The 232775-nt window shown below is 46.1% G+C and overlaps 3 protein-coding genes across 10 annotated transcripts; 1 reads left to right on the top strand and 2 right to left on the bottom strand.

Moving 5' to 3' along the window:
* Window positions 1-15544: 15544 nt before the first annotated feature.
* NIPAL3 (NIPA like domain containing 3) lies at window positions 15545-70517 on the bottom strand. 5 transcript variants are annotated; one of them, XM_050791874.1, is made up of 11 exons: window positions 70381-70517; window positions 46076-46144; window positions 44116-44287; window positions 41150-41209; window positions 36781-36926; window positions 33211-33307; window positions 30461-30596; window positions 27769-27857; window positions 26200-26263; window positions 24108-24202; window positions 15545-19527 (listed from the first exon to the last, which is right to left on the bottom strand). In XM_050791874.1, exons 1-11 carry the CDS (start codon window positions 70468-70470, stop codon window positions 19328-19330), a joined length of 1218 nt encoding a protein of 405 aa, XP_050647831.1. In that variant the 5' UTR covers window positions 70471-70517; the 3' UTR covers window positions 15545-19327. The 5 variants fall into 5 exon arrangements, with proteins under 5 accessions (XP_050647831.1, XP_050647800.1, XP_050647821.1 ...); XM_050791843.1 differs by lacking the exon at window positions 70381-70517 and adding an exon at window positions 66755-67103; XM_050791864.1 differs by lacking the exon at window positions 70381-70517 and adding an exon at window positions 46382-49309.
* Window positions 70518-72550: 2033 nt separating this feature from the next.
* On the top strand, window positions 72551-130059 carry STPG1 (sperm tail PG-rich repeat containing 1). Of its 4 annotated transcripts, XM_050792254.1 has the most exons (10): window positions 72572-72658; window positions 75745-75863; window positions 85818-85955; window positions 96154-96272; window positions 103845-103946; window positions 108053-108223; window positions 113883-113991; window positions 117853-118018; window positions 126043-126233; window positions 128448-130059. In XM_050792254.1, the coding sequence occupies exons 3-10, from the start codon at window positions 85886-85888 to the stop codon at window positions 128522-128524; spliced, it is 1005 nt and encodes a 334-aa protein (XP_050648211.1). In that variant the 5' UTR covers window positions 72572-72658; window positions 75745-75863; window positions 85818-85885; the 3' UTR covers window positions 128525-130059. The 4 variants fall into 4 exon arrangements, with proteins under 4 accessions (XP_050648220.1, XP_050648211.1, XP_050648239.1 ...); XM_050792263.1 differs by lacking the exon at window positions 75745-75863 and having other exon boundaries at window positions 72551-72658; XM_050792282.1 differs by lacking the exons at window positions 72572-72658; window positions 75745-75863; window positions 85818-85955 and adding an exon at window positions 95382-95451.
* A 1639-nt stretch (window positions 130060-131698) lies between these two features.
* GRHL3 (grainyhead like transcription factor 3) lies at window positions 131699-155602 on the bottom strand. Its single transcript, XM_050793994.1, has 15 exons — window positions 155422-155602; window positions 152325-152386; window positions 150540-150885; window positions 150216-150289; window positions 149578-149731; window positions 149268-149379; window positions 147944-148038; window positions 145450-145608; window positions 144951-145029; window positions 144698-144831; window positions 142803-142837; window positions 140072-140160; window positions 139174-139259; window positions 136593-136657; window positions 131699-132393 (listed from the first exon to the last, which is right to left on the bottom strand). Exons 1-15 carry the CDS (start codon window positions 155485-155487, stop codon window positions 132279-132281), a joined length of 1671 nt encoding a protein of 556 aa, XP_050649951.1. The 5' UTR covers window positions 155488-155602; the 3' UTR covers window positions 131699-132278.
* Between the last annotated feature and the right edge of the window lie 77173 nt (window positions 155603-232775).

The following is a 232775-nucleotide window of genomic DNA, read 5'->3' as shown; positions in this document are numbered from 1 at the left end:
GTGATCCACCCGCCTCGGCCTCCCAAAGTGCTGGGATTTCAGGCGTGAGCCGCTGCGCCTGGCCAATTTCCTTCATTTCTAAGGCTGAATGATATTCCATTGTGTGGAGAGACCACGTTCTGTTTATCAACTGATGGGCACTTAGCTTGCTTCCATCTTTTGGCAATCATGAATAATGCTGCTGCGAATGTGGGTGTACACATACCTGTTTGAGACCCTGCTGATATGGTTTGGCTGTGACCCCCACCCAGATCTCATCTTGAAATGTAGCTCCCAGAATTCCCACGTGTCATGGAAGGGACACAGTGGGAGGTAACTGAATCACAGGGGCAGGTCTTTCCCATGCTGTTCTCCTGGTAATGAGTAAGTCTCACGAGATCTGATGGTTTTATAAATGGGAATTCCCCTGCACAAGCGTTCTGTTGCCTGCCATCATGTAAAATGTGACTTTGCTTCTCATTTGGTTTCTGCCATGACTGTGAGGCCTCTCCAGCCATGTGGAACTGTGAGTCAATTAAATCTCTTTCCTTTATAAATTACCCAGTCTCAGGTGTGTCTTTATTAGCAGCGTGAGAACAGACTAATACATCTGCTTTCACTTTTTTGTGTATATATAACTCAGAAGAAGAATTGCTGGATCATGTGATAATTCTATTTTTAATTGTTTTTTAGACTTGCACTTATTTATTATTTTTGAGATGGAGTCTCACTCTGTTGCCCAGGTGGGAGTGCAGTGGCACATCTTGGCACACTGCAGCCTCCACCTCCTAGGTTCAAGCAATTCTTGTGCCTCGGCCTCCCAGGTAGCTGGGACTATAGGCATGTGCCACCACACCCAGCTAATTTTTGTATTTTTTAGTAGAGCCAGGGTTTCACATGTTGGCCAGGCTGGTCTTGAACTCCTGACCTCAAGTGATCTGCCCACCTCAACCTCCCAAAGTGCTGGGATTAAAAGCTTGAGCCACTGCGCCTGGCCTATTTTTAATTTTTACAGAAACCACCATACTGTTTTCCACAGTGGTTGCATCATTTTTCCTCTCTCTCTCTCTCTCTCTCTCTCTCTCTCTCTTTCTCGTCCTGCTTTGTCACCCAGGCTGCTGTGCAGTGGCGGAATCTCGGCTCACTGCAACCTCCACCTCCCGAGTTCAAGTGATTCTCCTGCCTCAGCCTCCTGCGTAGCTGGGATTACAGGTGTCCACCACCATGCCCAGCTAATTTTTGTATTTTTAGTAGAGATGGGGTTTCCCCATGTCGGTCAGGCTGGTATCGAACTCCTGACCTTGTGATCCGCCCACCTCGGCATCATTTTCATTCCCACCAGTGCTGCAGAAGAGTTCCCAGTTTCTGTACCTCGTCTCCAACACTCGTTATTTTTTTTTTCCTGTATTCTTTTGAATTGATGAAAATATTCTAAAATTAGCTGTGGTGATGCATATACTTGTGATATACTAAAACCATTGGATTGCACACTTTAAATGAATACATTGTATAGTATGTGCATTATATATAGAAAACAGTTTTTTTAAAGAAAAGTAAGAGGAGGGGGCCCTATGGACCTGGGACATAGACCTCTGAGGAAGGAGAGCTGTTGTCTCGGCTTGGGGGAGGTTTTGTGAAGCTGGTCGTGCAAGAATTGGAAAGAATCACACAACTAGATTCAGCTGCTGCTATGCTAGAGCAAAGTTGCGTTCCTGGGGTGATGTGTGTAGAAACAGGAAGTAGATAAGAAAGAGCAAGTCCTTTCTGCCTCCTCCAGCCTCCGTTTCCCTCACAGGCCCCTCACAGGGAGCAGCTGGTAAAGCAGAGAGATGCTTTGGAGAGTTCCAGCTCCAACATTCCAAAGCCAACAATAGGTTTGGAGCTGAGAGAAAACAGCTTAAGAACTTGCACTTGATCTTGGCAACAAAGAGGCTTTTATCCCTCAGCAGGAATCAGACTGGTTTTGTCATCTCAGAGGCCCCAAGTGGGTCTTCAAAAAGATACCCACAAATTTGGAGGCACAGTTAAACTTGTAAATGTCCGTTGAGAAGTGGATCGATATCTTTGGAATAGTAATCCCTCTCCCTCCCTGTTGTGTCCAAAATGTAGCCTCAAGACCCACATGAAAGGCAGGAAGCTACAAGGGAGGTACAAAGCTCTTTGCCTTCTGCCTGGCGGCTGCATCTCTACTTACACTGCTCCGTGGCTTAAAGAAAAATAGTAGCAACAGCTAACATTATTGGCCGGGTGCGGTGGCTTATGCCTGTAGTCCCAACACTTCAGGAGGCCGAGGAGGGCGGATCACGAGGTCAGGAGTTCAAGACCAGCCCGGCCAACATAGTGAAACCTCGCCTCTACTAAAAATACAAAAAAAATTAGCCAGGCACCTGTAATCCCAGCGACCTGGGAGGCTGAGGCAAGAAGAATCACTTGAACCTGGGAGGCAGAGGTTGCATGTGCCATGATCCCGCCACTGCACTCCAGCCCGGGCAACAGTGTGAGACTCCGTCTCAAAAACTACAAAACAAAACAAACAAAAAAACCCAGTGAGTATTATTGAGGTCTTACCATGTGCGAGGCATTGTTCTATATTCAGTCCTTATAAACACCTACAAGGAATGGAATATTACTATCGCAGTTTTACAGATGAGGAAACAGAGGCCTGGAGGGGTTATGTATTTTCTCAAAGTCATCGCGGAGAGTGAACACCAGAGCCTGGCACCCTTTGCCACGATGCCATGCTGCCTCCTGGAGTCCTGCCCCTGTGCTTGTGATGACTTGATAGGCCACGTGGTCTTCCTTCTACCTATGCTGCAGGTAGCATCCCGAAAGATCCAGATGACATTGAAAACCCACCTATGCCTGGGAACTGAACAATGAGGACACTTGGACACAGGGTGGGAACATCACACACCGGGGCCTGTAGGGGGCTGGGGGGCTGGGGGAGGGATAGCATTAGGAGATACACCTACTGTAAATGATGAGTTGATGGGTGCAGCACACCAGTATGGCACATTTCTACCTATGTAACAAACCTGCACGCTGTGCACATGTACCCTACACCTTAAAGTATAAAAAAAAAAAGAAAAGAAAACCCACCTATGCCATCAAACCAGAGATCATGGTGAATGGTCCTGCTGCAATACACGCAGCCCCTTGAATGGTTTCAAATGTTGCCAGCATTTGCCTTGATGTTGCTGTGGCCTGACCGGCTGGATTGACATCACCCTGAATGCAATGGGTTACTTGGTGAAGACCTGAATAAAAATTCTGGGCTGGGCACGATGGCTCACACCTGCAATCCCAGCACCTTGGGAGGCCAAGATGGGAAGATTGCTTGAGGCCAGGAGTTTGGGACCAGCCTGGGCAACATAGGGAGACCCCACCTAGAGAAAAAAATGTTTAAAATTTAAAAATTAGCTGGTGTGGTGCTGAGCACCTAACTGTTCTAGAGGATCGCTTGAGCCCAGGAGTTAGAGGTCGCAGTGAGCTATGATTGCACCACTGCACTCCAACCTGGGCAATGGAGCGAGACCTTGTCCCCAAAAAAAAAAAAAATCTGAAGCTGAAAAAAATCTACCATTTGAAATGTTTTTCTTTTCTTTCTTTTTCTTTGACACCAAGTCTCACTCTGTTGCCCAGGCTGGAGTGTAGTGGCGCAATCATAGCTCATTTTAACCTCCAACTCCTGGGCTCTAGCTGTCCTCCACCTCAGCCTGTCAGGTAGCTGGGACTACAGGTGTGAGCCACCACACCTGGCTAGGTTTTTATTTTTTATAGAAACAGGGTCTCACTATGTTGCCAGGCTGGTCTCAAATTCCTGGCCTCAAGTGATCCTCCTGCCTCAGCCTCCCAAAGTGCTGGGATTACAGGCATGAGCCACCTTGCCTGGCCTGAAATAGTTTTTGACTTTAAGGGTGAAGACTTGAGTTGCCTCAGTTCTGGGAGGGCCAGAGGTGTCGGACTCTTTGAGAAAGGAGATGTAGCTTAAGTTCTTGAGGAAAGACTTGGGCCCAGTGGAATCCAACAGGTCTAGCTTCTCTGGTACTTGGAGATTCCGGATGGAGGGAAAGAGAGCTGCCCCTGAACCGTGAAGGTTTACGTGGATGGAGGATTGGTGGGGGGAACCCTGCTCATTAAGTCTTTTGAGGTTGGGCATGGCCTGCAGGCTCACATGGAGCCATTTCCAGGGGCTGCTGAGGGCCTGTGCCCTGCTTTGTGGGCAAAACCCATGGGGGAAGGCAGAGCAGGTGGGGAGCCCCTGGCAGTGGGAGGTGAGCAGCAGGGGGCTGCCGTGTGCTGGTCTTGAGGGGCAACAATAGCTGAGCAAGATGAGAAAACCCAAGAGATGTTGTAGAGTACACGGTACGCTCAAAGCATTCCCTGAGAATGTCTCCAAAAAAAACAGAAGATGGGGATAGGGGAGAGAAAATGTCACACTGAGGTCAGATGATTTCCAGCTATTAGGAGCTTGTGATGGAGTCATCTGATACAAAAAGGAAAAGCATTATTAGCCAAAGTCATGGTATGGTGAGGCCTGAGATATAAGGGTCCAATTGAAATATAAACTTTTTTTTTTTCCACTGTTGCCCAGGCTGTAGTGCAGTGGTATGATCTTGTCTCACTGCAACCTCCGCCTCCCTGGTTTAAGCGATTCATCTGCCTCAGCCTCCCTAGTAGCTGGGATTACAGGCGCACGCCACCACACCTGGCTGATTTTTGTATTTTTAGTAGAGACTGGGTTTTGCCACGTTGGCCAGGCTGATCTCGAACTCCTGACCTCAGGTGATCTGCCTGCCTCAGCCTCCCAAAGTGCTGGGATTACAGGTGTGAGCCACTGCGCCTGGCCAAATTAGCATTTATCCAAGCGGGACATTAGACCAATCAGGCTGCTGGTGTCAGGTGATTTGGCTTGAAGTGAATTGACTCAGAGCCCTGCCATGTGTATCTCTCTTTCACTTCAAAGGTTTCCCACGCAGTGCTGAGCTTTTTCTTGATTTACAAGTCTTTGATTTTTCAGAAGGCAGCAGTGTAGTGCAAGTGCCCACAGAGCAGCAGAGTCTATTTTCCTTCTTTCTTTGAATCACTACAACTTATTTCGATGGAAACTGATGCCTACAACTTTTAGGAACGTGCTCTTTCTCTTAGATGAGGCATGTGTTGAGCTGGCTTCAGAGCAGCTTTCACACCAAGAACCTACCAGTTTGTGAATTTTAGTCCAAAGAAGTGGGCATTCCCTGAGTGTCCTGGAAAGGCCTCCACTGGACAGATATCCGGGGCCTGCTTCCCGGGCACTGTGGGCTGTGCAGGTGCACAGTGCCCCACATTCCAGTGGCATCACACTTGGTTTAAATGCCCTGCATTTATCATCTTGAAATCCTTAACAATCTCATCTCTGAATATTTTTCCATCTGTAAGCAAAGTCAGACGGGACAAGGCAGCCGTGGGCAGACTGGCACAGTATATGTGTCTGCTGTTTTTTGCTGCCCATTCACATATAGCATTCGCCATGCCCCTGAGCACCGAGTTCTGTTGGATCCATCACATGTGCACAAAGCAGGTCCAAGGTAAGTGTGTGATGGCTGGGTGCAGTGGCTCACACCTATAATCCCAGCACTTTGGGAGGCCAAGGTGGATAGATCATTTAAGGCCAGGGGTTTGAGACCAGCCTGATCAATATGGCAAAATCCCATCTCTACTAAAAAAAAAATATAAAAAATTAGCCAGGCATGGTAGTGCATGCCTGTAATCCCAGCTACTCGGGAGGCTGAGGCATGAGAATCGCTTGAACTAGGGGAGGCGGAGGTTGCAGTGAGCCGAGATCGCCCCACTGCACTCCAGCCTGGGAGACAGAGAGCGAGATCTTTATTATTTTTTTTCTTTTTTTGGAGACAGAGTCTTGATTTGTTGCCCAGGCTGGAGTACAGTGGTGTGATCTCGCCTCATAGCCACCTCTGCCTCCAGGGTTCAAGTGATTCTCCCGCCTCCCCGCTGGGATTATAGGCGTGCCACCACGCCTGGCTAATCTTTTTGTAGTTTTAGTAGAGGCAAAGTTTCACCATATTGGCCAGGCTGGTTTCAAACTCTTGACCTCAGGTGATCTGCCTGCCTCAGCCTCCCAAATTGTTGGGATTACAGGGCGTGAGCCACCATGCCAGGCCGACCCTGTCTTTAAACAAGGTAGGTGTGTTATGTTTATGATTCTGTGGGGGGGGGCGGGGGTGGGAATGGGGAAGGGCTGGCCTAATAGGGAGGCCATGCTGTCTCCTCCAACCCAAACTTTCTTTAAACACAGAAAGGCGGCTGTGGACAAGGAACCCTATCATGTCCTCCTTACTAATGTTACCTCCTGTGTCAGCCAACTGCTTACTCTGAAAATGATGGCATACAGAGACAGGAAAAGGTGGGGCAACCCACAGTGGCTTTTCCTTTCAGTCTTTTTTTTTTTTTTTTTTTTAAGTGTTGGGGTCTTGCTGTCACCCAGGCTGGACTGCAGTGGTATGATCATAGCTCACTGCAGCCTTGAACTCCTGGGCTCGAGTCATCCTCCCACCTCAGCTTCCTATCTGTGGGCAGATAGGACCACAGGCGTGTGCCACCACTCCTGGCTAATAATTTTTAGTTTCTGTGGAGTCAAATTCCTGGGCTCGAGCGATCCTCCTGCCTCGGCCTCCTGAGTAGCTGGGACTTCTGGCATTTCCTTTTAGTCCTTCTTGACTCATCAGCAAGCTGAAGGCAGAGAGAGGTGGTAGAACGTGTGCAATCAATGAAATAAACACAGTGGAGTGTGTTTCATGCAGGGTTCTCACTGTTCTGGTAAGAACAATATACATATGTATGAGCTATGAAATACAAATTCTATACTTTCAGTGATTACAGATACGAGTTAAGTGCTCTTATACTTGCATTTAAAATGGGTATTGAAGAAAATAAAGATGAATGGGTAAAAAATTCATGCTAATCATTTAAAATTTTAATTTGCCTTTACTGAAAATGACATTAAGTAACACATTTAAAAAGTCAAGAGACTCTTATTAAAGAGAGAAAAAAGCTTTTAGAAGTCTCTTGGTGGCACTTTTTCTTGGTTTTTGAACTAAGGGCCCCTCCGTTTTCATTTTGCCCTGCGTCCTGGGGACCCGGTCAGGATAGGCTCTAGGCATGAGATACACCGCCTGCTCTGTCACTGCTAGGGCCACGCCCGCAGCTTCCATTTCCCTTTCCTGGTTCTCTCGCTGCCTGCTTAGTCCTGACACTATGAATGTCATTGCTCCCTCAGTTATAACATTCACCACACTTTATGTGGTTTGCTTTAATTTCTGACTGCTCTGCATGGGAGTGGGCACTCTCTCTCCTTCTCCACTGTATATCCAGTGCTTAGCTCCTAGTAAGTGCTCAGTGACACTAAGTTTTCATCTTTTACTATGAAAACTTCACATAGGCCGGGCACGGTGGCTCATGCCTGTAATCCCAGCACTTTGGGAGGCCGAGATGGGTGGACCACCTGAGGTCAGGCATTCCAGACCAGACTGGCCAACATGGCGAAACCCCGTCTCTACTAAAAATACAGTAATTAGCCAGGCGTGGTGGCGGGCTCCTGTAATCCCAGCCACTCAGGAGGCTGAGGCAGGAGAATCGCTTGAATCTGGGAGGCAGAGGTTGTGGTGAGCCGAGATCGCACCACTGCACCCCAGCCTGGGCAACAAGAGTGAAGCTCAGTCTCAAAAAAAACTTCATGTAGACACAAAATAGAGAAGGTAATTTAATGAACCATTGCCCTGTCTACATTATCCTGCCACTCTTATATATTAACTCAATTATTGTATTTTTTAAATGATTTGAGACAGGGTCTTGCTCTGCTGCTCAGGCTGGAGTGCAGGGGTGCGATCACTGCTCATTGCAGCCTCCATCTCAATGGGCTCAGGTGATCCTCCCACCTCAGCCCCCCAAGTAGCTGGGACTCCAAGCGTGTACCATCATGCCCATCTAAGTTTTTGTATTTTTTGTAGAGACAGGGTCTCACATGCACCATGCATTGTGTGCATTTTTTTAACCATGTTGCCCAGGCTGGTCTCAAACTCCTGGTCTCAAGCAATCCTCCCGCCTTGGCCTCTTAAAGTGCTGGGATTGCAGGTGTGAGCCACTGTGCCTGGCCTCAGTCATTTTAGTCTCTCTCTTTCAAGCTATTGAATTTCCTCTAATGTCTTGTGATTCTTGGTGGACAATCCCATTTATGAATAAAGAACCACGTTGCTTACTAGAGATTTCCTTTGCAGTTGTGTGCGTTTGTTTACCCGAAGGCCTACCGTCATCCCCTGAATGTGAGGGGGGATTTTCATCTTGGAGGAAGTGAGCAGTGTCTGGTCATCAGCTTCCTCTTCAGGTGCGTGAGCATGGAGTTGCTGGCTGCCTTGGGACGAGTCACCTGCTGAAGGACATGGGACTCGGCTCTGGCTCTCCACAGGTGTGTCTCCCGACAGAAGAGAGCTGGAGGTCCGTTTGTTTCCTCACCCCTGCTCCAATATCCCCACCACGGGCTGACCACAGCCAAATCTGCCACTGTTTTCTTTTTTCTTTTTTCTTTTTTTCAGATGGAGTCTTGCTCTGTCCCCCAGGCTGGAGTGCAACGGCGCAATCTTGGCTCACTGCAACCTCCGCCTCCTGGGTTCAAGCGATTCTCCTGTCTCAGCCTCCTGAATAGCTGGGATTACAGGTGTGTGCCACCACGCCCAGCTAATTTTTTTGTATTTTTGGTAGAGATAGGGTTTCACCATGTTGGCGAGGCTGGTCTCAAACTCCTGACCTCAGGTGATCCACCCACCTTGGCCGCCCAAAGTGCTGGGATTACAGGTGTGAGTCACCGCGTCCGGCCAGCTTCCCCTGCTTAGAGTAATTCTTACGGTTCCCTCTGGGGCCGATGTTGTTCTGTGTCCACAGGACCGATAAATAGTCTTCCCATTAATCCAGATTGCTGCCCATAGTACAATTGTTCTTCGCACTTACTGTCTAAGCTCAGAGCCCCTCTGGGGCTGAGAGGTGAATGTGTGTGCCTAGGTTGCCATGTTGAACAGGAACCACTAACAGATCTTCTTGGCATGGTTAAATAATTGTTTTCTCTCCCACTTAAAGTCAAGGAGTGACCCTTTTTCAATCTGTGGTCTCCAGGGCTCATCCAGAGCCTCATGGGTCTGGGTCTCCTTTTTTTTTTTTTTTCCCCCTGAGATGGAGTCTTGCTCTGTCACCTAGGCTGGAGTGCAGTGGCGCAATCTTGGCTCACTGCAACCTCCACCTCCCGGGTTCAAGCAATTCTCCTGCCTCAGCCTCCCAAGTAGCTGGGACTACAGGCACGTACCACCACGCCTGGCTGATTTTTGTGTTTTTAGTAGAGATGGGGTTTCACCATCTTGGCCAGGCTGGTCTTGAACTCCTGACCTTGGGTGATCTGCCCACCTCGGCCTCCCAAAGTGCTAGGATGACAGGCATGAGTCACCACTCCCGGCCTGGGTGTCCTTTTTATAGGGCCTCTCCTCTAAGCTGAGACAGCATCAGCTAGTGAGGCTGCCTCCTCACTGCTTGAGTTTCAGCTCCACAGGGCCCCTCCTCCAGGCACCTGCATTTTAATGATTCCAACCTGTTACCAGTCTTCCCCCAGCCCTAAGGGTGGCGGCTTCTGACAGTGCTCTCTCCACAATACCTTAGCCCTCTTTTGCCCTTTCAGCTACCTTGTGAAAAAAATGTATACCTAGTTAACAATTATGTATGTATTCATTGTAGAGATAGGGTCTCACTATGTTGCCCAGGCTGGTCTTGAACTCCTGAGCTCAAGCAATCCTCCCCACTCAGCCTCCCAAAGTGCTAGGATTACAGGCATAAGCCACTGCGTCCAACCCTAGTTAACAATTATTTATGTTAAATTTTCTGTTCCAATAACTGCTGTGGCTTCTGTCTCCTGACTTGACCCTGATGGACATGACTGCCTAAGAAATGATACATACCTGGGCCAGGCAGAGTGGCTCATGCCTGTAATCCCACACTTTGGGAGGCCAAGGCAGGCAGACTGCGGGAGTTTAGGAGTTCGAGTCCAACCTGGGCAACATAGCAAATCCCGTCTCTACAAAAAAATTTTTAAATTAGCTGGGCATGGTGGTGCCTCCTGTAATCCCAGCTACACAGGAGGCTGGAGTGGGAGGATCACTTGAGCCTGGGAAGTCGAGGCTGCCGTGAGCTGTGATCGCACTACTGCTCTCTAGTGTGGGCAACAGAGTGAGACCCTGCCTCAAAATAAAGAAAGAAATGATACATGCTGGGCACAGTGGCTCATGCCTATAATCCCAGCACTTTGGGAGGCAGAGGTAGGTGAATCACCTGAGGTCAAGGGTTCGAGACCAGCCTGACCAACATGGTGAAACCCTGTCTCTACTAAAATACAAAAATTAGCCAGGTGTGGTGATGGGAGCCTGTAATCTCAGCTACTTGGGAGGCTAAGGCAGGAGAATCGCTTGAACCCAGGAAGCAGAGGTTGTAGTGAGCCAAGATTGCACCATTGCATTCCAGCCCAGGCAACAAGAGCGAAACTCTGTCTCATAAAAAATAAATAAATAAATAAATAAATAAATAAAATAAAATAAAAAGAAAAAAGTAAAAGACATGATACACTAGGTATATCAATGAAAGGACAGATGGCCTGGCCCAGGGAGTTTATGAAGATTGACAAGCTAATAGCTGTCGTGCTACTCAGAACCTAAGGAAGTTTTATTCTGTGCAAAAAATAAATAAAAATAAAGAATTTAGAATAATTGTCTATTGATATACAATGGACTGAAAATTTTTTAAAAATACAGACTTTGAAGTCAGTCATATCTAGGTTTGAATCCAGGCTCTTCCACTTACCCACCAGGTGGCCCTGGGCAAATAACTGAACTTCCCTGAACCTTCGTTTCCACATGTGTATCATATAACAGGGGTTGAACAGCTTCCTCGTGGGGCTGTTGTGAGAAGGAAATGCATAATGCATGTAAAGTGCCTGCCCAGAGTGAAAGCACAGTAAAGGGTAGTGGACCTAGGATATAGGAGGTGTTAAGAGGAAAAGACCAGAGATCATAAGACCTGAGTTCAAGTTCTGTGCCTGCAACTGACTAGCCAGTGACATCCTCTTTGTGGCCCTCCCTCTCCTTACACCGGTACCAAGACCAAGCGTGGCTCTGCAATGCTGCTCTCATCTTATCGGCCTGCAGCAAAACAGGCAAATAATGACAATGTCTGACATTTTTCATAAAGCTAAATTATTCTGTTTAAAGGATTACTATCTGGGATTTTGCTCTTCTTACTGTTTTGGTGTTAATGTCTTTTTTAAATGAAATGACAGGATAGTAGAGTATTTTTTTTTTCCTTTCTATATTCTGATTTGACAACATAAGTTTGAACAAGAGCAAGGAGCTGAGACTTGTCCAAACAGATTTGAAAACATATTGGAAAGCCTCGATAATTGACACAGTATTACTGGTGAATATACAGGCAGACCAATGGAACAGAATGGCAAGTCCCAAAAATATAGATATTTAGTATATTATAGAAGTGGCATCCAATTCTTTAGGGCACAGCTGGACTATTCCATAAATGGTATTGGCCTAGCTTGGTAGCTATCTCAGCAGAATAAAGTTGGATCCATACTTTGAACTGTGCACCAGAATAAACTCCAAGTGGCTTTCAGATGTAAACACACAACCAGACTATTGTCTAGTAAGTCCAATATTTAAAAACAACAACAACAATAACAACAAAAAAACCCTAAAAAGACTCAAAGATGACATGGGGAATTCTTTTATAATCTTGGAATAAGTTAGACCTTTCAAACTATGATTCGAAATCCAGAAGCTATAAAAGAAAAGACATTCAATTATGTAATGCAAATATTTATATAAGTAAATAACATTTATATAGAAAAAATTATATGTAAAACAAAAAACACAGAAGAAAAAGTCTTTTCATAGTAAAAATAAATACTACAAGCAAATCAAAAGGCAAGTAACAAACTGGGGGGAAATAATTGTAGGTGTTATCACAAAGAAAAGGTTAATTGATACCAAAGAGCACTTTCAAATCAATAAGAAACCAAAACAACCACAGAATGGTGAGCAAAGCATATGGACAATTTACAAAAAAAAAACACAACAAATAGTGGCCGGGCGTGGTGGCTCATGCCTGTAATCTCTGCAGTTTGGGAGGCCGGGGCGGGTAGATCACCTGAGGTTAGGAGTTTGAGACCAGCCTGACCAACATGGTGAAACCCCGTCTTTACTAAAAATACAAAAATTAGCCAGGCATGATGGTGCACACCTGTAATCCCAGCTACTTGGGAGGCTGAGGCAGGAGAAGCGCTTGAACCTGGGAGGCGGAGGTTGCGGTGAGCCATTATCACACCATTGTACTCCAGCCTGGGCGACAAGAACAAAACTCCGTCTCAGGAAAAAAAAAAAAAGTACATGAACATGAACATATGCAAAGATGCTTCGTCTCACTCATATGAAGAGACATTTGTGACTTGACAATTTGATAGAAGATATTTTCATAATTATAAGACAATATAAGAGATTGCTATCTAGTTTTCTGAATCATCCCAGGACACCTACACAGCTGAGCTTTGTAAGATCAGAGTGTAGGGACAACCACATAGCTGTATTTCTGACGTTGTTGTTTAAAAGACAAACAGGAGAGTTAAAGATAGGGCTTTCTGGGTTTTTTGTGTCTTTTAACTTCTTAAAAAGTCATCCTGAGAATTAAGCGCATCAAAGTTTCCATCCAGAGTGCCTCACATTTCAGTATAAGCTGGAGAAGGCAAAAAGCAATGCGCTCGCTGCCATGTGAATCTTGTCTCTTTACACCTGGGCAGCTTTCACAGAACTATGCTCCTACCTGAATACCTTACGGCATCACAATGGGAAAATGTTTGTTTCTTGGCTTGCATTTGCTTTATAATTTAATTTTAATATTCTGCTTGGTGCATTTTGACATTTAATAAGGTCATGACAGAACACGGTGCTGCTGCACCAAACATCATCTTTTTCTTAAGCAAGCCTTGGACTTTGTTTCCTTTTTTACTGTTTGTTTGAACAAAGAAAGCTGATTTTGTAGTGAAACTAATAAGAAATATTAAACAGAACAAGATTAGCTACAGAGAGTTAGTAGCCTTTTGCCAATCTCTATTTACTTAAAAATTTTTATTTCATGAAACCAAAAAGTAAAATATAAACTAACTGAATAAACAAAAAAATTAATGAGAACAAGATTAACGACATAACCTTTTGCCAATATCAATCTCAATACTTTATTATTTCATGAAACCAGAAAGTAAAATCTAATAAAAATAACAACTGAATAAGCAGCAAAAAATTAATGAGAACAAGATTAACTATAAAAAGTAACTCTTTGTCAATCTCTATTTTAAAATTGTACTGTTTTATGAAATAAAGTTTGAGAGTTGTGGATGATTCTAAAATTCCCTCCAGCTCTGTGACAGACTGAATTTTTTTTTTTTTGAGATGGAGCCTTGCTCTGTCACCCAGGCTGGAGTGCAGTGGCTTAATCTTGGCTCACTGCAACCTCTGCCTCCCGGGTTCAAGCGGTTCTCCTGCCTCAGCCTCCCAAGTAGCTGGGACTACAGGCGTGCACCACCACGCCCAGATAATTTTTGTAAATTTAGTAGAGACGGGGTTTCACCGTGTTAGCCAGGATGATCTCGATCTCTTGATCTTGTGATCTGCCTGCCTTGGCCTCCCAAAGTGCTGGGATTACAGGCGTGAGCCCCTGCGCCTGGCTGATAGACTGAATTTTATTTACTCATCTGGCTAGCAGGTGGGACCATTGCAAACGTGGTCCCCAGAGACTCAGCTAATGAGCTTCTGTCCTTCAAGTTCACACCTTCCCTTGAAACTGGGCCAGAGGTGATGTCCTAACCCATGGCAGACCTTACTCCCACTAAAATCCCACTGGCCCACACCAGGAAAGGCAGCACAGTAGAGGGAAGAGCTCAGGTTCTGGAGTCAGGCAGTCCTGGGTTCAAATACTGGCTCTGCTGTTCACCAGCTCTGAGACCTGAGTCTCAATTTCTTTTCTCTTTGAGATAGGGTCTTGCTGTGTGGCCCAGGCTGGAGTGCAGAGGTACAATCATGGCTCACTGCAGCCTCAGTCTCCTGGGATCAAGCAATCCTCTCGCCTCAGCCTCCTGAGTAGCTGGGACTATAGGTGCACACCACCATGCCTGCTAATTTTTATTATTATTATTATTATTATTATTGTTTAAGTAGAGACGGGGTCTTGCTATGTTGTGCTGGTCTCAAACTGCTGAGCTCAAGTGATTCTCCTACCTTGGTCTCCCAAAGTGTTGGCACTACAGGCATGAGCCACCATGCCCAGCCAGTCTCAGTTTCTTCATCTATAAAAGGATATGATTAAAATTTACCTTGTGGAACTGTTATAAAGGAGAAATGAGATGTAAATATGAGGTCTTAATATATCATTTGGCATACAGTAAGTGCTTAATATATGTCTGTATGACTCTGTATTTTTGTGATTATACCAATAAATATATAGGTACCATACTATACCTGCCTTTGTAAATTGGAAACTCAGAATGAAGAGACATATGTGCTTGGAAATACTTAAGATCAAAAGTGTTCATTATATAATTTAAAAAAGAATAAAGAGGAAAAAAACCCATTGTTTCAATATAATACAATGCCTTGATGGGATGCTCAATATAGTTCCAAGACTTTACATCTATTAATCCCTCCAATCCTAAAACAATCGTTAATAATGCTGTTATTCCTGTTTCACAGATGAGGCACAGAGAGGTTAAGTAACTTGCCCAATGCTACACAGCTAACAAGTGAGAGAGCCAGGAATCAAACCCAAGCAGTGTACACAGAGAGTCTGTGCATTTTTTTTTTTTTTTTTGAGATGGAGTTTCACTCTTGTTCACTCTTGTTGCCCGGGCTGGAGTGCCATGGTGGAATCTTGGCTCACCGCAACCTCCACCTCCCAGGTTCAAGGGACTCTCCTTGCCTCAGCCTCCTGAGTAGCCGGAATTACAGGCATGCGCCACCACGCCCTGCCAATTTTATATTTTTAGTAGAGACGGGGTTTCTCCATGTTGGTCAGGCTGGTCTTGAACTCCCGACCTCAGGTGGTCTGCCCGCCTCAGCCTCCCAAAGTGCTAGGATTACAGGCATGAGCCATTGTGCCCAGCCGAGAATCTGTGCTTTTAACCACGGTGAGGGTTGTGGGGTTGCGGAGGAAGTGCAAGTGAGCCTCAACTGCAATTATGGGCATCTCTAGATCTGTACTGTTAATGTATGAGCTATATGGAAATGTAATTAGATGAAATTAAACATTCAGTTCCTTGGTTGCACTAGCCACATTTAAAGTATTCAACAGCCACATGTCGAGAGTGGCTACCATGTTGGGCAGCACAGACACAGAACACTTCCGTCATCACAGAAAGTTCTACTAGACAGTCTGTTCTAGATAATTCTAGGAAGTATTAGCCAAACATAAGACACGAACTCAGCTGTCACTGCATGGATTTTTAATTAAATACCACTTCATAATGTTATTCACACTTAGTACTTTTTTTTTTTTTTTAAATAAGACATGCCATAAGTCGTGAAGTTAACAAAATATAAGCATCTGCACAGAATATATTCTAAGGTGACTTCATTTACACCGCTTCTCAGAGAAACACACAAGTAACCTTTTGTCTGCCTATCAGCCAGTGTTGGAACAGATATGGAATACACATGGAACGCTGCCAGGCTGGTTCCCCAACACTAGCCTGATGGAGTCCTGTACCCGCGCAGCGCCGTCAAACTGGCTGGTTTCCACTAGAAAAGCAATGGAGAGTCAGCTCTCCCTTCTCTACCCAGAATTCAGCTCCACACTACAAGATCTGTATAACCTGAACCTTGATGTGACAGCAACTGAAGTTTAACCCAAGTTGGTGACCTTGCTTTAGGGACCTGGGCTGCTCGGAAGGAGACCGAGGTGTGATATTTAACATTGCTTGCAACATTCAAGAAGACTTGGGGACGTCAGAGCCGTGAGTAACAATAACGAACCAGGGCTATGAGTGGAAACCTGATGCACCCCTTCCCCATCCTAATAGCCAGTGCTGCGTATGGCCATCAGCAGACAGTCCATTTATACCACGGGACAACGATAGGGAGGAACTAGCCTTCACATCAGCTGTGCTTCCTGACTACTCAAGTGACCTACGCGTGGTTTCCACTCAGGAAACCACCATTTAACTTTCTGCTCAGCCCTTTCAAGGCTCAGCTTGGTGGGATGACGCCACTGCCCCAAACCCTCAGGCAAGGGAGCTTCCCAGGCCTCAGCAGCAGTTCCAGGATCTGCAGGATCCCATGATCCACAGCCGACCTGAAATTACAGTGCACTTTATTTACTCATCTCAAGAAAGCCGGCTGGCCCAAGGCTAAAAGGCCCATACCAAAAGCAAGGGAAGGAGGGGGGCAGAGCAAGTTTGGGAGCGTATATATGCCCAAATTATTACTGATACCTGGGTTTGACACATCGAAATAGCCTCCCTGCTCACCTTCTCTTTCTCCCTCCTGCCCCCACTCCCAGCTTTAGAAAAATCATTTGGGAAAGGAGGAATACACAAATAGCAGTGAAACCTGATTTTAATTTCTGCTTTTTGTTTTTTGTTCTTGTGGGCTCGGAGAAGGTAACTCATTTCCCCTTCTGATTCTTCCTCCACAATGAACAAGCCCTCCTTTTCCATCAGGGCTGATCCTGCCCTTCTCTTCCTCATGAACCATCAATGGCTTCCATGTCCTCTTGGATACACTTTAAACTCCTTAGCCAGGTATTCAAGACCTTCCATGATTCGGCCTCCACTGCTTATCCTTTTTTTTTTTTTTTTTTTTTTTTTGAGACATGGGCTCATTGTCACCCAGGTTGGAGTGCAGCAGCATGATCACGGCTCACTGTACCCTTGGCTTCCTGGGCTCTAGCAATCCTCCCACCTCAGCCTCCTGAGTAGCTGGGATCACAGGCATGCCCCACCACACCCAACTAATTTTTTTTTTTTTAATTTTTAGCAGAGGTAAGGTCTTGCTATGTTGTCCAGGCTGATATAAAACTCCTGGGCTCCAGTGATCCTCCAGCCTTGGCCTCCCAAAGTGCTGGGATTACAGGCGTGAGCCACTGTGCACAGCTTCCACTACTTAGCTTTGAGATTCGTCTCCCACCACCTTCCCTGGCTCTCCTTTCTTTGCCCTGCTCCTCTTATCTCTGTGCCTTTGCAAATGCTGGCCCCTCTGCCTCGGGGGTGATCACCCTACTTTCATATGCTTTATACAAATCCTAGATTTGCCACCATCTATGAGTGGGACCAAAATCATCTCCACTTCTGAATACCCCTTTGGGCTCAGGGTCGGAACTTTGACAGGGTCTCCATGATGGTCATTTTCTGTGGCCCACCACCGCACTTTACACCCATCAGAGATTCCTGGGTATTTGTGCCTCCCTCTGCTGGCCTGGAGGGCAGGAACTATGTCTTATCTTTGTAGCTTGGGTCTTCCAAATGCTTAGCACATAGTAAATGCCTTATAAATCTTGTTGAATTGAGTTGATCCCCATCCTAAGGGAAGGGAGTCCACTGCCCGCTGCCGCCTTAGGTAGTTAAGACCACACAATACAGAAGTGGTTAAGACACAATACAGAAGTGGTTATCACAGACAACAGATGTCAGTTTTTGAAGTCAAGGTATTAAATCAGTACTAAATCAGTATTAAGCACAATCCACAAAGATAAGTGATCTGTCACACTGGTCTATTAACACTGTTATCATGCCTATTAAAGGCTGTCTAGGGAAGTGGTGAGTGTAGCTCTAAGTAGTATTCACTGGATGGAGAATGCCACAGATCCTATGGGGATTATTTAACCTTCCAAAGGAACCCTAGGGAGGAAACTTTCAGGCAAGGTTGCATGGGGCCCTGGGGGTTTTAGCAGAACATCTTTTTAAATTCTTAAGCTTTCCAGGTGTGAAATCTCAGGATTGTGGCATTGTAGCAGAATCACTGGTGGTACCAGTTAAGAATGCAGACCCCTGGGCCCCACTCCAGTCCCACTTAAGAGTGTCTGCAGTTGGGGTGCAGGAATCTGCATTTTACATACACTTCTAGGGGATCCTCATGCCCACTAAAGTCTGCAAACCTTTCTCTGCGCCTCTCAAAGTACACCATCAGTCTAGGGGAGGACAGTCACATAGGCAGCCAGGAAGAAAGCAACAGCCCTGTTTTTGAGAATGCTTGCTTCTCCCAGACATACATGCATGGGGATGAGGACCCAGAGAGTCTCTATTGACTTCAAGGAAATTAACCAGTAACTTGAGCTTGGCTTGTGGCTCTGTAATGGAGAGACGGAGGACAGGTGAAGAGGCTGTCTCTGAAATGAGCATCCCCACCTTTCCAGGGGGCACTGGTATGCAGGAAAAAATAACACATAAGATGGCCAGATTTTCTACCTATCCCTTTTTAAGTGGTGAAATCACCTTTTGTAAGAGTAAGGGGGACTTTTCTTCCTTAATGGGCTGAAGCATCATCACCCTCTCCTAGCCTCCTTATTCTTCCCCTTCTCCTAACTTCCTAATTCCTTTGGGGGCAGGAGGCAGACAAACAAGTAGTCCTCACAGAACCAAAATCAAATTCGTTTTCAGAGTAGATCCAATTTGAACATATCAAGCACATCTTCGCTAGAAGGGCACAGATGACTGGAAGGCAGATGTACATTTCTGAAACACAAATGGCAGAACCTTCCACCCAGGGTTGGCCCAGCCTGCCATGTGAAGGCAGCACAAGTGCTATCACAGATACGGCACCAGGAGTGTTGGGGAGAGATCAGGCATGCACGTGAAGTGGAGGAAGACGAGATTTAGAGGTGTCCAGCCTTTCGCTGGATTTGAGAATTAACAGCAGACTCTCCGTCTTGTCTTAGCTCTGAAGGATACAGCAACCTTTGGTCACTGTCGGAGGAAGCTCAGTTACCATCCTCAAGGATGGTAGACAGGCTTTCCAAATCCTGCTGGGCTAATCCAGGCAGAAGCTGGATTCTATCCTGCCCACCTGGAATAATGCTTCCATCCCCCCACCCTCATCATCTGAAATTTCCAAGACCAAGATAACGCATCCTTTCCCAGGGACAAAGGCTTTCTGAGATCATCGTCCATAGCGTTCTCAGTTAAAAACAAAATGAGACTTGAAAGGCAAGTTTTAGGATTCAGGGTTGAACCGCTGTCAGCCTGGTGGGGACAGTTATAAATAGAGGGAGGCGAGTCTCATTCCTTCTTGGTGTGCTCTAGGACTCGGTAGGGGACCCCAGAGGCACTTCTGGAGCCGTGCTCTTCTTGCATGACTGGCAGTGTGGCAGGAGCGTAGATCTCAGAAATGTTGTCATTGTTTTCCAGAGCCCCATAGGAAAAAGAAGCTTTGAGGTCAGGCTGGACAGTCATCCCTTTATCGTGCATGTTCTGCATACCTGAAATGAAATCCATTTTCCCCAAATCATTACCTGGTAAGGGGGCCAAGGAGGCCGCATCTCCCTCTATCCTGCCACAGACTAATTATAGTGCTCAGCAGCTAATCATGTGCATTGTCAATTTCCCGAATGCTTTAGATTTAAAAGAGAACACCCACAAATACACACTGGAACTATTACGGTTGCTAAGCAACAAGAGATGAATCTTCAGGAAATATGCACACAGACCAGCTGCTGTCAGGAGGAACCCTCAGTTGGCCTAAAGTGAGGTGGGAATGTCGGTGTGGGCCCCAGGTGGAATGGAACTAGCACTGTGCTTTGAACGTGGTAGATGCCAATGCTTCACTGTTGAATTAAATCAGGATCCAGGAAACTCTGTTACACTGTCGAGGAAAGAGAGTAATTTTTGTGCATGGGCACCTGAAGGTGACAGATGCATCATGATGCCCAGAGACAGCATCTTGGCCTTTAACTTTAAAGTCCCTGCTACACATACAGGGGAAGGTGAGATTTGCTTATTATTACTTCTGGGTACTTTGACAAGGGATTCCTATTTACATTTGAGGGCAAAGCCTTTAATCTTTAATTCCTTTATCTTTGTCCTACAATTCCCCTAGTCAGGTCAGGAGGGACGTGTTTTGTTTGTTTGTTCATTTATTTATTTATTGAGACAGGGTCTTGCTCTGTCGCCCAGGCTGGAGTGCAGTGGAACGATCTTGGCTCACTGCTGCCTCAACCTCTGGGGCTCAAACGATCCTCCCATATCAGCTTCCCTCCCGAGTGGCTGGTGCTACAGGTGCATGCCACCATGTCCAGCTAATTTTTGTGTTGTTTTGGTAGAGATGGGGTTTCACCATGTTGCCCAGGCTGGTCTCAAACTTTTGGGCTGAAGTGATCTACCTGCCCCACCTCCCAAAGTGTTGGGATTACAGGTGTGAGCCGTTTCGCCAGGCCGGTTACTTTTGAGGCCAACTTTTCCTGCCAGGGAATTAAGACTCTTCAAATTCTGCCTTCAGGCCGAGTCATAAGAAATTGAATGCAATGAAACTATGATGATAATAACAGCTGACATCTAACTATTTAATATGCCCTGAGCACTGGGCTAAAGGACTTTCTTTTTAAAGGCAGAGTCTATGTTTTCCAGGCTAGTCTTGAACACCTGGGGCTCAAATGATCCTCCTGCCTCAGTCTCCCATAGCTGGGATTACACGTGTGAGCTACGACACCCGACTGGGCTAAGCACTTTAAATAGTAACTGTAACAACAATAGCAATGACAATGGTTATGTGTATTGAGTATTTAATTGGTGGCAGATACTGTTCCAAATAGTTACAAAGTTCTATCTCATTTGATCCTCAGGATGACTAATAAGGAAAACGAAGCAGCAGAAATGACGCACGTAATTTGCCTGAGATCACGCAGCTAGTAAGAGGCAGTGCCAGGGTCCAAACTCGGGGCTTTCAACTCAGAAGTCCATACTCTTAACTGAATGCTGTGTGGCTTCCCTATGTACCCGCACTTAATCTCCAAACAATCCAATGACAGAGATGAACTACTGTCCTCATATTCTGGAAAGAGATTCAGAGAGGTGAAGTAACTTGCCCAGGGTCACACAGTTAATGAGAGACCAAGGTGGGATCCGCCACCAGAGCCTGTGCTCTTATCCACTCTGCAAATGGCCGGGGAAGACCCAGTCCGTGAAAGGCCCTTCGGCTCCCTAATGCGTAAGACTTAACTGATGGTTCTTTGAAGGGCACAGTTTAAGAGTCTGTGGTTTGGATTTTGGGGGAGGGCAGAAGAGGGAAGTGGAAGAGCTGAGGAGGTGCCTGTCCTCAGGCAAGAGAGTTGGCTTAACAGGTTCGGTTTACCTTTTGGATTTTGTCAATGCCCTCCAGCCAAAGACCAACGGGAATACACCTCCAGTCTAACAAATGTGGGTTTATTGACACATTGCAATGTGAGAGGTGTACATGGCAGGGAACCATGAACTATCTAAGAGGGGGTTAGAAAGGAGTTATTGTGGGGTTGGCTTAGACTAGGTGATTTTGGGGTGGGTTCAAGGAAGTGAGGCTTTGCTTTGGGTTGGATGCTGTCAGGAAGCAGGGCTAATTCCGTCATTGGGGATCTTAGTTTTTATCTAGAAGATGACTAGGTTGGAGCTAAAGCTGTGACTGGTAAAGAGGTGGCTGTCTCTCACAGCCAGGTAAGAGGGATGTTTGGTGTTTTTCATGATTTGGACAATGTCCATTTTTTGTCTGTGTTTAGACAGGATAGCAGAGTAGTCCTGTTTGTGTTCTTTCATTTATTTATTTATTTATTTATTTATTTATTTATTTATTTATTTTTAACTTTAGGAAAAAAACCCTTTTCTTCCCATTCCACCTGCTTGTGTCCTGATCTGTCACAGCTGCAGAGTGGCCTTGCTTGCTGTTGATGTTCTGTGAAATTGTTTCTGCTCAACAGGAGAGGGCCAAGGCCCGGCTGAGAGTGCCAGGCCAGCTCCTGGAGGTCAGGGGCTATTTCTTGTTCTCATTTTTAAGAAGTGTTTCAGGTGCATGAATTACTCAAAGGCTCTCCAAATAGTGATGTGGTACATTTCTGGAATTGGAATATCTCTTGAACAGTAGTTGTCTGTTGTGAAGATATGAATCTAGGTAGACAAAAGGCAAGGTCCTAATGCTGACCAGGGAAACCAAGTGGCTGGAAAAGCACCTCTGTTTAGGCTGAGACTGTTCAGCAGTTTTATTCTGCATGTTCTACCTGCCACCAGGTCAAACAAATGTGTGAAACTTCCAAAGGTTTTTAAAGCAAAAGGGAAGTGAAACCAAATGTAACCAGGCATCTACCATGTCCCAGACACCGCGCAAGAGGCCTTTACACATATGACCACTAGCCTGAAAGAAGGAATCCCAGTTACAAGTGAGGATGAGAGGCCTTGGGAGGTCACACAGCAGGAAGCTGGTAGAGCTGGGATTTGAATCCAGGTCATCTGAACTCCAAGCCCACGCTCTTCACAGGACAGAACACCTACAATCGGAAGTGTCTTGACAAGCCACCGCAAGGGCAGGGTCTCCCTGATTCAACAGCTGACTTCCCACTGGTCACAAGGTACAAAGAAAAAGCTGAGAGCCACACCCACAAACAGACCACAGAATGTTGATATCTAAGATTACCTTAGGTTACCTTCTATTTTCCACCAGAAAATACATCCATCTATCTATCTATCTATCTATCTATCTATCTATCTATCTATCTATCTATATACACACACAAATACTGATATTGATATATATACATACATAGTTTATAAACACACAAACACACGTATACATACACATACTTGCACACACAGAGTTGACACCTCACCTATCTGGAATTCAGCTATCCAGCGCCCTCATCTATCCGGAACACAGCCGAGAAACAAGGAAGTTAGCAAAAAAGGAATCTGAGCAGCCAGATTAGACGTTTAAAAAGTTCATGCACCAAAGCTCATGCACTTAACTCCTAGTAGAAATCTTAGGCCCCCAACTCAGAGCTCCTTCATTTTGATTTTATTTGTAATTTGAACAAGTTGGGCTGAAGGAGCGCATTGACATTGAGTTGCTATACTCAGGCAGGCTGGCTACAGCAAGAAGGACAGACAACAGCTTAATAACAAGAGAGGAGGAACTAATATAAAAAGTACACACATAAACCCTGGGGCCATTTAATGTAGGGGCACACCAGTCAGCCCTGAGAACACACCTGCATCACAGGGTTACAGCATGAAAACCTCTCGAGTAAGCAGTCCTCTAGACCATCAATGTGTTTATATTTTGTTCATGAGATTGTGTTAATGAAGGACAGGAGATTATGTTTTAGAGACAGTTCCATCTTGTATAAATAAAATTAAAATGTTGAGTTAAGTGCGAAAGCTAATGGTCACCAGCAACCTACAGAGTTTAGGTCAGCAAATCTGAGGTTGGTCCAATGTCTTAACTTTTCTAATCTGAATTCCTTTAGGCTAGACAGGCACTCTCCAGTCCTCCACAGGTCCCACCACTCCCTGCTGGGCAGTATTTGGCTGATTCACATGTTTATGTTACTGTCAGGGCTTACAGGCATTTACATTTGTGTTTCTCAGTATGAATCCTTAGCTCGCTATGAAATTAGGCTTTCCAGAATGATCCACTCCCTTGTGGCATCCAGCGAGTGAGATTATAATATTTTAATTTCATTCCACTCATTTTCCTTCCCTTCTCTGATCATTTCATTCCAACTAGATGAATGGATTTCTCCATTTGCAGGCATGAAGCCTGGGGCTGCAGATCCTAATTATAATGAGTATGAATCAGAATTTTCTTTAAAAGATCCCCAAATAGACACGGAACTGGCAAGATGTGCTCAAAACCAACTGAGGTGCCTCAGCCGTTGCCTACCCTTTTGCACAAGATTAAAAAAAAAGAAGAAAAGAAAAAAGACAGTGAGAGAACAGTCACACGATAAAGGCACAGCACAGCAGTTGGTTGTCTCTTTTTAAACAGGAAGTAGCAGTCATTCTACATGGATGGTCAGCTAGACCCATGGGGCTTTAACCTTACCTGGCATGGCATCCATGGAAATATAGGGCTCAAATGGAATGGCCTTCTTCCTGTTACGCGTGATTAAGAAGACGCCCAGGAATGCGATGAGGCACCTGAGTAATGGAGATAAGACAGGAAGAGAAATAAGGCCAGGAGCAAGGTCAGGGAGGGACACACTTTCAAGCTCAGGTGACGCGAAAGAGGTAAAAAGGCTTGCAGGCTTCGGAGGAAGGCTCACCGCCCAAGGAGCCCTGAGAGGCTGCCAGCCTGGGATCAGCAGGGGCAGATGCAAGTTGAATAACAATAGCTGGAGTGGCCTCACATGCCCTACACTCTCCATGAGCTGTAATCAGAATAAATTAGACTCTCCTGGGCGAGCTTCTCATGGCTCTTCACTTCCATTTAATCAGGATTCTCGGAACCTTGCCTTTTAAAACTTGTTTTTTTTTTTAAATTGAAGTCATTCGTTTCAATCACTACTGAAGTATAGATAGTAAAAATCAACAAAAATTGGAGAGTCCGTGTACTCTTGGTCTCACTCGGCCAGGCAGGTGTATAGCCTTCCAGGTTATTTTTTGTTTTGCTTTGTTTTTTCCCTTTTTCCTATAGCTTACATAAACAAGCATACTTTCTAAACATTAAGGTATCATTTACAAGCAGCAAAATGCACCAACCCTAGATGTCTAGATGAATGGATTTTACTTGTGGAATCATCACCCAGGTCAAGACAGAAAATACTTCCATCCCCCTCAGAAAGTTTTCCTGGGCCCCTTTCCATTTCATGCCAGCCCTTCCCCACTATCCTGACTTCTCTCACCATGGATGAAATTAGTCTGTTCTTTAATTCATGTAAGTTAAATAATACACTATGTACTCTTTTATGTCTGGGTCCTTTCATTTGATAAAATGTTAAGATTCATCTTCTTTTTTTATTTTTTATTTTGATCTCTTTTTGAGATAGAGTCTCACTCTGTTGCCTAGGTTGAAGTCCAGTGGCACGATCTCAGCTCACGCAACCTCCACCTCCCAGGTTCAAGTGATCCTCCTGCCTCAGCCTCCCGAGTAGCTAGGATTACAGGTGCCTGCTACCACACCTGGCTAATTTTTTTCTGTGTCAGCACCTATGGACTGGCCTCAAGTTTTCAAAATGGCAGCATGGCACGCTATTATCTAGATATGGCATAATTTTTTAACACCTGTATTCTACTGCTGAGTATTTCTATTATTTTCTTTCTTTTTTTTTTTTTTTGAGATGGAGTTTCGCTCTGTCGCCCGGGCTGGAGTGCAGTGGCCAGATCTCAGCTCACTGCAAGCTCCGCCTCCCGGGTTTACACCATTCTCCTGCCTCAGCCTCCTGTGTAGCTGGGACTACAGGCGCCCACCACCTCGCCCGGCTAGTTTTTTGTATTTTTTAGTAGAGACGGGGTTTCACCGTGTTAGCCAGGATGGTCTTGATCTCCTGACCTCGTGATCCGCCCGTCTCGGCCTCCCAAAGTGCTGGGATTACAGGCTTGAGCCACCACGCCCGGCCTCTATTATTTTCAATTGTTTGCTTATACAACTAATTTAAAAATTAATAAATAGCCCCATACATGTGTCTTTGCATCCCTGTTGAAGCATTTTTTCCAAGATAAATGATTAGAATGGAATACTGTATCAAAAAGTATGCTTGTTTGGATTTTTGTTGCTGTTGTTAAATTTTCCTCCCACATTAAAGTATGCTAACAGTGTGGTAGTGGGCTGGCCTCCTCATCCTCTTGCCAATGTGGAATACTATTAATCCTGTTAGTTTTTGCAAAAGGATGGTATCTCATGTGGCTTCAATATGCATTTCTTAGATCCGAGGTGAGGTTGAGAGACTTTTCATGTGTCAAAATGTGATATTTGAGAAATGCCAAAGAGATTAGAGTCCAAAAGAGAAGAAAGGGGAAGATAAAGCCCTTAGAGGAAGAAAATACTTACCTCTGGGGAGAAAGCTCCCAAACCCCACAGCTCCTCTGACTCTAAAGGATGGGGCAGCTGTAGCAATAAGAGAGCAATAGAGAGCAGGGCAACCTGCTTGGAATTCTACACACGACATCTTGTGGCTGGCAAGCAGGACAGAACTCACCCCAGTGCAAACATGCAGATGTGCAGCACATCCTCCCCGATGAAGTCCAGGTAAAATATTGCACCTGCAGCAGCAAGTCATAGAAAATACCGCTGAGCTGTTTTCAAGTCACCCATTTGCAAATCTGTCTAGGATTTGGCTAAGCTCTCTTCCCTTTAGGAAACCAAAACGATCAAAACTTATTATGACCGTGCCTTACAAGAAGAATGGAATAAAAGCCATTTAGGGGATCAGGTTGTCAACTTTTTTCCACCTTAGGCCCCTCTGATCTCCATGTTTCTTAACTTATATTGGGAGATAATATTAGATTCACAAAAATGGTGTAGAGTCCCCATGCACTCTTCCTCCAGCTTTCCCCAGTCATGTCTTCCATAACCACAGTGCATAATCAAAGCAGGAAAACAACAATCAACACTTACTAACTAAACCACAGACCCTATTTACCAGTTTGTGCCTGCAATCGTCTCCCCTCCATCTTTCTTAAGATGGATAAACAAGGCTTTGTGCTTATGTTGTTAGAGCTTTCTAACCTCGTATGGCCAGTAGATGCCAAGTCTGTGGGTCTACTCCTGTGGTATGGGCGTGGGGTGGGCCTACTGCCTCTGCCCTGAGCCAGCCTTTGTCTGGAATCATCTCACCCACACAGGCCTCCAGCTGTATTCCTGAGCTCCTGACTCCCTGCCTTGACTTGTGTTCTCACTCAACCATGGTGTTTGTGATTCCTTTCAACCTTGACTGGACTTCACGCTTCTTGACCAAGCTTCTTGACCATGACTTAGCTTATGGCTTCTGGCTGCTCTGGGTCAATGCCTCATGGCCCCTGAGGCTGCTCACAGCATGAGCCCTGGAAGCTGTGTGCCTTGTGTGTTCCTCCTGTGTAGACAGGAACGGCGGCACCACTTGTCTTAAGTGCTGCGCAGAGCATAGGGCTTTACAGCCAGGCTTTCATCAAAGGAAAGCACTTAGTTCTTACTGGATTTTTTACTCTGAAGATTTTAGTTACCTATCGTGCCATTTAAACAAACAAACAGCTTTATATGATTGCAGCCTCTAAGGCCACTACAGAAAGAAAATGAAAAAAAAATTAGAGGTGAAATAGAGGAAAAGGGGGCTGTAATGCTAATGATCACTTATTGAGCATCGACGATGTTGCAGTGCTATACATATTCATGATCTCTAAAATTATATAGAAGAGATGTGTGGTCACTTAGCCAGTGGGGGGTTGTGGAGTTAGAAGATAGCAAAACTTGTGAAAGTACACACAGTATGACATAGGGCACATTTGGATCATTCCTATTACAATTCTCGGAGGTAAGTGTTATCACTCCCATTTTATGAATGTGGAGCTGAGGCTCAGAGAGGTTAAGTGATGTTTGCAGAGCTGATGTGTGTCTGTGCAGGTGTGGATACAAACCTGGATCTCTCTGTCTGGAAATCCTGCACATTCTCCATGAACCCATACATCACTCTATGGGAAGAATGAGTCAGCGGAATCAGCCTCTCTCCACCCTGGGATAATACCCTGCTGCTAAAGTAGAAGCCAGATATCTAGCAACGGACCACCCTTACCTGCTGTGATAGCAATGGTTGTGGACAGAATGTAGCCCACACTGGCAATCAAAGAGGAGTCGTACATCTGTGAGGCTTGACTCAAAAACCTTCAAAACAAAAGCACTCCAGTCAGTGGGCTGTGGAGATGTTGGAAAGGCTAAGAGCTGACAACTGTAGAGTTTGGTTTGAAATATGAAGATGATACATTTAGGAACGTTCCTTGGGTTTCTAAAAATGCCACCCTCATGTTACAGGGCACCGTGTATCCCTGGTCTGGGGTCCATGCTTGATTCCCACTCTTCCCCTAGACACACAGCTAAGGCCCATCCCCATTTCCCAACTGAGCCATGCCATCATGGTCTCACACCTTTGGCCGCATGGTTCCTGTCACCTGAAATGCCCTTCTCCTCACCCCCCTGTATCCCCACCCCACTAAAAAGAGCCATTCCTGCATCTCTTATACCCCTGCCCCCAGAAACTCTTACAGCTCTAATCACGTTCTGCCTAGTGTTATAATTATTCTTTTCAACAAAATTTCTTTTTAATTTGAAAATGTGATCACTGCAATAAATATAGGAAAAAGAGAAAATTAGGGTCCTTCCTAATCATTCCATCTATGATAAAAAATACCCCAATTTTGGAAGATATTCTTTGCCCTTTCTCTGCATAGTTGCTTACACCATGCTCACCACTCAATTGCTTTTATTTTTTTACTTCGCTTTGTGGCCTGGGCTGGAGCGCAGTGGCACAGTGATAGCTCACCACAGCCTCTCACTACTGAGCTCAAATGCTCCTCCTGCCTCAGCCTCCTGAGTAGCTGGGATTACAGGTGTGAGCCACTGCATGCAGCTTGGCTGTACTAGTTTTTTCACTGACTGTCCCCCAGCCAGGGCTGTGAATGCCTGAGGGCAGTGAGTGACTACCCTCACCGTCCCTGGGTGCTGAGCACCCTCAGTGGGCTGCACTGGTTAGTGAATGAGTAGCTCCTTAGGAGTGGGCGGGGGCATCTGAGCCATGTTTGTGACACCTGGAGTGCTCAGCGCAGGGCCTTGGACTGGCAGGGGCTCCCTGGTGTTGACTGCAATTGTTGTAGTGGGACCAAAAATAATAATAACCAAAATAACAATAGCAAGGCCAATAATCATAGAAGCAGCTCATATTTACTGGGCATTTCCCTAGAGACATTCTCCGTTCTCCTAAGAGCTTCATGTGATTCTCTTAAGTACGGACTGTTGTTCTCATTAGCAGGTGAAGAATCTGAGTCTTGGAGAAGCTGAGTAGGCAGCAGCAGAGCAGAGCGGTGAGGGCATGGGCTGGGGAGCCAGACACCTGGGTTCAGATCTCAGCTCTGCCACTTCCTAGCCTCTTACCCTCTGCCTCAGTTCCTCATATGCAAAGTGGGGATAATATCCTCTATGTCAAAGGAGTGTTCTAAGGACCAAATGAGCTGGTTCCATAAAGCACTGAGAAAAGAGCTGGGCTCACACCAAACACCGGGCCAGCAGCAGCTGCTCCTATGGTCCCTGGAGGCCATGTAGCTGGTGGACCTTGAGTCTGAGCCTGAGCTTTCCAGGCTGAATCAGCCTCCTGTGCTGGTGAGTCCTGTGTACCTACACAGGTTTTGTCACCTACAACATTCCTAGAGCCTCTCCTCTTCCCAGGCCCTCTGTTGGGCTCCAGGACTCAAACGCAAACAAGACACAGGCCCTGTCCTCAGGCTGCTGCCTTTTATTTAACTTCATGCTTAGGAAGAGGAGGGGGTACTTTGCCTTCCACTCAGGAAGATTTGGAGGTGATATATTGAAGGCAAGAAATGACAACTTTTCTTTCCAACCCAGAAGACAAGCAGGTGCGTCCTAAGGATGGCCATGCTTCCGAGGCCCCTGAGATGATCACCTGCCCCAGAGAAGATGGGAAGTAAGTCTGCTCCAACCACAAATTTCTCACATTCTGGCCAGGCGTGGTGGCTCATGCCTGTAATCCCAGTACTTTGGGAGGCCAAGATGGGCAGATCACTTGAGGTTAGGAGTTTGAGACTAGCCTGGCCCACAATGTGAAATCCCATCTCTACTAAAAATATAAAAATTAGCCGGGTGTGGTGGCACACACCTGTAGTCCCAGCTACTTGGGAGGCTGAGGCAGGAGACTCACTTGAACCCCAGAAGCGGAGGTTACAGTGAGCCGAGATGGCACCACTGCACTCCAGCCTGGGCAACAGAATGAGCCTCCATCTCAAAACAAAACAAAACAAAACAAATCTCACATTCTGAGGCAGCAGGGAAAAACCCATCCACTGCTGGCTTCATATTTCTTTTTTTATTTTTTAATTCTTGTGCCTCAGCTTCCTGAGTAGCTAGGACTACAGGCATGTGCCACCATGCCCAGCTAATTTTTTTTTTTTTTTGTATTTTTAATAAAGACAGGATTTTACCATGTTGGCCAGGCTACTCTCAAACTCCTGGCCTCAAGTGACCCACACACCTCAGCCTCCCAAAGAGCTGGGATTACAGGCGTGGGTCACTGTGCTTCATCTTTTGAGTGACCCTCCAGGTGACAACTCAGCAAATTAGTAGCTCCTCTCTCCACGCTGGATGCCAGGCCCTGTGGCATGTTCGGCCCTCCTTGTAGCTTCACGGCATACGTCATCAGGCCCCCAAAAGAGAAGCAGCCTGAATGGTGGGGCCCAGCAGGAAAAGGATTTGTAACTCACGCAGCCTGATAGACGGCGGTTGCCACCATGCACACGAACATCACGTAGAAGATGGGGTAGTCAAGCTGCAGGTTCCCTTGAATGGACAAGACAAGCATCCCGGCCACAGCCTTGACTGTCACCACCGTCATGGAACCTGCAGATGGGAGACAAGGGCGAGTGGGGAGCCTCAGGGAAATGCAGAGAGTTACGTCCGGAAAGCCAGTCTATAACCCCAAAGGACTTGGGGAGACAGAGGGGAGGGAACAGGAACAGAGTCAAACCGGTAGTTTGCATGGTGACAAACACCGTTTGCACTGGGTCTCGTGTGCACCTCTCCCGTGGACTCCCATGCTCTGTGCTGACTACACCCTAAAGGAGGGAGGAAAGCCAAACTCCTGAAGGGAATCCTAGATGTCACTTCTAAACTGCCAAGCATGGGCAGTAAGTTCAGTTCTCTGAGGCTCAAAGTGCCCAGCACTGTGGCCAAAAGGATCCCTGAGTGGATCAATGAAATCACGAGTCTCATAGCAACCACAGGAAAAAACATGTGCTGTGTAAACAGCTTAGGAGTTGTTGGGTTTTTTAGTGCTCAGTCACTTGTATTTTTTTGTTGTTGTTGTATTTTTTTTTTCCTTTTTGTGGAGAACAAGGTCTCGCGATATTGCCTAGGCAGGTCTTGAACTCCTGGACTCAAGCTATCCTCCCACCTCTTGTCTCCCTAAGAGCTGGGATTGCAGGCGTGAGCCACTGCACCCGGCTGGTCACTTGTATTTTTAAAAACATTTCTCCAGTGTTTTGGAAGGCACACCCCTGTGCACATGTGCAAACATTTCCAATATGTGTGTACTTATTTTCAAATTAAAGTCATGTGACCCTGTACTTAAATGGTATGCACGTTATAAAATTTGTACAGGAATATAAATTAAAAGGCAGAGAAAAAATGATTGAAGTTCTAATATTCTCTCTGTGTACCCAGCGGAGCATCCTGCTCACCTCCCTGTGGAGACCCTCGCTCTACCCTACTGTTCAGAAATGGCCTCTAACTACAGACCATCAGACTGCCCTGCCAAACAGGAGTTAGAGACAGCCCCCAAGAGTGGTCCAAGTGAAGTCCTGGTCCCAGCTGCTCTGCTTTGCTTTCCTGTTCTTCAGCTTTGGTTTATTTCGCTTTCTCCTGCCAATACCCACCCCCGCCCACAGTGTCTCTCGGGCTCCTCACCCATTAGGCTACAGTTTCCAAACACTGGCAGCCACTTAAGCACTTGTCATCAGGGAGTCCTCCTTAGTGAGAAGGGGATTGGCCAATGGCCTCAGAACCTTCTGGCCTTCCTACGTAAGAGGAGAGGATGTTTTAGGGCCGTGATCCTTCCCATCCACTTTGAAAACAAAGTCATTGAGGAATGAAGGACTGATTCATGCTATGACGTGGGTGAACCTCAGAATCATCATGCTCAGTGAAAGAAGCCAGTCACAACAGGCCACAAAGCATATGACTTTATTTATGAAGGAGTTCAAAAAGGCAAATCTACAGGGACAGAAGGTAGCTTAGTGGTTGCCTGGGGCTGGGAAAAAGGGAACAGGGAGTGATTGCTAATAGGCACAGGATTTCTTTTTGGGGTGACAAAATGTTTTAAAATTAGATTAGGATGATGGCTTCACAACTCTATGAAATACTAAAAACCACTGAATTGTAAACTTTAAACAGGTGAACTTTATGGTATGTAAATTATATCTCAATAGAGCTGTTAAAAAATTAATTAATGAAACCCTGTCTTCAGTGACAGATATCTATTTGGCTGATGGCTTGTGGCCGTGGTAGGGTGCACAGTAGGAAGGTTGGAAGAAAAATGTACATGCACATATTAGGCACCTGTGCACATCTCATTTAACCCCTACTCCCTTCTGTGACTTGGATGTTCTCATACCCCTCTTTAGAGAAGCGGACGGTGGGGCTTAAGGAGCGAGGGTCACTAGCCTGAGGCCTGAGACACAAGACCAGCGCGGCAGCAGGCTCCACCAGCCCTGACACCAGCCTGCTCCTCCACCTCTGTCCGCTTCTCCTTCTCGGAAGGATGGATTCCCCACAGCTCTATTTAGCTATAAAATTATACACAGTTCTAGCCAGGCACAGTGGCTCATGCCTGTAATTCTGGCACTTTGGGAGGCTGAAGCAGGGGGATCACTTGAGGCCAGGAGGTCAAAGCTACTGTGAGCTATGATTGTACCACTGCACTCCAGCCTGGGTGACAGAGTGAGACTGTCTCAAAAAAAAAAAAGAAAAAAAAGGAAAAATTAAATATGCAGTTCCAGCCTCAAGGTGATTCAGGAGCTATCTCTTCCACAGCACCCATCTTTGAATCTAGAATGAATTCCTAAGCTCTGGTAGGTTTTGCATGGATCTTTTCAGGGCCCAATCACTGGGGCGTGTTCTACTTCTGCCATCTCTGAAACAACGTAACTCACCTCATCCTCACTCTGCTTAGTTCTTCCTCATTGGAATTGTTATTGCCCAAACTTACATAACCTATGAATTTGGCTAGGTGTTTACTGCTATTTTCTCCCTTTAGATTGGAGGCTCCTGGAGGACAGGAGTTTGTCTCCAGTCAGCAGGGACTCAGCTCCCCAGAGCCATTGATGGAGACAGAACAACCTGAGCCAGTCTCAAGCAGCTTCTGTGTCCAGGGGCCAAAGCTCTGCAAACAAAACCCATATCTCCATTTGGTGCTTCTTGGTGGTGGCAAAACTCAATCATCTAAATGCCAACTTACCGAGTAACGCCACCAAGAGAAGAATCACGACAATGCTGTTGGCGTTCTTCTCCTTGTAGAAGTAGAGCAGCAAGCAGAACAGAATGATCTCCACCAGCTGTGGAAGGCAGCGAGCAGGGGGTCAGTGGGGACCACAGAGGTAGGCGAGACCGGGAGACCCTGGTGGGCTGGGCCATCATCAGAGTTACAGGGTTGAAAGGGAATGACTGAGCTATGAGTCAGCATTTCCCAAACTACTGTTAGACATTCAGTGGAAAAGGGAAACACAGAGTGAATCTCTCTAATCCCTGGCTAGTACTGAGAAGGAATTCCCCGTTGTCCTGAGGCTGAAGCTTTGAGGGTGAGGTGCTGCCCTCATGTCCACTCTTTCTTGGAGGGCCAAGATTCATCAGGCTGAGAAGGTTTCTTCCCACTCCACTGCTCCATGGGTATCCCCATTAAAACAATGGGTCAGTCCAAGAGGGAGACACTTGTTCACCAAGCTCTTTGGTCAAGAATAAGAAGTCAGGTGCGGTGGCTCACTCCTGTAATCCTAGCACTTTGGGAGGCTGAGGCGGGCGGGTCACCTGAAGTCAGGAGTTTGAGACCAGCCTGGCCAACATGGTGAAACCTGGTCTCTACTAAAAATAGAAAAAACAAATTAGCTGGGCGTGGTGGCATTTGCCTGTAATCCCAGCTACCCAGGAGGCTGAGGCAGGAGAATTGCTGAGATCGTGCCACTGCATGCCAGCCTGGGAGACAAAGCGAGGCTCCATCTCAAAGAAAAAAAGAATATGAGTATATACTCCCTGTGCCCCCAGCCAAGCTTCCAGTGTGAGGTTTAACAGAATAGAATGAGGAAGGCATGTGGAGTCAGGGAGACCTGGGTTTGACCTTGGATCTGCCTCTAAACTAGTTGTGTGACCTTGGGTAAGTCACTTAACTTCTCTAAACCTTAGTTAACCCTGTGGGAAATAGAGATAAGAATTCTTTTTAAGGAGTCCATAATCACAGCTTACACTAAATGACGTCTCCTTGTATGCCAGGTAGTATTCTAAGCATTTTATCTACCTTAATCTCATGAAATCAGCACAAGAACTCTAGGAAGCAGGTACTACCACGAGCCCGTGCATGACACAGAGAAATTTAAACCTGGACAGTCTGGCTCCCAGGCCCATGCACTTTCCTGCTAGACTACACTGTCTGGAGATGGGCGGCCCAGTGCCTGCTGTTTAGAAGTGCTCTATCAGTAGAAACTTACCATTAGACGACGGCAAGTCCGAGTTTGAGAAGCTCCCCCTCCTCGCGTCGACAACTTGTCCTTGCCACCCCTTAAGAGCCCAGATATTTGCTAACACTTTCCCAAGAAGTTGAGCCAGCCCTAGCACCCAGTGCAACGAAAGCAGAAAACTTTGACAACAGCCTAGTCGCATTTGCCTACCCCAAACCCCTTATCAAAGCTGATTTAGTATAAAAAACAACACAGAAACATTAATGGGCATTTTGAAACATTTAAAACATTCCTTCTAATTAGAGACCACTAAAACACAGCTGCTTTCATTTCCCTCTGTTTCTTCTTTGTCTTTGTTCCAGGGAATCCATATTTTATCGAGTTGTCATTATAGTCAATGCGCAATTTTGGACTGGGCTGTTTTTAGTTACCATAAACAATCTTCATGTTGTGTGAAGTTGTCATAATTATCTTTAATTGCTGCAGAACACTTCATCAAGTGGATGTGCTGCCAGTCATTAACATTCCCAACCACTGTGCCTGCATTTGAGGGGCCCCAATCGTTCAGCCATTCTCCATGATGCTTTTTTTCTTTTTCTTTTTTTTTTGAGACGCGGTCTCACTGTGTCACTCAGGCTGGAGTGCAGTACTGTGATCATGGCTCACTGCAGCTTTGACCTCCAGGGCTCCAGCTATCCTCCCACCTTAACCTCCTTAGTAGCTGGTACTACAGGCACGCGCCAACACACCCAGCTAATTTTTAATTTTTCCTAATAGAGATGGGGTTTTGCCACATTGTCCACACTGGTCATTGTCCACACTTGAACACTGTCCAAGTTCCTAGGCTCAAGCAATTCTCCTGCCTCGGCCTCCCAAAGTGCTGGGATTACAGGCGTGAGCCACCACACGTGGCCCATTCTCCATGATTCTAAAATGAACGCGGGAATAGCACTGGATATTATATCATGAGATGGCTGTGCCTCCCAACAGTCCATGAGTTCTGTGGGCATGTCTCATTTATTTTTTATAACCATAGTGTCGAGCACACAGCAGACACTCAATAAATATTGACTGAATTTGGTTTGGCCAAATCTCTCCAGCTGGCAGCACTGCCTCCTGGTCATGATGAAGTAAGACAACAGAGTCATTCACTGAGCACCTACCACGTTCTGGGTGACTTAAATGCTACTTCCTGGATCTCCCAATAGCAATTCTAAGTCCAGAGATTCTTGCCATTTTACAGAGAGGGAAACAGAGAAGGAAAGCGACTTGGCTAAGGCCACACAGCACTTAGAGGATTGAAGCCCAAGACTTCCTGAGTGAAAGGCCTGTTCTGGGGTAAAGCTTTGCCCAAGGAGGCGGTCTTTTGCTCTGTCACCAACTACATGCTGGGGCTGGCTGCCAGTTGGGAAATGACACAGCCCCCATTTCAGGGGAAGTGATCCTCTGCCTTGTGGATAAACTGAGAAAAAAGGATGTTCCAGGGCCTCTAGACTCAGAGGAAAACAGTGAACACCTTTGTTGGCAGGCCACGGGGAAGGAAGATGGCACCTGAGGCCAGGCGGGCCCAGCCTTCAAATCCAACTCTGCTTTTATGGACTCTGAGCAGGTCAGCTAACCTCTTAGAGCCCTGGTTTTCTCATGCATAAAATAGGAAGAACATTTACTTTATAGGGTTAAGAGAATCTGAGATGATATATAAAAATGTATTTAGCACAGCGCAGGGCATGGAACAAGAACGTACCAATAGCTTTATCAAATACTTTAGATGTTTTCCTTAATCAGTTGATTTATAGACTTAAAATGGGATAGAACTGGGGCAGAGGACTGAGCTCTGGCAGAGGGGTTAGGAGACAAAGTTTCCCGTGTCTCCTGGGCTCCTACCAGCAGTGTGATACTGGGAAAAAAAATAAAATAACATTCTTAAATTGTTGACAGTTTTAACTTTTTCTTCCCCTTACCATCAAAGTTTGAAATGGTTACTGTAGACATTTTGGATAATTCAGAAAGATGAAGAGGAAATAAGAACTGAGTCATAACATTATCTCCCAGAGCCAACCACTGATGGAATTTGCTTTCCCATCCAGGCCTTCATAGATCTATTACATGACCATATCTATACCCACCTCTAAAAAACAAAACTGGCATCAGACTATATAATGGTTTTGATACTACTCAGGACATAAATACAACAAGCATTTCACCATGAACTGCATACTCTCCAGAAGCACGGTCTTTCATGCTGGTACAATGTGCCACAATTCACGGGACGCCCTATTGCTGGGTATTCATGTTTCTGGTTTCTAGGACTTGATCTCCCTCCTGCCATCTCAGGGGGAAGGACTGGAGGCTTCTCTTACCATGTACAAAAGGAAAGGCCAGCTCACGAGGTGCTTGGTGACATTCTCGCCCGTCATCTTCTCGTGACTGTTGGGTGCAAATGTCACCAGCAGGTAGGTACCCACGACAGCCAAACCGCAGCCAACAAAGGACAAGACGTAGCGCCCTGCGGGGAAGAGAGGCTGTCACGGACTCATTGTAACAACAAGCCCGAGATACAGTACACATTCTCAGCCACGAAAAAACAGGCTTCTCCTGCAACATACCATGACCTGATATTGTTTGTATTTTTGGTTTTTCTTTACTTTAAAAAATAAATGATCTTCCTTAATTTTGTTAAAAAAAAAAAAACATTTAATGTAAAAAAAAAAAAAAAAAAACTTTAATGAAGTATAACATGCATACAAAAAGTGCTTGAGGAATTCTCCCAAAGTGAACACACTCATGAAACCAGCTCCCAGATGGAGAAAGAGAACATGAGTCAGATCCTGAAATTTCTCATTTGTGGAACTGATCGCTCGACCCCACCCTCAGGGTAACACTATCTTGACCTGTAACAGCACTGATAGCTTTTCCTGGCTTTGTGCTTTATATGAATGGACCCATACAGTGTGATCTCTTTTGTATGTATCCACTCAACATGTTTCTGAGATCCATCTGTCTTGTGGGGCACGGTGGCGGTTCATTCGTTCTCACTGTGTACGGTGATCCACTGTGTAAATACAACACAATTTATCCATTCTACTGCTGGGGGGCATTTGAGGAGTCTCCAGCCTGGAGTTATAAAAAATTATGTTGCTGTGAACATTCTCGCACACGTCATTTGAGAAACACATGTATGCATTTCTGTTGAGTATAAAATGAGGGGTAGAATTCCTCCATAGGATATGTGGATGTTCAATTTGGTAGTTAGTGTCAAATGTTTTTCCCAAGTGGTTGTCACAATTTACACTCCCACCAGTAGAGCAAGAGAGTTCTAGTTACATTCTTGTCAACACTTACATTTTGTCTTCTTCATTTTAGCCATGATAGTATTGCACTGTGATTTTAATGCACATTTTATAGGTAACATTTTAAAACTAAAATCACTTTATGGGCAAATAAACCAAAAAAACAAATAAAACAAAACATAAAGGCCAACCTTCAGAGTTCAACATGTACCTTTTAAAAATTACCTCATCCTTTCCCAACTGGTTATGTAACCTAATGTCAAGGGAACTATATAATAACTATATAACTACTATCAATATTCTACTCCACAGACCTGTCAGAGACTGTTAGTGGTCCAGGTGGCATGGCTCTTGTCTCTTCCCTGGAGTCTTGTCACACTCCTATTGAACTCTGTAAGGTTGGTGAAAAGCCTCCAAGGTCCAGCCCAGCCCCAGGCAGCCAAAAAACAGCTGACAGTTCTAAGCCACACTTATGGTGACCACAGGCCTCTGGACTTTTCTGGGATAGAACTAACTTTGCCTATTTCATCCCACTGTCTAGAGAAAATGTGATTCTATGTTAAACGTCTTTTATCTTTATTCTTAGTACTAGGCCTCGTAAATGTAGGAGGTGTTCAAAAAACGGTTGTTCAATGGTTCAATGAATGAATAAGCCACAGTTAAGCTCAACAAAGTAAGTCTGTTATCTAAAGTTTTCTTCGGGCAGGGATGGGTCTTACTCATCTCTACACCTGCAGTGTCCAACACAGGTCTAGCACTGAGTGAATGTTTGCTGAATGTAATGGAACTCCAGGTAAGACAGCCATGTTCAGCTGTGCAGGTTGCTTACTGCACAAGGGCACCTGGCTGAATGGGTGAGATGGGCTGAAATCCAGCCCATGCTCTGCTCATCAAGGCTTGTGCCTACAAAACTACGAATACCCAGAGGGGCCTTCTTTTTCCAAGTCACATAGCGTACTGCTTGCACTAGCATGGCTCTCATCCTAGGACTACCTAGAGTATTCCCAAAGGGATGCAAACTTCTATACTGGTCTTAGAACCAGCGCTAACCCCCCGCCCCATCATTAAGACTACTGAAATTCAGTCTGTCGTTTGGTCTTCTTGGCAGTAGCTCCAAAGTCTCTACTTTTTTCTTTTGGCAAAGTTCTGCTTTTTTTTTTTCAGAGTAAAATTCTTTTCTTTTTGGGCCTCTTGGTCCCACCTTGATCTTATTCTATATCAGTGATGCAGAGTGGTCCCCAAACCTGGCTGTATATCCACAACATCTTGGAAATTTTCTCTCCCTGAAGTTCTGTTTTAAAATTTTTCAGACGTACATTAAAGTTCAAAGAGTTGTATAATGAGTACCCATAGTCCCAACAGCTAGATTCTAAATTGACCTTTCATACTTGTTTTCTCACATATCTATCCATCTCTGTATCCATGCATTAATCCATCTTATTTTTGAAGCATTTCAAAGCAACTTGCAGACATCAGTATACACTTCACCCTGGTGAGCTCTGTAAGAATGCCAATGCCCCGGCCCCAGCCCAGAGCTCGGAATCTCTGAGTACAGAGCTTGGGCCACCATCACCTCACTCCTCAATTCCTCAGTATGGCACATAAGGTCTACACATCAGCCAGTCCTCCACGTCTCCCTGATCTCACTCTCACTTTATTCATTACCCTCTGGCTACACAGCCTTACTGAGACTGGACAAACCAAGCTTGTTCCTGCCTCAGATCCTTGCACCTGTGGCTCCCAGTATGTGGAAAACCCTGCCCACAGACCTGGGGATGGAAATCGCCTTAGCATTAACTGGATCTGGGCTTAAAAATCATCTCCTTGTGTAAATTAGTTCAATGATTGTGGAAAACAGTGTGGTGATTCCTCAAAGTCCTAGAGGCAGAAATACCATTTGACCCAGCAATCCCATTACTGGGTATATACCCAAAGGAATATAAATTGTTCTATTATAAAGATACATGTGCACATATGTTCACTGCAGCACATTCACAATAGCAAAGACACAGAATCAACCTAAATGCCTATCAATGACAGACTGGATAAAGAAAATATGGTAATATACACCATGGAGTACTATGCAGCCAAAAAAAAAGAACAATATCATATCCTTTGCAGGGACATGGATGGAGCTGGAAGCCATTATTCTCAGCAAACTAATGCAGAATGGAAAACCAAATACTGCGTGTCCTCACTTGTAAGTGGGAGCTGAATGATGAGAACATATGGACACGTGGTCGGGGACCAACACACACTGGGGCCTGTTGGAGGGTGGGGGTTTGGGGGAGGGAGACCATTAGGAAGAATATCTAATGGATGCTGGCCTTAATACCTAGGTGATGGGATGATCTGTGCAGCAAACCACCATGGCACACGTTGCCCTATGTAACAAACCTGCACATCCTGCACATGTGCCCCTGAAATTAAAATAAAAACTGGGGGGAAAATCACCTCCTCAGAGAGTCTGACCCTGATCAGTCTAGAAAAGTGTTCCCATCTCCCCAGGCCCCAAAAGCATTCAATTTTCTCTGAAAAACTCACTATGACCTAAAATTATTTCATTTAGTTACTTGTTTATTGTTATCTCTTCCCTCCCCCAACACACACACACACACATACGACCATAATCTCTGTGGGCAGAAGCCCCATCTATCCTACTGCTGTGTCCCCAGCACCTATAACACAACATGGCACTCAGTAGGTGTTTTGGGGGGAACGCTTCTTCCCAACTCCTTGGGTTTCCATGTGGAGAGACCTCCATTAAAGTGACACTTCTGCCTCTTGCCCCGTTGGTCTACATTTCTCAACTTGGATGGAGCTAATCTACTTAAAAATTAAACACTGGGGCTTTGATCTTTTTTCTTCCTTCTCTGGCCCAAACTATGTGAAGCAATAATTCTTGCTAAGTGTCTCCACTCTGTAAACCCAAGTGTTTCTTGGGGGGACCCACCCAAGGTCTGACTGGGAGCTGGAGGGTCCTGTGGGGAGAGTGCAAGGACATTCCCTTGGCTGCTCACCTAAGCAGCTGCATGCTTTAATCTAGCTCACCTAAAATGCCCTAATCTAGCTTATATTAGGAGTAAAGCATGACTTCTGATCGCCTGTGTTTGACTCCCATTGCTTTAGAACTTGGTCAGGGAGACAGGGTTTCTTTTATTGGGCCTCTTAAAACCCCAATAATAGATGCTGAAAATTGATCCAATGGGGTGGATAAAAGTCCATTTTCAAAAGCTTCACCGATGATTCTGATGTGTTTCCAGGCTTGAGAACCCCTGATTAAAAACTCCAGCTTTCAGGAGCCTGTTGAGGGCAGAACATAGAACCACAGAGGACAGCAGAAGGCAGATAATCTCTGAATTAGAGTGAACTGGTTTTACAATTTAAAAAAAAAGCATTCATATAAAATTAAGGACACAGTTCAAATCCCTGAACTTACTCAGAAAGTCTTTCGGTTTCCACTTTTCCTTGATGAATATGATTCCTATGATGGCACTAGCTGAAAAATGAAGCACAATGAAAAGGGAATTGAGGCTGCCGTCAGTGAAAGGGCATCCCTTCGCCCAGGCCCTCTGGGTGGCTCCTTTGCACTGGAACTTGGTACTTCCTAACCTGTCACTCACACTGCCAAGAGCTTGGTTCCTGTGTGATTCCATCTAGGAAAGGGAGGCTCAGAGAGGAGCCTTCCTTCCTGAGGATTTCCTACAAGGCCAGAAGCATTGAGTACCTGCTGTGTGACAGGCGATTTACACAAGTTATTTCTGGCATGTTCACCCTTGGGGGTGGGTACTCTCATTATTCCTGTTTGACAAATGGGGACACTGAAGCTGAGAGAGGTAAAGGGCCCACTCAAGATCATGAAGGTGGTAGGTGAAGGCAAGACTTGAACCCAGGACTGCAGGAGGCTCTTACTTCTTCTACCGTAACACCCACCTCTGACATTTCCCCGGCTCTTTCCTCTTCCTGGTTCTTCCATGTTCACAGATGTACTCAAACACCCTTGGGACTGCCCAAAAGAATAGGGCTGGCAGTCACTGTGAACAGACCTGGATCACTCACTACCCTAGTTCTGCCTCTTCCGGCTCTGTGTCCTTGGATATGTCACTTCACCTGAGTCTCAGTTCTCTAATCTATGAAATATGGTGTTAGATCCAGCTGGCACCAGCTCATAGAATGTTAAATATTTTGTTAAACATTCAGAAAACCATCCGCAGTTTGAAATCAGCCACAGTAGGAGTAATAATGTCTATACCATATAAACTGGCAAGTGCTACAAATCAGGTCTTCCTTTTCTCCTTTCCACCTTTCCATCCCTTTTCTCCATCTCTCCCTCTCCTCTTCTTTTTCTTCTCCTTTGTCTCTCTGAGAGGTGGTTTACCAGCATACCATTGAAAATTACTTTTCTGAATGATAGGGGTAATTCAATGATATATGTAAGTCATTTGGCACACAGTCAATCTCAATAACTAAGCTAGTATTATTACTAAAAGTACCTGGAGCAGTGATGGTTAAGTCATAGATATCCAATAAGTGATAATCATTATTATTTTTAATATTACTCCTCACTGGATGACTTCAGAAGCTCTAGGGCCCCTTAATTCCCAGTGGCTGATATCTGAAGTTTTATCATTATAACTTGGCCTCTTTAAAAAAATAAAAGAATTTGGTTATTTGAACCTTATTAAAATTCAAAGACTAATATTTAAAGCACCAGTCACTTAGATACTTATTTCTCATTGGGAAAAAGGTTTGGGAGCCCTCTGGAGATACCTGCAGTGGGCAGAGCAGAGTGATAAGGCTACAGGTATGATCACATAGAGGGGCTGGGGAGTAACATAACAGAAACACAGAAAATGGTCCGGAAGTAAGACAATAGGGACAGGCTGAGACTCTGGCAAACTACTTGCCTCAGCTAAAGACATTCAAATTACATTAAAAAAATACTGTGTGGGAAAAAACACATGCCATGTCTGAGGACCTCATTGACTTTGTAAGCTGTCAGTTCACCAACCCTGGTTAGAAAAAACAGGGCCTTATGACAGGATCAGGGAAAGTAAATAGGTTTCTGCTCCTTTGCCAACTCCTGGTGATTGGTAGTGACTGTTGGAAACACTGAGAATTCTGAGGCCCCATCTCTGCTCTCTGGGAGGGAGTGCCATGATTGATTAATGATCTCTGCCTTGAGCACAGGAAGGGAGGGGCACATAGTTACCATGCATCTGCCATCCCTTGTATAGAAGAGAACCTCTTAACTCAAGGAGGAATAAGACCCAAAATATGACTTTCCCCTTTAAGAGCAGAGGAGAGCATCTGGGCAGAGTAGTGCTTGCCAGTAAAATAGAAAGAAATATTTCAAAGCAAGTTCATTGTCCTGGCTGCTATGCATACAAAAAAGCTATTGTTCACTAATCTACTAACATCTTTTCTTTAAGAAGAAATTCTTTTTTTTCTAATTTTGTTTTGCTTGTGTTCTCATGAACATTAAAGCTCCCTTGTCTTTTAGTTGGTTCAAAAGTTCTGATACACTGGTTCAGTGATTATGGAAATCATAGAAAGCCGGCAGATGAGAAAGTTAATGGCCAGGTGCAGTGGCTTACGATTGTAGTACCAGCACTTTGGGAGGAAAGGCAGGCAGATAGTTTGAGCTCAAGAATTTGAGACCAGCCTGGCCTGGCCCCAAACCCTACAAAAGCTTAATTTGTGTTTGTGCAATCAAAGCTCACTGCAGCCTCAAACTCTAGACTTAAGAGATCCTCCTGTTTCTGTTTCCCAAGTAGCTAGGGCCACAGGTGCACACCACCACGCCCAGCTAATTGTTTTTCTTTCTTTCTTTTTTTTTTTTTTTTTGTAGAGATGGGGTCTCTCCATGTTGCCCCAGCTGGTCTCAAACTCCTGGCCTCAAGTGATCCTCACACTTCAGCCTCCCAAGTAGCTGGGATTATAGGTACAAGCCACTGCACCCAGTGACAAACTTAATGTATCTTGACGGTGAAAAGATACAGGGGTTAAGGTTTATCTTCCTTCTTCTTTTAGAAATAAAAAGCAATCCTAATAAACTTTCTGAATCTTAAACAGATCCTGGAGCCACACAGCCCAGTTCATATCCCAGCCCTGTTACTCACTAGTGTCATTTGGGGAAAGTAATTTCATTACCCTGTGCCTTAGTTTCCTCATCTGTTAAATGGGGATAACAACACCACCTTCCTCAACAGGTGGCTGGAAGATTAGCAGAATTAATATCTGTAAGCACTTACAGGGCCTGGTGTGTCTGAAGTCCTTTGTATTAGGTTATTACTATCCAAGCTAAAGCTGGTTTGTTCAATGGACACCTTTGATCCTGGCAGTGGCACTCTGGTCACACAGCTGGAAGCACCCCAGGGGAGGGTGGGGCAGCCCTGGTCTTACCTATCATGGAGACTGCGCTGAGGGGCACGATGAGTGACAGCGGTGCGAAAGCGTAGGAGGCGAACACACCCAGCTCACCCAGAAGCATCAGGAACAGGCCCAGCCACCATGTCTTGGTCTTGAAATAGGCCCGGGGATCCTTGCAGCCTGCCAGGCGGATGTGGCAGTACTTCTAGAAACCCAAGAAATAATGTAATTTGCTCATATGTTTGGGGGAAAAAATGCTATGATGTAGTTACCCTAAATCTACCCCTGACTTGAAAATAAATTGGGAAGACTTGTCAGGTTCTTGTGGAGTGCTGACTCACAGAAGAGTAAAACAGTAGGGATCTAAATACTAGACGGTTATTCTAGGACAGTAGTACTCCAACAGGCTGGGAATCCTTATAGGCCCCTGGGAAGCTCTGACAAAATACCCGCCTGGGCCTCATCCTGAGTCAGTCCCAGAGAGGTGTGGGTAAGCCTGAGAACAGGCATTTCTAATGCACGTCACAGGCAATGTGCAGTCTCAGGGTGGGAGCCACAGTCTAAGGATCCCCCGTGGCCTGGCCCTTGGGTCGACCTCCTCCCTTTCTCTGCAGTTTCCAGGATTCCTCATGTTTGGATGCCCAAGTGTACGGCACACTCCTTCCTGTCTACATGGCAGCAGCTCTCACTGGGCAGTTGTGTGGGTATCAGTGGACCTTGCTCTCCCTGGGGTGGTTACGTGGCTCAAGTATGATCAATATTCTTTTTTGGAGAAATGTGAACCTGTGACATGGAAACTGAGGTGGTAACTAACAGGCTAGAAAGTCACATTGACTTAAAGGACCAAGTCTGCCATTTGGGGAGGATCATGATGTGGGCTGCCCAGAGGCAGATAAATAACCAGAGATGCTGCCCTGGAGAAAGAAGCGAATGAATCATTCAAGTAGCTAAGAGACCACATGGTCTCAGCGACACATGGAAACATACACACCCCAGAGCTGAGATGCATAGGGTACAGGTGTGATCCCATGCGTGTGCCCACAGGGATCACAGTCTCCTGCCTGCTCCAGGGCCAGGGAGAGCAGCCCACTGCAGGCAGAAGCCGGCCAGTGTGCTGTGGGATTCATCCTGTTAGCAGGTATCAAGTCTTATTTGGGTTTCCCAGAAGCAGTCCCTGAGACAAGAACGTGGGAGCAGGTAGTCTGTATGAGATGATTCCAGGGAGCTCAAGTAAGGGAGGGGGAAAGTGAGGCAGGGAACGGAGATGAAAGGTGGTTCATGAGCGAATTAGTCCCGTGGGCAACTGGGGCTCAGTCCCACAGGGGACCCTCTGAAAAACCCTGTGAATCTCACCTTAGAATCATCCTAGCAGAGGATAAGAGCCTGGGCCTTTTATTCCCTGCCTCCCACCCCTCCTGGCAGAAGGCAGCCTCCAGGGGCATTAACTGTCCCACTCCCCCAGTGCAAACCCCAGTTGTGCCTGCATGCCAGTAGCACCAGCTCCCTGGTGCCCCCATGAGAAGCTCATTAGCTATCAACTTGCTCCACACCACAGCTGCTTGTGAACTCAGACAGGCCAAGGGGACCTGGAGGTCAGTAGGGGGGTCCCCAGCAGCTATACAGGGCATCCCAGAGGCTTGTAAGTAATGAACAATGCTGTAATTCGAGTTGAGTGTGACAAAACTATGGTAATTCCAGCAGCTATGTGGCAAGGCAAAGAGAGGATGATACCAGAGCCAGGGAAGCTAGCAGGAGGTCACTGCAAAGCCCAAGGAGAGATGGTGAGGACCTGGCTAGGAGAGTGAGGGCAGGATGGAGTGGGGCCACCAAATCAAGAGAAATCCTGGAACGGCCCACAAGGTATTGTCCCAGGTGCAGCCCAGGGATAGAGTAGGCAAGGCCCTGCAGAAAGGAGGCAGCTGGACCTGGATAAGACACCCTGACTTATCTGCTGTGTCTCTGCCCCCAGACAGTGCTGGTGACTGAAACTTACCTGGAGGTTAAGTGCAATGCTGACCACAAGGTGCCCAAAGATCGCCAAGAGGGCGCCGATCAGGTTTTCCTGTAAGGAAAGTTCACAGGAGTAGACATGATTTGGGCACAAGCCAGGGGGCCCCAGGACACTTTTGACACTCAACCATTTGCTGCCCCAAAACAAAACCAGAAAAACAGTATCAGTGACAAAGCCACATTCCAGACCCACAACTGGAATTTTACTACTCCAGGTTAATCTGGCTGCTTTGCTAGTTTATAAAACGCTGTCCCGAATTGGATACTTTGGTGGCCCAATCACACTGACCTGACAAGGTCGAAACCTGCTGTGCTATTCCCTTTAAAGTATTAACTTGCCGGCCGGACACGGTGGCTCACATCTGTAATCCCAGCACTTTGGGAGGCCAAGGCAGGTGGATCACGAGGTCAGGAGATCGAGACCATCCTGGCTAACACGGTGAAACCCCGTCTCTACTAAAAATACAAAAAATTAGCCGGGCGTGGTGGCGGGTGCCTGTAGTCCCAGCTACTCGGGGGGCTGAGGCAAGAGAATGGCGTGAACCCAGGAGAGCTTGCAGTGAGCCGAGATGCGCCACTGCACTCCAGCCTGGGTGACAGAGCTAGACTCCGTCTCAAAAAAAAAATAAAAGTATTAACTTGCCATCAACTTGTGCAGAAAAGCAACATTCCAAAATCAGAATTTACAAGAGAAATACAGGCCAGAGAATACTTTTTGCTATCTTGTCAACAGAGTCTTCAATTTCCCAGAGGGATTTCAATGAAACTCTTTTAACTGGCTCACTTGCTTAGGGCATTTTCAATTATTCAATTTATAAAAAGTTAATTTACATCACCTATGAGTTAGGTTCAGACTTCCTGGCATGGAATTTTTTACTTTATAAAATGAGTACCAAACACATATTCATTGTAGAGTAATTAGGAAATACATATAGATAATAATAAATTAGACAAGGTAGCATGAGAAAAAAATGAAAAATAAAAATAACAATAACACCAAAACCATAATAGAAAAGTCACCTTTAATTCTATAACCCAGAGATAATGACTATAAACATTTTGGTTCTTATTCCTGCAAACATTTTCCTGTCCATAAATTTACATATCAATGGAAATGTTAATGTACTTTATAAAAATAAGATTACCATCTGTTTTATAATCTGTTTTTTTATTTAGCATATTATGAACACATTTCCCTGTCAGGCATACCTAATTTGTCATTTTTATTAAATGTCAAATAACTCATTATTTTTGGATGTGTCATGTTTTATATCATAGCTTTGCTATTACTGGATATTTAGGTTGTTTCCTTTATTATTAATTTTTCATTTAATTTTACTGTAGACTCAGGGGGTACATATGCAGGTGTGTTACATGGGTATATTGTGTAATGCTGAGGTTTGAGTTTCTAGTGAACCCATCACCCAAATAAGCGAACACAGTACCCAATCGGTAATTTTTCAACTCTCGCCCTCACCCCAACCCTTCCCCGTTTTGGAGTCCCCCGTGTCTATTATGTTTCCTTTTTAAAAAACAATGCTGTGATTGAAGAGCCTAGTGCACACATTTTTGTGCATTTGTCTGGATTAGTCCCTTGGGACAAATTCTTATAAGTGGAATTGCTGGGCCAAAGTGTACTAGCATTTAAACCACACTATAGTGAGTCCCCAGTACACCCTTCAGCCTTATTCCACCACTGGACACCAAGGAATGCTCTATGCTGGCCATTGCTGCATCCTCCTTCCCAGCATGTTCTCTTCCCAACCCCAGCTGGCTCCCCTCCCTGGTGAAATCCTGCCCATTCTTCAAGGCATGGGACAGGCCTTAGGGAATCGGCAGTTAACAAGACAAACAGTCCTCCCTGTCATATGTTCAGTCCATCTGGAAAGACAGATAACTAGCAAGCTACCCCGCAGTGGCCAGAGCTGGCCAAGGCTTCCTCCTCAGGACAGAGTCAGCAGTAATAGTGAAGTCAATCCTCCCTCGAAGCTTCCCTCTCCTAGATCGCGGGGCTTAGAGAGCTGAGGGCAGGTCTTCCCTGAGAAGGGGCAGTTGGCCAGGGACAGGCGAGGGCAGGAGGACTGAGAGGGAGGCCCACAATTGAAATCACCATGGACAGTTGTCCTGAACTTCTCTCCCAACAAGGCTCAGGGCTGCCACAGAAGGGAAAAACGTGAAGCCAGGGGACTCCAGTCTAGTCCCAGCTCTGCCATCATGACCTCACCACATCTGAGATGTGTCCCCCACGTGGAAAAGGTCAGAGCTGGGAACTGATTCTGACTCATCTGATGAGCAGCAAGATGGAATAAAGCCACCTGCAGGTGGAACACGTCCTTCCTGTAGGATCACAGGATCTCAGAGCTAAAAGGCTTGCTGGAGACCTGCCCAGCCAGGGTTTCCCCAGCCGAGTTCCCAGAGATGCTAATGGGGTTCCAAGGCAAGCAAAGCACCATGTAGTTAAAGGCAATGCATCCTCTACCCACTGCTGGGAGGCCCCCAGAGCATGTTAGAGGCTCTCAGAGGAGTTTCTCCTTGTCTCACTCAGGTTCTCAAACTCATTTGGCTCTAGAACTCTTAACTTGGAATCCAGCCATGGGTGTCTGGAGTAAGTATCTATGACTCTCACTTGACTAACATTTTAATCCTTTCCTTTTCTTCTGATAAAGGGCACCCTGATTTTGCTGGGGAGGACTCTTCTCCACCCCCTCCCCATTGGACACAGTCTTATTGGAACTGTCATTCCCAGTGCTCCATCTTCCCTAGACACCATGGCCCAAGTGTGACCCAAGCCAGGCAGGCCAGAATCTCTTTCTCTGGGATCCAGATCTTGGACTGAGAAACACAAAGGCTGAAGAAAGGCTGGCTCCCTTCAGCCCAAGGTGAGGCCCGAACAAATCATTAGTTGCTGCTCCTCAGGACCCTGGAGCCATCCTTGCTCTGGACCTTCCTGAAGCCAGGAACAGTCCGGTCTCTTGCTTAAGAACTTGTTTCTGTTACTTGCAACTAAAAAGCTCAACAGAATCAACACTTTGGGGAAAAGCAGTTTGGGACATATTTATTATTAGTCCAACTTCTCATAAACATGAGTGAGGTTTTTTCTTCCCCTTTCTTAGAGGCATGGCTTTGGTGGACAAAAAAGGCAATCTGCTTTTCTTTTGTAAAAAGAAATATGTTATTCAAATTTAGTTTTTTGAAATAAAACCTTACCACAGAACTAATTATTATAAATCTAACAAATTATATTTACAAATATAATGACTCTTAGTTTCAATATTTTAATGCTCCTTGCACACAAAAAAATTAGCTTATAACTTTCCATTTAAAAAGTCAATTATAGAACATCTGCTTCTGGTAAGATAGAGTAGATGCACTTTTCCCTATTCTTCCTGCTATGTACAACTAAAACCCTGGTCATCACATATAAGACAAACATAAGGCCAGGCATGGTGGCTCACGCCTGTAATCCCAGCACTTTGGGAGGCCGAGGCGGGTGGATCACCTGAGGTCAGGAGTTCCAGACCAGTCTGGCCAACTTGGTGAAACTCCATCTCTACTAAAAAAAAAAACCACAAAAATTATCTGGGTGTGGTGGTGGGTGCCTATAATCCCAGCTACTCAGGAGGCTGAGGCAGGAGAATCACTTGAACCCAGGAGGCGGAGGTTACAGTGAGCCGAGATCGTGCCATTACACTCCAGCCTGGGTGACAACAGCGAAACTCTGTCTCAAAAAAAAAAAAAAAAAAAAAAAAAAAGACAATTCTGAAGGCAGAGAGAAGAAGGCAGACAAGCTAGAAAAGAATGGCATATGGTGAGCTTCTTGAGTATTCTCTATTCTTTTTGCCTCATACATCCCAAACTTGTAGATGAAGCAGCCAGCACTCTGGAAATACCAACAGGGGCGGAGCAGGGAAAACAAAAGCCGCAAGAAAAGCCTCCTCTCACTACCAAAGGACAAGCTGATGGGAAGCTTGGCAAGAAAAACACTTTTAGACAATAACCTCCAAACTCCAAACACCACAAGGAACAAGGTACCTGTATGTCTGAATGTTTGAGCCAGCTATCCCCTAAGTTTATATGTTGAAGTCCTAACCCCTAAGGGGATGATATTAGGAGGTGGTGTCTTTGGGAAGTGACTAGGTCATGCAGAGGAGCCCTCATGAATGGGATTAGTGTTCTTAAAAAAGAGGCCCAAGAGAGGCTGCTCGCCCCTTCCATCACGCGAGGACACAGGGAGGAGGTGCCATCTATGAGATGGCAGGCCCTCACCAGACACCCAATCTGCTGGTGCCTTGATCGTGGACTTCCCAGCTTTCAGAACTGTGAGAAATACATTTCTGTTGTTATAAGCTACCCAGTTTATGGCATTTTGTTACAGCAGCCCAAATGAACTAAGTCAGCCCCCCAACTCCCCTGCTGGGACTATCAGGAAAGGCTAAGTAGGGAGCCAGTCCTCCTCCCCATGGTGTCAACGGAGAGCACACAGAGAGCCTAGACTTCTACCTTTGATGCAGAAAAGCTTTAAATTTTGATGAAGTCTAACCTATCTATTGTTTTCTTTTGTTGTTTATGCTTTTGGTGTCATATTTTGTGACAATAATAGCATCATGGGTGGGGGAGAGAGATGGAGCTATATAGGTGCGACATTTCATGTACTACTAAAATTAAGTTGGTGTTAATCTGAACTAGATTGTTATAAGTTAAGGTGTTAATTGTCATCCTCAGCACAATCACTAAAATGATAACTCAAAATACATAGTAAAAGAAATGACAAGGGAATTAAAATGGTACACTACAAAATATATGGATTTAACACAAAAGAAGGCAGCAACGAAGGAACTGAACTAAAAGGGACAAAAACTGTTGCCTGATTTAAATGAACACCTTTATTTCCTTCTAAGAATTTTATAGTTTTAGCTCTTATATTTAGCTCTCCAATCCATTTTGAGTTAATTTTTATGCATGGTGTGAGGTGGGAATCCAATTTCATTCACTCTTTTACATGTGGCTATCCAGTTATCCCTGCACTATTTGTTAGCATCTTTGTTGAAATCAATTGATCATAGATGTATGGGTTAATTTCTGGACTCTGAATTCTATCCCATTGATTTATTTGTCTGTCTTTATGCCAGTACTATATTGTTTTGACTACTGTAGTTTTGTAGTAAGTTTTGAAATCAGAAGTGTGAGTTCTTCAACTTTATTCTTCTTCCTCCAAGATTGTTTTGGCTATTTTGGGTCCCCTGGATTTCCATATGGATTTTAGGATCAGCTTGTCTCAAGGTAGTTCCTACAATTTCCCTTGGATTTTTTTCATTGACTTGTTGGTTATTTAGGAGGATGTTGTTAAATTTATACATATTTGTGAACTTCCCACTTTGTTTTTGTGAATTTCCTTTTGTGATTGATTTTTAATTTCATTCCATTGTGATCAGAAAACATACTTCGTATAATTTCAATCTTTTAAATGTAATGAGACTTGTTTTCTGTCCTAATATGTGCTCTATCCCAGAAAATTTGTATTTTGCTTTTGTTGAGTGGAATATTCTATGGATTTCTGTCAGTTCTAGTTGCTTAACAGTGTTGTTCAAGTCTTCTATTTCCTTGCTGATCTCCTAATTATTCTATCCATTAGTAAAAGTGGTGTATTCGCTATTCAAGTCTTTGGCTATTATTGTCTATTTCTTCCTTTGATTCTGTCAGTTTTTGCTTCATGTATTTTGGGGCTCTGTAGGTGCATATATTTTACAATTGTTACATCTTCTTGATGAATTTACCCCTTCATCATAATATAATGTCCTTCTTTGTACCTTGTAACAATTTTATCTTCAAGTCTATTTTGTTTAATATTAGTACAGCCACTCCAGCTCTCCTTTGGTTATTGTTTACATAGAATATCTTCTTCTTTTTTACTTTCAATCTATTTGTGCCTTTGAATTTAAAGACAATCTTTTGTAGCACATACTTGAATGTTTTAAAATATATATTCTGCCAATCTCTGCCTTTTACTTGGAGAGTTTAACCCACTTACATTTAATAATAATTAGTGATAAGAAAGGACTTCTGTCATTTTGCCATTTGTTTTCTATAGTCTCTTTTTGTTCCTCAATTCCTCCATTACTGCCCTCTTTTGTGGTAGATATGTTTTCTAGTGTACCACTTTAATTCCCTTGTCATTTATTTTGCTATATATTTATTTTCTTAATGGTTGTGCTGAGGATTATAATTAACACCTTAATTTGTAACAATCTAGTTCAGATTAATAGCAACTTAATTTTAGTGTTATACAAATCTTTGCTCCTATATTGTTCCATCTCTCTCCCCCACCCATTATGCTATTATTGTCACAGATTTCTTAATTCCTTTTAAAACTTAATCATCTGATATGGGTAGACGGAATTCTGCCTTCCTTTCATTTAGAAATGATATCTAATTGGAGTCTCCATGTCTCTCTTTTCTTTCCCAATCAATAGAAGGAACTCAGTTTATGTTTCCTGAATACATGACTTAATCTAAGCACAAATCAATGGCAATAATTGAGAGAGTGCTGAGAAAAAGGTGGAATGTCAAAGGAGGAATTTACTCTGGGCACCAGACTCGAACTACTTGGCTTAATATTATGTAGCAAAGGCAGTATGGAAGGACCACAGCTAAAATTTAGGCTCTCAGACTTTCAGCCCGAGTTTTTTTTACAGGCCTGGCCTGCTCTTCCAACCTTCACATGGCACCCGGCCTAAGGCAGAGCATACCCAACCCCCTCAACCAACATTTGTGGCTGAAGAGGACTGCAGAAGGCAACCTACAACGTACAGTATTTTGTGGAAACTAAGAGGACATCATAATCCTGAGGAATTGCTCCAGCACAATAAGTGTGTGGAGTGTGGTTATTCAGAGGTCAGGCTCTAGAGTCAGGCAGACCTCACCTTGAATCCAGCCTCTGTCCTTCATGACACTGTGACTTGGACATACCTTTGGGCATTTGTTTCCTCAACTGTAAAATGGAGTTATTAAGGATACTTACTCCTCAGGGCAGTTGCAAGAATGAAACAAGATAAACCCATGGAAGTAACAAAGCATGATTCCTAGCACAAGTCAGAGGGCTTACGGATACAGATTTCTTTACTATGGGGCTTCTCAGAGCCTTCGATAAATACCTTCAATAAATATTAGCTATCATAGTTAGATTCAAACATCATTAAACAATAGGGCATCGTGAGAACCTCCTACGTGTTAGGCACATGCCAGTGGGAGGTGATCGGGTTTACTAGAGAGAGCTCAGCCTTTGGAAACTGACAGACTAGGCTTGTTGTAAAGATTAGAAATCATGACAACAATGATAATGATAAACTAACATTTATCAAGCACTTACTATGTGCCAAGTATTACTCTACGTACTTCAAACATACTAACTCATTTAATCCTCATAACAACCTTTTAAAGCAGGTACTATTATCATCTAATTTTCCTCAGTGAGGAAGCTGAGGCACAGCGGATAAGAGATAGCTAGTAAGTGGCTGAAGAAGGATGGGAACCCAGGTAGTCTGACACCAGAGCCCATGCTCATAATTATTATGTCAAACTATGTAATATATAAAGCTCTATAACAGGCCTGGAACAGGGTAGGTATTGAATAAATAGTAACTGTTGTTGGGAGCTGGTGAATTGGTTCTTGACCCAGTGACTCCCAGGCTAGTACAGAATACAGACACTTAAAATATTACAATCTGGCTGGGCGTGGTGGCTCATACCTGTAATCCCAGCACTTTGGGAGGTTGAGGTGGGCAGATCACTTGAGGTTGGGAGTTTGAGACCAGCCTGACCAACATAGAGAAACCCCGTCTCTACTAAAAATACAAAATTAGCCGGGCGTGGTGGTGTACGCCTGTAATCCCAGCTACTCGGGAGGTTGAGGCAGGAGAATCGCTTGAACCTGGGAGGCGGAGGTTGCAGTGAGCCGAGATTGTGCCATTGCACTCCAGCCTAGGCAACAAGAGTGGAACTCCATCTCAAAAAAAAAAATTACAATCTATTAGAGATGGGCACAGGAAGTACAGAGAAGGGAAGAATGGCACTACAGTCATTTGTTCCTTCAGTGCCTAGTTTGTGCCATGCCCTGTCCTTGTCATCACGTAACATACATTGAACTGACTATGTAATCACATTGTGGTTAGTGCTACACAGGAGAGGCACAGGGTACGCTACATGACAGGGACCTGACCTAGTGTTTGTATTGGGGGGTGGTCAAGAAAGGCATCCCTGAAGAATGATTTCTGAAGGGAGGCCTGAAGACCTGGAGTGGTAGGGGTGGGATGGAGAAAGCCATTCCACAACGCATAGGAAGCTCCTGAGGTGGGAACAAGCAAGGGAGGGAGAGAAAGATGGCTGGTGTAAGGGGAAAAGACTCAGGGAAAAATGGGATTGGGGAACTGATTAAAGGGAGCCCCCTTTAATCCAGTTTTAAAAGGGGTCCAGGGAAGATGGAAAGAAACCAGAGAAGCCCTATTCCAAGACATTGGACCTGGACCTGGGCTTAGAGAGGACAGGGAGGCTCTGAGTGATGTTATTAGGACTATGTTTCTAAAAGAGAAATCATTTCACTTGAACCCTTAGAGGTCATAAAATAAAAAAATGAATAAAATAGAAATCAGGGTTGCAAGGACTAGAAGGCCATCTTCTTTGGACTGAGGCCAGAGATTTTCTTCCACGAGGTGATGCTGACAGTTTTAAGGGACTTGATCACCTATCTTCATGTCCCTCCATGTTCTTTGCTAGCTTTTCGTTATGTTCCGCTTTCTCATTTCACCCTTCACAGCAGCTTTTTCCCATTTGATCAAAGAGAGGCTTGTCCTTCGTTTACCTTAGAATCTGACTCTGGTACATTGCCAAGTTGTAAAACCACCAGGAAATCAAGGGGAATTCTGAAATTTTGTTTCCCACGTTTCTTTGGTGATAATCAAGATGCTGTAACACCCATTCCAAGAATGACTTTTCTTCCTTCTGTCATCCATATTCCTGTTAAGGCATGACACTGGAATAGGATAGTTTGGCCCTTGTTGGAATATTCTTAAGCCAGAGTCTGGTTTGGCCGATGTTTGGACAATAAGGACTAGCTTTGTTAATTAGGTTATATTCCAGATCTGTTACATAGATTGAATGAGCTAAATTTGCTGCTCTAAGCTTTGACAAAAATATATTCAAAGTTTGTTATAAAATAAAATCATTTATACTTGAAATATATGTACAAATACTTATATACTATACTACATAATAAATGTAAAAATATATGTGCATTAAAGTATAGCATAAGCAAAGGTATAGTAAAAATAATATTTCAATTTCCCTGACCCGTTCTAGATATATCAGGTTAACACAAGGTGTCTTTAGGTGAAAAAAGTTACAGGCATAATTGATAAGCCCTTTTGGTAAACTTCACAGAAATTGTGAAAGCAAAACAAATCTTGTTGTAAATTAGGTGCATCCAGTACTTTGCTTTGAACAAAAATGAAGGTGGCTCTAATCATATTGTTAGCTGATGAAAATAGTTTATCATAACGTGATTTTTAGCATGTAACTTGGAAAGACTTTAAAGAATTTAGTGATACTGGAGCCTAGCGTGGTGGCTCATGCCTGTAATCCCAGCACTTTGGGAGGCCGAGGCGGGTGGATCACTTGAGGTCAGGAGTTCAGGACCAGCCTGGCCAACATGGTGAAACCCCGTCTCTAGCAAAAATACAAAAATTAGCCAGGTGTGATGGCTGGCACCTGTAATCCTAGCTACTTGGGAGGCTGAGGCAGGAGAATCACTTGAACCTGGGAGGCGGAGGTTGCAATGAGCCAAGATCGCGCCACTGCACTCCAGCCTGGGCAACAAGAGTGAGACTCTGTCTCAAAAAAAAAGAAAAAAAAAAAAGAATTTAGTGATACTGCTATACCAACACTCCTTCCATTCTAGGTACTTATACTAATGTGAATAAAGTTCTTAGCACTTTAGCTATGGGAACCAAAACTTGCAATAGAATGGATGCTAAACTCTACCTCATTCTAGCAATCAGTAATATTTATCTTGAATACAGAAATTAATTTTTAAAGAAAGCCTCATTCTTCTCATTCAGATATTCATTTCTAATACACTGGTTTTTTTGCTTAATAATCATTGTAAAACTTTATACTGCATTAACAGCTTTCAGTCAATCATACCAATAAAAAACTCTTCTGATCAAATCAACACTTATGAACTTTATATCCAAGGAAATTTTAATAAATGAAATTTCACTACCTATTCTACATCTTTCTTATACAGAAGTATGAAAAATTTTTCACTGGGAGGCCATCAGACTGAGACAGCTGTAGGGCCTTGGGTTCCTATGTAAGCAAACTGAATTTCAATGTAACCAGTAAAATGAAACTTAAGCATAACCAATCAAAGCATCAACTAACCTCTAACCTGATAGGGACTTTCCTCCAATCAGACCCAAATAAGGCAAGCACCTATCTGTAGCCAATCAAGCCATTTCTTTGCTTTGCTTCTGCACTCAACCTATAAAAGCCTGCTGCTCAGGCCACTAAAGCAGAGTTCTCTGAACCTCTCTTCTGGTTCTGAGTGCCTGCCTGATTCATGAATCATTCTTAGCTCAAATAACTCTGTTACATTTCATTTGTCCAAAGTTTTCCTTTTAATGGAAGTATGGGAGGAGTCCACAAAACTTTCAAGTATTAAAATACACAATTTTGGAATAAAATTCTGAGGGAAATAGAATGGAAATACAAATTCAAGGAGAAAAGGGAATGATGTAAAATTTCCAACACTTAAAGAACAGCTTATATATTTTTCAGAAGGCTGATAGTGGGTACTGAATGGTCTTTATACCAAGGGCTTCAGTTAAGAGTATCTAACAGTTTTAAAAAATACCAATGTTTACATTTGGCAGAAACGGTTCAATCCATTCTCCTGCCTCAGACTCCTGAGTAGCTGGGACTACAGGCATGTGCCACCACGCTCAGCTAATTTTTTTTGCATTTTTAGTAGAGATGGGGTTTCTCCATGTTGGCCAGGCTGGTCTCAAACTCCTGACCTCAGGTGATCTGCCTGCCTCGGCCTCCCAAAGTGCCGGGATTACAGGCATGAGCCACCAAGCCCGGCCAATACTCAACCATTTTTGATGCATAAAGATGGTAGTTTCATATTAGTTTCAAAAGCTACCTATAACTGGTAGCTATTTTATTTTTTTTTTTTTTTTTTTTTTTTTTTTTTTTTTTTTTTTTTTGAGACGGAGTCTCGCTCTGTCGCCCAGGCTGGAGTGCAGTGGCCGGATCTCAGCTCACTGCAAGCTCCGCCTCCCGGGTTCACGCCATTCTCCTGCCTCAGCCTCCCGAGTAGCTGGGACTACAGGCGCCACACAACCGCGCCCGGCTAATTTTTTTTTGTATTTTTAGTAGAGACGGGGTTTCACCGTGGTCTCGATCTCCTGACCTTGTGATCCGCCCGCCTCGGCCTCCCAAAGTGCTGGGATTACAGGCGTGAGCTATTTTATTTTTACCGCAAGGGACCAAGATGAGATGGCCTTGGATGAATGGTTGACTAAATCCACAAGGATTTAGTCTGTGAAGGTGTTAGCCTGAGAATGTGTTAATAACTCACTACTGGTGGAAGTGCAGAGCTGCAAAAGGGCCGAGGGAGGCCACTGTGGCCACAGAGACAAGTCAGGGAGTGTGGCAGGGAAGGGTGGGACCCAGAAGTGAAAACTACAAACCTCACAAGGGTGAACCCATCTAGGCAGCAAAAACACTGGAGGCTAAAAGGTTATGTAGGGGCCAAGGGAAGACTTCCCCATTGCCCTTGGAAGGTTCGCTGAAAATCAACTGATGAAAGGCAGATTAATAGGAGAAAAGGCGTATACATTGATTTGATCATCATTTTATGTGACATGGGAGCCTTCAGAGTGAAGACCCAAAGACAGAAGAGAAGCTGTCATTTTTAGTATGGACGGCTGTGTAGAAATATGATTGGACAAAGGGGCCTGATATAATGCTGATAGACTGAGTGGGGAACCCAGCCAGGTCTGTCTGTTGAGATTCTTCTCGGCCTCTCTGGGCAGCATTCCCTCCTTATATGAGGCAGGATCCTCTCTGGAATGGGGGTCTTCTGACCTATGATCAGACAAAGTAGGTCTGATAATTTCCTTATGGCCAATTTTTACAAAGAAAAGTGGAAGAAAATTGGAGTAATATTTTAGGTTGTATAGCTGGCTTTGTGGAAGGGAAGTTCTGGTGTCTGTCTCTCTCTCTCTCTTTCTTTTTAAGACAGGGTCTCACTCTGTCACCCAGGATGGAATGAGGCTGGAATGCAGTGATGTGATCTCAGCTCACTGCAACCTCCATCTCCAGGGATGAAGCCATACTCCTACCTCAGCCTCCTGAGTAGCTGGGACTACAGGTGCATGCCATTACACCCAGCTAATTTTTGTATTTTTAGTAGAGACGGCGTTTCACCATGTTGCCCAGGCTGGTCTCGAACTCCTGGGCTCAAAGGCCGCCTCAGCCTTCCAAAGTTCTGGGATTACAAGCATGAGTCACCTCAGTGCCTGCAGGGATTCTGGTTTCTACGACCTGCCTTGGGGAAGAGGGACTATAGTTTCTATGGCTAGCCTGGTGGAGAAGAGGGGCCAGAGAAAGGAGAGCAAGAGAAGGTCAGAGAGGAACTTTTGCTTCTGAGGCTTTCTTTTTCGGGTGTGGTTTTCTGATCCCCAACACTTAGTATGATAATAAAGGCTGGTATTGATGGGGCACATGGTGTGCTAAGCCCTTTCTGTGCACCCTCCTCTTAGGGCCACAAACAACGCTATGAGATGGGTGTTACTATGAATCCTATTTTTAGCATCTAAGCCTGACTTCCAGCCTCTTGATGATAATTACTCCTCCAGACTGTCTCCATTGTGTTCTATGAAGTGTCCTTCAAAGGTGGCACAGTCAATTAGGAAAAAAACCATAATCTTATCAGTGCTGCATTTCCACTAAGGACACAGGTGGCTGAGGTTTCTTTTAAAAGCCATTTCCAATAACATGTGAATGTCCACATGTAATAACCAGTTAGAGACAGACATGATTAGCAATAGCCTACTATAACTCCACCTAAGCGTTTCAAAGGGTTTCATCAACATTAATTACGCCCCCAAACCCTTGTGAAGTGATGACGGGTCCAATTTTATGAGCATTCAAGGACAGGCCAAGAAGTTGCCACCAGCCCTGGGTTACATGGCTTGTACACACACCTACGAGATGCCCTGCAGTGCCTGACATAGGGCAATGGAAAGCAAAAATGACTCCCGCCAGCAAGCCCTTCCTCCAACACTCAGGTTGGAAACCACAAATGTGGGTGCCCAGTTCTGCTGCAGGGAGGGAATGGGTAGTGCCTGGCTAGCTCCCACCTCTGGACCCCACTGGCCTTCTCAACCTATTCTGCTCCTCTTTTTGCTGAGGAACCACGCTGTATGTCTTCATTGGGGTTATTTTAGAGGTGGAGCGTTCACAAGTACACGTGCACGGTTAACCCAGAACAGGGATATTCCACCTTGGAATCAGTGACTTTGTCCCTTAAGCAAAGACACGGCGCAAAGTGGAACATATGGTTCCCAGCTGAGAGGCAGGGGTGAGAACTGTCTTGGGCGGCCCCAGGCTTGGGCACTGCCAGATCAGGTTGATTCTTCTGAGGCAACACCCAATCAGGTTCCCAACTGTTTATCAAGTTGACAAGGCAGAGTAGAATAGACAGTGTCGATTGAGGTGGAAGAGAGGGAAGAAGGCAGGCAAATATCTCAGGAGCTGCTCCCAGTGGAGATCTGTTACCCAAGAAAGCCCAAGACTCGGCCAAAGTCACGGAATAAGCGACTGTCAGGGTCTCCCCACACTGCTCTGGTCCCAGTATTTTATGGGTGAGGAAGTATGAGGCCTCCCAACTACCAGGAGCCTTATATTTAGGGTAACTATATACCTTCCAAATAGGGAGACTCCTCGGATCACATGAGGTCAGGAGTTCAAGATCAGCCTGGTCAACATGGTGAAACCTCGTCTCTACTAACAATATAAAAATTAGCTGGGCGTAGTGGCACACGCCTGTAATCCCAGCTACTCAGGAGGCTGAGGCATGAGAATCATTTGATCCCGGAAGGTGGAGGTTGCAGTGAGCCAAGATCACGCCACTGCACTCCAGCCTAGGCAACAGACTGAAACTGCATCTCAAAAAAAAAAAAAAAAAAAAAAAAAAAAAAAAAAAGACTCTGAGAATGAAAGGGGGCTCTATTAACATACATAGGCATGAGGCACAAACCAAGACCATGGTCACTCTACCCATGCTGCAGTCTCTCAGTGGGGAGGGTTACTGGCAAAAGAAGAGCTACTCACCCCAGCTACGCTGCCCATTGACTGTGTGGCCATGGGCAAGTTAATTAACCTCTCTGTGCCAGTTTCTTCACAGGTAAGATGGGGTTATAACAGTACCTATCTCATGAGAGATTTTGTGAGGATTAGCACAGTTCCTGTCCTATAAGTAAATAATGTTAGCTGCTTTTATTATGATGATTACAATAGTCATTGTTAATTGGTTATGAAAGGGTGGCTAAAGGACCTATATTTTATTGCCAGGAAGACTGACAGAGGTTTCATGGATGAAAAGGTGATACTTGCGCTGGAAGGCTGGGTAGGATTTTCCAAAGGCAGAAGCAGGGAGTGGTGCAGGCAGCTTCAGTTTGCTCATCTGTAAATTCCAGTCATTCTCATAACTACCCTAGAGGATGGGTATAAAACTTACCCACAGAGGGGTTACATGATTTTCCCCAAGTTATAATGCTAGAAAGTAACAGAGCTGGTGCAGAGAGCTATAATCACTGTGCACTCAGCCTGGGCCACACAGGAGACTCTGTCTCCCAAAAAAATAAGAAGAAAGGTAATAGAGCCAGGGTTTGAAGCCAAACCTCTGATTCCAAAGGCCATGCTCTTAACACTCTGTTGTATCTCTAATTTTGGGTCGAATTCTGTCTTGGGAGTAGACACTTGTGAAAATGTATCTTCCTCACCTCCCTCTTAGATTATAATCAGGGACAATCTGTCTTGATGATCTATATCAGGGTGTCCAATCTTTTGGCTTCCCTGGGCCACAATGGAAGAAGAAGAACTGTCTTGGGTAACACATAAAATATGCTAACACTAATGATAGCCGCTGATGAGCTAAAAAAAAAAAATCGCAAAAAGTCTCATAATGTTTTAAGAAAGTTTATTAATTTGTGTTGGGCTGGATGCAAGGCTGTCCTGGGCTGTGGGTTGGAAACTTTATCTACATAGTTCCCGCCCCACCCAGCACAAGCTGGAGAGAGTAGGTGCTCAGATGAAATGTCTACTCGCTCAATAGAAGAATAGAGGCCTGACTTTTCCAGGCTGAGGTAAAGCTTCCACAGTGTCAATATCCTGCTGGGAGCTGCTTCCTGGGCAGCTCAGCCTTGGGGCTTCCTGTAGCAGAGTGCCCTCCCCAACAACCAAAATTTATACCCTGATGGGCAGGGCAGAGGGCAGGGCTGCAACTCAAGGACAAACAGCTTGCTCCTAACTTCATCCCACCCATCAAGCTGGACTTAAGACTTGTCTCTCAATATTTTCCTCCTCCCAAAGGTAAGAGATGAGTTGTGAGCAGCCTGCCCAGCCCACATGACCACTTTTCTGAGACCTGCCTGTAATGGTAGAGCCTCAGAAACCATGTTTGCCAGGTGGCATCAGCTGAGTGGCACTCCTTGGCCATCACCAACTGGACCAGGTAGATACCTTACCCAAGCTGGCCACTCAGGTCTTCCCTCTTTTGAAGGGGAGGCATGAGTTCCAGCACCTTCCAAGCCCCACTGCCTTTTCTGCCACAGGGTTTCAGGAGCTACCCTGTTAGCCTTATAATAATTTTCCTTTTTGTCTCAGTTTCTCTGAAATGGGTTTTTACTCCTTGCAATCAAAATAGCCTTAACAAAATCGAGAAAGGAGACAGCTTTCCCTCAAAACCCCTCTCCCCATCCCCACGCAGAATTAACCACACCTTCGCCTCTACTCTGTGTACCTTCATCTGTTCCTCTTGGAAACCCCGTGGCATTTCTGAGTCACAGGCTTCCTACATGCCTAGTACATGGTCAGACACTGCGTTAGGTGCTTTTTCATTGATCCACACAGCTGTTGGGAGGGAAGGATGAAAACCAACATTCTACAGATGAGATAACAGGAGCTCTGCAGTGTTGCACCATATACCCAAGGTCACTTAGCTAAGAAGGAACAGAGTGTGGATTTGGATCCAGGTCCTCTTCTCTTTACCCCACCCAGTACTTCAGTCAGCTCGATCATCATCACAACCATGCCTGTCCCTCACCTCAATTCATACATCCTTGGTAGAGTCATCATGAATTATTCATCTTTGCTCTGGCAGGAAGATATTCCATACTAGGCAACTAAATTGATTTTGTGATTAAAATGGAAACTTACTAGAAATCTCATCAGGGAAAGTGCTCTGAGTTTTCTCAGATTCTTATATTTGTCCATTTGGCATCCATTTATCACAGGGCCAATTATATTAACTGATTTTTTATATTCTAAGGAGCATGCCTCTCATATGCTAACTAACCATTCCAGAGCTGCAAACTTCTCCTTTATTAAACCCTCACACCCCAGGTCAATATTTCCCCTGCTCTAAATCAACCCAGGGCTACATACCAGACAACCCAGAGTTCTTCAACTCAGCCAGTCCTAAACTGTTCGCCCCGTCCTGCCGTGCCTTTCCCACAGAGAAACACAATAAAGGCTCTGATCTAAGCTTTCCCTACATGCCCTCCGCTTCTAACCAACTGGCTTGGTGTGTCCCGTGTGGCCCTCTGCAGCACGATGTGCCTCCTTCTTTTAGGAAACGTAAGCAACAAAAATCTTCTTCAATGGCATTAGCCATCCATGGAGTCACTCTGTCATCTCCATAAATTAAGGCCCAGGGAAAACTCAAGATAACAGCTTTTATCATTACAGTAGAAATGGTGTAGACTCTGAATATCGAAAGCAGAATGGAATGTTCTGGTTCCTTCACAGAATGAAAGCACTCAGCACCTTCAATATGTAAGGCAGTCTTCACTCAAGCTGACCAGCAGCTCCTGAATTTCCTCTGAAGTCAAGACTGTGCCACCATCAATGCGTTTTCTGACTTGAAGAGAGGGTGATTACCCCTGCGGCGAGGGGAGTGATTAGCAGGGGCACAAGGAGACTTTTGGGTACTAGTAATGTTCTGTTTCTTGATTTGGGCGTCAGTAACATGTATGCTCCCTTTTCATTAAAATTTAACATCTAGAGCTTATGATTTGTATATTTTTCTGTATGCATACCATACGTCGATAAAAAGGTTAGTTAGAAAAAGTGTTTTTGGACTTGAAACCCTGCTCCATTTTGCATAATGCTCTGTGAAGCACGTGGACACCTCCAAAGATGCAAACAGTAACACTGCCTACTTGAGAAGACTGTTTTGCTCACTTTGAATATCAGTGCTAAGACATGGTGGTCTGAGATCCTGATTTCTCAGGATGATGGAGTTGGTGCAGGAAGGAGCTTAGTAGATCATGCGGTCCAGAAATTCCCACACCTGGCTGATTATCTGATTCACCTGAAGACATTTTACAAAATGCACGTTCTGGGTTTCTAGCCTAGCTATGTAAAACCACAATTTGCAGGGGAGTAGAGATGAGGGGGTAAAAGGGTGAAGGCAGAAAGATGAGTCTGAGGCCTAGAAATCTGCATATTTTTTAGCTCCCCGGGTGTTTCAGGTGGTTAGGCAGGATTGGGGACCATCTATGAACTCTACCTCTTCATTTTACAGAGACAGAAACTGAGGCATAGCGAAGGGATGACACTTGCCCAAGATCACACAGCCAGAGATGACAGAGCTGGGCCAAGAACTCAGGTCTCCCAGTTCTCAGTCTGATACTCTTCCCAACAGAGCCCTAGATGAATACAGCAGCTGCACAGGAAGGGGAAACAACAGGCTTTCATGGAAAGAAGATCAAGGAGTGAGATGCCAACACTGAAACAATCATGCCATCTTGGCTCTGAAACTGGTCTGCTTGGTGAGGCAGAGTCCGCTGAGAATGTCAGAGTCAATCTTTGCTCTAGAACGAGTCTACTTCCAGACAAATGTTCACAATTTCCATACATATTCCACCTGGCTGGTCAGATAGAATTAAAATGGCAAAAGCCCTTTAATGACCTGCAGAGTCCCCTCCTTGGGCACGCTGGGGTGTGGTGGCAGCAGTAGGAGTCAGGACACTGGGGAGTCAAAGCAGTGCTGCAGTTAGGAGCATGGGTTCTGCAGCCGGTCTGACTCGGGTTTCAATTCTGGTTGCACAACTTACTAGTTGTGCCAGTCAGGGCCATTACTGAACTTCTCTGTGTCTCAGTTTCCTTGTCTCTAAAGTGGGGATAAAGATGGTAACAGCTAGCACTAGCACTTGACAAATGTTGGCCGTTATGTGTGGGTCACTGCCTAAGGGCTTCACATGAATAAATTCATTTTATCCTCACCACCACCAGGAGGCAGCTACTATTCTACAGAGGAGGAAACCTGGACCTACTGTGTAGTGCTAGTGTGAAGATTAACCGAGGAAAGGCATGTGACGAACTCAGCACAGTACCTGGGATAGCATAAATGCTCAATAAATATTAGTCATTGTTATTATGATCATCATTTTATCTAAAATAATGAAGAGCTAGAGGAAGTTCTAGCTCTTCCTCTCAACTTGCTATAGGATCTTAAGTACGTCACTTCTCACCTCCCAGCCTCACTGTTCCAATCCATCAAATGAGAGGTTTGATGAGATGATCTCTAAAGTCTCCTTTAGCTCTAGGGTATTAGCAGTCACTGATCTTGTTTCTTTCTTTCTTTCTTTTTGTTTTTTTTGAGGTGGGGCCTCACTCTGTCACCCAGGCTGGAGTGCAGTGGTGCAATCTTGGCTCATTGCAATCTCTTCCTCCCTGGCTCAAGTGATCCTCCCAACTCAGTCTCCTGAGTAGCTGGGACCACAGGTGTGCACTACCACACCTGGCTAATTTTTTGCATTTTTGGTAGAGACAGGGTTTCATCATGTTTGCCCAGGCTGGTCTTGAACTCCCGAGGTCAAGCCATCCACCCATCTTGGCTTCCCAAAGTGTTGAAGTTACAGGTATTAAGGCACCACACCCGCCCTCTCTGATCTTTAAAAAAATAACTTTCAATAAATCCAAGTCATTGGATGCTGCATTGATAGGTGTTTAGAAACACTGAAATCGGACATTAAAACCCCCTTTTTAAAAAAGGTTCATTCCCTTCTGCCTATTCATTGTACCTATATGACTATATCTAAGGAAAGGATGAGAGATCAGCACAGAGGTTTACACTCCAGGATGTTCACGGTTTACAGCCACTCCAGATTAGAGACAGCCTGAATATCCAGCAATGAGGATCTGTCCAGCAAATTTTGACACAGCAGCTCAACAGATTATTGGGCAATCATTCAAAAAGTATGCTTTCAGTCACTACTCGATGACATGGGGAAATATTCCACAAGCAAGGTCAAGTTAAACAACCAAGATACAAAACTTTATGTGCAATGTGACCCCAAATTTATAATACTAGAGAAAAACAAGGATCTATACTGAAATATGAATGAAAATTATCTCCAAATAATGGAGGTGATATACATACATACATATATGTATATGTGTGTGTGTATATATATATACATATATATAATTTTTTTTTTTTTTTGGCAACAGGGTCTTGCTCTGTCACCCAGGCTAGAGTGCAGTGGTGCAATCATAGCTCACAGCACCCTCAAACTACTCTTAGGCTCAAACTATCCTCTCGTCTCAGCCTCTTGAGTAGTTAGGACTTCAGGCACATGCCACCACACCTGGCTAATTTTCAATTTTTCTGTACAGATGGGGTCTCACTATGTTGCCCAGGCTGGTTTCAAACTTCTGGCCTCAAGAGATCCTCCCACCTTGGCCTCCCAACGTGCTGGAATTACAGGCACGAGCCACCACAACTGGTCCAGAGTAGGTGATTTTTTTAAAAATAAAATCTACTAAGTGGGAATGCATTCCTTTTATTCCATACCTTTTATGGTGTATCTCTGCCTCCCTATTTTTACGTATTTTAATGAGCATCTCTTTTTTTTTTTTTTTTTTTCTGTTTTGAGATGGAGTCTCGCTCTGTTGCCAGGCTGGATTACAATGGCACCATCTCAGCTCACTGCAACCTCCACCTCCAGGGTTCAAGCGATTCTCCTGCCTCAGCCTCCAGAGTAGCTGGGACTACAGGCGGGTGCCACCACGCCCAGCTAATCTTCGTGTTTTTAGTAGAGATGGGGTTTCACCATGCTGGCCAGAATGGTCTCGATCTCTTGACCTCGTGACCCACCCACCTCCCAAAGTGCTAGGATTACAGGCGTGAGCCGCCGCTCCCGGCCCATCTCTTTTCTTTTGATTACACATTCCCTTGTCTGTGTGAAGGGCCTGCCTGTTTCTGCCAGTGACAGGCATACAGACCCCATATATATCTGTTAGCCAATGCAGAGCACTGTGTAACTTTCCTGTTAGGAAAATACAAATTCCCAAACCCCAAAAAAGCCCTTGCCTTGTAGGAGAAGGAAGTCTCGCTCAGGGCGCTGGCGCTACTTGTGGGAGGCAGCTGCTGCAGCTGCAGGGCTGCGCTGTGGGCTCCGTCCATGGTGGTCTAGTGGTGCATCCCGCTGGGCCGGGCTCAGGAGGTGGAGCTGCTGCTAGGCCGGGTCCAGGCCAGATGCCATCTCTCCTCGTGGTGTTCACTTCCCTCCAGTAGCCATCAATTCCTCATGCCAAAAGAATGCTTCAAGGCTCTTTTGGCTGATTTATAGCCTTCTCCTCAGCTTCACTTAGAGAAGTGCCAATCTCCGTGGCTCTCCCAGCAGACAGAGAGGGGCGTGCTTTCCAGTTCTTGCGGTGCTCTAGGGTGGTGGAGAGGAACATTAAAAATGCATGGACAAAGAAACACTGAGCCCAGCTTTGTTACCTGAGAATACCATTCAGATAAAACATAACCGGCCATGACAAGTGAGTCCATTAAAAAAATTCTGCAAAATTCAATTCTAGCAGTTAAAAACAAGTTCTATCATGCCTTTGTCCTCCCCTTAATACAAACCTGACTCATCTATCTCAAAAGCTTTCTCTCTGGCTCTTAAATGTCCCCTTTCCTCCTCCACTCTGCTTCCTTCCTCCTATCGCACCCAACTTAAATCCTCCCTTTTTCCATAGCTCTTGAGCACAAGAAGTAGAATACTAACTTCTCCAGGTCTAAAAAAAAAAAAAAAAAATTCCACTACCACAAAAAGGGAACATTTAAGTTTCAACTTAGGAAGAAAAGAATCAGAAGAAAAGCTGCCTCCACGGAAGACAGAAGAACTGGCCTGCTACCGAGGGTCGGCCTGACACAGGTGAGGAAACACTGGTCTTGGAGGTGGAAAACCTGTGTGACCAGGTAACTTTGCCTCTTAGAGATTCAGTTGCCTCCTCTGTCAAGTGGGGGTAATAACATGGCCTCAAATAAACCCAGCACTGATGATAATCCCTGCTAATTTCATTGGACTTATATTTTCAGTGCTTCCCAAACTGTTCCCTTTTTTGGAGACAGAATCTCACTCTGTCATCCAGGCTGGAGTGCAGTGGCACAAACATAGCCTCCACTTGCTGGGCTCAAGCGATCCTCCCTCAGCCTCCCAAAGTGCTGGGATTACAGGTGTGTGCCACTTCTCAAACTTTTCTACCAGAGAAGAGAAAGTATACTCCTAGTGTCCTAGGAGGCATGGCCAAAACCCTACTTAAAAGTGTTAGGGGTTTCTTTGAGGACTTGTTATACATTTTTAAAAAAATGTATTGTACTGCATAGTCTATATTTATTTTAATAGAAAAATGTTTTAAATTGCTTTTGATGTGCCACGTGCTACCTGTTTTACCTTTGCCAGGTCATTTAACTTTTCAGCCAGTTTCTCCAGCTGTGAAATATAGATAATAATGTTCCCACCCCACATGGCAGTCTTGAGAATTTGATGAAATCATACACGTAAAATGCAGGCATAGCAAATGGTCCATGAATGTGAGTTGCTGTTAGGATTAATTTTATTAATTAATTTTATTCTCCCATGTTTAATTATTTATTAATTATTTATTTTGCCCATTCTTGTCTCTCTCATGCATTCATCCAACAAATATTTACCGAGGGCTCACTGTGAGCTAAACAATTTCTGCCACTCCCTGAGGCTTCAGAGAGCTGCCTCCTGTGTATCCTGTAGCTGTCAGTTCCTTCTGCTATCCGGCCCTAGGCCCAGGATTCAGTTGCCTCCTCTGTAATGTGGGGGTAATAACATGGCCTCAAATATTCATGGTGTGAATAGCACATACATATGTGATGAGGCGAACACCATGTCCAGCACTAGGAAACAACAGCTGCAGGTTTTGCACAGGGACAGCTACAGAAACCATTTGGCTTGGTTTCACTTTGTCAAAGGGCCTCAGGATGAAATTATTGCTACTACCTGCAGACGAGGTTATGTATCCAGTACACAGACACCAGATGTGAGCATTCACCGGGTAACTTTATCAGGTAATTCACACCCCATAGCTAGACTTCCCTGCCTGCAAAACCCTATGAATATGGGTTTGCAATCTTGTGGAAAGCATAATTATTCACTATACTTTCACATACATGTGAAAAGCATTATTGCGTTAAATGTCTGTAACAATGTTTTAGCATTTGTAATAACCATAAGAGCCTTAAGAGTGGCTCAGGGCTCTTTCTACCTCTGAGAGGCCCCGAGAAGCATTCGACCATGAAGCAGTCACGAAATTGAGGAGCACACACTCCAGTGAGGTGTCTGCGGAATACCCTGTTCAGTTGCTCCCAGCTGAGATCTAGCCCAGAGCCTGACAGTGACTTGTATACATACCAACCGACTCACTAAATGCAGGCCAGTTAAGCACCCTGTGCGCTGTGGCCCCTTCACAGTCAAGAATGCCTTTCTAAGGCCTAATCCACCGCAACTCCAGAGCTCCAACAAGCAGATATACTCAGCCTCACCTACAGGAGGTCAGAGAAAGCCAACAGCCCTTAGCGACATGTCAGTCAAGGGAGTGGTGGGAACCCAGGCCTCTTAACATCCTTTAGACTAGTTAGTTTGCTCAAGTGCTTTTCTGGTTTTGCTTTTGTTTGTGGTAGTTGGCATTGCTGTGGTTTAATTTTTTTTTCTAAAAAGCAGCTTCCCTCTCTGCCTCAGGAACTCCCAGGCCTCTGAGGCATCGCCTGCAAAGATAGAAGGGCTCTCCCTCAGCTGGGTGGGAGTCCGGACTGAAAGCCTGGAGGAACCCTTTGCAAGCTCTACTCCCTTATAAGACACATACTCTTTGCCTGGTGACTCTCTTTTCCTGATTTTGAAGCATTTCTCCAGGACCTACATATGCCCCAGAGGCAAGCAGTCACCTCTGCATTGTCAGCCACCCCACAATTAAAGCACGTGGTCACTGACCCAAGAAAGGAATGATAATTCACTAGGTGCTCTGCTTCCATTCCCACCCCGTTTATCTCGATGACCGATTTCACCAATCCCACCGAGCACGTTTTACAGACGAGAGAGCTGTGGCTCATGGCCGCTTAGGATAGCGTCTGTATTCGAATTTGCCTCTTTCCGAACAAATCAATAAAACACAGTCTTTCCCACCACCTGACGATCTGGCTTCTGGAGGTGAGCGCCAGTTCCCTGCCAAGCTTCCCGTTCCCGGACTTTGGCTCACGAGAAGGTTACATTTTTCCGTCCCCTCCCATTGAGCTGGAAACTCTACAACTCGAGGACACAGCACCTCTGTTCCAGAAGCGGGCTTAGACCAAGAACGCCTCCCCTCATCCCACCTGCTAACTCCACCATCTGCTGCCGCCAGGAAGTCCGAGCCGTTCGGCACGAAGAGGAGAAATTCTGGCAAAGTTACTCCATGTTACTTCCTGGTTTGGTAGAGCCTGGCATCACCTTTAGTAAGGTAGCCCATGCCCCTGTTCTTCTTAGCCTCGATACAAAACTGGAAAGAACATTCTGAGGCAACGGGACCCAGGTTGGCGAGGCTGGTGACAGCAACAAGGAAGGGTATGTATACTAGGGGACATTAGGTGACTTCGCTTTTTCCAGAAAAAACGAAGGTTAAATTCAATTCCCCTTCCTCCCAGTGTTAATCACTACTCACCGGCGGCGTCTCCTCTAAGGCCCACCTATCAAAACCTTCTGAGAAATGACTTGGACTCTTCGTGCAACCCGGAGGCACAGCCTCCTTCATCCCTTCCCAATTCAGAGCTGCCAAGATGCTGCAGTGTTTTGCTTTCAGAGGTCGCGATTTGATTTGCCAGGCTGCCTGCCAGTCAGAAGTTGGCAGACATTTCGCGCAGGCGAGTGGCTGCGAGGACGGGGGGGGGGGGGGGGGGGGGGGGGTGGGCGGCGGGACAGCCCCCGGCAATTGGCTGCGCCGCAAAGCTTGCTTGAAGGATAGGGGAGCGACCTGGGGCTAGAGTTTGGCGCTCACCTGGAGCGGGGACCCCCTAGCGGCCACAGGAAGAACGTTGCAGCGACTCCCCTGCCCCCTCTCCCGCTGTCCTAGAGAGCTCAGGTGATTGCTCGCTTCCACCTGCCCAGCAGGTGGGCCTGGTTTTAGCAGCCTACCAGGTGTCCTCCCTTCTTACCCCCATAGCCACCTTCCGGGCTTTGCTCCTGCTGTTCCCCTACCCGACGCTCTTATCAACTATTGAAATCTAAAACGTCCTTGAAGACCCAGCGCTCCCTAAAGCCCTCGCGAGACTTGGGGCCAAACATATCTCTCCTTTCCTGCCCTCCTGGAACACCTGTTGGATACCAAGCCTCCCAGCAATCCTGAAGGTCCTGAAACGAGCCTAGCGCTTGGTTGTTTCTATAATGTATATAATTATCACAGTTATGATAATTAACATGCGCATGGAGTTTTACAGATGACAAGCTTCTCATCGCTCACACGTTGTCATATACACGCATTTGCTTTCAGATCGTCACAGCCATGAGTGAGACATGAAGCCTGTTTACATACGATGAAATGCCATTTGGACCTAGACATCTACAATGAGAAAGAGGGAGTTCTGGTCTCAGATCGCGGGGCAGAGAAAGCTCCTTGGGAACACGAGAGAGGAAAAAGCTGGTGCATTGTGGAAACTGCCCGAAGGCCAGCAGGGCTGTTAAGAGATTTTTCTGGGGGCGTGGTTGGGGCTGCTCTCTGAGGAATGGGCCAGGGACAGTTTATAAATAATATATTTGGGGCCCGGCGCAGTGGCTCACGCCTGTAATCTCAGGACTCTGGGAGGCCAGGAGCATCACTTAATCCCAAGAGTTTGAGACCAGCCTGGACAACATAGTGGGACCCCATCTCTACAAAAAAATAAAAATAAAAAATTAGCCGGACGTGGCGGCGAGCGCCTGTGGTCCCAGCTACTCAGGAGGTTGAGGCGGGAGGATCGCTTGAACCCGGGAGGCGGAGGTTGCAGCAAGTCGAAATCGCGCCACTGCACTCCAGCCTGGGCAACAGAGCAAGACCCCGTCAAACAAAAACAAAAACAAAAAAACTCGGATTTCACCCTAAATTTAAAGGGGAGCCATTGGAGGACTTTAAGCAGGGGAGTGACAAGGTCGCTGTGGACCACCCTGCCCTGAAGCGTGTGAAGAGGGTCTCCTGGAATATCAAGTGGCTGCCCTTGTATAGTCGCCTATGTCAATCTATTTTTTTTTTTTTTTTTTTTTGTGCTGTTAGAAACAGGGCTTGGGGCCGCGTGTGGTTTCTCATGCCTGTAATCCCAACACTTTAGAAGGCCGAGGCGGGTGGATCACCTGAGGTCAGCAGTTTGAGAGACCAGCCTGGCCAACATGGTGAAACCCTGTCTCTACTAAAAATACAAAAAAATTAGCCTGGCGTGGTGGCGAGAGCCAGTAATCCCAGCTACTCAGGATGCTGAGGCAGGAGCATCGCTTGAACCTGGAGGGCGGAGGTTGCAGTGAGCCAAGGTTGCGCCACTGCACTCCAACCTGGGCGATAAAGAGAGACTCTGTCTCAAAAAAAAAAAAAAAAGAAACAGGGTTTGGATGAATGTTAATTCTCTTAGGTATATTCCCTGAAGCAGGATTTTTGAGTAAGCAAAATTCTAAGGCTTTTGGTTTATCACAAGATTTTTGAGGCATGGCCTAGATAAATAAATCTCTTATTAGTTCCCCACCCCGCCACAGGTCCGGACGTAATTAACCTAAACCCTAACATTCGGCCGGCTTCTCTGCGGACTTTGAAACGCCTCTAATGATTGGTCAATAACTTTTCACGTTAAAGAAACAGAGGATGCCATTGGCTAGAGTTACCTCCGGGACGGCGGAAGGTGGACTTGCGAATGTTAGGCCTGTGGTTGCCATAGCGACCGGGAGGTTGGGCTGGCCAGATTCAGCCGCCGGGACCGGACCAGGTAGGAGGCAGTTCCGGCGGGGGGACCGTTTCTTGAGGTCGTGGGGAAGAGGACACGGCGCACCATGTCCTCCGCGTGGGACGCCCACGGAGATCCCCCGGCCTCCGGGTTTTTGCGGAATTGCAGGGTCGAGCTAGGTGGAGCCCCGAGGGCGGGAAGAAGCCACCATGGTAGTTGCCCCTGCGTCGGGGCGTGTCCTCGGTGGTTCCACCCGAGAAGTGGTGACGGCTGGGGCTTGCCTGCTCCACCGACCTCCTGCGAGAGGCGTGGGCGTCCGACCTTTGTGGCTCAGCCTCCACGAGTGCGCAAAAGTTGGGAGGCTTCAGTGCCTGGCAGTGGGGTGGATGCCAAAGACCTGATCTCTACTCATAGGTCCACCTTTGGCGGACCTGTCTTTGGCGTCCACCCACTGCCAGGCACTGAAGCCTCCTAACTTTTCCGCACTCGTGGAGGCTGAGCCAGAAAGGTCGGACGCCCACGCCTCTCGCAGGAGGTCGGTGGAGCAGGCAAGCCCCAGCCGTCACCACTTTTCGGGTGGAACCACCGAGGACACGCCCCGACGCAGGGGCAACTACCATGGTGGCTTCTTCCCGCCCTCGGGGCTCCACCTAGCTCGACCCTGGAATTCCGCAAGCACCCCCAGCTCAGGGGGTGTCCCCCAGCAAATGACTTCCCTGCTCTGGGCCTCGATTTACCCATCTGTAAAATAAAAGGGTGAGATTGGAACCTGGTGGTTACTAGCGCGCCACTAAATTTCCTTCCAGCTCCCTGACACACTTTCTCAGCCAACGAAGACTATCGAATGGGTTATTTACCTGAGAGTGCTTTGAAAAAGTGTAGACTGCTTTCAAGATGCTTATAACTGAGTAGATAAAAATCCCTACGGTCGAAACTACTCAGGACATCCAAAAAAATTCCATCTAAAGTATACATAGTTTAGTACATGTTTGTGTACCCTGTACAGTAACATGTATGATGTAAACTATGTGATAACACTTAGCATATATAACTGTTTTAAAAACATAAAAGATGATAAAATGAAACTGTGCCTATAGTTGTGACCATGTGAGCTGTCCTTATGGAATCTAACTCCTGCAGGAAAGATGAGCACATCTATACACACAATTGCCAAAAAGGGTCTACCTCTAGTATTCATTCATTCATTCATTCCACAAATATTTATGGAGAAAATACTATTTTTTAAAAAGTCTCATTACTATTATTATTATTTTTGTACAGACAGGGCCTCACTATGTTGCCCAGGCTAGTCTTGAACTCCTGTCTCAAGCCATCCTTCCCCCTCAGCCTCTCAAAGTACTGGGATTACAGGTGTGAGCCACCATGTCCAGCCAATGGAGCAAATACTATATACCAGGAAATAGACTGAAGATTCAGAGATGAACTTTCTTTTGGGGAAGATCATAAATAAATAAACATACAATATAATGTTGGGTAGTGAAAAGTGCTTTGAAAAAGCAGAGTAAGGGGCTAGAGAGAGAGATTGGTTAGTGCTGCTTAAGAGAGGGTGGTCAGGGAAGTCATCCCTAAGAAGGTTTGAACAGACAGTCTCGTGAATTTGGTGACAGGACCGCAGGATGATGCCCCAGTACGGTGAAGAAAGGAGCTCCCCGTGCAACAAGGAGGTATATGGCAAAAGCCAAGGAGGTCCCATGTGGAGAAGAAGATTAGTCTTTAGGTGGTGAGGCATGACAACTGCCTTCAAATTCTTACAGACTAGTCATATAGAACAGTGGCTTTCAAACAGTTTGACTGTGACTCATGGTAAACGCATTTTACATTGTGATCCAGCACGCACACACGCATATGACAAACTAAAACTTCACAAAAGACTACAGACTCTGACTTGCATTTTGAAAATCACCAATGTGGAAGAGAAATGAGACTTATTTTGAGTTGATTCCAAGGGTAGGAATTAGGACGGGTAGAAGAAAAAAGAGAGAATCAGCTTTGATTCAGGAAGGAACTTTCTAGCAATCAGAACTGCCCAACAGTGAACTTCCCCCAGGAGTTTTTAAACTGTGTTCTGATGAAACCTAGCATTCTGTGAATATTCAAGAGAGTCAAATATTTGCCCTTCACCCAGCCATCCCTTATTTGCTTCATATTTTGAAAACTATATATAATATTCTAACTTCAGAAACCCAATCAGGTCAGGCACTGTGGCTCACTGTAATCCCAGTGCTTTGGGAAGCTGAGGTGAGAAGATCGCTCGAGGCTAGGATTTCGAGACCAGCCTGGGCAGCATAGTGAGAAATTGTCTCTATGAAAAATTTTAAAACTAGCCAGGTGTGGTGGCAGGTGTCTGTAGTCTTCCAGCTACTCTGGAGGCTGCGGTGGGAGGATCACTTGAGCCCAGGAGTTTGAGGTTGCAGTAAGCTATGATTGCACCACTGCACTCTAGCAACTGAACAATACAGCAAGATCCTGTTTCTAAAAATAATAACAACAAACCAATCATACCCACTCGGGTACTAAATGTCAAAATTTAGCAAGTTAATATTTAGTGTGTGCTGCCTGAGAGATTATTAGAGGTTAAGGAGTGAGTAGAAGTCAGACTTCCTGAGTTCAAAGCCTGATTCCACCTTTCTTCTAATGTGACTTTGGGCAAGTCACTTAACCCCCCACCAAACTTCAGTTTTCTCATCTGTGAAAAATGGGGATTATACCTCACTGGATTGTTGTAAAAATTGCACGAGGTATTCCATAGAAGACATTTAGGACTGTACAGGCTCAATAAATGATAGCTATTATTTTAAGTTGTTAATTTGATATCCCTGTGCATATATTAAAACCTACATTAATACAAGCCTGCTGCAGGACAGGCAGTATTAACCACTTCACATGGATCAGCCTGAGAGGAAGGTACTGTTATCACTCCCAGTTTATGGAGGAGGAAATGGGCTCAGAAGGTTAAGTGACTCATCCAGAATCAGAGCTAAGTGGCAGAGCATAATCTTGAACTCAGGACTGGATACTCTGGACTGCTGCACTGGCCCCCACCTAGGAATTGCTTAAACATATGTTGTTGATTCACAAGGTGGTATATCTTCACTGCTCTTTCTTAGATTCTAGGCCCATGCCATCCTGTCATGAACAGTTATACAAGCAAGTGGACCAGTGAGGCACATTTGGGCAGTGCTCTGTTCACATCTGGCCTGCACCTGCTCTCATCCTGCCTTCACAGGTATGCAGTGAGAAGACTGGAATAGTGTAGTCTTTTGGTGGTAGGATTGGGGATTGTTTTTTATTTGTCTGTTTGTTTGTTTTGAGATGGAGTCTCACTCTGTTGCCCAGGCTGGAGTGCGGTGGTGCAATCTTGGCTCACTGTGACCTTCACCTCCTGACCTTCTCCTGCCTCAGCCTCCTGAGTAGCTGGGACTACAGGCGCACACCACCATGTCTGGCTAATTTTTGTATTTTTAGTAGACACGGGGTTTCACCGTGTTAGCCAGGATGGTCTCGATCTCCTGACCTCATGATCCACCCGCCTTGGCCTCCCAAAGTGCTGGGATTACAGGTGTGAGCCACCGCGCCCGGCCGTGGATTGGGGATTATTTAAAATTTTTTTGTAACATCATATTTTCTTAAATGTTGACAGTGTACATACATTATTATTACAGTAGTCCTCCTTTATTCAAGGGGTATATGTTCCAAGACCACCAGTGAAACAGTGGATAATACCCAAACTGATTACTGTCAATCAGACTGTTTCCGTTCATATCTTCCACTCACAAATTTAATGCTTTTTCCATCTTGAGTAAGCACTTGTCATGCTCTGTGGCTACTTACAGTCTGAGGTGAAGCACCAAAACTAGCACCAATTTTTTTCCCCTTTGAAATTTCATGGATAAAAGTTTTATTCTTACTGTAGATCTTAGCAGCCTCAGAATACAGTTTTTTCTTGCCTTATTAAGTCAAGAACGTTCACCTTTTCACTTAAAGGAGGCACTTTACAGCTTCTCTTTGACATGTCCAAAGTGCTGGCATCAGTACTCTTGTGCTTTGGGGCCATTATTAAGTAAAGTAAGAGTTACTTGAACACAAGCACTGAGACAACGTGTCAGTGGATCTGACAATCGTGATGGCTACTGAGTGACTAATGGTGGAGTAGCAAATACAGCTTGAATGTGCTGTGCTGGACAAGGATGATTCACATCCCAGGTGGGGTGGAGTCAGACGATACGAGATTTCATCACATGCCTCAGAATGGTGCATAATTTAAAGCTGATGAATTATTTATTTCTGGAATTTTCCATTTAGTATTTTCAAACCACAATTGACCATGGGTAACTGAAACTGGAAAATGAAGCTACAGACAAGGTGGACTACTGTATAACAGGAAGCTTACTATTTTTCTAATCACTCATAATTCAGGAACACTAATGTATTTTTTAATTACAGCTTTATTAAAGCTAGGGCAGTAGATGGTTCTTACTAAAATGGCATAACATTGAGGGGTGGTAAATGAATAGTGGCTGCTTTGGTTATTTTTTGAGACAGGGTCTCACTTTGACACCCAGGCTGAAGAGCAGTGGCATGAACATAGCTCACTGCAGCCTTGACCTCTTGGGTTCAAGTGATCCTCCTGCCCTGGCCCCTAAGGTAGCTGGGACTACAGGCGTATGCCACCATACCTGGTTAATTTTTATATTTTTTGTAGAGACGGAGTTTCACCATGTTGCCCAGGCTGGTCATGAGCTCAAGCTATCCCCCAACTTCAGCCTCCCAAAGTGCTGGGATTACAGGAGTGACCCACCGCACCCAGCCCTAGCGGCTGCTGTTATAGACACTAAAAGACCCTGTTAAGCTGGATTGGTGATTGTACTTTGATCATTATTGACTCGTTTCTGTTGTTTTGAATCTCTTAATTTCTTGAAGAATGTTGTCAATAATTCTATTAAATATCAAATTTTTGGTATAGATTGTCCACCAAAAAAAGTTGAGAATTGCTGCTGTGAGGATTACAGACTAAAGTAAGGAAAAATACTGTGGGGAAAGGGACTAGTAGAGCATCAAATCATTTATTCAATCCTTTACTCATTAGTATATATAAATGGTATAAGTTTCTTAGGGGAAAAAATAGGCAAAATGAAACCCAAGTCTGCTAATGAAAAATAATTGCTATGGAAATTACATTGTGCCCTTGCTATTAACAACTAAAAAGTAGTTAACTATGTTAAACAACTCACAATGGACAACAGGCACAGTATAATAATCCCTGAAGGAAGAAAAACAAGGTGAGTCCTACAATTGCCCCCATTTAGTACCGGGGTCAGTTTTTAGGTCATATTGTAGGAAATCCAAATGAATTCCAAATGAGTTGAGAAGATAAAAATAAGAACTCAGAGAGGCCAAAGAGGCTAGAATTTATAGGGAGAACCCTAAAGGAAGGAGCTGCACCAAAAATGTTCAGAAACCTGAAAGAGAGGTCTCTTTACGTTTTTGGCTGAGCAGTAATCTGCACATGCATGAGAATGTGCTAAGATGGTCATTAGCACATTAACATAAGATTCTCATGCACATGCATGAGAATAAACTAAGACTGGGGAAATACCCACCAAAAGACCATAGGCTGAACAATTTCTGGGGCTTAAACAGATCTGGGAATGTTTCATGTTACCATAAACCAGAATGGAGAGACATGGTATTAGATAGGAATTGGGTAGAGTTCACAGAAAGGTCATGCCTTAGTAGTGGGGATAAATTATTCCCAGAGTAAAAGCTGCTCTGGACTTGCCGTAACACAGTTTGAAAGCTTGAAAGGGTCAGATGGATCTACAAGTTACTGAAAAGTGTTCCACATCCTTTACAGGAATATGTCAAAACCCAGCACTCAGCAATGTAAAATTCAAAATGTCTAATATCTAATACAAAATTACCAGACATGAAAAGATACAGGAAATTATGACCCATATCTGAGAGGAAAATCAACCATAGGAACAGACTTAAAAATGACAGATTATATAATTAGTATAAAGAAATGTTAAAGCAGCTATTATGAATCTTACAAATATGCCCAAGGATGTAAAGAAAACTGAACACGATGAGGCTAGAAATGGAAGACATGGAAAAAGAGCCCAAATGTAACATCTAGAAAGAAAAAATACAATATTTGAAATAAGAATATAATAGATGGGATTTGCAGCTGAGTAGAGACTTCAGAAGATCAGTGAACTTGGCTGCGCATGGTGGCTCATGCTTGTAATCCCAGCACTTTGGGAGGCTGAGGCAGGTAGATCACAAGCTCAGGAGTTCAAGACCAACCTGGCCAAGATGGTGAAACCCTGTCTCTACTAAAAATACAAAAATTAGCCAGGCATGGTGGCAGGCACCTGTACCCAGATACTCGGGAGGCTGACACAGAGAATTGCTTGAAGCTGGGAGGCAGAGGTTGCAGTGAGCCAAGACTGCACCACTGCAATCCAGCCTGGGTGACAGAGCGAGACTCCATAAAAAAAAAAAAAAATCAGTGAACTTGAAGACATGACAATATAGACTACCCAAATGAAGGGCAGAGAGAAAAGAGACTTAAAAATAATAAACGGAATATCAATAACCTTTGGGAAAATATATCTAATATAACTGTAGCCCCAGGAAAGAAGGGAGCAGAGGTAGAAAAAATTTTGAAAAAATAATGGCTGAATATTTTCCAAATTTGATGAAAACTATAGCCTGCAGATTAAAGAAGTTCATTAAAACCAAACCCAAACATTAAAGACACAAAGAAAATTATGCCAAGGTACCATGAAAATAAAACTGCTGAGAGGCACATAGAGTTGTCAAAGTAATAGAAATAGAAAATACAATGGTGGTTGCCAGGGGTTGCAGAGAAAAAGGAATGGTGAAATACTGAGGAAACACCATATTGTAGGAAATACTGGGGAAGTACCATATTAGTTAATGGGTATAGCATTTGAGTTTTTCAAAATGAAAAGATTTACAGAGACGGATAGTGGTGATGGTTGCACAACATTATGAATTTGAATTCCACTCAGCTGTACACTTAGAAATGGTTGAGATGGCAAATTTTTATGTTACGTGTATTTTACCATAATAAAAAATTGGGAAAAATCAAATAGCTGAATGAAAGTAATACACAGAAAAGCTTAAAATTTGATGGATAAAAAAAGAATTATTACTTACAGAGGAATCAAAATAAGAATTACAGTGGCCGAGGCAGGCGGATCACGAGGTCAGGAGATCGAGACCATCCTGGCTAACACGGTGAAACCCCGTCTCTACTAAAAATACAAAAAATTAGCCGGGCATGGTGGCGGGCGCCTGTAGTCCCAGCTACTCAGGAGGCTGAGGCAGGAGAATGGCATGAACCTGGGAGGCGGAGCTTGCAGTGAGCCGAGATTGTGCCACTGCACTCCAGCCTGGGTGACGGAGTGAGACTCCGCCTTAAAAAAAAAAAAAAAGAATTACAGTGGACTTCTCATCAGAAACTATGCATGTCAGAAGACAATGGAATAATATAAAAGTGTTTGGGAGAGGTAGGAAGACAAAAGAAAAAAACTATGAACCCATAATTCTATACCCAGTAAGAATAACTTTCAAAAATAAAAGAAAAATAAAGACCATTTCAGACAGACACAAACCTCGAGAATGCAGTATCAGAAGACCTGCACTACATGAAAAGTTAAAAGAATTTCTGTAGATAGAAGGACTATGACACTAGAAAGAATCTTGAATTTACACAAAGAATTGAAAAGCACTGGAAATGATAAAGTTAAAATACATTTTTTTCTTATTTTAATTTCTTTAAGAGATAATTGAGTGTTTAAAAACAATATGAAATTAATAATATATGTAGAAGTAAAATGTATACAAAAGTAACAGAAAAGATGGAAGGTAGGAAATGGAAGTGTATTGTAAAGTTCTTACATTATATGTGAAGTAGCATACTATTATTTGACTGTGATAAATTAAAGATGTATACTGTAAACCTTAAATCGATCACTATACATAATTATAGCTAATAAGTCAGAAATGAAGATAAAATGGGATCATAAGAAATATGCACTTATTCTCAAAGGATCCAAGAAGAAAGAAACAAAGGCCCATATAACAAGTAGGAAATTGATAGGTTTAAGCCCAACCTTATCAAGTGCTACATTAAATGTAAAAGTTCTAAACACTCCAATCAAAAGGCAGAGTTTGATTAGATTAAAAACCAGGACCTAATATATGTTGTCTTTAAAAAAACATCTTTAAATATAAAGACACATTCCTTCCAGCAGAAGTGTGAAGAAAACTCAATAATTAAATATAAAGATACAAGCAGGTTAAAAGTAAAAGGACAGAAAAAATAGAGTGTGCTAATAGTAATCAAAAGAAAGCTGGAATGGCCATGTTAATATCAGAAAAATAGACTTTAGAACAAGGAATATTACCAGGGATAAAGCAGGGTATTTCGTAATGATAAAGGGGTCACTTCACCAAAAACATAAAAATTATAAATGTTCATGCACCTGGTAATAATGCTTCAAAATACACAACAACAATCGACAAAGCTTAAAAGAGAAATAAACAAATTCACAATAATATGATATGGGAATTTCAACCCTTCTCTCTTAGTATTGATAGAATGAATACATTGGAAATCAGTAAGGATGTAAAAGACTTGAACAAACTATCAGCCAGTTCCACCTAACTGACATTTATAAAAACCCCCATTCAACAACAAAAGGAAAATTCAAATCAACAACAAAAAGATAACTAGAGAATCCCCCTGACTACTTGGAAATTAAACATCAGACTTCCAAATAAGCCATGTATAAAAAAGAAATTACAATGAAAAAAAAAAAGATATTTTAAACTGAAAGAAAAATGAAAACACAACATGTTAAAATATATGAGATGCTACTAAAACGGTGCTTACAGGAACATTTAAGATATTAAATACATGTATTAAGAAAGAAGAAGGCACTGGGTGCGGTGGCTCATGCCACCTGTAATCCCAGCAATTTGGGAGGCCATGGTGGGCAGATCACTTGAGGTCAGGTGTTCGAGACCAGCCTGGCCAACAGGGTGAACCCCCATCTCTACTAAAAATACAAAAGATTAGCTGGATGTGGTGGCGAGCGCCTGTAATCCCAGCTACTGGGGAGGCTAAGGCAGGAGAATCACTTGAACCTGGGAGTTGGAGGTTGCAGTGAGCCCAGATTGTGCCACTGTACCCCAGCCTGGGCAACAAGAGTAAAACTCCATCTCAAAAATAATAATAATAATAATAGTAATAATAAAGAAGGATCTAAATTCAATTATTGAAGCTTCCACCTAAAAAGCTAGAAAGAGAAGAACAAATGAAACCCAGTGTAAGCAGGAAGAGAGAAAAGATAATCATAGAGGTCAATGAAATAGAAAATTTAGAAAAACAGTAGAGAAATATCAATAAAACCACATGCTGTTTTCTTTTTAAAAAATCAATACATTGGTAAACTTCTAGCCAGACTTGCCAAAAATATGTAAAACACAAATTACCAGTATCAGGAATGAAGTAGGGACATTACTACAGAATCTGCAGATATTGAAAGGATGATAAATAACTTTATGCCAGTAAGTTTCATGACAGATGAATGGAAAAATTTTCTTGAAATATACAAATTACCAAAGCTCAGTTAAGAAGAAATAGATAATCTAAAGAGCCTGTATCTATTAAGTTAATGAACTTTATCGTTAAAAATCTTCCCACAAAGAAAACTCCAGGCCCAGATGGCTTCACTTGTAAATTTAAGGAAGAACTAACACCAATTTTATACAAACTCTGCCAGAAATTAAAAGAGAAAAAAAACACCTTCCAACTCATTTCATGAAGCAAGCATTACCCTGATGCCCAAATCAAAGACATTTTTAAAATGAAAAAGAAAGCTACAGATTAATAGCCCTCGTGAACACAGGTGCAAAAATCCTTAACAGAATTTTAGTAAATTGAATCCTTCAGTATATAAAATATATGATAATATCTTATGACCAGGTAGCATTTATTCCAGGAACACTAGGTTGTTTTAACATTTGAAAATCAATCAATGTAATTCAATTAATATATTCACAAAGAACGATTATATGATCACTCCATAGATGCAGAAAAAGTATTTGATAAAATTGATCACCTATTCCTGTTAAAAACTCTTAGGAAACTAAGATTAGAAGTGATAACAAGGTTTTATTAAAAAAAACTACAACTAACAAACTAACATTGTACTTAATGCCGAAAGACTGAATGCTTTCCCACTCAAGCTAGTAACAAGACAAAGATATCCACTATTGTCACTTCTGTTCAACATTGTACTGGATGCCCTAGTCATTGCAATATTACAATAAAAAGAAATAATAGGCATACAAATTAGAAAGGAAGAAATAAAACATTTTTTCATATATGACATGATTATATATGTAGAAATTCCTAATTGACAAAAAAGCTACTAGAACTAAAAAAAAAGTTTAGCAAGTTTGCAGGATACAGTATCAATATATATAAATTACTTAAATTTCTGTACACCAGCAATAAACAATTAGAAATTAAAAAAATTTTAAGGCCATTTTTATGACATAAAAATATGAAGTACTTAGGAATCAGTTTAAGAAAATATGTGCAGTATTTGTACACTGATAACTGTAAAATATTGCTGAGAAATTAAATAATATCTAAATAAATGGAGAGTATACCATATTAATGGAATATAACACTCAACAAAGTTAAGATGTAAATTCTCCCTAAATTGTTCTATAGATTCAATGCAATCTCAATCAAAATCCAGGGAGGTTTTTTTGTTGTTGTTGTTTGTTTGTTTTGTTTTTTTGGTTTTTTAAAGCAGAAATTGACCTGTAAGTTATATGGTAAAAGAGCTAGCACAAGAGCTAATATAGTCAAAATAATTTTGAAAAATAAGACAAAGTTGGAACTACCTGATTTTAAAACTTATTCTAAAGCAAGATCGTGTGCTGTTGGTATAAGGATATACACAGAGTTCAAAAGAACAGAATAGAGGGCCGGGCGCGGTGGCTCAAGCCTGTAATCCCAGCACTTTGGGAGGCCGAGACGGGCGGATCACAAGGTCGGGAGATCGAGACCATCCTGGCTAACACAGTGAAACCCCGTCTCTACTAAAAAAAAAATGCAAAAAAACTAGCCGGGCGGGTTGGCGGGCATCTGTAGTCCCAGCTACTCGGGAGGCTGAGGCAGGAGAATGGCGTAAACCCGGGAGGCGGAGCTTGCAGTGAGCTGAGATCCGGCCACTGCACCCCAGCCTGGGCGACAGAGCAAGACTCCGTCTCAAAAAAAAAAAAAAAAAAAAGAACAGAATAGAGAATCTAGAAATGGCACTATATCTATCTAAATAAACACATACACACACAGTAGATTTTTGATGAATGTGCCAAGATAATTCGGTGAAAAAAGGATATTCTTTTTAGCAGATGGTGCTGGATTAATTGAATCTCCAAATGTAATAAAATGAACCTGACCCTTACCGTAATACCGTATACAAAATTTAATTCAAAATGGATCCTAGGCCTAAATGTAAAAGCTAAAACTATACAACTTCTAAAAGAAAATGTAGGAGAAAATATTTGTGACCTAGGCAAAGGTTGCTTAGATCTGACAAAAGAAATCTTAAAACCTTAAAAGAAAATTTTGACAAATTTGATCAAAATTTTAAAATTTGCATTCAAAAGATAATGTTAAGAAAATAAAAAGGCAGACATCAGCTGGGGAGCAAATATTTTCAAAACATATATGGTAAAAGGCTTGTATCCAGAATGTATTAACTTTTACAACTCAGTAATAACCCAATGAAATCCAATCGTTTTTGGTTTTTATGGGTTTTTTTTTTTTTTTTTTTTTTTTTGAGATAGGCTCTTGCTCTGCTGTCCAGTCTGGGGTGCAGTGGCGCTATCATGGCTCAGTGCAGCCTTGATTTCCTGGGCTTAAGCAATTCTCCCACCTCAGCCTCCAGAGTAGCTGGGACTACAGGCTGGCTAATTTTTTATTTTTTGTAGAGACGGGGTCTCACTATGTTGCTTACGCTAGTCTCGAACTCCTCGCTTCAAGCAATCCTCCTGCTTCAGCCTCCCAAAGTGTTGTGATTACAGGTATGAGCCACCATGCCTAGCCCCAATTTTTTTGTTTTAAAGGCAGAAGATTTGAATACACTTCACTAAAGAAGATAAATAAGCACATGAAAATGACACTGAGATACCACTGTAAAATCACTAGAATGTCTAAAATTAACAAGATTGAGCAAACACATGTTGGTGAAATGTAGAACAATTGGAACAAAGTACTGATCTATGCAACAATATGGAATAATTTCAAAAGCATTACACTAAGTGAAAAAAGACACAAAAGAATGTCTACTCTATGATTGTACTTGTGTGACTTTGTAGAAAGGCAACAATTGTGACAGCAGAGCCGTGGTTGCCAGAGCAGTGGTTGGGAAGGTACTGACTGCAAAGGGACACAGGGAGCTTCTCAGCATCATAGATAGATTAATATCTTAATAGTGGTGGTATTTAACTCAACTGTAAACATTTGCCAAAACTTGGAATTGTACAACTAACACTGATTAATTTTATTTGTATATACATTGTATCTCAGTAAAGCGAAATTTAAATAAAAATAAGCCAGGCATGGTGGCTCACACCCATAATCTTAGCACTTTGGGAGGCAGAGGCAGGCAGATCACCTGAGGTCAGGAGTTTGAGACCAGCCTGGCCAACATAGTGAAACCCCGTCTCTACTAAAAATACAAATTACAGGTGGTGGGTGCCTGTAATCCCAGCTACTCAGGAGGCTAAGGCAGGAGAATCACTTGAACCCGGAGGGGGAGCGGAGGCGGAGGTTGCAGTGAGCCAAGATCACGCCGTTACACTCCAGCCTGGGTGACAAGAGCGAAACTCCGAATCAAAAAATAAAAATAAAAGCCAAGCCTTCGGTAGTTCTGTCAGCAACATCAACAGTGACTTCTTATGCAGTTCCTACTGCAGTGTGCTTGGGGCTTTGGGTCACTGGACTTGGTAGATCTCAGCCGGCACCCATACCATTTCTGTCTACCCTGTAGATAGCACAGAACCCATTTGCAAGAATTAACCAATGTGAAATGATCTCTACAAATGCTGTGTTTTGCTGTTTCAGGTGCTTAGGAGAACATGCAGTAGAGCTTTTCATCAAACAAATGGAACACGTCATAGTATTTTGCTAATATGGACAACTCTGCACAGAAAAATGAACTCACTGGCAAACATCCCAGACATGCCATTGAAGTACAGAAAGGTACACGTGTCTTTGCAGGGAGGAGATAGCTCCTGACATATGCTTATTTTAGTACAGAAGAGCAAATTTGGGGGGAATAGTAAATCCTGGGTTATATCCACAGGGCCATCCTTATAGGCATATCAGATAGATGATTTTAGGCCCTACTGTTTCAAGTGTGATGATTAGAAGAAACTGTGAGAAGAAAGGATGAGAGAAGAAGGAGGAAGCCTCTTTAAAAATAAAAAACAAATAAACAAAACCCAGACTTGTTATTTCCATGTATCTGGTAAGAATCTCTATCCTCAAATTTAGATATGTAAGATCTTTTTTTATTTCCTGGAACCCAACTTGAGGTATGACTGCAAACCCCCATTCTGCTGGGTTGTTGGAAAGGATAACTCCAGCCATTATCAGCATAAATCCTATCTCCCTCATGGCTGTTTCAAGTTTGGAACTTTCCCAATAGTTAGTGTAATCCCGGGAGGCTGGGTTGGGGAGGGGAGGAATACTCAGGTCATTGGTCGACTATCCACATTGGTGAGATCCCCAGTGTCCCAGCTCACATGCTCCCTTTGGTTTTGCTAGTTTTCTGGCAAACTAGTGTTCTGGTTTGTTAGTGTATTCTGGGCCATACCTGTGGTTTAGGAATTATTGCTGAGACTGGAAACATCATTTTGAGTCCTCCTAGGCTCTAGCGCTTTTTCTTTCAAGGCTATTATCACCTCCCTGGTGGGCTTCCAGAGTCACTGCTGGTCTCAAATCCAGAGAAATCTCTCTCTCTTCCTCCCATCCTCTGATTTTGCACTCTCTTTTTCTTCAATATTTCTTTAAATTGAAGCATAAGTATACATTCAGGAAAAGCGCACAAATCCTAATTGTATAGCTTAATGAATATTCACAAAGAAGACACCACCTGTGGAATTACTTCTCTGACCAAGAGAGAATGCCAGCAGCATCTCAAAAGCCCTTGTCCCTTCTCAGATATGATCTCCCTTCCCCACAAAAGTAAACACTACGGTTATCCTGACTTCTCACATCATTAACAACTTTAGTTTGTTTTTGAACATTATGTAAATGTGAGTCATACAATATGAACTCTTTTCTCTCAGGCTTTTTTCACTTATGTTTCAGAGATTTAACTTCATGTTGTTTTATCTTATGTATCAGTAATTTGTTCATTTATTACTCTTGTTTGAATATACCACAATTTATTTATCTATTCTACTACTGAAGGACATTTAGGTTGTTTCCAGTTTGGGGCTATTATGAATAAAAACTTCTGTAACTATTCTTGTGCTTGTCTTGTGGGACACATATTTATGTATTTCATGGGTCTATACCCGAGGAGTGGAACCGCTGGGTCATAGGGTATGTTTAGGCTAAGCTTAGTTGATAATGCCAAACAGTTTTCCAAAGTAGGTGCGCCAATTTTACCTCCTTACAAGCAATATATGTGAATTCCACATGTTCCAAATCCTCACCAACATTTTAAGCTCATAATAGTTTTAATTTGCATTGCCTTAGATCAATGAGATTGAGCACTTCTTCATGTTGACTGGCCTTTTGGATATTCTCTTTGGAGAAGTGACTGTTCAACTTTTTTGCCCATTTTCTTCTGATGGGTTTTTCTTTCTTTTCTTTCTTTCTTTGTTTTTTTTTTTTTTTTGTATATTTATAGGAGTTCTTTAAACCATTCTGTCCTTATTTATAGGGGTTCTTTAACTATTCTAGAAACAAGTCATTTGTTAGCTATAGGTAAATGTCTTCCCCTATCCTGGGACTTTCCTTTCCACTCTCTTAACAATGTGCTAAGAAACGGAAACTCTTGATTTTAATATAGCCCAATTTATCAATCTCTTTATGTTTAGTGTATATGTCTATTCTATTAATACTTAAGAAATCTTTGCCCATCCCAAGATAGTTTCTTCTAGAAACTCTATTACTTTACCTTTTACATTTAGATCTACAATTCACTTGAAATTGTTTTTGTATGAGGAAGACACCCAAGTCTGTTGTTTTCCATGTTGACCCAGCACCACTTATTGAAAGGCTGCTCATTCTCTACTACTCTGTATTGCTGTTGCTATCTTTGTCATAAATCAAGTGTCCAGGCATATGCAGCTCTGCTTCTGGATTATTTATCCTGTTCAAATATCATACTGTCCTAGTTACTGTAACTTTATAATAACTCTTTAGTAGCATAAGCCCTTCAACTTTGTGCTTCTTTGTTTATGCTGGCTATTCTTGACCCCAGTGCATTTCCATATAAATTTATTTTACTTTTTACTTTTTAATTTTTATGGATATGTAATAGTTATACATATTTATGGTGCACATGTGATATTTTGATACAAGCATACAATGTGTAATGATCAAATCGGTAGCTATAAAAGTTTTACAATCAGCTTATTAATGTCTTAAAAAAATCTCTACTCTCATTCTAATTTGGATTACATTGATTCTAGAAATCAATTTAAGGATAATTTACATCTTTACAATAAATATTAACTTCTCTAATCCATGTATAGATCCTTTTAAGTTACCTTAAATTGTTCTCAATGTTTTAGAGTTTTCTTTGTAGAAGTCTTACATATCTTCGTTATATCTATTCTAGGCATTTGATTTTTATGCTGTTATAAATGGTAATTTTAAATTTTATTTTAAATTGTTTGTTGCTGGTATACAAAAATATTAATTGATTTTTGTATATTGACCTTGATTCTGGCGACCTCACTAAATCCAACTATTACCTCTTATAGGGTATCCATAGATTCTTTTGCAATTTCCCCATATTCAATCTTGTCATCTGTGAAAATGACAACTTTATTTCTTCCTTTCTCATCCATATATTTTATATTTTATGTATTTTTAATATATTTTATGTAGGCATTTGTGTTGGCTAGAGACCTTCAGTACAGTGCTGAATAGCAGGATGATAGCAGTTGTACTAGTTTCACTCCCTATCTCGAGGGAGAGCTTTTAATATTTCACAATTTGGTATCACGTTTGCTATAGGCTTTTGTTATAGACACCTTTTATCAGATTAACAAAGTTTGCTCCTATTCCTAGTTTGCTAGAGTTTTTCTTTTAATCATCAAAGAATATTAGATTTTATGAAAAGCTTTTTCTGTATCTACTAAACAGTTACTTCACCAAAAAAAAAAGATATACAGAGGGAAAATAGCATATGAAGGAATGCTCAGCATCATTAGTCATTAGGGAAATGCAAATTAAAACCACAATGAGATACCATTACATACCTAATTGGATGCCTGCGATTAAAAAGACTTCCCATTGCTGATGAGAATGTGAAGTCATGGAAATTTTCATACACTAATAGTGGGGATGTACGAAAGTACAATGACTATGAAAAATAGTTTGGCAGTTTTTTAAAAAGTTAAACATCCGATCTAGTCATTCCACTCCTAGGCATTTACCCCACAAAATGAAAGCTTATCTCCATTTAAAGACTTGTAGATAAAATGCTAATAGCAGTTTTATTTGTAATACCCCAAAACTGGCAACAACTCAAATTTACGTCACCAACGAATAAACATCATGTTTTTATACAACGGAATACTACTCAACAATAAAAAGCAATGGAGTATTGATATATCAGCAACAGAGATGAATCTCTTAGTAATTACGGTGAGTGAAAGAAGCCAGATAAAAAGGGTACCTGTTACAGGTATATGATTTTTTTTTTTTTTTTTTTTTTTTTATCTATTGAGATACTCATTTGGTTTTTCTTTTTTAGTTCGTTAATATGATGAATTATATTGATTTTCAAATGTTAAACTATTTTGGCATTACTGGGGTTGGTCATGATGTATTATCTTTTTATATATTGTGTGATTCGATTTGCTAAAATTTTTCTAAGAATTTATGTATTTACGTATATGAGGGCTCTTGATCCCTAGTGATCTTTTTCCCTCTTGTAATGACACCGTATAGTTTTGGTATCAGGTAGTGGTTGCCTCATTGAATGAGTTTGGAAATGTCTTTTCCTCTTCAGTTTTCTGGGACAGCTTGTATGGAATTGATAGGTGGAGTGTTCTATAAATGCCAATTAGGTCAGGTTAGGTAATAGTTTTGTTCAAGTTTCATATATTTTTTTTTTTTTTTTTTTTTTTGAGACGGAGTCTCGCTCTGCCGCCGGTGCTGGAGTGCAGTGGCCGGATCTCAGCTCACTGCAAGCTCCGCCTCCCGGGTTCCCGCCATTCTCCTGCCTCAGCCTCCAGAGTAGCTGGGACTACAGGCGCCGCCACCTCGCCCGGCTAGTTTTTTTGTATTTTTTTAATAGAGACGGGGTTTCACCGTGTTAGCCAGGATGGTCTCGATCTCCTGACCTCGTGATCCGCCCGTCTCGGCCTCCCAAAGTGCTGGGATTACAGGCTTGAGCCACCGCGCCCGGCCTCATGTATCTTTACTGATCTGTCTACTTGTTTAAATTATTGAGGGAGATGTTTTGAAATCTCTGACTCTAATTTTGAAATTTTCTATTTTTCTTGCAGTTTTATCAGTTTCTGCTTCTTATATTTTCTATCTCTTTTTATTGGGTACATCAGCATTTAGGACTGTTAGGTTCTCTTGAGGAGCTGACCCCTCATAATGATCCCATTATGAAATGACTCTCTTTAATGCAGGTAATATTTTTTGCTCTGAAATCTACTTTATCTGATAATATCTATTTTTGCTTAGTGTTAGCATAATAAATCTTTTTCCATTATTTTACTTTTAACTTATTTCTGGGTTGATATTTAAAGTATGTTTCTCGGAGGTAACATATAGTTGGGTCTTTCTTATGCAGTCTGAGAATCTCTGTTTTTTAATTGGGATATTTAGAGTATTTACGTTTAATGTGATTATTGGTATATAAGTTTGTCTGTCATCTTGTGACGTGCTTTCTATTTGTCCCCTCTGTTCTTTATTTACCTTTTCTCTGTCTCTTGTGTTATTTTTAATGCTTCAATTTTATCTCATTTGTTAGCCTATTAGGAATAACTCTTTGTAGTATTTTCCTGGTGGTTACCTTAAAGCAATGGTTGGCAAACTTTGCCCCTTGGACCAAATCTGACCCCCTGCCTATTTCTATTAATAAAGTTTTATTGGAACACGGCCACCCCAGTTTGTTTATGTATTGTCTGTGGCTGCTTTTACTCCATAATGGCAGCACTGAATAGTTGCCACAGAGAATAAATAGACTGCAAAGACTAAAATATTTACTATCTGGCCGGGCATGGTGGCTCACACTTGCAATCCCAGAACTTTGGGAGGCTGAGGCAGGAGGATTGCTTAAGTCCAGGAGGTCAAGGCTGCAGTGAGCTATGACTGGACCACTGCACTACAGCCTGGGCAACAGAATAAGATCCTGTCTCAAAATATAGATTAATTAGATAGATAGATAGATAGATAGATAGATAGATAGATAGATAGATAGATAGATATAGATGGATAGACAGATATGTACTCTCTGGCCCTTAGAAAAAGTTTGTTGATCCCTACATACTTTAGAGTTTATAGTATATATCTTTTTGTTGTTGTTCTTTTTTTTTTGAGGTGGAGTTTCGCTCTGTTGCCCAGGCTGGAGTGCAGTGGCACAATCTCAGCTTACTGCAAGCTCCACCTCCTGGGTTCACGCCATTCTCCTGCCTCAGCCTCCTGAGTAGCTGGGACGACAGGCTCCCGCCACGATGCCCGGCTAATGTTTTTGTATTTTTAGTAAAGACGGGTTTCACTGTGTTAGCCAGGATGGTCTCGATCTCCTGATCTCGTGATCCGCCTGCCTCAGCCTTCCAAAGTGCTGGGATTACAGGCATGAGCCACTGCGCCTGACCTTTTTTTTTTTTTTTTTTTTTTTTTTTTTTTTTTTTTTTTTGAGATCGAGTCTTGCTCTGTCGCTCAGGCTGGGGCGCAGTGGCGCAATCTTGGCTCACCTAGGCCTCCCAGGTTCAAGCGATTCTCCTGACTCAGCCTCCTGAGTAGCTGGGATTACAGGCACCTGCCACCATGCCTGGCTAGTTTGGTGAGGAGGACTCCCAAAGTGCTGGATTACAGGCTACCACGCCCAGCCTATAATCATTACTTTTTAAATGTTTAAAATGTTATATTTAAATTATTCAATTTATACTCATAGTTTTATGTTTTCTATTTACCCACATATTTACTATTTCCAGAGCTCTTCATTCCTTTATGTGATTCAGATTTCCAAGTGGTATCGTTTTCTTTGACCTGAAGGGCTTCCCTTAACATTTCTTGTAGCTCCCGTTTGCTGATGATTAATTCTTTCAATATTTATATATTTTTTAAAGTTTTTATTCTGCTTTTGCTTTTGAAGATGTTTTTACTGGGTACAGGATTCTAGGGTGACAGGTTTTATTTTTATTTTTTTTCCTTTTAGTGCCTTAAGGGTGTTGTTTTCAACACCAATCTGCTGTCATTCTCATATTTGTTTCTTCACATGTGACATGTCTTTTTTCTCTGCCCAGTTTTAACATTTTCTTCTTGTCACTTTTTAAGCAATTTGATTATGGTTGGCCTACGGTGTCGTTTTCTTCATGTTTCTTGTATTTGACGTTAAGTGACTTTCTTGAATCTGTGAGTCAATAGTTTTTTTTTATCAAATTTGGAAAAATTTCAACCATTTTTTCTTGAACTATTTTTTTCTGTTTCTTCTCTCCTCATATTTCTTTTTTTGAGAGCCTGATTACATATATATTAGTCTCCTCAAAGTTTCCATACAGCTCACTAATCCTTTTTCTTGTCCTTTTTCTGTGTTTTATTTTGTATAGTTTTATTTCTATATCTTCAAGTTTACTAATCTTTTTCTCTTCTAATTTGCTATTCATCTCATCTAGTGTATTTTTAATCTCAGACATCTTAGTTTTCACATCTGAAAGTTTGATTTGGATCTTTTCATTATATCTTCCATGTCTACTTAATATGTTCAGTCTTTTCTCTGGCTTCTTGAACATATGAAATACAGTTAGTATAGCAGTTACAGTGTTCTTCTCCACTAATTCTATCATCTGTATCATTTCCGAGTTGGTTTTGATTGTTTATTTTCTCCCCACTTTGAAGTATAGTTTGTCCTTCTTCCTCCTATTAATTTTTTTATCAATGCCAGGTATTTTGAATTTTACCTCTTAGGTGCTGTCTATTTTTGTAGTCCCATAAACATTCTTGTGCTTTGTTCTGAGATGCAGTTAAATTGTTTGGAAACAGTTTGATCTTTTCAGGTCTTGCTTTAAAGCTTTGTTAGCTGGAACCAGAGCAGTATTTAGTCTAGGGGTAATTTGGCCCTATTTCTGAGGCGAAATCCTCCTGCATACTCTGTGTTCCATGAATTAGGAGGTTTTCCTGCTGTGACTCATGAAAACGGGAGCTATTCCTGGCCCTGTGGAAGCCTCCGGGATTGCTCGCTTGAATTCTGCCAGGTGGTTCCTTCTCCAGCCCTGGGTAGTTTTCTCATGTGCATGTGTCGGTCAATACCCAGGAACTTACTCAGGGGACCCTGTTGCAGAGCTCCATAGCTGTCCATCTGGGTAGCTCTCTCGTCTCCGGTACTCTGCTCTGTGAACTTAGCTGTCTTGGCCTTTCTGGACTCCCAGATCCATTTCCTCACCTCAGGAAGTCCACGGGGCCCCATCTGGATCCCTTCTTCCTGTGCTGTGGTCTGGAGATTTCCTCCTGGCAGAAAGCTGGGGGCCACCTTATTGCCAACCTCATTTATTTTGCTTCTCTCAGGGATCCCTGTCCTTTGTTGCCTGATGTCCAGTGTCTTGATTGCTTTGTATATCTTGCCCATTTTTAACTTTTTTTTCCCCAGCTGGGAGGGCAAATCTAGTCCCGTTTCGGTTAGAAATAGGAATTTAGTCATCCAGAGTGTTTTTCAAAAATTCTACTTTTTTAATTGTTTCATCAAGAGGGCTGCTCTGACAAATGCCATTCTGTTATAGCCAGAAGCCTTGGATCTCCTTTCCCGTCAGGCAGAAACCTCTCCTTTCCCCAGGAGAACGTCCTTCCAGTAACCTTTTTAAAGCAACTCTCTTTCTTTACTGCCTCCTCTGCACACTCTCTCAGCTGTTCTATAGGCTTCAGTTTTTAGAAACAAAAGCCAGTAAGTCTTGCAGCTGCTTCTGCCTTTGGATTTGCTGTATAGCTCTCTTAAAGCAAACAAACCCAAAACACAGCCATTCATCTGCTTAAATGGGGAGGGGAGGAGAAGAATACATTTACTGTATATTGATATCCCCAAATATTTTCTACTTAAACATGTATTCAGCTCCTTTTACTTGCTTTGTCCTCCACCCAGGCAGATTAGGCTCAAGTGTCCCTCTCCCCATTGTATCAGTCATCTGTTTATTGAGCACTTGCTAGAGGCCAGCTCAGGAAGAGGAAGCACAGTTCAGAGCTCAAGAGCCTGGGCTCATTAGGCAAATCATGTTCACACCCCACCTGTTCCCCTTAAGTGCTGGGTGATTTGGATGAATAACTGAATCCCTCTAAGCCTCAGTTTCCTCATCTGTGAAGCTGGTTCATGATTGTACCCCTCGAGGGGTCCCTATTGTCTTCAGGCTTCCCACTCTGAAAAGGAGTATTGGTTTTTTTAAAAAAGTCAGAGATGAAGAAATGAGCCTTACTGATAGTCTCCATACACACCACCCTCTGCTATGGCTAACGCATACTTTCTTCTTTCCTTCCCTTGACTGTTTTTCCCCATTTCTGCACGTATTTTCTCTCTGAGGGTTAGGATTCTGGTGTTAAAATAATTTGGCTTACTGTTGTGAACAGCCTACAGAGTCAGGATGCACCCTCCCACCCAAAATTTGGTTTGGATGTCAAGACTTATGGTGCCACACACATGCTCATCAAGAGTGTAGGAAAAGGCTTATCACCCACATAGTGAGGCCTTCTGAGGACAGCAGCACAGCCTTCCTAACCCGATCCAATGATGGCTTGAGAGAGCAGGGAAAGGAGCCTAACTTGGGGGTTTTCTTCTTCTTCTTTTTTTTTTTAGACGGAGTCTCGCTCTGTCGCCCAGGCTGGAGTGCAGTGGCCGGATCTCAGCTCACTGCAAGCTCCGCCTCCCGGGTTTACGCCATTCTCCTGCCTCAGCCTCCCGAGTAGCTGGGACTACAGGCGCCCGCCACTTCGCCCGGCTAGCTTTTTGTATTTTTTAGTAGAGACGGGGTTTCACCGTGTTAGCCAGGATGGTCTCGATCTCCTGATCTCGTGATCCGCCCGTCTCGGCCTCCCAAAGTGCTGGGATTACAGGCTTGAGCTACCGCGCCCGGCCGACTTGGGGGTTTTCTTGTGTTTGGAAAGCGGGGCTGGACTGAGGGCAGGGGTTTGCATGGTCTGAACTTCCAGCTGCTGCCACAGGAGGGAGCACTGGGCTTTCTCATCCACTTGCCCAGTGTTGGGGCAGAAGGGAATGAGGGAGTGGTGAAGCTGAAGAGCTATCAGCCATCAAACATCAGAAAACTGGAGTCAGAGTCCGTTACACTTCCAGGTTAGAGTCTATAATCAACCTGCTATGCAGACAGATGCCGCCAAGTTCTAGCAGTTGTGGAAGTCTCAGCAGGAGGGGAGTTTATACATCAGACATGCATTTACACATCACAACCTAGACAAATGAACTTTTAACTTCAGTTTCTATAGATAAGCCCTTTCTGCCTTTTAACCCCATGTCTGCTCAAAGCAGAAACGAAAACTTATGCCTGTCTTGCACAGTGCCCTGGAAAGTAAGAGCCAGCCCCACGCTGGGATTTCCCTAACCTCTTTCGATTTTAACGGCCTAATGCTGGTGTCTGAATCTAGGCCAAGGAGCAGTGAGGACGTTTCCTCTGTCCTCTGACCACGCCTTGTCCAGGCTGCTCCCAGAATAGTTTTGCTGTTTCCTTCCTGCCTGGCAAGAATGTCTTTACTATCATCTCCTTGCTTTTCCCCGGGACAGCCTGCTTTAAGGACTTTATGTGACCACATCTCACTAGTGTAAGAGCTGGAGGGGGGGAAGTCTGATAAATTGCCGAGAGGGAAAGAAAGTGGGGAATTTTTTTTTTGTTAATCCTGTTTCATGTCTATTTCCTGTCAAAAGGCAAGTTTCTCTTCTCTACCATTTAAAATAAAACTTTAATATACACCTTTGTGTTTTCCACATTTGTCAATCATTGTTTTGTATTCATTTTGATTTTATTTCATTTTTGTTGTTTAGGTTTTACTGCTGCATATCCAACACAATCCTCCATTCCTTTTAAATATCAAGCTTCAGTAATCCCAGAATCAGAAAAAAAAGGATTCAATAGTCAAGCCAAGAGATTTTCTCAAAAGAAGGTAATGACGTTGTCTTAGGGGTTCTTTCGTTTTAGTCTGGATTTTAGCCTTGCGGGACAGGCAGGTTCTGTCTGGCTGCTGTGTCTTTCTGTGGACAGTGGAGGGCAGTGTGCTCCCAGGAGCCGCGGCACCAGCTCCACTGAGGGGCACCGACTGGACTAAGTGTAAGAATGAGCTTGAAAAATGGGACATCCAGGGAAAAAACAACTATGTCTGGATTTATGGCGCCAAAAATATTGAACTGGACCAAAACTATTTAAAGGAAAAAATATATTTTAAAAATAATTATAAAACTGAAAAATTGCAAAAATTCCCAAGTGTTATCAATTAAGTAAAACATTAAAACAAAAATCTTCCTCATCCTTGTGAGAGGAAATCACATGACTTCAAATAACACAAGAGGAAAAGAAGAGTCAAATACATCTAGAATTACCTTTGGAGGGCTGGGCATGGTGGCTTATGCCTGTAATCCCAGCACTTTGGGAAGCTGAGGTAGGAGAATTAATTGCTTGAGCCAGGAGTTTTAGACCAGCCCAGGCAACAAAGCAAAACCCAATCTCCACAAGAAAAAAAGAAGTACAAAAATTTGCTGGGCGTAGCGGTGCGTGCCTGTAGACCCAGCTACTCAAGAGACTGAGGAAGGAGGATCACCTGAACCTCAGGAGGTTGAGGTTGCATTGAAGCAAGATAGTGCAACTGTACTCCAGCCTGGGTGACAGAGCGAGACCCTGTCTGAAAAAAAAAAAAAATTACCTTTGTGATGAGCCCTGCCCTACTTTAAAACAACAACAACAACAACAACAAAAAACAACTTCCTTAAACAATGTGTTATTAGCCAGGTGCAGTGGCTCATGCCTGTAATCCCAGCAGTTTGGGAGGCCAAGGTAGACAGATCACTTGAGGTCCAGAGTTCGAGACCAGCCTGGCCAATGTGGTGAAACCCCATCTCTACTAAAAATACAAAAATTAGCTGGGAGTGGTGGCGCGTGCCTGTAGACCCAACCATTGCCTCTCCTGAGGCAGGAGAATCGCTTGAACCTAGGAGGCGGAGATTGCAGTGAGCTGAGATCACGCCACTGGACTTCAGCCTGGGCAACAGAATGAGACTCCATCTCAAAACCACCACTACCACAACATGTTATCATATTCCTGTGTTACCCACCTCCCCCCCTTCCCTAAATCTTGCCGCATCTCTTTTCCTCTCTAACCTAGAAAGTTCTGCGTGGTTCCTGACCGGTCCTTATTTAATCTTTGGGATTTATGGGACCTGACTTTCTCCTCTCTCACCATCAGGGGACAGAAGCAACCAGAAGCAACTCACAGGCATCCTTAGAATCTAAAAAATTTTTCATTCCTTCATTCATTTCAGCAAGACCTTTAGAATAATGTTCTTTTGGAGGAGTCCTCATTTAACATGTCTTTTGCTGCTCTCTGAAAATGGTTTTCATCCTATCACCTTACCCAGACGGCAGAGGAGGAATGAGGAGATCTAGGTTCTGAATGGAGCCAAAGCATGGACTGAGGGGCCTTGGCTAGCCCTGGTGCCCTCAACCTGATTCCTCCTTGGTAGATGAGAACGCTGAACTAGAGAAAGTTTTAAGTTTCTTCCACTTCTGATATTTTAGGATTCTAAGAAAGCAAATAATAAAGAATAGAGTGTACACACACAAATACACACACACAGTTTTAAATCACTTGCAGGTTTTCTCCAAAGACAATACATATTTGCTCAGGAGTTTTCTTCTCTCTCTAGTTTCTCTGTTTTAACTGTTTGATTCTTTCCCATTTTCTGTCTGGTTTCCCATTTGTCAATTTAATGGTAATATATTGTCCATCTCTAGGATATTTGCAGCCCAGCCTCCGATAAAAACAATAGCAGCCACCATTTACTTATCCTTACCATGTGTACTTTTAGACTGCCTTTTATCTCTAATCCTCGGAACAGTGCTGAAAGGAAGGGTTTATTATTTTAATTTAACACAAGAGGAAACCCAGGCTTGGGGAAGTTAAATGACCCACCCAAGGTCACACAGCGCAGGGTTTGGCACATAAGAGGCTCAAAAGAAATGTTTGCTGAATCAATGTTGAAAGAATTAGACCTCAACCCAGGTCTAGTTCACTCCAAAGCCTCTTGCTCTTTCCACACTGCACCACGCCTACCTTTGTGGCCCGCAGAGCTGTAACTTTGTCCTGTGAAAGTCAGCAAGTTTCTGAAAAGGCCTTAGCAAAACAGACCAAGCTGAAGACAGGGGAGGATGTCAGCTAGCGTGGATGGGCCCCATCCCCCATGATCTAGTTCTGAGCACTCAAATTCAGAAAGCAAACGGGCTGACTTCTCAAGTTAGTGTTTGAAAAGATGATTGCTTCTCAGAACGTTTTCAACTGAACAAACCAAGGAGGCGGGTAGCCAAACCTACAGGCAGCATTGAATGAAGACAGGAATTGCTCAGAGATTGGGTTCCAACTTTTAAAATGTGGTCGTATTACCTGACAACATGAAAACTTTCATCTCGGCATTTGTAAACATTTTAGAAATAAGGATGGAATTTTATGGAAAGGGCAGGGGATCCATCGATCAGGCTTTCTGTGTCCTACTCTGTCACTGACTGTGTGCCTTTAAACCAGTCACTTGACTTTTCTGGGCTTCAGTCTCCTTAACTGAAACATAAAATTTGGATTATATAATTTTTGAGGTCTCCTCAAGTTATAAAAACAGAAAAAAAAAATCCTATTCTATGGTTCATTCTCATTTTTCCTGAGGGAAATAGGCATTGAGAAGTTAAAGATCTTGTTTAACATCACCTGATAATTTAGTGAGGCAATACAAATTAAAAACAGATTTTAAAACTCCAGGGCTTCGCCACCCTTCTTAAAGAATTAGTCGCACGCACCCTTGCTCCAGGTCGAACATGGCTGCCTCCTCACAGTAGTCCTGTGGCCCACCTTAGCACATCTTTGACGCAGAGAATCAGTGCCCTTTGAAATGCGCACTTACCTTCTGAGGCTAACTTTGCAGTGAACCATCAGGGCCCCCTTGCCCAGCTCACATTCCCCATGAGAATCTTACTGCAGAGTACAAGGAATCCTTCACAAAGCTCAGTGTCTGGAATGGCAATTTTGGCTGCTAGAAATGAAGTCTGTTTTCCTGAACATTTTCGAGTTATTTACAGATGTGCTGGTAACTTTGCGTAGGTGAAGAGACACGCCTGATCTGTGTGACAGGGCATGGCCCGGCGGCCTGTTGGACATTTTCTACCCCCGCCTCCGTGTTTCTGTCTCCACTTCACCCTGGATTGTGGTCACTGTTTCCGAAACTGTGTACCCCTAAGGACACCACTTAATGTCTTTGCTTCTCTGTTTCCTCATCCTAAAAATAAAGATGTTGCAATAGGTAGGTAAGCCCTTGCCAGGAATGACTATTTCATGGTTCTAAACCTCATCCCTTCCAGGCTTGAATAAATAAATACTGGTAGAACATCGGTACCATGTGCTCTAGATGGGCACAACTTAAAAATGTATGTTAATACCATTACATAGTAAATCTCCCCTTCCAGACGGGAAGCCAGCCAGTGGTTAATTTGTGATGAAATCATACAAAGTTAATATTGTTCACTTATTAACTTGATATGACACTAGACCAGGGATATTTAAATGAAAGGAGGTTCAGTTTGCGGAAGTCACCATGTTCAAGCGGACAGCCGCCCCAAGTGTGCCCTCAGCTGCATATCTGACCCACAGTAGGGTCTGCCCTGCCTCCCTGCTCTGTGAAGCCTGACTTCTCCATATCCAGTCACCAGCACCCCTTCCAAAGGGGTCTGCAAACACTGGGCTGGCACTCATGACATGCCAGGTCCCCCTCAAAGACCTTTGCACTTGTTACCTCATTTAATCCCCATAATAACCCTGTGAGCTAAATCCCCTCATTATCCACACTTTTCAGATAATGATCCCGAGACAAAAACAGGGGGAAGTAGCTTGTGCAGTCGAGGCTGGGCAGAGTGAGGATGAACCCAGGTAGCAGCTCCTGGTCCTCAGATCCTGTTTCCCCAGCATCTTCCCCAGGTGGAAGTACCTCCCACAGTCCGTCTTATGCCCTTGACACGAGGTTAATGTGTGTGCTGTCTTACCTCCACCACCTGCCTAGGGGCTTCTTGGGCAGTGGTCATTGCTGTCCTTTCCAGACCCCACAAATCCCTCAAAAATGGATTGAATGACCCCAACTCAAGTCTGCACATTTCCCATCGAGTCACGACCACACATCCATCCATGAGTACTGTTGTGATGCGTCTCCTTCCTCCCATTCCTAGACCTTGTGAGCTGCTAACAGGTTGCGCCTGTATCTTCTACCCTTAGCACAGGTCCTGATGCACAGTAGGTTTCAATCAGTGTCTGCTAAATTGCATGTTTGCCCCATTCCACTCAGGGGACTTCAAGAGGCTGCTAATAAGCTGCTCAGTCCCACTCTGAAGGTTTGTGACTCCCAAGGGAGGGTCCTGGCTCCATAGAGGCAGTAGTAGGCAACGTCATGCGTGGTGATGGTGGTGATGGTGATGATGATGGCGGGCTGCATCGGTGCTATTCCACCCGCTTTATGTGTATTGACCCCTTTAATCCTCACGCTAAGAGGCAGCGAAGGAGACAGCTGGTAGGGCATCCGGCACTGGGCTTCCATAGTGTGCTAGTAAATGTGAGTTATCTTCCCGTCTCCCTCCCCATACGTGTTTTTGTTTTGTTTGTTTATTTGTTTTTTGCCAAGAAACCAAGGAGTGGCTAAGTTCACACCAGTCACAACTTGGATTCTCGTTCTCTGGGATTTGCTCTGAGAGGCCTAAATTCATCCAAGTCACAGAACGTCAGTTGCAGGAACTATTATCGCACAGGCGAAAGTTCTCTCCTAGGGTGCTATCCGCCCACCTCTAGAAGTTGCAGGAGAATGCTTGACATTCCACTCCCAGAGACCTACTTGGGCATTGCACGAAGGTGGTGGTGTGCTGGTCAACCACCATTTACCCTCCTTGAAGAAGACTGCTGAGTTGTAGCATCTGCCCATTTTTGTGGTATAAATACTCCCATCCTGGCCAGTTTCAAGCCACCACCAGCAACATTTTGGAATTTTTAACAGTTTTCCTCACAAGCTGCCGCTGGCCAGCTCCAGCTGCTGCCGCCTGGAGGACTGTCCTTTTGCTTGCTAAGAACAGACAGGCAGCACTCCGTTCCTCCGGGCGAGGTGGTAACAGTCCTCTTCCCATTTGCCCTGGACTCAAGCCAGTTTGCAAAGTGGCAGAATTAAAGTGTGGTTAAAGCACAGGAAGGTTGTGAGCTTCAGCAAATGAAAATACAAGATGTCCAGTTAAATTAGAATTTCAGATAATGGCAACTCTGTTAGTACAAGTATGTCCCAAATATTGCATGGGATATACTAAAATCATCATCTGCAGTTTATCTGAAATTCTAATTTAACTAGGCAGGTAGGATGGAGCAGGCATTTAGGTCTTGTATTTTGTCTGGAAACCCTGGCTCCTCAGACACATAAGCGTGCTCAGAAAATTCTTGCAAACTGATGGTCAGGTTCAGAGCGTGGTGATAACCGGGAGCTAGAGGTGTGTGTCTTCACTGTTTGCTATTTAAACCTAGAAGAGTCACAGTGACACTTCCTGCATCAGCTTTCCTAGATTCAGGGACTCCGGAAGCTCAAAAGCACCCCAAGGCCCAACACCTTGGACTTACAAATAAGGAAGCCCAGAGAGGTGACTTGCTCAGTATCACTTAGCGTGTGGCAGCACCGAGACTACAATTTCTGATTCATAACCCAGTGGGGATTTTTTTAATCCTATACAATCTCATTTGAAAGTTAGTTTGGTTTCGTGGTTAAGAGCAGACTCTGTGGTCAGAGTGCCTCGGTTCTGGCTCTGACATTTACTAGTTATGTGGGCCTTATCTCTTTTGGCCCCAACTTCTTTACAATGGAGATTAAGTGAGCTAATAGTACATGTAAAGTCCTCAGAACGGTGCATGGCACACAATAAGCACTCAATAAATTGATGCTTGCCTTGAAAACAGCTGCCTAGAAAAATCTCTTCCTTGTCTCCCCATAGCCCTTCACATCTGCATCCACAACAGCAGGGTTCTCCTGAGCTCTTGGACTGGGGTGCTGGAGTACCTGGCTCCGCAGTGCCTCCTGCTGCCTGCCTCACTCTCCATGACAGTCAGTTCCTCTTCTGTCCACCGGGATCATTCTCACCTAAAGCAGGAAGCAGCTCCCCTGTCCCTACGTGCCATGGGGCAAGCGTGAAAGGGCTCACTGCATTTAAAAGGCAGCACAGAAGAACCTGTTAATTGCACTTTGACTCTATCCCCTATATGAAACCATAATTATACACTGTCCAGCCAGACTGGAAAGTCCTGGAAGGTACTGATGGTACCTTGGGCTTTCTACCCTAAGGCAGGCAGTAGGGACGGTAGACACAGGACAGGCCGGAGTGGCAGAGAGTGGAGATGGCAAGTTCTGGAGTCGGGCTGTCTCGGTTCAGCTCCGGGGTTTGCCACTTACTAGCTATGGCCCAATGTCTCTGGGCCTCACTTTCCTTAAAGTGGCCCTGACCATATCTCACGGTAAAAAGCTTGTGTGAGGAGTAAACAAGACAGCACACACCATGCACTTGGCACTGAAGTCAGGTACTGCCACTTACAGCAGTGGGACCTTGGGCAAATTCATCTTCATGTGCCTCAGTGTCTCCATCTATCAAAGGGGCAGTAATCCCTTCCTCACTGACTGATGGTGAACATGAGACCAACTTGGAAAAGCTTCTAGCACCAAGCAGGTACCCAGGAGCCTCTTGTGACAGTGGAGCATCCGTAGCGTTTCACACTGCTCAGCCAGCTTCTGTCAACATTTACTTCCCCCTGGTAACTAGCATGGGAAATGCGATGAAAGCCCAATGAGCTGCCGCAGCAGAAATGAACTTGGAAATGACCTCTCACTTATTCCTCTCTCACATGCCTGCATCGTTCAGCGCTTGAGCCTCAAGAGCTAGCCTCTTTTTGTCTGAGAGTTAGAAACGGCCTGGTTTGGGATGAAGGTTGTTTTTGTTTCATTTTGCTTTATAAACAGAGACACTCCCTGGTTTCTCTTCTGAAAGGCTGAGGAGGAAGCTGAGTCAGGTGGGGTGGGGTGAACGTGAAATCGCTCACCCTTCCCTTGCCGTGGGTCTGGCTTACCCAATCACTGCACACTGCCTTGTACATCAGCCATGTTCAGTGTCCCACTTTAGGCCCATTTCTCTAATGACATGAAAAACAACTGTGTTCTTTCGGAATGCGGCAGGGCATAGTGGAAAGAGCAAGGGCTTTAGGAGTCTTAGCCTGGCTTGGAATTCCAGCCCCACCACTTGGTAACTGAGCCGAAGATCGGGCAAGTCAGGAAATGGTACAGCCAGGCTGTCACCCGCCAAGTGGTGGTAGCGCCTGTGCTGTGGGATTACAGTAAGGTTCAGTGTTAATGGATGTAAATCCTGTGGAAAAGCACAATGGAATTGAAATATCTCCATGACGCCACCTTCTCTTCCCTTTCAGAATGAAATCCCAGGTCCTGGATTCTACAATGTCATTCACCAGTCACCAGTGTCCAACAGTGTCTCATTGTCCAAGAAAGGAACATGCATGTTTCCCTCGATGGTGAGAACCACTTCTCTTGACTAAAGCATTAACTGGTCAGTAATTTCCTTCATTCATTGCATAATTATATCTTGGACATCTGGTCCTTTCTCTCCAAAGGCCCATGGTTCTAATTAGGAGAGTAACTGCCTCCTCAAATTTCATGCAGGTAAATTGGACCCTGTGTCTCTAAGTAACTTTTTCCCATCTCTACCCATTGCCAGGGTGGGAAGAGAAACCAGAGGAATCTTCAGGACTTGGTCCTGCCAAACCAATTTTGTCATCAGTGAGTGGACTAAGCAAGTATTTTCCTGAGATGTTTAGGCATACCAGGAAATTGTTACTCTTACACATCTTGGTGTAATATGATTTTTACAATGCTTAATCTAATTGGTTGTCAAACTATTGAGAAATCTGATAAGACTAAAAAGAAAGCCAGCGGTGGGCCTGAAATGTACTGGCCCCACCCCATTCCTTCTCTTTGTAAGATATGGGACTTAATTTTGGTTGAGGGCTGTAGCAATCAAGCAGCTGTATGAATTGCCAATGACTCTGACCAGAGTTGGGCAAAGATAGGCTTCTTAGAAATATTTATACATTGTCAAGAAAAACAGATACAGCAAAATAGATAAATGATCAAGAAAAATAGATACAGCAAGGGGAAAGATACAAACTAGGGTAAGGCTACCTGAGGAAGAAAAGTGAAAAGTGGACAGGCATGGTGGCTCATGCCTATGATGCCAGCATTTCAGGAGGCCAATGCGGGAGCATCACTTAAGCCCAGGAGTTCAAGGCCAGTCTGGGCAACACAGTGAGTCTCCATCTCTACAAAATAATTTTAAAATTAGCCAGGAGTGATGATGTGTGCCCATAGATCCCAGCTACTCAGGAGGCTGAGGTGGGAGGATCACTTGAGCCCAGGAGGTTAAGCCTGCAGTGAACTATGATTTCACCATCACACTCCAGCCTGGATGAGAGAGGCAGACTCTATCCCCCCACCCCCGTGCCAAAAAAAAAAAAAAAAAAAAGTGAAAAGAAAGCAAGCCCAGACTCTAACATTAAATTAATAAACATATGCCATCTTTTTCCTTTAAAAGTTATAATAATTTCTTGCACAGATGTATTCTGATGCCTGCCATTGGAATTGATTTTTTTTTAACCACACAAAGGGATCATTTAAGATACACTAAACATAGCCACGTCTTATTGGAATTCGAATTTGGCAGAGTTGGATACTCAAGGAACAGACCAGCTTTGGAGTTAACTCCCCATTACCGAAGAAGCTGAGTTTGTACATGGCCTCAGTAGGTTCACAGAACAACCATGCCTCTACTTATTTTTCTGCCACCAGCTCTGCTAGGAAAGAAATTCAAAAGAAGTGCCGTCTCATGAAGTCCTGGTGTAGAAGACAAGACTTCAGACCTGATCCTGCCTCAGCTGTGGATTCTTGACGTGACCTCAAGCACGTCACCCTTCTGTGTCCCAGTTGCCTCATGAAAGTGGAGACTCCCTGGAGGCACTGGGCAAATTAACATTGCAATGAGTGAAATACTCTTTGAAACAGCAAAGCATTATAAACATGCTAAATATTATGATTGTTACCACCTGAGTCACAAACAATACTTCCTGCAACACCTAGGTTTTCTCTCCGAGAACTTCTTTGCTAAATAATGGCACTGCCCATTCCTTCTTGGTGCCAAAAAAGAGACTGAATCAGAGGACATGATTGGTTGTCTACAAGGCTTTGCGTGCGGTAACTTTCCAAATGAAAAGCCGGACTATCTGGAGGAGAAGGGGCCCAAGGCAAGAGCTGAGTGTTACAGAACCTAGCCACACCTTACAGGCCTTTAAAAAATTCAGAACCAAACCCCAAAGAAGGCAGACTTTTGAGCTGTTCAGGCTTCCCCCCTCCTCCCTTTCACAAATATGGGAAATTGTATTTATAGTTATGTTACACTCAAGTATAAACACTTAAGGTCCTGTAGCTGGGGATGGGTGCCTGAAGTGGTCGATGGAGATCTAGTAGGAGATCCCTGCATCTTACCTCATTCCTGTGTGAACTGGATGAGAATTTCATATCCCCCCACCCCACTGCCTCTTTCAGTAACTTTCACCTTTAGCACCTCCTCCACTTCTGGATCCCAAGACGTGAAGGGAATTAAAAGTAGCTCTCATCAGAGAAAGATCAGAATGACCAGTAGGAATGTGATTATGGGTGAGGCTGACCAAAAAACTCTGTGGGTCTATAAATTTTTGAAACTTCCTCATGACTGTTGAAACAACTACACCCAACCTTTTGAGAGACCTGTCATCTCTCTAAGTCCGAATGATATAAAGAGCTTTATTAGTATATTCCAAATCTTTGCTCCAGAATCTTCCACAGTACTGACTAGGAGCAGTGTATGAGGCAGGTGGGTGGAGAGTTTGATGGCCTGTCTGTATTTGCATGCTGGCAGGAGTGGCTCTAGAAAAGTTAGTAGGTGCTGGAGAGAAGTTCATAAATGCCGGCGTATGGCCAGATTGGAGGCCACAGGTCTGGCAAGTAAACCAAGGGGTGTGTAGTGTTGGTGAGTGAGTGTTACTGTAGCCACACTCTGAGACTAATTCTATTACAATACTTTATAAAACATTGCCTCTACTGGAACTTTTTCGGGAAGAATTTTTTTCATTTTCAAAATGTAAGTTGTAGGTGTTCTAAACCAAAAAAGAGTCTATGATTGAAAGGGCTTGCTGTTACCCCAGGGCCATACCACTCGACGTTTTCCTCTTTAGAATGGGATCTCTGATCCATGTCATGTAATGGAGGCCGACTGCTTGGGTAGGAATGCTGGTCCTCCACCTGAATTAGCTAAGGAAGTTCAGCTTCCTGATCTGTAAAAGTAGAGATAATCATAAGATCCACTGCTCAGGGTTGTCGTGAGGATTCAACACAAAAACCCACCAAAGGTATTGGTTAACTCTTGGCCAGAATGAAAAAGACGAAGCATGTTCAAGGCTGGGGTGACCTTACTTCTAGGAGCATCAGCAAATCCTTACACACTGCATGCGGCCACTTCTTATTAGAATTCGAGTTTGGCAGAGTTGGATACTCAAGGAACAGACCAGCTTTGGAGTTAACTCCCCATTACTGAAGAGGTTGAGGTCGAGCTGGGGCTTGAACCCAGGTTAGGCTCTGAACAACTTAGGCTCTGGACAAGAACACTCCCACTTCTGGTGATGCTACACCCACCCAAATGCTAGGGGTGGTCCATAAACCAGACGCTGAGGACCGTCACCACCAACCACAGAGTGAAGTAGGGGGGCCCTAATGCCTTCCTTTGGGCTCACCCATGTTCTGTGTTTGTGTAGTTATTGATTCCTATCAAGTGAGAAAATCCAGGGCAATGTTCTCAAGCTTTTGACCATTAAATAGTAGGAAATATTTTGTTTTATCAGACTCTAATATTTGCCATGCTATCTTAGGGGAAAGTGATGTTATCACTGAGTTTCTGTAACTTTTGTCCCTGCTCTTTTGACAAACATTGATTCTGTTTGTTTTTTAACTGAAGATAATTTATCGTGGCTTCCTGAAAGGAGTGGGATTGGTTCTGTTAAACAGTGAAAATACTGTAGGATTTGATGAAAACAGTAATTTGGTGGAGAGTAGGAGGCACGGAGGGACAACAAGCCCCCTGGAGCTTTGTTTGAAGCAAACTCGTTGCTTAGGCAGTTCAGATCATTTAATCTTAGAAACAAGATGTGAGATTTTACTCAGAAGAAAAGCCTAGGCTGAGAAGAGCGTCTAAAGCTTCCTATCACGTAAATTACCCAACAGCTGATGAGTCAAGGGTAAGTGGCCTGGAACAGGATTGGGTGGAAATGCATTTATGGCAAAATCATTTTTGCCAAGTCCCAAACAGAAGATGAATAATTTGAGTTAGTTTACAGAAGCGAGTACAGGTCTCAACTTGTGTTTTCCAAGGGAAGATCCTTAAAGCCCGAGGTCAGTTTATCGTTGTTACCTGCCAGAGTTTTGCCTTTTATAAAATGCATTTAGACCTTGTGCTGGTCACCATCTCTTTGACATCTGTCCTTCAGAGCCAAAATATTATGTGACAATGCTGATTCCTTTTGTTGTCTCCTTACAGCGTGCCCGATTGGACACCATCATTTCTAAATACCCTGCAGCGAATGCATACACTATCCCATCGGATTTTATTTCCAAGAGAGACTTTAGTAATTCATGTTCCAGCATGTTCCAGTTGCCAAGCTTTATGAAAGTTCTCAAATTTGAAACTCCTGCACCAAACTATTACAATGTAAGAACTCTGCCTTTGCTTGCTAAATATAGATCAAATGAATGGTTTACTGAAATAAAAGAAAGAGGGGATCTTGGGGACATCATATTTTAATGCAATTGTCAAGCCAGTTAGCATTTGTTGACTACCCAATGGGTGCCTAAGGCTGTACACGTCTCTTTCAGGAAGTTTGCAGGCCCCGGAGATCAGGGCGGGCAATGTGGAGGCCAGTATAAAGTGGGGAGGCCACTGCCCTGAGAAACACATATTCTAATTACTCTCATCCTGTAACCTTTCTGGGACATAGTTTTCTCATCTGTAACAATGGGTGTATTATTTACCATTTTGTCTGCAGCCACTAGTGATTTACTTTTTAGGTTCTTCTAGGGAAAATAAACTTTCGTATCAGAAAATAGGTGTTTTAACAGTTGTGCTCTGCTATGCCAATTATGATCGCTTTGTATTCACTGAGGCAGAATGGCATGGATGGTTAAGAGATGGATTCAGGAAGGTTTGGTTTAGCTCTCGTCTCTGCCGCTTTCTAACTGCGTGGCCTTGGGCAAGTCCCTTAACCTTTCCAGGGCTTAGTTTATTGATCTGTAAAATGGGGATGTATGTTCACCTCATCGTGTCAATGCAAATATTAAATGAGATAATGTGTGCTGCATGCCCAGGACAGCACCAGTCACACAAGGACCACACAATACATGGAGATTGGTAGGGCTGTCTTTGTTAGTACATGAAGGGTATTTACTTACCCTTAAATATGAGGCAAGTAAGTCACAGCCCCCACAGTACAATGGAATCAATTCTACTCGCCCTACAGCGTTACCATAAGGCCACGAACATGAAAGCACTCTGAAGTGCGTAAGACATGAATTGTACTTAAGATATTAATGTTACTATGCCATTTTCCAAGCTATTTTGGTTTTATACCTTTATTATGCCATTTCCTTTTTTCCTTCATAATATTTATAATTAATAATTATCTTTCTGACTACAAAGATCCTGCCCACCTTCTATGATGGATTCAAGCAATTATAATGTGTCCCAAGTAATATAAGTGCCTGCTAGGCCAGCACTGTCCACTAGGAGTGAAATGGGAGCCACAGACATCATTAAAGATTTTCTTTCTTTTTTTTTTTTTGAGACGGAGTCTCGCTCTGTCACCCAGGCTGGAGTGCAGTGGTGCGATCTCGGCTCATTGCAAGCTCCGCCTCCCTGCCTCATGCCATTCTCCTGCCTCAGCCTCCTGAGTAGCTGGGACTACAGGCACCCGCCACCACACTTGGCTAATCTTTTGTATTTTTAGCAGAGACAGGGTTTCACCATGTTAACCAAGATGGTCTCGATCTCCTGACCTCGTGATCCGCCCGACTCGGCCTCCCAAAGTGCTGGGATTACAGGCATGACCCACTGTGCCCGGCCTCATTTAAGATTTTCTAGTAGCCACATCTAAAAAGAAAAAGGGACAGATAAAGTTAATTTGAGTAATATAGTTTACCCAACAGATCCAAAATATTATCATTTCAACACTAATCAATATAAAAGTTATGAATTTTATATTTGAGGAAGATTATTTTCCTTGTACTGAGTCTTTAAAATCCAGTATGTGTTTTATTCTTCCAGCACATCTTAATTTGGGCCAGCCACATTTCCAGGGCCAATAGCCACATGCAACCTGTGGCTACTATACTGGGCAGTACAACTCCAGGCAGTCTTCCCTCGGCATAATCAGAGCCTGAAAATAATGATGATGATGAGGAGGAGAAGGATGAAGCCCTTCTCATGTACTAAGTGCTGGTCTAAGAGTTATATATTAATCATATTTAATACTCACAAGTGAATCCATAACGTGGATTATCTTGTTCCCAGTATAAAGAAGTGAAAGCTGAGGCTCAGAGAGGTGAAGGGACTTGGCCAAAATTCCCCAGCTTGAAGGCATCATTTGCACATCAGTGGGCACTGGTGGATGACTGGGGTGGAAAGCTGGGGAAAGGTCAGAGTCACCTCATTCCAGCCCTGACAGGCTTCCCTCCGTGGATCCTATTGCTCCTCCGTGCCAGGCTGGTGATACAGCTTAGATTCCAGTGGGAAATTCAGAAAAGAACAGGTAAACAAACAAAATAATTACAAACTGTGATCAATTTGAGGGTCAGCTGGAGCCTGAGGGAGAATATGTGGGAGATATGGAGGTTGGCAGTACCACATACTTTAGACTTGGTGGTCAGAGAAGGTGCCGAGGCTGAGACCCAAGGACTGAGGAAGAGCCAGGGTTGGAGAAAGAGCATGTGCCAAGGTCCTGGGATAGCAAGGAGCTCAGCCCACGAGGACCTACAGGAAGGTCGAGTGGCTAGTGTAGCATGAGCAAGAGGAGGGGGAGAAGGGGGCACCAGACAGGCAGTGGCCAGTTCACGCAGGGCCCTGAAGATCCCAGGAGGAAGTTTACATTTTGTTCTCTGGGTCCTAGGAAGCCCATGAGGGGGTTGGAGGTATGGGGTGGCGTGATCTGATTTTTTTTTTTTTAGACAGGGTCTTGCTATGTTGCCCAGGCTGGAGTGCAGTGGCACAATCTTAGCTCACTGCAACCTCCGCCTCCCCAGTTCAAGTAATTCTCCTGCCTTAGCCTCCCAAGTAGCTGGGATTACAGGCGCATGCCACCACGCCCGACTAATTTTGGTTTTTTTTTTTTTTTTTTTTTTTTAGTAGAGATGGGGTTTCACCATGTTGGCCGGACTGGTCTCGAACTCCTGACCTCGTAATCCACCCACCTCGGCCTCCCAAAGTGCTGGGATTACAGGCATGAGCCACCGCATCCAGCCATTCTGATGTGTTTTTTTAAAAGTTCCTTCCGGCTGCTGTGTGGTGAATGGACTGCAGTGTGGGTTGGGGGTTCTGAAAAACCAGTGAGGAGACTATTATGCTGACAGGAGAGATGGCAAGGTGTGGTCCAAGAAACTGATCAGAAAGGGGCTTAACCATTGCCCCTTTGCCAATCCCAAGTGGCAACCAGGCTACTAGGGAGACAGATGCAGGAACGGACTGTTTGTGCGGATGCCCCTCTCTGCGGCCTCCCAGTTGTAGCTGAGGGACGCCACCGTCAGTGTTTCATGCGCCATTCTCCCCAAATCGCTGTCTATTCCTTCACCTGGCTTCCTGTCTCCAATGCCCAGCACAGGTCCTGGGATGCAGTAAGCATCCATCAGTGTTTATGATATCAAAGGAATAACTTTCCAGTAATACACAGTTGTTAATCTAGAAAGGACCACTTCCCAAGTCAGAATTGTGTCCTTCTGCCAACAGATACATTTAGGTGCATATTTTTTGTTCATTATTGTCTTAATATGACCCTGAAAATAATACACGCTCATCAAAAAATATATTCAAGCCCTGTAGAAACCCATGAATTAGAAAGTGGAAGTCCCTTATAATTCTATTTCCCAAAGCAAACCACTGCGTTAGAAACCAGGTGCAGACTGGGCACAGTGACTCATGCCTGTAATCCCAGCACTTTGGGAGGCCAAGGCAGACAGATCACCTGAGGTCAGGAGTTTGAGACCAGCCTGGCCAATATGGGGAAACCCTGCCTCTACTAAAAATACGAAAATTAGCCAGACATGGTGGCACACACCTGTAACCCCAGCTACTCGGGAGGCTGAGGCAGGAGAATTGCTTGAACCCGAGAAGCGGAGGTTGCAGTGAGCCAGCATCGCACCATTGCACTCCAGCCTGGGCAGCAGAGTGAGACTCCATCTCAAAACAAAACAACAAAACAAAACAAAGAACTAACCAGGTGCAGTTTCTTTCATATTCTCTCCTACCTCTGTCCCTCCACCAGTGTTAGCATTATGCTGTACACAGCACACATGCATTTTCTTCTTAGATTTCTTTCCATGGCAATACAATAAATCTGCTTCAGTCTTTTTTAACCTGCTGAATATTTTCCTGGCCCCATGGAGAAATCTTCCAGTGACGCACACTCAGCGTATACAAAAATGTTCCCTTTTTCAGTTGCTTTTCTGTCTGGGTGAAAAATAAAGCCGACATGCTGTTTTGTCTACAGGTGGCTTTTTTTCAGGCCAGGAGAACAATGGTTGAGTCAACTGGTGAGGAGTAGAAATGCAGTAATCCTGTTAGCCACACTGTGCTTTGAGGTCTGTCAAAGCCTTTCTCTGCCTTTGCTGCCACCATCCCTCACTTGTATATTCGAGTCCTCTTCCTTGGTACTGTGTTATTACCTTCTCTCCGGCAACCTGGCTCCTCTCCCCACTCCCCACGTCCAGTAATTAACCTGTCCCATCTGGTCTCTTTGTTTGCCCTCTCTGCATGCCGTCTAGCCATTAGGGCCCTGGGAAAAGCTAAATTCCTCCACCTTTGTAAACACAAAATCAAAATGCCATCTGCATTTCTCAAGAAACATTTTTTTTGACAAAGGAGTATCACAGCAAATCAAACCATCCTGGCCCCAGCAAATAGTTTCACTCATTCGGCAAATATCCCCAGCAATCACAGGTTTAATTTGTATTGCCTCTGTTCTCCAATGAATACAGGAGACTGCAAATTGGCATTTAAAATATTTATGATTCATGTGTAACAGAAGAATGATCTCAGGGTTTTTTCCTATTATTTTTAGAGTTCTGAACACATCGCACACTCTCAAATGTATTTCATGAGTCGGCCAGAATGCTTAATTTCTGATCAGTTCAGGAAAGTCGAGACAAGGGAGTGCTTGCAAATGTGATCACAATGTTAAATGATACGACTTTCTTGTGTGCCCCAAATGCTGCATTTATAGAAGGGCTATTTGAACAGTGAGCAGTGCACCTAGGAATGAGGATGGGGATGGGTAGGACTGTGTGTCCTGAAAAACAGTAAAAATAGTAGAAAACCAAGTGCAGTGGCTCATGCCTGTAATCCCAACACTTTGGGAGGCCGAGGTAGGCAGATCATTTGAGTGTAGGAGTTCAAGACCAGCCTGGGCAACATGGTGAAATCCCGTCTCTACAAAAAAATACAAAAAAATTAGCCAGGTGTGGTGGCGTGTGCCTGTAGTCCCTGCTACTCTGGAGGCTGAGGTGGGACGATTGCTTGAGCCCGGGAGGCAGAGGTTGCAGTGAGCTGAGATGGCACCACTGCCCTCCAGCCTGGACAACACAGTGAGACTCTGTCTCCAAAAAAAAAAAAAAAAAAAGTAGCAACAAAATGAAGATAATTTTCAGGTGTAGCATTACACACTTCAAAAAAAAAAACCACTTTCCTAGAGGTGATCTCTGTTGGCCCACCCCTACTCCCTGATGGAACTCCACAGCAAGTGGAGCCGACTGTCCAATCCGTTTTACAGATGACGAAACTTGGTGTCAGAGAGGTTACAGATGCAGGACCACACAGCCTGTCCTAACAGAAGTGAGCCTGGAAGCCGGCCTGCAGCTAGCTGTGTGCTCTGTTCCTTCTTGAGTGACCAGCATTTTCTGGGGATCACAGACTCATAGACCACTTGAGCTGGGATGACGGGGAAGCCACAGCCAGTGTGACCTTTACAGCTCACATCTTTACATTTGCTAAGAAGGACAGGTTTCAGTTTGATTTTTTTTTTACGTACATTTGCCACTTGTCCAGGCATGATGACAAAGACAAAGAGAGGAAAGGCACTGAGTACATTGGGTGTATTTTCTCCCCCCAGGCCTCTGTCTCTTGCTGCAAGCAGAGAAACAACGTCTGTGCCCGAGCCGGGTTTATGTCAAAAACCCAAAGAGGATCTTTCATTTTTGCTGAAAAAGGACCTCCCCCAGGTAAGCAGCTGCTTTGCCCTGGCCTTGACCTAAGGGTTAAGTGTCCCAGATTTGATTTGCAGGGCACCTACTTCTTCATAGGGAGTCTTTGGAAGGATTTAGTCTTTGGGTGGGGAGGAGTAGCAGGCAGGTACTGAACAAAGAGGAGAGGTGAGAAGACAGCCAGCTCTCCCCACCAGGAGGACAGGCTGGCTCTGGAAATGGGCCTCCAAAGCAGCTTCCGGGCCTGCCCTTTTATGACCTGGCATACCTGCTCTGGGCAGCCAAGTGGAGAAGTGACTTCTCACCTCAGAAGTGCGCACATTTGTATACCCCAGGTGCCATAGAGGCCACTGGGGAGGGGTGGGAGACACAGGGCATGAGCATACATCCTGTTCCTTCTACACTCAGCTGCCATGTTCCTTTTCTCCTGTGCCAGAGGTGACTTCATCATCTAGTCGTGAAACGGAGGAGGCAGCTCTGTTTCCGGGGCACCCACTCAATGGTTTCCATGCAGTCTTGCAGGTCTGCCCTCGTAGGTTCGTCCACTTAGCCCTGCTTTTCAGATGAGGAAATGGAGGCTCAGAGAGTTGAAATGACTTGCCCAGTGTCACACAGCCGGTAAATGGCAGACACAAGCCCAGAGAGATCTCACTAAGGAGCCCACGTCCTCCATCATTCCATTGTCCCTTCTGGAACCTCCAAGATGCAGGAATAACAAGAGCTTTCCTCCAAGTGTTTCCCCTGCTGGCCTTGGGGCAAGGTGTTGCACCTCTCCTGTGCTCTCTGACCGCCAGTCCTGGAGCACTCATTATGTTAGATTATCCCAAATAGGTCCCACAGACCACGCCCCACCCCCAGGATCCTTGGGCACCAGAGCTACCCCAGGAGCCTTGGGCCCAAACCAGGAGGAGCAGGGAAGGTTTGCTTCTGCAATCACGCCTCTTGCAGAGGGGTGTGGATGAAATTGTAGTGCATGTCAGATTTCAGCAAATCCAGATTAAAGTTGAAAAGATCAATCTGAAGCTGAATAACAAAACCAGCGCTAATTAGGAAGCTCAGCCCCAGTTCATGCTCCCCTGCCTTGCATCATCCATGGGCAAAACCCCACCTTGTCTGTTTATACAGAAGAACAAAGTCCATCCCTGGGGTTGGCCAGAGTCCCTGCCAGTGAGCCTTGGGATGCGGGCACCTCCACAGTCCACCACCTGCTCCTGCTCCCTCCTGGCGGGGGGGGGGATCCTGAGAAGCCCCCAGCCCCTTATAACACAGAACAGGAGGGGAAGGGCGGGTACTAGCATCTGTTAAGCTCCCCGTGGGTGCCGGGGCCTTACATTCATTATCTCATTGAATGCTCCAAAGCCCCATGGAGCAGGCACTCACCACGTAATCATGTGCTCAGAAAGTGTGAGCTGTTCTTACTTTATCCCCCCTTCACCGACAGAGGTGATAGAAAAGCAGATGATGGGCCCAGTGTCCCACAGCTGGATTTCTTTTAGTTTTTGTTTTTGTTTTTTGGAGATGGAGTCTTCTCTGTCACCCAGGCCGGAGTACAGTGGCACGATCTCGGCTCACTGCAACCTCCGCCCTCTGGGTTCAAGTGATTCTCCTGCCTCAGCCTCCCGAGTAGCTGGGATTACAGGCATGCGCCACCACGCCCAGCTAATTTTTGTATTTTTAGTAAAAACGGGATTTCACCACGTTGGCCAGGCTGGTCTCAAACTCCTGACCTCAAGTGATCTGTCTGCCTTGGCCTCCCAAAGTGCTGGGATTACAGGTGTGAGCCACCACACCCAGCCCCACGGCTGGATTTCAATCCAGGCTCATCTAGTTCAATACCTGGTACCTTCTCACCCCCCACCCCAGCTTCCTGGCGGCTGGCTCTCTCTGGTAGTGGCAGCATAAATGCCTTTTATTCCTTGCTTTTGCTTTTCATTGTTTTCCGTATTTTGTAATTCAAGTGTTGCTATAACCTTTTTAGTAGAAATATATATATGAAACAAAGAATATGAGAGTTATCCAATATTGTAAATGCTGCTGACATCTGCTTTTTTAAAAATTTAAGTATATACTGGGAACTTCTTTTTTTTTTTTTTTTTTTTTTTTTTGAGAAGGAGTCCTGCTCGTGATCACCTAGGCTGGAGTGCAGTGGTGCATCTCAGCTCACTGCAACCTTCGCCTCCTGGGTTCAAGTGATTTTCCTGCCTCAGCCTCCAGAGTAGCTGAGACTACAGGTGTGCGCCACCACACCTGGCTAATTTTTTTTTTGTATTTTTAGTAGAGATGGGGTTTCACCATATTGGTCAGACTGGTCTCAAACTCCTGACCTCAAGTAATCCGCCCACCTTGCCCTCCCAAAGTGCTGGGATTATAGGTGTGAGCCACTGTGCCCAGCTGATACTGGGAACCTGTTTTCATGTTAGTAAAAATCCTTTTGGAACATCATTTTTTTTTTTTTTTTTTTTTTTTTGAGACGGAGTCTCACTCTGTCGCCCAGGCTGGAGTGCAGTGGCCGGATCTCAGCTCACTGCAAGCTCCGCCCCCCGGGTTTACGCCATTCTCCTGCCTCAGCCTCCCGAGTAGCTGGGACTACAGGCGCCCGCCACCTCGCCCGGCTAGTTTTTTGTATTTTTAGTAGAGACGGGGTTTCACCGTGTTAGCCAGGATGTTCTCGATCTCCTGACCTCGTGATCCGCCCGACTCGGCCTCCCAAAGTGCTGGGATTACAGGCTTGAGCCACCGCGCCCGGCCTGGAACATCATTTTAAATAAATATATAGTATATTATTATATGATGGTACCATACATTAAGGAAGCAGTATTGTCTTATTGGAAATTGTGATTGTTCTGAATTGATTGCTAATATGAATAGAGTAGTGGAGAACATCCATGCACAGCGCTACTGACAACTTAGGGGTGAGATGGCTTCCTCTTCACCCCAGTTTTGGTCATTCTCTTCTTCCTTAAAGCTTTGTACACAAATTCATTTTATTCTGTCACAGTTTCTGAAGACAGGGCATTGTGGCATGGTGAGGAAGTGTGGGCTTTGGAGACAAGCAGACCAGTCTCTACATAGTGGTGCTCCATACATACATGTTAGCTGGGCATAATGGCTCACACCTGTAGTCCTAGCACTTTGGGAGGCTGAGGTGGGAGGATTGCTTGACCTAACGAGTTCAAGACCAGCCTGGGTAAAATAATGAGACCTCGTTTCTACCAAAAAAGAAATTTTTTTTTTTTAATTTTCAGGACGTGGTGGTACATACCTGTAGTCTCAGCTACTCAGGAGGCTGAGATGGGAGGATCACTGAGCCCAGCAGGTTGAGGCTGCAGTGAGCTGTGATCATGTCACTGCATTCCAGCCTGGGCAACAGAGCAAGACTCTATCTCAAAACAAACAAAAAAGATAGTTGTTGATTGCATGATATTTACAAAGCAACCACTATATGCTAGGAACTTAAAATATTATTCAACTATCATAACAACTCTGTTGTCAGAAGAATTATTATTCTTACTTTGTAGAGAAGGAAAACTGGGCTTCAGCAAGGTGGAGAGATTTATCTAAGTCCCTGGTTAGATGAATGTCCTTTGGCAAATTATTTAATATCTCTGAGTCTCGGTTTCCTCACATTTAGAATGAAAGCAGTAATACTCATCTTGCCAGGCTAGTGCGAGAACGAAATCAGCTAAGTGTGTGCTTCCCGTGCCATCTGTTCTCTGCTTGGTGAGGACTGTTTTTGTTTATCTCGGGCAGCCCTTCCACTTGACCATCCTAGAGTGATGTTGCCTTACAGCCATCAAGTGTGTTCTTAGGGGTAAGGTACTACTTTTTATTTACTTGAGAAGAGTTCCTTATTCTGTCATAAAATTTCTTTCTCCGTAGGGCATTATGATATCAACGAATCCCTTGTGAAACAGTCGCCAAACACATTAATGTCTTGTTTTAAATCAAAAACCAACCGTGGATTAAAACTGACGTCAACAGGCCCGGGACCCGGTTATTACAACCCTGGCGATTGCACAAAAGTTCCAAAAAAGACTCTTTTCCCGTGAGTCCCAATCATTCTGATCTTTCTTTTGAAAGGTGGTTGTGGGGAAGGAGCCCAACATAGAGAAAAGGAAGGGGTGCCACTGCTTGGCAGAACACAGTGCCAGGCCACTCTTCAGGGGCCCTTAGTCACACATAATGGTGCTCAATAAATGCCTGTTGAATGCCTGATATTTATTGAGCAACTACTGTGTGCCAGGAACTTAAAATTGTATTCAATTATTACTATAATCCTGTTGAAAGAATTGTTATTCTTACCCCATAGAGGAGGAAGCAAGGCTTCGGATTTGGCGGGAGATTTGCCTAAGTCCACACAGCTAAAGTGAGGAGCCACAGGGAATTGGCTCAGGACGAAGTCTGTCCTCATTCCCTGTGATGCTGGATTCCCCTGGTGCTGACAGTGTTGTATGTTTGTAACATAAAATCCTCGCTGGAGTGGCAGTACGTTCAGAAGCAGTCCGGCTCTCGCAGCTTTATACTGATGGAAGTTTAAGCCCCGACTTTGGAGTTGGTGATACCTGCTGGATTTGTACTTCAGCTCTGCTCTTTTTATGCTCTGTGACCTTGGGCAGAGTTCTAACCTCTCTGAGCCTCCATGCCCTCATCTGTAAAGTGGGAATAATTCCTGCCTCATAGGATTGCTTTCAGAATTAAAAATATATGTTTGGCTGGGCGCAGTGGCTTGCGCCTGTAATCCCAGCACTTTGGGAGGCCGAGGTGGGTGAATCACTTGAGATCAGGTGTTCGAGACCAGCCTGGCCAACATGGTGAAACCCTGTCTCTACTAAAAATACAAAAATTAGCCAGGCATGATGGTGCATGCCTATAATCCCAGCTACTCAAGAGGCTGAGGCAGGAGAATCACTTGGACCTGTGAGGCTGAGGTTGTGGTGAGCCGAGATTGTGCCACTGCACTCCAGCCTTGGTGACCGAATGAGACCCTGTCTCAAAAAAAAAAGGTAAATAAAATATATGTTTGGCATTGGCATTGCAGCTGGTGACTCAATATTAACACAGATTTTTAAAAATAAATACAGGGATTTGTGTTACCCTGTTTAATATCCTGCACATTTTATATTACTCTCACCTAAGAGTCTCAAACACTCACAGGGCTTATTTATTTCTCGAATGGTTCTAGAACTTCTGGAACTAACAGCAGTTAGGGTTAGTCCTCCTGTTACCATCTCAGCTCTCACCCTGGTGCAGCCCCTCCAGACACAGCTGGCCAATGGGAGGGCTGGCCAGGTGGGACCAACCATATATCCACCTGGGCCCCTCCGGAGAGATCAGGCAGGTGGTGGGAGCCATAGCCACAGTGGGTCAGAAGTCCAGGCAACCCAGGGAGGCTGACAACATTGGGCATAGTCTGATCATCAGCCTAGGGCAAGGGGACCACTGTTAGAGAGAGGTGAGAGTTGTGAATCTGCCAAGTTGAACTTAGAATCTGGAGAGGGGATTGAGACCTCCGCTGGAATCCACCAGAGGAGTCCCTTCTGCCCTCCAGGGCTAGGGCTCTGCAGGCTGGCCTTGTACAGGCTGTAGGGCCAGGGGCTGGGGCAGGCCAGTCTCCAGGAACAGCTCTCTCTCTGGAAAGCCTCTCTCCAGAGACCTCCCGCCTCCAGGTTGGCATGCGGCGTCTCTACAAGCAACTGTTCCTTTACTCTGCCAGAGGAAGGTGGTCAAGAGGACAGGTATTGGGGTTGGCCGACCAGAGTATGAATCCCAGCTCTGTACCTTCCAGAGACTTCTCTCTGAGCCTGAGTTTCATGTTATTAAGTAGAGATAAGAATCTTGTAGGGATTCCGTGAAGATTCGATGAGAAGATGTTGGAAAATAGCTATTACCGGCTGGGCGTGGTGACTCACGCCTATAATCCCAGCACTTTGGGAGCCCAAGGCAGATGGATCACTTGAGGCTAGGAGTTCAAGACCAGCCTGGCCAACATAGCAAAACCCCATCTCTACTAAAAATACAAAGCTGGGTGTGGTGGCGGGCGCCTGTAATCCCAGCTACTCAGGAGGCTGAGGCAGGAGAATTGCTTGAACCCAGGAGGTGGAGGTTGCAGTGAGCCAAGATCACACCACTGCACTCTAGCCTGGGTGACAGAGCAAGACTTGGTCTCAAAAAGAAAGAAAATAGCTATTACCCTTATAATGATAGCTGTGGTTATTGTATATCCTATAGACATATTAGGCTATATTATACAATATGGCTGTTATTTGGCATGGCAGCTCAAGCCCCCAGCCCAAATTTGGAAGCTTCTTCAAGGAAAATGGTGAAATAACATAAGAGTGGAGGACACTTGATTTTTAACTGTTTTATCTGGAGAAGTATCTTCTGGCTTTTGCTCAAGTTTGAGCAGGTGGTTTGAGATCATTCTTATTTTATGGTGGTTGCATTTGTCAGTCATCAGGCTCTATAGATTTCTAGTTCTGTACTGGAGGCTCAGGTGAACAGGACACCACGCCTCCAGCCAGCCTCATCTGGGAACAGCCTCGAAGCCAAGTGGGGGAGCCTGCAGCAAAATGCTGGGTTAGGTGGCCTCAGGGGTGTGTGGCCATGCACACCCCGTGGGGCCGTCTTCCCACTGGGCAGTGCAGCGGGGCTGCGTGTCTGGGGCTTCTAGGGATCGCTGGCTGTCTGTCAATGCTTCATAAATAAAAGGTCTTTGGTCAATAAGTCTGAGAAGCACTGCATGGTGACCCTCTGCCCCTGAGAACATCGCAGTCTGCACAGGCATCTTAAAGGCTCTGAGAAGGGCAGGGAACAGCTGATCACGTCTCCTGGGGAGGCCATGGAGGCGGCGTGGGCAGTGGATTGATTAGTGCAGACTCCAAAGTCAGTACCGTGGAACCTCCACTTTCCCCTCTCACCAGCCAGGTGGGCCTGGGGGAAGGGAGGTCACTTAACTCCCAGTGAATTCAAAGTCGTCTTTGGGGAACGGGGATAAGAGTACCTCATAATGTGGTTGCAAGGATAAAAGGAGATAACCCACAAAACTCACATGGTAACTTGTATTTTTATCAAAGCAGGTGAGCAGGTCTTCCGAGTCTTCCTAGGGTTTCTAGTGTGGCCCCTTAGGGCAGATGCTGTGCTGGGGGCTGGCTGTTTGTTAGCACTGGCATTTCTGAGCTCCTTAGCTAAAGGTCACACCATCGGGTGTTCCTTGGCCATGGCCACCTTGCTGAATCAAAAGCTAAGAGGATTTCTCAGCTACCAGGGTGTCTTCAGAAGCAAAGTGAAGTGTCAGCCAAGGTTTCACTTCTGAGGTCTTCAATATCCGTCACAGTGGTGACTCAATGACTTAGGGTGAGTCAGGGTGAGAGTTTTGGAGATCAAAATAGTTCCTCCTAGGCACTGCCTTCCAACTCATGCTCCCCGGCAAGGAGGTGCAACACTCAGGGTCAGCTTTCTAACCCTTGATCTGCTTCCTGGAGTTTTAAGCCACTGGATTTGCACAGACACGCTGTCTTGTCACAGCTCGAGCTGAAAAATCAAGCCCCGTTGGCCCCACTCCAATTTTGGTAATTAGATTGGGCCCACCTTAACTTCCCCTGGGATTTTCAATTCGATATGGGATGCTTCCTCCCAAGCGGCTGTGATCTGTCACCCGCCACCCTGTTAAATAGATACTGCATTCCACCCCAGAGGCAATCGGCTGCCCTTTAATGATGAGAAAAATTGCCCCTTTATCCCTCCCAACCCTGGGAATCCCTGAGGCAGAGTGAATGTGTGCCTGGGAGTGGCTGGAGGGTCTCGGATGCCTTCCCCAAGTGGCCTGCTGAGTCCTCGAAGACATTCATTATTCTTAGGTGATTTGCAAACAGCTCGCATTGGAAGCTGCAAACACATTTAATCCAGCTGTGGCCGACTCAGAGCCTTTGATAGATGTTTTCTTTCCACGGGGCAGGGCCAGGTTGGCTTTTATAACTGAGTAATGAGGCTCATAAAAGCCCTGGTCACAGTGCACTGTGGGCTGCCCTGGGTTTGATCTGGCCTGACCTTTGTGATTTGCCAGCCCCACCTCGACATGGAGGGACCAGCCCTGGATGAGGATGAAACTGTCATGTGGGCCTCAGATGCCTGGGCGCCTTTACTTGCTGCCAGTCCTCTGCTTTTCTCGGCACTTCAGCAAATGTTCCTAGGATAGGGCTGGGGGCCTCAAAGCTGAGGAAGACACATTCCCTTCCCTTAAAGAGCTAGGCAAGTAAAAGCCATAGAAAATGCAACATTTTAAGTGCAAAGGAATAGCCAGAATGTATTCAAGGGCCGTATACTCTGAGCTGAGAGCTCTCAGATGCGATCTGCCGTCATCCTTCCACTTCTCCTCCAGGTGGGCATGTCACTCTGAGTTTACAGTGAGGTGCAGGCTGTTTACCGTGGTGGGGCTGGGATTTGAATCCAGGTCCCTCTGCCTCCAAAATCCATCTCCAAAACCCATGTTCCTCACTTGAGTCACAGGATGGGAACATCCAAGACAGGTGCGGGGTGGTGAGATGGGTGTCGGTGGAGGAGAGAAGTTTCCCTGAAGGAAGTGAGAACGTCAAGAATTGAATTCAAGTTTGCGGGGAAAGTTGGTGTTCCTCACAGAAGGAACAGCAGGGACAAAGGCATGGAGTTGCTGAACTGTGTTGTGTTGGGTGTTTCTGGAAGGTAAAACGGAAGCAGCAGTACGTGGGAGATTAGGCTGGATTGAGAGGCCATAAATAGATCTTGCCTTTAACTTTTCGTCAGGGTTTGTAAGTGGGGAGGGTCAGAAGCCAGTGAACAACCCAGGAACTCGCTGGTGGATGGAGGGTTGAAGGCAGTCTAGGTGCTCAGCGTCTGTCTCCTTGTGTCCCAATTTCTGCCATAACGGCTACAGCTTTCCCCATTCCATGCTTTTGCACCTGCTGTTCCCTCGGCTGGAAATGCCCCTCACCTGAAGACTTTCTGGATTTCTGGGTGGATTTCTGGATTCATCCTGTTGGAATTAATGTCCGTCTGTCTCTCTCTCTTTCTGCTCTCAATGCAGTTTTGTTTGTTTGTTTTGGAGTTTTTTTGGTTGTTTGTTGTTTGTTTTTGTTTTTGTTTTTAACCTCTATTCTAACAGATTTCATGTTTTTAAACAAATGTTACAAGTAAAGCACTAGTTAATCTTCCTAACAATCTGGGTGGAAGTATTATTTCCACCATTTTACAGATGAGGAAATTGAGGCTTAAGGAGGTTAAGAGCCTTTTCTAAGAACACATAGCTGGTGAATGGAGAAGAGGGGATTCAAACCCAGTTCTGTCTGAGTGCAAAGCCCGTACTGCCTGAAGTTGTCACCAGTCATGGCTGTTGCTGGCAGCGGATTGTCAAGCCCTTAAGGACACTCGGGTCCGTGTCTTAGTACAGAACTGCCTGGATTCCCAAGCATGTCTGGCCCAGAGTCACACACATGGCTGGTGCTCATGAAAGATCCATAGAGCTAGGCTGAAGGTTCTGAGCCTCTCCTGGGCATATTGAAGGAATGGAAGGCAAGGGACCTCTCTAACCCATCTTGCCAAGAACACTGGTGAGTCATTAACTCAGCGTGCTCCAGCCTCCTGCAGGCTGTCCTTGGCTAAGAAAGCAGACACCTCATGGTGTTCTCAAAGAACAGGGTGGGAATCTTGGGCATGGAGTGACCCAGACCAGTGATGGGGTGACCTCATACAATGGTTGGTTCATTCCAGCTTTAATTTCCAGGAATCAAACCTGTCTCTCTATGATGCCAGCCACAAACTCATCAAATGTCTGGAGGTGTTTTGAAGGGGGAACCGCAAGCCAGAACAAGGAGAAGCCAGCTTTTATTTATAAGGGGAGAGGTTGTTGATTACACCCTATAACCAGTTCTTCCATGCAGATTCACAGCAAACAGGGAGGCAGCATGTCCCCGCTTTCCCTGTGGGTACCTTTGTTCTAAATATAAGCATCCACGCCAGCTGCTCCTCCACCACAAGATGTGAACCCAAGCACATTTATGATGACTTTTAGTGTCCTCCCTGACAAGGGGGGTGTCCCCTGCCTCAGCATGACTCTGAGGTGGAAGGGCCCTAAATCAGTCTTTTACGAGGCTCAATTGCCTGTCTGTCACCAAGCAGCACACAGTGACGCTGACACAGGGATCATCAGAAGAATAACAACTATCTTTATTGAGCACCTACTATGTGCTGGTGCTCTACTAGGTGCTTTACATACCTTTTCTCTAGTCATCGTAACTCTTTTATAAAGTTAGTGTCATTGCTCCATGCCATGCTGTGTATACTGACACTAAGCTATGGAGAGATCAGGGGCCTTGTCTTACAGCCAGGAAGTGGCATGACTAGAATTCAGCCTCAGGTCTTTGTGACCCTTAAACTCAGTCCCCTCCGCCATCATGCTTTCCTCCATATTGCTAGGTGCCAAAGACTTGAGTTCCATGCCAGCATTCCTATGAACGTGCCTATAACTTTGGATCAGTTGGATCTGGACACCAACATTTTTAGAAAACTAAGGAGGTTGAAGAAGATATCACTTGGGTCCCCTCAAGCTCTCTGTGTTTGAGAAGTTGTTGGCTAAAGTGCAGTAGTGCCCCCGTGGCCAGGAATCCCAAGTCCCCTCCTTTGCTTGGATGGGCTGGCTCCCTTGGTCGTTGAGTGCTGGGGGAGGCTCCTTTGGCCATTCAGTGCAGAGTACCTCCTCTCCCCTTTTGGTGAGAAGCCTTTTAGAAGAAGCCCTGGGTGTGAGCCAGAAGGAGGCGGCCCTTCTATTGCATGGTTGGGAGAGTAGCATGATTCCTGTAACAAGCCCAGAAATCTCTGACAACCCAGTAGAACTTTGAATCAAGGCCTGATGAAAGGTCACAGCAGGAAGGGACCTCAGAGGTCATCTTGTCTAATTCCTTCCTTTTACAGATGGGGAAACTGAAGCCCAGAATGAATTAATGACCAAGCTGGGACTCAAGTACAGGTCCTATTTCTCTTTCATTTAATGTCTCAATATCAGAAGTAAAAGATAGACTCCCTTTCTTTTTTTTTTTTTTTTTTTTTTTTTTTGAGACGGAGTCTCACTCTGACGCCAAGGCTGGAGTGCAGTGGCCGGATCTCGGCTCACTGCAAGCTCTGCCTCCCGGGTTCCCGCCATTCTCCTGCCTCAGCCTCCCGAGTAGCTGGGACTACAGGCGCCAGCCACCTCGCCCGGCTAGTTTTTTGTATTTTTTAGTAGAGACGTGGTTTCACCGTGTTAGCCAGGATGGTCTTGATCTCCTGACCTCGTGATCCGCCCGTCTCGGCCTCCCAAAGTGCTGGGATTACAGGCTTGAGCCACCGCGCCCGGCCGATAGACTCCCTTTCTTGAAGGAGGGGAAGACAGACCTGAAAACAATGACAGTGTAAGTGTAAGGGTTATGCAGTCTCTTGATTTCCAGCCCAGTGCTTTTCCACTCATGCCTCCTGCCTCCCCAGGATGATATTTAGTAGGATTCTGGAACATCAATGTTACAGTGGCCTCTAAAGACCTGCTGGTCTTGGGATGGCAAATCTCTGGGCTGTGGGATGCTTCTTTCTCTTCCCTGATCATGGCAGACATCACAAGTGGCTCACCAAGGCCTCTTCGCATTGAGTCATGTGAGGCCTCAGTTTCTTTCACAGAACTCCAGCTAGGCACTACCAATCGATCAGAGTTGGCACATGAGATATACACTGCCTGCCATTTCTGATTAGCTCCACGTCTCCAACAATGCACACCGAGCTCTCACTGTGTGCCAGGCCCTGTCCTGAGTGCTGTGTTTTAGGTGCATCATCTCATTTATCCTGACAACCCTGACCTCAAAGTAGTTACTATCATGATTGCCATGTGCAGATGAGGAAACAGATCCCAGGGTTCCCAGCTCACCAGCAGTGGAGCTAGGACTCTGCCCAGGTGCCACGTCCAGTCCTCTTTCAGACAACCTGGTGCTGTGCAGGCCTTGGCTGCGTCTAGAAACTATGCCTTCCCCACTAGACTGCCTTAGTGACATCTTCCCGTTTTTATCTTTCCCAAAGGAAAAACCCCATCCTGAACTTCTCTGCTCAGCCTTCGCCTCTGCCCCCGAAGCCGCCTCTCCCAGGTCCTGGTCAGTATGAGATCGTGGACTACTTAGGCCCCCGCAAGCATTTCATCTCGAGCGCGTCATTCGTGTCTAATACCAGCCGGTGGACAGCGGCGCCCGCTCAGCCAGGCCTGCCTGGCCCAGGTCAGAGGATTGTTTTAAATGATTATAAAAACCAAATCTTCTGGAATTGTCATTCTTGGGTCGTCACATGCCCCTGATTTATAGGTTGTTTCCCAAATAGGTGACAGGGATGAGAGTAGTTTGGAAGCGTTATCCGTTCACATTTTCACAGTACAAAAGTGTTTTGTTTTTTAAGGTGAAGGGGCTCTTAGAGATGGTCCAGGCCAGAGATTCGTACTGAGGACCATGAACATCTAAAAGGCTCAAAGATAGTCTTGAAGGGGTCTGTGACTCTGCAGTTGGCTGCAGACTTGGCACATATAGACATTATTTTCTGGGAAAGGAGGCCATAGCTTTTGTCAGCGTGTCAGAAAAGTTCTTTGTCTTTGTCATTATTAATTTTTTTTACTTTTTTTTTTGAGATGGAGTCTCGCTCTGTCACCTAGGCTGGAGTACAGTAGTGCAATCTTGGCTCACTGCAACTTCCACCTCCCAGGTTCAAGCAATTATCGTGCCTCAGCCTCCCGAGTAGCTGGAACTACAGGCACATGCCACCACGCCCAGCTACTTTTTGTATTTTTAGCAGAGACGGGTTCTCTATGTTGGCCAAGCTGGTCTCGAACTCCTGACCTCAACTGATCAGCCCGCCTTGGCCTCCCAAAGTGCTGGGATTACAGGCATGAGCCACTGTGCCCAGCCAGAAAAGTTCTTTTTCTTAAAAATATTTAAACTACTGGTCTAGTGTGGCCAGGTTATTTTACAGCTGAAGAAGCCCTGGAGAGCAGGTTGGCCACAGGTCCGTGGCGAATTCATGGCGGGCAGTGCCAGGCGTTTCCCCATTTGTGCCTTGTTTGTTAATGAAATTAACCAGGGATTGTCCAATGGAGCAGCACTTTTCAGCCATCTAGCGCCACGCCCTTTTTACAGGCAAGCATAAGTAGGGATCACCTGTTATATCTGGGATCTAGCTGGGAGCTAATATCAGGAGGGACTCACTCCAATGGGCAGTCTCTGTGCTTCCTGACCTATTTGTAGCTCTCTATAGAGCGCTTTTGCTATTACCACACCCTGACCATGGCCAAAGCATTGGGGACTGACATGTGTGGCAGGTGGCACAGGAGGACGAAGGCAGAGCTGTGATGGCCGCCAGCTTGGTTACACTCAGCCTTTCCGTGAGTGTTGACGATGCTCCTGTGCTCGGGAGCCAAGATGACCTGGGCCCTGGGTTTGCCCCCAGAGGCTGCAGTCAGGTAGGGAGACTCCTTCCGCTCCATACTCACAGGTGAGACTAACATAAGGCAGACTGGGCAGGGAGAAAGTCACTCACATAGCTTTGGCCTTGCAAATGTGGTGATAATCACACCAGCAAGGCTATAGAGGTTTGATCTGGGGCTCATCTGGTCAGTCAAGGAGAACTCAGCATTGCAAACATGTATATCCTCTATACAAGGGGTGAGCTCCAGAGAGGGCAGGGCATGGGCAGGGATCCTGGCTTGACCCTGCTCGGCCACATCCTCTAGGAGCATTGCCCGAATGACTTTTCCATGCCATTTGTGGTGCTAGACACCTGGCACACAGAGACAGGCAGCTCCTGCTACTCTGATCACCCATGCCAAGGTGGGCTTCTGCGAGGGGTTTCCTGGGCACATGTATGTGTCGGCATCTGCCTGCTCAGCTTCCAGTAAACTCAGATATACCTGGACTGCCATGGGCTCCCCTCAGCAGCTTCCCAAGTATAGGAACAGAGAGGCCGCACTCAGGACCCTCATTAACCAAGTCAGTATCAACAAGAGAGTTTCCGGTCGCCTGGAGCTGTGATTCCCAAGCCCTGTTCATTTCCTAGAGAACCATGTCTGCAACTGTCATGGCTTCTGCTTTTATGGAAACCCCTGAACTAAATCAAAACAAGACCCCATGAAGCTAATACTTTGCTTCAAGAATATTGTTTTACTCAATTTCTTTTCGAATTTCATAGAAAATAGTTTTGTAAATTTTGTTCTGTTAAAGAAGTTGAAAAGAATTAAAGAAGGTAGGAAGCCAGAGTTTGACTCCTGCTTGGGCCCGTTAAGAGCCAAATAACCTCGGGCCAGTTCCTTCCACTCTGTCTCCCCTCGTGTAATATACAGGGGCTGGCACAGGGCTCCCCAGGCCTTTCCAGCTCTGAGGTAGAATGCCAGAGACTGCAGCACTGGGCCTTTTCTCTCTTAATGCCTCCTCCTCTCTCTCCCCTCGCAGCCACGTACAAGCCAGAGCTCCCGGGAAAGCAGTCCTTCCTCTACAACGAGGACAAGAAATGGATCCCGGTGCTGTAGGGATGTCACACAAGGTCGAGGAGAACCCCTGCCATCAGCCCGTCCCGCCCAGCTTCCCCAGGACATTCCTCAGGAGGAGACTGACCATGCGTGTGGCAGCTGACAACTTGGGGGCCAGCTCTACCACTCTGGCCTGGCTCTACCACTCTGGCCTGGCGTGCTAGCCGGACTGCTGCCATTGCCTTTGTCTTGAGCTGGAGACATTGCTCCCTGGAGACTGCACCCCAGCCCCACGGACTCCAGTGGGTTCCTGAGCAGAAGGGAGGAGTGGACAGAGCCCCTGGCTGCTTCCCCACGCACCCATCCAGGCTGGCTTCCGGCACGACTCCCTGCCACAGACTGAAGGGACTCCTGAGGTGCAGACTTCAAGGAGGAGCAGTCCACCCTGAAGGTGGCCAAGCCTGGAAGCCCCACCCTTCCCTGTGTTATTCCTTCATTCATTTACACATTCATTCATTCCCTCACTCCTGCCTTTCTCATTTGTCCCTTCCTGACCTCACTCACTCACTCACTCACGGTGTATCTACTGGGCGAAAGCTACCTGCAGGCAGGCGATGCTTTTTCCACCAGTCCACAGCTTCCTTTCTAAAGTGACCACCTGTTTGGAAAGGCCTCGCTTTACTCCTTTTAGACCTTTTTCTTCTTTGGAGTGGGAGATCATCTTGGAATGGCAGTGGCCGGGCCCAGGGGCTGTGCTTTTCCCTGACTTCCTCTGCCGGCGGGACTGAATTTTCTCAAGGCTTGCAGGCCCCTCCATGGAGTCCACATGGCCTGTCTAGGCCTGATAGCCTTTGTCTCTTTATGTGGAGGCCAAAAGAAATGTGCCCTGGTGGTTTTGGTGGAGGCTGCACAGGTGCACGGTGGGTGGGGAGCTGCCAGGTTCCTTCCCTCATCTCCCAGCAGACTTTGACTGACGCTGTAAGTCTCTCTGTGCATTCACCCCGCCAGATACTGAGAGGTTACAAAGGCTCCAGGGCCTGTACGTCTGTGGCCTCTCCAGAGAAGTGGTTCTCCGCCTTGACTGCGCACTGTAACCACCTGGGGACTTTAAAAAGTACTGAGGCCTGGGGCCCACCCACAAATGCTGATTTAACTCCTCCAGGGTGGGGTCTGGGCAGTGGGGAGGCGGGGGGGTAAAAGCCACCCAGGTGATCCCAGTGACAGGTGAAGGTTGAGCAGTGACACCTTCCAGCTTCTTGACTGGCTCTGGGAGGGGAGCTGGGAAGGACAGGAGGTGGGAACTTTATACACACGGAGCACCTACAGCGTGGCTGCGGTTCCACACTCCTGTCATTTAACCTCCACGCATCACCTCATTCTGACATCACGGGGGCGTCACAGCCACAGTGAGGCCTGGCCTGGCAGAGCAACTCTGGGTGCCCCACTGGGGGCACGCCTAATGGGAACCCAAGGCAAAAGGAAACATCAGTAATACGAATCCTGTCTTCAAAACTGTGATGTTTTGTTCACCATGCATTTTTTTTTTGCCTTAATTTAAAAAATATTGCATTAAACTTATTTATCTTGATTATTGAGCTTTTGGGCACTCCTTAATTTTTGTGCCTTAGGCTAGAGACTCACCTGCCCGTAGCCTTGACTCTAGGTAGGGGCTTGGGAATTAGGACCACAGACTCTGTCAGCGCTGGAAGGTTCTTATAGGCATCATGGTTTTCACACTTCTTTAAAAAAAAGTTTTATTCAGACAAACGTTTACAAGAAATCCTATTTAAATGGGGAGAAGCAGAGCTGTGGTGATGGAGTTGGGGGGCGGATACACAGGGCCTGCTGCAGCCCCTTCCTCACTTTGTAGTGACCTTGGAGACCCACCAGTGAGTCCTGAGGCTCTGAAGATGATAATTACAAACAAACAACGGAGATCATGTCCTGCATTTCATACCAGAGAAACTGAGGGCTACAGGTAGCAGTGGCTGGAAAGTCTGCTCTCCCAAAGGAAGAAAGACGCACTTCAACTTGGCAGCTTAAAAAAGCTAAATGAGGCAATGAAGGAATTGAACTAAGAGACAAAAACTGGCCGTTCACGGTGGCTCATGCCTGTAATCCCAGCACTTTGGGAGGCCAAGGGTGGGGGGGGGGGTGGATTACAAGGTCAGGAGTTCGAGACCAGCCTGGCCAATATGGTGAAAAACCGTCTCTACTAAAAATACAAAAATTAGCCAAGCATGGTGGTGGGCATCTCTAGTCCCAGCTACTCGGGAAGCTGAGGCAGGAGAAATCGCTTGAACCCGGGAGGCGGAGGTTGCAGTGAGCAAAGATCATGCCACTGCACTCCAGCCTGGGTGATAGAGTAAGACTTCATCTCAAGGAAAAAAAAAAAAAAAAAGATAAATGAAAAGAAAGCAAGCCTGAATCTGTGATTTGTTCTCTAAGGAAAATAAAGGCCTTGACTTGTAGCATTTGTCAATTTCTGACTGTCACCATGGCTGATTTCAGTGTGCCAGCACGACCACACTGCTGCAGAGTTGGGACGAGACGCGTGCGATTGCTTCTGTGAGCTGTAGGAGCTGGCTCCGGGGAAAGTGGCTTGGCCTAGGGAATAGGGGCAGAGCTGGCACAAGACTCAGGTCATGTGGCTCCCAGCCTTGGGTGCTGCCTGCTGGCCCCAGCTGTGAGGTCCTCTTCAAGCTCATTCTGCACCCTTCCCAGGACTTTCTCTTCAGAGTCAATGATCCTGAGGTTGTAACAGTCAAAGACAAACATCTGGGCATCAGGAATCTGCTGCCTTCCAGAGGTGGCACCTCTGCTCCACTGGTGCCCTGCACGTCCCAGCATCCTTCAAGTCCAGGACAACCCGCTGTCAGCACAGAGCCAGAGCGAAGGGAGACAGAGGAGCAAGACCCCGACCACTGTGGCCCTCTCTTCCCAACAGACTCTCCCAAAAAGAACGAGTGCAGCATGTGAAGTAATGTGACGTAATACATAGGTAGATTTTATTACTAAATACCACGTGAGTATACAAAATGCATCACTGAATAACAGCTAAAAAACAGCCCAAGAAATATGAAATACACATTTTTTGAAATGATAAAAACATATCCATGAAAAATATAAAATGTTGCATATATGTACAATATATTTATATATATATAGATAACATAAATGAAAATCGTAAATAAGAAATGTATACAACAGTGAGTGGCAAGGCAGTAGTTTCACACAGCGGTCACTTTGCCCAGTCAATCGTTGGTGCTATTTACATCTTGCGTTGAGGAAGTCTGAGAAAGAGACTCCACTATAGTGTCTTTTAAAAGTCATTTGCACTGAAAATCAAGAGTTTTCAAGTTAACTGACCAAAGGGTGAGAAACCCTTTGTCTGAAGTTGAAGGAAGACGGAGAGTGGGGGTCGCACCAGCTGGCGTGATGCTGCGGGAGGGAGCGTGTGCCGCCACCATGTTAACGGGCAGCCTGCAGGAGCGCCACTGCAGACAAGGGTCTTGGGAGGAGGGAACAGTCTTCTGGGTAGGTGGTAACCACGGTGACATTGTTTTGGGCTACGGGGAGGCACTGGCAGGAAGTTCAGGGAGCAGATTCAAGCATGCCATGGGGGTTCAGGCCAGGGAATCCCCCAGGTCTCTCCCTGGCCCTGACGTCTATGGGTCTGTGACTCAAGGGCTTCCTCCCTCAGGGAAGGCATTCAAGTAACAGCGCTGAGGCATGTGGAGAGGTTGTGTGTGGCGTGGGGCCACGTCCCTGCTGGCCCCTTGCAGGTCGCGAGGGTTTGGATGCTCGAGAGGCCTTACAGCTCCTTAAGGATGATCTGAATTTTGCCATCCAGCTCCCCCATGTCCAGCAGGAAGGCGACGTGGTTGCTGTAATGCTGAATGATGTTGTTGTCCATGTTGACTAAGATTCTGGAAGGGAAGAGGGGATGTGGTTGGAACACAGCAGGCGCCCTGTTTTCAGGCCTTCTGAGAGACCAGGATGAGTGACGGGTCATACCCAGTGGGTACCTGCCACATTTTAGGCACCTCACAAACTTTCCCTCTGATCCTCACAACAACCCCGCAAGGTCGGGGAGTCACAGTCTCCTTTACTGCACAATGCCCAGTGGCCGAGCCACAACTCAACCCAGGCCTGCTGGCCCCCACGATCACAGCTATTGCGCCGGATTGCCTCTGTCCTGGTGCACCCGAGGATGGACACTCAAGCAACTAGTATGTAGATCTGGGGGGGATGCAGTGCTCCCTTAGTCACCATATTGAGGACTCAGACATGAAATGTGAGTTCAAGTCCAGGAGGGGTGGTGGTTTGGGTTCAACAAGAGGCCTGGATGTGTCACTCAGCCATGCCTGCTTGAGCCTGAGGCAGCTGCCACACAAGCCCCTCCCAGTTCCATTCCCAGGAAGCTGAAATCTCAGGAGGATTGTCCAATAGACTTGAGGGGCTAGGCCCACTCTCTCCCCATATTCTCCAGGGAAGGACCTGGGTCAACCTGAGAGAGACAGAACCTTCATGGCTGTGGGCCCCCGCAGGGAGTCAGAGCCATTGTTTATGCCAAAGAGCAGCCCTCTAGGAGCTGCTCCTGATGAAGGACCCACCAAGATGTGACTTGAGCTGATCACATCAATCTTCTCTTTGCCCCTTCCCTGCTGTCTTCTGAGCATGTAATGGAGTTGGCTATATCCACCCACACATTCACCATCCACCATCCATTCACATATAGCCCCCATCCATCATCCACCCACCCAACCACAGCCCCACCCACCATCTACCCACCCATACACACCTCCATCTACCATGCACCCACCCACTCACATCCCCATCTACCCTCTACTACGCACCCATCCACCCACTCATGCACCATCTACCCACACACTCACCCATCCACCATCCTCCATCCACCTGCCCACCTGGCCTTCATCTTCCCATTCACCCCTATATTCACTGAGGCCTTTCCATGTGCAGGGCCTTGCTCAAAAACAAGGACCATAGGGAGATGAATTAGACCTAGTTCCTGCCTTCCAGGAGTTTTGAATCTAGTAGGGACTGGGAGGATGAATCCTTATATTACCCCAGTTCATAGATGGGGAAGCTGAGGTTCAAAGAAACAGTTATTTGTCTAAGGTCACACATTTCCTAGATGGCAGGGCTGGGATTTGAACCTCTGTCTCTTTCTACTGTATCATTTTTAGAAGGAAACAAAGCCCTATAAGTACAAGTTCGGAAGCAGTGGATAGAAGGAGGGCAAAATCCAGGGCTACGGGAGAGTTCTTTGAAGTGGCGCAGGAGCGGCAGGCATGAGGACCCCCGACCCGAAGGCATGGCCCACATCCAGTTTTCTCTCCCTGCCACTTTCAGGAAGGAGATCCAGGCTTGTGCTCTCAGTGGTTTGAGTGCTGACTGCCAGTGTGTAATCACAGGCTCCCCTTTCTTGGGTCCTGCCTGGAGTTCCTTCATTTCACAGAGGGCTCTTTGTCTGGGCACTGGAGGTCGGAAACAGACCAGGGGAGACCAGAACTGGGCAGAGGGGAGGGCGCTTTGTCAAAATCAGGGTGCTTTTGTTTGCCATTTATTGGGTGCTTCTAGGTGCCAGGCGCTGTGAAGTACCTGATGTGCACCAGCTGGAAGGCTGGATCCCTCCCACTCCCCAGCAGGGCCTCCCAGCACGCTGAACTCACACCTGCTCACACCTGCCAAGCTCACACCTGCTCACACCTGCACAAGAGGGTTTCCAGATGGGCTCACAGACCCCTCCTCTCATAAGTCAGTGACAACAGGCCCCTGAGAGGCAGAACCACTGTCACCAAATGTGGGCCTCTTATTATTTTCCACCTTCTAGCTGTCTTCAGTCCTGGGTCACATTAAACCCCTGGCCAGCTGCCAGCAAAAACAATGTATTTGTTCATCTTTCCAGCACTTTGTGGTGCCTGTAAAGCTGATTCTATCCACCTTCGTCCAGAGGACTTTCGGGAGGGTTTCATGAAAATAAACCAGGCCTTTGATCAGAATTTCCTGTTTCTCACATGAGGACTTGGAGGGAGGCAGAAGATGAGCCTGGACTCTCCTAAGAGGTATTTTGGGGAACACTGTCATTCAGACATTTCAGACAGTCCTGGAGCTGAGGTTTTCATGGCCGTGGGGGTGTGTGGGGTGCCTCTGAAGGCTGCTGAGTGATGCCCTGGGCTATGGTGCTGGACAAATAAACTGAGCAGTCTGGCTGCATCCTTTATTTGCACATTGCTTAGCGGTTAGAGGAACAAGCAGGAGGCAGGATAACACAGTGGATGACTGTACAGGCTTTAGAAATCGGGGATGCTTCTGCCAGTTCCTAACTCATGACCTTGTAACTACTGCAGACTTCAGTTTCCCCATACATACAAACGGAGATAATCATACCCAGCTCAAAGGGTCCGTGAGTGGTGCTCGGGAGGGATGCAGCCCAGTGCCTGGTGTGTAGGAAGTGCCCCATGAATGGGAGGTTTTAGAATTATGATTTCAATAGCTGGCTGGGGCTTAAGGGGAAGCCTCTGGCAACTCAGTCAGTGGGGCTGGGGAACATCCTTTATGCACACCCCACCCTCCCACCCCCCTACGCAATCACACAGCCTGGCCTGGAGTGGGATTGGTAAGGGAGGCCTGCCACAGGTGGGGCTGGAGCCAGGGGGCGTGGGCACCGGTGCTGAAGGGAGAGTGCGGCTGGGCTTGTCTGGGCAAAGCAGAGCCTGCCCTTCGCCATGAGGTGGATTTCACTCTACAGAGCATGTGAGACTCAGTTGGAAACCGAAACTTGGAAAAAAAGACACACAAAAAACTAGACATGTATGCGACTAAAAGCAAAAAAAAAAAAACCCTTCCCAGGGGCTACAGGGATGGACACCTTGCCCCACGCTCAGCCTTCTGTGGAAGGCTAGGTAGGAACCAAGGAGGAGGAAGGAAGGCAGGGCTGGGCCTGTGAGGAAGGCGGCCAGGCCTCTAGGCCTGATGAGATGGGGACTCAGCTTGAGTATAAAACCTGCCTCACTTTGCAGAGTCTTCTAAAAAGGAAGATCCACATGCAATAGCCACAGGGCAAGCGGCTGAGCACCTCCAAGGGGCTACTAGCAAATGTCGCTGGAGTTAGACTGTCCACAGCAAGAGGATCAGATTGGAGCTATGCGCAGAGGGGCCGGGAGTGCATTTCCCAGGGCTCTGGTTCCGGGGCCTCTGGGCTGGCAATAGCAGTGACAATTCCTCACTGTCTGGGGGCCCTATGCCAGGCTGGTGAAGTCACCTACTCAGGAAGGGCTGCAGAGGCCAGGCTCACTGACTCTGACCAGGGGACAGATGTCTGGAGGACAGTTACCATGTGACCCTACCTCTCTTTCCCAAGGGATCTTCTGAGCAGACAACAAAGGTACTGTGGTCCTCAGGAGCCCACGGTAGGCAGCCAGGCACTGCCTGCCCCTAGAGGGTACAGCTTTACTCTTGGCCTAGTCTGGCTAGCAAAGGTGGAGGAGGCCTGTGGAGCATCCCTGGCTGGATTCCCTCAAAATGACTCCCAATCACAATTCCTTTTCCAGACTCATCGCCAGCCACTCCCTTCCTGCCTACGGCTCTGTTAGTAGCAACTTTGTTGGGCCTGCCTGCCTCATGCCTTTGATCCACTTCTCCTGCCCCTGAACACTGCTTATTACCTCTGAGCCTCAGTTTCCTTATCTGTCAAATAAGGACTCTTAGTGTGGCTGTGAGGGTTAAGTGGGGTGTGTTCAGCCTAGTGTCTGACACATAGTGAGTGGTCAAGTGGATGGTGGTCACTATAATCATTATAATCAAATGGCTTGATTTCCCAGTGGCCTTGAACCTGGGTCTTCTGACACATGACCCTCCACTTCTCTCTCCACCCCACACAGCAGATCATATGTAAAGACACTTCCACTTGTCTCCCACTCCCATCCTTCCCAATTGTGACCCATGTCTTGTCTCTGCAGATGGAGAGGTGACCAGTGGCCCTGGCCTGGCTGGGGGGCTGTCCACCCCAACTCCACAGCCCCTCAGCCCCTTCACAAAGGCCAAGTACAAACATTGCTCAGCACTGAGCAACCAGCTGGGGGAGGGTGAACTAGGCACTCACCCTCGCTTGCATTTCTTGTAGACTTTGTAAATGTTCTCTTCAGGGAACCCATACTTCTCAGAGATCTGGAAGGAAAAGATAGGTGATTCATTGCCTGCTGCCCACGCTAGATTTAGACAAGTCTTTTATGCCATCACTTTTTTTACTTCCTGATTACAAAAGTAAAATATATGCATATTGTGGACAAATATGAAGAAGAAAATTACAACCATCTATAATCCTGTTTCTCAGAGACAGACACTGAGTATGTGTCTTCCCATCTTGTCTTCATGTGTACGATTATGTGTATAAATGTTTCTAGGCTCCACCTGGTTTTATATATCTTTTTACTTATCATCCTATTACAAGCCTTCCTATATCACAACAAACAGTTGTCAAGCAGCATTTTTAGTGGCTGAAAAATAAACTGAAGAGCATCTATCACTGCCCTGAACTGGTCCATCAGACACTGAAACTGTCCTAGTGCTGCGGGTGCACCCAGGTACCAGCTGGCCGGCCTCGTGCAAGCTACCTGTGGACACAGAAACAGTGCCCACCTCAGAGGGTTGCTGGAAGAATGAAGTGGATTGATCCACATTAAACACTTAGGACAGCTCCTGGCACGTACTGAGACCTGAATAAGCGGTCAGTGTCGTTTTTTTTAGAAGCAGAGCAATGAGGATGCTTCTTGCCCTGCTGTGACAGGGGAAAGCCCAGACATCTGCCCCGTCTAGGCCGGAATTATTAACCCCATTTGATGGGCGAGCATGCGGAGCTCAAACAGGATAAGCCACGCACCCAAGGCCTAGAGCCCAGGTTAACTGACTCCATCACATTTGAAAATGTTGGAACTTAGTTCCCTGCATGAGGAGACTATGGGTCAGAGGCTCGTTGAGTGACCTGCCTGAGATGACAGAGCCAGCGTCAGCCTGTCTCCCCAGAGCTTCTGAAGATTCCTCTGGGGCAGGCAGATCCAGTCTGGTCCCAGCTGAGCCACCTGAACATGCAGAACATTGGACGGGTCACTCTTACTTCTCTGAGCCTCGGTCTCCTCACTTGTAAAATGGGCATAGTAATAGGATGTACACACAGGGCAGTTCTGCACATGAACTGAGACAAATACGTAAAGGGCTCAGCCCAGTGCCTGTGCCAGGGTAACAGCTCTGTAAGACATCGGTGTGGATTAGTACCAGCTGCCTAGAAGCTGCAGCAAACCTCAGGTCCTGGGTTTCAGGTAGAGGTCATCCTCTCTGGCATTTTAGAAAAAGGATCGAGTTCAACTTCTCAGTTATTCTCTGCCCTAACAGAGACTCCTCCTGGCAAGAAAAGTTCTTAGACTACTATTTCTTTTCATGATGATGTGACTGAAAGCTACCAGGAAGAAGATCTCAAGTCAGTCTAAGGAAGAACTCAGGAACTGTCTCACCCCAAATTGGACAAATTGGACAAAGACACCATGGCTGCCCCCCAGGTAGTGAACTCTCCATTCCTAGAAGTACACAGGTCAGAAGTGGGCACCAGCTTGGAAGCGCTGCTGGAGAGAGGGAGCGCAGGCACTAGATGGGGAGCTGACCCTTTAAGGTATTGTCCAAAGCCTCTGAGTCCATATTTAGGTGACATTAATGGTCTTTGTGAGCCCAACTTCCTGGGGCTGATGCCAAGCAGGGCTGACGATGTGTAAAGAGCACGCAGCCGAGCAGTGTGAGGAGAGCCTGGGCTGGCATCCCGGCTCTGTCACCTGGAGCTGAGGAACCCTGGCAAGTCACCCGACCTCTCGGAGGCTGTATCCTCAGGAAATGAGGAGATACGAATAGTACCCACTTTTCAGGGTTGTTAAGGGCACATGATGAGCCAGCACAGGTGGCATGTCTGACCAGCTGCCTGGCACATAGTAGGTCTTCAATAAAGGTCTGACCAACTGCCTGGCACATAGTGGGCCTTCAATAAAGGTCAGCTAGTGTTACTATTTGATGCCATTTTCACTCTGCCAGCCTGAAATCTTGACACCATCTGGCTTTTCTGAGTGGTTTTACCTTCAGACACAGCTGGCCCTGGTAGAGGCTGTTTGCTTAGTTTTTGGTGGAGCCACAAAGCTGGCTATGGGTTTTACTCAGGACTGGGCTGTTTTGCCCGCTCTCTGGTGGTTTAGGGGGCTGGGGAAGGTCTCCTTGCACAGACGTTGCCTTCGGCCACTCCAGCCAGTGGCCCCCAGCCAGCCACAAGCAGGCGGAATGAGGCCCCCTGGGAAAGAAAGAGAGCCTCTCTGGGGCCTGGCCTTTTTGGGTTCCATTCCCATTAAAACAGAAACAGGTTTACAAAGCCAACAAAAAACCCTGGCCTGTCAGACAGCAGCCATCAGATTAAGGAGGATTTATGGTGTGTGCGATTCCCAGGGTGCAGTCAGGGTTCTGACTGGGAGATAACATCACAGAGGCACACCCCCACCGGCAGGGCCCCTCAGGCCCCCTGAACAGGGTGGGACGGGTAGGCCACCAACAAGCCAAGGTTCCCTCCTCTGGGAAATCAGAACTGCATGGTGAGGAGTGGGGACAGGAGCCTAGAGGGGGTCTGCCATGGTGGGCGGGGTCCACAGGCAGCTTACCGCATTCCTCAGCCCCTTCAGGTCTGGGGTCTTCAACATGAGGGCGTCAAACACCTCCTCAGTCTCCCTCCGCACATACAACAGAACTGAAAAGAAAGGGGCAGCTTGAGGAGTGCAAGGAAGAGAATGTGAACAGGATCATGTCAGGGGCTGCGGAATCTGAAAACGTTACTTGAAGACTGACTTCTGCTGAGGGGCTGTGCCCAGCTGGGACGCCCTTCGGCCAGCTCTGCAGATTCCCATGTATCTTCTTAAGCTGTGCTGATGTGAGGGTGTCTGGACTCTGCTCTACTACCTGCCAGCCAGGTGACCTTGCAAACGTGATGTTAACATCACGGAGTCTCATTGTATTTGTTTATAAAATGGAGGCTCTGTCCGCTGTTTCGTAGAGTCACTGTGGGAATTGATGGCGGTGTCTGGAAACACGAGCTGCCGCGCATAGCTCGATTCACGGCTGCTGGAAGCTTTTGAGCTTAGCTGCTAGTTGGTTGCTTTCTGACGGTCAGCTACAGCCCCCAGAGGTTTGGGCTTGTTCCCCACCCCGAGAAGTCACAGATTTAGAGGGTCAAAGCCAGAAAGCCAGACATCAAAACCCCACCCTTCTCCCACTCCCCATTAGAAAAAGTGGGGGAGGGGGACCCGCCCAGCATACTGAGCCTGTTGACTATGCCAGCTGCCCAGGGTGCCCACGTCCACACGAGTTCAGGAGACAGAAGCCACCAGTCCTGTGGTGGTCTCTCCAAGAGGCCTGAGGTGCCCTCCTTACCCCCACCCCCAAGTCTTGACCTAAACCTAGCTCCAAGGGGTAAGGCAGCTCCTCGTGCCCTCTCCAGGACGCCATGAGGGAGGGGGAAGCTGGGGTGGGCTCGGTGAGTAAATGTGGAGGGCGGGCGGTCACCTCTCTGAAGGTCGTCTTCCTTGGCCTGCTTGGAGGGCAGAGGCTCAAACTCCTCAGTGAAGGGCGAGCAGGTACGCTTCAGAGGCAGCCTGTGGGGATGGTAGTGGGGGAGCTTGTGAGGAACTCGGGGGCCCCTAGAGGCTGAAAGACACTGCTGGGCCTCCAGGGGCCCTAGAAATGGGGAAGAAAACACAAGGGTGGACACAAAGGAGAGGGACAGTGGGGATAAAGCAGCAGGTCTGGAGTTGGACTGCCTGGGTTCAAATCCCAGCCCTGCCACGCACTAGCTGTGTGACCTGGGTGCATCTATAAAATGGGGTGATGAGAAAGCAATGATAGCAATACTTCATAGAGTGGTGTGAGGCCACAGGAGACCATGCACACTGCTCTTAGAACACTGCGATGCACAGTAGGGCCTCAATAAATGTGGACTCATCGTCATCATCATCATCGTTCCTTTTTAAAAGAATTCAGGTCAGATGTGAGGCAGTGGGGATGGAAGGACTGTGGGCTTTGGAATAAGACAGACTTGGGTGCCAGTCCTGCTGCCGTGACTTAACGGCTGTGTGACTAGAAGGCACTTCACTTCTCTGAGCCTCAGTTTCCTCATCCATAAAGTAGGGCAATAACCCTGCTTGCCTAACTCTTAGGCTGTTGTGAGGTGACAGGTGACACAATTTGGGGTGAAAGCACCATCTGAAAAGTACATTTTGTTCATAGGGAAGAAACTGATCATAACAACAAATGATCTTCATAAAGCGCTTTCCCACTTACGAAGATTCCATATCCACGCCACCCTCCTCACCCTCTCAAGGCTGTTTTCCTCATCTGACAAATGTGTAGGCTGAGGCTCAGAGAGGGGAAGGGACTGCTCAGGGCGCTAAGTTTGTGGCTGACAGAAGGAAGGACACGAAGGCCCTTCCTAGGCCCCAGCTAGGCCCCCCCAGTGGGTGTGTGTTGGGGAAGGAGACGGAGGGTTTTCATCCCCTAAGCCTCCAGCACAGCTTCCCTCTTCTCTCTGAATCTGCACCGCCACAGACTCTTTTCCTTTCCCTTTTTTACAAGCGGGTGTCTCGCCAGAGATTCGCCAACTTTTCACATAAAACAAACCCATAAAAACCCAGGCAGTTTCAGTGAGAAAGGAGCAAGGATCTAGCTTGGGAGCTGGGGTAGGAAGCCTGTGGCTTCCTCCTCTGGCCCCACGCCCTAGCTTACAAGGAACAGGGAGAAAAGTAGGCTAGGGGCAATGGGCATGGTACAGAGGGCACAGGTGTGGAGGGGACACAGGTGTGGAGGGGACACAGGTGTGGAGGGGGCACAGGTGTGGAAGGGCACAGGTGTGGAGGGGGCACAGGTGTGGAGGGGGCACAGGTGTGGAAGGGCACAGGTGTGGAGGGGGCACAGGTGTGGAGGGGGCACAGGTGTGGAGGGGGCACAGGTGTGGAAGGGCACAGGTGTGGAGGGGGCACAGGTGTGGAAGGGCACAGGTGTGGAGGGGACACAGGTGTGGAGGGGGCACAGGTGTGGAGGGGGCACAGGTGTGGAGGGGACACAGGTGTGGAGGGGACACAGGTGTGGAGGGGGCACAGGTGTGGAGGGGACACAGGTGTGGAAGGGCACAGGTGTGGAGGGGGCACAGGTGTGGAAGGGCCCAGGTGTGGAGGGGACACAGGTGTGGAGGGGGCACAGGTGTGGAAGGGACACAGGTGTGGAGGGGGCACAGGTGTGGAGGGGGCACAGGTGTGGAAGGGGCACAGGTGTGGAGGGGGCACAGGTGTGGAAGGGCACAGGTGTGGAGGGGGCACAGGTGTGGAAGGGACACAGGTGTGGAGGGGGCACAGGTGTGGAGGGGGCACAGGTGTGGAAGGGCACAGGTGTGGAGGGGGCACAGGTGTGGAAGGGCACAGGTGTGGAGGGGGCACAGGTGTGGAAGGGCACAGGTGTGGAGGGGACACAGGTGTGGAGGGGACACAGGTGTGGAGGGGGCACAGGTGTGGAAGGGCACAGGTGTGGAGGGGGCACAGGTGTGGAAGGGCACAGGTGTGGAGGGGACACAGGTGTGGAGGGGGCACAGGTGTGGAGGGGGCACAGGTGTGGAGGGGACACAGGTGTGGAAGGGCACAGGTGTGGAGGGGACACCGGTGTGGAGGGGGCACCGGTGTGGAGGGGGCACAGGTGTGGAGGGGGCACAGGTGTGGAAGGGCCCAGGTGTGGAGGGGGCACAGGTGTGGAAGGGCCCAGGTGTGGAGGGGGCACAGGTGTGGAAGGGCCCAGGTGTGGAGGGGGCACAGGTGTGGAAGGGCACAGGTGTGGAGGGGGCACAGGTGTGGAAGGGCACAGGTGTGGAGGGGGCACAGGTGTGGAGGGGGCACAGGTGTGGAAGGGCACAGGTGTGGAGGGGACACCGGTGTGGAGGGGGCACCGGTGTGGAGGGGGCACAGGTGTGGAGGGGGCACAGGTGTGGAGGGGACACAGGTGTGGAGGGGACACAGGTGTGGAAGGGCACAGGTGTGGAGGGGACACCGGTGTGGAGGGGGCACCGGTGTGGAGGGGGCACAGGTGTGGAGGGGGCACAGGTGTAGAGGGGGCACAGGTGTGGAGGGGGCACAGGTGTGGAGGGGGCACCGGTGTGGAGGGGGCACAGGTGTTGAGGGGGCACAGGTGTGGAGGGGGCACAGGTGTGGAGGGGACACAAGTGTGGAGGGAGGTGTGTGGTTGCTGCTCTCCATACCTGTTGGAGCTGCTGGGTCCTGCCGAGGGGGCTGCCTGCAATGAAGCGAAAAAGACATTTTCCATCACACACAGAAGATGAGAGGGGCCCCTGGCTGCTGGAGGCTCTCTGGGAGGAATATTTTTGGTGGGAGGTGGGGAGAATACTGTTACAATGCCTTTCTAGCCCATTCTGCTCAGACAAGTGCCCTTAGGTGACCTGAGATGTTGAGTGAAAAGGAATCACCCAGCCCAAGCTGGACGGGTCAGGGACTCAGTGAACACACAGGAGGTGCTAAAGCCGTGTTGTCAGAGCAGAGCCGCCCTGAGCCCCACCTGGGCCCCAGCACGCCCAGAAGGGCCGGGAATTGCAGATGGTCCTGTGGCCAGTATCTAGGCAGTTGGAGCTGAGGGCCAAGGGGGCGATGGGAAGAGGGGTTTTTTTTTGTTTTTTGTTTTTTTTGCTGGAGGGAAGTCTTCCAGGCTGGAGCGCAGTCCCACCATCACAGCTCGCTGCAGCCTTGACCTCCTGGGCTGAAGCAATCCTGCCGCCTCAGCCTCCCAAGTAGCTAGGATTACAGGTGTGTGCCACTAAGCCTGGCCACAGGCCCTCTTCTTGGACCCTACAGTGTACCTGGCACTGTCGGTCTGGGGCAGGCATTACCCAGTCTTGTGAGGTAAGAAGCCGAGGCCTAGAGAGAGCAGAGAGCCTCTAGAGATGACACACACGGCAGGAGGAGGAGTCGGGGTTCAAACTCAGGCTCTCTGTTGGCTGTTGCCCTGGGCTTCCCCTCTCCCAGGCTCACAGGTGTGGAGACTGGCCTGCCCTCATCCCCCACAGGTTGACTGTCAACCTAGCCACAGGGGCCTTCACCCTGAGTGGTCATCTCCTTACTTAGGGCCTCTAGTTGGTGAGAGAGTGAGGAGAATCAAGAGAGAACAGGTTCACACAGCCGCCTGTGCTGTGGGGTCACAGTGCTGCTCCCAAGGCGGCAGAGAGAGGAGGGACACAGGCAGTGATCTGCGCCTGTGCCAAGCTCTGTCAGCACTGGCTGCTCTTCTCAGCGCCACTGTCTACCTCACTGTCCTAAGTCAATACACTAAACATGCCTTGTACACCGAGGTCCATTTGTATAAATATTCCTGAGGAAACAGTGCGGAGCTGTACCCCTAAAGGAAGGAAGTGCTCAGACTCTCCAGAGGAAGGGCACTGGGAGACAGGCTCTGGAGTCTTGACCCTGCCACTGAATTGCTGTGGGACCGTGCCTGGAAAAGGGGGTAGGTGCAGTCTCTCGGAGGACAGCTGTCACAGGGAACCCAGCCCACTCCTGGCTGCCAGGCACTCAGTCCCGGCTGCTTGAGAGACGGAGCAGCTAGTGGGGAAAGGTGTGGATTCTGAACAGGTGCCTCAGTCCAGATCCTGGCTCTGCCACTCACTAGCTATGCAATCTCAGGAGGTTTCTTAACTTCTCTGTGCCTCCATTTCTACCCCACGGATCCAGGGAGACATTATTATTGACTTCACAGGGCTGTAGAGAAGGGTAAGGAAGGTGATGCCTGGGAAGCGCTCAGAGCCACACCTGGCACACGGTGAGCACCCCAAGTGCTGCCATGAGAATTCCATGTGGCTGCAGTCAAATTTGGGGTCAGATATCAGAAGCCTCCTCTTTGTGTGCCCTAACCATGAACATTTTAATGGTTACGATATCTGTTTCTTCATAACATTCTTCTCTTCAGTTCAATAGGTCACTGAAGCTATAGGACCATAAATACATGTTTAAACCCCTGTGATTCAATAAAGGTCTTGAAACTGGCTGAGTGGCAGGCTGCTCCCCACTGGTCTGCACTAAGGCAGGCCCCACCCAGGAGCCAGGACCCTCTCTCGGCCCCTCCCCGAGACCCCAGCCCTGGCCTCACCCCTCCAGAACGCTGCAGGCTGGAGAAGTGCACGTTGGGGATGAACAGCACAGGTGGCGTCTCCAGGTCGGTCTCTGGCCGAAGGTACGTCGTCTCATTGCCCCTGAAGCCTGACAGCAGGCAGCCCTTGACGCCTGATGGGAGAAGGAAGCCCATGTGCCCCCAGGTCCTTCCACTCAGGTCCCTCCCACCTCTGGTCTCCTTCTCCCCTTCACGCCAGACCAACCCACCCAGGCCCTGGATCCCCACTGACCACTGTTACTGGAGTCAGGGCACTTGACCTTCCTCCGGAACTGCTTCCGCTCGTCATCGCGCATCTTCCTCTCAGCTCCCTGCAGGGGACAAGGAGAGAGGGTCACCAAGGGCCTGGGAGGGGCTAGCTACTTTCACAGCTGCTGCCTTGCATCTTAAATATGGGCCAGGCTTCTGGTCCTTCTTTTTTCCAGAACAAGACCAGGAAATGGGAAGGTACCAGCACTTACCCGGCCCAGCCTGGCCAGTGGGGCCTGGCCCTGCTTGCCTGAGGTCAGTAGAGACCATGAGAGAGGCAGACAGACAGAAGACAGAAAAGAAGAAACTCAGAGAGACAGAGAGATGGAGGAGTGGGGGTGGAGGAGGAGACAGAGAAGAAGGAGGAGAAGGGATAGAAAAACAGAGACAGACAACCCAGAGAGGCTAGGAGGATGCACGGGTCAGGGCTTGGCCCTTCTACCTCCCCGGGACCCAGCAGAGGGTCTGCCCGGTCCAGTCACCTTGTCACAGAAGATCTTGATCTGGCAGACAGCACGGTGTACCAGGCGCTCAGTGCCCGAGCCACAGTCATAGGTATCAATCTGCAGGTTCAGGGGGACACCCTTCACCCCCTTTTGTGAGGAAAAGTCTGTGCTCAGACAGTTTACGCCAATAAACACCTGGAGACAGAGGGGGCCGCTGGGTAAGTGGCCTGCCCAGGTGGCCAGCCCCACCGTCCCACAGTGGTCCTGTTTTTCTAGCGTTCTGTGTGCCTGCTGCTCACCCTTACGCCTCACTGGGCCCCTAGAAGGCAAACATCAGCACTCCTCTTTCACGGATGGGGAGCTGATGCTCGGCGGGGGGCAACTTTCCCGAGGTGACACGGGCAGTGTGTGGTGCAGCAGGGGTTTGAGCCCAGACTCACAGCCCAGGCCCTTCACCTCTGTTGGTACAGTTTCTGCTAGACTGCCAAGGGCAGCCCAAGGGGTGGAGACTGGGGGGGATGTCAAGAGTCCTGTAGGAGCTTAAGATCCAGAGCCTCATTTTTCTGCAACTCAGGACAAGGAGGTGGAAAAGGGCTGAGTCCCCCGTCCCCAGCACAGGGACACCACTTTCCTGCTGGTCCAGAGACACAGCCCCTCTCCACCCCAGCCACCCACTCCAGCCACAGCAGGACCCTCTAGTGAGAGGTTCTGCCCGCTGATTTGATCCCACCCCACACACAGCAAGGGAGCGTCCTAGCCACCCCATCTTACAGTCGGGGAACTAGAAGCTCTGCGCGGGGCCATAATTGCTGCTGTTCCCCCAGGAAGTCAGGCGTGAGGCATCACAAAGTGAGCCGGGCGGTGGGGCCGCCCACACCTGCCGCAGGAAGCTGGGCTCTGCCGCTCACTAGCTATGTGTGGCTTCAGACAAATCCTTTCACCTCACTGAGCCTCAGTTTCCTTGTCTGCAGAATGAGGATAATGAAACCTATCTTGTGAGGCTGTCGGGGGATGTATGCTTGATATGTTGTGACTATTGCCATGGGAAGGACAGCTGGAAGTCTCATCCCAAAGCCTATGCCCAACTGATGGTCGCCTGGGGTTGGTCTCAGCTGGGCAAACCCTGGCAAGATCACCTGGTGATTGTCCTTCTCCGGGGCTCCATGGGAACCCCGGCCCCTGCACCGCAGGCTGTTCCCTGGTCTTTGGAACATTTCCTTTGGAAATGACCCTGACCCAAACAGGATGTAGGGGGTGTGTCTGAGCAGACCCCCTTCTTTCCCTGGCTGTGCGGCCCAGGCCCCCAGGCACATGCCAGACATACCTCCCCCTCAGCCAGCTCTGCCCTCATGCAGCCCCCGCCCAGCTCGCACCTGAGAAAGACCCAAGCCTGGGGGCTTAAGAGGCTGTGAGAAAATCCCCACCGAAACCCATTTCTCCCTTCCCATGAAACTCCCCACCTCCCTGAACCCGAGGCCCCAGCTTCTCCTCCAGTCGGTGCCTGTCTGAATAATAATAATCCCTGCCTTTGTGCTCCCTTTGTGTTTTCTGAGCTCCTGCACCTCCATCTTCTCCAGGCAGCTTGGCCATCCCTGGAGGCAGGCAGAGAGGCAGGAGTTAGCTCCCCAGCCTCTCCAGGCCAGAAATGCCCCTGAGATGAGCTGGACCTGACCCTGGTGAGTGAGGTAAGCCTGGTCCAGGGAGAGAAGGGACAGGCCAAAGGTACTCAGCTCCCGACTCCCACACTAGGGCCTCTCCACCAGGCCGGCTCTCTAAACAGCAAACTAAGACACAGCGAGGCCCATGAGCACACGGCAAGCCCGCGGCTGGGCTCAAGCACTAAAGCTGGAAGGATCTTAACAGCTTAACTAGTGGCATGAAAACATCACCAGAGGCTCCATCTCTCAGGCCTCCCCGGTTTGTAGACATGCATGATCTTGTGGGGTCTGCACTCCAATCCTAGCAGGCAGGTTACTGTTCTCATTTTTATGAGCTCAGAGAAGTGAGATAACTGGTTTTCAAGCCCTCATTCACCGGACTCCTTCGCATTTCTCCTACATGTGACATTCTGCACTGGCCAAGAAGTCAGGAAACCTGGGTGCCCCCAGTGAACATGCAGAAGGCTCAGTTTTCCCATCTAGCAAATGGGTGGACTGGAGTAATATCAACAGCTGCCACTTTTGGGCCAGGTGTATGCTCCACCTGTTACTTATCTCACCTGCTCCTCACTACAACCTACCAGTTGGTGCTATGATGCCACTCCTATTTTACAGGCAAAACAACCGGGGCTCAGAGGGACTAAGGCACTGGCCCAAAGTCACACTTTGGACCAACAGGTGGAAAGGTGGGATGCAGACCCAGCCTGCCTGGCTCCAAAGCCTGAGCTTCCACACCACACTACGTCCTGCCTCCTCCATGGGTACACTCGTCAGAGCAAATGCCACTCTCCTAGGTGCAAGAAAGCCTCTCCCCCAGAATAGGGACTTCCGGGCAGCCCAGTCCCATCCCAGCCACTGCCCTCAGCACTGACCTTGGCCTCTTCATTCACGTTCCACACAAAGGACAGCGCATTGTAGGCCACCTCCTCGATGTGCTCCACAGTGTTGAAGTTTTCTTTGCAGTCAGCTGAAACCACAGGAGACCAGAAGCAGAATCAGGAAGGAAGGGATCTGGGGCCACTTGACTGGGCCTGACTCTTGGCAGGGGCATACATCCTCTCCCCCAAGAACCACACTTCGATCCAGGGAGGAAAAGGGATTACTGTGCCCTGGATTACAGATGGGAAAACAGATCCAGCCTGAGAAGCAGATCTGCCCCAAGCCCCAGAGGGAACCCCAAGCTTTGCCAAATAGACTCATCATATTGGGGGTGGAGGTTGTACTTTTCACCATGGCTGTGATTTGGGAGTTCTCCCAGATGAAGCGGCAGCAGCAGTATGGTAACAACAGTAATAGGGGTAGTAAGAGCAATAGCAAAAGTAGTAGGATTAGCAAGTACCATTCCTTCAGCACTTACAACATGCTAAGCCCTTAGTTCATCCTCACAACTATGCTTTGAATATTCAGTTTATATATGAGGAAAACGAAGCTCAGAGAGGTTTGGTTACTTGGCTAAGGTCACTCAGCTAATAAAAGGCAGAGTAGGGGCTGGAGCTCCGATCTGTCTGGCTCCTGAACCCATGCTCCTTACTACTCTGCTGTCCAGCCTCTCGGACAAATCGTTAAACAGTCCCCTGTGTGTATTGTGTTCCCCAGTGCACACAGCTCCAAAGCAGAAATCAGCACTGTAAGCAGGCAAGGCAGCTGGCCTCAGCCCGTTTGAGAGGTGAACAAACTGAGGCTCAGGAAGGTGAGGTGACACAGGTCACACAGCCAGGAAGGGAGTAAGGGAGCCAGAAGCTGAAGACTTGAGGGCGGGCTGTGCCTCCCACTTGTTTCAGGGCTAGGGATGGGGACCAGGTGGCACCCACAGAGAGCCTTTCCTCTGCCCAGCTCCCAAAAGCTGAACATCCTGTGCTGTGCCTCAGGCCTTCTGAACCACCTGCTGCCTGCACCTTATCTTGTCCCTTTGTGTCTTCATCAGCCTCCTGATGGGGACAAACAGGCCAGCATCTCAGGGGCCTATTTATTTCACACTGCTAGGGTCCCCAGGGCCCTGTTTATCCCAAAGCAATACAGAAGAGAGGCCACGACTTCTCGTCAACAGATGCAAATCCTTGCAAACCCCACAGTGTTTGACCTGGAGACAGAGGTCAGAGCCGGGTAGGGAAACAGGGGTGAGCAAGAAAAAGGCCTGATTGGTGCGGGGTGGGGGGAGAGAGAAGAGCTGGAATGGAGGCTTGAGAAGGCGCTCACCCACGTCGATGACCCGCTGCTTGGCAGTGGGTTGCCGGGAATGCCAGTGCTTCCAGAAGCGCAGCTGCTCCACTGGGACCTTCTCATTGTCGAAGACAACCATCACCACACTCTGCAAGCACAGTTGGTCACAGTCACTCCCGGCCTCTTCCTAGAGCCTGGGTCCAGTGGCCTGCCCTTTTGCCTCAGTTTCCCCAACCCTGCGGCCATGGGCTATTATCAGCCTTTCCCCAGGGTCCGTGGCTAGCCCAAGGAGGAGGTATATCTTGCCCCATTCCAGCCCTTCCGAAGCTGCTCCATGCCAACGCACCTTGACTTTGTTGGAGGACAAGGCAAGGCCTTTGCCACCTGCTGGGGTCCGCAGGGTGACGGGGTAGAACTGGCCTTTGTTGAGGTAGGCCATGGGTGACTCGCCTGACTTGATGTGGATGGCTTTGGGGGAGCCCAGGGTGTATTCAAAGTCACTGCAGGGAGGAGGGAGAGGACAGTGAGGCTGGGCTCCCAGGCAGGAAGTACCCTAGAGAGCAGTGGGGCAGGAAGCCTGAGGCTGTGTTACAGACTTGCTGTCCGACCTTGGAAAATAACTTTACTTCCTTGGGCCCCAGTTTCTTCAATGTTGGGGTTCTATTTAACGGCTTTGTTGAGCCACAATCCTGCTGAATAATGAGGGCCCAGTGAAAATTAGAGAGAACCTTGAGAGGTGACAAAACCAGGGGCAACTAAGGATAAAAGAACCTCAGTTTTCTGATAAGGTGCAAGTTCTGAGCTCCCTGTCACAGCCCAGGGACAGGAAGTGGGAATTGTTCTCTCTCCCTCTATCTATCTGCCTTCATCTCCCACTTCTCATTAATTGATTGTGCCTGCTATGCCCTGGGGACAGTGTGGGGCTCTGTCTGCAGCCTCCTGCCCACTGCCCAGGTGTCTGAGGGTCCAGGGAGGCCAAGTTACCTTTTGAGGCTGGGGTAGTCCTCTGGACATGGGGGTTCCGGGGAGGTTTTCAGGATATCCGGGAAGAGCAACGACTGCAGAGAAACATAGCCCCAAGAGAATAAATGATCACATTCACTCCAGCAAGCCTCAGCCCAGGGCTGTGCATTACAGCTGTGCAGGTTTTACAGTGTACAACTTGGACAATAGTACATGGCAATCCTGTCTCAGCTCTAGGATGCTTTCCCCCATGGATTCCAAAGCTCTGATCTGTTCACTATCTTCTCTCCTTCTGTACATGCACACACCTATCTATGCTATAGGGACATGGGGATGGGCCCTCACCTCCTGTGGGTCATCTTTGAAGGTGCTGTCTGGCTGCCAGCGCTGTGTGGGCGGTACCCCATGAATGCTCTCAAACAAGGAGTTGAGGGAGCCATTATCATATATATCACTGGTGGGCAACAGGTAGCTGTCCACAGAGCCGGTCTCCAGCTTGCTGGGGCCTGCAGGGAGGGGAGTTGCCTTGCCAGGGGTGGGCAAGGCCCCTTCCAAGCTCATCAGGTTATTCTTCTTGAGCAAATCTGGGTACTCTGGGGTTCCAGACACGTTCTCTGTCAGGAATTTCATGAGGTGTGTGGGGCTTTCAAGCGGGGTGAGGTCCGTCTCATATTCCATGCCATGGTAGTACCTGGGGAGAAGGAAAAGGGGCTCAGTATACTTCTCTCTGGGGGTAGAGGGGGGTCCTTGGCTAGAGTGGAAGGCAACTGACACGCTGGCCTTCGATCCAGTGTAATGTTCAGGCCCATCCAACATGCACGAAATAAGTCACTGTAGCAGCCCAAGTGGCTACGGGGATGAGCAGGGAGGTGTTGAGAATGGAACCAAGTACAGGCTCAGGGTTAAGGGAGCAACATCTGTTTTATCCATTACAGTACTTGTTAATTTAAACAAACAAACAAACAAAAAACCAGAAAACAAACAAACAAACAAAAAAAACCCTGAAAGTTTAATCATTTATTTTTAGCCAAAGTCAAATGTCTCTGTGTCAAAATGTCCCTACTTCAAAACAGCTGTATGGAGTCAACCCTAGCGGGGTGTGTACGAAGTGGGGAGGGTGGGGGAAATGTGTATCTGTGAGTATAGTTAACACATGTTTAGAAAAAGGTCTGGAAGGATGTACCCCAAACTGTTCAGCGGGAGAGGGGTACAGGATTATATAAATTGTTTTTTTTTTACTTTATACATTTCTGAAGAGTTTGAATCTTTTGCAAGAGACTGGTGTTGCTTTTGTAATCAGAAGAGCTAATGATATTTTTTAAAATTAGTTTTGAGAAAGGTCCCCATGTACCCAAACCCACTGTTCCTGGCAGTGGAGGGGACTGGCCCTGAGCCAGCTGCAGGCCCAGGCTGGGTTATGAGAAGAGCTGCAATGCCTGTTTGAATTTTTCAAAAGGCTTCCCAGCAGAGGCACGACAGGGTCATTTGTGAGAAGTCACCTGATTGGCCAGGAAGGAGAAAGTGGAGAAAGAGAGGCAAGGTCTTTCCAGTGCCCATCTAGCCATAAGCATGGCCTGGGCTGCTCTCTGAAGGAAAGGACCGTCAATGCCCTGGGGCACTAATGCCAGGGGAAGAAGTATGGGAACCCAGATGTCCCTCCCCCAACACAGGTCTCCCTCTCCAAGAGGCTGTGGGACTGCAGGGGAGAGGGTTTTGAAGCTGAGAAAGAAAAGCTTTTCTATTACTAAGGCTTTGAAGTTTGTTTTCAGTAAACTCCAGCCACATGACCTACAGGCATCTGGGTGGGGGTGTGTGTGTGTGTGTGTTTTCAAGCTGAGTTTCATTAGGACTTGCAAGAGCCCTAGGCTCTGCCTTCACTGGCCCCTTCCAAAATATTTAAAAATATCTTTAATAAGTACATTGGTATAAAGACAAATATAATCCAAGTTGGATTATATTGATTTTTTTTAATTTTAAAAGAAATGAAAACACTATCATGGATCCCAAAATGTGTTGTGGGCCCTCAACACTGCGCCTCCTGTGCCTAATGGATAAGTCAAACCTGTGTGGAAGAGGCCCCAGGTGGAGGTGGGGAAGGGCAAAGAGGCAGAGGGTGTGGGCAAGCCTCACCTCTTTCCTTGGTCATTCCTGCCCCCAGTGCTGGAGGACAAGATCCGCTTCTCCTTGGGACCCTGAGAGGAGAGAAAGGAAGGATTTATGCATGGCTAAGCTTTTGCTGGTAGGAGCCTCAACCCCCTTTTGCAGCTTTGGCCAGGCAGGGGAGTAACTTTGGTGATATGGTTCAGCTGTGTCCCCACCCAAATCTCATCTAGAATTGTAGTTCCCATAATCACATGGGAGTGGGAGGTAACTGAATGACGGGGGCGGTTACTCGCAGGCTGCTGTTCTCATGATAGTGAGTTCTCATCATATCTGATTATTTTATAAGGGGGCTTTCTCCCTTTTGCTCAGGACTTTTCCTTGCTGCCGCCATGTGAAGAAGGATGTGTTTGCATCCCCTTCCACCATGATTGTAACGCCTGACGCCTCCTGGCCATGCTGAACTGTGAGTCAATTAAACCTCTTTCGTTTAAAAATTACCCAGTCCTGGGTATGTCTTTATTAGCAGTGTGAGAACAGACTAATACACTTGGTCACTAGAAAACCCTCCAGTCCTTCCCACTGGCTGGAGCTCTAGCTATGATTAGTCTGAGCCCCAGGTCAGGGAGTGGGAAGAAGAACCTCAAGCTTAGTAGTTCAGGAGCATGAAATTTGGAGTGAGACAGGCCTGGCGTAAGTCCTAGAAATGCCACTTGAAAATGCAGTGTGACTCTGGATAAATGACTACGCCTCTCTGAGACTCAGTTTCTTCATATGTCAAGTGAGTGGTTATAATACCTACTTAAAGGGGATTCTAAATATTTGTTAATAAAAAATACTCACTTTTTTAATAGAGTACTTCTTATGGGCTAGGCCTCGTACTAAAGTGCCTTCTCATTTCTAAGTTAATCCTCACAATCACTCTGAGATGTCTACTAGTATCATCACCATTCTATGGATGAGGAAGTGGGGGCTCAGAGAGACTCTATTGTCTTAGTACTTATGAGCATGGACTCTGAATCCAGATTTCTTGGGTTCAGTTCCTAGACCTACCACATGCTAGCTGTGTGACCTTACACAAGTCCCTTAACCTCTCCATTCCTCATATCCTCATCTGTACAGAGATCATAATATAATACCAACCTCAGGGGTCACTTTGAGCGCTCAGAACAGCGTCTAGCACATGGAGAGCACTATATAAATGTGACCTTTCACGAGTATAATTATAATATTGTTATATCTTAGAACATTCTAATTCATTTGTCTCTAAGGCTGTTACAGCTAGAACCAGGACCCCAACCCAGCATAGCCTCCAAAGCCTGTACTCTTCATCACACCCCATGAGAGTATGAAGGAAGGTGCCCGACACAGTGGTGGACATTCAGTAAGAAATGGTAACCAGTTGCCTTTAGCACTATATTGCCCAAAGCCACATTTGTGGCAGGACTAGGTCTCAAATTCCTGACTTAGTGCTCCTTCTATACCATCAGACCATGTCCTCACTGTCCAGGGGGCTGCTGTGAATCCAGAGTGCTCTGGAATGGGGAGGCCAGGGCAGGTGTATCTCACTGAGACACTGTACTTCGCGAAAACCAGTATTATCGGTGGCACCTTCAGAGCCTCTCTTCTACCATCCTGGCCCCGGAATGGCTTCTTGCCAAGGGGACAAGGAGTCAGGTTGTAATTTATGGTCCATTCTCAACCTATAAATCCCAGGCTGGAGTTTGAACCTAGATCTAGAATTCTGGCTCCTACCATGGCCCCAAGCTGAGGCAGCCATTCAAACTCCTCTTCCACTGACCTGGGCTGAACACTCACTGGATGCTACCAGTCTGCTGGGGAGGAAGGAGGGTAGGGTAACCAGACCATTCCAGAAGGAGAACCAAAGCCAGAGGATGGTTTTGGGCTTTCTCCTGTCTGGAATCCCCTTGGCCTCTGAGTTCATGCAAAGAATGTGCCTTTATTCTTGAGGTACAGTGGATAAAATACTTCTTGGGCTAGTTAAGTTTGAGGTCTTATGTACAAGGTGGCTTTAAATCTTCAAGTTTCTCAATAATTGGCTAGCTGTGTGCCCCCATCCCCCAATCTAGGAGAGTTTCTTGGAGCAGTTACCCAGCCCAGGGACAGCATGTCAGTTTGCTGTCTTGTGACAATTCAGACAGATGGGCAGGGCCTACCTGGACTACTACATTGACAAAGATTCTGCAGCCACCTGTACCCTTCATGAGAATGCAGGCTGCAATCCATTAGCAATGTCTGGCACATGCACTGGAGTTGGGAGGGGGGTTGTATCACGTATTATACCCTTGTGATTCCTGACTGGCCCAACCCCCTACTTATCAGATATAGGAGGGCCTAATTCCTATTCTTAGGAGCCAACAGCCTCCCAGAGACAAGGCCAAGACCCTGGAAGTAGTTAGAGAACAGTAAAAGACATAATGTCAGCTGGAGTAGGAAGGACAGTAAGACCCTTGGGAGAGGGAGATGAGGTGGCAGATGGCTTCTAAGAGAAGGTGGGCCTTGGGAAGGGCCCTGAAGGAAAGTTAAAGAGCAGGAGGTAGGCTCCAGGTGGTGGGGCTATACCACATGGGTGGGGATGACAGGGAAACGTAAGATCCGAGGGACAGGGGCAGAAAGAAGATGGTGGGGTACAAGAGTGTTGCTGTCATAGAACGTGCTTGGACCAGGCAAGGGGTGGGTCAGGCACTGTCTACTTGGTCAGCATGTGTCATGCACCGTGTGGCAGGCTGTATGGTGGGCTGAAGACTTGGTAATGATCCTCTAGGAGCTCAGTCTCATGCAGAAGATGGAAGAAATAAATGTGTAAACAGCAAGCTTCTAAGCATTCTTGATAGCATCAAGGATGACGATGGTGGTTGCTGAGGGCACCCAGACAAGAAAGCCTCCCCTCCAGTAAATGAATGAAGTGACACTTAAGCTGAGACCCAAAGCTGAGAGTAGGGATTAGCCATGGGAAAGGGAGGGTGCCAGGCAGAGGAACAGCACTGTGCAAAGGCCCAGAGATGAGGGGCTGGGGTGGTCATGGTGGGCTGCTGAGCCATGAGGCCTGAAAGCGAAGACACCCATTCAGTCAAAAGGGGGGCATGCCCAGAGGGGGCAGGCGTACCATGTAGTAATCGTAGAGGAAGCTCAAGGCTGCAACGCTGTCATCATCTCCATTGACTCTCATCATGGCCTTTGTGGCAGCTGTCAACGGGTTTTCTAGGTACGTCTTCCAGGCCTCATCCTCATTAGTGTAAGGGAATTTCTGTAAGTTGACTGGATCGTTCTTTAGCAGCCGCACAGACCTGAAACTGAATGCAAGTAAGGAGGGTCAAATTTAGGCTATCCCAGAGGAAGGTCCATGAATGGGCAACTGCAGGCCAATGCGCAGGAATTCAGAGTTATTAGCTTTGAAAACATGAAACTGTCTCTTCTGCCACCATTAGGCAGTGTGGGGCAGTGGAAGGGACACAAATTCTGGTGCCGGATCAATTCCAAATGTTGCCGTGTAGAAGCTGATGACCTGGGCCTTAGTTCCCTCATCCACAGCATGAGGGCCATCATCCTGATCTTCGAGACTACAGAGTGGATTCAATAAAATACTTTCATAGTAGGTACTTATTCAAAGAGAATTAGTGTAAAGAATGGGAAATGCCGGCCGGGCGCGGTGGCTCAAGCCTGTAATCCCAGCACTTTGGGAGGCCGAGACGGGCGGATCACGAGGTCAGGAGATCGAGACCATCCTGGCTAACACGGTGAAACCCCATCTCTACTAAAAAATACAAAAAACTAGCCGGGCGTGGTGGCGGCGCCTGTAGTCCCAGCTACTCGGGAGGCTGAGGCAGGAGAATGGCGGGAACCCGGGAGGCGGAGCTTGCAGTGAGCTGAGATCGTGCCACTGCACTCCAGCCTGGGCGACAGAGCGAGACTCCGCCTCAAAGAAAAAAAAAAAAAAAAAGAATGGGAAATGCCAATGACAAGCTGCAATGTGATAGGAATAAAATTTCCAGATAACCCCTCATGAGTTCTACTGAAGAAGTTGTCCTCAAGACTGTGAAAGGCACAGAAGGCTGTAGATCATTTCAAGTCTGGGAGAAAGTGTGGTCTATGACAGAGACAGCCAGGGCAAGGAAGCCCTTAGGCAGAACCTGGTCTGGGAAATGCCATTTCAGACCAATTTTATTATAGAGTTTCGAGCAGCTGCTCAGAAGCCAGGAACTGGAGTTGAAGGCTACAGAGCACACAGAGGCAGGCAGGACCCAGGTACTGGTGCTGAGAAGCTTGGACAAATACAAGGCATTATATCGCTTGAGAGACAAGCCACAAGGGCTCAAAGGAAAGAGATCAGGAAAGGCTTTCTGGAGCAGGCAGACATTTTAGTTGGGGAAACTCAGCACAGGGGATCATTTCACTCAGCAATCGGGGGAAGGAGGAGGGACCTAACACAGAAAAATAATGAGAATGGTAAAAATAAAAGTATTCTTTATTGAACACTGACCATGTGTTAGGCACTAGCTAAGCACATTTCATAAATTACCATGTTACTTGAAACAACCCTGCAAGGCAGATACTATTATTATTCCTATTATACAGTGGAGGAAACTGAAGCTCAGATAAGTTGAGAGTTGTCCAAGGTCCCAGTAAGTGAGTGGCCCAGAGGGGATTCAAGCTCCTTCAGGGTGATGCAATGGTACAGAATAATGTTCTCAAACTTTAGCTGCATGAGAATGACTTGGAAGGCTTGTTAAAACACAGATCGCTTTCACAGCAGGGTGACTACAGCAAAGAACAATGTAGTGTATATTTCAGGATACCTAGAAGAGTAGATTTGTAATGTTATCATCCCAAAGAAATGATAAATATTTAAAGTGATAAATATGGCAATTATCCTGATTTGGTCATTATACAATGTAAATGTGCATTGAAATCTTACACTGTACTCCATAAATATGTACAATTATTATGTGTCCTTTATTTAAAAATTAATTAAAAACACACAGATTACTGGGCCCCACCCCCGGGGTGTCTGATTCACTGGCTCCGGGTGGCTGAGAATGTGCATTTCTAGCAACTTCCCTGGTGCTGCTGACGCTGGTAGGCTGGGGACCACATTTTGAGGAATCACTAGTTACTGTACGTGCTCTTAACCACAAACAAAGGCATAGAAGCAGAAAAGTTCTGGTTGTGTTCCATTTAGAGCAAAGAGTGTATGAAGATGGGATGGTCCAGGCTATGAAGAGAGAGCCCCAGTGATGAAGTGGGCACTGACTGGTCTCCTAGTTTCCCAGTGCCTCCCTTTCTACATGGGCCAGGCAAAATCTCCCTTGTTAGGAACCTAAGAACAAGGCCGGCTGCCACTTACTATGATGCATATGAATGTTCTGCATTCCTTAGCCCTGCTTCTTACAAGGACAGTACAAGGTAAGGATCATTTGCGTCTGTTAAGGTAAAGGAACCTGTGTCTTGCAGAGAACAAAAAAATGTCCAAGATCATCCAGCTGGTCCATGAGACAACCAGGATTTCAACTCAGCCTTATCGAGCACAAAGGCACACACTTGCCACTCGGCCACACTGCTTTTCCGTTGATGCAGGGGCACAGTCTTTATCACAGCAGAAAAATGTGTTTGTGGTAAAATTGCGGCACAGCGGCAGACTAGTGGGTGGGCAGAGACCCCTATAATCAGGTGCATGAAGTACCCTCCTGCTGCCAGGCCACTCGGGCCCATATCCTCAGACTGCAGTGGGAACAGCCGGCCAGGCCATACCTCAGCACACAGGAGGCAGCAGCTCTCCCAGCGGCTTCATCCAGGACAGCGTCTCCCATCCCACCGGCCCCGAGGTGTGAGGAGTTGGGCTCTGAGAGGAAGGGAGGTGGAGCTGTCACACAGGAAAGAGAAATGACAGAAACTTTCCTGTTCTAGGGGTGCGGGAGGCACACCCTGAGTTTCTGTTGCTATAAATCAAGGGGCCTCAAGGAGAGGTGCGAAGAGGCCCCTCCTCATTGCCTCCTGGGCCTGGAGTTTAGAGGAGTTTACTGAGCAAGTCCAGGGTGACCACCCTCACTGTCTGCCCAACCCTGAGCTAATGGAAACTCCCAACCAACGAGGCATGGGAAAAGCAGGGAAATGCCTGATCGATCCCACCCCCTGGGTCAGTGAGGACCACCAGTGCTTAGCAGTGTTCCTCATTTGTAAACAAATCTAATAAAAGCACCCTCCACTAACATAATGAGGATAATGCATCAGCACAAGAAAAATGCTTAAAACTGTGCCTGGCACAAAACAAGTGTGCAATTCATGCAAGCCATCACTGCGTTCCAGGTCAGCTTGGGGTGAGACATGGAGGGCCTGCAAAGTAGTAGAAGACATGGTTACTCTGCAAGTCAGTGGCAGGTCTGGCCCTGGAGCCCCAATCTGCTGACTCTAGGGGTTGACCATTATCAGCTTTGATGCTGAGTTATCTTACCCTTTAAAAAAGATAAATTTTAGAAGACAACAATAAAGTAACACCAAAACAAAAGAACAATGTCTGCTATTCACCTGGGTGGGTCTCCTGGCCTATAAGGTCTCCAGTCTATCCTGTTGGGATCTCAAAGTCTGATTCCTTGATAAACAGCAGCTTCTGTACTTTAAACACTTACCACTGGCAAACACGGTGCCATCTGTTTTTGTGTGTCATCTCATCTACTCCACACAATAGCCCCGAGAGACAGGAATTATCATCTCCTTTTATAGAAGGGGAAACTGAGACTCAAATAGGTGACATCACCTGCTCAAGGTCACTCAGCCAATAAGTGACGGAGGCTCAGCTTGAACTTGGAGCTGTCAGACTACACAGTATAGCGCTCAACCCCTGTGCTAGTCTCTTCTCCAGATGCCTTTCCTATTCTGGAAATTTTCCTTCTCAAAACACATTGAACTAATTCTCTGCTGCAAGGCAGAAAGGAATTTCCCACCCACACAAGGCAGGAGGAAGGTGGCAAGATGATGACTGTAAGAGTTTCTGGTCAGGGGCTGGGAGTCCCAGTGTCCTGGTTTCCATACCTGCTCCTGCCACCAATAACCTCATGTTCTAGAACTAAGCATTTGGCTTCTAGAAAGTCTTAATGGATAAGGTTAGTATTGACTTGTGTGCTGAATCCTAAAATCCAAGAACTTTTGGCTGTCTACTCTCTGCTCTCTTAAAGATTACAAATGAGTACTGAGGAGCCAGGAGGTGAGAGAGAGGGAAAAAAAAAAAAAAAAAAAGTCATCCCAGGAGCTGATACTGGATCAATGTGAAAAGAGTTCTAAGAAGGAGTGAGTCCTACTCACGGGTGATAGGGCCAGAAGAAAGGAAACCAGGGGACTCCCAACCTATGAGGTCAGCTTCCCCAGGGCCTCCACAGATTCTCTGTTGGTGTCCCTGTCCAAGACTGAACTAAACTATCAGAAAGTGAAAAGGAAATGAGGGAGGAGGGAAGACCTGCCATGGACAGCCTGCCATCAGATCTCTACCAGATACAGCACACCAGAACCTGCACCACCATAGAAGGAGGCAGCACCAGGGTCACAGTGTATGGGTGTGTTAACTACATGTCCTTGGGTAAGGCACTTAGCCCTTCTATTTCCTCATCTGTTAAATGGGTCTACTGAGTGTCTTCTATGTGCCAGTCAGGGACTCTTCTGGGCACTGGGAATCAACTAAAATGAGACAGATAAGTCTTTGTTTCCATGGAACTTACAGTCTAATTGGGGAAGACAGACCATAAACAAGTAGGTAAATTAGTTATTTTTAGTTAGTAATAAGTGCTGTGAAGAAAATTAACATAGTAAGATAATGGAGAGTCATTAGGGGTGGCTAGTTTAGAGTAGGGTTTGTCTCATGGGTTGTTAGGAGAATGAAGTACATTAAGGTAAGAAATGTGTTTAGCCTAGAGCCTGCCAGAGAATAATTGCTCAGTTAATAATAGCCATCATCACCATCATCATCCCAGAACCTCCAAATGGGAGTAAAGGGGAGACTCTGCCTGAGGTTCTTATCATCCCCCCACCAGCCTCCTGTCTGTGAATGGGGTTCTGTTCAAAAGAAACAAAAGAGATAGTGTAATAACACCTTGCCCAACTTCCATTATCTCACAGAGCCTCCCGACATATGTGATGTGTTATTATCCCTACTTTACAGACCAGGAAATATACAACAGAGATGTGAGGTGATCTGTTGCAGGGGACTGGATGACTGAAGCCAGGACTTCTAGGGTCTGGCCTGGGAACTCCATGGCTAGCACTTTTCCAAGAAGGAAAAAACCACTACTTTCCATGAAGGGATGTAGGAGAGATTTAAAAAGCAATAAACCTGGGTGGCATCCATCCATGTAACCATCCATCCCTCATTTTCAACAAATATTTATCAAGTAACTACTATGTGCCAGAACCTGTCCTGGGAGAAAAGATAAGGAGGTCATCCCTGCTGACATGGAGGTTGCATTTTAGTGGCAGCAAGACATACATGACCACAAAAACAAGCAGTTAACATTAGATAGGTGAGGAGAGCTATGAAGAAAAAGAAACAAGAGGACTTCTGACCTGCCTCAACCCAAGGGAGTGACGGATGTTGGTTGAGAAGAGGGGTGGAGGGGAAGAGGGAGAATGGAGATGAGTTGGGAGGACCTTGGACCTTCCAGATGAAAGGAAAGGCAAGATCAAAGGCATCAGCCTGGGACAGCTCCCAGAGCTTGTCCGCCTACTGTGTGCCAGGTGCTTTGCATATGCCACCTTGTTTTAAGGAAAGCCAGCCCACTAAGGAGGAAATCCAAGATTTGATAATCCCTCACATTTGCATAGTGTTATATTTTTCAATGTGCTCACACATCTGTCATCACCTCTGATCCTGCAACGCCCTTGTCAGGGAGGGAGGGAAGGTATGACTGTCCTCGTTTGAGGAAAAACTGAGCCATGGAGAGGGCCACTGGCTTGCCTAAGGCCACCCAGCTGGTACCTCAAGGCATCAGGCGTAGAACTGAGGTCTCTGGCTCCCAGCATCCAGAACCTTCACAGAGCCGCCTCCTCAGAGTCTCCCGTCTGGCTTCTTCTCCATTTAGGAGAGAGTTGGCAACAAGATCAAGAGAGAGGAGCTCAGGGGTCTACCTGATAGGCCTCACTTCCTGAGGCCTCCCGTCCAGTCTGTGGGGAAGTGCAAATTGCCAGGGCCCCTGCTCTGGGAGGGGGGGATAGGGCCTTTCCCCAGTTCACTGGCTCTCAGCACAGCAGGGGTGTGGTGCCAGCTGCTCCATGTCCAGTCAGCCTCAGCCTTCATGGCTCCAACATGCCTCATTCTGGGCACCAGGATGGTGAAAGTCTAGAGTGGTAGTGGGTTTTCATCCCAACAAGTCTCTTCTGACTCAAAATGCCCACTGCTTTCTGGCTGAGCTACTTAAAACCCCCAATAAGGCCAAGGAAATGCCGTCTCAGCCATTAGTTGAGAACTTTTGGTGTCATTTCCTTCTGTTAGAATCCTAGCAATTGAGGATGCAGAGAGACCTCAGAGATCTAGTTCCAGAGAGGGACCTGCCTAAGGACATGAAGCATACGGCAGGATGGGACTCCATAGTTAAGCTACGGAAAAGAAAGTACTCCACTTTCCAGAAGGTGGGAAGAAAACCCAACACCAAAGGAGGTGGTCTCAAGTTCCACCAAAGGAGGTGTGTGGCACAGGACAGATCCAGCGGGCTAGACCCCACTTCCCTTCGGCCAGAGGAGGAAGAGTCCCAGGGGCCGCCTGAGCTGGGTGTTGACACCCAGATACTCCCAGTCAATGACTTGCTAAATCCTCCCATGAGCCACCCAACCTCATTAACGGTGATCAATCACTCTCTAATCACCCACAGGGAGGCCCTGACACAACTGCTCACAGAGGAATCATTTTCAGTCAGCCCCACACACGATGTTCCCTGGGCACAACAGGGGTGCCCCAGGGTTCTCGTGCCTGCCAGTGGCCCATCTGGTTTTCTGGGTGTACAGATTGTGAAATGTGCCTTGTCACATGGGCTGGGGGCTCATTTAGGGGCCTCAGTGGGGAAATGGCAGAGTGTAGGGCATGGCTCTGTAATGACTCCAGTTTGAATGAGGCAGTATGAACTCATTGTTACGGGAGTGGGCCCAGAGTTTCGCAGACCTGGGTTCCAGGTCCAGCTCTGCTACTTACTGTGTGACTTCAAGCAAGCAACCTGACATCTCTGTGCCTGTTTTCTTACCTGTAAAATGTGAGGCGATGAGAATGCGAACCTCACAGAATTATTATGAGAGCTACCGTTCACTGAGGGATTACCAAGTACCAGGTGCTGGCTGACAACAACTTCTAATCATTGTCTTATGTTTTTACAACTTTGTGAAGTATTACTGTTGGAAGATGCAATGAGATAATGCAGGTAAAGCAATCAGCATAGTGCCAGCACCTAATAATGTGAACTATTTTTATTATTATTACTAATACATTGTAGGGCAGTCCCCAGCAAATTGCACAACTCACAGCCTTTCTCCAGCCTATGAATTGGGATACCTCTTCCTAGCTGGCAGAATCAGACCTGATGCTTACAGATTTCCATTTAAGAGGAACACGCACTACCAGCTTCATCGTCAGGAGACAGGCGGGCAAGCTGACGGTGGTCAGGCTCCAGCGGACACTTTTAGTTGCACGTAAATTATCTAGGTGCCCTTTCCTACTTATAGCAGAAACTCTCTTTCTTCGCTTTTAAAAATTCTTCTCTGTATGGGAATTTTTCCTTCGTGCTATATTCTCCTCTTGGTGTCTTATCTAATTTTCCTTACCGCGCCCCCCGCCCCCATCTATTGTTCAATTGAGGTGTGAAAGAAGTTGAAATCCACCTCTAAACCCCGGGGTGCCACATCCCTTCACTTATTCACTCACAAACATTTACTGAGGATTACTCTGTAAATGGCCACGTACTGGGTGCTGAGGACAAAAAGGTGAAGGCCACTGCCATTCATGTGGCTACACTGTTCTGTCCCCTTTCAGTCCCTGCCCTGGAAGTTCCCAATTCTTGCTGACCTTCTGGAAGCCTAGCAAAATAGCACCAAATAACGGTGAGATAATTTCCCTTCAAGACTTTCACTAGGTCAGTTGTTCTAACCTTTTTAGGAGGCAAAAGGAATAGAGAGAGGGAGGCAGCCAGCCAGGATTATTTGCTGCATTTTAGATGGGAACGGTGAGTTCCAGAGAGAGGCGGGAAGGCAAGAGAGGGAAAGGAACTCAATCATTTAAGAGTCAGGCCTTGTGCCTTTTTATTCTCATACATGCCTTGTGAGGTGGGTTTTTTTTTTTTTTTTTTTTTTTTTTTTTTTTTGAGACGGAGTCTCGCTCTGTAGCCCAGCCTGGAGTGCAGTGGCCGGATCTCAGCTCACTGCAAGCTCCGCCTCCCGGGTTCACGCCATTCTCCGGCCTCAGCCTCCCGAGTAGCTGGGACTACAGGCGCCCGCCACCTCGCCCGGCTAGTTTTTTGTATTTCTTAGTAGAGACGGGGTTTCACCGTGTTAGCCAGGATGGTCTCGATCTCCTGACCTCGTGATCAACCCGTCTCGGCCTCCCAAAGTGCTAGGATTACAGGCTTGAGCCACCGCGCCCGGCCGAGGTGGCTATTTTTATCATCGTTTTATATGCGCAAAAACTGACAGGTTAAGGAGCTCATCCAAGCCACCCAATCTATAGGTGGCAGACCTGGGCTTTAAACACAGGTGTGATCTTAGAACTAAGCTCTCAGCCTGCTGACTCAGCAACAACACTGCAGGTCAGTAGTGGATTTGGGAACCTCCTGCTTCCCAGTCCTCTGCCTGGTCTCCCAGGCCAACAGTTTTACAACTTGGACACGCATCAGAATCACCTGGAGGGCCTGTGAAAACACATAACGCTGAGCCGTACCCCCAGTTTCTGATTCAGTAGGTCTAGGGTGGGGCTGAGAATTTGTATTTTTAACTAGTTCCCAGGTGGTGGTGGTGATGATGATGATGATGGCCCACGGGCCACAGTTTGAGAACACTGTTCTAGGTGTTCTCTTTCAAAATAATGACTCCCTCTTCCCCCTAACAATTCCAAAGGTAACATAGGTTTGTAAAATACAACAAATACATAAAATGTGGAACCTACAGAAAAATAGGAAGAATGGAATTCATCCACATTCTTCTGCTCAGAAATAACCACTCTTAACAGTTTGGCGTATTTCTCTGCCTTCTTTTCAGAGTCTAAGCACAGAGGAAGCAGGGTGGCTTATGGCTGCTCGGCTAAGACGCGGTTATAATCCCAGTGCTTCCGTGAAACCTTGGGCAAACCTGAACCAAGTCTGGGTCCCCTCTTCGGCAAAACTGCATTTACACTCCCATCCCTCATTAGTTCGTTGGGAGAGTTAAAGAAGAGCGTGTATTTATCAAGGACTCGACACAATGTCAGATGCGGAGTCAGCGCTCCATAAATGTTGGCTGTCATTTTTGTTCTAACATAAGAGAAAGCTGGATGATCCCATTTGGGTTTCAGCCCTGTTGCCCCTCTTCACTCCTCCGGTGGTTCAGTGGGAGCTCTGCCGACCGCCTGGCTGCGGCCACTCACTGCTGGGACTGCGCGGCCTGCCCCTGGCCTGGGTCCGGGCGCCTGTCCGCTCCCAGCAGCTGGTGGAGCCGCAGGACCCCCGCGCAGCCCGGGCCGCCGCCGTTAGGGTTGGCTCAAGCCTCTCGGCCCAGTCCGCCAGTTTTATAGCCCGAACTCAAAGAGGGCTTTTAACTTTTCATTCAGCAGCAGCGTAGCTCCGACTTTTAATAACACACCTCGTGCACGACAAAAATTTGCTCCTGGCAATCATGGTTTCGACCACAAAACCACAGCGGGGAGGCGTTCCTGGTTAACTCTTTCAGCGCTCCAGGCAGTCTGGAGCCGGCGCTCCTGGAGATCAGATAGACCGGCGGCGGCGGCGGCCGCGGTCAGGACTGCGACGCTTCTCGGCCCCATCCCCCAACCGAGTCGCGCCTCTGCTAGGCTGGGGGGAGACTCCAGGCGGCGGCGGTGGGGCCCAGAGAGCACGAAGCGAGGCTGCGGAGGACGTTCCAGCCTCGGTGCCTTAGACCTACTGTGTGCCAAGCCCCTTTGCGGCGAAACTCTACTGGGCTGTCAACGGGGCCTGTCTGGAGGGCCGGGGGATGGCAGGCGCTCCAGCGGGGAACAGGAGGTCACCAGCGAGGTCGCCAGCGGCTCCAATTCCCCGGGGCCCCGACGCACCTTCAGGAAAACCCGACGGCAGCCACCTCGCGGGCTCTAGCTGTTTTCCCGCGATACCCGGGCGGTCGGCAGCGACTTCCGGCGCCGTCGGCCGCAGCCCAGGATCCTTTGCGCCTTGCCGTAGCCCGGGGCTGCCCAGGGCTGCGGGCTCCAGGCACCCAGAGCGCTGCGACCACATGAAAGGCCCGGCGCTCAGCACCCGCCAACCACCGCCAGCTGGTTTCTAACTACACCGCCGGGGCCTCCATGCTTCTCAGGGGCCAGCCTTCGAAGTGCCGCCTTACACCCGGGGCCTGCCCACCGGGCGGGCGCGGATGGCGCTCCCGGACCACACTGGGGAGCTCACAGTTGTTCCTGCCAGGTAGGTGTTACAGACAAATGAGCAGACTGAGAGTCAGGGAGGACAAACAAATTCACCAGGATCCTGCTGTTGGTAAGTGGCAGAATTTAGAGTGACAGGCAAGTCTCACTTTTTCCACTATATCAAGGCCTGGCCAGAGTTGGCCATTCCGTGAGGGCCCAAGCTGTAAGCTATGGCCAGTCCTCTTGGCACTTTTTAGGAGAATGCCGAGGCCGCAGCAGCAACAGCAGCTCAGAACTTGCAAGTCAAGCACGGGGTGTCCTCCCCTTATCAGTAGGGGCAGCCGAGCCCCCAGGCTCTGCCATTGTAATCTCAAATGGTGGCTTGGAGTCCGCCTGCAATTACTCAGCAGGCAACTGGCTTTCCCTCACCCCACCCCAAACTGAGAAGCCTCAACTGTCAGCGGATCTGACTTCAAATCCAAACCATTAGGGAGGAGAAAAGCAGGAAACCTTTCTGTTCAAGTAACCCAGCTTCGGAACACATACCCCCTAACGTACAGCAATGAATAGATTCTGTAGCCTCCGCAGTTTTAGCCAGCAAATTTAAGTGGGATGGAGACACATCTCAAAGATTTTTTTGTGTGTTCAAAGTATGGAAAAATAACAAGAGGTTCGGGAATGCTCATTGATTGGTTATTTCTACATGAAGGAACAATGGTGTTACTAGCATGTTCTCCACCAGCCTTAAAAGCAATCACTATTCTAAAGTTGTAAAATCCCCTAACAACCCCATGAGGTGGATACTACTGTTGGCCACAATTTACAGGTGAGGAATAAGTGACTTGCTCAACATCACACAGCTGTAAGTGCTGGAGCTGGGACTTGAACCCAGGTGTCAGCACCAATGCTCCTGCTCTTATTCTCATTGTGGTCCAATTGTCAATACATTGTCAACCCCGGGAAATTCATTCGAAAGAAATGTGCCTGTTAAACCAAGTGATTGTGCTGTGAACATGAAGAGCTGAAAGGCTAGCTAGAACATAGAATCCTGTCTGCAATCAGAACCTGGCACTGCTCTGCCCACAGATCTTCAAGTTCTTAAAACAGTCTGTTGAGGAGCAGTTAGGAAAAAGATGGTACAATCCTTGCCTCTGCCCACTCACCTCTGAGGGTGGCAGGAAAAGGAGAGCCTATGTTTAAAGGGTTCCGGCTTCTCCTGCCAGCAACCTGAACCCAATCTAAAGCAGTCCAGATCCCAGCCTCATCCTACCTTCTCTAAGGTCTGGACCCTAAGAAGGACACCATGGTGAAGATGAGCATAAGTCAGTCAGGATCTTAAATCTCAGATGTGGGCAGGAAAGCACATGCATCCTGCCAGCCCACAGAGGTGACCTACCAAAAATCCCTTCTCAGCTTCCCCAGCCTTAGAACTGCCTCTGAATAAGATGAACCACATTTTACTGAACGCATCTTTAGACCATAGCTTTACACTAAGCATTTTACAGCATTTATCACACTTAACTCTTTCAAGAATTCTACAAGGCATTCTTGTACCTGTTTTCCAGATGAGGAAAATGAAGCCCAGAAAAACTGAGATGACCCAGGGACAGAGCCTGGATTTGAACTTAGGTCAAGCCCACTACAGAGAGTACACATGCTTAACCACCACACTGTAACCTTCCCACTTGGGACTGTTCCAGCCCACTAAACAAGTCCCTTTAGAGAAACTCAACTCTGCCTAAGACAGCTCTTAGAACTACCTCAAAGAAGTTCCTTTTGGCAAGAAGATAGAAAGCCTCGATGGGACTGGGATTGTCTGATTTCCAAGGCCCCTTCAGAGGATCAAAAAGTGGTGCCAGAAACCTTCACAGTTTCAGTCTTGTGTTTCCCTGCCTGGCTCGAAACTGCTCAGCAAAGAATGAGAAAAACTATTTTCCCAGGGAAACACTCACCTCTAGCTTGAGACTGGGGCTTGCCTTGACACGCCAAAGTAAGATCGTCAGCCCATTCATTTACCCTTACAAATTGCTCTGTGAATCCCGGTGCCGGCCTCCCCGCTCTTCCCCCTCCAGGAAACCCCATCCAGCCTCCACGCCCCGAGAGCGGCAGGTATCCACCGATGTTTACTCACTCAAGTTCATTCGACATCTTCCTGCTCCCAGGCTCCGATGATCAGCACTGAGGTTCTGCTGACCGCTTGTCTCTAATTCTTGCCTGACACAGACATTCTCTGCCCAGGGAAGTGTTTGATTTATGTTGAGGTTTGGGTGTCGAGATTTTGCTGACAGGTAGGTTCCCAGCAGCGCTGGCGCTGATTGGCTACAGGTACAGGTGCCCGCGACTGGAGGTATACCTCAACAGGTGCAGCTGTTAACTCTTAGCCCGCCGAGGAGGGCGGAGCTATGGGGGACTGGCTGGGTGGAGCTGGCCAATTCCTTCCTTGGTGAGGGGGTGGGGGGTGGAGATGAGGGAGGAGGGATGGAGAAAAAAATGTTGGAAAGAAGCAAGATAACTAGAGGAAAAGTACAGGGACAAACAGATAACCTGGCTTAAAGGAAAACTTGATTCCTGTTTCTAGTGGTCCCAGATACCCAGAAACATCCCCACCCGCACATTTCTTTGCCCCCTCCTTCTGTACCACTGGGGAATTCTCAAAGGAGAGAGCAACTTTTCCCAGGTAGATCTTTGTATAAGTTCCCTTTTTTTTGGTTTCCCCTTTAAGATAATACTTATGAATAATCTTTTACAGTTACTCAAGTGACTTCTTTTGGTTCTTAGAGTAACCCACTGTGATAGATTTATTATCGCTTCCCCCTTCCTCTTCAACACACATTTTACAGATGAAGGAGGAAACGGAGGCCAGGGAGGCAAAGCACCTTGCCCAAGGGCACAGCTAGCGAGGTCCCAGCCCAGATCCAATCTGCGGTCATCTCACTCCAAGTCTGGCTGCCCCTTGGGCTGAAGTCAGTGGCCTCAATTCAGCAGACATCCATTGAGCACCTGTTGTGTGCCAGACCCTACTCTGGGTTCTGGAGAAACTGAGGCCAGAAAAACAGGGTTACTGTTCTAGAGGAGTTTACAAGAGTTAAACAAGAGTTTATCTGGGGGGGATGTGTGTTGGTGGCAGGGGGTGGGGGAGTAAAGGAGACCAGGCTTTTATTGGGTGTGAAGGGGGAGTGGGCAAGCCACATACCTCTGCTTAGCACAGAAGGGATAGAAAAGTTGAAGGCACCTCCGAAGCCTCAGCCAGCTGGTCATTTCACAGGTGCCAAGTGCTTCGTTCTGTATGGGGAACTTGGGAGAAATTCAATGCCTGATAGATGAAGTAATTGTGGAGTAATTGCTGTGAGCTGTCTTCTATGAAGAACAAGCTTGGTAAACCCCAGAATATCCACAAACACAAACAGGAGAATGTTAGAGCTTTTTAAAGAGCTTCTTCCAGGATTAGTTTGAAATTAAATCTAAGCCAGAGATCTTGGCATCTTTGTTTCCCTCTCTCTTTAAATTCTCCCCTCCCCCACCCTTCCCCTTTTGGCAAATTATCTCTTTGCTCTATCTTCCTGGGAACCTCAACTTGGCCCACTCCTCTCTTTCTCTTCTCTGGGAACGGCAAATGAGGTTTCAGCTACTCCTGCCAATTTATGGAGGTTTTTCAGGGTAAAGTGGGAATTCAAAGGAGCCCTCTTGGGGTGGGGTCAGGGCTGTGGAGAGGGGGTACTGGGTTTGAGAACTCTCGGAGGTTGGTTTCTCCCTGGAGGCTGTGTTGGGGGAAGCCCAGGGGACCCTAATAAATAATAGTAAATAATTGCTAATAAAGCCACCTCCTCAGAACAGCTCTCTTCGGTCACCCTTGTTAATAAAGTAGACATTCAGTCACTCTGGATCACACTACTGTTTGTTCTCTGCAGAGCCCTTTTGACTTATGATATAATGTAATATGACCTATGATATTTTTCTAATTGTTTATTGTCTTTCTTCCCTTCCTCTGGAATGTAAACTCCATAAGAGCAAAGACTTTGTTTTGCTCACTGTGGAATCTCCAGTGTCTAGCACCTAGTAGGTGCTTCATATACCACAGGCACCAGGCTGGGCATTGTGCCAAGCCTTTGCATGCATTGTCTCACCTAATCCTTACAGCAACCCTGGGAGAAAGACACTTTTGATATCTCCATTTTATAGATGAGGAAACTGCAGTACAGAATACTGAAGTAAACTACTCAAGCTGCAGAGCTAGGCAGTGGTAGAGCTAGAGCTGGGATTTAATCCAAGAGCGGAGCCTGGGTACCCAACCGCTTCACAGAGGTTATTGGTGGCCGAAGGGCTATTGGGTGCCAACTGTAACTGCAAAACTTATTGCAGTCCAAAGGATGGCACACTCCTCTGTATGTACCTGTCTGCCCACCTCTTGGAAGGCTGTGGAGTTTCTGTCAGCCGTGTTGCAACCCACAGGTGAAGGGCTGTGGGTGACTCATGCTGGCTGGGCTTAGGGGAGGCTGGGATTCCAGGTGGCGTGTCTGTGCTCGCTAGGCTTTTAAAAATGGGTCCTCTCCCTCTGCCTCTAGGTCTTGCCTCTTTCATCACCTGTGCCCATCTTCAGAGATCAGCAGAGACCCAAATCACAAGGCAGAGGGCTTCTATGTCTCCACACACAGGAAGGCCACAGAAGTATCCTGGATGGGATAGAAGGACCGGTGGTCTGGGCTAGGTAGGCAGGGATGCCATGAGCCAGTTTGTAAGGTCACCAGACCCCTCAATAGGAGTTACACCTCCTGGGCAGGAGGTACAAATGCTGTTCCAGGCCTTCATCCCAACAACCCAGAGATGCCAGGCCTTTAAAGAGATGCCCCCCATGCTTTGCTGCTGCCCCCTTCCTGCTCCCGTGGGGCTAAATGAGGCTGGCACCTATTTCCCCTTCATGGATCAGCACAGCTCTTGGTTCCTCTGCAGAGGAGCTTTAAAACAGAACAGCTATTCCAAAAACAAAACAACAAAAAAAAAGTTTAAAAAAACATAAACAGAGACCAGCCAATTACATGTAACATAATAATTATATCCACAATAACGACAGTAAATAATGAGGGCTGCTGTTTAGTTAGCGTTTGTATTTTGCAAGCACTGTGCTAAGACTTACCTATGTGATAAGATAGTATTGTTCTGAGACTCACAGGCCTCCTTTCAAATCTCAGCCCAACCACCTACTAGCTACATGATGTTAGGCAAGTGGCTATAGCGCTTTGAGCCTCAGTTTCCTCACCTGTAAAGTGTATATAAAAACTATTCCCCCCTTATGGGGTTATTGTGAGGAGTAAATGAGATAATGCGTGTGAAGCACATTATCTGTACCTGGCATCTAGCACTCAATACTTGTTAGAAAAGCCTTTTTCTTTTTCTTATTTAATTCTCATTTAAATCTAATGAGGACAGTATTAACCTTATTTCACAAGTGAAGAAACTGAGACTCAGAGGTTAAATGATTTGTTGGAAGTCAAAAGTTAGCTGGGTGCGGTGGCTCATGCCAGTAATCCCAGCACTTTAGGAGGCAGGCAGATCATTTGAGATCAGGAGTTTGAGACCAGCCCGGCCAACATGGTGAAATCCTGTCTCTACTAAGAAAACAAATTAGCCGGGCATGGTGGTATATACCTGTAACCCCAGCTACTTGGGAGGCTGAGGCAGGAGGATTGCTTGAACCTGAGAGACGGGGGTTGCAGTGAACCAAAATAGCGCCACCGCACTCAGCCTGGGCAAACAGTGAGCTTCTTTAAAAGAAAACAACAACAACAAAAGCTAGTAAGTTAAAGAATTGAGATTTGAACCCACATCTTTCTGATTCCATTCTTGCAGGACTGGACTAAGTTAGGGAGTGCCCTGGGCTCAAGTTCTGCCTGGCCTCTGGCCACTTACTGTGTGACTGAGTAAATTGTCTCCTCTCAGAGCATCAATTTCCCTCTCTGTAAGACCAGATTAGTGAATCACTATGAGGGTGGAGTTCCCTATCAAAATCATCTTGATTTGCTTTTCTAGATTACTGATGTTCTTTCTCCAGACGTTATGATCTGCCCTCTTGGAGGATTGCACAGTCCTTCATCCCTCCCCTCATTTCCACGATCATGCCTGTCCAGAAGCCGCTGTTCCCAAAGAGTATGACACTTCTCCGTGGCACGCTGGGGAGCAGTAAAAGTTAGGGCCACTGTAAGTGAGTCCTGAGAGGCAGGGCTCCTCTGTGTGTCTGTGAAAGTGGTGTACTGAACAATGACGGCACCGTTTACCAGACGGGACACGCGCTGCCGAACACGAGGACCCTGCTGACAGCCGTCCTTTTCTAACACTTGAATGCTTTCTAATTATCCGGAACTCTTAATGCAAATCTGTTGACCTATATTCAAGTATTGAAAGAACATATACCCATATGTCAACAGTGCTTCTCTGTGGGCACTGAAATACTAGGATTTCAGTATTTTCCCTGTCTTCCCCCAAATGGGCTACGTTGAACTTGCATTGCTTTTGTAATTAGAAATTCTATACAAAGCCCCGGTTTAAATGTCATTAAACCAAAATAATTTCCCATTGACAAATGACCATTGTGTCCCCATCCTTCCTGGGGCAAGGGCAGGGATGAAGAGAGTGAAGACTGAGTCCTTGCCCAGAGATCCCCAGGAGGCACAGGAATGGAGACGGGGGGCTGTCTGGCTTGCAGGCTCTCAGCAGTGAGCTTAGCTATCTGATCTCATTTTGATTTTCCAATTAAAATTACTATCATTTATTGAGCACTTAACGTTGTAATGCTAGCTGTAGATGCTCTATCCCATTCCTACCTGTAAAATGGGGTCACATGGTTGGCCAAGTTACTAAAGCACGTCAGCTCTGAGGGTGACTGCCTGAGGCCTTGGACAAGCAACTTCGCTTCCTTCTACCTCAGTTTGTCCTCAGTGAAATGATTGCTGTGAGGATTAGATAACAGTGTCCACAGATATATATGTCAAGCACTGTTCTAGTGCTTGACATGTATATCATGTAATTCAAGAGGCCTCGAAGTAGCCGCCATAAGTATCCCTGTTTTACAGAAGACGTTAACAGTCCCAAAGCGGTGATATAACATCTGAGGTCACCTGGCTCTCCCCTTAGTGACAGATAAAATCAAACCAAAGTTGGCCTGATCCCAAAATTGTGGAAATAGTCCTTTCAAGCTTCCTACTCCCTTTCTGGAACAAGGTCTAGGATAGATAAATAGAAGGGAGACTGGAGGGAGGGAGGGAAGAAAAGCAGATAGGTTGGTTGATAGTATCTGCAAGGCAGATAGGATTTGTAAGCTTCTGGAGGGCAGAAACCATACAAGGAAAAATAAATCTCACATAGCACTTGTCCTGTGTCTCAACATAATAGGTGTTCAATAAATGTTTGTTGAATAAATGAAAAACGGATGAATGAATATAATCTCACACATTACTGACATTTTTGGCAAATTAAGTATTGCCTTCTACCCCACCCCCCACCACTACCCAAGGGAAGACCTCCAAAGTTTGAATTCCTCTGCTCCCTCTTATTATCATACACCAGTGCCTTCTCTTTGCACCCATGACTTCATGTCTGTAAGTAATTTCCCATCATACTTCAGTGGAGTCAGCCTGGGGATTAAATTAAATGAGATATTGACATAAAATCTATGGCAAATAGGTACCCAATAAAAGATAGCTAGTGTTATAGGGAGCAACCAGCTTAGAAAAAAGGCCTCTCAGCCACTTGCCATTTCCAGCCCCAGTGCACAGCTAACTTCACAGCATTCAGCCCTCAACCTCCCTTAGAAACAGTCTCTGCTAGATGCAGAGCTCTTTTCAAAGTGTTTTCCTGTGCTTCGTCTCCTCTGATCCATACAGCTGCCCCCCGAGGAGGGGACAAGAGTGCATGGTTGGCCCCATTTGTTAGACAGGTTCAGAGAGAGTGCCCCTGGTTACATGTAGAACTTTGGATTGACCCTTGACTTTTCGGACAAAGCATCACCCTAGATATAATTATGGGTCCTAAGGGATCACAGAAGTGCTGTCCTGGGCACTCACTCAAAGCTCATTAAAATATTCTGTAGCATTTCATTTGAACGTTCAACATTTAAAGTAAAAGCTTCATTATAATGTTCTTAAGCAGAGGGATAGGTCACACACCCTACATAGAGAATATGACCCTTTTTTTTTTTTTTTTTTTTTTGGAGACGCAGTTTCGTTCTCGTTGTCCAGGCTGGAGTACAATGATGTGATCTTGGCTCACCACAACCTCCGCCTCCCAGGTTCAAGCAATTCTCCTGCCTGAGTCTCCCTAGTAGCTGGGATTACAGGCATGTGCTGCCACGCCCAATAATTTTGTATTTTTTGTAGAGACGGGGTTTCTCCATGTTGGTCAGGCTGGTCTCAAACTTCCAACCTCAGGTGATCCGCCCGCCTCGGCCTCACAAAGTGCTGGAATTACAGTCATGAGCCACCGCACCAGGCCATGAGAATATGGCCCTTCTTTGAAGGCATGGATGGACCTGGAAGTTGTGCCTGCAGAGCAGCAGGACATGAAAAGGGCGGCTCTCAGGCCCTTTTATATTCTGTACTTTAGATTGTTATCACAGTTCTTCCAATAACACCACCTACATTCCTTCCTGGAGCTTTCTTGGACATGAGGAATCATGGAGTCTAAAGTCACCCTGAAAGCTCTTCCTAAAAATAAAAGTCTCTGAAAGCAAACAAGCAGTTTTTTTTTTTTTTTTTTCATTTATCCAGTTGATAAAGATGAAAGAAAATGCTAATCACAGTATTGGCAAGGGAAAACAAACGTGCTCCTTGCTGGAAGGAGAGTGAGCCCGTCCAAGCTTTGGCTTTCAAGTTTAGCTCATCCTTTGATCTAGCAATTTCACTCATAGGAATTTTGTCTGAGCAAATAATCTTTGTGTGCAAAGAGTTACCTACAAGGATATGCGTCAGAGCATTGTTTATAATCCTGAAAAATTAGAATTAATAAAAATACCCTTCAGAGGAGATTCAGTGAAGTAAATTAAGATACCTGAATGTAGCTGCATGCCCCGCTACAGTTTAAAAGGATGCTACGGAGGCATCCTGAGTACCATGGAAGTTATTTACTGTGCTTTCAGTACAGTTGTTAGCAATTATGTGTCCTTACGATGTTCCAGGCACTGGGCTTAGTGTTTGACCTCATATTATTCTCACAACCACCTTATGATGTAAGTACTATTATCTTTATTTGGAAAATGAGGCCCAGGAGTGAAACTTACTAAGGTTATTTTCAGGGAGTTTCTGAGCTAAGTCTTGAATCTGGGTCTGATTCCCTACTTTTAAGTCTTCCGTTTACTCTACTTTTAGTAAATTAGTCCATTCCTCTTTTAAACATCCATTTATATGAATAGAGAAAACAATAATTCACCCCAGGGAGCATTATGGATATTGGAGTCAGTGGTGATTTTTTGCTTTATTTTTGTTTCTGTGGACATTATTTCTTCTGTTAATAGGAAAAAGAAACTTTATTTAAAAGTAACAAATCAGAGAAGGCTTATCCTCTGCTCAGGCAGAGAAAGAAGCAGCAGCCAGAGTGCTGTCTTGAGATTCTTCCTCTGTTGCCAGGAACTAGCCAGATCAGGAGGCAGCCAGGGAGAGGGGAGCCGGGGAGAATGCAGCCTCAGTCCTGTAAGGAAAGGGCCTGTTGGAAAGAACAGAACCCAGCTGCCTTGGCCGCAGGTGAGCCCTCACCTGTGCCTCAGGCCCCAGCAACCCAACCACTATGCTGGGTCTGTCTTAAAAGAGGCCATTAAACAAGACACTGCCCACTTCCAAATAAAAGACAGCATCGTGGAGAACAACGTATTTCTCCCCACTACCCCCACAGCAACCAACACTGAAAATGTGTTTCCTCCTCTCTGCAGGGGTCAAACTGGGGCCTGGAGGGTTAAGATGAGGATTTCCTTGAAATGCTACAGAGGAAAATTGGCCAAGGTCTGGCTTGGACAGAGGGTCTTGGTGCCCCAGTGCTGAATGGAGTGAGTAGGTGGCTAGGGTCAGTGCTGCCTTCCTAGGTTAGGGTGGGGTGGGGTGAGGTGGGGCAGGGCAGGGCGGGACCTGCTCTGCTTAGAGAGGTTCAGATAGGCACAACTAATCCATAAGGTCCTAACCCATCCTGTTTCTTAGGAGTGTTCCTTCAAAGGCTGCCATTGGTGTTTGTTTAGATCTGATATCACTGGAGAGGGTAGGGAGAGGGAGAGTTTTGCTGAGGCCTTTCTGGGCCCTGTATCCCCTGCTAGGAAGGCAGAGGCCATGTGGTCAGAGGTTAAGTGCTCAACCTTGGGCCTTGAACATTCAGGTGAGGGGTTTTCTGAATCCACCGCTGGCCTGCTAGGGAATTTTTCAAGGCCATCAGTTTGGGGCCCTATGGTCCAGCAGTGGAGAAGAGGAAAGACTTAGAAACTGTGGCCTGCAGGGGCCTAAGAACCATATCTTACGTCAAGATCAGGCCCCTCTGGCTCTTCCCTCAGGACGGTAACCGCTCAGAAGTCACCATCAATCTCCCCACCCCTCACTTGCCCCTGCTCACCCTTTCAGCCAGTGCTCGGGACACGCTGTCACATTGCTAGGCGCATGCGTTATTCATTTATCCATTCAATGAGTATGGAGAGTTATTTAATCATCACCAATTATAATAGCAGCTCTCATCTTTTGAGCACTTAACTCTCTGCCTGGGTCTGTATACTTTACCTGTCCTGTTTCACTCAGTCCTTACGAGTGCCCACTTCTATTTTATAGATGCAGAAGCTGAGACTTAAAGAAGCTATGAAACTTGATCAGGTCCTGCAGCGCCAGAGGACCCAAGCTGGGATCTCAACCCAGGCTGTTTGGCTCCAAAGCCGAACTGCTACATTATGTTGCTTCAGCAGTCATTCAGGTAACTTGGTGAGGACGCGCTCAGTTCAAGCAGCTATGCCACAGTCTGGGGAGATAAATGAATAAGGTATATTCCTGTACACAAGCCCAGTGGGGGAAACTTGATGAAACCCTTCTACTTGAAAACTTTTCCTTGGCTTGCAACTAGATGTTTGGAAACATTGTTTTGTTGTCAAGTTTCATAAAATCTCTTGTGTTGGAGGAGTCCATCAGACTTCTCTAATTTCACCCTTCAGGTGATGCGGAAGTCTCTACTGCCGACTCCCTGCCCTCACACACACACACACACACACACACACACACGGTGGAGCACATCGAGCTTGGATTTTAGAGCCAGTCTACGTGAGTCTGTATCCTGGCTGTCAACCCTTTACTACTTGTGTGACCTTGGGCAAGTCCTTTGAGCTCTCTGAGCCTCAGTTTCTTCATCTGTAAAGTAGGCATAATTTCACTGTTGTGAGGTTTTTGCAAATAAGGTAACACATGCAAAACATTCAGTACCACTCTGGTGTATAGTTAAGACCTGATAAGCGTCAGCCATTGTCTTTTATCATTAGGGATGGGCATCTCTTGCCACCCCAGTGAAACAGTTCCTTGTCTCTTTCTTTGCTTCTGCCACCTGGGGCACTCAGCCCAAGGCAAATGTGCCTGATGATGGGGGTTAGTCATCAGGTTCCCCTGCCTCAGACGATGAGAGCATGACTGCTGCTCTCTGCCCAGTCTCCTTAGAAATCTGATTCATGCCTTGCCAATACTCTATGAATATGCATACTTCACCTGCAGCCCTGTCTCCTTTCACAATGAGCTCAGTCATTTGCACCTCCTGGGTCATGTGCAGACATCCTCAGTATTACCCACTGATGGGCGCTGGAGAAACCTCTAAGAAGATGAGTCTTGATAGGCAGGTGACAGTGGCTTGACTCTCTAACCTATGGCTTTGCCTGTTTGGCCATATTTCAAAACTACCAGGGGCCTCTGAATTGACTGATTACCCAGCATAGGGTCACAGTGTTTCATTTGGCTGCTCTTGGACTAAAGTGACAACTTGGGATAGCCCCATCAGAATGGGACCCGTTTGGGAGCCTTTTGTTTCACCCTCTTTCTCTCTCCAGTCCTTATGGGTTCCCTGAAACCTGTGAGGTGGTTTGGGGTGTTGAAAGTTAAGCCCCTCAAAGAGAAGTCTTATGCCTTAGATTAGTGTTAGTGATTACAAGCTCTGGGTTTTGAGAGTGATCTGGTTTGAAACCTGGCTCAGCGTTTTGTTAGCCGTGACCCTAAGCTTCATAACTTGTTTCTCTGAGTCTGTTTCCTCATCTATAAATGGGATTAAGGCTGGGCATGGTGGCTCATGCTTGTAATCCCAGCACTTTGGGAGGCTGAGGTGGGCGGATCACCTGAGGTCAGGAGTTTGAGACCAGCTTGGGCAACATGGTGAAACCCTCTCTCTACTAAAAATACAAAACTTAGCCAGGCATGGTGGCACATGCCTGTAATCCCAGCTACTCAGGAGGCTGAGGCAGGATAATCCCTTGAACTCGGGGGATGGAGGTTGCAGTGAGCCGAGATCGTGCCACTGCACTCCAGCCTGGGTGGCAGAACACTCTGTCTCACAAAAAAAAAAAAAAAAAAAAAAAAAAGCTATAAATGGGATTAGTAGTAGTATTTATTTCATAGGATGGTTTTAAGGATTGAATGCATATAAAGCACTTAATATATTGCCTGGCACACAGTAAATGTTCCATAGCGATTATCAATATTATGCAGCAGGAGAGACAGCACAGGACCGAGGGGCAAGAGATCAAGGTTTGAGTTCCAGCTCTGCTGCTTGCTGGCTCTGTGACCTCAGGCAAGTCATCTTCCTTCTCTGAGCCAGTTTCTTCAACTGCGAAATGAATGGTTTGAGTTTGAAGGTCACTCAGGTCCTTTCTAACCATCTGAGATCTGTGACTTTGAAGGTGACAAAAAAAGAAAACAAAGGAAAAAATAACAGCAGATGCCTTTATCAGCCAAGATAACATTTCATAAACCCCAGGGCCTTGACACCATCTTCAAAAGTCACCCCATCCTGCAGTTTCTAGGCAGGACCTTCTCTAGCAGATAGGGTGAATGAACTGTTTGCAAGACCGCAGAAAGCTTTCTGGAGCCCCAAGGAGGCCTCAGGGAAGGTGTAAGGCTAAAAAGCGAAGCCTGCATCACAAACGGAGCAGGCCTGAGAAAACCAGCTGACCCCAAACATCAGACCTGAGGGATTCTGCTTTTTGGTGCCTTGGGCAAGAATCATCCTCCACTTGACCAGAATGGATTAGTTTATGGTGAGGGAGGGATGTTGTTCCTAGAGCCTGGGGATGTCCCCATCTGTTGTAAAACAGGCCCCACCTGGGAAATAGAACATTTTCTTTTTTGGGGCCTAGTGACCTCTGACACCCCCACCCCCTGCTTCCTGGCCCACTACGCAGTCTGAGTCACACCCAGCAGGAGACCAATGCTGGGAATGGAGGAGGCATTCAGCATCCCCCTTACTCACAAGAGTCTCCACCGAGTTATTCTTAAGCCCTGCTTGAACCCTGAGGGGGATGACACGGGTGGGATTTACAGAAAATAAAACACAATCAGTTTCAACTCGTTCTACCAGTTTTTGCCCCTTATAGTACAAAGTCTCTTAACCATCTTAATGTAACAAATTTCCCTTTACAGAGACAATGGGCTTTAGAGGAGTTTAGTGATGTTACTAACAAACATAAGTACCTTTTACTAAGCTCCTGGTGCCCAAGTGTTTCAGGTGAAAAAACCTGAAACATGAAAAGCCCAGAGAGGTAAAGTGACTGGCTCAAGGTAAGTGGTGGAGCTGGTATTTGCTCCCAGATACCCTGTTACTTCAGCACCTCAACTACCGTGGTGACTTTGTGTGCAAACCTGTCTGAAGCCTATTGGTGAAGCTCTGCCAGCTATGAAGAGGCACAGATCTGCCTGCCGCCTTTGGAAGGTTCAGACTCTTTTTCTGGAAGGCCTACCTTTTCATCCTTTGATGGTTGGGGGAACCAAAGCACAATGAGGGAGGTGAGTGTGCCATACAATGAGAAGACAGAACTCAGCGCTCTTCACTTCTCTGCCTGTGGGAAAGAGGCCAGTTCTAGGGGTGGGGATCACGAAGGAGCACACTGCTTCCCTGTCCTTGTCACATCCCATGGCCAGTAGCCATGTACTTTTTCCTCCTTTTTCTCCTGCCCAGCAAATATAGGCTCCAGCTGCAGCCACTTTGAAGATAAAGTTTCCTCCATAGGAATTCTGCAATATAGATGGCTTTCCATGGTCCCAGTTCAGCCCTGCACCAGTTCCTTTTCCCGCTGGGAAGTTTCTTTCCTCTTCCTGCTTCCATGCAACTGCGAGGCAAGGCTCAAGCACACTTCCTTCTCCTTTTCCTGTGCCTTCCTGTGGAAGGAGCTCCCTCTTCTTCACTGCTCCGGGCTCTTCCCTACTCTGGCCCAGCCTTATGGACATTTTGCTCCATAACTCTCCTGGATCTGAACTGCTTTGATTTCTCTCAAGTCATGTCAGCGAATCTCACAAATGCATTCTGAGAAATACAGGAATGCCTGAGATGTTCCAGGCAGAAAAGATTCACGCCTCTTCTTAGAAATGAACAAGGCATAGTCATCAAGCCTCTGAAAAGTCCTGCAGTCAGGAAACCTACTTTGTTTGTTTTTTAACCCAGTATTTCCCAAACTGAGATGGCCATGATTTCATTTCCTCCATCCCCACTGAATCCTATAACAACCTGCAGAACCAGTGATCCACTGTGGAACACACTTTGGGAAACACTGTCCCCAGCCCTCCAAGAAGGCATAGAGTTGACCTTGCCTTCATTTATTTAAACTCTTCCTGTTTCTCTGGGCTATTTACTTATTATCTCACATATAAAATAATCTAAGGTGATACCTGCCCAATTGAGTTTTTAGAAAAGATATACCCAATGGGAATGAAGATTTTCTTAGCAGGATTTGATGAGCCCACTACTAGAAAAAGAAGGATTTCCCAGAATTTTGGGGTGGGGAGAGAATTTGATGCAACCAGCAGAGGCTGGGTGCAGTGACCCATGCCTGTAATCCTAGCACTTTGGTAGACCAAGGAAGGAGGATTGCTTGAGCCCAGGAATTCAAGACTAGCTTGGGCAACACAGTAAGATCCCATCTCAATTTTTAAAAAAAGGAAGAACCAGCAGAAACGGTTTAGCAAACTTACTTGTTTCCTAGTCAATGGATAAAGCCAGAGATGTAATGGCCAGAAACCAAAATCTAGAGTTCAGTATCAGATAAATACTTTTTGAGTGAATGAATGAATGAGCAGACTGTTGATCACAAAGTTGGCAGACATCGTGAATGAATGGATGAACTAATAAACAATCAAATAACTGGTCTCCAGGCCTCCAGACTTCCTGAACTTCATTGTATCTACCTGCTGTGGCCACATACACATCTTCTCAAAACCCAGATCTCATCAGTCCACTCTTCTGTTCCCTGGCTGGCTCCCTGTTGCCTTCAGGATAAAGTCTACATGCCTTTGTCCTGGCATTGAAAACTCTGCAAAACAAAGCTCCAACCTAGCTTTCCATCCTTCTTTCTCTTCCCCATTGGGTACCCCTTTCTGTAGTCACACCAGTCCCCAATTCACTTTTATCTGTCTCCTTTTCTTTCTCAAGCTATTCCCTATATCTCATATTTTCTCCCCTGCCTCCATGGCTGCTTATTCAATCCTAGCGGTGCTTTCAGGCTCAGCTCAAACCTTATCACCCATGTTAAATGAAAGAAGCCAGACACAAGAAGGGGACATTCTGAATGATTCCATTTGTATGAAGGTTAAGAACAGGCAAAACTATTGTGGGGAAAAAACAGAACTGTGGTTGCCTTTGGGGAGTGAGGATTGATTAGAAGGGATTTTTAGGGTATGTCAATGTTCTTTTTTTTTTTTTTTTTTGAGACGGAGTCCCGCTGTGTCGCCCAGGGTGGAGTGCAGTGGCCGGATCTCAGCTCACTGCAAGCTCCGCCTCCCTGGTTTTTACGCCATTCTCCTGCCTCAGCCTCCCGAGTAGCCGGGACTACAGGCGCCCGCCACCTCGCCCGGCTAGTTTTTTTTTTGTATTTTTTAGTAGAGACGGGGTTTCACTCTGTTAGCCAGGATGGTCTCGAACTCCTGACCTCGTGATCCGCCCGTCTCGGCCTCCCAAAGTGCTGGGATTACAGGCTTGAGCCACCGCGCCCGGCCGGGTATGTCAATGTTCTTGATCTTCATTCCAGTGGTAGTTTCATGGGTGAATACATTTGCCAAAATTCATTGAATTGTACACTGAAGATCTACATTTCTCTATATTGTCAATTTAATCTAAAAATAAAAATCTTAGCACCCAGATCTCCCTGGCAAGAATTCACTACTTTGTCCCTTATTCTCTCAGTGCACTTTGTCTATACTGGCAGCACTTCGCTTAACATAGACTGCCTTCTTTGAGAATAATTTATGTATATGTCTGTTTGCCTTCCCCACTACATAAGAGCTTGCCTCTAGGGCCTTCACACAGACACTCAACAAACATTTGTGAGATTGAGTTAAGGCCCAAAAGCAACAAACAACAGTAGTTTTCATGTATTAAGCACCTATTATGTGCCAGGCTGCATGCGAAGTTCTTTATACACATATTTAATTTTATAATATAAAAAAATATATATATATCTCCCATGAGTTCAGATCTATCTCATGAGCTACTCTGTATCTGAAAAGAGGAAAATATGCATAACAAATGTGAATGGTATAACTCGATTACATTAAAAGACAGGCAAAATAAGTGTGTTTCCAAACTTTATGGTTACTGTGTGATTAAGGACATGTATGTTTAATTTTCAGTCTCTAATTTACATTGGTAATACTGAGGCCCGAAATACAACAGCGTATAGTGCTGGAAATAGGATACAAACCCAGGACGGGCAGATCTCAAAGCCATCAAGCTTGAGTACCTCCAAAGTGGCATCGAAATACAACAGCGTATAGTGCTGGAAATAGGATACAAACCCAGGACGGGCAGATCTCAAAGCTATCAAGCTTGAGTACCTCCAAAGTGGCATCACATAAATCTAGGGAAAACAAAACAAAACAAAACAAAAACCTTGTGAGATCTTTCTGGCCAAGAGACTTGAAAACAGCAAGTCTTGAAATTGAAAATGTGTGTAAAGTGTGTATATGAAGCACGCCCTGAGAAGAGGCTCTCTGGGGGCTCCCCAGGCCTCCAGGTGGGTGGTTAGCAAGAGGAGGACTTGAGTTTATGATCCTAACTGCTCCATTTAGCAGCTGTATAACCTTGAACAAGTTATTTAACCTTACTCAGCCTGACTGCTCTCTCACTTGCAAAACTGGTGTAATAACAGTGCCTACCTCATGGGGTTTTAAGGGAAGATTCAATGAAATAATGCATATAAACCCCCCAGCATGTGTAAGTACTCAGGAAACATTCGTTGTAGTTTATTAACATTTTGCTGCTTTTACTATGATTACAACCACTTGTATCCCTCCTCCGTGTCTTCCCTTACACCTCCACACCCCCCACAACGGTATTTTGGCCTTCTCCCCACGCCTTCCTTTCCTCAGGTGGTAGAAACCCAGCAGGTAGTTCTCTAACAGCAGTTGTGATGGACAGTTTCATAATGAACAGCTATCACAATAGCCAGTCAGCCCTGTGAGTACAAAAAGGGGTTAATTTCCTGGTGGGTAGTGACTCTAGGGATCCCTAGCTAATTTGGAGAAAAAAAAAATCTTTGTTTTTAAATAATCTTTGCCACCTGCTTTGGGCTTTCCTGCCTAACTCACTCTCAAATGAGGTGGTGGGAAGGCTTCCCACATGATGAATGGGGCCACTGAGCTCTGGGTGCCCAGCTTTGAATTGCTAGCGAAGACTGGGCTATGGAATTCAGGGCTGATGGGAAGACAGGAACCTGCCGGTTGGAAACTCGCCCTTTGGGATTTGGCTTGAGGGCTGGCTGGGGATGAGGGTCCTCCATTGGAGTTCTGAAGACCAGACATTAGGGTTTTCTGTCCTCCATCTGAAACAACCCTCTGGCAGGTGGAGGACTTGCCAAGGATAAACTCTCTTATATTTCAAGCTTTTCATTTTTGTGATTTCTGAGTTCAACAGGCCAATGTTATTTGAAATAACTTTTTTTCTCCTAATTACAAAAACAACCAATGCTTATTGAGAGGAAAAAAAATCAGTGAAAATGCAGATAATTATAATGAAAAAAAAATTAAGTATTCATAATTCGCCATCCCAAGAGAACCACCATTATTCTCCTGTATGGTTTTCTTTGCCTATAGGAAAGCAATTACATCCGAGTTAACCGCACAGGCTCTCAGAGCCAAACTTCAATCCCAGCTATAACATGTGGGCTAGTCTCTTACACTCGGAGAGCCTCAACTTTCTCAACTGTAAAATGAGAATAAAAAGAGCACCTATGAGGCTGGGTCCACACTGGTGGTCTCAGCTACTTGAGAGGCTGAGTCAGGAGAAACACTTGATCCTAGGACTTTTAAGGGTGTAGTGCGCTATGGTCACACCTCCAAACAGCCGCTGTACTCCAGCCTGGGCAACAGTGAGAGCTGTCTCTAAAAACAATATTTATTTATTTATTTATTTATTTATTTATTTATTTATTTATTTATTTTGAGACGGAGTCTCACTCTTGTTGCCCAGGCTGGAGTACAGTGGCGCGATCTCAGCTCACTGCAACCTCTGCCTCCTGGTTTTAAGCGATTCTCCCGCCTCAGCCTCCCAAGTAGCTGAGATTACAAGCGCCCGTCACTACGCCCGGCTAATTTTTGTATTTTAGTAGAGACGGGATTTCACCATGTTGGTCAGGCTGGTCTCAAACTCCCGACCTCAGGTGATCGGCCCACCTCAGCCTCCAGAAGTGCTGGGATTACAGGTGTGAGCCACCGCGCCTAGCTATTTATTTTTTTTGGAGACAGAGTCTTACTCTGTCACTTAGGCTGGAGTGAAGTGGTATGATCTCAGCTCACTGCAACCTCCGCCTCCCGGGTTCGAGCGATTCTCCTGCCTCAGCCTCCCGAGTAGCTGGATTACAGGCACGGACCACCACACCGGCTAAATTTTATATTTGTAGTAGAGACGGGGTTTCACCATGTTGGCCAGGCTGGTCTTGAACTCCTGACCTCAGGTGATCCGCCTGCCTTGGCCTCCCCACAAAAAAAAAAATTTAAAGAGCACCTATGATAGTTAAGAGTTTATTAAACAATTTTTTAAAAACGAGTATCTGTTACAGGGTTGAAATAATGCCTAAAAGTGACTATAGATGTTAGCTCTTACTGTAGAAAACATACATTCTTTTTTGTCTTTTTGAGATGGAGTCTTGCTCCGTCGCCAGGCTGGAGTGCAGTGGTGCAATGTCACCTCGTTGCAACCTCCGCCTCCCGGGGTCAAGCGATTCTCATGTCTCAGCCTCCCAAGTAGCTGGGATTACAGGCACCCACCATCACACCCAGCTAATTTTTGGAAAAAGCATATTCTTACTGAAAAAATGCTGCCACACTATCTGATGGCATTTTTGTATCCTGCCTTTTCTCCTCACTGGGTAACAATGTGAACCTCTGTAGCATTAAATATTCTCTGGTGACCTTTGTGTGGAAGACCCGTGCCTAATGTACCAGTCCCCCATTGACGTACAAGGGTGTATCCAGTATTTCATTATCATAACGCTGCACAAACATAATTATGGCTAAACCTTTGTGCCCAGCCATAATTATTTCCTTGGGGCCAATTTCAAGAAGTAGAATTGCAGGGTTATAAGGGTAGGCACAGTTTTATGACTTTTGATAACTGTTACTGAACTGCCCTCTAGAAAGTTTGGACCATGTTCCTTTCCCACCAGCAGGGAATAAGAGTGACTGTTTCCCTACACAGTCACCAACACTGAGTTTTATCATTTTTGTCCATCTTTAAACAATTATTCTTGAGCAAGGGAATGTCTTCTATCTGCCTGATTCAACTGAGAACTCCCAGCGGGCAGGGCGGGAAGTAGTTCCTTCATCTCTGCATATTTCCAGTGCCTAGTACATGCTCTGCCCACAGTAGACACTCAAGAAATATTTGAGCTCAATCTTAGAAGCAGCCAAGAGTGATTTTAAAAGCACCCTAGACAGCCAATTCTTACTAAGTGTAACACTTAACAACTAAGAATTGTACCTGGATGAAATTCAGAGAATATGCACTGAGGAAGGCAAAGGCATTTCCAGAAACGCGGCCCTGATATTCAGATATTAATCAGCCAAGCGATACTTTCTGAGATCAGCCTGGGTTGGGGCTGCTTATCTGCCAATTGATTTGCATGTGTAATTTGAGATCCACTCCAGTTCCAAATACTTGGGGGAACTCTGAGCCAGGGTATCTGGGTTTTGCTCTGTCACCATTTTGGCGGTGGTCCAGAGCTCATCAGTTCGTCCTGTTGAGTTTGGTTTCTCCATCTGTTTAATGGGGAACATACTAGCATTTCCATCAGAAGTATTTTAACAGTCATAGAATTCTGCCTCCCTCTCCCTCCAGCATTTATTGAGGACATAGCCTCCTACCTGTACTGAAAGCAGGTTAGCATGGTGGACGAGGAAACAGGTTCTGGAGCTGGACTACTTGGGTCCAAAATCCTCTCTGTCACATTCTCACTATAGGAACTTGGGTTTGCTGGGAGGATTAAATAAGCTCATCTGTTCAAAGCACTTAGGACAGTGTTTGGTAATAGTAAGCACCAAGTGTTGGCAACAGTTACCTTATTTAAACCTTAGAGTAACCCTGTGAAGTCACTATTTATTATTTACTCCATTTTAAAGATAGAGAAACAAGGCACAGAGAAGTTACACAGCTGGTAGGATAAAGCCAGGCTTTGATCCCATCTCTGTCTGACTCAGGACTATTTTCAAAACTCTAAAATGTTAAAGCTGGAAAACACCCTATAGATTATCTAATCCAGTCCTGTCATCTGACCCATGAGGAAATCAAGACCCAGAGAGCAGAAAGAACTTGCCCAAGGACACAGCGAAATAGTGACAGAGCAGGGCCTGGGCTCTAGCCCTGCTTCCCAGAGACAATGAAGCCTCTCATGTTGCTGCCTTTGCTCCCCCGCAAAGGAGAGGAGCACAGGAGCTTGCAGGTACTTGAGCAAAAAGTGCCTTGAGCAACTCCGCAGCCTGGCGCAGGCCAGGTGCCAGGAGAAGGCAGTGTTGTCATTGGCCACTCCAGTTACTCCTTTTGTTCAATTAATCCAGCCCTGAGTCCCCTCCCAGGGGGAAATCTACCAACGCCCGCCTGGACTTGTGCTTTCTGCAGCTCCCCTAAGTGCCAAGGCACAGTGACTCCAAAAGTGGCTGCTCCTCCCAGGCCCTCCCTCGTCCCTCATTCTAAGTCCACCATTGAGTGCAGGAAGTTGAACAAAGAGACCTGAGGAGGAAGGTCCCTGCCGTCCCTCCCCTACAGTCACACCTCCTCTGCTTTGTTTCTAGGCTTGTTTTTTTCAATGGTATATTTTACTGAACTCCATATACAAACAATCTTATTTTGGGCCGGGCATGGTGGCTCACACCTGTAATCCCAGCACTTTAGGAGGCCGAGGTGGGTGGATCACCTGAGGTTGGGAGTTCAAGACCAGCCTGACCAACATGGAGAAACCCTGTCTCTACTAAAAATACAAAATTAGCCGGGCGTGGTGGCACGCTCCTGTAATCCCAGCTACTCGGGAGGCTGAGGCAGGAGAATCGCTTGAACCTGGGAGGCAGAGGTTGTGGTGAGCTGAGATTGCGCCGTTGCTCTCCAGCCTGGGCAATAAGAGCAAAACTCTGTCTCAAAAAAACTTATTTCAAAATGTATTGAATATAAATAAGTTATTGAGGTATTTTTATTATTTTTTCTATAAGTCTGATTTACCCTTACAACACATCTCATTTGAATGCTATATTTTCAAGGGCTAGTAGCCAAAAAAAATGGAAACAGCCAAATGTCCGTCAGCTGATGAATGAATAAACAAAACCTGGTACAGTCATACAGTGGAATATTATTCAGCCATAAAAGGAGTACATCATGGTTGAACCTCGAAAACATATACTAACTGAAAAGAGCCAGACATAAAAGACACATATTAAGTGATTGCATCTATGTAAAATGTCCAGAATAGGCAGATCCATAGAGACAGACAGTGGACTAGTGTTTGCCTGAGGCTAGGGGTTAGGGAGGAATTCAGACGGTTGACAGATACGGGTTTTATTTTGGGGGAGGGGTGATAAAATGTTCTGGAATTAGACAGTGGTGATGGTTGCATAACCTTGTGAATATACTAAAACCACTGAGCTGTAACACTTTAAAATGGTGAAATGTAAAAAAAAAAAAAAAAAAGCCCAGGTTAGTGGCTCACACTTATTATTGCAACACTTTTTTTTTTTTTTTTTTTTTTTTTTTTTTTTTTTTTAAGACGGAGTCTCGCGCTGTCACCCAGGCTGGAGTGCAGTGGCCGGATCTCAGCTCACTGCAAGCTCCGCCTCCCGAGTTCACGCCATTCTCCTGCCTCCGCCTCCCGAGTAGCTGGGACTACAGGCGTCCGCCACCTCGGCCGGCTAGTTTTTTGTATTTTTTAGTAGAGACGGGGTTTCACCGTGTTAACCAGGATGGTCTCGATCTCCTGACCTCGTGATCCGCCCGTCTCGGCCTCCCAAAGTGCTGGGATTACAGGCTTGAGCCACCGCGCCCGGCCCTATTGCAACACTTTGAGGGGCTAAGGCAGGAGGATTACTTGAGCCCAGGAGTTCGAGAGCAGCCTGGGCAACATAGTGATATCTTGTCTTACTAAAAGTTTTTTTAAAAATTGGCCAGGCATGGTGGCTCACACCTGTGGTCCCAGCTCCTCAGGAGGCTGAGGTGGGAGGATCCCTTGAGCTGGGGAGTTTGAAGTTGCAGTCAGCTGTGATGGTGCCACTGCACTGCAGCCTGGGTGACAGAGCAAGACCTTGTCTCAAAAATTTAAAAATGAGTAACAAAATGGTGAATTTTATGGTATGTGAATTACATCTCAGGAAAAAAAATTAACAATAAAATAAATAAAATTAAGAAGTAGTTCTACCAAAACAATACAGTTATATTTAATAGGAAAATCTTTTACACTGATTTGGTTTCTAAATTTAAATGTAAGTTAATTAAGATTATAAAATTAAAAGTTAACTTCCCTCATTAAGGCAGCTACATTTCAAGTCATAATAGCCATGTGGGACCAGGGGCTACCATAAAGGATGTTGTACCTCTGAGAGCTCACTGCCCCTGGACACCAAATGAGGTCCTGAGTGGCCATCCTCGACCACTCCCTGGGTAAGTCCTGAAGGAACCAAAAGCAGGCTGATAAGAGGATGCTAGAGTGAACAAATGAAACTATACCATACAGACCCTTTTTCTTTCCACCAAAATGCAGAATCATATCAATTACATCATTTTTTTCCAGCAACAACTCTATCTTATAGGTGAAGAAATCCATACAATGTCAAAACCAGAAGGAATCTTTGAGACAACCAATTTTTTAAAAAGTTTAAAAAAGTACAATTCAGGGCCGGGTGCGGTGGCTCAAGCCTGTAATCCCAGCGCTTTGGGAGGCCGAGGCGGGCGGATCACAAGGTCAGGAGATCGAGACCATCCTGGCTAACACGGTGAAACACCGTCTCTACTAAAACAAAAAATTAGCCGGGCGCGGTGGCAGGCGCCTGTAGTCCCAGCGACTCGGGAGGCTGAGGCAGGAGAATGGCATGAACCCGGGAGGCGGAGCTTGCAGTGAGCCGAGATGGCGCCACTGCTCTCCAGCCTGGGCGACAGAGCCAGACTCCGTCTCAAAAAAAAAAAAAAGTACAATTCACTCTTCATGGCATACAGTTCTATGGATTTTGGCAAAGGTATGGAGTTGTGTCCCCTCCACCACGATCAACACACAGAATGGTTCCATCACCCTCAGAGGTCTCTCATGCTGCCCAGTTATTGTTTGAAGCTTTCGTTCATTTCTTGACTATCCACTGTTTACCAGGCTCCTGCTCTGCACTGTGAACTTTCTTTTTTTCTTTTCTTTTTTTTTTTTTTTTTTTTTGAGACAGAGTCTCACTGTGTCACCAGGCTGGAGTGCAGCGGCCTCGGCTCACCACAACCTCTGCCTCCTGGGTTCAAGCGATTCTCCTGCCTCAGCCTAGGACTACAGGCACAGGCCACCATGCCCAGCTAATTTTTGTATTTTAGTAAAGATGAGGTTTCACCATGTTGGCCAGGATGGTCTTGATCTCTTGACCTCGTGATCCACCCGCCTTGGCCTCCCAAAGTGCTGGGATTACAGGCGTGAGCCACTGCACCTGGTCAACTGCGAACTTTCTTAGTCTGCCTAACCACCCTGTGTAGTGGGTGTTCGGTTCCCCTTTGCTCAAGGCCACACAGCTCTTGGTGGCAGAGCTGAGATGTGAACTCAGATCCACCAACTCTAATCTTAACTAGGAGTTAACTTAGTAGTTCTTAACTGCTGCTGTCCAAGACTCCTTCATTTGCTGACTGCCCACTAGAGCCTGGGTGTTCACTGAAATATTTATTAGCACCAGCTATGCGCTGCCCTCTTCCAGGAACAAACAGGCCATGGTCCCTTCTGGACTATGCAGCTTCTGCCCTGGTCCCAGACTGCGGGGGTGTTGGGCTCTCACCTGCCTCTCCAGGGGCAAGTTCAGTGGTACAAAAGCACAGGGCTGCCCTCTCTTCTTCCTTCTCCTCCTCCTCCTCTTCCTCCTCCTTCTCCTCTTCCTCCTCCTTCTACTCTTCCTCCTCCTTCTCCTCTTCCTCCTCCTTCTCCTCTTCCTCCTCCTTCTTCTCCTCCTCCTCCTCCAGCTGCCCTCCCCTCCTCCTCCTCCTGCTGCTTTCCTTCTCCATGTGCCAAGCCTGACAGCTTTCACCAGTAGAACTGAGAAGCCTCTCCCGAGATCCTTTTCTGTTAACAGTGAGCTAAGGGCAGGTCCCCTCTGTCGTCCTTTTCCAAAGGAGAGGAAGATGCCCCACTTCACCAGCCCTCCTCCTCACCCAAGCCTTCCTTAGGGAGGACATAATCTCCTCAGAAGCAGCAGCAGGGCTGCAGGACCAGGCGCACAGGCGGCGGCTTGGAGGGCTCTTGCACAGACCACTGTGTTTTGCAACCAGGAGCAGAAGGGAGGCTCAGAAAACATCCCCAGGAGCAATGACCCTGGTGGCCTGAGGGCTGTTTCTCCCTGTCGCATAAGCAACTACTGTCTGGGGTTTCAAAATCCCTTTTCAGGCTTCATCACTAAAAAGTGTTTCACTCCCAAATGACCTGTTGTCATCCTCCTGATCGTCTAGAGCTTTTTTTTTTTTTTTTTTTTTTTTAAATAAACCCCTCCCCTTGCTCAAGGTGAGGTGATGCCAAGACTGTCCAGGCTTCGCTTCAGGCTTCCAGCTGAGGAAGCTGAAGAGATTTAGTAGCGGAAGCCTCATAAAGAGAGGCTTCCCCCAGGGTCCTTCTTGTTCCTGGCTCGGGCTGAGGAGCAGACACAGGTCAGAAAGGCTGGGAGACAGCGCTGGTTCCATACTCAAAATCCTGGTTGCCTTAATCTGGGTTTAAACAGCACATTTTGATAAACAGCCCCACTCAGAACTGTACAGTGTTGCTAATCCCAGCCTCTCAGGGTAAAGCAGAGGCAAGGGGAAAACAAACATTTTATGGCTGTGGAAAGACAGCCACTCCTGCCCCGTGCCCTTCTGTGACAGCTCTCATTATAGGAGAAGCTAGGCCTAGAGGGAAAAAGGGGCCACTGAGTCAAATACAAATGGCGAACAATGATTTCCCTTTTTTGGTTTTGAAATGGAGTTTTGCTCTGTCGCCCAGGCTGGAGTGCAGTGGCGTGATCTCGTTCACTGCAACCTCTGCCTCTGGGGTTCAAGTGACTCTCCTGCCTCAGCCATCGGAGTAGCTGGGATTATGGGCGCCCACCACCATGCCCTGGCTAATTTTTGTGTATTTAGTAGAGATGGAGTTTCACCATGTTGGCCACGCTGGTCTCGAACTCCTGACCTCAGGTGATCCACCCACCTTGGCCTCCTAAAATGCTGGGATTACAGGCGTGAGCCACCGCACCCAGCCTAATGATTTATCTTTAGCTTCAACTCCCTGGGCTTTTGGGGCAGCAGGGCTGAATTGAAGAAGGCATAAAAGCAGAAATTAGCCACTGACCTTGAGATATTTTTGTCTGAATTTGGGAGACAATTTTAAGCTAAAGCTGGGGTTGGATTTACCAGAAATATCTGGGGGGTTACTTTTATTATTTATTTCAAATGTAATATATGTTTGTTGGAGAAAATTTTCAGAATTACCAAAGGCAATAAATAACTAAAAATTTAAAAACGTTACTCCACCATTCAATGTTGATATTTTAAAACCTTCCAACCTATTCTTTCCATAGTAGATTGTTTTCCACAAAAATGAAATCGCAGACAAGATACTATGTTTTATAAACTTGCTTTTTTCTTTCTTTTTTTTTTGAGATGGAGTCTCGCACTCTCACCAGGGCTGGAGTGCAGTGGCACAATCTCAGCTCACTGCAACCTCCACCTCCTGGGTTCAAGCGATTCTCCTGCTTCAGCCTCCCAAGTAGCTGGGATTACAGGCACCCGCCACCACGCCCAGCTAATTTATTGTATTTCTAGTAGAGACAGGGTTTTACCATGTTGGCCAGGCTGGTCTCGAACTGACCTCATGATTCACCCAGCTCGGACTTCCAAAGTACTGAGATTACAGGCATGAGCCACCGCGCCTGGTCTAAGCTTGCTTTTTTCAAAAAAATGTATCAATAGATTTTGTTGTTATTAATGACCATATCAATAGTTCTTAAGCCCACTGGGCAAATTATTAATACTCTATAACTAGAAAATGGTTCCCCTGCAGCGTCCTGGGAGATGAATATGGTTCCGCACAGTGACTTCAGGAGATAAACTCCTCCATCTTGTTAAGCATGTCTGTTCAACAGTTCAAGCTCAAGATGAAAGGCAAGTGGCATGACTGAATCAGCACTTTGGCCCCACCGTGCCTGCCACCTGTTTTATGAAGCGTGCCAGTGTGTCAAGTGCTGAAGTATGAAAAGAAAGGTGGTGTTGTCAACCAGGACTTCATCCCCTCACTCCAGTCTTTCCCTCAGCCACCTCAGCTGGAGAAGCCTTGAGGCTGAAGAAAACGTGCCTTCCGGGAAAGCAACTGCACACACTGACCTCAGAAAATAGGAAGCCCCCAGGAGCAGTGAATGAAACATTACTTTGTTGTCTTTGGAGACCAATTTCCAGGTCTCTCCATTTTAAAAGGAATGCAGATACAAAATCTCCTCAGTCCCATGTAGCCGCGTGGGTTGTGTTTGTCCCCTTGGGACAGAAAATGGTGAGTTTATGGCCTTTGGTGAGCAAGAGCCCCCCTTGACCCAAAGCAGCTTCCATCTGCCCCTCAGCCTCCCCCTTCTCCTTTCCAGTAAAGAAACCCAGTTGCCTGTTACAGTGTCAGACTTTGCAAGGCTGTTAACGACCTATAAAAGTCCAAAGACAGAATACTCCGGAAGGAGGAAACACTAATTAAGGAAATCCTGAATGCCCTAAGCCTGCTCATTAACAAGAGGCGCATAATAACAGCCAAAGTGGAGAAGCTCATAAATTACCCAAGGAAGCCCAACGCAGTTGGGAGGTGGGGCCTGGCCAATGGAACCCAGGGTTCACTTCTGGGGTTAATGGAATCCTGGCTGGTCCCCGGGATTGCCCAAGGCCAGGCGTGGTGTTTCCTTCCTGCCTTGCTGGGAGAGGTGAGTAAGTTTGAGGGAGGTGATTATTCAGAGTCACCCGCAAATCAGGGCGATACTTGCTCTGGGCCACAGAGGGAAGTGGGTCACGCACGGGAGAGTATTAGAACTCCAAGCTTTGTCTTGGCGATGTGCTCGCAGATAAGTAAACAACATCCCTCCCTTTCCCTCCCCCTACTGGGCATCTTCCACTCCCAGTCATTTATCACAGGCTGAAGGAAACACATTATTAAAAAGAAAAGGGAGAGGCGGGGAGGAAGACCTAGGACTTCTCAAACCCCTTTCCTTCCAAGAGCTCCAGGCTCGATGCTATGATCACTATGAGCTTCCCGGCAAAAGATTGACACATTCAGCTAGAGAGAAACCAAGCGACACAGAGGTTCACTGACGGGCTTCCGCCCCCCCCCCCCCCCCCCCCCGGCCCCAGCAAACCGGGGGATGAGTTTAATTTGCTTTCCATTAAAGCTCCTGCTGCTTACTAAAGATTTCACAACGTGTTGGCTCAGTATAAGCAAAATGGAAGCCCCATGCATGACTCAGCCCACCTTTTCATGACTCAGGATCTGGAAGAAATTGGAGAATGTATGATCAAATCTCACCCGTGGCACATCCAGTACGAAGATGTTTCCCAATGCCCTGATTTTTGTGTCTGTGTATTCGGTGATTTCATCACTCCACCAATAAAGCCTAACAGTATCAACAACAGCAAAAGAATGGCAGCTGACTCTTATGGAGCCTTATCCATCCCAGGCATTAATAGACACTTACACCTGTTTCCTCCTCTGGCCCTCACGCTGAACTCAAGAGGAAACCTAGGCTCAGAGAGGCAACGTGACTGTGCAGATCGCACAGGGTGAGAGCCACGGCCAAACTCGGGGCCCAGTTTCCTAACTGTTTGACTGCAACCAGATTTTGGGGCCATATTTGATGCAAACTCAGGTAGAGGTTAAGATCATGGGCCAAAGAGCCCAAAAGTCCTTGGAGACTGTCTTGGCCACATACTTTAGGGTGAGTCACTTTGCCTTCCTGAGCCTCACCTGTAAGATGGGGGAAATAATACCGTTGGTGAGGATTAAATGAGATTCTTCACGTAAAACGCTTAGAACACTTGTAATAAGTTGTCAGTAACTGTAGGTTGCCATGGACTGGGAGTGCCGGCTTCTGGGGGCACCCAGGTGAGAGGGGTTAGGGAGGGCCCTAGCAGGGCCCTTAGAGGAGCCGCAGAAAGCAGCGCTTGTCATTTCCACAATTTCGATGAAACCCATAATTATAACCCCTCCTGCCGTCCCTGGCCCTGGGGCAGTGATAGAATCTTGCTGCTTTCGGGGTCAGGTCTAATCACCACATGGATGGGCAGGCACAGGGTGCTGTGGGAGATGGGTGGGGGACAGGTGGGAGAGGGCACTTGTCTCTGAGTCAGGCAGCAGGACACACCCAGAACTGCACCGTGGGGCACCCACCCAAATGGAGAAGCTGCTGCGGCCCCTTTCACAGGAGATCGCAGAGTGAGATTGCAAGCCCTAGAATTGCTGCCCAGGTTTTTTTTCTCCCCCCACCCTAGCAGCTCATATGTAACATGCTGAATTTGAGCCAAAGTCATATTAAATAACAGCTCCTCTGAATTGAGTTCTTACTGTATACCAGGCCCTAGGCTGGACACATTTTATTTATATTCTAATTTAATCCTCACAACCGCCCCATGGGATGGTATCAGTTGGGTACATGTATGTAGCAGTTACTATGTGCCAGGCACTGTTCTTAGCATTTCATGTCTATGACTTTTTCCACTCCTAAGAGGGGGGTACTATTATTACTCCCTTTTTCCAGCTGGAGAAACCCAGGCACATAGAGTTAAGTAATCTGCTCAAGGTCACAGGGCTGGAAAATGAGGGAGCCAGGTCTCAAAGCAGGGCAACTGGACCTGTGCACACACTTAACCTCTATATTACAAACCTTCTTTACCCCACAAGCTACTGTTATTATCCCCACAAGCTACTGTTATTATCCCCGTTTGGCAGATGAGCAAACTGAGGCTCAGAGACCAGAGCCAGGATCTGGCGCCAAGACCCATGCTCAAATTGTTATACCAGACTGGCCTACACTCCGACTGCAGTGGGTCTTTTTTTTTTTTTTTTTTTTTTTTTTGTGAGACAGAGTTCTGTTCTTGTCGCCCAGGCTGGAGTGCAGTGGCGCGATCTCACTCACTGCAACCTCCACCTCCCGAGTTCAAGCTATTCTCCTGCCTCCGCCTCCCAAGTAGCTGGGACTGCAGGCGCATACCACCATGCCGGACTAATTTTTTTGTATTTTTAGTAGAGATGGCGTTTCACTATGTTGGCCAGGCTGGTCTCGAACTCCTGACCTCATGATCCACCTGCCTCAGCCTCCCAAAGTGCTGGGATTACAGGCATGAGCCACTGTGCCTGGCTAGTGGGTCTTTTTTCAGTTGGACATGAATGATGTGATTTAGGGAGAAGAGAGGGGCAGAGAGCCCCAATGCCTAGAAATAACCACAACCGGTAGCCCTTACACCTGTAGGTGTTACTTTTCTTCTCATTTTATGTATGAAAAAAATGAGGTCCAGAGAGGTGAGGTCCCTGTCCTGCCAGGGAGCAATGGGGCTGAGACTTGAACCCCTGACTCCTGAGCCGAAGCCCCAGTGCGTCTCTTCTTCCAGGCAAGGTGTCTGAAATTCCACTCTAAGAAATTCATTCTTTGGATCCTGAAAGTGTTTGGCCTTCAAATCATTTAAAAAGAATTTGTTGAGCAGCGACCTTATTCCAGGTGTGGTGCTGAGTCAGGGGTTCTCACACTGTGTTGTGAGACCCGGGAGCTCCAGAGCTCTGAGAGAGCGTCCCTGGTGGGTCTGAGATGGTCACACAGGCAGGGCTGCCCCCAGCCCCCTTCCCCATTCTGCCAAGAACTGCTTTCTTGTATCTGTTTTATATTGAGATACCTATAGATTTTGCTTTTGAAGAGAGAGTTCCACCACTAAAAATGCTTTAAAATCACTGTATCTGGTCCTGGGGACATAGAGGTGGTCTGTCATGTCCCCAGCCTCAAAGACCCACCTGGGACAGACAGACAGGAAAACTCACTGCAGTATAGCTTAGCAACCACCCAGGCAGGTGTGAAGTGCAGAGACAACACAAAAGAAGTGATTTAGCTCTGGGGCAAAGGAGGGAGAAGGCTTTCTAGAGGAAGGGACGTTGAACTGAACTTGGAAAGACTCTGGATTCTCTGAGCAGCCGAAGCAGGAAGAGCATTCCAGGTGGAAGGAACAGCATGGCCAAGGATTGTAGTGGAAAGTGTATTGAGGGAACCTGAAGGAATCCTGGAACGGAAGGTGAGGGACACCAGCATGTCATCATCAGCTAGTGACTGAACACGGAGTAGGTCACTTTTAACCATCTTTAACTGTCAGTGTACTTATGCCGGGTCCTATGCTGTGCAGCGGGGACAAGGATGTGAGCTAGACAGAGCTCCTTGCTCTCCCAAATCTCAACATCTGGGGTGGGGAGGGGTGAAGCAATTCAGTCCAGCCGCTGGTCAATGAGAGTTTCTTAGGGTGGGATGTTGGGGGCTGGAGATGATCAAGAGTTAGTTATTGAAGCCCAGAGCAGGGCAAGGCGCAATGCATTTTAAACAGGGACGGCCAGGAAGGGCTTCACAGGCAAAGTGGCACCTGAATTGGACTTGGAGAGGTGGGGATGATTGTGAGAGTCGGGGGTGGTAGAACACATTCCAGGCCAAGGAAGGAACAGCAGCAGCAAAAGCCTAGACACAGGAATGCACAGGGTGTGAGCAGGGAACAGGGAGCAGCTGGGTTGGGTGCAGCATCGGGTACGGGAAAGGAAGTAGAAGGAGATCAAACTGAAAATGTCTGTTAGAGCTAGACTGTGGAGAAATGGGCAAGAGGCAAGCAAAGGAGTCCACACCCGAGGATCTGAGCAACAGGATGAGCAGGACACAATACCAGGCCTGTGTCATCACCACCTGTGCGGGGGTCCACCTCCTGAAACACCTCGGAGGGACCAAAGTAATCCCAGCCCAGAGGGCAGCCTCTGGAACCAGCTGCTCCACTGAGCAGCCACATGACCTTGAGCTTGTTACTTGGCTTCCTGGAGTGTGAAGTGGGCACAGAAATACGTCTCCTAGAATTGGTGTGAGAATTAAATTAGTTAATACACTCAAAATGAACAGAACACAGCTGGTCACATGGTAAATACTCCTATTATGCTAGTGCTTATTATTTAAAAGACCAACTTATTTAATTTCTCTCCTTTTCCAATGATGAGAAGGAGAGCTCTCCAGAGAATGAGAGCTACGAGAGGAATTCCATTTCATTTGTTTCTTGGTTCTTTCATACTTTGATCATCCAGTTGGTAGGTCAGGCATGCTTCTTATTTCCTTCCTTTTCCTCCCTTCCTCCCTGCTTCCACAAATCCTTTTTTTTTTTTTTTTTTTTGTTGAGATGGAGTCTCGCTCTGCCACCCAGGCTGGAGTGCAGTGCACAATCTTGGCTCACTGCAACCTCCGCCTCGTGGGTTCAAGAGATTCTCATGCCTCAGCCTCCCCAGTAGCTGGAATTACAGGCACCTACCACCACGCTTGGCTAATTTTTTTTTTTCAGTAGAGTTTCATCATGCTGGCCCAGCTGGTCTTGAACTCCTGACCTTAAGCGATCCACCCGCCTCAGCCTCCCAAAGTGCTGGGATTACAAGCGTGAACCACCGTGCCCGGCCCACAAATACATATTGAGTGCTAACTCTGTTCATTGCTTTCTTTTCTGTGTCAGGGAAGTTTGGGTGAGATGCCCAGTACACTCTAGGTCACTATTTTTTCAACTCATGGCCTTTCACAGGGCACTGATCTCTGCCAGCCCCTGTGCTGAGTATGGGGAATACTGATGTGTAAGCTGCTTCCTGCCCTGGGCGAGTTGCCATCCTGGCCCTGCGCCCAGGACTCTTGAATGTTAACCATAACCCAGTGGGATCCATGCAAAGTAGTCCCATGGGAAGCTCAAGGGGAGAGTGGAGAGCCAGGGCCACAGCAGAGGAGAGGAGAAAGGTGTCATTACAAAGGAGAAAAGTCCTGATTTGGCCTGTGTCATGAAATCATTTTATTGCCTACAAATTTCAACATTCAGATTATTTTCCTAGTACCCAGAAAGGGGCTGAATGGGACGATGAATTTATGAAAATGATGCCAGCCCAGAGTTCTGCTGCAGACAGACCTTCCCCAAACCTTGGTTAAAACCACCCTGCCACCCAGAGTATAGAACACAGGGTCCCGGGCCAGTGATGATGATAGTAACAATGCACTTTTTTTGTTTTTTGCTTTTATGAGACAGGGTCTCACCGTGTCACCAGTATGATCACGACTCACTGCAGCTTCCAGCTCCCAAGCTCAAGTGATCCTCCTGCCTCAGCTTCCCAAGTTGGAACTACAGACATACACCACCACACCCAGCTAATGTTTAAAATTTTTTTTTTTCTAGAGAGGGGATATTGCTATGTTGCTTAGGTAGGTTGCTCTTGAATTTCTGGCCTCAAGTGGTCCTCCCTCCTTGGCCTCCCAAAGCACTGGGATTACAGGCATGAGCCATATCATAATGGCCGGTTTTTTAGCACCTACTATGTGTCGGGCACTGTGCTAGGTGTTTTACAGACATCATTTCACTTAATTCTCACAACGACTCTGCAAAGGAGAGGAAGTCTAGTTGAGATATTGACACCCAAGGTCACACAGCTGGCCAGAGGCCTGGCGTGGCACCAGGGAGCTTGTAGAATGCCAAGTCGAACCTCAAAAGTATCGCCAGTCGATCCTCATCCTTTGCAGATTCCATATTTGCAGATTTGCTTGCTTGCTAAAATATATTTGCAACACCAAAATCAATATCATAGGGTTTTCACTGTCTTTCACACACATGCATGGAGCAGCAAAAACTTTGAGTTGCCCGATGCTACATTCCCAGCTGAGTCTGAACAAAGCGAGACCATGCCCTCTTGTTTCAGCTGTCATACAGTCAACAAATGTCATATCATGCTCTATTTAATTCTGCACTTTTCACTTTTTGTGCTTTTTTTGGTGATTTTGCTGTTTAAAATGGGCCCCAAGGCTGAGTGCGGTGGCTCATGCCTGTAATTTCAACACTTTGGGAGGCCGAGCTGAGAGGATCGCTTGAGCTCAGGAGTTGGAAACCAGCCTGGGCTATATAGTGAGACCCTGTCTTTACAAAAATAAAAAAAATTAGCCAGACAAGGTGGTGCATGCCTGTGGCTCCAGCTACTCAGGAGGCTGAGGTGGGAGGATCACTTAGGCCTGGGAGGTCAAGGCTGCAATGAGCCGTGATCACACCCCTGTACTCCAGCCTGGGCAACACAGCCAGTCCCTGTCTCAAAATAAATAAATAAATAATAAAATGGCCCCTAAGTGTAGGGCTGAAGTGTTGTCTAGTGTTCCTAAGCTCTGATGTGCCTTACAGAGAGAAAATACACGTTAGATAAGCTTCATTCATTCATGAGTTATAGTGGGGTCAATGTTAATGAAGCAACAACTTACACTAAATAAAGTGTGTTTAACAGAATCACACATAAAACAAGGTTACATGTTGCTTGGTTGATGAAAATGTTGTGATCAGTGGCTCACAGGAATTTTACCTTGGATTTATCCTAGGAGCAATGGTTCTGTATTTGGGAAGTCAGTGTTTGCAGTGACTTTATAGGAGGAGAACTACCATAAGTAATGAGTGTCAACTGTACAGAACAACACAGAAATTCTTCATTCAATGATTCAATGTACTTCTCTCTGTCTCCTACACATGCACACACATATATACATAAACATTTATACTTTTTTTTTTTTGAGACAGGATCTCACTTTGTTGCCCAGGCTGGAATGCAGTGGCACAATCTCTACTCGTCAGGCTCAAGTGATCCTCCTGCCTCAGCCTCCTGAGTAGCTGGGACTACAGGCATGCACCAGTACACCCAGCTAAGTTTTTTTTTTTTTTTTTTAAATCAAGACAGGGGTTTCACCATGTTGGCCAGGCTGGTCTTGAACTCCTGACCTCAAGTGATCCACCCGCCTCAGCCTCCCAAAGTGCTGGGATTACAGGCATGAACCATTGCATCTGGCTGGTTTTTGAAACATTTTTTTTTGTAGAGATGAGGTGTTCCTATGTTGCCCAGGCTGGTCTCAAACTCCTGAGCTCAAGTGATCCACCTGCCTTGGCCTCCCAAAGTGTTGGGATTACAGGTGTCTCTACACACACACACACACAATGGCCAGGTGTGGTGGTGCACACCTGTAGTCCCAGCTACTCGGGAGGCTCAGGTGGGAGGATCACTGGAGCTGGAAAGTTCAAGACTGCGTAAATCGAGATTGCACCACTGCACTCCAGCCTGGGCAATAGAGGGAGACCCTATCTCAAAAAAATTATTAAATAAAATAAAATAAATGAACCTAAATGGGATCCTACTGTGTATATTCTTTTGCAGTGTTCTCTTTTTGCTTCACAGCAGGCTGTATGTGCTTTCTGTGTTGCTGTGCCCAGAGACCAGCCTCACTCTTTTTAAATATCTGTGTGATGTGAATGTTCGTTCTTATGTGTTTAACCATTTGCCCCTTTGACATTTAGGTTGTTTCTATTTTTTCATTATGACAAACATTTCTTGTTGATGACAATAGGGATCTGTAATGGGCCCTTCCATTCCTTCATAGAGGGTTTTCACTGGGAAAGACTGGGGCCAAGACTTGCTCCGATCTCCGGGCAGAGCTAGAGCCACCGGACCCAGAATCCCAGCAGAGCTCCAGTTACCTGTGAGAGAAATAGGTGCCTGTGAGGGCAGGGAGGGTGGGCGGAGGGCGGTGGGCACAGAGCCCCGCTCCCTGGCAGTGCGTGTGGTCCCATTCCTCAGGTCCTTGTGCAAACACCGCTTTGTCCCTGGCTGAATAGGAAAGTCAGCCCCAAATTAGCACTAATGTGAGGGCGTTTAACCCTCTTGTGAGGCCCTTTGAGAAAGCACAAAAGAACTTTTTCAGGGGCTGGGCTGTGCAGCCCAAACAGGTCTGACTTGGAGACACATGCCTAGCAGGAATGCCAGCCCTAGGGAGACTCAGCAGCTGCCCTCTCCCGGCAGGTAACCCAGCAGATGGAATCTGAACACAGCCCCCGGTCCTGGAAGGCCTGCACCCCGAGGGCTGTGGCAAGCAGGGGCAGGCCACGGTGCCAGAAGGCAGGATGTCTGGTTAACTAATGCTTTGACATCAGGGAGATCTGGGTTCAAATCCTAGCTCTGCTGTCACAGACTGAGACCCTCTGAGCACATCTGTTCCCCATCTGAGCCTCAGCTCTGTCAGCCATAACATGGGGATGAGAATAGTGATAACCAGAGGAGCTTATTAAGAAGGTGACCTGAGACGATACAGTGTCACCTTCTCCGGGAGCCTGATCAGGCTGTTTAAAACCACAACATTAGGTGGGGCACAGTGGCTCACGCCTGTAATCCCAGTATTTTGGGAGGCCAAGGTGGAAGGATCTCTTGAGCCCAGGAGTTTGAGACCAGTCTGGGCAACATGAAACCCTGTCTCCACAAAAAAGAAAAAAAAAAAAAAAACAAACCTGGGCACGGTAGTGCACACCTGTAGTTCCAGCTACTCGGGAAGCCGAGGTAGAAGGATGGCTTGAGCCTGGGAGGTTGAGGTTGCAATGAGAGCAGTGATTACACCACGGCCCCCTAGCCTGGGCAACAGAGCAAGACCCAGTCTCAAAAATAAAAACATTAAAAAAAAAAAAAAAAAAAAAACCACAGCATTCCCCTGCCCAACTCCACTCCTCTCTCCTCCTTTCCTACCTTATGTCCATCCATAGCACACGCCCCTTCTAACCTGCTATGTAAGTTACTTGTTTGTTTCACTTACTATGTGCCTTTCCCCACCATAAGCTGCACGAAGGCACAACTTCATACTTCCTCTGTTCATCGCTGTACCCCGAGAGCCTTACACAGAGCCTGGAGCACAGTGGGCCCTCAGTAAATATTGGTCATGTACAGAGGGCTTACTTAGCACAGTGCCTGGCACATAGAAGTCTTTGATTTTAAAAGACAGCTTTGGCAGCTGCCACTGTTGGCATTGTTCTTATTCTCAATGTAATTCCCCAGGGCACACAGACAACCAAGTCCCTGTGCCACTGGGCTGTGCCTATCAAGAAAGAGAAATATTTGGGCCCAAGCAAAACCACAGCAGAGGGCTGGGCCTTGCCCAGAAGTTGTCTCCAAGTAGAGTCTGTATGTGCGTGCGTGTACGTGTATTCATTGACCTGTCTGTGTGTTTTCCTATCAGCACAGGTGCCTGCTGGGGCCACACTCTCCACCACAGGCTCTCCTCTCTCTCAAGATGGAGGTCGGGGTGTAGCTGCATTTGGGGAGCAGCTGCCGCATTTCCTTAGGCGTGTAGCAGCCTGCGTGTGCTCCGGAGACGGAGCAGCGTGGGTGAGGCTCAGGGTTTGCCCGCCCCAGCGGCCTCTGCTCCAGAACAGGCTTGTCTGGGCCTGCCCACCCCTAATCTGACCACAGAATCAGGGAACTGACTGAACCTCAAGTTCTAGGGGGGCACAGCTTGAACGCCAAGGCTTATGCCACTGTCTCCATGGCCTTGGCCCGAACGTTATCCACAAGAGGCCAAGTCGAAGGGCCTCATGTGGGTGTTGGAGGTTCCAGACCCACAGGCCATCTCCTGGGTTCTGAAAGGGTCACTCGTGTTTCCCAAGTGCCCACTAGTGCCAGACCTGCATGAGGAGTGGGATGGAGGGATGAGCAACAGAGACCCAGCCCTACCCCACGGGGCTCCTGGGCTGGGCCAAGGAGGCAGATGTTAAACAAAGAGTTACTTAAATTACAGATGTGATGAGGCTGAGAAGGAAAAGTTCAAGGGACTGTGTGTGCTTTGAATTGTGCATCTGCGCTGGGCTGAGGTGCTCTCTGAAGAAATAATATTTATGTATTTATTTAATGTTGAGACAGGGTCTTGCTCTGTTACCCAGGCTGGAGTACAATGGCATGATGACAGCTCACAGTAGCCTCAACCTCCCGGTCTCAAGCAATCCTCCCACCTCAGCCTCCTGAGTATCTGGGACCACAGGCACACACCACTACACTGGGCTAATTTTGTTTACTTTTGTAGAGACAGGGTCTATGTTGCCCAGGCTAGTCTTGAACTCCTGGAGTCAAGCAATCTGCCCACCTTGGCCTCCCAAAGTGCCGGGATTACAGGCATGAGCACCTGGCCAGAAATGATATTTAAACTATAGCTGGAAGGATGGTTGGTGTTAACCAAGTTGAGAGGCTGGAGTGGTGATGGGAAGAGAGGAATTGTGTCTCAGAAAAAGGGAACAGAATGTGCAATGGCCCCGAAGTGAGCCTGATCCACAGTGTGATTGTATCGAAAACTGCAACACCCTGAGAGGGAACTTTTTATTTTGCTGATGAGAAGACAAGGCTTGAGGAGGTTGGGCCACTGGCCTGGGACTCTGCACGTTGCATCCTGAGCCCCTGGGTTTTCCTGAGGACTCAGCCTGAGTCACCCAGGACTCAGCTGAGTCCAGAAGACCAGCCTCCTTTACCTGTGGAAAATGTTCAAAAAGTTTCAGGGTTAGTGAGGTTTCTGGGGAGGAAACTCATTGTGAAGGAGAAATCATAAAAAAAGAGAAGAATCCTGATTCTGAGGTGACTGAGGAGGCGATTCCGGGATTCCAGCATCCTTTCCCAACCCGGTTCCTCCTTGGATGTGGTCCCATCTGATACAGCTTTCCCAGAATGAATCATAATGCAAAACTGTCCAGATGCATGTAGATAAGTAAATAAATAAACCCAACAAGTGGCCCAATTCCTTCTTCCCGGAGGAAGTAGCTCAGTAGAGTCTACAGATACAAAACAGAGTGTGTCTTAAGATTTTAACTAATCACATTGTTGGTTTTCCCTGGGTTATTGAATAAGATCCACTCGGAAATAATGAAGACACCAATGTGCCCGGGCTCCTGGGCGAGTAAAGAGAAGGCAGCATTTGGCAATGCCTGGTGAAGGCCTAAGTGAGGTGTGGGTCATTCACTGTGATTTGCTCCACATTTATTTACAAGCCCAGCAAGCTGTCCCTACTGTCCCTACAGCTTGACTTCCTGGGCTAGAGCAGGTGGTGTCTTTTTTGAGGAGGCCCCAAATGGCATCCCCCATACTCCCTGATATGATGACTATGACTGGGGCCTCCAAGTAGTGGGTGAGGCCTGGGCACCCACCTGTCTTGGGGTAACCACACCTACCTTGGTAAGCATTGGGTAACTAGGCATGAGGCACCCATCTGCATGGGCAATTTGTGCAATTACCCTGTGTGCCCAAGTGAATCAATGTTTACTTGCTGCAAAGCTGGGGAACCTCAACCTCGCCTGTGGTCCAGGGACCTCTAGGACAGCAGCACGAGAGGAATATCTGGTCCAAAGGGCTAAGGCATTCCCGGCCCAGTTTCAGGTACAGACTCCAGCAGACTCTCCTGTATCCATTCAGGGTTGAGAATGTTGAGGAACCTGGAGATGTTTGAAAAATAACTCCAGAAACAAATGAAGCAATTTTTGAAGACAGGGCACAGTGAGGTGAATTAACTTGCCCTAGGTCACACAGTGAATACACAGCAGAGTCAGGACTTGAACCAGGCACAGGCAGACTCCAGCATCCCCTTCTACTCTTGGGTTAGTGTACTTATATCTATGGTTGCATATGTATGGAATAGAAGGTCTGGGAGCATGTACATCAAAGTGATTTTTCTTTACTAGTGAGATTATTGGGGAGGGAGGGGGCTTTCACTTTCTATTTTTCACAATCATGTATTATTTCTTCTTTTCACAAACTGCGTTAATTTTATATTTAGGAAAAAGTGAAAAGATGTGGTTTTGACCTGGTGCTCCAAATTGATAATGTTTATCAAATGCTTTAAAAATATCCCAAGGGAATAATCACATGTAGTCAAGAGGATACAAGGCTGTTTCTGGAATCACTGATCTTCAACCCACTGCTTTATCACCTGACACAGTGCAGCACCTGTTGCTGGAACATTCCAGAGCCTTTAGGAGTGGAGCTTTGAAGAACATGCAATGACATGAGAAAATGTTAATGACATAGAGTTAAATATAGAAAGGAGGGTATGAAATTGTATACGGAGTATGATGCCATTGGTGTTTTTAAACAATTCTAGGCTAGGCACAGTGGCTCACGACTGTAATCCCAACACTTTGGGAGGCCAAGGTGGGAGGATAGCTTGAGCCCAGGAGTTTCAGACCAGCCTAGGCAACAAAGTGAGACCCCATCTCCACAAAAAAATGAAAAAATTAGCCGGGCATGGTGGTGTGTGCCTATGGTCCCAGCTACTCAGGAGTCTGAGGCAGGAGGATTGCTTGAGCCCAAGAGGTTGAGGCTGCAGTGAGCCGAGATCATGCCACTGCACTCCTCCCCAGGTGACAGAGTGAGACTGTATTTAAAAAAAGAAAAATAAAAATTTTAATCCTATGTACAAATACTAGAAAAATGTGCCAAATATTAATAACAGTTATCTTTGGGTGTCAGGGTTATAGTAACTTTAAGCTTCTTTCTACTTTTCTTCATTTTCTATGATTTGTAGAAATTGCGTGTAACTTTTCTACTCAGATAGAACAATAACAAAACAACTAATGTTTACTAGTGTTTTCTGTGCTAGGCATGTTATATGTTCTGTCTTATTTAATCTTCACCACAAACTTATGAATAGATGTGAGGGAATGAAGAGTTAGAAATGGGAAGTAATTTGTCCATTGTCACACAGCTGGTATATGGTGAGGCTGGGATCTGAACCCAGACAGTCTAACTGCAGAGGCCACTGTCAACCACTATAAATGCTATTTTTCTTTAAAATAAATACAGTACTTCAAGGGCTGACTCCTGTTCGTTTTGCCCAGTAGGCACCATGGAGACCTGAAGCACAGCTACCATGGGTCATTGGGCAGGCTGTACTCTGCATGACAGAGCATGTACTCTGCTTGCTAAGCTGTGAGCCTTGGCAAGGAACTGTATCCATCTGGAGAAAGAGGTGCTTTTAATAAAAATGTGAATTAAAACTACAGTGAGATGCTACTACATACCTACCAGAAACATTAAAAAGATGGATAATACCAGCCAGGTGTGGTAGCTCATGCCTGTAGTCCCAGCACTTTGGGAGGCTGAGGTGGGGTGGATCATTTGAGCTCAGAAGTTCGAGACAAGCTTGGGTAACCTAGTGATACCCCGTCTCTACAAAAAATAGAAAAATTTAGCCCAGCATGGCCACACATGCCTGTAGACCCAGCTACTTGGGAGGCTGAGGTGGGAGGATCACTTGAGCTTGGGAGGTGGAGGTTGCAGTGAACTGAAATCATGCCACTGCACTCCAGCCTGGGTGACAGAGCAAGACTCTGTCTCAAAAAAAAAAAAAAAAAAAAAATTAGACCAAATGTTGATGAGGCTGTGGAGCAACTGGAACTCTCATTCATTGTTGGTGGTGAAGTGATACATTGTTGGTGGTGCAATAAAGTGATACCACCACCTTGGAAAAAGATCTGTCATTTTTAAATAAAATTAAACATACACCTACCCTGTGACCCAGTCATTGTACTCTTAAGTATTTACTCAAAAGAAATGAAAGCATATGTTCACAAAAAGCCTTGTACAAGAGTGCTCATAACACCTTTCTCATAATAGCCCCAAACTGTCAACAGCCCAGGTGTCCATCAATAGAAAAATGGACAAACTGCAATATATGCCTACAAAAGAATACTCCCCATTAATAAAAAGGAATGAATTAATGATATGCAGGAACAACATGGATGAATCTCAAAACGCTACATTGAATGAAAGAAGCCTTACATGAGAGATTATACAAGGTATGATTCCATTTATATGAATTTTCAGAACAGGCAAAACCAATCCACTGTGGGAAAATATTAGAACAGTGGGTTGCCTAGGGTGCTGGAGGGGAAAGAATTGACTGGGAAGGGGCATGAGAGAACTTTCTGGAGTGATGGGAATGTTCTTTATTTTGATAGAGTTTGGGGTCACAGGTGTATACATTTATCAAAACTCAATAAAAAGCACTTGTGCATTTCATCATAAATTTTACATCAAAAGGATAAAAGTTGTGAGCAAATATATGTGCATGCTGAAGTAGTTAAGGAAATTGTACTGATGCCTGCAATTTACTTTTAAATTCATAATGAAGTCGGAGCATTAATGAAAGTCTAAAAGAATGGCTTTATGAAAGAAAAGCAAGTGCAGTACAACATTCATAGTAAAATTTAAATGGTGAGTTTAAGGGTATTCACTATAAAATGCTTTCAACTTTTGCTGTGATGTTTGAAAACTTTCATAATGAAACGTTGAAAAACACACTTGCTGTACACAAACATAATGTATGAAAGAAGTCAGGCACAAAAGGACACACGATATGTGATTTCATTTAGCTAAAGGACAAAATGAACTGATGAGATTAGAAGTCAGGATAACAGTCAGGACAGGGGGATGAGGGTGTGTGTGTCTGTTGCTGGGAAAGTTCTGCTTCTGCACCTTGGGGTGGATAGCAGTGTTCAGGTTGCGAAAATTCATGATTGGTGCACTTTTCTATAATGTATATTACACTTTTCTGTACATATGTGTATTGTACTTAATAAAAACGGGTTTTAAAAGACTTGCCATGTTACCAACTCCTGCTTCAATCAGCATGTGGTAATAATTCACCATCTGTCTTACTCACAGAGAAATGTGGGTTCAAATTCTGGTTCTGCCACTTACCAGCTGTGGGATCAGGGACAAGTAACCTCCATAGGTCTGTTTTCTCCTCTGTTAAGAGGAATAATGACATCTCTTTCAGGGGAGGTGATGTTGAGATGGAAGGAGACAATACACACTTGTTGCTTGGCCCTGAGCCTGCCACATGGTATTAGGTTGGTGCAAAATTTGCTGAGTTTTTGCCATTAAAAGTAATGGCAAGAACCGCAATTACTTTTGCACCAACTTAATAACTGCTTTCAGTGAGATTAAATGGTGGTGATTAATCAGTACCCTCAGGCTCCCCCTGTTTTCAACACCACCAGGGATGTCATGACTGGACAGCAAGAAAGGCTTTTGGATTGGCTGAGGTCCTTTGGGCCACTTGCTTAACTTCAACCTCTCTGAGCCTCAGTTTCCTCATCTACAAAGTGCAGATGATAATTCCTGCTGGGCGGGGTTGCTGTTAGCACCAGAAAAACTTTAGATCCATTAGCTTGAAGACGTCCACGGTTTTCTGAGGACCTTCTTGTTTTGTTTTGTTTTGTTTTGTTTTTTTGAGACAGGGTCTCACTCTGTTGCCCAGACTGGAGTGCAGTTGCGCAATCTCAGCTCACTGCAACCTCCAGCTCCCAGGCTCAAGTAATTGTCCTGCTTCAGCCTCCCAAGTACCTGGGATTACAGGCACATGCCATTACCGCCTGGCTACCTTTTGTATGTTTTAGTGGAGACGGCGTTTCATCGTGTTGGCCAGGCTGGTCTTGAACTCCTGACCTCAAATGATCCACCTGCCTCAGCCTCCCAAAGTGCTGGGACTACAGGCATGAGCCACCGCGCCCAGCACCTTCTTGAAGTTTCAAACCCCACTGGGGATAATGGATGTAGCTTGGATGTCTTGGAATGGAGGCTCTGGGGTCCTCCCCAGGGTACAGTGACAACCCTTGTGGCACCTGCCCCTGGAGGCCAACACGGTAGCCTTGCTGCGGCAGCCTAGCGATTGCTCCAGTTATTAAATCAGGGATTGCACTTCAGTGAGTAACCTGTCACCCAGGAGCAGTTATCCACTGCTGCCATCACTCAAAGGAAGCTCTGTTCAGGCACAAAGTGACTGCTCGGGGTGCTGGCGACCAGAGCTTCCCTCAGGCCAGGACTTGGGGCTGGGTGTCTGGCCCTGAAGATGGGTCTCAGCTTCCCAAAGGTGTCTGCCAAGCTCAGAGGCATTAGGATGTGCTCATTCCTGAGCTTCAAGACAGCTTGTCTACCACCCACCCACTCTGCCAGGACCCAGGCTGGCTTTCCTGGGGGCAGCTGGTCATTCTAGTGTGGTATGTATGCCAGCCATGGACCAGATGGTCTACAAGCCAAGGATCCTCAAATGGAGACCCTTGACCCCAGCCCAGGACTCCTCAGATGGAGAATCAGCCCATTCCTGCCCAAGAGGGACAGGTGCTTAGGACCAAGTGGGCAGTCAGTAAACACATTAGAGAGAATAGTAACTAAGGGCTTAATTGCCAGGCAGCATGCCAAAGCATTACACACACTGTCACATTTGGACTGTTATTTATCCCATTCCTCAGATGAGGAAAATGAGGTTTAGAGAGATGATGTTACCTGCCCCAGAATCCATGGTTTGAGCCCAGCTTGGGTGACTTTGAAGGGCCCCCAATCTTTTTTTCTTTTTTCTTTTTCTTTTTCTTTTCTTTCTTTCTTTTTTTGTTTTTGTTTTTGTTTTTGTTTTTGTTTTTGTTTTGAGACAGTGTCTCACTCCCATCACCCAGGCTGAAGTGTAGTGGCCTGATCATAGCTCATTGCCACCTCGAACTCCTGAGCTCAATTGATTCCACTGTCTCAGCCTCCTGAATAGCTGAGACTACAGGCAAGTGCCACCACACCCAGCTAGTTTTTTTGTATTTTTAGTAGAGATGGAGTCTCATGATGTTGCCCAGGTTGGTCTTGAACTCCTGGATCCACCCACCTCGGCCTCCCAAAGTGCTGAGATTACAAGCGTGAGCCACTGTGCCTGGCCAAGCCTCCACTCTTGCCCACCTTGTTATACTAGCAGCAAGTGATGACAACAATGATACCTGACTTTTAAGCACAGATAGTACATATGCTAAGCACTGTACATTCATTATTGGATTAAATTACTCGAACGACCCTATGAAGTAAGTATGATTATTCCCCATTTTATGGAAGAGGAAATTGAATAAATGAATGGCTGGTGGGCTTGGCCTCTCAATAACTAATTTTTATCACATACCTTCTCAACAGAATTGGGTATTAGGACAGGCACACTCATAGTGATGACCACCTTTCATCTCCACAACCCCAATACAACGTCAGTGTTAGTTCTTTCATTTTCTAGATGATATAACTGAGGCTTGAACAGTTAAGTTTCCCGTTATACAGCTAAAAGTGCTAGAGCTGCGATTCAAACCCTAGGCAATCTGCCCCCAGAATGCACATTCCTACCATTCTAAACTACTGTGCCAAACCTACAAGCCAGTTGCCTTTAGCCATGCTTAATTAAAGAACGGTGCCAGGTGAAATATGCCTGGCTGGGCTGGTTAAATTAATCGAGTGTCAACATATCTGGGTGGACAGTAAGACAAGTCAGTGTGAGTCGAAAGGACTGCGTAACTGCCCCAGGCCCCTGGTTTTTGGGGGGCAGTATTGCTTCGTGGTAAGGAGCCCAGAGTGCCAGAGCCAGCCTGCGTGGGTTCAAATCTCAGCTTTTCCACTGACCAGCCGTATGACCTTCAGCATGTTGCTGAACTTTTCTGTACCTAGTTTATTCATCCGTAAAATGGGTATGATGATGGCAATATAACAGTGCCCATCTCCTAGGGCACATCTCCTAATATGAGAATTAAACCAGTTAATGTATGTAAAGTACTTAGCACACAGCCTGGCAGGCTGTCAGCATTGTATAAGCGTCTGTGATTCCGTCCACGAGTTGGGCAATGGATGCAAGCACTTGAGTTTTGCCACATGCAAAAATATCTTTGCTGAGTTGTGATTTGATGTTATACCCTAGTTTTTATAGAGGGTGGATGTGACAAATAGTTAATGAAGAATGTGTCAGTGTCACCGGCGAAGCTGAGGACATTGTTCACCACGTTGCACAACGCCCTTTATCTCAACATTCCCATGCTCTCTCTGTTCCTCCCGGAGCTGAACACCAGGAAAGAGCACCTCTCTCCAGACCAGCACGCGTGATGTCTGGGAGCAGCACAAGACCCCTTTGGCTGTCAGGAATTTGGAAATAAAATGAAATAGGATGTTCGTTGGCTTAAGCTCAGGTCCTAGGACATTCTCCTTTTCCTATTGGTTGTTTTCTTTATCAAAAACATTGTTTCAACTTTGATGTTTTTGAAATGGCAATTGTTTTATAGATTATTTCTGATTTTAAAACATATGCATCTTGATTGTAAAGAAAAGAATTAATATTTCGATGTATCCCCTTACAGATGTTTGTGTATACTTTGGGTATGTATAATGTGTGTGTGTGTTATGTATATTATATGCATGTGTATGTATAAACATGGATATGTGTGTGCATATGTTTTTGGAAACAAAATTTTAGAAAAGGGAAAATAGTGCCATACTGTTTTGAAACCTATCATTATCGGCCGGGCGCGATGGCTCATGCCTGTAACCCCAGCACTCTGGGAGGCCGAGGTGGGTGGATCAGGAGATCGAGACCATCCTGGCTAACACGGTGAAGCCCCGTCTCTACTAAAAATACAAAAAATTAGCCGGGCGTGGTGGTGGGCGCCTGTAGTCCCAGCTACTCGGGAGGCTGAGGCAGGAGAATGGCGGAGCTTGCAGTGAACCGAGATCATGCCACCACACTCCAGCCTGGGTGACAGAGCAAGACTCCATCGCATTAAAAAAAAACAAAAAAAAAAACCTACCATTGTCTTTTAAGCTTACTGAAGACATTTTAAGGAGTTACAATATCTCAGGGTATGCTTGTTGAAAAGGAAAAGAAGTTACAATAACCACAGTCATCATAACTTTATTCATTCATTTAGCAAAATATGTATGATTCCCGTAAATATTTTCTAGGCACTCTCTCGAGGCTCTGAGAACATAAAACTGAACAAAATAGATAAGATCTGCCCCTCATAGGAGCTATCAAACCATAAACCACTAAAAATGATCATTTCAAATGTTGCTATGAAGAAAGTGATGCTCATGTGTTGAGGGCAACATTGAAAAGGGGATCATAAAAGCCTGCTTAGGTGACGTGCAATGGCTCATGCCTGTAATCCCAGCACTTTGGGAGGCAGAGGAGGGTGGATCACCTGAGGTCAGGAGTTCAAGACCAACCTGGTCAACATGGTGAAACCCAGTCTCTATTAAAATACAAAAAGTAGCCAGACGTGGTGTCAGGTGCCTGTAATCCCAGCTACTCAGGAGACTGAAGTGAGAGGATCACTTGAACTCGGGAGGCAGAGGTTGCAATGAGCCAAGATCATGGCACTGTATCCCAGCCTAGGTGGCAAAGTGAGACTCTATCCCCAAAAATAAAAATAATAAATAAATAAACATTTTTAAAAAATAAAGCCTGCTTTGAGAAAGGGATGTGTGAGCTGAAGTGTGAGTCATGAGAATGGGACAGCCTTGACCACATCCTGGCAGGAAAATGGAGGAATTGGCAAGTGCACAGGCCCTGTGGTGAGCGCAAGCGTGGTCCATTCTAGGAACAGCAAGAAGGCTACTGTGGCTGGAGCTGATCAACACACAGGTGGAGAGACTGGAAGGGGCCAGTTCTTGCAGATCCTGGGGAAGGGCTTGGATTTTTCTTTCAGTGTCATGCTCTGATTTAGCCATCCGAAGATCAAGATCACTGTGGCTGCTTGGTGGGGACTGCAGGGACCAAGAGTGGAAGCAAGGAGAACAATTGCAGGAATCTGGGTGGCATGCACTGGAGTGGCAGCAATAGACATGCCAAACCCTGGCTGGATTTAGACTTAATTTTGAAGTAAGTCAAAAGAGGTACTTGCAGAGGTAAGGAATAGGGGGTTCAAGGACAGCTCTGAAGCTTTGGATAACAACTTATAGTCAGCACTCTGTACCCAAGGATTCAGCCAACTGTGGATGGAAAATATTTCTTAAAAATACAGTAACAAGTGGGTGGCTGACAAGATGGATGAATAGGAACAGCTCCAGTCTGCAGCTCCCAGTGAGATCAACACAGAAGGCGGATGATTTCCGCATTTCCAACTGAGGTACCCAGCTCATCTCATTGGTACTGGTTAGACAGTGGGTGCAGCCCACGGAAGGTGAGCCAAAGCAGGGTGGGGCATTGCCTCACCCAGGAAGTACAAGGGGTTGGGGAACTCCCTCCCCTAGCTAAGGGAAGCCATGAGGGATTGTGCCTTGAGGAATGGTGCCTTCCGGCCCAGATACTACACTTTTCCCATGGTCTTCGCAAACCATAGACCAGGAGATTCCCTCAGGTGCCTACACCACCAGGGCTCCAGGTTTCAAGCACAAAACTGGGTGGCCATTTGGGCAGATGCCGAGCTAGCTGCAGGAGTATTTTTTCATACCCCAGTGGTGCCTGGAACGCCAGCAAGACAGAACCATTCACTCCTCTGGAAAGGGGGCTGAAGCCAGGGAGCCAAGTGGTCTAGCTCAGCATATCCCACCCCCATGGAGCCTAGCAAGCTAAGATCCACTGACTTGAAATTCTCGCTGCCAGCACAGCAGCCTGAAGTCGACCTGGGACACTCGAGTTTGGTGGGAGAGGCATCCGCCATAACTGAGGCTTGAGTGGGTGGTTTTTCTCTCACAGTGTAAACAAAGCCTCTGGGAAGTTTGAACTGGGCGGAGCCCACCACAGCTCAGCAAAGCCACTGTAGCCAGATTGCCTCTCTAGATTCCTCCTCTCTGGGCAGGGCATCTCTGAAAGAAAGGCAACACCCCCAGTCAGGGGCTTATAGATAAAACTCCCTGGGACAGAGCACCTGGGGGAAGGGGTGGCTCTGGGCGCAGCTTCAGCAGACTTAAACATGCTTGCCTGCTGGCTGGGAAGAGAGCAGCGGATCTCCCAGCACAGCGCTCGAGCTCTGCTAAGGAACAGACTGCCTCCTCAAGTGGGTCCCGGACCCCCATGCCTCCTGACTGGGAGATACCTCCCAGCAGGGATTGACAGACACCTCATATAGGAGAACTCCAGCTGGCATCTGGTGGGTGGCCCCTCATACAGGAGAGCTCCAGCTGGCATCTGGCAGGTGCCCCTCTGGGACAAAACTTCCAGAGGAAGGAACAGGCAGCATTCTTTGCTGTTCTGCAGCCTCTGCTGGTGATACCCAGACAAAGAGCATCTGGAGTGGACCTCCAGCAAACTCCAGCAGACCTGCAGCAGAAGGGCCTGACTGTTTTAAGGAAACTAACAAACAGAAAGGAATAGCATCAACATCAACAAAAAGGATGTCCACACAAAAACCCCATCTGAAGGTCACCAACATCAAACACCAAAGGTGGATAAATCCATGAAGATGAGGAAAAACCAGTGCAAAAAGGCTGGAAATTCCAAAAACCAGAACACTTCTTCTCCTCCAAAGGATCACAACTCTTCGCCAGCAAGAGAACAAAACTGGAGGGAGAATGAGTTTGTAGAATTGACAGAAGTAGGCCTCAGAAGGTGGGTAATAACAAACTCCTCTGAGCTAAAGAAGCATGTTCTAACCCAATGAGAGAAAGTTAAGAACCTTGAAAAAGGGTTAGAGGAATTGCTAACTAGAACAACCAGTTTAGAGAAGAACATAAATGACCTAATGGAGCTGAAAAACACAGGACGAGAACTTTGTGAAGTATACACAAGTATCAATAACTGAATTGATCAAGCAGAAGGAAGGATATCAGAGATTGAAGATCACCTAAATGAAATAAAGTGTGAAGACAAGATTAGAGAAAAAATAATGAAAAGGAACAAACAAAACCTCCAAGAAATATGGGACTATGTGAAAAGATCAAACCTACATTTGATTGGTGTACCTGAAAGTGGCAAGCAGAATGGAAACAAGTTGGAAAACATTCTTCAGGATATTATCCAGGAGAACTTTCCCAACCTAACAAGACAGGCCAACATTCAAATTCAGGAAATACAGAGAACACCACAAAGATACTCCTCAAGAAGAGCAACCCCAACACACATAATCATCAGATTCACCAAGGTTGAAATGAAGGAAATAATGTTAAGGGCAGCCAGAGAGAAAGGTTGGGTTACCCACAAAGGGAAGCCCATCAGACTAACAGCAGATCTCTCTGCAGAAACCCTACAAGCCAGAAGAGAGTGGGGGCCAATATTCAACATTCTTAAAGAAAAGAATTTTCAACCCAGAATTTCATATCCAGCCAAACTAAGCTTCATAAGCAAAGGAGAAATAAAATCCTTTACAGACAATCAAATGCTGAGAGACTTTTGTCCTCATCAGGCCTGCCTTACAAGAGTTCCTGAAGGAAGCACTAAATATGGAAAGGAAAAACTGGTACCACCCACTGCAAAAACATACCAAATTGTAAAGACCATCAACACTATGAAGAAATTGCATCAACTAATGGGCAAAATAACCAGATAGCATCATAATGACAGGATCAAATTCACACAACAATATTAGTCTTAAATGTAAATGGGCTAAATGCCCCAATTAAAAGACACAGACTGGCAAATTGGATAAAAAGTCAAGACCCATTGGTGTGCTGTATTCAAGAGACACATCTAATGTGCAAAGACACACATAAGCTCAAAATAAAGGGATGGAGGAAAATTTACCAAGACCAAAAAAAAAAAAAAAAAAAAAAAAAAAAAAGCAGAGGTTACAATCCTAGTCTCTGATAAAACAGACTTTAAACCAACAAAGATCAAAAAAGACAAAGAAGGGCATTACATAATGGTAAAGGGATCAATGAAACAAGAAGAGCTAACTTTCCTAAATGTATATGCACCCAATACAGGAGCACTCAGGTTCATAAAGCAAGTTCTTAAAGACCTACAAAGAGACTTAGACTCCCACACAATAATAGTGGAAGACTTTAACCCCACTGTCAATATTAGACAGATCAATGAGACAGAAAATTAACAAGGATATTCAGGACGTGAACTCAGCTCTGGACCAAGTGGACCTAACTGACATCTACAAAACTCTCCACCCCAAATCAACAGAATATGCATTATTCTCAGCACCACATCACACTTATTCTAAAATTGACTACATAGTTGGAAGTAAAACACTCCTCAGAAAACACAAAAGAACAAAAATCATAACAAACAGTCTGTCAGACCATAGTGCAATCAAATTAGAACTCAGGATTAAGAAATTCACTGAAAACCACACAACTACATGGAAACTGAACAATCTGCTCCTGAATGACTACTGGGTAAATAATAAAATTAAGGCAGAAATAAATAAGTTCTTTGAAACCAATGAGAACAAAGACACAACATACCAGAATCGCTGGGACACAGCTAAAGCAGTGTTTAGAGGGAAACACTTTTTAGAGAGAAACATTTATAGCACTAAATACCCACAGGAGAAAGCAAGAAAGATCTAAAATCGACACCGTAAAATCACAATTAAAAGAACTAGAGAAGCAAGAGCAAACAAATTCAAAACCTAGCAGAAGACAAGAAATAAGTAAGATGAGAGCACAACTGAAGGAGATAGAGACACTAAAAACCCTTCAAAAAATCAATGAATCCAGGAGATGGTTTTTTAAAAGATGAAAAATATAGATAGACCGCTAACCAGACTAATAAAGAATAAAAGAGAGAAGGAATCAAATAGACAATAAAAGATGATAAAGGGGATATCACTACTGATACCACAGAAATACAAACTACCATCAGAGAATACTATAAACACCTCTACGCAAATAAACTAGAAAATCTGGACGAAATGGATAAATTCCTGAACACAACACCCTCCCAAGACTAAATCAGGAAGAAGTCGAATCTCTGAATAGACCAATAACAAGTTCTGAAATTGAGGCAGTAATTAACAGCCTACCAACCAAAAAAAGCCCAGGACAAGACGGATTCACAGCTGAATTCTACCAGAGGTACAAAAAGGAGCTGGTACCATTCCTTCTGAAATGATTCCAAACAATAGAAAAAGAGGGACTCCTCCCTAACTCATTTTAGGAGGCTAGCATCATCCTGATACCAAAGCCTGGCAGAGACAGAACAAAAAAAGAAAATTTTAGGCCAATATCCCTGATGAACATCGATGTGAAAATCCTCAATAAAATACTGGCAAACCAGATCCAGTAGCACATCAAAAAGCTTATCCACACGATTAAGTCAGCTTCATCCCTGGGACACAAGGCTAGTTCGACATATGCAAATTAATAAACGTAATCCATCACATAAGCAGAACCAATGACAAGAACCACATGATTATCTCAATAGGTGCAGAAAAGACCTTCAATAAAATTCAACACCCTTTCATGTTAAAAACTCTCAATAAACTAGGTATTGATGGAATATATCTCATATATGTAATAATAAGAGCTACTTATGACAAACCCATGGCCAATATCATACTGAATGAGCAAAAGCTGGAAGCATTCCCTTTGAAAACCAGCACAAGGCAAGGATGACCTCTCTTACCACTCCTATTCAACATAGTGTTGGAAGTTTTAGCCAGGGCAATCAGGCAAGAGAAAGAAGTAAAGAGTATTCAAATAGGAAGAGAGGAAGTCAAATTGTGTCTGTTTGCAGATGACATGATTGTATATTTAGAAAACCCCATTGTCTCAGCCCAAAATCTCCTTAAGCTGACAAGCAACTTCAGCAAAATCTCAGCATAAAAAATCAAAGTGCAAAAATTACAAGCATTCCTATACACCAATAATAGACAAACAGAGGGCCAAATCTTGAGTGAACTCCCGTTCACAATTGCTACAAAGAGAATAAAATACCTAGGAATACAACTTACAAGGGATGTGAATACCTCTTCAAGGAGAACTACAAACCACTGCTCAAGGAAATAAGAGAGGACACAAACAAACGGAAAAACATTCCATGCTCATGGATAGGAAGAATCAATATCGTGAAAATGGCCATACTGCCCAAAGTGATTTGTAGATTCAATGCTATTCCCATCAAACTACCATTGACTTTCTTCACAGAATTAAAAAAAACAAAACAAAACAAAACAAACAAACAAAAACTACTTTAAATTTCATATGGAACCAAAAAAGAGCCCATATAGCCAAGACAATCCTAAGAAAAGAAGGAAGCTGGAGGCATCATGCTACCTGACTCCAAACTATACTACAAGGCTGCAGTAACCAAAACAGCATGGTACTGGTACCAAAACAGATATATACACCAATAGAACAGAACAGAGGCCTCAGAAATAATGCCACATGTCTACAACCATCTGATCTTTGACATACCTGACAAAAACAAGCAATGGGGAAAGATTCCCTATTTAATAAACAGTATTGGGAAAACTGACTAGCCATATTCAGAAAACTGAAACTGGACCCCTTCCGTATACCTTATACAAAAATTAACTTAAGATGGATTAAAGACTTAAATGTAAGACTTAAAACCATAAAACCCTGGAAGAAAACCTAGGCAATACCATTCAGGACATAGGCATGGACAAAGACTTCATGACTAAAACACCAAAAGCAACGACAACAAAAGCCAAAATTGACAAATGGGATCTAATTAAACTAAAGAGCTTCTGCAAAACAAAAGAAACTATCATCAGAGTAAACAGAATGGGAGAAAATTTTTGCAATCTATCCATCTGACAAAGGGCTAATATCCAGAATCTACAAGGAACTTAAACAAAGGTACAAGAAAAAAACAAACAACTCCATCAAAAATTGGGCAAAGGATATGAACAGACACTTCTCAAAAGAAGACATTTATGCAACCAACAAATATATGAAAAAAAAAGCTCATCATCACTGGTCATTAGAGAAATGCAAATCAAAACCACAATGAGATACCATCTCATGCCAGTTAGAATGGCTATCATTAAAAAGCCAGGAAACAATAGGTGCTGGAGGGGATGTGGAGAAATAGGAATGCTTTTTTTTTTTTTTTTTTTTTTGAGATGGAGTCTTGCTTTGTTGCCAGGCTGGAGTACAGTGGCATGATCTCAGCTCACTGCAACCTCCACCTTCTGGGTTCAAGCAATTCTCCTGCCTCAGCCTCCCAAGTAGCTGGGACTACAGGCGTGCACCACCATGCCCAGCTAATTTTTATATTTTTAGTAGAGACGGGGTTTCACTGTGTTGGCCAGGATGGTCTCGATCTCTTGACCTCGTGATCTGCCTGCCTCAGCCTCCCAAAGTGCTAGGATTACAGGCTTGAGCCATCATGCCTGGCCAGGAATGCTTTTACACTGTTGGTGGGAGTGTAAATTAGTTCAATCATTGTGGAAGACAGTGTGATGATTCCTTAAGGATCTAGAACCAGAAATACCATTTGACCCAGCAATCCCATTACTAGGTATATACCCAAAGGATTATAAATCATTCTACCATAAAGACACATGCACACGTATGTTTATTGCAGCACTGTTCACAATAGCAAAGACTTGGAACCAACCCAAATGCCTATCAATGATAGACTGGATAAAGAAAATGTGGCACATATACACCATGGAATACTATGCAGCCATGAAAAAGGATGAGTTCATGTCCTTTGCAGGGACATGGATGAAGCTGGAAACCATCATTCTCAGCAAAGTAACACAGGAACAGAAAACCAAACACTGCATGTTCTCACTTGTAAGTGGGAGTTGAACAATGAGAACACATGGACACAGGGAGGGGAACATCACACACCGGGGCCTGTCAGAGGGTGGGGGGCAAAGGGAGGGAGAGCATTAGGAGAAATATCTAATGTAGATGATGAGTTGATGGCACAGCAAACCACCATGGTACGTGTATACCTACGTAACAAACCTGCATGTTCTGCACATGTACCCCAGAACTTAGAGTATAATTTTAAAAATACAATAACAAATAACTTTACAACAATAAAAATAATACAAATAAAAACCAATATGATAGAACAACTATTTACATAGAGTTTACATTGTATTAGGTATCATAAGTAATCTAGAGACGATTTAAAGTATACAGGAGGGAGCTGGGCAGAGTAGCTTATACCTGCAATCCTAGTACTTTGCAAGGCAGAGGCAGACAGATCACTTGAGGTCAGGAGTTTGAGACTAGCCTGGCAAACATGGCAAAACCCCATCTCTACTAAAAATACAAAAAATTAGCCAGGTGTGTTGGCACATGCCTGTAATCCCAGCTACTCAGGAGGCTGAAGCACAAGAATCCCTTGAACCCAGGAGGTGGAGGTTGCAGTGAGCTGAGATCATGCCACTCTGGGTGACAGAGTGAGACTTTGTCTCAAAAAAATAAAAAATAAAGTATACTGGAGGGGACTGGGCACAGTGACTCATGCCTGAAATCCCAACACTTTGGGAGGCTAAGGGGGGCAGATGGCTTGAGCTCAGGAGTTCGAGACCAGCTTGGCCAACATGGTGAAACCCTGTCTCTACAAAAAGTACAAAAAAATTAGGATATGGTGGCATATACCTATGGTCCTGGCTATTCAGGAGGCCAAGGTGGGAGGATTGCTTTTGCCCAGGAGGTCGAAGGTGCAGCGAGCTGTGATCACACCACTGCATTCTAGCCTGGACAACAGAGCAAGACCCTATCCCCTAAAAAAATATATATATGGGAGGATGTGCGTATGTTATATGCAAATACTACATCATTTTATGTCAAGGACCTGAGCATCCTCAGATTTTGGTATCCTGGAGGGGTCCAGGAACCAATCCCCCTCAGACCCCGAGGAATGACTATATTTACTGAGAAGTTACTAACACCAAGAACTGTGCAAAGCCCATGTATAGATTGACTCCACAGTTCCCCAAAGTAGGTCTGTAGTCTAAGGTATTAGACCCACCTGCTATGGTCCTGAAAACGCAGGGATTTGTATTCATATCATTATTCCAGGGATCTCATTTGTAGCCAAGCTTGGGGGTATCTGTGCTCATTTAATCATTCAATAAGTCCACAGGTAGGACTTTGTATATTAGTTATACAGAGTGGGAAACTGAGGCTCTGGAAGCATAAGTGACTGGCACTAAGTTGACAGTCCCTCTGACTTCACAGCTGGGCACCTAGGCACTGCAGTCCAAATACTGGCAAAAAATATGGCACCACCCAGTGACTTAACAGCTGCCCTGGATTCTACTTTATGGATTGCCTGGCACTAAGTAAACACAATCTTGCCTTTTTACCTTTTATTTTCATTACTTAGGGGTGTGCCATGGACTTGGGTTCCAAACCATGGGCTTAAAATCCTTTCTAGATGTAGCCAGAGTGAAGCACCACTTCAGTAGCAGTTAATTACCTTTAATGATAATTGGTAACACTAATAATTGCAGCTCCCATTTACTGAGCGCTTACTACAGGCCAGGCCCTGTGCTACAGGTGATGTGTGCCCTTTGAACACATCATCTCCTTCATCCCGCCCAGGTGAATGTGGGCTGGGGATACTCACATCGCCCACAGCTCCCTCCCTCCCTCCCGGGTATGTGGGGAGACAGTGATACCATCAGGTAAGCCTGGTGATGAAGCATCTTGGGCCTTTGCTACTATTTCCATAAAGAGGCAGTGGCTTTTGACCTACTTCCTGGGCCAAAACCCTCTCTGGGGATGTGGTGGCTCTGTGGCAAAATCTGACCACTGGTCTATCTCCTTGTGGTCAAGAATCAGGGTGGGGCTGTGGGTGCTGGTGGAGAGAAAGGGGGAGGAAAGATTGCAGCATGAATCAGGCCCTGGCTCCACACTTAATGGTCACCAAGAAGTCTGGCCCACCGTGGTGGCATTCCAGAGGCCAGAAGCCGGCATGACTCCTGCAGCTGGAATCTGACCACTGTGGCGTCCACCATAATGACACCTTGAGAGAGGCTTAGTGGTCACATGGGGTGTGTTTTATTCCCTACTCTTTTCCACTCTCAGCTGGGCCCTTGGGCTATCCCTGGGGAAGGGAGCAGAGAGCTATTCAAGCAGAATGCTCGGTAGGCAAGCACTTCCTCTGGGGACTCTTGTATTCATGCAGTCATTGGTTCCTCTGCCCATCCATCCATCCATCCATCCATCCTTCCATCTATCCGTCCACCCACCCATCTGTTTATCCATGCAGCAAATGCCTATGTCTAAGGCACACTTGTAGATATTTGGGGCTATGGGAAATACAGAAGAGTAAGATACAGACTCTGCTCTCAAGGAACCTGCACTCTCATATGGGAAACAGAAATAAACTGACAATGCCGTAAACTTTGGGAGTAGTTTCTAGGAGACCTATTAAGCTGTGCTGAACAAGTTCCTTTGAATTACTCAGAGCCAGTTTGTCCTCTGGAGGCACACATCCCTGCTCAGATCTCAGCTCCACCAATTATCATCTGCATGGCCTTGGGTAAGGCACTTCACTTCTCTGAGCCTCAATTCCCTCATCTGTAAAATGGGAGTAATTATAATACCTACTTCAATGACTTGTGAGAATTAAAAGGAATATGTATATACAAGACAATGCCTGGCCTATAGTAGATGTGCAATCATTGGTTATTTCATTTCTCTTTTCTTCTTGAAGCTCTCTTGGCAGGGTACAGAAACAGATAAGCCCTGGTTCCTGTTACAAAGGGACTTAGAATGTAGTAGGAGAGAGTGACCATGGGTTTAGCCCTTGCTGTTTGCCAAGTACTGTAAAATGCTTCCTGTTTATTTTCACATTTAGTTTGTACAACACAGTGAAGGCTTTATAATTCCCATTTCACAGATAAGGTAACGGAAGCTCAGAGAGTTAAATTACTTGCCAAGTTTGCACAGCTAACAAATGGCAAAGCTGGGATCTGAACCCTGGTTTGTTTTACTGCAGAGTCCACAGTCAAACACTAGATTATAGTGTCTGTACACAGCTATGCATGGTAGAAGGTAATAAGTATCCTAATAAAGTGTCAAGCATATTGTTCTGAAAACACAGAGAAAGAATTTCTTGGGATTTTTTGGAGAAGATGGTATTTGAGCTCCATTGTGAAGGAGAGAAATCTAGAATATCAGTCTCATCTCATAGAAATCGCAGGTGGCAACTGTGGTCTTCCAGGCAGACAGTATAGCTTGGATAAAAGCATGAAGGTGAAAAGTGTGCAGTGCTTTGGGGGAGTAATCCCAGGATCATATACCATTTATAAAACCCGAATATCATGTTAGTCCGATCCCATTATCTCACCGGTGACAAAACCAAGGTCCTGACCCAGGCCCCATGGTAATGAGTGGCAATGCTGGGGTCAGCCCAGCATTGTTGGGGTGCAGAGTGTGGGATGGATAAGGCTCACCAGAAAAGTGGGAGTCAGATTACAGAAGACCTCGATTCTAGTGTGAGGAGTTTGGAAATGGAGAACTGGTGAAGGTACCTGAACAAGGTGAGTTCCAACCTATTGATGGCGGAACTGGAGGGACCACAGCCCCATGTGATGGGAATCCTGGGTGGGGTCCAGCAAACCCTTGACTTCGTGGGATTTTAGCCACTTCAACTGGTCTGGAGCTCTTCATCATGGGGACATTCATTTGCTTATCAAAACAATAGGTTCGCTTGAGGACTGGCAGTTCTAACAAGGTGTTTCAATTTTTCGATTTAGAGGTTTCCCCTGTTAAACAGATGCCCCCATAGAACTCTGTATTTTCTCCTTTGGAGCACTTATCACACTGTATCATTAAAGCTAATTGTATGAAAGTAGTGGATGTCTGGCTCCATGGTCGGATCAAAACTCTAGGGTGGGAGGGACTGCCGTCTGTTTTTTTCAACACTGTATACCTAACATCTAGCAAGGGCCTGGCATAGAAGGGCTTAATCAACATTTTTGAATGAATCAATGAACCAACCAATGAATCAAAACTAAGTTCAGCCCAATCAATTTCCAGGTAAGAAAACTGAGGTCCAGAGAGAAGCAATTCCTTCATTCAACTTGACACATATTCCTTGACCTACTATGCACCAGGCAATATCATAAATATAATGAACAAGACAGATGAGGTCCCTGTCCTCATATGGATTACGAGTGAATAAACAATACATGAGTAAACAGATAAATTGAAAAGGCAGTTCTGTTAGGTGCCTGTCTTGAGAACAAGGTTTTCCTTGGAAACAGGATGGGCTGGCCAGAGGTGACTCTTCTTTTCCTTACTACACACTTCATCCCTCTACTTCCTCCAAACATTTTGAAGGTTTTAGTTTAAATCAACATGTGGAATCAACTCTCAGGCATTTTCTCCCAAACCAGATTGAACATTTGGAGTTCTGGGATGATGGGTTTGAAGCCACCAACAGCATTTGTGGAGCACACTATCTGCTTCTAGAAATATAGGCAGGCCAGGCACAGTGACTCATGCCTGTAATCTCAACACTTTGGGAGGCCAAGGCAGGCAGGTTGCTTCAGCTCAGGAGTTCAAGACTAGCATGGGCAACACAGGGAGACGCAGTCTCTACAAAACAAAATACACACAAAAAAATTAGCTGAGGTTGGTGGTGTGCACCGGTAGTCCCAGCTACTTGAGAGGCTGAGGTGGGAGGATCTTTTGAGCCCAGGAGGCGGAGGCTGCAGTGAGCCATGATTGTGCTACTACACTCCAGTGACAGAGTGAGACCCTTTCTCAAAAACAAACAAACAACAACAACAACAACAACAACAAAAAACCCAGAAAGAAAGAAAAAAAAAAAGTAGGGGAGACCAAGAGATAGAGCCCACAGCTTATATCATCTCAAAGGTCAGATTTCACTTGATGAGGCAAAAAGAACCATGGAGGTTCTCATTATTGTTTGAGTTTGCATTTCCTTGATTATGAATGAGGTGAAGCATCATTTCATGTGCTTCCTGGCTGTTTGAGTTTCCTCCCCTGAGGAGTGGTTGTTCATGGCCTTCTTTTTTTCTATGACCTCCGCCTCCTTTTGCACAGGAGGAAACTAAGGTTGACAGTCACATGACTTGCCTAAAATCAGAAAACTATTTTACATAAAATTACAGAAAACTATGTTATCTATTGTATGGTGCCTTCCTCAAGGTAGGTCCCTGCTCAAGACCTATGTGTTGAACTGAATTTAAATGAGTAGAGAACAACCCTGAATGTGAGACACCATCCTTGGGTGGTGAAAGGAACACAGATCTGGAGTCAGCCAGCCCGGAAGGGCTCTAAACCTGGCTGTGCTGTGTGATCTTAGATAAGCACCAAGCCTCTCTAAGCCTCTGTTTCCTTGTGGAAATGTAAGAATCTCTATCCCCAGGTGAATCAGGGCACCTACCACAGGGCTTGCTCAGGGACCATTCCTTTTTCCCTCTCGCCCCTTCCTGAAGGATGCAGAACAGCCAAGTGCACAGGGTTGTGGAGGCCAAATCAATAGGTATGAATAGGAAGGCAGGCTAGATGATGGCCCCCAAAAAGTGCAGTCTTAATCCCCAGAGCTTGTGAATATGTTACCTTACTTGCTCAAAGGGACTTTGCAGATGTAATTAAGTTAAGGATATTGACATGAGAGATTATCTGGGTGGGCCCAATGTAATCACCAGGTTTATGGTCAGAAAGGTCAGAGATACAGAGAAAGAAGTGAGGACAGAAGGCAGAGGCTAGAGTGATGTTCTTTGAAGATGGAGGAAGGGGCCACAAGCCAAGGGATGGAGGCAACCTCTAGAAATTGATAAAGAGAAGAAAACAGATTCTTCCCCGGAGCCTTGGAGGGAGCACAGCCCTGATGACATCTGGGTTTGATCCAGCAAAACCCACTTCAGACTTCTTTATTTTTATTTATTTTTACCTCTTCGAGACAAGGTCGTGCTCTGTCACTCAGGCTAGAGTGCAGTGGCACAATCATAGCTCACGGCAGCTTCAACCTCTCAGGCTTAAGCAATCCTCCTACCTCAGCCTCCTGACTAGCTGGGACTTCAGGCACGCACCACCACACTTGGTTAATTTTTTTACTTTTTGTGGAGATGGGGTCTCACTATGTTGTCCAGGCTGGTCTCAAACTCCTGGCCTCAAATGATCCTCCCACCACAGCCTCCTAAAGTGCTGGAATTACAGGCATGAGCCACCACACCCAGCCCCATTTCAGACTTCTAATACGTAGAAATGTAAGAGGATACATCTGTGTTGTTTTAAGCCACTAAGTTTGGGGTAATTCATCGCAGTAACAGTAGGAAACCAGTAGAGATGACATCTTGGAAAAATCAAGTTTTCTGAAGGAAGGGAGAAACATGAATGGTGGTGAAGAAACAATAATAGCTCCTGTGTTGTTTTTCTTAGTGTTTATTTTATACCAAGAAGTGTTCAAAACCCTTGTTTCAAATGATTTCATTTAATCCTCACATCACCAAGTGAGGTAAAAGCCATCATCCCATTTGCCAACTGAGAGAACAAAGGCCCAGCAAGGGTGAAGAATTTAGTCCCATTAAGTCAGTAGAGGAGCTGTCATCAAAACACCATGATTTTCCTGAAGTGGAAGTCTATGGATGGCCAGAGGCCAGAGGAAGTCTATAGGCTTTAGTTTTAGAACTGGAAGGTTGCTGCCAAGTTCACTTATCTATGCCTAGCACTGCACTAGTGCAGGGGAGACCCACACTTCCTGGGAGATAGGATGTGGTAGAACACAGAGACCCAATCTGAACGATTCTGAAAATATAAGCACGTTCTAAAATGCCTAATTGTGCTTAAATAAAGTGGAGAGGGGAAGAAAAATAGAGATTGTGGCTAGCAGGGTAGGCTTTTGAGAGAAGGTGGAGCCTTAACTGGTCCTTGAAGAATGTATAGGAATTAGGAAAATGCGGAGAGGCCCCTCTGAGGGGGAAAGGGCTAGAGAAGGGGATGCTGCCTGTGCCATCCCAGGCTGCGATGTAGCAGAAACTCTGTCCTGGGAGAACTTACACAACTCCACAAGAAAAACCTTGAATGCGCCGAAAGCTAAATGGATGAAGGAAAGGAAAGGTTAGAAGACAGGAATAAGCAATTCACAAACACATGGAAAGATGTTCCGTCTCATTAGTTATCGAAGGAATAAAAATTAAAACGAGATGCAAATGGTTGCCTACCAAATCAGCCCAGATTTGAGAAAACGATAGTAGCCAAGGTTGGCAAGGGTGTGGTGAAAGAGGAACTCTCATTCATGGCTGGTGGGAGTAGAAATTAGCAGAACTGTTTTGGAAAACAGTTTGGCAATGTGTCTTAAAAGCACGGGTATGTTGATATCCTTTGATCCTGTACCTCCTCCTCAGGGAGACTGGCTCCGGTTACTGTGAATAGGGGAAACCTTCGTATATGAAATTCTCACTGCATCCTTACTTACACAGTGGAATAACCACCACAGTGTCCCAAAGGGGAATGTGAGGTACATTATAGTGTCTCAACCTAGTGAAGTATTATGTATCCATTCAAAATAATGGCAGCAAAAATCTAGATTTGCTTTAATATTTTACATTAAGTGACTACAGCAGGACAAAAAACTTCATATCTGGTAGAGTAGCCATATGCAAAGTGTTTTTTGTAACTGTGGTAAACAAAACAAAACAAAACAAAAACTCCGCAACATAAATTTACCCCTTAACTATTTGTAAGTGTACAGTAGTGTTAATTTTATGCACGTTGTCATATAACAGAGCCCCAGAACTTTTTTTTTTTTTTGAGACAGAGTCTCACTCTGTCACCGGGGCTGCAGTGCAGTGACATAATCTTGGCTCACTGCAACCTCTGCCTCCCGGGTTCAAACAAGTCTCCTGCCTCAGTCTCCTGAGTAGCTGGGATTACAGGCACCCGCCACCACGCCTGGCTAATTTTTTGTATTTTTAGTAGAGACGGGGTTTCACCATGTTGGCCAGGCTGGTCTTGAACTCCTGACCTCATGATTTGCCCGCCTTGGCCTCCCAAAGTGCTGGGATTACAGGCGTGAGCCACCGTGCCCAGCCAGCTCTAGAACTTTTTAATCTTGCATGACCGAAAATCTATACCCACCAAACAACTCCTCACTCCCCTCTCTTGAGTCCCAGGCAACCAGCACCCTACTTTCTGTTTCTATGAGTCTGAATGACTTCAGATACCTCACAGAAGTGGAATCATGCAGTATTTGCCTTTTTGTAACTGGCTTACTTCACTTAGCATAATCTCGAAGTGTTTTTTAAAGGATTCAAATAAAAGACGCCAAAACTTGTGGTTGGCTTTGAGTGGTGGATCTAAATATGGTTTTAAAACTTCTTTCTACATTTCCCTTTTTCCAAATGGTTTAGACTCATTTCTTTTTAAGGAAAAAGGACAAGAAAGCAGGTCCCAGAGGCCTAGGAAGTAGCACATTCTTAAATTTGTCACATGCTATGGAGGTGATAGGCTGGCACAAAGAAGACCTTAAGCTCAAGAAAAGACTCCAATGTGAGACCCAAAGCATCCAAGCTTCCCCCTGTCATCTTGCCTTCCCAGAAAGCCAGCTGCATTCTAGGTAAGGCCTGAGAGCTGGGGATGTAGAGGACACCCTGCCCTGGTTCTTTTCTCCAAGAATCTACCACTCCTGGGCCCAGTATTGATTAGTGACAGGGCCAGTTGACATTCACCGCCCAAGACAACTATGATTCATTCCTCCCTCTCCCAGGGAATGTTAAATAGCTGTCTGCTCTTGGCTCTCTCTAAACCCACCCAGCCAAGCAGCCCTCGGGGACCTAAGCCATGCTCCACCTGCTACGTGCAGAGTTAAAAGAAGGGACTGATGCTGAGTGGGTATAAATTAGGAAGTAGGTGGAGGGCACAGAAATACATCCGCCCAGTACTGTTTTTTGGGTCCACTGCTGTATTGGAAAATCCTTGCGGGCCCAGATCTTTTGTTGTCCAGCATCTCCACCCTCCAGCCCTGATTACAGGGTTGTAGACCTTGTGGAGACTTCATAAATATTCATTCATTGGATGAACCAAGAGCATCCTATCATTTGGGCAAACAGCTCATTTGAGGTGTGGTGCATTCATCTTGGGAAATCCACCAAGACACTGGAAAGTTACAGCAACAGGCAGATGACAGGCAGGGGGAGGAGACCTCAGGCAGAGGACAGGCAGGGAGGAGACCTCAGGCAGGGAGCTGGAAAGGACGCCAGGCACAGCAGAGGGGCTCTCGGTTACCTTCCATCCCGCCCTGCTTCCATGTTGCTACCTCTGAGTGCTAGACCCCTCCCCAACTTGATGTCTACTCCTATCCCTAAGAAGCATGATATGAACACAGGCAAGCACATTTCTCCCATCCTATTCAGGTCAGCTGGAATACAATAAGCACCAACTGCTACCATCCCTCAGGACCAGGAAAACCGAGTGTGAGTCCCAGCTCTGCTGCTTACAAGCTGAGTGACCTTGGGCAAGTCATGTATCCAAGGGGCAACACACTATCTAATAAATATGTAAGGCATGCCTAATTTTAAAATATTCATTTTTTGGGTTCTTGGAAACTTTACAAATAGCACCTACTTCTCGCAATGCCCTGTGACAGAGAGACTATTCTTATCCCCATTTTACAGAGAAAGAAAGTCTAGATTCAGAGAGGTTTAGAAAATTTCCCAAAGTCATAAGGCTATGAAGTGGTAGAGCTGAGATCTGGACCAGGTCTGATGACTTTACAACTTGGGCTCTGCCACCAGGCCATGCTGCTTTCCATCCACACCTACCTACAAAGCATTGCTGTAAGGCTCAAAAATGGGGTCACATATGTGAAAGCATGTTGTGAACTCCAGTGCACCGTATGATTATTAGGATGGCTGTGGAGACATTCACAGGACAGGGAGAGGAGAAGGGACTGGAAAATCTCAGGACACCTGCATCTGTCCGTATAAGCTTCTCAATTTCCATGACGGTGTTTGGCCCCGAGGCAGCCCTCCCTCCTAAGGTGGGCAGGAAGAAATTCTCCCTGCTCTGAAACTAAGAGCAGTTTCACAACTAGGGCTGTGTCCCATGGGCTCTCTGCATCAACCAACTGACCTTTCCATCAGCTGACAAGGTGTCCTGAGTGCCTAATATGCATTCAGCACAGCGCCAAGCCCTCTGCCTTCACTGGGGGGCCAGGCCAGGCTTCAGGAGGCAGGCTTTTGCCCCAAGGGAGCTGCCTAACTCCAGGGCTCTGGGGAAAGAGAGCCTGACTAGAGAAAGACCTCTTTCAGATGTCACTGGAGGTAAGAACACACAGATGACAAAATCACACGCTTTGTAGGTCTGGCTGCCTGAACTGGCTGTTGATTGACTCAACTCTACAATTCATCACCCATATATCATGGTTACTGAACAACTTCTCAGCAAAGCTGGGTGGCACAGCGATCAACCACGTGGGCTCCAGAATCAGACAGACCTGTGTTGGAACTTGGCACTGTGTTCATGAAATTACTTCAACTTTCTGTTCCTTAGTTGCCACATCTGCAAGATGGGGTAATATGATCCATTCACAGAATTTCTGTGAGGAGTAGAAGAGATGATGCACATGGAGGCTTCAGCACAGTGGGCATGTAGTAAGTGCTTCAGCATGTAGTAGGTGCTCAGTAAATGTATCTGTGTGTGTGGCCAGAGCTACTTAGTTAGATGGGTAACTAAGATGAATAAGAAAAAGGCTTGCCTTCAAGGATTATACGTTCAGTAGCAGGGTCAGAAAACTACAATCTATACTATAATCATGACTGTACTTAATATTTATATTTAATTATTCCATGCAATCCTTGCCCAATCAAGATCAGGCAACGAAAAAGTTGTAAAGCCAGGATTTGAACCCAAGTATGGCTTACTAAGATTGAGACATTAATTTGGAGAAAAGGATCAGACGCCGAATTAGGAGACCCAGGAATAAGTCCTCTTTTTGGACCAACTTTCCTAGCTGACATATATATATATATATGGACATTGGGAAATGAATGTGCTGTGTACTTGTCAAGTTGATAATTATTACATATGATGGTAGAAACTGAAACCAGACAGTCCTACAGATAGTAAATTAGAGGCAAGGTCTGAAATCCTTTCTGACTTCTGAGCCTGTGCTCTTTCCCACGTGCTATGTCGACCTGCCAGCCTTGAAAGTCTGATGAGAAATTCACCACGGATCTGCCAAGAAGCAATAGGCTCACCAGTCATTCATTGTTTTACTCTCAATCACTAGTTTTGAGGAACTGATGGATTTATACTAAGGTAATTGTGTCTCCTGGGTGACCTAATCATGACACTGGGCAATGAAGCAACGAGACAAGAGAGAATACTTTCACGGAGCCTGCATGTATTCATGACCTACTGTGTGCTCAGCCCTATGCCAAACCCCAGCATACAGATGTCATGCCCTCCCTATGCTTCTAGGTTTGTGGTGAGCCAAGGCAAACACTGAGGAAGTATCCAGCCACAAAAGACTCTAACCAGAAGCTCAGTTTTACTTTGAACTGTAATTATGAAGACCTTGGATTCCTACAGACCTGGGTGCAAAACTGGGTTCTGATACTCAGTGCCTGTGCAGTTTTGAGCAAGTCACTTCACCTCTCTGAGCCTGTGAACTGGAGATGAGAGGGATGTACTCAGGGACGTTGGCTGACAAAGACTTCGTTGGGTTGTGCAAGACAGCGTGGGTTCCAAGACCACCTAGGGGGAACACTACAGCCTTGTGGTTGCCAACTAAAGAAAAATCAGGCATTTAAATAGTTTTACTTTTTCTATTTTTTATTTTTTGAGACAGAGTCTCGCTCTGTCACACAGGCTGGAGTGACATGGCGCGAGCTCGCTCACTGCAACCTCCGCCTTCCAGGTTCAAGCGATTCTCCTGCCTCAGCCTCCTGAGTAGCTGGGATTACAGGCGTGTGTCACTACGCCCGGCTAATTTTTGTATTTTTAGTAGAGACGGGGTTTCACCATGTTGCCCAGGCTGGTCTCGAAGTCCTGACCTCAGGTGATCTGCCCACCTTGGCCTCCCAAAGTGCTGGGATTACAGTTGTGAGCCATCGTCCCCTGCCTAATAATTAGTTTTATTAAGAGGATTGCAACCTGGTAGTCTTTCAGAGAGTTTATGTTAGACTGCTTCAAAACAGTATTTAAGTCCAGTTTATATGAAGATAGGGGTGGTTCTGCATGTGCTCAGAAGTTACATCAAACCTACTCAGAAGTTACATTAGAGCAAAACCTTATGAAAGTTTGGGTGCGAGGGTACATGTGTTTATAGATTACTGAGGCACAATCATTAGTCCTGTCAGTATCTTATGCA

This window comes from Macaca thibetana, chromosome 1, assembly GCF_024542745.1.
Source record: "Macaca thibetana thibetana isolate TM-01 chromosome 1, ASM2454274v1, whole genome shotgun sequence".
Classification (NCBI taxonomy): Eukaryota; Metazoa; Chordata; class Mammalia; order Primates; family Cercopithecidae; genus Macaca; species Macaca thibetana.
The sequence above is the reverse complement of the archived record's forward strand: the minus strand, read 5'-3'. Positions and strand labels throughout refer to the sequence as shown.

What these genes read in the sequence shown, in the direction of transcription:
- NIPAL3 (XM_050791843.1), bottom strand. Translation starts at nt 66,847, where the DNA reads ATGGACGGAGCCCACAGCGCAGCCCTGCAGCTGCAGCAGCTGCCTCCC. An exon ending in GGCCTTTCCTTTTGTACATG is followed by an intron (nt 33,308 to 36,780) that starts GTAAGAGAAGCC and finishes TGCCTTCCACAG; the next exon opens with CTGGTGGAGATCATTCTGTT. An exon ending in AACCATTGCTATCACAGCAG is followed by an intron (nt 26,264 to 27,768) that starts GTAAGGGTGGTC and finishes TTGCTGCTGCAG; the next exon opens with GTGCAATATTTTACCTGGAC.
- STPG1 (XM_050792263.1), top strand. Translation starts at nt 85,886, where the DNA reads ATGGACAACTCTGCACAGAAAAATGAACTCACTGGCAAACATCCCAGA. An exon ending in CTGCACCAAACTATTACAAT is followed by an intron (nt 108,224 to 113,882) that starts GTAAGAACTCTG and finishes TTCTCCCCCCAG; the next exon opens with GCCTCTGTCTCTTGCTGCAA. An exon ending in TGAAAAAGGACCTCCCCCAG is followed by an intron (nt 113,992 to 117,852) that starts GTAAGCAGCTGC and finishes CTTTCTCCGTAG; the next exon opens with GGCATTATGATATCAACGAA.
- GRHL3 (XM_050793994.1), bottom strand. Translation starts at nt 155,487, where the DNA reads ATGATGAGAGTCAATGGAGATGATGACAGCGTTGCAGCCTTGAGCTTC. An exon ending in GACTACCCCAGCCTCAAAAG is followed by an intron (nt 149,732 to 150,215) that starts GTAACTTGGCCT and finishes TCCTCCCTGCAG; the next exon opens with TGACTTTGAATACACCCTGG. An exon ending in CCCTGACTCCAGTAACAGTG is followed by an intron (nt 144,832 to 144,950) that starts GTCAGTGGGGAT and finishes TTCTCCCATCAG; the next exon opens with GCGTCAAGGGCTGCCTGCTG.